Source organism: Myripristis murdjan, chromosome 5 (assembly GCF_902150065.1).
Source record: "Myripristis murdjan chromosome 5, fMyrMur1.1, whole genome shotgun sequence".
NCBI classification, from domain to species: domain Eukaryota; kingdom Metazoa; phylum Chordata; class Actinopteri; order Holocentriformes; family Holocentridae; genus Myripristis; species Myripristis murdjan.
The window spans coordinates 17058401-17337043 of record NC_043984.1 but is presented as its reverse complement, the minus strand read 5'-3'; the positions used below and the strand labels follow the sequence as shown (position 1 = coordinate 17337043).

The 278643-nt window shown below is 40.4% G+C and overlaps 19 protein-coding genes across 30 annotated transcripts; 7 read left to right on the top strand and 12 right to left on the bottom strand.

Moving 5' to 3' along the window:
- Nucleotides 1-43272: 43272 nt before the first annotated feature.
- LOC115358714 (sodium- and chloride-dependent GABA transporter 2-like) lies at nt 43273-69886 on the bottom strand. Of its 2 annotated transcripts, XM_030050698.1 has the most exons (15): nt 69665-69886; nt 69085-69272; nt 68097-68231; nt 62128-62268; nt 61454-61541; nt 59905-60037; nt 58585-58719; nt 58305-58408; nt 55818-55942; nt 53961-54073; nt 53727-53864; nt 53487-53589; nt 51834-51934; nt 45775-45945; nt 43273-44431 (listed from the first exon to the last, which is right to left on the bottom strand). In XM_030050698.1, exons 1-15 carry the CDS (start codon nt 69670-69672, stop codon nt 44282-44284), a joined length of 1833 nt encoding a protein of 610 aa, XP_029906558.1. In that variant the 5' UTR covers nt 69673-69886; the 3' UTR covers nt 43273-44281. The 2 variants fall into 2 exon arrangements, with proteins under 2 accessions (XP_029906558.1, XP_029906559.1); XM_030050699.1 differs by lacking the exon at nt 69665-69886 and having other exon boundaries at nt 68097-68166; nt 69085-69171.
- Nucleotides 69887-77361: 7475 nt separating this feature from the next.
- On the bottom strand, nt 77362-83767 carry frs3 (fibroblast growth factor receptor substrate 3). The gene is made up of 7 exons (XM_030050696.1): nt 83573-83767; nt 82201-82326; nt 81969-82057; nt 81588-81774; nt 81297-81458; nt 79127-79248; nt 77362-79020 (listed from the first exon to the last, which is right to left on the bottom strand). The coding sequence occupies exons 3-7, from the start codon at nt 82032-82034 to the stop codon at nt 77704-77706; spliced, it is 1854 nt and encodes a 617-aa protein (XP_029906556.1). The 5' UTR covers nt 82035-82057; nt 82201-82326; nt 83573-83767; the 3' UTR covers nt 77362-77703.
- A 3546-nt stretch (nt 83768-87313) lies between these two features.
- Nucleotides 87314-90744, top strand: tspo (translocator protein). Its single transcript, XM_030050768.1, has 4 exons — nt 87314-88155; nt 89166-89340; nt 89462-89600; nt 90321-90744. The coding sequence occupies exons 2-4, from the start codon at nt 89168-89170 to the stop codon at nt 90492-90494; spliced, it is 486 nt and encodes a 161-aa protein (XP_029906628.1). The 5' UTR covers nt 87314-88155; nt 89166-89167; the 3' UTR covers nt 90495-90744.
- Nucleotides 90745-91959: 1215 nt separating this feature from the next.
- On the bottom strand, nt 91960-94633 carry uqcc2 (ubiquinol-cytochrome c reductase complex assembly factor 2). Of its 2 annotated transcripts, none has more exons than XM_030050773.1 (4): nt 94404-94633; nt 93125-93199; nt 92311-92377; nt 91960-92139 (listed from the first exon to the last, which is right to left on the bottom strand). In XM_030050773.1, the coding sequence occupies exons 1-4, from the start codon at nt 94539-94541 to the stop codon at nt 92021-92023; spliced, it is 399 nt and encodes a 132-aa protein (XP_029906633.1). In that variant the 5' UTR covers nt 94542-94633; the 3' UTR covers nt 91960-92020. The 2 variants fall into 2 exon arrangements, with proteins under 2 accessions (XP_029906633.1, XP_029906632.1); XM_030050772.1 differs by lacking the exon at nt 94404-94633 and adding an exon at nt 93850-93975.
- A 2224-nt stretch (nt 94634-96857) lies between these two features.
- On the top strand, nt 96858-98074 carry c5h1orf74 (chromosome 5 C1orf74 homolog). The gene has a single exon (XM_030050748.1). It carries the CDS (start codon nt 97194-97196, stop codon nt 97983-97985), a length of 792 nt encoding a protein of 263 aa, XP_029906608.1. The 5' UTR covers nt 96858-97193; the 3' UTR covers nt 97986-98074.
- Nucleotide 98075: 1 nt separating this feature from the next.
- On the bottom strand, nt 98076-102041 carry sirt4 (sirtuin 4). Its single transcript, XM_030050739.1, has 4 exons — nt 101903-102041; nt 101067-101551; nt 100256-100550; nt 98076-100088 (listed from the first exon to the last, which is right to left on the bottom strand). Exons 2-4 carry the CDS (start codon nt 101549-101551, stop codon nt 99936-99938), a joined length of 933 nt encoding a protein of 310 aa, XP_029906599.1. The 5' UTR covers nt 101903-102041; the 3' UTR covers nt 98076-99935.
- A 1153-nt stretch (nt 102042-103194) lies between these two features.
- Nucleotides 103195-110491, bottom strand: sxph (saxiphilin). The gene is made up of 16 exons (XM_030050676.1): nt 110175-110491; nt 108322-108421; nt 108038-108214; nt 107258-107420; nt 107056-107120; nt 106683-106840; nt 106416-106602; nt 106127-106275; nt 105925-106015; nt 105760-105807; nt 105496-105678; nt 104523-104670; nt 104335-104417; nt 104052-104236; nt 103740-103926; nt 103195-103626 (listed from the first exon to the last, which is right to left on the bottom strand). Exons 1-16 carry the CDS (start codon nt 110352-110354, stop codon nt 103583-103585), a joined length of 2148 nt encoding a protein of 715 aa, XP_029906536.1. The 5' UTR covers nt 110355-110491; the 3' UTR covers nt 103195-103582.
- A 91-nt stretch (nt 110492-110582) lies between these two features.
- sfi1 (SFI1 centrin binding protein) lies at nt 110583-123258 on the bottom strand. 3 transcript variants are annotated; one of them, XM_030050656.1, is made up of 32 exons: nt 122444-123257; nt 122286-122357; nt 122018-122128; nt 121329-121423; nt 121101-121218; nt 120880-120982; nt 119839-119995; nt 119541-119702; nt 119358-119428; nt 119184-119276; nt 118984-119081; nt 118818-118884; nt 118356-118486; nt 118137-118218; nt 117864-118042; nt 117669-117744; nt 116462-116557; nt 116293-116369; nt 115991-116093; nt 115793-115889; nt 115159-115319; nt 114992-115066; nt 114696-114770; nt 114285-114461; nt 113835-114052; nt 113660-113743; nt 113299-113474; nt 113177-113265; nt 112986-113070; nt 112700-112859; nt 112408-112507; nt 110583-111661 (listed from the first exon to the last, which is right to left on the bottom strand). In XM_030050656.1, exons 1-32 carry the CDS (start codon nt 122593-122595, stop codon nt 111488-111490), a joined length of 3714 nt encoding a protein of 1237 aa, XP_029906516.1. In that variant the 5' UTR covers nt 122596-123257; the 3' UTR covers nt 110583-111487. The 3 variants fall into 3 exon arrangements, with proteins under 3 accessions (XP_029906516.1, XP_029906515.1, XP_029906517.1); XM_030050655.1 differs by having other exon boundaries at nt 113177-113474; nt 122444-123256; XM_030050657.1 differs by lacking the exon at nt 114992-115066 and having other exon boundaries at nt 113177-113474; nt 122444-123258.
- A 137-nt stretch (nt 123259-123395) lies between these two features.
- eif4enif1 (eukaryotic translation initiation factor 4E nuclear import factor 1) lies at nt 123396-137385 on the top strand. 4 transcript variants are annotated; one of them, XM_030050663.1, is made up of 19 exons: nt 123398-123725; nt 124465-124621; nt 124718-124791; nt 126695-126822; nt 127319-127593; nt 128106-128304; nt 128415-128578; nt 129351-129489; nt 130215-130391; nt 130736-131007; nt 131648-131722; nt 132029-132077; nt 133181-133269; nt 133593-133729; nt 134412-134487; nt 134685-134811; nt 134938-135270; nt 135400-135570; nt 136342-137385. In XM_030050663.1, the coding sequence occupies exons 2-19, from the start codon at nt 124523-124525 to the stop codon at nt 136527-136529; spliced, it is 2772 nt and encodes a 923-aa protein (XP_029906523.1). In that variant the 5' UTR covers nt 123398-123725; nt 124465-124522; the 3' UTR covers nt 136530-137385. The 4 variants fall into 4 exon arrangements, with proteins under 4 accessions (XP_029906524.1, XP_029906523.1, XP_029906522.1 ...); XM_030050662.1 differs by having other exon boundaries at nt 131885-132077; XM_030050664.1 differs by lacking the exon at nt 135400-135570 and having other exon boundaries at nt 123396-123725; nt 131885-132077.
- Nucleotides 137386-138342: 957 nt separating this feature from the next.
- On the top strand, nt 138343-161654 carry patz1 (POZ/BTB and AT hook containing zinc finger 1). Of its 2 annotated transcripts, XM_030050685.1 has the most exons (6): nt 138343-139711; nt 148447-148510; nt 148690-148861; nt 152720-152878; nt 156876-157088; nt 157539-161654. In XM_030050685.1, the coding sequence occupies exons 1-6, from the start codon at nt 138456-138458 to the stop codon at nt 158015-158017; spliced, it is 2343 nt and encodes a 780-aa protein (XP_029906545.1). In that variant the 5' UTR covers nt 138343-138455; the 3' UTR covers nt 158018-161654. The 2 variants fall into 2 exon arrangements, with proteins under 2 accessions (XP_029906545.1, XP_029906543.1); XM_030050683.1 differs by lacking the exons at nt 152720-152878; nt 156876-157088.
- A 197-nt stretch (nt 161655-161851) lies between these two features.
- Nucleotides 161852-171791, bottom strand: LOC115358722 (solute carrier family 2, facilitated glucose transporter member 11-like). Its single transcript, XM_030050712.1, has 11 exons — nt 171693-171791; nt 171041-171201; nt 170633-170757; nt 170272-170401; nt 169467-169615; nt 165568-165755; nt 165339-165449; nt 163869-163970; nt 163693-163768; nt 163455-163582; nt 161852-163354 (listed from the first exon to the last, which is right to left on the bottom strand). The coding sequence occupies exons 1-11, from the start codon at nt 171789-171791 to the stop codon at nt 163160-163162; spliced, it is 1464 nt and encodes a 487-aa protein (XP_029906572.1). The 3' UTR covers nt 161852-163159.
- Nucleotides 171792-179219: 7428 nt separating this feature from the next.
- slc2a11a (solute carrier family 2 member 11a) lies at nt 179220-187181 on the bottom strand. The gene is made up of 12 exons (XM_030051613.1): nt 187158-187181; nt 186354-186452; nt 185315-185475; nt 184734-184858; nt 184377-184506; nt 184103-184251; nt 183456-183643; nt 182555-182665; nt 182194-182295; nt 180162-180237; nt 179942-180069; nt 179220-179480 (listed from the first exon to the last, which is right to left on the bottom strand). The coding sequence occupies exons 1-12, from the start codon at nt 187179-187181 to the stop codon at nt 179262-179264; spliced, it is 1512 nt and encodes a 503-aa protein (XP_029907473.1). The 3' UTR covers nt 179220-179261.
- Nucleotides 187182-190756: 3575 nt separating this feature from the next.
- On the top strand, nt 190757-198265 carry tgfa (transforming growth factor, alpha). Of its 2 annotated transcripts, none has more exons than XM_030050797.1 (6): nt 190757-191132; nt 192088-192261; nt 193775-193889; nt 195333-195482; nt 195755-195861; nt 196445-198265. In XM_030050797.1, exons 1-6 carry the CDS (start codon nt 191090-191092, stop codon nt 196450-196452), a joined length of 597 nt encoding a protein of 198 aa, XP_029906657.1. In that variant the 5' UTR covers nt 190757-191089; the 3' UTR covers nt 196453-198265. The 2 variants fall into 2 exon arrangements, with proteins under 2 accessions (XP_029906657.1, XP_029906656.1); XM_030050796.1 differs by having other exon boundaries at nt 195755-195864; nt 196445-198264.
- Nucleotides 198266-201031: 2766 nt separating this feature from the next.
- On the bottom strand, nt 201032-205040 carry hdhd3 (haloacid dehalogenase-like hydrolase domain containing 3). Of its 2 annotated transcripts, XM_030051683.1 has the most exons (4): nt 204775-205040; nt 204152-204246; nt 203706-204040; nt 201032-203340 (listed from the first exon to the last, which is right to left on the bottom strand). In XM_030051683.1, exons 3-4 carry the CDS (start codon nt 204033-204035, stop codon nt 202945-202947), a joined length of 726 nt encoding a protein of 241 aa, XP_029907543.1. In that variant the 5' UTR covers nt 204036-204040; nt 204152-204246; nt 204775-205040; the 3' UTR covers nt 201032-202944. The 2 variants fall into 2 exon arrangements, with proteins under 2 accessions (XP_029907543.1, XP_029907542.1); XM_030051682.1 differs by lacking the exon at nt 204152-204246 and having other exon boundaries at nt 204775-205039.
- A 31-nt stretch (nt 205041-205071) lies between these two features.
- trub2 (TruB pseudouridine (psi) synthase family member 2) lies at nt 205072-210211 on the top strand. The gene is made up of 8 exons (XM_030051681.1): nt 205072-205416; nt 205565-205699; nt 208086-208160; nt 208280-208341; nt 208488-208569; nt 209002-209074; nt 209262-209398; nt 209493-210211. Exons 1-8 carry the CDS (start codon nt 205299-205301, stop codon nt 209816-209818), a joined length of 1008 nt encoding a protein of 335 aa, XP_029907541.1. The 5' UTR covers nt 205072-205298; the 3' UTR covers nt 209819-210211.
- A 771-nt stretch (nt 210212-210982) lies between these two features.
- rab44 (RAB44, member RAS oncogene family) lies at nt 210983-219436 on the bottom strand. Its single transcript, XM_030051680.1, has 10 exons — nt 218302-219436; nt 216368-217218; nt 214565-214659; nt 214364-214452; nt 214135-214266; nt 213969-214050; nt 213284-213398; nt 212552-212650; nt 212353-212429; nt 210983-212222 (listed from the first exon to the last, which is right to left on the bottom strand). The coding sequence occupies exons 1-10, from the start codon at nt 219356-219358 to the stop codon at nt 212135-212137; spliced, it is 2685 nt and encodes an 894-aa protein (XP_029907540.1). The 5' UTR covers nt 219359-219436; the 3' UTR covers nt 210983-212134.
- A 5945-nt stretch (nt 219437-225381) lies between these two features.
- srsf3a (serine and arginine rich splicing factor 3a) lies at nt 225382-234070 on the bottom strand. The gene is made up of 7 exons (XM_030051679.1): nt 233923-234070; nt 230971-231018; nt 229556-229766; nt 229333-229470; nt 226431-226469; nt 226249-226335; nt 225382-226109 (listed from the first exon to the last, which is right to left on the bottom strand). Exons 2-7 carry the CDS (start codon nt 230975-230977, stop codon nt 226082-226084), a joined length of 510 nt encoding a protein of 169 aa, XP_029907539.1. The 5' UTR covers nt 230978-231018; nt 233923-234070; the 3' UTR covers nt 225382-226081.
- Nucleotides 234071-244403: 10333 nt separating this feature from the next.
- On the top strand, nt 244404-257701 carry fkbp5 (FKBP prolyl isomerase 5). The gene is made up of 11 exons (XM_030050816.1): nt 244404-244661; nt 250088-250220; nt 250494-250638; nt 250844-250986; nt 251096-251210; nt 251347-251503; nt 252336-252426; nt 252666-252749; nt 252902-253087; nt 253574-253813; nt 255159-257701. Exons 2-11 carry the CDS (start codon nt 250116-250118, stop codon nt 255258-255260), a joined length of 1368 nt encoding a protein of 455 aa, XP_029906676.1. The 5' UTR covers nt 244404-244661; nt 250088-250115; the 3' UTR covers nt 255261-257701.
- An 813-nt stretch (nt 257702-258514) lies between these two features.
- Nucleotides 258515-277454, bottom strand: LOC115358797 (sodium- and chloride-dependent GABA transporter 2-like). 2 transcript variants are annotated; one of them, XM_030050815.1, is made up of 15 exons: nt 277285-277454; nt 269590-269780; nt 268957-269091; nt 267699-267839; nt 264836-264923; nt 264616-264748; nt 263750-263884; nt 262622-262725; nt 262009-262133; nt 261742-261854; nt 261289-261426; nt 261075-261177; nt 260841-260941; nt 260537-260707; nt 258515-260436 (listed from the first exon to the last, which is right to left on the bottom strand). In XM_030050815.1, exons 2-15 carry the CDS (start codon nt 269732-269734, stop codon nt 260278-260280), a joined length of 1791 nt encoding a protein of 596 aa, XP_029906675.1. In that variant the 5' UTR covers nt 269735-269780; nt 277285-277454; the 3' UTR covers nt 258515-260277. The 2 variants fall into 2 exon arrangements, 1 of the variants encoding a protein (XP_029906675.1); XR_003928207.1 differs by lacking the exon at nt 258515-260436 and having other exon boundaries at nt 260573-260707; nt 260841-260957.
- Between the last annotated feature and the right edge of the window lie 1189 nt (nt 277455-278643).

Sequence of the window (278643 nt, the reverse complement as noted above, 5' to 3'; positions counted from 1 at the left end):
TCTTTGAACTGCACTTACAGTGTTTAGCCAAACTATCTAAAAATGTTTATTGAATGTAGTTGTCCTCACGATGTTAATGTTATGACTTTTGACTACTGAGTGTATTTTCATTGTAATTTCTGTATAGCATAGTGTTTATTAACTAGCATGTGCATTTCTGGAAGAAAATGTGTGTGAGAGCTGCAGGCTGTTAGTTGCTGCTGCTCCAGTAACAATTTTTAAAACCTTTTAGTGCCACCCATGGGTGAAATTGTATGAAATGCTGCAGGCTTATTGAGCACCCTGATCTGTGCAATTTTGCTGAATTTTGTAACCACAATATGTTACATTTACACTGAAAAAACAAACTTTATGGTACTGTAAAATGTAATGAATTAGCTTTCATAATTTCTACATTGTAATATTAAGTTTCTAGGGAAACTAGAATTTCTCAAGTAAAACTGTAAACATGTACATATTTTATTCATGTAATAATAATAATAATAATAATAATATATTAATAAATAATAAAAATAAAATAATAAAAATAATAAATAATAATAAAATAATAAAAGACAACACAGTGTGGAATAAAATAGGAGCTAGTTAAAGACATAATGATGTATTACAGGTGTCATACAGGTCGTCATACAAGTGTATTACAGGTGTCATACAGGTGTATTACAGGTGCCATACAGGTGTATTACAGGTGACTTTATTTGTATAACACCTTTCATACAAGAATTGCTTTGAAATAAAACAAGATGCAAATAAAACAATAAAAGACAACACAGTGTGGGAATAAAATAGGAGCTAGTTAAAGGCTAGAGTGAAAAGGTGGGTCTTTAATCTTCTTTTAAAGATATCTAGTGAGCTGGCTTCCCTGATGTCTAAAGGTAGTGTGTTCCAAAGCTTAGGGGCGTAAGTAACGAAGGCGGCATCCCCGATTTTGTTTGGAACCAATAAGCCAGCAGCTGATGATCGCAGTGTTCTTTGGGGTGCATAGCCAATAAGGGAGTTGGCGATGTAGCTCGGTCCTAGCCCATGAAATGCTTTATATACAAGTAGGAGAACCTTAAAGTCAATTCTAAATGTTACAGGGAGCCATTGTAGGGCAGCTAAGACCGGACTAATATGCTCTCTCTTCCTGGTTTTGGTTAATAAGCGAGCCGCAGAGTTTTGGATGAGCTGAAGTCTGTCAGTGGTTTTCTTTGGGAGGCTGGTAAAAAGTATGTTACAGTAGTCAAGTCTACTAGAGATAAAAGCATGTATTAGTTTTTCAGCATCTTTTTGATTTATAAATTGTCGCACTTTAGCAATGTTTCTAAGGTGGAAGAATGATGTCTTCGTCACCTTATTAATGTGGGACTTGAAACTAAGATCTGGATCCAATACAATGCCAAGACTTGTAACCTCAGATTTAATCCTGGGAGCCAGTTTCCCCAAGTTAATGGACAGCATCTCTCTTTTTGTTTTGGGGCCAACTAACAGGATCTCTGTTTTGTCTTCATTTAGCTTTAAGGAGTTATCGCTCATCCATTTGTTCACTGACATGAGACAGGTAATGATGGAATTTATTGCTGTAACATCATTTGGTTCAGCAGAAATATAAAGTTGTGTATCATCTGCATAACTATGAAAACATACATTGTGCTCTCTGATGATGTCACCGAGCGGCAGCATGTATAGTGAGAAATTGAGAATAGTAATGGACCAAGGCAGCTCCCTTGTGGAACTCCACAGCAGTTGTCCTGTTCCCCAGACACATGATCTCCGAGTCTGACGTAAAACTTTCTCCCTTTGATGTAAGTTTTAAACCAGTGTAACACACAGTCAGAAAGACCAACCAGTTTATCAAGGCGATTGATTAAGATGTCATGGTCAATCGTATCAAATGCAGCGCTAAGGTCTAAGAGTATAAGAATTGAGACCTTATTTCCATCATAGTTCAGTCTGAGGTCACTGACGATTTTAGCAAGAGCCGTTTCAGTGCTATGATATTTTCTAAAGCCTGATTGAAATTCCTCCAGGATGTTATTTTCTTTAAGAAAGGCATTTATTTGGGCTGCAACTATTTTTTCAAGTATCTTACTAATGAATGGTACGTTTGATATTGGCCTATAGCTGCTTAGTGCATTACTATTTAGGTTGGGTTTCTTTAGTAAAGGTTTTACAACAGCCTTTTTGAACTCATCTGGGAAGATGCCAGTTTGAAGTGGCATGTTTATAATTGCCAGGACGTGACTTGATATACTGTTAACACCTATGCTGTAGGCACAGGGTCAACACATGAGGTAGTGGAGTTACATTCAGTGACAGTCTTACAAAGCTCAGATAATGTTATGCTGGTGAATTTCCCCATGGTTACATCATTTTTACAGAATTTTCTGAGATCACCTGCGTTTGCATTGGTGTCTGGATTAACATTAATAGTGTTTCTAATTGATGTTATTTTGTTATTGAAGAACAGCGGAAGTTCTTCACATCTAGATGTAGAGAACTGTGGTGAAGTCGGAGCAGTGTTGAGTAGCTGGTCAATAGTGGAGAACAATATTCTACAGTTTCCTGAATTCTCTGTGATGATCTTGGAAAAATAGTTTGTTCTTGCCAGACGTATTTCCTTGTTATAGGTGTTCATGGCGTCATATGTTACAGTGAACTGTGAGCCTGGTTTTCCTCCATTTTCTTTCAGCTGCCCAACATGTTCTCTTTGCTTTTTTAACACTGTTATTGCTTAACCATGGGGATATTCTGTCTGTAAACTTCTTTTTTACCTTTAGTGGTGCAACAGTATTTAAAGTAGCTGACAGGGTGTTATTAAATTGCTTGACCATTTCATTTAGAGTGCAGTCACCACGAGGGGCGGACTGGGACAAAAAATCGGCCCGGGCATTTTGGACCAGACCGGCCCACCACATTCGATAACCCACACCTTTTCGGTCTTTTTGCTCTCTTAAATGTATGAGGGACGAAAAATGACAAAACAATAAATAAATGAATAAATAAATAAATACGCATATAAATATATAAATGCATAAATAATTAAATTAATAAATATTTCTACATTTATTTATTTATTTCTGTTTTTATTCATGCATTTATTTATTTATTTGTGTATTTATACATTTATTTATTTTTACATTTATTTATTTCTTTCTTTCTACATTTATTTATTCATTTGTGTATTTATATATTTATTTTTACATTTATTTATTTATACTATTATTTATTTCTACATTTATTCATTTACCGTGTGTGTAGTTGGACTACTGGAAGTAGTCGGTGGGTGCATGATTTACCACATCATTCGCCAGTGACCTTAAATCACTGACGATGGCTCTCAAAACACTTTCCATTGCGTTTTACACAGTAGCTAGTAGGGCATTAATGTAAACATCGACCCGTCGAAAGTACAAGAAACACCCACACACCCACACACACCCCCCCACACACACGGTCGGCGCTCCACTACAGCCTCCTCACCCCCACCGGTCGCCCGGTCGGCGCTCCACTACAACCCCTCCCTCCCTCCGGTTGGAGCCCCGCTAGCCCCCCCAAAAATCTCCCGGTGTTGACGGGTCGACGTAACGTCGACGACGTGGAAAAGTCTGGCGTTGTTAATGCCCTAGTAGCTAGCTAGTCCACTGCTATCCACTGCTACTGCCAGTCCAGGCAGTAGCAGTGGATAGGATCACACCCACAAACCAATCGTGCTTAAGACTAATGTAAGAACCGCCCACCTTATTAACATACGACACAGAAATACAGAAATAAATAAATGTGGAAATGTAGAAATACAGAAATAAATGTAGGAATAAATAAATAAATGTAGAAATAAATAAATAAATGTAGAAATAAAAGAAAGAATAAATAAATGAATAAATGTAGAAATAAATAAAAGTATAAATAAATAAATGTAAAAATAAATATATAAATACACAAATGAATAAATAAATGTAGAAATAAATAAATAAATGTAAAAATAAATAAATAAATAAATGTAAAAATAAATAAATAAATAAATAAATAAATGTATAAATACACAAATAAATAAATAAATGCATGAATAAAAACAGAAATAAATAAATAAATAAATGTAGAAATATTTATATTTTAATTATTTATGCATTTATATATTTATATGCATATTTATTCATTTATTTATTGTTTTGTCATTTTTCATCCCTCATAGGGTGAGTGGCTTCAGTTGCATGTTGAGTGAGTGCAAAGCTGTCCAGTATGTTCATGACCTCAGTGGCATTGGAGTCATTCTTTTTGTTGATATGAATATTCAGGTCTCCATTCATTATTAACCTGTCGTATCTAGTGATGGCAAGTGAGACCAGCTCTGTAAACTCCTGTAGAGATGCCAGTTGCCAGTCCTTGGCGCTTATCCACGTTTTTGTTTGGGTAAGGCATTCCAAGGGCATGTCGTAGGTTGGCACCGAGCAATCTAGAGCCTGTGATGTTGGGATGAACTCTGTCTGGTTTGAAGCGTTGTGTACAGTTCCAGAAGATATTGAAATTGTCAATGAACTTTATCCCATGAGTGAGGCACTCCGTGGCCAGCCATGTATTCAGGGCTAGGAGTCTGCTAAATGATTTGATTCCTTTACCAAGAGTTGGAATTGGTCCAGAGATGTACACATGTTGACAGTCGCTCACTTTTCCAAGTAGCATTTCCTTGACATTTCCTTCTTAGAATGTCAAAGGACCCGTGTGGATAATGATGTTGATGTCAATAAATCAATAAATCTTCACATCAACAGTTTCAAGCCTGGAAACTGGTGTATCAGGTTCTTTTGCAACAGGTTTAAATCAGGACACACTGAGCTCTCGGCAGCCAAAACAGTGGTATAACCAATCTTAAACACGACACAATGAGTACGTTTACATGCACACCATATTCCAGTTCGGGTCAATATTCCGGCTAAGGTAACTGCGCCGCGGCAACTGGAATATTCCGTTTACATGTTACTTGGCATGCCCCCGTATTTCGGTGTATTCCACTCTCTTACGTGACACTCAGCCGCGGGGGGCAGCAGCACGCTTATAAGCGTCTGGTCTGCCGGAAAAATAGACGAAGAAGTCTTCTTTTTCTTCTGTCTTTCATTAGCTGAAGGCAGACCGCAGTCTCCTGGCTCTTGTTGCGGTTCGCCATGCCGGTAACCATAGCAACAAAGACGCCACAGAATTCCTTGCTAGTTGAGCATGCGCAGTCGTGACTGAATATTCCGGTTCGGGGTATTTTCTGACTAAAGGGGCTTTCACATAGCGGGCGCTCAGCGCCGACCTTGGCAGCGTAGCCATTCATTGTGTATGTGGTCGCTGGGCTGTCCAGCGGCAGCGCTCTGCTCTGCGCTGCGCCCTCCTCGGCGCAGAGCAGAGCGCCGCCGCTGGACAGCGCGGTACCGCGGGTCAGGGCGCTGCGCCCAAGTTGGAAAATTTCAACTTGGGCGCTGCGCCCTGTGACGTCACCTCGGCGCACCCAATAGGAGAGAATAGTGGAATCGTGGCTGTCTCTCTGCGTCCAGAGCTGTGGGACAAAAGACTGCAGGCATACCGTGATATTGTCAAAAAAAAAAAAAAAGCCTAGGCATGGAGAGAAATATCCCACAGTTTAGGAGTACCAGGTGTGTTTAAAAATTGTCAGTGATATGATGTTTTTCCTTTCCACAATAGCCGATTTTTTTTTCTTTTTTCTGCAATTAAACACCAATACTGTTGTAAACTGAAGTAAATTATTTTCTAAACGGACAGGAGGTGTATGTATTTAGAAATCTAGATGATTGACATCATGCGATATGCACTACTCTTGAAAAGACAATGCAGTATAGTCATATATTTATTATAAAATCCCATGTGAAGTCACACACACAACAGGTAACTGTTCTTGCTGCTGCTCGTCTCCTCCTCCACCTCGTCCTCCTCAGAAGAACTGCTGCCAGAGCTGATCTTTGACTTGGTGACAGGTACATGGTGTATCCGAAGCTGCTGTGCTGTCCGCCAGAAAAAAGTGTGCCGGAACGGAAAACTACTTCTCAGCGTCTGTATCGGTCGCATAGCAACCATCGCCAAATACGCGCACAACGCGCATGCGTGCGCCCTACTCAGCGCCGTACTCAGCGCCCACTCTGCGCCAGTCTGCGCGGCACCCAGCGCTGTACCCAGCGCTGCGCGCCGCCCAAACCGCGTCCTATGTGAAAGCCCCTTAAGGTGTTTACAAGCCCCAATATTCCGGTTGGAACAGGCATATGCCAGGGGTCTTATTCGGAATTCTCTCCAACCGGAATATGACCTTAATCGGGTTCGGTGCGTGTTTACATGACACGTGCGCAACCGGAATATTGCGAATATTCTGGTTAATACAGGAATAAGGTGTGCATGTAAATGTGCTCAATGACTTAGCTGATATGATCTGCTGAAAACGTGAGGTATGACCCAACGTGATGTTCTGAGATATTTTTTTTTCCACAATTCAGTTTCGTTTTTCCACCTAACATTAGGTTTGGGGCTGTTTCTTGCTCCAGTATTTGGGTAAGCTACTCTGTGGTCAGAGCTAAACATGCATCTCCTGTTCTTCCCAGCACCAGGCTTGGGGCTTTTTCTCTCTTTTTCATTGGGTTAGCATTAGCCTGAATGCTAGTGGTGTGATCCCTGGTTATAACAGAGTCAATATTAGCCAGGATATCATACCTGTTTTGCACAGAGAGTTCTTGTGGTGGGGTGAGCACTGGTGTCCTCTTACTTGTCCTTATATGTGATTTCTTGCCTTTGGCCTGGACAACATCAGACCAGGTCCTGGCAGGAGTAGATGCTTTCGGCCTAGCACCAGTATGATGCCAGTAAGAGGCATCGGCTATCCATGGGAGTGTATCAGCCAGGTCCGTGCCAGTACACTCTGCATCTAGTGTAATCCTTTTGTCCTTGTGAGGAAGAGTCTGTGCCTGTTTGTTAGCATTTGGTAACTCTGAGATTTTGTTTAGCACAGAGATGTTAGCTGCCACAGAGTCAATAAATTGCTCACCCTCACGTATCTGATACAGACTTTCGATGTTTCTTTCAAGCTGGATGATCCTTTGGGTCAGTCACTCACACTCCATACAGCTGGATGGTTTGGTTTGGTTAAGAGACATGGCTGTTTATGTAAAGTTTCCCCAAATGCCTGAACATGGAGATAAATGAGCTATTTTCACGGCTGAGTCCTGATCTGAGTCGCAGCTCCGCGGTCTTTACTGGTGGTTATCTCTCGCTAGTTAGCTTTGGGTGCTAACAGGCTTAATCTGCTAGTAAGCCACAGTCACAAAGCACTGAGGAGGATGTAAAAGCACTGTGTGAGGAGAATACATTTTATTACAGAGTTACTCATAGTATTCAATTGTTTAATCGTTAGTACATGTAAACCTGAAAATATTAGATAACTTTTAATCTGAAAGTATAGTGTACACCGAAAAAACAAACTTGTAAGACTTGCTTGATAAAATCCTCCTAACAGTTTGCACCAACACTTTCCAAGTGAATTTTACCACTGTAATATCAAGAATCAAGTAAAATGTACTCAACATTCAACTTAACATTTGTAAAGATATGAAGTAAATGTTGCTTTTCTGTTTGACATTTTCAGTTACTTAGTTTTATCAAATTTATTATTAAATTTAATATTACTCAACATAATTATGTAAATGTTGCCAATTTTCTCTTAGTAGCTGTTACCAAATAAATGTCAATTTCCCAATGCATTTAATATACTTTTATCACAGACCACACAACTATAATGCAGTACAATTCACAGTTTAGTTTCTTAACACTGAACAACAGTTTCAAGTCTGGAAACTGGTGTATCAGGTTCTTTTGCAACAGGTTTAAATCAGGACACACTGAGCTCTCAGCAGCCAAAACATATAACAGTGGTATAACCGGTCTTAAACACGACACGATGACTTAGCTGCTGAAAACGTTAGGCATGACCCAACGTGACATTCTGAGTTGTTTTTTTCCACAGTTCAGTTTCCTGTTAGACGACTGAAGAAACCAGAAAATATCCACATTTAACAAGATGGAATTTTTCCTTTCTTCAATCCAACCAATCATTAAAATAGGTGGTGATTAATTCAGTAATTTATTCATAAATGATTAAATGTTGCAGATTTGTCACTAGTTATTACTAGATTTTTGTCAAAATTACCAAAGGAAATTTACGGGATTATAGGCATTTACACCATTGATGAGCATTCTGCCTCGCTTGGTGCCAGACATTGGTTTCAGCGTTACTGAAACTTAAGGGAGCTGTATGGAAAACCACATTAATCCAAAACATAAAAAACATATCTACGTTTTATGAGGAAATTCCTTTTTTTTTGTTTTTTTTTTTCCAAATGTGTGTATATGTTCCCAGAGGTGTTTAGCACTTGTTGGCCCCTTTGCCTTCACTCTGTGGTCCAGCTCACCCCAAACCATCTGGATTGGGTTCAGGTCCGGTGACTGTGGAGGCCAAGTCATCTGCCGCAGCACTCCATCACTCTCCTTCTTGGTCAAATAGCCCTTACACAGCCTGGAGGTGTGTTTGGGGTCATTGTCCTGTTGAAAAATAAATGATCGTCCAACTAAATGCAAACCGGATGGCATGGCATGTCGCTGCAGGATGCTGTGGTAGCCATGCTGGTTCAGTGTGCCTTCAATTTTGAATAAATCCCCAACAGTGTCACCAGCAAAACACCCCACACCATCACACCTCCTCCTCCATGCTTCACAGTGGGAACCAGGCATGTGGAATCCATCCGTTCACCTTTTCTGCGTCTCACAAAGACACGACGGGTGGAACCAAAGATCTCAAATTTGGACTCATCAGACCAAAGCACAGATTTCCACTGGTCTAATGTCCATTCCTTGTGTTTCTTGGCCCAAACAAATCTCTTCTGCTTGTTGCCTCTCCTTAGCAGTGGTTTCCTAGCAGCTGTTTGACCATGAAGGCCTGATTCGCGCAGTCTCCTCTTAACAGCTGTTCGAGAGATGGGTCTGCTGCTAGAACTCTGTGTGGCATTTATCTGGTCTCTGATCTGAGCTGCTGTTAACTTGCGATTTCTGAGGCTGGTGACTCGGATGAACTTGTCATTATGAGGCTGCAGATAACAGCTTCGCATCTCATCTCAATGCTGCGGTTCTGTGAACAGATTAAAAAGTGTCAATGCTGAACTATGATTCATAAATGAACCACAAAACAGCACATGGTCAAGGAGAATACTCATGCAGGCTGACAGGGGCACACTGAACTGGAAAAAACAAAACCTCAAATCTGATTTGACCAAATTCTGAGTCTGGTACAGCTCCACTCACCTGACTTAGTTTGTCCAGAATGGCCTCAGCTCAGTCCCAGGACACCTTCCTTGGCTTTCATTGGGGCAACAGGTTTTGCTGTATAGTGGTCAAGCTTGTACATGAAGATCTTCTCCAGGGAAACTGTAGTTATTCTCATGAATTCCTCCTTGATCTGAAATGACACAAGATTCACAAGGACAACATCTGGGCTTAACAGAAAATAACTGAAGGTAAATCATGTCTAGGGAATTTTAAACCCTGTAGATGGTAGAAGTCATTTCTCTTGGAGAGAAGCGCGTTTTAAGTTTATGATCATGTGTTCAGTCAGGAACAGCTCCTTTAATAATGTATTATATGAGAACAGTACATTAGAAAACAAATTATTATCACTACCCAGTGGTACAGATTCACCTACCTCCTCCCACTTGTCTTTAAATTACGCAATGAAAAATAGCCAAAAACAACAGCAATATATCATGCATACACGGGTTTCTACTTACGTGAATGACACTAATGCTGTAGTGTGAAACCAGTCACTCCTCCTGCCAGACCCTCAGATTACACTCTATTGGCTCATCCTGCATCAAATCCTTGGCCTGACATGTGATACCACAACTCACTTAACATGTGTCTCTGTTAACAGAAACACATGGTTGAGGAAGACTTCTACCTTTTACCTAACAAATCACAGATGAACTTACACTTGTTTGAGTAAAAGGAATGACTTAGGCTACATGACAAGACTGGACTCAGGAGAGACTTTTCACTTGGTTAAATGATTTAAGGGGAATTATTGGCAAGTTGGAATAAAATGTTATGTGTATTATGTAGTACATATTTCTATAGAAGATATAGAAAAAACTTTCGCCACACAAAAATAGATGGCTGGACCGGTTTTTCATCGTCAGCAAACAGCAAGCCAGCATGTTTCAAATTCATTTTGGTGCACTTTAATATCTTAACTTACTTAACTTACCCACTAAATAAATAACATAATCATCACCAACAAACTTAGTTATGGCTGGGTTCAGTTTGCACTTTATTGTCACATTTCTTCTTTCGTGCAACAAATTCAAAGTAATGTACATATCTCCACCCCTAAAAAGCTGTAGACCGCTCTGCTGTTTTGCATGAACTCAAGCCAAAGTGAGAACTCAAGAACTTATGTACAGAGCCCGCGCATTGTGTTCTGCGTCCTGATTGGCTAAGGGACTGTAGGCCATTGTCAATCAATCTCCTCCGTGCCGTGTCTCCTGTACAGTACAGAATGTGTTCAGCTTGCCAAATTTACATAAATCTTTGATCGCTAGCAGTGTGACTCTGAAGTGAAAAGTGAGAAAATGTTAATGCCTGTCTGAGAAAAGTCTATAAAGTGTGTAGTGAGGGGTTTTACAGCCTTAAAACATCTATAATAATTTGTAAAAAATAAAGCTGACTACTTCGCGGATTTCGCCTATTGCGGGTTATTTTTTAGAACTCCCGCAATTAACAAGGGGCCACTGTACTGCGAGTAATACTGCAATTGTTTGATTTGTAACTGGAATGTGATTACTGAATTTAGGAACATATTGTGTATGAATGTAACCCAGTAACGCAGTGCTTTGTAACGTGTTACCCACAACACTGCATTTATTTGAGACGTTAGTATGTTAAGCCTTTCCACTTAGGGGGACGTTCCATAAAGCATTTTAAGTGTTGAGACTTCATCTTTCAAATATTCCAAGCTGTCACACAACATGGTGTGTGACAGCTTGGAGCTCTCACCCAACAAGTCTAAACAGTTAAAGAAGAAAATGCCATTCATTTTGGAGAGACAGCATTGTAATGCAGTGCCAAGAAAAACTCTGAGGTGAAAGTAAAGACAGACAGCCTCACAACGGCATCTGTGTGTTTGTCTCTGTGTGTATATACAATATCAGTGGTTCTCAACCCAGTCAAGGGCAACATATTGTCATAACACCTTAATGAAATCAGGTGTGTTAAGAGCAGCGTTTTGAGTGACACTGCTGCGACTGTAACTAAGAATAATCCTTAAAATATTTATCATTTATCATTTATGACATTCAACCAGAAAACCACAGGACAATGAAAAACACACACACACACACACACACACACACACACACACACACATACACAGATAGTTGGGCAACAGTGAGAAAGTTATAGAGTGATATTAGTTGAATGATCAGCTGTGAGGATAATTTGCATAATCTGCAAATGGAGATGTACAAAGAGTACTGGTCTAGGTTGGATTTCCAATGCATCTTGGAAGCCTGCAGCGAGTGTTGACGCTCCAGTTTTTATGTGATTAGACACAGCTGAATGGCTATCTGATTACCAAAGACACATTTTATGTGCTAAACAGAAACTTCATCTCATCTTTTCTTGGCACTGGCCCTTGGGGAATTCCTCTTGCTATTATAAGCATTTCAAGTGTCTGAAAAATGCAAATGGGCCTTTTGATGTCAAGTTAACCCCAATGCATGTCATCTTGTGTAACTCAGAGATGTCTGAGATTGGACACAGAGAAACTTTAAAAACAAAACTTGATGCCGGCCTAATTACAAATGCTGGCGTAACGAATCAGCAGGTATTCCTGATTACCCGTAAAAACACAGCACTTAGCTCACAACTCAATCAATCAATCAATCACACTGACCTAAAATCCAACCACCATTGGATGTGAGTTCATTGTAAACAGGTTACCTGACATTTCAGTTCCATACTCTGATTCTGCAACAGCCAAGGGTTATTACAAGTCACCTGCTAACTTGTGATCCGTGTAAGGCACGATGATACAGGCCATGCAGGCAATAGGGTGGCCAATACTAACCACAGTGTAGCTTTGACCTGTGTAATATGACAAACCAACAAATCACCAACTTTTCGATTTGACTCTGACTTGTTCATAGCATTGTTGACGTTTTGTTTTGGAAGGCTTAGAAATTGTTATGTCACTCCATGACTTACTGACTTTTTCACAAATAAGGTAGTGGAGCCTCCCAGTGGTGACTTAAAACATTTTTATGGACAGTTTCTGGCAAGCAGAGCCCTGGCTGTTTGTAGGTGTTGGTGGAATATTGGTATTGGCTCAGATTGGCCTTGTTGACTGCCATTGGCCAATTGGCCAGTAACGCAGTTACATTCATCTATGGCAATGGCCATTATTTATCTGTCCATTTTTGTCCAGGGCTCGAGAGTAATGGTGCAACATCAACGAAAAAAATTGTTTGGGATGGACAAACATTATCGATGGGATGCCTCCTGCACTAAAGATTTTAGTATGTTTCATGCCTGCACCACATAATGCGAAACAGTATGAAGAGAGAGAAAGCCCACATTTGGAGGAAGGCATAGTGGTGGAGGGCAGGTGTGATGAAAACACATGGATTTATTGATAAATCCATGTGTCACGAGACACATGAGCAGAAGCCTGCCCAAATCAAATTCCCTGATCCAATTGTTTGCAGAACAGCTAAATACATTCTACAGCAGGTTTGATAACTCACAACACGAGAAATGAGAATCCCAGCACCCTCAGCCCCCCACACACTCCAGTCACAATAGCAAAAAGTAAAGTGGTCCATATTCTGTCCCAAATAAACCCAAGGAAATCATCAGGCCCAGACAAGAAATGTGCCACTCAACTCGGGGATGTCATGACCTAGCTCTTTCAGCTGCTTTTGGACTCGGGTTTTGTTCCTCACATATGGAAAGAATCATACCATTACCTAAAATCACAAAGGCTATGGCTCCCAAGGATTATAGACCAGTGGCATTAACATCTGTTCTGTGCAAGTGCATGGAGCGAGTGATGTGCGACCCTCTGACCTCTGCAAATGCAGACAAACTGGACCCACTCCAGTTTGCGTATAAAGCAAAGCGAGGGGTGGAAGATGCCTGCTTGACACTTCTGGACACTGTTATCAAAAACACGGACCACTCTCACTCGTGTTCAAGGATTTTATTTGTGGATTTCTCCGCTGCGTTCAACACAGTCAACATAAACACCTTATTAAATGGCCTCACTGAACTACAAGTCAACCCGGTACTGGTTAAATAGATCAGAGACTTCTTACAGGACAGATCACAGCATGTAATGGTCAATGGCAAAAGATCCACCAGCATTGTTTTAAACACAGGGGTCCCACAAGGCTGTGTTTTATCTCCTATCTTATTCTCCATCTATACAAACAAAATAACCTGCAATATGGACAGTGTGACACTTCTCAAATATGTGGATGACATGGCCTAGGTGGCTCACCTGACAGACTCCAACAGCCTGGCAGCATATCGCCAGCAGGTGGACTCACTTGCCACTCTCACTGAGGAGAGCTCCCTACATCAAAACATCTCTAAGACCAAAGAGCTATGCTGCTGCAGGAGAACTACATCTGGTGATGCAGCTCACACACTACTGGACCAATTGGAGATCAAAGGGCAGGAGGTGGAGCAGGTGGAGGCCTTCAGGTACCTGGGCATTTAGGTGGACAGAACATTGTCCTTTTCTGTCCATGTCGGATGCACCTATAAAAAGGCACAACAACGTTTTCTGTTGAGAAAACTGAGGAGTTTTAATGTAAGCAAAAACATTTTAACAGTTGTCTACAAATCACTCATTGAGTCAGTTCTCACATACAACATTGCATCCTGGTACAGCTTCCTTTCTGTTAAAGACAAATTCAAGCTGGTACGTGTCATAAATCAAGCAACTAAAATAACAGGCACCACAAAGGCTTCACTTTCAGACCTCCACACTCAGACAGAAAGCCACCATCATTCATGATCCTTCTCATCTGCTCCATAATTCATTTCAACTCCTCCCTTCAGGCCGACGTTACAGGGTCCCACCAGCAAGGACAAACATGAAAAAAAAAATCATTTATTTCAACAGCTATCAACATCATTAACAAGATGCAGTGAATTTTTTTGTGTATTTATCTTGCAGTCTGTGTTTTATGTTCTGACTGTCTATGTTTTAACTGCGTTAGATTTTATTTCATGAGAGTCACATCAAAGACAAATTTCCATTGCTTTGCAATGGACAATAAAGGTTTTCTGATTCTGATTCTAAACCAGGATGGCAAGCTCAAGTGAAGTGGTGTGGCTGGCTGGTGTAGCTGTAGACCAGGGGTGTCAAACTCGTGCCATGGAGGGCCAAGAGGCTGCAGGTTTTCATTCCAACCAAAAACTCCACCAGGTGATTTCACTGATCACCCTACCTCCAAACAGAGAGGCGGGACTAATCAGTGAAATCACCTGGTGGAGTTGTTGGTTGGAATGAAAACCTGCAGCCTCTTGGCCCTCCATGGCACGAGTTTGACACCTGTGCTGTAGACTATGCAGCAGAGTGAACAGTTCAATGATCCAGCAGAGACCGGTGGCTGGTGCAGGGTTGAAGTAGAAGACTGGTGACTACATGATGACAGCAGGTGTGCTGATGAAGATGGCCGGGAGCTGTGCAGGAAGAGAGAGACAGGGGGTCTGTCTCAATTGAAGGGCTAGATGACTACTAGGTCGCAGCCTACAGTGCCCACGTAGGAGGCGTCCGATGTAGGTGCCGATATCAAGTATACCGGAACTAAAAGTTTAGTGAATTGGGACGGTGTAGCCTGCGGAGGATTCCTACGTCATTATTATCGAGGCTTCCCGAAGCGCATTCGAATGATGCAGCGTAAAATGTCGAAGTAGGTTTCGGAGGTGTGTCAGTGAACACCTGTGCATGAAACAAAACAATAAGCAGCTTCAACGCTCTCAAGATGGACAACATTGATTCTGTAGTTTTATGTATTTTATTTTATTTTGTCTTCGTGAAGATGCAGAAAATTAAGATAATTGTTACACCTCACCTCAATTGCAACAGACTATGCCAATTAAAGTAATTGTACACATGGCTACATTGTAACGTACCTGATGCGCTGATGGTTGCTATGGAAATATCATGCAAAATGCCTATCTAGCTTATCTAACTAAACTTGCATTTACAGGCGTTGTTCAGATACAGTTATCAGCTAAACCGAATCTATGGTGGTAATTATATGCATGAAAACGTCATGATATAAACATTAAGACGGTCTAAAACATGCTTAATAATTCCAGCAATGGTGGCTGATCCAGAAATTCAACTGGACCGAAATGTACCCTGGGAAGTAGGCTGTGATGTTGGCCGCGAAGCATCGTGGAGGTGTATCCTGCAAATTAGTCAAAAAATAGGCTGGATCTGTCGGCTGCATTTGCAGGACCCCGCGCGGTAAAACTGAATTGGGACAGCACTTGTCCGTAAGCAGCCTACAAATACGGCCTAGGTAGTGTACAGCCTTTGAATTGGGACAGAGCCACTGACACACACACACACAGACACACACACACACACACACACACACACAAGGAGACAGGGAGAAAACACATGGCCAGACAGGGATCATGACACAGAGTGGGATTCCTTTTTAGTCATCGTTGTCGTCGTAGCAGCAGCCATAGTAGTTGTAGTAGTAGTAAGCCTGTCATTTAGAAAATGACAAAGTGGATTGACTGCATATCTAAAGCAGCTACAACTGGTGTGTTCCTAAGCATAAGCATTCATAAGCAAAGCTAAATTATTTTTTCATGTGCACATGTAGTCTTGCCAAACTGTTTTTGGTGAGAAACTGGATTTAAATGGGCTAAATTCGTTTGAAAGAGAAATTTGTGAGAGTAGGTAGTTGTATTGCGGGCTAAAAAGGCTTTTGAAACTTTTCACCAGTGCAATCTTTGTCATGTGAAAGACGGTTATAGTACAGTTTTTCCATAAATTTGTATGATTAAATTTGTGCTCATTCAAAGGCTGTATAATGAAGAAAAAAAGTAGTTTTAGCTACCAGCCAAGTTATTATTTTAAAGATCAGTATCAGTTCATAACTTCATTATCACTGCATCTCTAGTTTTTAGTGAGTAGAGGTGTGAAACTCAATTGCTCATTGTGAAAATGGGGCAAGTGCCCTCCACATGAACTATGTTGTTACCGCAGACAGAAGTCAAATGAAATCATAATTTAAAAGCACACCTGTCAGATGACGCCTGGCTGACAGGTGTGCTTGAAGGCAAAAAAAGATAGGCCCAAACATATATATTTGAAAGAAAGTTCCTTATCACAAGAAAAAGAAACTAGAGAATATAGCTATGAGCAGCATATACCTAGCACAGTGTAATGAAAAAAAAAAAAAAAAAAAACGGTAGTGTTCGCTGAATGAACTGTAAGGCATTGTGGGTATTGCAGTACACTTGGTTTGTAAATTCTGTCATGAACATGGCACAGGGAAAGCAGAACTCAAATGCACAACAAAGACCAGTGAAATCCAAAAAGCAGGTTTATTACCAGGCAGAGGTTGGTACACAGGCAGGCAATCAAAAACCAGGCAGAGGTGTCAAAAAACGTGAGGCAAAGGTAAGGTCAGAAAACAGGCAAGGTTCATACACTCAGAGACTATGACTGTGAGTAAAACACTGGTACATGAGCTAAGAGCTACAACAAACTGGCGACGAGACAAGACACAAAGGGGGAATATAAGCAGGACTAATGGGGAGTGATTAGACACAGGTGCAGGAGACACAATCAGGGATTCACCCTGCGTTCCAATACTCATACTATCATACTATTTAGTAGGGAAAAAAAAGATTTAGTGTGTCCCAATACATAGTATGTCAGATGCAGTATGCCAAGAGTACCAGGATGTTCTACTATATCCGGTCAGATTTCGCAGTATGGATTTCAGCATGCTGCTCTGGCCATTCTGACCCACAATCCTTTGTGCAGCGGACGTTACGTCGCACTTACTGAGCTGAGTGTACAAGCCACGCCCACATGCGGACGACAACAAAACGCACATATCTCACAAAACTCGCTCAGTGACAGCAGAAGCGACAAGATCAGAAATATGACAAAGGACAGCGCAGTGTGAAACAGCACCGGCATTTTGACAACAACATTCAAATGTGGCGGTACGGACGGCGGCGGAAGTGAGCGAGAGGGCCGGACTTCAGGGATGATGTATGTAGTGTGTCCCAATAGTATGCATATGCATGCATATTTCATAATAAACTACATACTTTGTAAGGGCAGCTGCAGTACATACTAAAAGTAAAAAGTATAAGTATGCGATTTGGAACGCAGGGCAGGTGAACACAGACGAGGAGGGGGACGGGCAGACAGGAACCTGGAACAGAGGTGGGGTGAGTGATCACAAAATAAAACAGGAAGTACAAGACATGAAATGTGAGGGAGAAAATAAAATACTTAACAGACAGTGAAACATGATAAATTCATGCATGTGCAGGATCTTGGACGCTAGAGGTGTCCAAGATCCTGTTGTGAACCCTTACCCTAACCCAACCATGCCATGACATGGTTGATGGTTCCAGGAAGGAAATGCCCCCATCCATAGGGCATGAGGCTGCCCTAAATGGTTTGATAAGGATGAAAATTATACAAATCAAGATGCTATGCCTTTCAAAGTCCCCCAGTTGTAACCCTGTTAAATACCTAGAGGAGGTTTTGGAGCAATGTATTGGATAGCATTTTCCATTCATCCACCATGCACTTCATGCTCACCTTACTGACATTCACACCTCTTAATTTGTTATTATTTGCTGACGTTACATTTTTATGATATAATTTGTCAAATACATACATTTGTTATTCCTTTTAAAATAGTGTATCTCCCTTTTTGTCATGACTTTGTGAGCCAGGCTGAGACAATGAGGATGAAAATTGTATAAATCAAGATGCTATGGCCTTCACAGTCCCCCAATCTCAACCCTATTAAACACCTAGTGGAGATTTTGGAGCAATGTATTGGATGGCGCCATTCACCACCATCATCAAAACACCAAATCAGGGAATTTATTTTGGAAGAATGGTGCTCTATCCCCCCCAGGAGAGTCCAGAGACTTGGGCTACCTATGCTAAGGAGTACTGAAGCAGTTCTGGCAGCTCATGGTGGCCCAACACCATACAGAGATAATTAATGTTAGTTTTTCCTTCTCATATTTGCAGTGGATGGATATAATCACAACTGTTGATGAGAAGTCAAAGCATGAATAGGATGGTCATTTAAGGTTGATTCAGGATTATAACTTGGATATATTTGCAAATGTTTCTCCCGGGTGATGATCACTGTGAAGGAATTTTCCCTGTAGCTGTGGGTCACATTTAGGCCCCTTTGAGCTGCACTGATAAGAGGTACTGTCTTGATGCTACCAAGGCCATAAGTCTGGGGCATGCCAGACATAGGGAGACAAGGCCAGGCAGATTAACACCTTTAATAATTAGGTAAGGATATCTCCTTCAAATAAATAAGCATCCCAGTGAGCAACCCTCAGAACTAGTGTGGTACTACACAGTGTTTGCACTTGTAGCGTTCCTACTCTCTTCTCCTCAACTGAGCATCAGTAAACATCCTTTGCGTAAGACATGACAGTCTCCTGAGATCTCCTTCACTCTGAGAGTTGATCAGAACCTCACTCATTTTCCATCATAACTGGTGTCTTGAACAGGATCCCAAGAAAAACAACTACTATGTGATTGGTAGGTGCAAAAGTTCTTTATTTGTCATACCATGTCAGTGTTTGACAGGATTTAAAAGAAACTGTGCAGAATGATTCAGTGGGGGGAGCATCTGATGCTTGAAAAGAGTCAGCGTTCTGTATCTGGGGACGTCCTGGCTGAATTTTTTGGGAGCACTGCTTGGGAGAAACCTCTCAGTGGATGCACCATATTGAGTTATAACAGACTAGAAATGGAAAATCCAAATTGGGCTTAAAACAAAGGTGAAAAGAGACTGGTGTAACCCAGAGTGTTTAATTTTTCATATAGCTCAGTTACCAAAACAGGTTCCCAAAATTAATACATCTGCTCCTACTGATCAAACAATTAGTGAGTACATGGCAATGTTATTGGCTAACACACCTGCATGAATTGTTGGCAGGCAAAAGGGGTGGAATTTGGATTTCCCTTTTGCTCCCTCATGTTTGAATGGACAAAGACTGAATGGCCTTATGTAAACATGACTAAGATGGCTAATTACTGGATCTTTAATTATGCTGCCATGGACATGTTTTGTGTGCTGCCACAGTACAAACAGCTCCCATACTCATAGAGTGGACTGAGGACATGTACACGGCATTCAGGGATCTTAGTGCTGCTCTCATTTCAGCACCTGCTCTAGAGCTGCCAGATTACAACCAGCCAATTCAGCTGCATGTCCATGAGAGGGAGGGGGCTTGGTACAGGTATCCTGGTGCAGAAACATAATTTAAATACCTCTGGTATTCAACATATGACAGCTACATACCACTCTGGTTATTAGGCTGTCATTAGATTTCTCATCGGGCCTGAAAATTAAGACCCTACCCTAACCGGGCCCTACTAGGCCAGCCCGAGGCCCTGCCCTACCCTACTAATTAGCCAAACCCTAGGCCTGACAGCCCGATAAAACTAAATTGGTGGAGAAATTGGCCACTCTGTCACTGTCTGATTTATGACTCTGCCGAGTCTGCCAGCACAGCAGGATACTGCTGCAACTGTCTCTCACTTGTTCGCGCTGCGCTCATGCAGCTGCCTGTCTGTCACTGAAAGTTTAGCCTCCAAATCCAATCTAATCTCTCACTTTCTCCAGTCACATAAAAGTGAAACGCCATAATCAATAACACAACACATAATTATATTTTTTATATACTAGGCAAAAAAAGTTCTGCACCGCTTTTTCAGTCTTTAATTTCTCCCCTTTATTTATACCCAATAGTGTTGTATCTTATACCGTTGTAAAGCATGATTTGTCCTCTTTCCAATGAGATACAACTTGTAAGGATCCTGCATTTCTGGAATGAGTGACACTGGTAATTGTGTGGGAAGTGACCAATTTTTTTTTTGACAAAATCCCCTGCAATATTTTTTCAGTTGATCATTTCTCTCATTTAACAGTACCGATTGGTGTTGTCTTTTATGTGTTTTAGAAAGCCTGATTAGTCCCCTTTTCAATGAGAAATAAGTTGTAAGGATTGGATATCGATTGGTATGACCAACATGGCTAAACATGCCGCCCCCACTCTATTGTAAAGGGGACTGGCATTCCAACAGTGTAACTCACAAATCCAATTGGTCTGATCACAGGGGAGAAATGATCAACTGAAAACACATTGAATGGGACTAATCAGGCTTTCTAATGGTATAAAGCACAACACCAATCGGTATTGTTAAATGAGAGAAATCAACTGAAAAAATATTGCAGGGGATTTGTCCAAAAAAAAAAAACAAAAAAAAAAACTGGTTGCTTCCCACACAATTACCGGCGTCACTCATTCCAGAAATGCAGGATCCTTACAAGTTGTATCTCATTAGAAAGAGGACAAATCAGGCTTTACAACGGTATAAGATACAACACTATTGGGTGTAAATAAAGAGGAGAAATTATAGACTGAAAAAGCAGTGCAGAACTTTTTTTGCCTAGTTTATTAAAAAAAAAAAAAACTCCCCCCCCCCCCCCCAACAGAACCAGAACCCGAAGCCCTACCTACCCGACCAATTCACATACATTTTAGGCCCTACCCCACCCGAAAATGTCGGGTAGGGTTGGGTTTGGGCAGAATTTGAGAACTCTAGCTGTCATTCTCTCCAATCCCCATATTTCTTTGAAGTGCTCACCCTCTCTAAACCTGGCTACTCTAATTTCTTTGGCTAATGAAGATGGAAACCATGACTGCAATACAGTAATTTAGACATGCTGACATCAATTTCAAATTCTGACATGATTCTATACACTGATAGAAGGCCTAATGGGAAGCCAATTAAAAATCAGACTGCAATCAATGAACCGGTTGCCATTCTTCTCCCTTCACTGCTTGCAATTGTCAAATGTGCTGCTCGTACGAATGTTACTGATCCTGTTTCAAGAGGAAATACACTGGCTGACACTTGTCATGACCTGGGGCCTGTACCATAAAGCTGGATTAACATACCCGGGGTTTCTCTTAGTTATCTGGCTTCACTCAACAATCCGGTTTCCAGATTTTCGGTACCACGAAGCCGGTTATCAATCCGCTAATTGAACCCAGGCTTTTCCAATCTACCTGAGCCACATACTTTACGACGGAAGAGCAGACAATAATCCTTAATAAATACGAGGAATATAAATCCATCATCCAGGCAAAAAGCAACACAGTTGCAGCTGCCAAAAGCCACAAGGAATGCCAGCCTACTTCCCCACCATGACGGCACGAGTAGATCTGACTATAGTAACATTTGTGTGTTCCATAAATGTGTTTATGAAATTTGTCGTTAAGGCATATGATTTGTCAAAACTGAACAAAAATGAGAACCCAAACGCACGACTCAAGAGTTATTTAATAAGAAAAAGTAGCAACACAAAACTCAATACAAAGTAACAACTGAAATTCACTATAACAAAGTAGCAACCAAAATCACTCTTAACAAGGAATACAAACAAAGGCAGGACAAAGTATCAAAAGAACCAGAAAGCAAAACTATGACAAAACAAAGTAGCAACGAAACCTAAAACTTAACTATGGTGAGCAAAGTAACAAAGAAATACAGAACCTGACGTGACGAAAGAACATGGACATGACCAAACAGGACATAGCAGGACGAACTCGCACAGGACAAAGGGAAACATGGACTATATATACACACACAAGGTAATGGGGAACAGGTGGAAACAATCAGGGCGTGGCAGACAATCAGACTAGTGGGAAACACACAAGGGGAAGGGCAAGTGACCTGACACAAGAGGAGAGTGGGATTTCAAAATAAAACAGGAAGTCACAAGACAAGACATAAACAACACATAGGGCTCTAGTTTCCCGGCGCAGCGCAGGGTGGCGCAGTGAGGCGCACCCCGCGCAGAGCTAGTTTCGACCAGCGCAACGCGCAAGGCGAACGGTTTCCAAGTTTCGCAGACGGATCTGCGCCGAGATGGGAGTGGCGGCGCAGCAGGGGGAGGTGTCGACAGATTCAGCTTGGCGCAGTGACAGTTTCGTGCCAAAAGGCTTCGCCGAGGTGCGCCAAAAGCTCGCCTCCTGAAACCACGTCTACTTTCGGCGCAAGGCGCAGCGTGGCTGGCGCAGTGGAAGTTTGGCTGACAGGCGGGCAGTGCGCACACGTCACCACAACCTCACAGATTGTCAGGCACAGTAACAATGCAATAAATACCCACAGAAACCACTATTCAATGCTATAATCTCAGTCAGCACATAAACGTATCTCCATATCGACTGTGCCATCACAACTGATGTCAGATCAAAGGAGATTGGCACCGTTTGGCAGCGTAATGGAAACCCAACCTGATCACCTGTCAGTCAAACATTGTGTCCCATACAGTGATGTCTTTGTTCCAGTTATGGTGTCTGGCGCTGCCCCTGTTAACTACACAGTTTTTCTTCCATATATATTTAAATATTCCACTCTGGGTTTTCATTATCCGGTAATCACCGGACTATGACTGGTAAAAAAAAAAAAAGTCTGGTAATTTTTAAATGTCCGGTGAAAATATTCACAATTTTATTAAAACAGTCAATTTCCACGTAATTTTATTTATAATTAAAAAAAAAAAATAGACTGCGTGATTCCTGTCTCCGGTGTACCAGAGGGAGAGAGAGGGTTTTTTCTGCAGAACCGGATCAAAACAGCGTAGCAAAGTCGCCTGGGGGAGAACAAGGTCACAAGACTGATGCGCATTGCAAGTTGCGGAGAGACACTTGAGACTTTTGATTTTAATTCAGCTGCTGAATTAAGTTTTTATTGCATCTATTTGATTTCAAGTTGGCAGCACGCCGCGTTATTAAAATGATATGAGCCCGTTTTTTTTTTTTGTTTGCAAATTGTAGTTGCAATTGTATGCAACGTTCATGTTAAAAGAGCACAGGCTTGTGCAATATTTATTTATTTATTTTAGACGTTACGCACGTGAGTCAATTGACGGCACTAATTTAATTTGATACAGCCTGCTTTTCAATAAAAAAGATTACGCTATAAATTGACATGCCTTGATATCATTCTTATATAGCCTGCATATAATTTTAAGCTCAGTAAATTCACATAATATTTGACCGGAATTTCAAACATTTGTCCGGTAAATTGAAAACCTGCCGGTCACGTTGTCCGGTGCCAATTTTTTCTAACGGAAACCCTGATTTGCCCTGCGATAGACTGGCGACCTGTCCAGGGTGTTTCCTTGCCTTCGCCCTATGAGCGCTGGGATAGGCTCCAGCACCCCCCCGCGACCCTAGTGAGGATAAGCGGTTTAGAAGATGAATGAATGAATGAAACCCTGATTCCACACATATCGAAAATGTAAAATGCATCGGTTCCTTGCCAGACATTGGGCGTTTAGAACAGCGAATGTAAAAGCTTCCATGAACCGGATTTTGTTTTAATCTCTAGTGTGTTGTTGCATCAGTAAGTGATGGAGTCGAAAGTTGCAAAACAAACATGTAGGCTATTTATATGAATATGGCGAGGATTATCCTTTGAGGTAAAAACATTCATTAAAAATGGGGGCTTCACAGTAAAATTTATATTTGCTCGTAAAAATCAATAACTTTAACAGACGGTGACAGAGCTGGAAAAAAAGAGATGCGAGGCAGGAAGGTAATGGAAAGACAGGGGACTCAGGAATTTAAGGATAGATGCATGGATGGATGGATGGGTGGTTAGATGGATGGGTGGATAGATGGATGGCAGGTAGCTCCAGCAACATTGCAGCAGCCAAGACTGGCCTCATCACTGTTCAGAGTGTGTGATGCGGCTGCTCTCTTCGTCCATGTCAAATGTGTAGACTACCACTACGCCTTCGCGCAGCGCATTTTAAAGGCGAGGACAGGGGCTCATTTGATTGGTTTAAAGTGAATCGGCTGTGTCAAACCCACACCACGCCTTCTCTCCTCCCTTGCGCCGGTAGGAGGAACGGCGCAGTAGATGCGCCAAGGCGCACGGCGTGCCAAACTTGCAAAATCCACTTGGCCACACCCAGTTGGCGCAGCTGTGCTGCGCCCGCGCCTCACCAGGTCTGCGAAACTAGAGCCCACAATTTCAAAGACATGACACAAGAAGAAAACCTAACAAAAGAAAACATAATAATTTCTAGGACATGACAATTTTAGCCTTATTATTTCAGATGCAACCCCAGTGGAGCAAAAAGAACGTGGGAGCAAATGAAAATAAGTATAAAAACATACTTCAAAGTGGTCAATACACTTACTATATCTTATACATGTAGCATATGTATATGAACGTGTTGTAGCCTATATAGTCTCCAACATGTACAAGCCTTTACTTCTTCACACTGTCTCTGTTGTAGGATGATCACAATGGGACCACAATGGGGTGGGGTGGGGGTGGGGGTGGGGGTCTCCCACTCAGCCTTAAGGCCGGATTACACTCCTGCAGAGGAACTGGCCCTCTCTAACAAAGAGGGTCAACCCTTGCTGGAGGGTATGGGGGTGGGGTGACATCAGACCCCGGTCGAAATGGCAGCTCTCACAGCACCTCATTTGTTCAGGGTGTGTCTCGGTGAGTCAGTGTTAAAACATTGGGTTGTTTATAGAACACAGTTATCCAATATTTTTACTGTGGGAGTGCAACATGTATTTTCTCAACAGTTGATAGTGAGACTCTCACTCTCACACTGCTGCCCCCACCCACAAAAACACTGCCCCATACAGAGGTAATAGTGAAATCAACCTGTCATATACATTTATATATGTCATCTGTGGTTGCTGATCATAGATTTGAGGGGGGATTTGTACTCAGGTGGAAGCCATTCATGATGAGGAGACGCTGTCTGCAGGCTCAGAAAGACTGTTGCTGGTACACTGTAGTCCATAATTAACACTTATATGCCGTTTTCCCTGTTTTAACACAGATCCAGTGTGGACACTGATGTATCTTTTATTTCTCACTAATGGTGGTGGTCTTCACATGGGACTAATGGGTGTCTTCAAGTGCTTGCTATCTTAAAATGAATTAGCTGCTATCATGTTTATTTCACAGGAAGAGGGAAATCCTCCAGACCCCAAGCCTGTGGCCTCCACCTCCAGACAGTCCACCAGGAGACAATCACAAGATGTAATTAACTTTAATTTAATGAGGATAGTCACTGCGACATTGACATTATTTTAAAGCCATCCATGCAAAGGAGCAGGGAATGCTGCCATGGTTCACAAGTGGTGGTAACCTCTCCATGGTGGTGACCCTTTAAGTGCATTTAGTACTTTAGGTTGAAGTTTCTCTACATTACTACGCTTCATTAAATTGTTACGCCTTATTGCATTCCTATTATTTTGTTGGAGTCTCTAATGTGCCATATTGTGTTACTAAAATTCTGATTTATTTCCATGTTGAAGTTGAAGTTTTACTACTATATTAGCTACCTCTATGAGTTTATTGTTTTACTCTGTGTAACATGTTAATTCACTTTGTCTCCTTGGAGGACAGCTATGACAAATTATGGTAAGATGATAGTATTTTTCTTGTTATTAAAGTTTTAAGGTTTATATAATACACTCCCCTCCAAAAGTACTGGAACAGTGAGGCCAATTCCTTTATTTTTGCTATAAACTGAAAACATTTGGGTTTGACATCAAAAGATGAATATGAGACAAGAGATCAGTATTTCAGCTTTCATTTCCAGGTATTTATTGGCCGCACTGTTCCAACACTTTTGGAGGGAGTATATATATAATGTGGTAGGTAGGCTTTTGGGCCTGGTAAGGCCACTAGCTCAGCCCCTTTCATGGGGATCCTCCCTCTGTTTTTCCCTCACTTGCAGGCACACACCTGGGGACTGTTGTCTCATTAAGAGCTGGTATATAGGTAGCACTCAGGTTTTCACTCTTGATGTATTTGGTCCTGTGTGTGTGGCTAGGGAAGAGACTAGTCTTCCAGAACGTATGTTTTAAGCTGACTCTGTCTTCACCTTGTTGAATACTTTTAAAGACTTTTATTGACCATTTTGACCTCTTTACTACAGGCACTGTAAGCAACCTGTTGGCCAAGCCCAGTAGAGGCGGCATAATCTGTTTGAAAGGTATGATCAGTGGCTTGTTTTAATGTGTTGGATAACAAATGGCAACAGGTGATTGTTAACATTGTATACATTTCACATATATATATATATATTTAGGTAGCTGTTGTGTGCTGGAGCCCACCACAGGAAAGGCACTGGGAGTTGTAAATCTATAGAGGTAAAAGTGACTTTGTAGTTTATTCACTTTTACATGTGTATGTATATATTGGCTGTGATGTATAACAATGGTTTATCATACTGCAGTTGCCTTGAACATCCTGAGATTGCTTTGGTTGAGGTAGCAGTGACTGGAACCAGATCTGGGTTGCCAGATACTGCATTGTTTGAGGTAATCAATCTAAAACTCTCAGTTAATTAGTTAGTCTTGAACAGAGGTGGCAAAAGTACTGACATTCTGTACGTAGAAGTAAAGATACTTGTGTGAGAAAAGACTCTGGTAAAAGTAGAAGTACCAATTCAACTTCTTTACTCAAGTGAAAGTAAGAAAGTACAGGCTCTGAAATGTACTTAAATACAAAAGTAAAAAGTAAAAATGATTTTTTTTTTTTTTTTTTACCATTAATGATACATATACCTTTTTGATAACTTTTTGATGAAAAAAAAGTTCAGGGCACACAAAACAGGAACATTTCCTCTTTTATTAACAACCTGCAAAGTGCTGGTACAGAGAGAATGAAAATCACGCAACATTCTAGTTTTGCTGCAAGCCCAGTTTCACACAATAATCAAGACTGAACTGACCAGAGGTCTTGAATGAGTTCCTTGATAACAGCTTTGGTACTCTCAATACTTAATATACTTAACGTATATGACTTTTAACAGATTTTTTCTTGCTTCTCTGACTCTGTTTTGTTGTCGGCTAACGTTATCTTCCCTGGCAACTGTCTTCCTCCATGTCTCCAGATTTCTCTATATGGTTCTTTTCCTTAACTGCTCATGCCCCGCGCCCTCTCTCCCTTTCCCTCTCTGTGCAGGGTTTCCTCCAGGATTTTTTGAAACTGTGGGGGAGGGCTTCAGCATTAATGTTAATAATTTTTACCACGGATCTTTTGTAGCACAGAGGAGATATGCTGCTCAAACACTCAGTATGTAGTGTTGGTGTATGTTTATGAGTTGTAGAACATAATAAATTATCTTGAAGGAATAGATGTTGACTCCAATAATTTAAAAATATGTTAAATTATTATTTGTTTTAAAAATGTAAATTACTTATCAAACAGACCTAACAATTCAACTACCAATGAATGAGCAGTAGTATGCATGTGAATGAAAAATAAGCCGAAGTGATACCTCTTCTCTGAATAGACAAGCTAAGCCAGTGTGCTGCTGTTAGCCAGTGAAAATACAGCGGAGTGGCAACTCTTCACTTTGTTTCACAATCTACACTACTCACAAAAGGTTAGGGATATTCGGCTTTCGGGTGAAATTTCAGGACGAACCTAAAATGCATTATAACCTTTACAGGTGAACTTAATGTGACCTTCTGTAAACTTTTGAATGCACATGTCCAACTGTTCAGTGTTTCAGTACTTTTTGCACAAGTTGCTGTTCTCTAACAAGGAGTATAACGGCAAAATTCACATCAGGTGTTTGATGCTCCAGCTCATCGAGGTCGTATCATTAGGGAACGGCTGCTGGAGACTGGGGTACCTCAAATGGAGTGGCCTGCACTTTCTCCAGACCTGAATCCCATAGAAAACCTATGGGATCAGCTGAGTCGCCGTGTAGAGGCTCGGAGCTCTGTACCCCAGAACCTCAATGTCCTGAGGGCCGCCCTTCAAGAAGAGTGGGATGCCATGCCTCAGCAGACAATAAGTCGACTTGTGAACAGCATGAGACGTCATTGTCAAGCTGTAATTGATGCTCAAGGGCACATGACAAGTTATTGACACTGACATTTTTTGTTGTGGTATATCCACCACTGTTGGCTTTTGTTTCAAGAAATTGTTTGAGATGAGGAAATCACCAGTGTATGCTTCTACTTAAATGCCCTACTTTCATGATATATCACTGTAGCGTGAACATTTTACATTTTCCATAAATTTCACCCAAAAGCCAAATATCCCTAACTTTTTGTGAGTAGTGTATGTCAGTGCGCTGCTGTAGCCTGGAAAGTTTCTCTGCCTTTTGTTCTCGTACGGTGCCGGTGCAGGTGTTGTAATGTTTTTCTTGGTGGTAATGAGCCCGCCCGCCCCCACCAAAAAGAGAGAGAGGGAGAGAGAAGTAACGAGCCTGTTTTGACAATGTAAGGAGTAAAAAGTACAGATATTTGTGTTCAAATGTAGGGAGTAAAAGTAAAAAGTCGGCAGAAAATTAAATACTCAAGTAAAGTACAGATACCTGAAAAATCTACTTAACGTAGTATTTCTACTTCGTTACTTCCCACCTCTGATCTTGAATTACATGTACTAACTGGGTTTTCTAATCTGCTTTGTCATTTTAGGGGTTATAGCCACTGCTGTTTTGCCTGTATTCTACTACATTGCCATTTATGTTGTGTGTTTAAAGTTGTACTGGGCCCAGCTGGTATGGGGTTGGACATGACAAATGTTGATGCCAGCAGTTGCTAATGTTAATGTTTTTGTATTTTTTTCTATTGCGCGTGCAAATCTCAGTTCTTTACTCTGTTTTCCTTTTTTTATAGAGGTCCTGCCAGATGAGTAGGGTGGTGCACTGGAGGTGCCCCTCTCCCTTTCACTGCATGTGGTGTGCCGTGGCTACGTGTGGACTTGTAATCTTCACTATTGTGTGTTTTTGCTGTGTGTAAGTGATAGCACTTGTGTGTGTGTGTGTGTGTGTGTGTGTGTGTGGTGTGCGGGTCCCCCCTGGTAGCACTTAAGGGTGCACCCCCGCATCTCTGGCGCCCTCAGGGTTTGGAGGTGTTTTAATTGCATTAATTGTCTATCGTCTTTTTAGCGCCGGGCAAGTTGACATCAACATTTATCTTTTACAGCTTGTCTATATTTTGTGGTGATGAATAAACTGTCCAAGAAACCCATGTTTTTAACTAGTGTTTAATAAACCGTCCACCAGCCAAAATCCATGTCTCTGTTACTATCTGTGGGGAAACCCGTTAGTCTTTCTTGGGGGTTTAACCTCAGGTGGCGTGTCAACTAAACTAGCCTCATTATTGGGCCCCTCGGTTACAATAATAAATATTTTCAGTATTAGCATTTAACCATTTTTGTTTTTTAGTATTCACTCACACTATTAAATCAGTGTTTTATGTTAGTAAATTTCACTTGTAACCATTATTCTTGATGTATTGTGTGCTGCTTCTGTTGCTGTTTTGTAGGTAGTTTTGACCTCAGGGAGATTCTGTGCAGGAATTTTCTCTGTGGCTGTAGGTCACATTTAGGCCCTTTTGAGCTGCATTGATAAGATGTTTATTTTCTCCTTGCTACCAAGGCCAGAGGTCTGGGGCATGCCAGACAAGGCCAGGCAGATTGGTGCCTTTCATGAAGACAGAGCTGTCAACCTCTAACATACTTGGGTAAGATATCTGCTTCAGTAAGGAATGCTGGTGAGCAACCCTCAGAATTGGTGTGGAACTACTGTACGCAGCGTTCACACTTCACACACTCTCTGAGCATCAATAAACATCCATGCATAAGATGTGACAGTCTCTGGAGATCTCCTTCACTCTGAGAGCTAACCAGAACCTTGCTCGTTTTCCATCACAATCACTGCGTTGATTGGTCCTCAATGAATTTGCAAATGCCCATCCAGGATTATAATCACATTGTGGTCATGGATAGACTTGCCAATACTGATCTGGGATGTTCATCATCATCATCCTGGATACTGTTGCTGATATTTTACGTCTTTGTTGTCCCCATGAGGAAGTTTTCACTTTTGGATGACAAATAAAAACATAAATATGACGTGATCTGTAACTGGCAGTAACCATAGGCGGAAATCCCGGGGGGACAAGACCCCTCCACTCATAAAGTTGCCCGCCCCACCCCCTACCCCCCCAGAAAAACACTGTTAACACTAATAAATAATTTTGAATAATATAGTAATATTCAACTAAAGCACAATGCAAGCGGTGCTAATTATGAATGTAAAATAGTGTTAAAAATTTATGATCCCTCCCCCCCATGCCTCAAAGTGGTTTGGTCCACATCCTACTCCCTGCAGAGCAGCAGCTCTGTAACTTTCAGTCAGTCCGTCATCCTGAGAGGCAGCAGCCTGAGTCATTTATCACACCACTTGTTCACCAAGCACAAGGCTGTAATATGAAAAGTGATATATTTCCCCTGCTTGGTCCAAAACCTGCCTCTTTCAGCGAACTGTTTAAGCTAATAGCTAATGATTGTTTACAGGCTCTAGCGAGTGCATGACAGTGAGGGAGAGAGAGGACAGACCACAGGAGGAGCAAATACTGAGCTTTTAATTCTTTCAGTCTGTCAGGATATTAATGTCAGAAATACTTCATATTTTACTGATATTTTGAGTTTGTCTCTAGATATATATATATATATATATATATTTTTTTTTTTTTGCATTTTAAGTTGCATTATGGGACACTACAGCACAAACATATATTGTATGTCACTAATTGATGCCATATCTTGCTTTGTTTTTTGTTGACGCTACAATAAATATGTTTTTTGAAGAAAAGTTTGACGTAGTTGGATTATTCAAGGTATTTCCTCTAGTTTTAGAGCTTATTTTGAGTTTCTAGTGCTTGTAAAGCTACTTTGACAGACTGTAGTGTAAGTAGAACAGTGAGCCCCCCCTCCCCCACCCCTAATAATGAAATGGGATTTTCACCCCTGAGTAATACCAAAAAAACTTGACATGGGTCTTTAAAACTTTCGTATTCAAACACAAAATGAATGTGAAATTCATGTAAATATGATAAAGGGGGATCATTCAGACAACAAATTCTATGAGTTTTAAAGACAAAAAGAGGATATTAAATATTGCACAAGATGTGAACTTTAAAAAAAAAAAAAGTTGCAGAGCTATGAAGTAATAGAGGATCATGCAAGAATGCTGAACCAACACAACTGGCATCATCTACTCTAAATCCAGCAAAATCTTTCAGAACTGCATCTCTGTTGAGGGAAAAGAGTTGGGGAAAATTTTATTAATTTTAAATTTTATTAGTAAGTTACACTCATTGCATGCATTTTTTGCACAAAATATAAAAGTAAAGGATGCACAGTCTACATTTACAGAGCAAGCACAGTCCATTCTACTTGACTGTGTGCATAACAAAATGAAAAATTCATGAGAAGTGCAACAATTTTGTTATGTGTGTGTATATATATATATACACTATATTACCAAAAGTATTCGCTCACCTGCCTTTACTCATACTATGAACTGAAGTGCCATCCCATTCCTAACCCATAGAGTTCAATATGATGTCGGTCCACCTTTTGCAGCTATTACAGCTTCAACTCTTCTGGGAAGACTGTCCACAAGGTTGAGGAGAGTGTTTATAGGAATTTTTGACCATTCTTCCAAAAGCGCATTGGTGAGGTCACACACTGATGTTGGTCGAGAAGGCCTGGCTCTCAGTCTCCGCTCTAATTCATCCCAAAGGTGTTCTATCGGGTTCAGGTCAGGACTCTGTGCAGGCCAGTCAAGTTCATCCACACCAGACTCTGTCATCCATGTCTTTATGGACCTTGCTTTGTGCACTGGTGCACAGTCATGTTGGAAGAGGAAGGGGCCCGCTCCAAACTGTTCCCACAAGGTTGGGAGCATGGAATTGTCCAAAATGTTTTGGTATCCTGAAGCATTCAAAGTTCCTTTCACTGGAACTAAGGGGCCAAGCCCAGCTCCTGAAAAACAACCCCACACCATAATTCCTCCTCCACCAAATTTCACAGTCGGCACAATGCAGTCTGAAATGTACCGTTCTCCTGGCAACCTCCAAACCCAGACTCATCCATCAGATTGCCAGATGGAAAAGCGTGATTCATCACTCCAGAGAACGCGTCTCCACTGCTCTAGAGGCCAGTGGCGGCGTGCTTTACACCATTGCATCCGACGCTTTGCATTGCACTTGGTGATGCGTGGCTTGGCTGCAGCTGCTCGGCCATGGAAACCCATTCCATGAAGCTCTCTGCGTACTGTACTTGGGCTAATCTGAAGGTCACATGAAGTTTGTAGCTCTGTAGCAATTGACTGTGCAGAAAGTCGGCGACCTCTTTGCAGTATGCGCTTCAGCATCCGCTGACCCCTCTCCGTCACTTTACGTGGCCTACCACTTCGTGGCTGAGTTGCTGTTGTTCCAAACGCTTCCATTTTGTTATAATAGAGCTGACAGTTGACTGTGGAATATTTAGGAGCGAGGAAATTTCACGACTGGATTTGTTGCACAGGTGGCATCCTATGACAGTTCCACGCTGGAATTCACTGAGCTCCTGAGAGTGGCCCATTCTTTCACAAATGTCTTGTTTCACAGTCTGCATGCCTGAGTGCTTGATTTTATACACCTGTGGCCAGGCCAAGTGATTAGGACACCTGATTCTGATCATTTGAATGGGTGAGCGAAAACTTTTGGTAATATAGTGTATATATATGTATATATATATATATATATACATACACACACACACACACACACACACACGCACGCGCACACATATATATATATATATATATATATATATTGATGTGACTTACACTGCAAAATTTTCCACTGTGAATTCACAATAAATTACTGGATAAGTTTTGCATGACTTTCACGGTAAGGATTACAGCAATATACTGTGAAATGTACTCACAGCAATTTACTGTAATTTCACATCTGTGATATTACAATGCATTGTTGTAAAAGCACAACTGTGTACAGTAACTTCACAGCTTCAATGACAAAGCAATTACTGTGATATTACAGTACATTACTGGGGAATTACAACCTTTTGCTGTACATCATTACAACAAGGCCCTGTACTTTTACAATGTGTACTGTGAAAGTAATGCACAAGTTGACAGTAATTTACTGTGAATTTACTGTAATTAATTAATTTAATGTATACTGTGGAAATCATGCAAAAATTGGCCAGTAATTTACTGTGAAAGTAATGCAGATGAAGTTTCCATTTACTGTGAATTTACAATCATTGTACAATTAACACACCAACACACAACTCTGAGGTAAAGTCAATACCAGCTCAATGGCATATTTATTTACAAATAAAGGGTTATTCAACATAAATGCCAAGAAATTCAAGAATTCAAGAAATTCAACTTCCTAGTCCTAGTCAAACTTTTTAAAGCCATCTTACTGTGCAGAAACTGTGCAGAAACTTGCCATTCAACTACCCAGCTGTGTCACAATAGATACACACGGCGTAGTGTCATCAGCGCGTCATAGCTGGGGGGTGGAGTCACCTGGGTGGAAAACATTGGTTCGCTCTCATTGATTCCCATTCATTTAGCGCGATTTTTGAATCCTATTTTCTAGTAAAATAGAGATTTTCAAATGAATATCAATGGCTTACATTAACTCTTTGTTGCCAGTCGACAAAGAGCGCTACCTGTCAAAGCTGACAAAAATCGGAATCGATCGTTGTCCCTATATTCTTAAGGACTGGACAGATGATCCAACCCAATGGCCTCCGGTCACATGCGGAGATATTTACAGCTACCTGATTGAGTCGCCTGGTAAGAGACATTATTACATTTTCTACAGCTATGTTCAATTAAACTTACCTTAATATCAAACAGCAAGAGCCAGTAATGAATTAATCATGTTTATGGAGCTCATTTGAGTGAATTACAGGTAGGCTAGTTGTTTTGACACATGAGCTGACCAATACAGATGTTTGCTAATGACCACCTCTAGTCGTTTTTTTCTTCGTAAGACTCAGTGGCGGTTCTGCCTATGTTGCCGCCCTAGCCGAAATTACTGGCTTGCGCCCTTCCATGTTACTACTCCTACCGACCTGACTGGGTGGGCGCACTACCGGCTGGTGCTGCGGCACAATAACCTATCAATAATCAAGAGCATCAGTAACGTTCTATTCGTCACTCATACAGGTACAAGAAGCAAAATGCATTTTTGAAGTTTACAAACTTGACCGGTAAAAAAGTGGAGACCGCAGACCCAAACATGTGGTGTGGTCGGGTTCCACAGACGGCCAGATTTATCCTCACAGCGGATGGCTTGCAAACACTTTGTCCTTCTAATGGGCTCTGTTTTTATATTTGGCAAATGTATGAACTTTAATTCCGGATTTTTTGCGAAATTCGATGTGCAAAACGTAACACAGCAGCTCTTAACCATTGTCCGCTCGTTGTTTTCAGTGGTCGCTAAGGCTTTGTTTTCCACCCAGGCTAAAACCGGATGTGATGTTTGTGGGCGTTCCCGTCTAGCTCCGTGTGTATCTATAACAGTAAGAGGATGGGAATGAGGCCTACATGGCAAGGTAAGAGAGGAAGGGAGAGAGCGATGAAGGGATGTCGTGAAGGGCTCAGGCGCTCCTCTCAGTCTCAAACATTCTATAATCCACACGCAACAGCGTTGTACAAAAATCTTGTAGTGCAAAGTTGTCTTGAAAAAAAAGTACAAAAAGAACTACTCAAAACTGAGCCTGACAGCTGCTGCAGCAAAAAACAAACAAACAAACAAACAAAAAAAAAACTATGATGCCCACTCAAAGTCCATTAGTTTCCTCAAAAGGTGCTCATATGAGGGTTCATTGTTGTCCTTCCTGGTCTTTGGGCCTCTTTCAGGATTGATGCCCAAGAAGTACCTGTTAATAAGCAAAGATAGTTTCAGTTTTAAATAGACTTATGTATTGCAGGCAGCATTTATCAAGTTGAGTCATCATCCTTCATAATCTTATCATATGCACACTCAACAGTTCAGCAAAAACATAATGTAAGTAAGTAATAATAAGATCGGCTGTGGTAAATAGCAAACGCTAACGTTAGCTAGCTAGCGTTAGCTAGCCTATATCAGACCACACAGGCAAATGCTACAGCTAGCTAACGTTAGCTAGTTAGCTAATAGTGCTAATATCATTTAAAATACCATGGGTGTTCTGCAAACAGACGTTATGCATGCATCTCACCTTCTCCATTCAGCCCAGAAGAGAAGAGGGAAATGGCCTCTTCAGGTTAAGTGCTGAGTTTGGTTATGTCATGTGACTTACCAGAGAATATTTGAATACAAAATTTCACTGTAATAATACTGCTGAATGCTGTGAAATCCTTGCATTTTTTTTCTTACTGTGTTGCTGTGATATTACAGACCTTGTTGTGATATAACAGGGGTGTTTTGATTGCAGGATTTTACTGTGCTGTAAATCCAAGGATACTGTAGTTTTTATAGGTATTCATTGGGATATTACAGGGAAACTTAATTACAACAAGTTACTGTAAAATAATACTGTTAATTATTGTGAAATGCTGGTAATTTATTACAGTGTAGTAATCATAGTGACTTTTTTAAAAAAAAATTATAAAATTGTAAATATATATAAAAATGTATAATATTTATAAAGGCTGAGCAAACACCATCTACAGTGATGATGATAGAGGTGGGCAAAAATACACCAAAACATACTTTAAAACAAAATTTTAGTAACAAAATAAACAACAAAATAATGCGACCAAAAAACTTACCAAAATACAATACTGTATACTGAAAATACAATAAACACATGGGAGGAGTGAGTGGGGCAGCTTTCCATCATTGGTTTACACACCTTCACTGATTTTGTTCACTGTTTTTATTTATCATTATATTATTTATTATTTTTGCCCCACATCTGCTGCAGCCTGTGCATCTGACTTGTGCACTGCCACGCCACAAATGACACAATAACATCCATTATATCAGAAACAATATTGCTTGCACTGTAGCTATCAACGTGGTGTTTGATGATTTATCGTGGTTATTGTTTAACCGGTTTGGTGTGGTGAAGGTTTGGCCCTGCAGGCAAGGAAACTTTCCAATTGCCATTAAAACCTATTCACAAAAAAAAAACACAAAACAAAAAAAGGTGATTTGTTGTTGTTTTTTAACGACTGAAACTCTGATATTCTGATATTAATCTGATATTAAGCCTCTCTTTGAACTGGCTTAAAAATGTTAACATTTATTCACAGAAAAAAAACTTTATTTCAATTTCAGAATTAAGAAAACACTCATGTGGAAATTAAGTACAAAACCCTTTGATATATGGAGTTGACATTTTAGGCATACTAAACTCTTCTCTGTGTCTGTTCACTACAAACCCAGGCCCATCTGATGCACATAAAAGATAATGAACTCTGTGGGGATAAGGAAAGCGACATCAGGCCCTCATATATGCAGGCTCCAAATAATAGATTATGTAATGAAGTTCAGCTGATTGCTGAGTGTAGAATGAATGTCAACATCAGAATTGGGTGGGGAGTGTCTGGTGTGAATGTAGAGAAACCGATTATGTGAAATAAACACTTTCAACAGCTTAACTATAGTTAGGCCTCTTTCACAGAGTGCTTCTGCACAAAAGTGAACTCAGTGGGATACATGCAACACTAACACACACACACACACACACACACACACACACACACACACACACACACACACACACACACACACACACATTAAATCAGTGAGTCATCTGTGTACCAGTTTGCCTTCTTTTATATGTTGGGGCAGCAGTAAATCTCCAACAGGGGGCACATGCAGCAGCCATCTTGACCAGGACATGGACTTGGTTTGTTTGGATGCACATGTCAAATGAGTGACTGTGTTTGATAAGAGGTTCTCCCCCCAACAATCAGAAAGCACTTGAGTGATAATGGCTGATGTTGGCCCCCATCTTTATGGAGCCTTTCCCCTGTTTGTTTTCAGCAGCCAGTGAAAGCATTGCTCAATGGACTGGCAAACAGAAATATTGCTGGCTGATGGTGCTTTCAGGCCACCTCTGTGCATAATTAAACCCAGAAAAAGTCCTTTATTAAACCCAGAAGAGGGGGAATGGAGTCCAAGTTATGCAGAGTCTATGTGCAAGACATAAGGGTAATCTTCTGCTTCAGATTCTGTGATGGAGCACATGGTTGTCTCCTTGTCCTCTGAGAGGTTGTTGTCCACATCTTGGACACCAGGGATTATGTTCCCTGTTAGGCACAAGCTCCTCCACAGGGTCCACGTCCATCAGGAGGTGTGGAAGCCACGATGCTGATGTCAGGAACTGGAGCAGACTGAGATTTTGGGGCCTGAGGCAAACACAGTCATGGGGTCCTCCACATCTTTTGCTCTCCCCATCAGTCTTTATTTATCTAAAAAGACCTTCTCTTCAGCAGTCCTCACACAGTTGAGCGTTAAAGTACAGCAGTGATGTCCCGTATTCCAGTCTGATTGATCTGTCTGGTGAATTGTGACGATAAAGCTTAGCGAAGCTGAAAAATGTGAGTTTCTGCACCCGTGCTCAGCCATAGTGAGGTCCTGCTGCAAACAGGCTCCACTGTCAGGAAAACCTTCGCTGCCAGACCGTACTATTATGCCTCCCACCAGAGTGAAGCAAAGGAAGGGAAGAGTTCTCTCTCCAACTTTGTTTCCAGATACAAAAAAAAAAAAAAAAAAAGGGGGGGGGGGGGGGGGGGGGGGGGGGGGGGGGGGGGGGTTCCCCCTTGAAATTCTTATATTTCCCAAAATGTCCCCCTTAACTACAATATAATGGAGAGTGTGTTATGCGTCAGTCCATGCCCTGTTTCAACTGGTTGCTTTGTAAGTGTGGGTCAAAGAAGAAGTCACACTATCTGATTGTGGACCCAAATTTCTGACAAATTTCTGAAGTTTAACTCAGCCTGTCTTTGAATCGGTTGAAAAATGTTAACATTTATTCACAGAAAACTTTTTTCTGTCGATTTCTGAATTAAAAAAGGCAACACACCTGTGGAAATTAAGTACAAAACCCTTTGGTATATGGAGTTGACCTTTTAGGCATACTAAACTCTTCTTTGTGTCTGTTCACTACGAATCCAGGCCCATCTTATGCACATAATAGATAATGAACTCTGTGGGGATAAGGAAAGCGACATACTCAGGCCCCTGTATATGCAGGCTCCAAATAATGCTTTATGTAGTGAAGGTCAGTTGATTGCCAGATTATGTGCAATAAACACTTTCAACAGCTTAACTATAGTTAGGCCTCTTTCACAGAGTGCTTCAGTGGGATACATGCAACACTAACACACACACACACACACACACACACACACACACACACACACACACACACACACACACACACACATTAAATCAGTGAGTCATCTGTGTACCAGTTTGCCTTCTTTTATATGTTGGGGCAGCAGTAAATTTCCAACAGGGGACACATGCAGCAGCCATCTTGACCAGGACATGGACTTGGTTTGTTTGGATGCACATGTCAAATGAGTGACTGTGTTTGATAAGAGGTTCTCCCCCCAACAATCAGAAAGCACTTGAGTGATAATGGCCGATGTTGGCCCCCATCTTTATGGAGCCTTTCTCCTGTTTGTTTTCAGCAAAGCATTGCTCAATGGACTGGCAAACAGAAATATTGCTGGCTGATGGTGCTTTCAGGCCACCTCTGTGCATAATTAAACCCAGAAAAAGTCCTTTATTAAACCCAGAAAAGGAGGAATGGAGTCCAAGTTATGCATTGTCAAAGTCTATGAGCAAGACATAAGATGGAGCACATGGTTGTCTCCTTGTTGTCCACATCTGGGACACCAGGGATTATGTTCCTTGTTAGGCAAAGGCTCCTCCACAGGGCCCATGTCCATCAGGAGGTGTGGAAGCCTCGCACTATGCTTTTCTAGAAATCCTAGTGTATTGGTAAAATCATTTTTTATCATTCCTATAGGTTTTATATACTAGGTGATAATAGTAATCGTATTGCTTTTTTCCCCTAGCAGTAGCATCTACCAATGGTAGAGCACGTTTACAGAGTAGAGCAATTTTGCACACACTAAATCGGCATACAGAGAGTAAGATATACACTACAAATGTGGATTACTATTTGATCCTTAATACCATTTTTTTTATTATATTCACAAACCTTGGTGTCTATTTAAATGTAAAATGTCCACATCCACAGAGGCATAAAAAACTGTTTTTTCTGAAGGCGATTAGGGCTAAAACCGAAAGTGTGGAGGTGGCCAACAAGCTAAACAGGATACAGATGTGACAGAGTGGTAAGGGAGAAACCAATGGCGCTACACTTAGAATTGCACTCAAAGACTTCAGGGTTAAAATGCCAATATGCTGTTAGCAGCCTGGACATTCAAATTTGCACAAGTTCGTTTACCAACAGACACGTGATTCCAAAATGCAAAGTTTTATTTATTGATAAGTTAGTGCAAGAGCCTGGAAGATGCTTTAAAAAACTGCAAACTCAACCTGAATTGGTGCCCAGTGCCTTAACTCACAGCATGCAGGGAAGGGACCTCACCCAAGTGGCTGACTCCACCTGGCGGCACTCAGCAAAACCTATAAAAAGCACTAAACAATCACAAAAATACAAAAATATAAAAAGAAACAGCAGGTATACCAGTGGTTTACAGTCAGCAACACAGTATATAGTTAGGCCCACTTAGACAACCCTAATGGGGAGGCTACAATTTGTCAAAGACAAATACTACACAGAGTGTTGATAATTACTACCGGGAGGCAAAAACAGCAGCTGCAGGAACCTATTAACACACACATAATAGGTTATCCTACAGCACTACAATAAGTGAGTCAGTATTTACCTCAGGTGCTACAAAGCACCCTACTTACCAATTTGAGTCAGTAGGACTGACCCATTACCTCAGCTGAAGGGAATTCAGCCTACTTTCTGTACCCAACTAAAGTGCACAGCGGAGAGAAAGCTGCCTATAGAAAACACACATTAGTGCCATATCAGACAAACAAAACTCTGAAGCCAGACACCATAACCTACCTTGAACTGACAAACCACAGCAGTAAAGTTAACACAAGACAGATTAGGAACCAGTGAAGATCAAGTTCACCTGTAAAGTGATGAAGAAGTGGCACTCCAAAATAAAATAAAGACCAGGCTCAAGGTTCCATTCCAAAGATTGTAATGCTGAAGGGTTTCGGCTGGAACCTTCATCAGAGCATAATGAAGATTAGGAACCAGTGGTGCATGCTGGCTGCTAAACTAGCCCCTTTATATACACTGCAGTGAGCTGCAAATTGGGAAATTTGTCCGTGGGTGGAGCTGCTACCTCAGCACACCTAGAATAGAATAGATCTTTATTGTCATTGTCACAAGTACAACGAAATTTACCTACCTACCAATGTCGCATTCAGGGGCAGGTGAGGAGTGGGATTCCAGAAACCTATGAGTGCCATTTTCTCTGTCACACAGCATTTGTACTAAACTTGTGTAGTCTATCTACATATAATGATATCTTATTTACAGATGTGCTTATGGGTGTTTTCTAATTTCATGCAACAGGCCCGTGAATGTCATGTTACCAAGAGCAGAGCTGCAGTTAGCGATATCCGTGCAGTTGAGGCACTCCTCAGAGAAGCAAATGAAACAGCATGGCTGAGTTTTACCACAGTGTCAGTGTGAACGACAGGGCCAGTACACCCATAACAGACCATATTTTGTAGTTAGGTTATTCACTGTGTTTACCTGAAGATTTTCCTGGTGATATTCTCCCTACAACACCTGTGTGTCTGAGGCATGGTTGTGATCAATCAGACCCAATATCAGAGCAGGATGATTCTCCAGAGTCATCAGAGCTGCCAAATCTGTGTGATCTTTATGGTTCATCGGGGGCTAACCTCCCATTCACCCAGAGAGGTTGTGGATTGAACTGTTTCAAATGATGAGGATGGTGGGCTATGAATTACAGAGATATGACAAAGAACTGGAGAATGTATGAGTAAAAAAATGCTGAATTAAAGCAGTGTAACAAAGTCTTGTTAAACATATTCGTTGCACAAAATAAATCTGCTGCTTTGCATAGATGTAGTCAAGATGGTGACACTCAGAAATTAGAAAAAAACAAAAACAAAAAACATGGCACATCTGAATAAGGGTCAAGACATCAAAATCAGAAATCTTAATCTTCTTGTAAGAGTTGTGTCTGAGTTAAAACTGTGATTTTAACCCTTAGCGTTTTGCTTTACCCACCCTTTCAAATGTGGTGATCAGGGGCGCCGCCAGGGATTTTGGGCCCCATGAAAAGAAATCTTATTGGGCCCTTGTATAGCCGGCCAATAGGCAAACCTTTTTATTTCAGGCCTTTTGACGGCCCCCTCCCCCATTGTGGCCCTGGGTAATTAGTCCCGCTTTTCCCCCACTACCACTTTTGTACTAAATAGTAAACAATAAACACATTGTTTTAATCTTTAAAACACAGAAAAATACCAATCTATCTCTACTCCCCTTTCCAACAGTCACCGAAGGTCAAAGTTGCTCTCATTGAATATTGAATTACTTGGTTATGCCCATCAGAAACATTTAATGTTTCTGGCTGGGATGTTTAATCTGACAACCACAGGAGATCTCCTCCTAATACTTGTTCAAAACAATATTCAGCAGATGGAGGACAGTGGTTTTAACACCATCTGGGAACACCTTAGACAGTACACCATCTGGATGGTCTACAGCCACATTTGCAGAGGTAATCCCGGTTGCATCATGAAGGCTGGTAGGACGCAGAGATGCAGGAGGTGTCCAGACCATCAGAGAAGGAGGAGGCGGAGATGGTAGAGGTGACCAGGTCATTGGAGTTGGAGGAGGTGGAGATATTGGAGGTGTCCAATTGCAAGGCATGCACTATGGAAAACAATACCACTACTGACAAACATGTTTACCACACATACACGCATACATGTGTTGTAACCGTATAGGTTACAACACCATTTGTTATTTGCAGTCCGGGTGTCTGATGATTTTCAGCTGACAAAGGGAAGGAAGGAAGTCACTTTGCGCGCTAGATAATGCATCATCAAAAACAAGGCACTTTCTAATATTTTCATAAGAAGTGATGACTGTCTTCTTTGATTGCCTCATCAACATTGTTAAATACCCTTTGTAGAGATCTCCAATCGCACCACTGAATAAAAAGAAAGCACTGAATTGTGAAGAGTGAGAGGGTACGGATGTATTCTCCATTCTTCATGGCCTCTAGCCACAATCACATGTTCTCTATCCTCACATTTTCACATGCACAGAGAAAAAGAAATGCTCTGATGACCTGACAAAATGGTCCACTGCAATATGATATATTTCCAGACCTGTAGTGCTGATCCACATAAAGTGTCTCAGGAAAACCAGGCAGGTGAAGGTCTGAACAGACAACAGAACTAAACAGCTTCCAATCTTTAATAGACAAACAACCACTTCATGTTTTGTCATCTGCAAAACCCTTGCTTGCATGAGTTCCTACACCCAATGTAATTCTTCAGTCACGATATTTAACAGAGTAATCTGCTGGCTGCAATGACAGCTAGGAGTTTCCACTGCTTAGAAAAGGCTGAGTAGACAAATAATCTGTGTTTATATGTCAAACTCTCATAAGGAAAACATGCCCATCAGGAGCGTGCCTCCCGAGTGGAGGCCTGTATGACAGAAACCATGACAGCTGAAGACAAGCAGAACAAAAAGAACTAACATGGCAGTCAATTGCTGACAAAATGGGAATTCACAATCTACACAAGCTATTCAGCTTGTGTTCATGCCAACGTTTCTGTGGCATTACCTCGGCTTGTGATGACAGCATTGCTTTTGAGCCAACTTCTCCTCATAAAAATTCAGCTGTTGTGTAGCAAAGGCCAGTAAAGAAGGTTGGTCAAACCTGAGACACACTGATACCAGAACATCTCATTTATGTATCCAAACTTTTTCTGAGGGTAAAGAAAATTCCGTGTCTGGCCCAGTGTGAACAGTTTTTAGGGAAGAAAAAAAAACGTTGCAAATATTTCATACTTCTGTGCCATTTATTTGCATTGGATTAGGTGTAAATACACCTATAAGAAGACATAGATAACAATATAGGGAATAGATCCAGATGATAAGTGTATAGTTGGTCTGTTTTACTTCAAATACGTCTTGAACGTGTGGCTGCAGTAAACCAGTACAGCAGAAACCATATCAAACATAGGGTAAGAGTACATCAAATCACCAAAGAATAAAAAAAGATAACCGTTACTTGACAAAGGCACTCAGGGTCCAGCCATACAGTACTGTAAATACAACAGCTGCCACACCCTTTCAGGTGAACACTGGTAGCTATAAAATATGGCTATACATTCTCATATAAATGATTTGTAAGGTTTAAAAATATATATCTGTATCCATATATATGTGTCTATCTATATATCTGTGTTTATAGATAGATCTATAGATATAGATCTATCTACACAGATCTATATTTATAGATAGATAAATATAGATATTTATAGATAGATAGATAGTAAGATAGATAGATATAGAGAGACAGAGAGTTAAATATTATAGATTTCAGTACTGATGCTACATGTTTAATTATTCTAATTGGGGAAAATATAACTCCATTTTCATTTTTTCTTGTGCAGGAAAACCCTAAATATTTGTGATGAAGCAGAGACAGCTGAAGCTTAGCTCAAGCTTAGCTCTTCCTGAACCTCCACAGAGGGGGCATACTGAACCATCAAAATAATGCTTTAGCTTAATTATAGGTAGCCTTTTAAAATTCATTTGAACTGATAAAACTCTCCCCTCATTTTGGCCACTAAATGTAATTACCAAAGATTATTGGCCTACAGAAAAAGCATATTTTGCCAAGAATCATTGTGCCTACTCTGCTTGTAGGCATAATGCTAGCAGCCCAGTAAAGTAGTCTTGATTTTTATTGCTTATTATACTTTCTTAAAAATGCATACCTTACAAAACCTTGCTTGTGTTTGAAAAGGAAAACACCTCATTATAATTTTTTTTCACATGACAGCTTTCTCACACTTGCATCTCCATTTCGACTGCACCACTTCCCTTGTATTCATTGGTGGCTGGAATAAGGGTGCTGTCTGGGTTCAGAGGGCATCGCTCAGAGGTTTGCTTTGCACTGTGTGGCTTGATTTCTGGGTGGCACAGCTGTTTGAGGTTCTGTGGAAATAGGTTAGTGGCAATCAAATAAATATTTGTTTACAATAGCCAGTGGTAAATCTGCTCTTTGAGTAATTAAATTACATAGTTTCATAAGCAGAAAAGGATGACAGGTTGCCCTATATGATCAAACAATGCTCTGATGTTTGGAGTGCCTGGATTGCCCTGTGAAATACATAATTTCATAGCCGAACAGACAATCCAAAAAGTATAAACGTTTGTTAGAAATTAACATAGTAGTTTTTTAAGATTTTTTTTTTTTTTTTTTGCATTTCTGCTTAATTTAAAAGTGAGGGACAGGAAAGGCAGAGAGAGAGGGGATGACATGCAGCAAAGGGCTCGGTTTGGAATTGAACATAGAGCAGTGGGACTAAGGAAGTAACTTTGATATGTGATGAGCCACCTGGGCACCCCTAGCAACAGCTGAGCAAATATGGAGGTGTATTGGAAACTGCTATCTATAGTGAATTCAAAACTAACTTTATTTCTACATATGTAAATGTAAATTAAATTCCAAATTTTTCAAAGTCCAAACTTCATCTAGGCATTGCTGATAAAAAAAGTACTCGACCTGTTGGTCGACACAAAACAACAAATGTAATAATTGTGTCAGGAATTCAATACATGTATCGTAGATCATGCATTGTAGCGCAGTTCTTGCAAGAGCTCTTTGAATCCAGCCCAAGTGGGGCAATCATTGTCCAACACTGGTTGACAATCATTCAGTGCAACTTTACAAAGAAAACAACAGCACGGTTCTGAAAGTAATGGAAAGGTGCTGCAAGAAAACTATTTGTCATTGACACAAGAAACAACAGATTAACCTATTATGTGTTGCATGCTCTTGTAACGGTGTGGCCAGGTCTCCCTCAAAAAGGAGAACTTAACTCAAGGGACATATTGGTTAAATAAAAGTAAAATAGATAAATAAATAAACTTTTTCTGTAGTTACCTATCTGTAGTAGTTTTGGGGGAATGTTATATGTCAATGTCATATGATTACGACATTTAAATATCGTTCATTATCGGGATTTTCCTCAGCCTGTGTGTCCAGGTGTAAGTTGAGGGTTAAAGGACAGAGGACGTTGTGTTGCTGTAAAGCCCCTTGAGGTAAATTTGTAATTTGTGACATTGGGCTACACAAATAAAATTGATTTGACTTAAGATTAGAAAAACAAGATTAAAAGAGCTAGTACACACACACACACACACACACACACACACACACACACACACACCCACACCCACACGTGTGTGGGTGTGGGTGTAAATCAGTCTTCATCACTGAGCATTAATTATAGAATTATTAACAACCCTCCTGAAAAAGTATTTTCTTCACATACCTGCCATACTGTTCCTTTCATCTGACAAATCTTGAAGATGACCCACAGGGGTACCAGGAGAACACAGAAGAGCCCGAGGCACCATCCCAAAACGTAAGCCCAGTTTGGGTAGACATAGGTTTTGTTGAACTTGAGAGGCTTGTATCTCACAATTGAGAAGATGAAAGTCCCCTGCAGGAGCAAAAGAAAAAAATTCAGGTTAACTGAAATCTGCTTCTTCATCTCTGTGCCTCCTCCTGTTGACAGACTACCGCTTGACAAATCTATGCAGGGTTATTGTACATTTCCAAACTTGTTGTAACACACCTTCTTTTAGCGCAAAACTTGAGTGTGTGTGCTGGGTGCAGTTTACTGACATTTCAGAACATGATTGAGTATCAAGGTTCACATTTTTCAGTTACTGCTCACTGCCTTTTGGCGCCATCACTATCCAAAGACCCCTAAGGAAGATTTAACAGGACATTTGTTGAGGAGCAAAAATTGGCTAACAAAAACACACTTTAGGCCATGCCTTAATATAACTCTAAATTAAATCTTTAATGTTTACTGTCAAGCAAAAAAACAACAACAAAAAACTGAAGGATAATATTTTTTTATTTTATTTTAATTATTCTGACAAGTATGCCCCCAAGATGCACTGACACTGAAAACTGAAATGAAATTTTTGTGATTAAAATTAATATATCTGAAACAGAGCTTAGCAAGACCATTCAAACAGTTGCTACAAGGCAAACAACTCATGCAAATGGTTTTCCAATAAAACTTGACAACACCCTCTGATGATGATGTCAGTCACACTTTCAGGACTCATAAAACTACCAAAACACTGCCACTATTGCTGCACAAGTTAAACTGTTCACCAAGGAGTGATGTGGCATATCTGTTTACAATTTTGACGATGTAACCATACTGATGTGATGGATAACGACAAGGGCAAATGTGTGTGTTTTTAATGCCTTTTTAACTTTTATTTTATTTTATTTTATTTTTCTACATGCCAAATGTGTATACCAGTTATATTATATTTTTTATAAGGGTCAGTTTGTAGCCTGGTGATTTTTGATTGCTCAGTGGACATCACCAAATTTTGATTTTGATTTTGGATGGTGTTGTGGATGATGTGTAAACATACCAGTGATTACAGAACACACTGTTGAGGTCCAGTCTTTTTCTCTCAAGACATGGAGGCAGAGGATCCAGAGCTAATCCGGATCCTCTAATCCAGCTAATCCAGTGGCTTTTAGAACTGATTGTAAAACCCTTTTGCTTGTATACAAACCTCTTAATGGCCTTGGCCTTGTCTATTTCAGTGACTGTCTTGTTCTGTATGCCCCTCAGGTCTACCAGTGGTGGTTTATTGGCTGTAAATTGCCAGTGTTAAAAGACAGGTGAAGCTGCCTTTTTTTCAAATGTTGTAGCAGTATTTTGGAATTCATTACTGAACAATATTAGAGAGGCAAATTCAATCAATTCTTTTAAATGCCACCCTGAAACCTTTCTTTTAAACTTAGCTTTTAAATGATTTAATCTGTCTTGTCACTCTCGCTTATTATCTCTCTCTCTATTATCTTTCTCTCTCTTTTTTTTTTTTAACATGGCACTGTCTGTCAGGGCTTTGTGTCTGTGTTTTATTTTAAGCTTGTAGGATTCAAGGATTCAAGGATTCAAGGAACTTTATTGTCATACCAGCTCACATTTACATGTTAGTGGTACGAAATGAGCACTCAGGTCCCGGTATAAGCCTAAATAAATAAATAAAGCAAGGTAAAAAAGAAGTGTAAATATAAAATATAAGATATATAAGTATAAACAGTATATGTAAATATAAGCAATATGTGTGAGAATAAACAGTATGTATAACTATAAACAGTATATATAAATAAATATTTATAAGTATAAACAGTATATGTAAATATAAACAATATGTGTGTACTGTCCTGAATTCCCTGTGTTGGTGTGGGTTTCCTCCGGGAGCTCCACTTTCTTCCCACAGCCCGAACACATGCGAGTCAGGTGAACTGGAGGTACTAAATTGTGCCTAGGTGTGAATGTGCCTGTCTGTGTGACTGCCCTGAGATGTACCGGCGACCTGTCCAGGGTGCTTTCCTGACCAATGAACACTGGGACAGACTCCAGAACCCCGCGACCCTAATTAGGATAAGCGGCTTGTAAAATGAATGAATGACTGAATAACATGCAGCCTGCCACACAAAGGAAAAGCAACGGGTCCTGCAGCTTTTCTGCCCACGCTGACATTGCACTTCATGCTTGCAAAACAAGAAAGTCAGTACTTTTCAAAGTAAGGTGACTGCTAAACAATATAAGATAAATTGCTTCATCACCTGTAGTTCCACTAATGTGGTCCACCATGTGCATGTGGTCCTCAGTAGGTTCAGTAACCACCAACTCAGAGCACACATAACCGAACACAGACTCTGTGGACAGCCTCAAGAACTTACTTACACTGCAGCTCAACTTACCTTTTGTGGCACTGATAAGATTACTGCCTCTAGAAGGTATACTAATCTTGAGAGATTATTTCTTCAACAAGAGGCCAAATGGCTAATCTGTTGAAAACTGAACAACCCCTTGGAATCAGCAAAAACCTTAATTTCTCATGTTTTCCACTTAATGGAGCTATTCAGAGTCCCTGTATGTTTTTGTGATAATCTCCATGAGCTCATTTATTACATCTTTGTGGCCATTCCTGTAGTTCAGTTATTACTGTATACATTTTGGGTTGCCTCTGAATTTTCCCGCATAATTATCAGAACCAGCTGGCTGATTGACTGACTGACTGTGCCGTTGTCATGAAAAAACACTGGTATGATCAATGGAAAGAATGTTAAAAACAACACATAAACAGCTGAAAATACCACTAGGGCATAGTGATGGCGTAATAACTACAAATTTGCCAGTAGCAGGGCACATGTTCATTTTGCTGACATGTGATGGTGAAGGAGGCAAAGAACCGCAGGATCACAGTTTCAGAGCTGCACAGTTTTGTGGTGTCTTGGAATTACCAAATCCAAAAATCAACTCTTCAGATGCCACCCCTGTGTCCACACGCACTTCTGAAGGCTTGAACAAAAGAAGCATTCACTGAAAGCAGCCCATAAGCTGAAAAGCTTGAACTTTGCCAGGCATCATGGCAACTACAGTTTTAATTGTACCATGGTGGAGGCAGGAGCACAGGGACACACAAGATTCAGATTGGTTTTGTGTACTTTAGTGATGCATCATGGAGAGCAGTACCGCAGGCAGGAGCAGTGTCCCAAATCATACTCATTCTAACTCATTCTGAGTTTTTAGTATGTAGTGTGTTCACGCTGTAGATGTATGAAAACTGTAGACTTGGGAAAGGGAGGAGCTATACTAAGGAGGCTGCAGCAAAAAGAGAAGTTCCTGAAAATCACTAATAAGCCAAAATATCTGCTGAGATGCAAGTTTTGTTTTTTTGTTTTTTTGTTTTTCTTGTATTTGTGTGCTAGTGGTCATGTGACACCACAGTCAGCTGATGTGTTACATCATGTCCAGTTAGTAAGAACAGTATGTTCCTATCATACTAACTGCCAAAACAGTATACAAGGGAAATGAGTGTGCTGTTTGGTATGTAGTGTGCTTTTGGGACAGGGCTAGGCTCTCATATGTATGTTTCTTTCTAAAAGTCTGTTGAAAGTTTCAGCTTTGTATCACTGGTTTACTTAAACAACAGTCATTGTTCTGCCTAGACATGACAGACTGTTCTTAGATAGCCAAAATGAAAACGGCCCAAGAGACACAACTGCCCCCCATCTCACGTGTCAATGTCTGCTTCACAAGGTTTACTCAAATTCAGGGCACTGGCATTGTTTAAGTTACTTTCTGCATTGTAAATTAGTAATTCAGTTTCTACACTTGAATGCTATTGAAAAGCTGTGGTCTGAATTAAGTATGAAGCATGAAAGTAAAGACATCAAGGATCTTGACATTTTTTTCGAGTGTTCTCCAACTTTGTTAGACATTACAGGATTATACTCAAGGCTTTTATCCTTTCCCAAGGGGGCTTTGCCAAACAACAGTGGCAAGGTGCCTCTAATTTTAAATACTATATTTTGAAGGAAAAATAAGTGTACATCTCAATAAAACTGTCCTCTTCTAGAGAAAGTATCATGAGTTGCTGAAAGGTGATCATCATTGATTTTAATCATCATTTGATCAATAAGGGAGTGCTGTCGTTAGGTAGCCTTCAGGATAGGATAGGTAAGGTTGAAAGCATTTCACTAACTGCAGGCTTTTGTTCTTCATCTCAGCTGTGTGTATTGCAGGAAGCTGTCTAGAAATAGTTTCTGGTAATACTTGCAGCTAAGGCATTTCCCACGTGCCACCTTTCATCGTTTTATCTTTAGCAAGACATCTCAATAAATAGCTCCAGTGGTTCTTGTGGTTATTTCTCTTCAAACAAAAAATTAGTAAAAAATAGAAACACAAAGACATTCATATTGATGTGTGTTGAAACTACTGTAGCGGGGTGCCACCATGGTCCAAAAATATTGTGAAACTGCCCTCAAGGGTGGCCCTACAGAAAATGTTATGAAGTGCCCTTTAGGAAGGTACCCATACAGTGAAGAAAACATGATGACTGTCTAAATAGAAAAATATGATGAAGTGCTGTCGAAGGTGCCCCTACATGCACTAAAACATGATGAAGTGCTCTAATGGTAGCCCTTTGAGTGGAAAAACACGATGTAGGGCCCTACAGGCTCCTGCACATAAGTGAAAATGAGACAAAAAAAATCTCTAGGTGCTCCTACTTGTGAGAAAATGTGCTCTTTCAGGTGCCCCCCCCCCCTTCTTTCCCCCTTTCAATATACCCTTTTAATAAGTTTGCTTCAAGCACTTTCTGTCAGAGATTTTGTCATGAAAAAAGTTAACGTTAGAGTCGGGTTTAGAGTTGGGATTTGCCTCAATTGCTTTCTGTCAGAAAGCAGTTGAGGCAAATGTGCTTGAAAAACAGCTTTCGGGGGCGCCCTGCTGGCTTGCCGTGTAGAGTGCACACTACATGGTGCCGGGGCTGGGCTGTGGCGGTCTGGGTTTGAGTTCGGCTCGGGCCCATAGTTGCATGTGGCCCCCTCTCTTCCCTGTCTTTCCTGTTTCTCTGCACCGTGCCTGTCTTGTGAAGCGACAACGCCCCAAAAATAATCTTCAGAAAAAGTTTTATCGTGCCAACATGCACTCCATCAGTACTCACAAGTTTTCCCAGCTCCAGCCTCTTTAGGATTTGATGTCACTGTGTTTTGTACAGACTAAGCTGTAACGTTGGCATCGCACTAGAGTGTAGATGGTTGTCATGCCCTCCGCTTTAACCCAGCATGAGCTTCTCTCTCTCTCTGTGTCTGTGTGTTTGTGTGCTTGATTACAGGAGTGGGATCAGGTGTGCAGGTGTCAGGTGCCGAGGTGTTAATCATCTCAACCAACTCTGCGACATGCACCAGGCCTCAACTCCACCCCGCTGCCAGATTGTAGACTCAGTTAACCTTTCAGTCTAGGTCAGGGGTGTCAAACTGGTGCCATGGAGGGCCGAGAGGCTACAGGTTTTCATTCCAACCAAAAACTCCACCAGGTGATTTCACTGATTGGTTCCTCCTCTCTGCTTGAAGGTGAGGTAATCAGTGACATCACCTGGTTTGACACCAGTTCACCAGTTTGACACCCCTGGACTAGGTCTATCCTTTCTGATTCTCCTGCTGATCCTGATTCTGTGACTCCTGCCTCCATCTCCTTCGTGCCCGACCTGCAACCTGCACTCAAACCCTGAAACTCTGGCCTCGCTCTGCCTGCCCTGCTCGCCCCCTCCTGCCTTACTCTGCAATCCTCTGGCTCACAGCTCACCCCTGCAAAACACATTCATTAAGTATTCATTAAGTATTGTTACAATAAATTTATTTTATTTCACCAGTGAAATACCTGAACCACCACCGATGACTCTTGCTGATAAGATATGTGGTTTATTGTGTGCTTGTTGTTTATAACAACCTGTGTGTTTACTGTTTTGAAGAATGAAAGAAATTCTGACTTACCAGACAAACAACAGGTGTCACATAAAGCCAGCAAATCTTCATTCCTGGTCGTGGGCGATAACCTATCATATCTTCAATATTATCATAGAGACGATCTGCACCTGTGAAGAAAAATGGATTGTATCCATCATGCTTTCAGTCAAAAGCTTTATTTCTTAAATAATCTTTACAGTCACAACACAGTAATGCTTTTGAATCTACAATTTTGTAGTTAAAAATGTGTCCAAAATGTACATTTCTGTGCGCCTTGTGCACCTGCAGAGGCACGAGCACAATTTACTTTTGCTACATCTACAGGTGCACAAATGAGAGCTTGCAGAACTTCCACTCGTCAGTAGAAACTGCAGTTGCGACGCATATTGGCATATTCAAGCAGGTATGGTTACATGGGTGTGTGCACTATAGTAACTACAGAAACTGTTGCAAAAATATGAGCATACAGGTTTCTTAACTTTGGGTTTCATGGAATAGGATTTGTGCATCTGCCATGAAGAATTTGGGAAGGTTACACTGTTGTGTTGCTGTTTGTGGGAGACAAAAAATTCTACAAGTTTGCAATTTTGCAAGTTTGCAGGCAGAAGGGGAGAGAGCCAGCCCTGCTGCTTTGCGGGAGAGAAAAATGCTGTAAATATGTCAAAGGCTGATATAATCTTTCAAAATGGAGAGGTTCAAATATTATAGTTAATTAAATAACCTGATGCTTCAGGATCATTTTGTGTCGCTGGAACATACAGCTGCTCAAGGCGCTCTCCTCCCTGCTCTGTGTGTCCCCCGCTCAGCTGCACTACTTCCTCATCCCCCCTCTGTTCTCCAGTCACCACCTGCCATCTGCTGCCACCAGTACACCTGCTACACCCACCCACATACCCTTTCACCGCTCATTAGCCAATCACTTGTTAGCCCGCCAATTCTGCTGCTCACCTGTTGCTTGTCAACTTGTTAGACTATCCAGTATTTATACCAGCCGGTTTGCCTATGTTATTTCCCGGATCATTATTTGAGCCGGTGTATGTATCACGCCTGTGTGTTTTTCTGCCTGCCTCGTTTTGACTTGTGCTTTTTTGGGGGCTCTGTTTTTCCGCCTAATGTTTCTGTGCCTCTGCCTGGTTGGACTGATAACTGGCATTGGCACATCGCCTATTTAAGGCGATGTGCCAACAATCTGCATCCGATTTTTCTTCAGCACCTGAAGGTGCTGACGGCTCAGTCTGAGGCTCCACAAACAAAACACTATCCAACAGACACCCTGCAATACATCAATGATAGGACTCTTCCAGTGAGATACTGCTGGCGTCAGTCATTTGTTTCGCTTGTCCAAGCTCCAATTGCAATGCAATAATAATGAAGCAGAGGCATTGGCCCAGCAATCAGTTGGGTCATCACTTGAACAATATGAGTTTGTAATGTATACTTTGACCATGTTATCTTGTTTTTAGGGTTAGGGTTTAGGATACTGTCAAGTGAAGTTGCCATCTGAACAGCATGTGGAAATAACAAACAGGGATTATCCTTTAAATGTCTTCCTCAGTTATCTTATGTACCACTGTACAAAAACTGGAGAGTGAAGTCATACTTTACTGATGCAATGTGCATAAAAATATTTGTCTGAAGTTTGCCATTTTTGATTGATGCTAGATAACCATAATAACTCACCATATATCCAACCGATTGCTATCGACTGACACACTGAAAGGAGAAGAAGATTGTTGCCACTACAAACATAATGGTCAAAAAGTTGAAGAAAATACAAGCCCCCCTGCACAAAGAGAAAGGGATAATAGATACAGTGAATTTCAGCAATGTTTTTGGACATTAAATAGGTTAACTTTGAATAATTTTGCACATGTAACCAAAGCATGAATAGTAGTGCAAGGAACAAATAAAAGCTTTTACCTCTGTGACAAGGAGGAGGCCGAGAAAGAAGCAAACAGAACAGAGACAAAGTAGCAGTAATTCTCGACGGTAACCTCTTCGAAAAACAGTCGGGAACATGTCTGTCACGGAAGTCATCAGGCACTCCAGACTGACAAACTGTTGGGGACACAGGCCAATGAGCAACACAAGACTCAACCTCTCGATTTCATTTGAGGATTGGCAGTGGCTTAATGCAAAGCGTTGTGACCTCACCTGTGTATCAGCACCCAGCAAGATGACCATGATGAAGAAGCATATGGCCCATAGTTGAGGTAAAGGCATCATAGCTACTGCCCGGGGATAGGCAATAAATGCCAAGCCTGGTCCTGTAATTAGGTCCACATTAAGTAATTTAAAGTCATTTCCCACCCAGAGGACATCCATAAAACATCCATTTGTAAGAATACAAATTAGATTACGATAAATAAATAAATAACTTTTATAAAGGAAATGGGTACAATTTCTGCAAAAATGTAATAGAAAATACACTGTGTGGCCATTTTATTCCAGATTGTACCAGGTAGGGTTTGCCTGTTGCCTTCAGAAAAACCTGATTTCTTTGAAGCATCCAAATCTCTGTGAAGCCTGCCCTCTAACAACTTATCCTATCTGCGAGTGTGGCAAGCAAGCATCAACGAAAGAAAAAACGACTGCTCCCATTACAATCAATGAGGTTGTCTAGACAGGACTTGAATTGCGAGAACGTCAAAACGCTATGTCTTTTCCCAAAGTGTTACTGGATGCCCGATGTCTATTTTTGACGTGTCACACTGCCTGTATCGTTACGACTCAGATAAATCAAATCCATGGTTTGTTTATCTCATGACTTGATACATGGAGGTGGCAGTGTGGACAGCATCAGCTATCACGATCTGCTGTCTGGACGCGTGAATGCAGTCAAGCGTCCAGACAAAGTCCAAGACAAGGTGTGCCTGTACTTTGTGCTTGTACTTTTCAACGTTAGAGGTCACAGACTTTCGGGTTTAGGGTTTAGTTACTTTTTGAAGGGATATGAGCCCCAGGCAAAAAAAATCTAGATTTCATTGTCAGCTGGTGGTTGAAATTTTTACCTGCCTGCAGTTATGCATTTGTGAATTTCCAACAGCGCTACATAACTGCTGGGTGTGGTCTGAAATGTTACAGAGCCATAGCGTTTAAAAACATAGAGTGAGCACTGCACTCCCATTGTATACAGCAAATTTAAGCATGAGCAAATTCAGAAAACTATGGGGCTGTTGTTTGTTTGTTTGTTTGTTTTTTACCCAGAAGACAACACTGCTTCTTCTTCATAATAAATGATTAACTCACTGAACTTGAACATGTCTGACACTCAGTGGCAGAAATAAAGATTATTAATAACGATAACAAAAAAAAAAAATCTGGAGCCTTTAGGTGGCAGAATACACAAAGGTGCAGTCTATTGCTGCCACAGGATCTGCAGAGGAAGAACATTTAACCCAAATGACAGCATGTGGGAATCAAATTTTGGGAAATTTTGTCAGTGTACACTTTTTTATTCTATGAACAGAGCACAGTTATGACAGAAATGCAGCAGAGGTTAAGCTTTTCCATCCATAGAGTTCAGTGAAATGATGCTTTTTTGCCATAAAAGATTTAGGATTTATCTTTCCTTATCTGTTATTTACAGCTGACGTAAGTGAAACCATGGCATCTGGCATGGTCTGTAGCCCATTTATTTCGACATTTGACAAGTTGTACTTTCTGAGTTGCCCCTCTGCAAAGCACTGAGCTGTGTTTGTTCTTGTGGCATGCCTGTTAGGTGACGTCACCTCATAAAAAGACATAGTAACCATCCGTCCTGCAGCTGACTGGAGGGTTTTTGATTAGCACACTGTTCTCTGTAAACTGTAAACACTGTAGTGCATGAAAATCCCAAGAGTCGAATAATAGCTGTACCTCTTATTCCTGTCTGTGTGCTTTATACTTATGCTTTATTTACACATGACTCACTGTCTGGAGGAGCAAGCTGTTTGTGGAAACAGAGAAGTGTACATAATAAAGTGGTCACTGACTGTATATATATCATACATGGTATAGTGGTGTTCTTACCAGAGGCAGCCACCTCAGATATTGGTAGTCCTTGTTCATAGGACATAAAGCCCAGAACAGAAAAGATTGCAAACCCAGCCACAAAGCTGGACCCGCCATTCACCAAACAAAGAACAAAGGTGTCCCTGCAAAAAAGATATTTACATATTATTTTACTCTGCCTGAAACCTTGGGGAACTAATTTAACTATTGAAATGAGAAGAACTAACTTAGGGCATGGAAAAAAACAATGGAAAATTGTGGTCAACAACAAAATGCCTAAGGAACAAAAACACTGTGCCATAAACTTTGTTTTTTGTAACAGTAAAGGCCAGTTAAGGACATTGTAACACTATGACGTACTTCAAACCAGTTGTGGGTGAATAACCATGCATACAAATAACAATATTTACATGTGAAACTTGAGACATCACCATAACCAGTAGGCAATTTGTTATTTTTTAACATTGGGGAGCAATGTGAGCAACCTCCTGCTCCCATGTACACCAGCTGACACACACACACACACACACACACACACACACACACACACACACACACACACACACACACACACACACACACACACACACACGTGTGCCTCCCAAAGGACACTGGGGAGAAGGGCTTCCTTGTGCCTTTTTCCCCCAGAGGGTAACCTGTTTTTTGCCCCTTGAACTGATTTGTAGGGGCATTTACTGAACTTGGAAATAATTATTACATTATAAAGTAAAGTAAACACTCAATTTGTGGCAGTTTTTTTTTTTTGGACAAATAACAAGTAAGAATGAAAAGAAAAGTTTACTTTAGTTTAGTTTCATGGGCATTCAAGTACACTTTTGCTCCAGGGTTTGTAAATTTCTGGCCATGCTGCTGCCGCAGTTTCTCTTGCTCCCTGTCTGCTGTTCCTCTATATGTGATAGAGAATAAGAGAGACTTTGGGATTATCATATAGGCCTAGCCTAATCCCATTATCTGCTCCACTCCCAGGTTACACCAAACATCTACAGTAAAAACTAAATCTGTCTACAAACAGCAATGTGTCTCTATGATCCTCTTGCTCTTTTGCGACTACATGTTACTTGTCACTTTAATCATGAAGGTGACACTACTCTATAGAGAATGTAGTCTACAGTATAGTATAGAAGTATATATAGTATATGGTTTACAGAATATTATAGATCGAAGACAAAATGGACAGAAGGGCAGGGCTGAGAGACGGCTGCCAGATTGAAAGGGGGTTGCATTTTAGTCATTTTGTTAACAAGAAGCGTGGCATCTCCTCTCATTCCCCTTCGAATTGCCTACTGATCATAACAACATCAATATCAACATATTTCTCTGAAATTGCTGAATGACACATTCAACAATGTTAATTGTTAAAGAAATTCCAAACTGCTAATAATTAGAGATAATAAGGCCATGTATATATGCATGCATGCATGAATGAATGAATGATACATTGGGCTCTATTTTCGCAGACCGGGTGAGGCGAGGTCGCAGCGTAGCTGCGCTTCGCCAACTGGGTGTGGCCAAGTGGATTTTGCAATTTTGGCACGCTGTGTGCCGTGGCACAAGTACTCCGCTGTTCCTCCTACCAGCGCAAGGGAGGAGAGAAGGCGTGGAGTGGGTTTGACACAGCTGATTCACTTCAAACCAATCAAATGAGCCCCTGTCGTCGCCTTTAAAATGTGCTGCGCGAAGGCGTAATGAACGTTTACACAATTGACATGGAGGTCTACTGCCGCAGGCGGAGCGGAGTTGGCGTAGTGGAAGTTTGGCTGATCGGTGCGCACACGTCACCAAAACCTCACAGGCAGGTTTCCGGAATGACAGGCACATTAACAAGGCAATAAATACCCGCAAAACCACTATTCAATGCTACGATCACAATCAGCACATAAATTTATCTCCATATCAACTGTCCCATCACAACTGATGTCAGATCAAAGGAGATTGGCACCGTTTGTGCTGACTGTGAGGTTTTGGTGACGTGTGCACACAGCCCGCCGGTCAGCCAAACTTCCACTACGCCGGCTGCGCTCTGCCTTGCGCTGAAAGTAGACCTGGTTTCAGGTGGCGAGCTTTGGGCGCACCTCGGCAAAGCCTTTTGGCACAAAAATGTCACTGCGCCAAGCTGAATCTGTCAACACCTCCCCCTGCTGCGTCGCCACTCCCATCTCAATGCATCTCAGTCTGCCAAAATACCAAACTGTGCGCCCCTCGGGTTGCGCTGGTCCAAAATAGCTCTGCGTGGGGTTCGCCTCACTGCGCCACCCTGCGATGCGCCGGGAAAATAGAGCCCAGAGAGGGAGGGGGAAGTGGGCATATGTGTCAGACAGAAATGACTCAAGTCATGAGGATGTGTGACTAAGAAAATTAGAGAAAAGCAAACCCACAAGTGGCTCGCCCTAATTCAGAAAGCCAAAATCTCAGGGAATTGTTGTTTATGTTTACAAGAGAAGAGAATGTAAACTGAATAAAGACAACAGATAACAGAATACTTACTTATAGCAATCATTGTTATACTGATTGTAGCTGCCCAGAGCAGTCAAACTCCCCTGACAAATCCCGAAAGAGAAAAGTACTTGTGCTCCTGCATCCATCCATACCTATAAGTGGATGCAAAAACAGTGTTTGTAAATGTTCCCCACTTAAAAGAGTGGAGTGCAAAGGTGGAATTTGTCCCATTGGGATGGGGATACTGAGCCTCCAGTAGGAGATTAGTGAGGTGGCAGATTTTCTTTGTATTTATGCTGAATATTTGACTTAGTGCTTCATTACTTACTTGAGGGTCGACCAACCTTGTCGGGTCAGGATAAAGGTAGAAAGTTAAGCCATCCATAGCTCCTGGTAATGTCAGTCCACGGGCCAAAAGGACCACCAACATAACATAGGGAAAGGTGGCTGTAAAGTAAACTACCTGTATCAAGAGGAAAAGATGAGTCAACTTTAAGCTATGTTTTCAGTTGCTGTCAGTGCTGTGGTTGTTATGAAAAATTACTTCTTGGAACTTGATCATATCAGGAAAATCTCATCTAAAATCTACTCTACGTGCCAGCTAGATTGCAAAACATGGCCAAGCATTGAAAAACTAAACACTTTTCTTTGTTTGCCTGAAACCTTAGGGAACTAATTTAACTCTGAAATGAGAGGAACTAACGTAGAGCCTGGTAAAAAACAATGGAGCGGCCAGATGGCCTTGGTGTCTTTTGTCACTCCATACACCATCATACACCAGTAGTTCTTATCAGTCTCTTTCATGTGACAATAAGAAAATATTTCAATGCCCCTTTGATGCCTCTGATGATCAGTATTAAAGATTTCATTACTTATGTATACAGATGTATGAATTTTGAGTTATTCATTTTGAGTTACCGTGTATGTAAGGGATAATCCACAACGGGGTGTGTGTTAAAAGGTTTTAATGCACTCCCATCAGGTGGTTCTTCATCTGTACACTTTTAATTACTGTATTAATATTTTTCCAGTAATTATCAGTATTTTTAAAATGAGGCACAGTGTGACAGGCTTATTGCTGATGTAGGATAACATAGTTAGCTTAAGGGGTGGCCAGACAGCAATATACCTGGGCTCATTATCTATTGCAACAGATATTTGCGTGTACTCCAGCCCAAAAAAATCTCGGTCCTCTTCATTGTTCTTTAACCTATAATCCTGATAGAGAACGGACGAACACTGGCGCAGTCCGTTTTTCACAGATATAAAATCTCTGTCTGCTCACCCACTCATGCTTAAATTTAAGTTTATTGCAGTGGTTACACAAGTTGGTTCAAAACTTTATAGCCAGCGAATCATTGTAGAGCAGTAATTAAACTTGACTACACAAGCATTGCATAGTTTCAACGCACACCCACCAGCCAATCAGACTACAGTAAAAGGATATGCTGTTTAAACAGAGCTCTTGCTGTTGAAATAAGCCACTATTGCCCCACAGCTACCAATCTGTCCAATCTAGATATTGAACTAGTGAATGCAGTCCAAAAATCACACACACACACACACACACACACACACACACACACACACACACACACACACACACACACAAATATAATGCTATCTTCTCCTAAAATGAATGTTCTACCTTTCCAGTCGATCTTACTCCCTTCCAGACACAGAAGTAGCACAGTATCCAAGCCAGTAAGAGACATAAGGCCAGCTCCCACCGGAGGCTGCCAATTTCCTCAATTCCTTTAGATATACCCAGCACTCGTCTCCTGCAAAGGGACACATATTATGCCAAAACACTAGAACAGCAAAACAATTTCGAGGCACAAAATCATTGGGAACTTTGTTAAAACCTGCATTGGTAATAACAAAAGATTAACAACAGTGAAACTGGGCTGAGTTAGACATGAAACTTGACCTTCTTAGTTATGAATCCAGTGCACTTGAAGATAATCTGTCCTCAGGATAATGGTAAAACCTACAAAGGCTAAACATGTTGTTCCATATGAATGCAGTCCATATTTATTTTGGAGAGCTGCATATATTGATGAAAAAATAGTTATGGGCCATACTGGGACTGGCATTCAATTCTGAGGCAGACTGCTCCACCACAACAGACACTCCAGCCACCACATTTCCAGTAATGTTCATTAATATGCTCTCCAAATAAAACGGTTGCTGAAATCAGCTGTTGAAAAGAGTTCAGTGCTTTATGCTCCATGTGTCATATCTCAGAAATAGAAAATCCAAACTTTCCCTGCCATATGTGTTTGCTTGTGTTTGTATTTTGACATTGTTTTGTCCTAAGATGGTGATTATAGTATTCCCAGCAGCACTTGAAAGTAGTAAACTAGCTCAGATGTTAGTACAGCTGACCCTTAGTTCTACTGCTGCCAAATAAATGGACCATTTTTGTGACATTTGGCTGTATCTTTTTTCAAATATTTTACTTTACTACAATACGATAAGCTTTTACTTTTACTTACTTTTTAAGTTCTTTTATCGTTTAGTTTTTCAGTCCCATGTTTGCCTATGTTGGGCTGCTGCTTTTCCATTTTCATTTGTAAAATAGCCTCAGTCCATAACCGTCAACTCAACATGATAGGCAGCACGCATTTAAGCACAACTGGAAGGTAGCCAAACCTTTTTATTTAATCTTTTATATCAGTGTTGCTGGGCTCACTGTTGGCACACAGGTAAACTCGCCCACTGGGAAAACTCCACCCTACTTCAGATAACCAGTCGAGTGACAGCTCAACGGTATAAATAACAGTATAAATAACAATATGTCACTGTAAGAATGACATACAGTGTCGGTCCTTGTAATTATCAAAAACAAACCCCACATCAATACAAATGAAAATGGTGCCATGCATTCGTTTTTTTTTTTCTTTTTTTTTTTTTTTTTTGGTTTGTTTGTTTTTTTTTACACACAGCAGTTATATTGTAGCTCTGCATGCTGATGACCGAGGGGTCATAACATGGAAGACTCTGAAATAGTAAAACAATTTGTGGACATCATTCTCTGTTGTAATCACTTTAAATGTTTTATAGGTATGATAATGTTACATGTTAGTGAGGGATATACAATGGCTCTTTTGTTTTGGCTTGTGTAGGTGTGAACTCTCTGGTGACTTACTCAGTTATGTTAAGTTATGTATAAGAGGAGAGGAGATTGAACTTACTCCCAGAACTCTGTTGCTGGTGATGTTGCATTTAGAGTTGCTGTCCAATTGGATGACATATTCCTTTTATCAAATTCCACACATGACTCTAAGAGAAAACACAGGTAAAGGGTTATGTCAATAATTTAAAAACATTGCATGTCATGGTCTGCCTTTTCAGGGAGGGACATAATTCTTTTATATTCACAGTCGTAGATTTGATATAGTATTTTGACAACATCTAAGATTTTTCAGACCGTATAACAATGTTCCCAAAATTTGTCCACTCCATCTGCAGTTTTAATTTGCAACAGTGAAAGCAAATAAGGCTATTAAGGATGGGGTTTGCCCACAGTGAACACAGAGTTGAACACAGAAACCACAGCTAACTGACAAAACAAACAGTTTCAGTTTTGGAGATCTTGCTGCAGGACGCCCCTGCGGCGGTTTCAGTCATGTTCAGCTGTGTTTCCTCTGTGCTCCACAGGTCTTTTATGAAAAGATAACAGGCAGAACATGGGGGGGAAAACTCTGCTTGGAAAGATTTCCTGGAATTTCTGAGTGAGTTCTAGTGACACCGGAGTGATCCTGTCCAGTCCAAGTTCAACTGATAAAAACACGAGCAATAATGAAATAATAAAGTAATGAAAACAGATTTTTATGACACATGCTTGCATCCATGACTTCATGCCCACCTGTGTTCCAGGTATTCCTGCAGCTGGCCCATGGGACCTCAGCACTGAAGGAGGAGAACAGGTAGAAGAAGGCCCATGCCTGGATAACAATGTATGACACTGCCGCATACGCAATCACCACCTGGGTGGCATAACCAATCCCTGCAGAGACAGACATGGTGTGGTCAAGATAGTGTGGTCAATGTGTTGACAAAGATTGGAAAAATTACACTTTGGGGCTGAGTCCTGGGATGAATGTTAGTGGTCCAGCTGGTGTGTTTACATGTGTGTAAAGCATGCCACCATTTGAACTGATATTTTATTCTTCTTCTTTCATCCTTGATACGAACCACAGAGTCTGTAAGTCAGAGATGTTGGAGCCATGCTTGTGACCATTAATTTGAGACATACTCTAAAGCCTGAGACCACCGAGCATATACCTCATTTTTGGAAATCTGAGTTTCAAATACTTTTTACCTTGGCTGTGACACTGACTGTAATTATCCCCTATGATGAAAGTCTGGACTGGCCATCTATATCATGGATCCCACTGAGCACATTTTCATGAAACTTCAGGGAGACATGTGTGTTATTGTTCTGTTCCAGTGTTTTCAAGTGTGAGAATGTGAGTAACTGTGTTAGGGCAGGAAATTGGATAACACGTTAACTTGTGCCTCCTTACGCTGATTACTTAAAAGCCTTGTACACAAGTAATCAGGTTTTCCCCCACAGTCTGGTGTTCTCTTGACTGTTCCTGCTGCCGACAGCGGTGCTGCAGTTGACTCGCAGCCGGACTGCACCCGTCAGCTGACTTCTTGTAGGGATTCCCCCTACAAAGGTGGCGGATGTGTTTTTAGTTTCCTCATATTTTCATCTGACATGATGTTGACATATTGTTTTAAGCATTCTTTAATGAATGTATCAGGGTCAGTACTCTGTGCTGCAAAATGTGTATTTATTGTGTTTATCATGTCAGGTTCCTTATCTGCTCTCTTTTCCTGCACATGCACACACAGAAAAAAACTGTTCAGAGATCCGAGTAAGGGTATATATGGCGCAATAATCGGGTTCCTTCAGGAGAAATCTAGGTGCCGTAACTTGATTTATCTTAATCCCTTAAACCGATTATGGAAACGAGCTTTCTCCTTTACATGGCATTTGTGAAATCAGATAACTGCTTGTGATTGGCAAATAACTCAATTATTAAAGTGCATGTAAAGGCAGTGAATGATTGACCTAAGGGAGGCACCACAATGTTTGTTCATTATCATGAATAACAGGGGTGAGCACCATTTAAAGATGCTGTCCTAGCCCTCTCCGATGGTCAAGTGTCCCATGTGTAATCAGAAGCTACGTGTCATTAGTTGGTTCATTTCCCCTTGTTAACCCCTCAGCCCATGGTAATACGTAACAGCAGACGACACGTGGAGGTTACTTGGAGATCAGAGGAGAAATGTGCAGGAGAAGAAGGGGGGTTTAAATGAACACACTTGTACGCAGTCAGTGACGTGTTGTTGCTTTTTACTAGTACAAACACTTGCTGACTCAAAGAAGTAATGCTCTCTACAGATGACTGTGATACGTCACAGTCGTCACATACTGCATTTGTCAGTTTGGCCTGCACTGATTCTTGCATTTGAAAATTTCATTTTCTGATTGTTAGGTTTTCAATAATAACAACAAGAACAACAAGAACAACAACAATAATAATAATAATGATGTGAGATATAGAACAATAAGTAACGTGACAGATAAGTTGCATTTCATTTAGACTCATATTATTTCCCATCCCGTAAAAGTGCATCAGGAAATAATGGATATAAGCAATGTATTGTGTTTAATATTCACCTCTTGAGTAACCATGGTTGCTGAGTTGCACCCTCAGCCCTTTGGGGCTCGATCTCACCAGGTTCTCATCAGTTTTCAAGAGGAAGTTGGCAAGGCCGGGTTAAACCACGTATGATATTCAGCTTTCTCTCTGCCCCAACAAGTCCATAGGCCAAAGAGCCAAAAACAATTTCACCACTCAAGGTGGCAAAACTTGTTCATACTTTTAGAGTCATGTCTGTAGATGATATTTTGGCACAATAAGCATTCCTGAGTTGCAGCTTTGTTGCAGCTCATGATGAGCTGCAAGTCAACCATGCATTTCTTACTGTAAATCTTGTTTGTTGGTGACTGGACTAGACTGGTTAGACCAACCAGTCTTGTCCAGTGAACAGCATGATCTGATAAAACCACCTGGATAAAGGGTGAAATGTGTTCTAAGACAAATAATTAAGTCCAGTTGATCTGATTCAATTTCCTTGAGAAATCATACAACAGTCTTAGGTGCTAATTTTGGCTCTTTTTTTTTTTTTAAAGTACATATCTTAACAACACATACAGTGTTAGAATACATATGGAAATTTCCAGGAACACTACATAGTAAATAGATATGTTTTTTGAAAATACCGACAGATTAAAGGACACAGCACAGGGACAATGAACCGGATCGCCATCTGGCCGTAAACCATCAGACCAGCATGTCCTCCGACCTGAACCACCACAGGTTGTTTGTTCCAACAAGAGCGTTTCCTTGATTAGTGGTGCATACCAGGGCTCCCATTTTGCATTTCAACCTGTTCACACACTCACATGCCACACCTTGTATTTCTCACACAGAGAAATTACCAGGATAACGCCCACCAAGTTTTTAATTTATTTTTTGTAACAGTGGAACAGGTAGAGGAATCAAGTGAGTTCCTGGTAGAGTTCAGAAGGCCTTGCCACACACCAGCTAATCAAATAAAAAGAATATTCCAACGATACATTGATTCACACACTCGCTGAAGTAGCTACAGAAGACGTCAATTGACACATTGATGCAGACGCCCCCCCAAAAATACTTGATTAAAGGTAAGAAAAGGCTATTGTTAAAGCTGGAAAAGTTGGAAAGGTTTGCTGTAATGGTTAAGGTTAGGAAAAGGTCACGGTTAAGATTATGAAATGTTAGCTAACATTCGCTAACATTAGAGGCTGAGAGCTTAGTAACCAAGCCCAACCCAAACCCGACAGGTATTCTTGACTTTGTGTCCCTACCCAACCCGAGATTTTAATTCTCCTCAAGGTTATATTTACCGCCTGAAATAGCCCACATGTTGCCTTCAGTCACATAAACTCCAGCACTGTACAGGAAGTTGCTCAGAACAGGCAGTCCATCATTTTTTACTAAAATAAATTATTTTCAAAATATTTGTCAGAAACTGGCCCAACTCATCGGGTCCCTAATGGGCTTGGGTCAGGTATCCACACTCTACACTCAACCTAATGTTTGCTAGCCAAAAGCAAACACTGTGTTAGTATGGATCTGAACTAGGGTTTGCTTAGTGAAAGTCTTTAACTTTAAAACGTTAACTGTAGATCGTAATAAGCTGCTGTACTTAAGCCCTACGGCGTCTTTTTTTTTTTTTTTTTTTTTAGTGGAGGACCATATGTGAAAGTTTGCACACCCAGGCTGAGGACAAGGCTCTCCTTAGGAGCCTGCCATCTCCATCCATCACCTGACCCCAGAGGATCTACCCTGCTGGTCTTCTGTATTTACCTAGCACACCCTGTGGAAGTGGCCGGCAGGTAACACAAAAGCCTTCCTGAAGCTCTTCGAGGGGTCAGCAGCGGGGCTGGCGCCAGAGCGAGTGCAGCAGGGGGCTGATGCAGAGTTATAATAAACAAACCATAATGACACACAGACCATCATCAAAGCTCTTTGACTACTACATGCAGAGAAACAATGTTACCACTGGAGTATTATGTGAGTGACATCTCTCTCTCTCTCTCTCTCTCTCTCTCCCTCTTTCTCACAGTACATGTCCATGTCCTCTCTTGTGTTACATGTCCTAAAGTCACACTCACCGCTCTGATGGACACAAATAAAATGTATGTAAAATATGGGTTGAAAATTTACTAAGCTGTAGACCAGCTGTATAAATTCCTGAAAGGATGACTCAGGCTGTTTGTTTGGCAGTGTTTTTGTTTAGACTCATTTCCCAGTTTTGTTTTTTTTTCTTGCATTTTTTCAATAATATTGTGGCAATTTCATGTATGTATTTTCTTGTATCTTTTTTTTTGTTTGTTTGTTTTTTTAAATTTTGGGTGGATTTTGTGGATTTTGTATGATAATTTCCTTGAGAAGTTTCTTTTAAATCTATAATGTATTTGGAAGAAATCAAGTGAATTTTCAAAAATAAGTTGGGCATTCCTTGTGCGAAATTGTTGGAGGGAAACACTGTCAATCCCCACTCAATCAGCTGCCTTCAGGGTGGACTCACCTTTATCTAGCAGATTTTCCCTACCAGGAGCTACTAAACAGGCCAGCCTCAGCCAGGCCAAGAGACTGTCGCTGTCCAGAGCCCTTGTGGTGTTTGAACCAAGGGGCCTGAGTGACACATTTCCAGGAACTGGTCAAAGTGTGTAAGGAGGAGTGAAGACTGCAAGCATTCAGGGTTAGTCACCACACATAGGAAGGAGACAGTTAAATTTCCTTTGGAATTCATTCCTTTTATGAGGTGCAAAGTATTTAAAATGTTTTTTGCCCAACTAACACAGCAACACATTTTATGAAGAACAGTGCTGCGGAACTAAACGTCCTGAAGGTTGATTTAGCTGCGTCTCATAACACAGAACTGGCTGAGGGAACTCTCTCAAGCTCTGGCATTGCTTTAGTTACACAAAACAACCTCCTGTTTGTATCTGGTCAACTGGATTTAGTTGATTAACCAGACTAACAACATTTTCTTGAGATGCCTATGACCTTGATGAATGAGAAGATGCACAGACAACCTCCCGTTTGACCAGGACCAAAGCTGCCCGTCTGATCAAGCTGTCTAGAGAAATAGCTCTCCAGAATGATATTGGTCTCACCCAGATCTGAGATACAGCAAGCCAGCTGGACAGGCCTGGCTTCACTCAAGCAGAACAAAGACTTCCATCACATCAGCATGTGAGATGGAAATTAACCAAATATCAAATTAACAGAGAAGACAATATTAATTTATGACAACTGCTGAAATAACAGTACCATTCTTTGTATTGAGCAAACCAAAAGTGAAAAGCTGCTCATTGTGGGAAGACACTCCTCCTGTTTTCGCAACTGCTTTTGCAACTTTTGGTTTCCTCCTTTCAACCCCTACCCCCACCCCACCCCCGAGACCTTGTGCTGGTACTTATTAATTAAACCAGTCTTCAGTGTAGCCAGTTTGTGTCGGATAATTCTGGTAATATGTATAAAACCTTGATCATTTAATCAAAGACCTGCAGCAGCACATTAATTCTGTTGTCAGTGTAATTTGTAATTTGTAATTTGGAGGAAAGAACTGTCATCTTAATAGTCGGGTTAATAATTTTATGCAGGTAACGGCAAATGCATTTACTGTGCAGCTGAAAGAGAATGTTCCGGTAAAAGTTTTATGTTTTTGTTCCAAGGTAATCTGAAATAATAAGTTTTCTCTGACTTTTAGTTATTGTTAATGCATGTGATGTACACTTAATAAGAACTGTGTGTATTTGTGCATTTATTCGTTCATTTGTTTATAAGTTTATGTGGTTAGTTATCTGGATAAATAATTAATTTGTTCATTTATGTATAATGGTTTTCAAGGCATATCACTTAGTGGCATTACAGTGAGGAGTCCCACGAGGATGCTACATGGCTTAATATTCATACTGGCTGAGTGGATAAAGCACTGCACACTGTGATAATATGATAACACCGTTTGCACTTCTATTAAAACACACTGTTAGGATTTATGGTTAAGGGCCCTATCTGTAAGCATGACAGCAAGCCATCGCTATATCTCATAGTCAGCCAGTCTACTGCCCCACCTGTTTCAGTGGTTCAGATGTCACAAATAAGCACAAGAGGAAATAGTTTCACATATTAAAGCAAACTACATCTAGGTAACTAGGTATCCAGTCACTAAGCAGTTTCACACAGTTTTTCTTAAGACACTGACCTTCAAAGAGGGGGCAGAAGTGTCTCCAGCAGGTGATACAGCCTTGAGACGTGTACTGCCCCATGGCAGTCTCCAAGAGGAACATTGGAATTCCACAAGAGAGCAGAAACAGGACATATGGAACCAAAAATGCACCTGTGAATAACATCCCTTTAGGTTTCAAACATAAAAACAGTTTTTTTTCAAAGCTTTGTCAGTTGAGGATGATCCCATCACGATGAAAATATTCTGATCATATTAAAATAAATGTCCTGCAAGTCTTGTCAGCGCCAGGGAAACAAGAATCTTCTAATTTAATATAACCACTGACTGTAGTGGTTATATTAAATTAGTGACTGTATATTAGTCACTGGCTGATTAAAGCATATTTTCACACATTTCTGTGGTGCACCTGCACAGTGCTTTAAGCTAAAATATTATCTAAATCAAAATGTTTTATGTTCATCTGTCATCTTTTTGAGAGAGATGCCAAATTCAAGTGCAGCAATCTGCACACTGTCAAATGTAATTTATGGAGAATCATAGTGGCAAGAACAAAATATAACTACAAGATTAATGTGCACATTTAGAAGTCTTTCCTGACTGTAATTTATTGGCATATCGACTGTTTGTATGAGTCCTACAACGACAGATCTTAATTTAATTTGGGCTCAAGTTGGAGACGTCATTATCTTAATAATAATAATAAATTTCATATCTTTTAATTGCACGGTGACTTAGGGATCACAAATGCAGCTTAAATTCCAATACAGTAGAGTTTACAACATTTTAAGCTTTTAAGTTAATGATTAGTAAAAATGGCAACAAAAAAAAAAAAAGAAAAAAAAAAGAGAAACTTCCTTATCATTTGAAAATGTATCTTTCAAAGTTAATTTTTCACATTTGTTGACATTATTAGGCGGGGTAGCAGCAGTTCCTTGACCTTGGAGTGAGAAACAAATGCAAAAGATCAAGTATCATTCCTCTGGTCTGTAGGAGTATTGCTTACCTCCTCCATTTTTGTAACACAGATATGGGAACCTCCAGAGATTTCCTAGTCCAACCAAGGTTCCTGCCACAGCGAGCAGGAACTCCAGCTTGCTTGCCCACTGGCCACGGTCCAACAGCAGCTGCCCCTTCTTCACCAGACTGTTGTCTTGGCTAGGTGATTCATGGCTGTTTCCTTTTGAGAATTCCCTTGTCATTTTCAAGGGAAAAACGAAGGAAAAAAGGAAGAAAAAAATGAGCACACCAATCACTAGATAAAATACAAATAAAATGATAAATAAAAACTGACCTGAAGTTTTTAACTAAAAAAAAAAGACCCCCTCTACTCCTGGATATGTTCAGAGACACAACTAAAACTGCTCAGCTGACCATTATTTGGCAGTTATGGTAAGCTTTGTTTACTTATTGTTAAGCATAAACATGCAGGATTATCAGAAAAGGAAAGTTTTTTTTTTTTGTTTTTGTTTTTTTTTGCCAGCAGCTGGTTATCAGAAACTGTAGATTTCCTTGTTTAAAGTATTAGACTAAAGGCAGTGCATTTGGCAAAGCTGCCCAAAATAAATGCACAGAAAAGAACTTACCCTTCCATCACAAAGCCCCCTCCCCCAATAGTTGTTTACAGCAACAACTGATCAGTATTCTTCTCAGCCAGGGTGCACCACACAATCTTCACACAGGCAAGATGTCATGAGCAGAGCCAGTGTAAGTAACAGAAAGTAGTTTTGTGTTGCTCCTTTGTAGCCTGATTATTTCTTGCCTGAGTGTGCTGTATTTCCATTCAGACTCCGTTGGCTTGTGACAAAGGCTCCAGGCTCACTTCCTGTATTTTTCCACTGAGACATGAGTAGCTTGGGTCATTGAGATTGGCTCAGTTGCTAACAACTAAACCAAATCAGCTGAGCCGTCTCTGCGATGGCAATGCTTGTAATTAGGTTGCAGTTATTTGGTAATTGGGAATTTTAAGCTGTTATCAATCATGAAGTGGTCATAATAGTGATCTCTGCCTGCACATAGTGGTCTGGCCTGAATAAGTGATACTATTCATGGCTTCTAATATGAATCAACAGTTTAGTTCTACAAATGAATGAGTCTTTGTTAAGGAAAAAACGGCACACAAGACTACTGAGTCATCTATTCCTATCTTATCTGCAGAAAAACTTGGCATTAGGTTTAGCAGCTTTGTCACAGTGAAGTGTCACAGTGTAGTGTTTGTGGTGAAAACTCCTTGGAAACTGGAAATTTCAGATGATCATATTTCAGAAGGAACATTTAGTGCCAGGACAGAAATTCAATGCTCAAACACATTCTTTAGCATAAGTTTCGTGACGTAAGGCATTGTCCAGTAGCTTGTGTTCTGTTACAACTAAATGAATTATTGAGTGGAAGTTTAAAAAAGATCCCCGGAACTAACATGACTGACGCCAAATAGAAAAGAAACAATAAAAGCTCTGCTTTATTTGTGAGGCTCCTCTTTTGATACAATAATCCAGTAACCATAAAACAAGACAGACATACTAACACAAGACAAGACAACTATGTAAGGCATATATTTACAGTTTGCTGGAAAATTTCTATATCTAACAAGGACCATGCTCTCTGTACATCAAATCATTAGAACTGTTTACACACAGGCAGACACCAAGTGCATGCTCAAAAGAAGTAAATATTCACCTGCAAAAGCAATTCTCAAATGAATCACATGATTTAATATTGGGTTTAAGCAAAAATGGAAAACTTGATGTCCACTTGGAAAGTAATTTATCCTTGGCAGTTTGTTCAGCCACAGACAGTTGTACAATATTTTCAACCAAAGCCAAAGGCAGGCAGTTCAGGATATTTACTCAACAGCTGAAGTTTACTACCTTTGGGTGATGACCCATCCTTTGCACAACAGTGCTTGTCTCAGGTGCTGTTAAGAGCAGCAGTCCACATACAGATCAAAGTATTTTACTGCACACCAAAACTCGACAGACCTGTTTCATTTTCCCTCTGTCTTCACTGTTTCTATAGGGTTAGGGTTAGGGTTAGGGTTAGGGTTAGGGTAAAAACACGAACTGGAGCAATCAATGCATTTCGCCCCCAGAACTGTCCGACTGACTGGTTTGAGCATCAACAGCTAAGAGTTTGGGTGTTCACACAGGCTGTGTTGACCTGACTCATTTATCTCTCACTCGCTTTCTCTTTTCTTTTCTTTTTTTTTTCTTAAAAAAAGGTGTCCTTAGAATTGGTATTGTTCTGAATCTTGAACAGCCTATGTTAATCTATTTTATAAAAATATTGTAGAAATACCTTAAAAATATCTTGTAAATGCTGTAATGTTAAAAAGTTTACACATTATGAACTTAGGAGGCATATGACCCCTGTCAACACTGCCTAAACTTTAAACTCCTGCAACCTACCGACTAGTAATGAGAAAACCTGATTAATCCTGGAGGCAAAATACTTGTCCACTCTAGCATATTTACGGGTGATTTAAAGAGACATTTAAGATGGGAGTGTAATGCCACACATCTGAAGCCTTTCAGTGTGCAGTGAATTACTTTCACAGTTGGAATTTACTGTTGAAATTACATTTAGTCATCTGTTTTGGACAAACCCAGTCTTAATGTTCAATGAAATTCATGGTTAAAAAAAAAAAAAAAATCACCAAATGTCTTGCTGACTTTCTGTTTGGGGTCTGAGAGGGATGGAGAGGAGTGCAGAGAACTCAAAAGTAATCTTCACTGTGGAAACCATCTCTGATGGAAATGTCCTGTGTGTTTTCTCTCTACAATCTAACAGATGAAGCAAATTAGCTTTTTATATTCACCTCTGACGGCAGCATAAGACCCGCACCGCATATATGGGCTATGGATGGACATACAAATAGATACAAACAACAAATATTTGAAGAATTTTTCAAATTTGCAACTGAGACATAGTTTCTAGAAGTTTTCCTCTTTCGGTAAAACATTTAGTATAATAATCCTTCAGCTATACATTCATATCACAATCAACACCAGGAGTCGAGTCAGTGCAGTCTCCCTTGATGATTTAGAGCACCTGGAGTTCCTGGTAGCTCCTGGAGTGTGTCACGCTCAAGGATATTTGGCACTCTTTCATTTTAATGTATAGTATGTCATAGTCACAAACCCAGGCCAATGTAGCCTGAGTGTAAATTAACATATACCTGTCACACACAAATATTACTGCTTGAACAACACCCTCTGGTGGTTATACACGTTCATAGAAGAAAAAAAAATCCACTGGGAAAAAAATGAATAAATAAAAGAAATGTGACATTTTCAACAAATTCAAATATTTTCAATCTTTTGACAAACATGTATCTTGTAGCATGAGCAGGGGGGACATCAGGTCTTACAGTGTGAAACTCTGCCTATGTTGTATTGCAGCTGATGTGCAGTGATGGTGAGATTAAGCACTGATGATGAGGAGGATGATGATGAGGTCTAGCTCTATGGTGCAGACCATGTCATATATAAATACAGCCTTATTGATGAATATGGTAAAAATTAATGGATATGTTAATAGTGACCTGGACCTTTTTTTTCAATGTACACCAGGCATTGACTTCTATACCTGGAACATCTTTAAAGTGGAAATGTACTCACAAAATAAAAATAAAAATAAAAAACAGAAATACTCAGATTTTTTTTTCTATATTCATAACACTGTGCGAGGAAACAGCAGCTGCTGAGAATAAGGATACTTGAGTGTGCCACTGCCATGACGAAGAGTTTGTAGTCCTAATTTCATAATTAACTTTATAAGAAACTGCTCATGATTCAGTATTTATAAACTTTTTGGTCACATGTAATTGTGGGTATTTCAATGCATTTCTAAAATTACTGAGTTAATTATTTAGATTTTGCTTGGTCTACTTACTGACATCTAGTGATACTCACAAGTAACTAATTACGTTTTTTTTTTTTTTTTTTTTTAATTCAGTTTAGTTGTGTAAAACAACCACTTTCCCTCAAGCCCATTTTAATTTCTTTGTCAACTGTGATTTTTTTTTGTTGAGCCGCCCTCATAAACAGCAGTGAAAATCGTTCTCCAGCTTAATTATGAAAGGCACAGTGCATAAATTCTCTAAATGGGCTTCAGGTTATGCTTTCATGTCGGCACAGTGGATACAGAGCAAGCTGTTTTGTTAGACACTCCATTTATTAAACTCAGTTTGGGGAACATTATGACAGGAATGTCTTAAAAGTTACCGGCATAATGGTTCATGGCTGCGGGCAGCGCTCAGCTAGAACACTGATTTTCACACCTGTCTTGGATTCTTAACACGTGTTAAATAGCAAGTTGGGACTCGTATAACTTTAATTTGAACATAGATGCACTTCACGTGTGTGGTTATTCCTGATAGGCACTTAAGCATATCTACTCATTTTGTGGGGTGGGAAGTGGTGAGGTTACTAATAAAAACATAAACCCAACTTAATCATGGACTGTGGAAAAATATATATATGTATATGTAAAAAACAAAAACAAAAACAAAACAAAAAAAAGAACGACAAAAACATAAAACCCCCTGTCAAAATATTCAGAGAAATTAGTTTATCCACTTGCAGATTCTTGTATGAAATGGTTTGAAAAGTTTAATGGAGCAAATAAAAGTAATTTCGATATTGGCAATGGTCACGTATGGCACTGATAAGGTGTGTTTAAGCATACACAGTGTCTGACAATCGAGAAAATAGGAAAACATTTTCTACTTTCATAGCTTAAATCGTATTATGAAGTTTGAAACGTAAACATAGTACCTGAAATAATAAGACAATGCTGATTCACAGAAGAACAGGCGATTAAATACATTAAGCCCAGAGCTCAGTATAGACTACTATTCAAATTTCACACTTCACACATTGGCCTGAAACGTAATTTAGGTCAACGAAACAATATTCACACATTATTGCAAAATGTAAACACCCTTGCAACGCATCATGACAACATGTGTGCAAATACAGTCAAATATGTCTGGATGAAGAGAGCGAGCGAGAACTGTCGGCCTTTTTGTTGTACATTTTTTCACTTTTAGTTTCACATCAATGGATGACTATCAAGCAAAAATGCAAATTATCAACTTCTGATGATGGGTTGTTTAAGGCTTTTGTGTTGTGATCTCATTAGGAACAACTCAGATTGTTGGCAGTAAGTCCTCCCAATTTCACATCAGTGCTGAAACTGAGTAAAATTTAATTTTAAAATTAGTACTTTGTCACATGACTGGTTCAGTTTCACCTCATGCGGTAAGACTTTATAATAACCATCATTAATAAATGGCAAATTGACAGTAAATTAAATGTTTAATTATTATGCAGTAGACTATTTAGTCCCAGTTTCTTGGTGTACACATTGTATCATTTTACACATGATATTAAGTATTTATAAATGATTACCTAACGATTTGTAAACCTTTAAGAAATCATTTGTTTAACATCTTCAAACATTACATGGCTGGATGGCTCAGACATTTTATAACACTTTGTTAATGGGTAATAAACCATCTATAAACATTATTTTGACGATTATTATAAAGTTGCAACTGATGATTATAATAATTAGTAAATGAATGTAGCTGCAAACAGCAATTCTGAGGTCCGGGCCATTTGAAATCGAAAGTTGCAACAGCTTAATTAAAAATATTCAACTTCATAAAGGCCATCCAAATAATGTTTTTAGATGGTTTCCAAACCAATTATTACACATTAACAAAGTGTTATGAAATATCCAGTCCATCTGTATATGTAATGTTTGTAGAAGTTTTACAAACAGTTTCTTAAAAGGTTCACAAATCATTTTGTATTCATTAACAAATACATAATATAGTATTTAAAATATTACAATATGTGCAATAACAAACTGTTAAGTAGTTTACCATGTAATGATGGTTATTATAAGTTACACCACGTCCTTGATATCTAAATGCTAGAGGCTGAGCATAAAACTTCAACTTTGGCAACAGATATCAAGAGCCTGGTGGGTCACAAACTTGAAGATGCTGCATGCGACAAATTTGTAGAAATGACCAATTTTGCTTGACGTTTCAGCTCCTGCAGTCACTCCGTCTTAGTACTTTTACTCATTTGACGGTTAGACCACATGATTTTATGGTTTTGTCACAGAGGCCAAAACAACAAGAACAAAACATGACTAGAAGTTGAGAATTTGTACTTGTGTCTTATATCCATCTTTTTTAATGGCCTAATAGGAAAGAAAGATAAACTTCAACTAAATGCCACTGTACACACACACTGTTGATGGCCGATAACGTGTAAATCTAGAAGACCTAGTCTACCTCCATCAGCCGAGATGTTTCGCTTGTCAGACCGCTCAACGTGAGGATTACGGCATCGGTGGGTCTGTGCTTCAGTTTTCTTCCCTAGCAGTTTGTAATGACAGCATGAAATATCAGCTGCGCACAAGAGAGTGAAATGTTATTGTTATTTCTACGGTTTCGAGATACGATTCTCAGAAGAAAACAACAAAGCTAGTTCTATCAGCAAACAATATAGCAAAAGGTCTGACATGGCATAGGTTCAAACACATAATTTTTTTTTTTTTTAAACTTTGATGAGTAGCTTACATTGGCTACTGTTAATATGTACATGTAGCAGCACAGAACAACTGTAGCTGTGATTATCAGACTACAAAATTACTTTCCTATATCTCTCTCTCCGAAATGGCTGTCGATGCAGATGAGGTGGAATGTGTCTTTTTATTTCTACGTATCCTGGTACAGATGGATTCAGGAGTTTGTTACAGTATGTACCCTGACCTTCAGCCTCCTCCGTGTTATCACATTAAGGCTCTCTGCCCTATGGTTTTCTACAGATCCTAATGGCACATTTGATTTTATTTATCATACAGTTAGCAATTAAGTTTTGGCACTTAAAATGTAAATACAGTCTTTCTTTTGAAACATAATTAAGCACAGTTATTAACAGTAATACACCAGTATCCAGTGATAATTTGAGGTGAAACTTTGGTCTCCATATTACCAACTGGATTACAAAAAGCTGGTCATCACATTTCAAAACAAAATCATCACATTTCAAATGAATCAAAATAAATGCATGAATAAATATATAATGAAATAAATAAATAAATAAATATATAAATAAAAAGATCGATAAATAGCCTCACAAAATCTTCACCGCATGACTCTGCAACATACTCGATGTATTAGCCTTTAAATAGACCTTTGTCACCTGATAATTGAAAAATTATAGAATCAGCACATTTTATGTGAGGTTATAGCTTAATGCCACTATTTGAGGTTATCAATGTCTGCATCAAAACATTTAAATAAATCCTATCTACAATGCTGACTTAAGAATGTCCATGAAATATTTGGCCCCATACTTCTGGCAGAACTACCTATTCGAACCTGTGGCTCCGGTGGAGTGGGAGTTGCAAGAAAGAGCATCTCAGCGGCCAGTGGTAAAAAGTGCAATGTGACAATAGTCATAGATCTGTGATTAGTAAACCATATGGACCTCCTACAAGTCTGGACTGATATGTAGAAGGTGTGATCAAAGATGATATGCTACTTTTTCATTTGTTGCATGTGGATAGAAGGGAGCAGAAGCTCATTAATCCATGTGTGCTACTATTGGCATCTTTCTTTTGCGCCTACGCTAAACCAATTTCCAACTTGTGGAGAACGTCACCTGGTGAGAATGCAAGAGACTGCATTAATTTAATTCCTAGTATTTCTGTCGTGGTCTGCGCTTAAAACTTGGATTGGACTAAGCTATTCCTAAATTATGGTACAACGTACAATTCCATAGGATTGTGTGCAAAACGCTGTGTCGGCATATAGTAATAAATAATGGTCTGTCTCTTCTACCAGCCACACTAGTAGAATTAGGTGCTTGTAATGAGGTATGAATATTGGCCAGTATCTTAGAAGAACCATTAACCCTTTGTTTTTCTGACAACTGCTTTCTAATGAGAAAAAGTCACAATATTGACTTGTGGAATTAAGAGTAGTGGTAATTAAGACAAAAACCATACGGGTGTAGCCAATGTTACCAACTGACGAGGGTAAGTAAATGATTGGAATAACAGTATTTGTGAATGAAAATGGATTGGGGAATTAAAACCCGCTGACAAAAGCATGGCGATGACTGCTTCCACTGAAAACAGGGATCTCTGCTCTAAGTCACAGCTAAGCTTGAAGATCAAATTTCATATATGTATATATATATATATATATATATATATATATATATATATATATGCAAATATCTATATATATAGGGTTCAACCTTAAATCCAGCAAACAGTAGTCGAAGTTCCCACTGCAGATTTCTCAAGAGAGCTTCACACCACATCTAATAAATAACAGAATAAAATGACAATTTCTCCTAACTCTTTAAGAGATTCCTCATTTCCTTTTATATGCACAGATAGGTTTCAATAAGTTTCTAATTAGGTACCTGTACTGTATTAGTCAGCCCGACAGTCAAATGAATGGATGACAGTGAAGGGTCCAGTGTGCTAAGATGAGGATAAGCCTGTCTAAACAAGCTCTTCGTCCTCACTTGTATCCCTCCATTTACCTCCTTATTTGCTGTCTTCGTCATTCCTCTTCACCTAAACACCTTTTTTACAGAGGCAGGTCTGTGCTGTTGTGGCGAGTCTTTCGGGAAGTCCCATCATCCCTGGGCAGAGCTTTCTGCAGGTTGGACATGGCAGCTGTCTTCTTTAGGTCAATGACGGCGTAGAATTCACTACGCCGGGGTGCCTGTTGGCCACATTTTTGGGGTGGTAGGCGCTGGTGCTGTGGCTGGGTCTGGGCACCCCCACTGCTGAGGGCTTGGCAGGGAGGCTCTCCCTCTAAGTCCACCTGGATGTAATTCAGCTGCCGCGATGGAGGCATATGGCCGTGCTCGCAGCCTCCGACCCCCGCCCCTGATCGTCTGCGGAAATCAAAGCTAAATATTCGCCCCCCTCTGTCGGACTGACACGGCTGGGGATGCGGGGGGCAGGCGTGTCGGAGCCGGAGTGGCTGGACCTGCTCTGTGTTGACGTAGTTCTGCAGGGCATCTCTGTGGATACCCCGGCCTTCCTGATGGTAACCGTTGGGTGTCCCAGGACCTTCCGAGAACTCGTACTCGTCAAAGTCTTCCTCTTCTTCCTCGTACTCCTCTTCATCCTGGTCATCGTCTTCATCCTCCTGCTCTTCTTCCCGCTGCAGAGCGCTGTACTCCCACACCGGAGGCAGAGAGGGCAGGTTCTCATAGTTAAGCAGAGCTGTCCGACGGTGACCTCCACCCATACCTCGCTCACAAGGGTAGCCCTGCGGGGGCAGAGAAGACGGACCATGAGAGTGTGAATGGAGGAGGGAGTGGGAGTGACTGTCCCCAGTGCTGCTGCTGCTGCTCGAACCCACAGACTGGGATATGCTGCTTGGACTCAGCCTCTGCTTTCGGCCACTCCTCAGGCCGTTGATGTTCTCATAAGTGAGCTGGCTACTCTGGCAACCCTCCTGGTGCTCATGGCCTGGATGCCGGTGCATGAGATGATGGAAATGGTGATAAGAGTGAGAGTTGCACATGTGCATAGAGGGCTCGTCTCCTTCCGTCTCCGAGCCTGTTGCACCCTCTACAGGCTGAAGGTTGAGAGGATTGTGCCCAAGTCTCTCCCTTTCTCTCTCCCGCTCCAGTAGATGGCGTTGCGCCGGAGTGGGGCCCAACATGAATTTAACCTCCTGCGAGGACGGCTGTAGGAACACCTGAGGATCCTTATGGTCCTCCATGGGACAGCAGCGCAAGTTGGACTGCGCATTTCCTTGGCTCCCAACAGGCATGGCTCCCCGTGCTGTTTCAGGAAAAGAGCTGGGCCGCACCTCAGGTAGGGAGTGCACACAGTGACGCATGGAGAGATCCCCCTCCATACTAACAGTATTTACATAGGTGTGGGCCTGTTATGAAAAAAAAAAAGGCAGATCAAAGTGTAAAACTGATCACTATAACAATAAGCGGAATATGGCTCAGATGGAGAGATGGGAGCTCATGTGTCTTCCTTACCTGGTCTTCCAAGCCCATGAGGCTGTGGCCATGATCATCAGCAAGAGAGGGTTGGGAGGAATCACCTCTGATTGGATAACCAGGATATCCATTTGGAAAACCCTGAACAGGGAATGCTGGAGCTGTAAGGACATGTGTGTTGCGATATAGAGACACAAAAAAAGAAACAGTTATTTATCAGCGGGGTTAAGGATTTGTTATGTGAGTGAGCGCAGATTCAGCTGCCTTAGTGAGGCTGATTATTATGTTTTATAAACAGTATACATCAGTCCCTCAGTGATCTCACTTTTTTTTTATTTTTAAGATTATTTGAGGGGCATTTTTGCTTTAATTAGAGAAACAAAGGGGACGACCTGCAGGAAAGGGACCGGGCCAGATTCAAACTTGGGCCGCTGCAACAAGAACTAATGGCACGTCCTACGCGCTCTACCGGTTGAGCCACTAGGGCAGCCCCATCAGTGACCTTGTATGGAGAAAATACAGTTTTTCCATACCCTCTATGGTTGAACAATATGGTAAAATAAATCATATTGCAATCAATATTGCAGCTCCAGTAATTTGGATATTGAACTCGGCCATATTGCGATTTTGATAATATTTCAATGAATTGTGCAGCACTAATACCTAATTATTTCTATGTCGAGCCGCAGGGTGCTGGAGCCTATCCCAGCTTTCAGTGGGCGGGAAGCAGGGAAACACCCTCAACAAGTCGCCAGTTCATCACTTGGCTAACACACAGACAAACACACCCACACACACATTTTAATCTATGGGCAAATTCAAACTTTGGACCTTCTTGCTGGGAGGCGACAGCACAAACTACTGTGCCACTGAGCCACTCAACACAGTAATTGTGAGTCACAATTTGACTATTTTATCATTCACATCCCAAAGTGTCAACACGCAATAGAAAACAGTACCAGCACAGTTTACGTGTTGTCTTACTTTACTGAAAATACTTGATGATAACAATGACCAAGGCTGCAGGCAAGCTAACAAAATCCACTCATATTTTGATGTTGCTTCATTTGGGCTGAACTGCCACATCAGCAGAAATCAGCATTTCATTTCAAAACATTTTATACGACCTCGACATCTTCCCCTCTTTGTTAGGATCTCTCAAAGGAAATCGTCGAACTGCGGTGGTGATCATGAGCGATTTTTGTTCCCAAAACAGGCACAAACGTCAGTTATCAATTTATGCTCTGTCTTCTGTGTTCTGTTACTATTAACGATGGTACAGTAACTATGACAACGACGAGCAGGCCGATGTGAGCGGGGCTTACCTGGAGCTACGCCTCTGCCACGCCGGCTCTCCTAACAAAGAGGGATCTCAGCAACAGTGACTAAATGACTACTTGATTTGTGAAGTGAACCTTCTGTAGCACCGTATTATCTTTGCCTGCAAAGTATAGTGAGTTTTTGCGCCTTACGATGATTGATGAGTTTATGCCCCGCAGTCTTACATTGAGCTGTAGTTGTGGAACTCGTGCTGTGCCTCTAGCATGGCACATTGGATGGATGAAGGCAAAAACGTGACCTCCATTGCTCAACATCACCTGTGACTTGAATAACGCACATGCCTGGCCTGCTCCATAAACTTAGAATGGGTCAAATGCAGGGAATGAATTTCCCTACAGGGTTTAATAAAGGGTAACTTAACTTAAAGGGAATAGACTTGAAAAACCCCTACACATATCACTCAAGTAAGAAAAGCTTCCCTACAACTTTATAAACATGGTAACCGTCTTATTTGCTAGATTTACAATTTACACTGACAGAGTTAATTTGCATAAACAGATATTTCTTATTGTGTTCATCTCTAGAAACCATGTTCTTACATTATCAATCAATATAAATTTTAACTGTCAATGACAAAAATGTGCGGGTGTAAAAAGGCGGTCTTGCTCCCGTAGAATAAAAAGTGCTGGGAAAAGAGCCCTGTTTGCTCTGTGGACAAAATGTCTGTCTGTGTCTGCAGGCTGATGTGTCGGGACTCTGCTCTGCCTGAAGTTTGGAAACCTGTGTATTTCTGACTAAACGCAAACTTGGTTTAGAATTAGCTTTCATACAAAATTTGATGCCAACATATTGCGGCGTGCAAGCTCTACATTGTAATTACTACCACATGTACAGCTGATGTGTGTGTTTGTGTGTTTCAGTGACTCACTGTTGGGAGTCTGCGGTGTGCGAGGCATGTCCATCTCTGGTGTGTGACCGCTGCGAGTCATCATCATCGACTCTTCTACAACATTGATGCTGTTACACTGCATCAGCTCCTGGAGCAGATTGAAGATCTCCTCCGCCCGCGAACATTTGAAGGCGAAGATTCCTGGCCAAAACAGAAAATTAACAACATGGGTGGCTTAAAATGAGGTAGCCACTGAAGAGTGACAAGACAAAAAATCATTTTCAACAAGTACGGCACCGGTGTAATAACACATGTGAACTGCTTACTTACCCTGCCCGGTCTGACAGCGGCGACCACTCTCAAAAGAAAAAAGGTTGGAGTCGTAGCCGTAGCGACGTAGGCAGAGATACGGCCACCGGATGGCATCCCTCTTGCGTGTGTGAAGGATGAGCTCCGTCTGTGTGAGCTCCATGGTCCCAGAACCCAACTCGTTGCCCTCATCATCCACATTGGTGACCTAGCAAAAAGCAGGAAACATAAATGTAACCTAAATCAAACTGCAGAGGATGGAGCAGCAATATAAACCTTTGGGACACACTGTAAAAGACAATGTATTACAACATAATAACTTATGGAATCAAAACAGGTGGTGTTGTAACTAATGCTCAGTTTACTAAATAAATAAACAGACAAATTACTTTTGGAATTAACCTTAAATTTGGTGAGATGGTTGTCTCGAATGGGGTCTCTGTACAGACAACTCCAACAGCTCCCCATAGCTTCAGCAGGCCAGCTGAAACCTGTCAGGGATCAAGCAAAAATCATCAACCATGATTCTTAACATGAGGAGCTTCACACTGAATCCAACACAGGAACACACACACACACACACACACACACACACACACACACACACACACATACACACAAACTGTGTTCTTACTCAGTCCAGGCCATCAGTGTCAGGGGATTCACGTCTCAATCCCAGGATCCTATACTGGGCGTCATGGTAACAAGCTGGCCGGCTGGATGGACTGACATCTTCAACATCAGCGTGACTTTCTCCCTCCTGAAACATTGAGGGCCATTCAAATTCACACACAGAGCAGCGCTATGGTGCTGTTATCACATAAACTCCATCTCTGCAGCCTAAGTACGGATCAAACATTGATCTTTTCCTTTCAGCCAGGAATAAAGGAGGACTTTGTAGGAGTTCAAAGCTGGCTCCTTACTCTATTTTCAATCATATTTCAAAATAACAATAATAAAAAGCTTTAAATGAACTACAGGTGGATTTCAAAAGCCTTAAAAACGAACCTGTGTGTTATAACTCACGGTCCTTAAAGCATAACCTCTACAGAAACAACCCTCTCATTTTTAAACGGCCCTTTATTCACCATTTAAGCATCCCTGTGCTTGATCTAATCCCTATTCACTATTATAGAACATCCCATACATGCAAAGCCAAGCAAAACCACATGTCCCTATAGGAATTTTGTAGGAAACCTATAGTCATACCATGGATACAAATAAACACCCTAAAATACAAGGGGGTCACTATAAGGTGGAGTTAGCACACAGTTCAGCTCCATATAGGAAATATTTTAAGGTGTGGAGTCAAAAACAGACGATTAGGTTAAGCAGACAGCAAGGTCTGCCACATAGAAATGGGCAAAACAGGCAACAATCATCCCTGGTTTCTGCTGCTCACATCTGGAATGATGTTCTTCATGTCATTTCTGTTAGATTGCGCCTGTTTGCTGTTACACGGGCTACACAAACATTTTTTTAGAGCAACAACGCCGCAATGTGTGTTGTCTAACCTGGGCCTATAGATCTGACTTGAGATGCCAGGCTGGAGTCAAACCAGTGAGAGCTACCTTGAATCACATCGAGCAGGCTAAAAAAGGGGGGCTAGGCTACATTACACTACACAGTCATGCACTTGTTATACATCACGCACCGATGGCCGTGTGTGTGCTTTTCGCCATCGGTGTTGGTTAATAACCTAAAAATCACAGCCCCATTTTTTTCCTTTTCTTTTCTTTTTTTTGCTCAATTAGCCAAGCCGACGCAGAAATCCAGAGGAAGCCGACAGCCGCTTTATTTGCTCAATCAATTTCCAGCGCGCACACTTTATCACAGCGATGCTACAATGAAGCCCGAGCGCTTGACACCGAAACGCACATAAACACAAATCAGTGCCCAATTTTTTCCCCCTTGTCTTCCCTCATTGCTTTTGGAGGATACAATAGCGTGAAGGCATAGCCAGTTAACGGGTAACTGGAGAACGACAGCGATGATTTGCTACTCACATGTTTGGCACGGATTGTTATTAGCCCTACTGCGAAATAAGCATTGGGACTGCAAATAATGATCGGCGGCGGCTGCTGCTGCTGATAGTGGCATATGGCACTCGCACGGGAGAGACGCGGATCAAAAGATGCAGGGGAGAGCAATGAAAATGTTGTTATTTTTTCCTCCTATTACGCCCCCCTACTGCAGCACGGGCCTCTGTGTGACATTTCCCAAGCAGCGGGGTGAGAGTTCACAGTCAGACAACGAGGCTTTTTTTTGGAGCGACAAGAAGGTATGAAACGTTGGAGGACTCAGAGAGGCAAGGTGTGACCGACGATGCGGAGGAGGAGCCAAAATCCCCAACATGGCCAAATAAAAAGACATGGGAATTCAAACACACTCTCTTTCCCAGGTTTTACTTTTTCTTTTTTGTACCATACAAATTAGGCTACTCCATAAAGAAATTTATGGTGTATCTAATAAAGAGTATACGAGATTGTGTTCGTAACCTTATTGTTGTGTGTATTTGTTTATATCTTTTATTTTAACATCATTGCAGGCCTATTGATTTATAGTTAGTGTGTGCTAATCATTTACCTTTTATGACACTGAGCCAACTTATTATAGCAGTATGACATTCCTATTATGTGCTGTTAGATTTAGACAACTCCTTCAATTTATTACTGTGGTTCTTATGGGCTTGGTGCGGTGAGGAAGTGTGAATATTACAGCACACCTCTCATTTGGATGTGTTGACTTAGTGCACAGGAGCTGATGTGAAAGTTTTGTGGGCCTGCCAGTGTGGTTAGTCAAATTCCCACAAAGTGTGTTCATGTAATGGGTGTGAGAGGCTTGTGAGCTTGATTGGGGTTGGAAGGACTAAATCACCCCAACTATCACCTCAACTAGATGTGCAAAAAGGAAAAGGTGAGGTAGGATGTCCTGAATTAGCTGAGGGAAGTGAGACAACAGTGAAGCTGAGCAGCAGCTGGGTGCCCTAGGTGCTGCATGATTGTGGAAACATCCACCAGCAGCTGCAGCAGGGAGTGTGTGCACAGGGTTTACTTGAGGCGGTTTCAGAGGCAACTGAGAAAAGTAGTGACTTTGTTACAATTGGCCTTATAGTTCGATTGTCTCTTGCATTATCCAATGTATTACATAGTTCAGGACAACTTGAACCGCTAAGCAGAGGACAGATAAAGCAGGAGCCAGATGTACTTCCTCTATCTTGTTAGTTAGGTCTGCTGCATTAGATACACGCCCAGTCAACATTCACACACTAGCATCACACATTCTAGAAACAAGGCATGGGCAATGGTTGGCCTGTCCATGTCCAGGTAACTGGCCAATTATTCTCGGTTGTGTCTAAAAGTCCAACCTATGTACGGGGCAGGCCCAGCCCAAGAACATAAATGTGTATCATTTCCTGATATCGGGGCTCATTCTGACTGAGATCCTGCGGGAGCTCTGTCACACTGAGACCAGCGCAGCGGTGCTTTATATGTGACCATAATAAATATTGCATCAGAAAATTGAAGACTGACTCTGGTCTGTTCCTGGGCTTTCAACAAAAGAATTGGGAGCTAACAAATTCGACTAGTTAAAATAACAAATAATATGGACGAAATGTGTCCTTTTTTCATTTTGTTTGTGTGTTTTCTTTGCTAATCTATTGAATCACTACATGCCATTCAGCATTAATTGCGGCTGCAGACAGCCATATAGGGACAATTAAGGTGTCTTGCGGTTCTTTTTTTAAGCTGGGCATTTACAAGTGTTTGAGCAGGAAGAAAATATTATTTTAATTTTGTTAATGGGGAGCGCCAGATAATTGGATAATTGGCAGCTGCAGGTCTGACTTTCGTTCTGGGAAAAATAAAACGATGAATCTCTGCGTCTGATAAAGTAGGCTAATCAAGGCAAGCAGCTCCTGATTGACTGAGGTTCCTTTATATTTCCACAAGGTGGTGCTGTTTCGCACAAAAACGGCGAGAGGTTCCCAGGCATATTGATAGTTGACATAAAATGACACTCTAAAACAGGGGCGGGCAACCATGTGCCATGGAGAACCGAGAGGCTGCAGGTTTTCTTTCCAACCAAAAACCCCACCAGCTGATTTCACTGATTAGTCCCTGCTCTCTGCTTGAAGGTGGGGGTGATCAGTGAAATCACCTGGTGGAGTTTTTGGTTGGAAAGAAAACCTGCAGCCTCTCGGCTCTCTATGGTACATGGTTGCCCACCCCTGCTCTAAAAGATATTTAAATATAAATTATTATTATTATTATTATTATTATTATTATTATTATTATTGTAGTCTTATGTTCTTAATCTGAGTTGTTTTCCCCTTGCCAAATGTTTAATTCAAAACTGATATTTTGGCCCCTTTATGCCAGATGTGTTGAAACTGACACTGTAGGTCCAGCTTTGTTTACGTATGCTGAGCTCGTTTACCCTTTTGAGATTGTTGGCAATTGTTGTTGAATATTTTGTCTTTGATACTGACTGTGATGGTTAAACGGTGTAGTGTAGAGTGCAGTATACTCTGTGGTGGCCAATCCCCCATTTAATAAGATGTTAAGATCTTTTTCTAGGCAAACCTATCTGAGGAGATTTGATGTTGTTGTTGTTATTGTCAGATATGACTTGTCACACAGTTACACAACTGTACACTAGGTGATGTGATACCCATGGAGAGAGAAACCTTTGATATCTCAACATGCTCTCATTGTGCTAACTTCAAAGTAGTAAGATAGCAGCGAAATTGTAATGTGGGCCATTTTTCTAGTGACCCCTGGAATTCTTTGTATGACCCTTGGGGGTCCCCGGACCTCACTTTGAGATGAGACTTAAAACTCAAATCTGATTATTGTCCAATATTACACCAGATACTGTATTATTTTTATTCACATTTCCTACACTGGAACTAGGGCATCTGGGGAGCCTAGAGGGATTCCTGCCCATAACTGCACAACTTGATTTAAGATGAAATAATCCCAAGTGAATTAGCATGTTAAATCACAAAGGTTTAAGAATAGGAAGACACCAATCAAAGAGAGGGAGCACACAAATACCAATAAACTCTTGGTGATGATGACAAATTGGGATTACATGACAGTCACCACAGGGGATCTTAAAGTTGGGCCAGGCAGGAATTCGAGTTAAACCAACATTTGCAGATTAGACCAGGCAAGGTGGCAACCTCAAACACAATTTTCCAAACATGCCAAAGGAAACAACAGGCTCTGTGCAGTCACAAAACGTTTCCACTGGTTGATATTTATTTATTTACTCCACAAGAAGGCTATCTGGAGAGACAGTTTTTATGCATTCCAGTATTTTGTTTGATGCTCAGTGCAAAAAGCTTGACTGGTTATTTAGAAACGTAAAGACAGCAATACTTCCACCTCCATAGCCTAATGAAAAGGCCCTTTATTGTTTTTAGTGATTTCTATTGCTTGATTGCATGCAGGGTGCTACATACCGGGGTTTCCCACTTTTTAATGTAGCTAATTATCTTTATTGTACATCTCTTCTTCTTTTATAGGCTAGAAGTTTGTAAAGTATAAAAATGAATTTATATGACTTCAGGAATCAGTGTGGCCAGTTTCCACGGTCCCTACCTGATTTAATGATTTTAACTCGACTGTATATTTTAGCGTGTCTACAGCTCGATCCATGAACAACCACCAGGTGTGTCAGTGAACCACGCAAGCACAACGTGGGGTTTTACTTCCGCCTTCGTCTAGACGTACAGATGCTTGTCACAAATCAGACTAATCGATTATTCGGTCCAGAAAGCATATCCAGGGCGTTACTTTTTTCCCGAGCGAGAGGCGAGATAGCGAGAGCTATTTACTCAATCGGCGTAGTGTCTTAGGTCTTAATTGGCAACTGATAGACATAAACATCTTTGATATTGACATAAACGCTCATCTTTTGCGCATGCGTGGTGTAGTACGACAGTATCTCACTCCAGTAGCGCTCATTTACGTCTCGTCTGGCATCAGTCGGGTGCTGTACGCAGTGGCTGACTGTCCTTCTTGCTAGCCGCTTGTTAGTAGGCTGCTCAACACTGGTCTTGCTCATTGCAAACCTCAAACCACAAACTGGGAAAGGGAGTTAATCATCTTGACTTTTGCGTCTTCGTTTTTCGCCTTGCGCCGCCTCCCGTGTTGTGCAAACCGAGGAACACAAAACCCTCCGCTGCTCAAGGCGTCTTCACCGTGCGGAGATCATGAATGACTGTTAGCCTTGGGGACGCAGCCAATAAGATCATTATAGTAGTTTCAATAGATGAATAAAGATTGTTGTAGCTTGTTGTCCTTGACTCGGGCCCGGGCTGGTGACCAATCAGAGCCGCACACGCTGGAAGGTGGCGCTCTCCCGGCTTGTTTTGCGCCCATCGCGGTTGCACCCCAGGGAGTGTCCGTGAAACGCTCAGCTGCTCACATTGATAAGGAAACTCGGCCCATTCAAAGAGTCAAAAGTCACATTATTACACCATGTTTGTCGTTTTCGCTTTAGCCGTCCTGTAGCCTGACTTGTATTGTAAAGAGCGCCAGACAGTTTCCTGCTGTGCGTGCCTGCGGACAACTAGAGGGTAAGATGTCACAACTTTGACACTAACCTGCCACTGACTGTGTATAACTTTGCACTGCAGTGTTTACATAATAATTGATGACTATAGAAACGTCTTCACGCACAAAACGAGTGATGATCACCTTTTATCACTAATTGCCCCTCTTTGTTATGTAGGGCAACAGAGCACGTAACTAAGATGACTGCGAGTTAACTTCAGTGACACCAGCAATAGTGTGATAGGTCTTATGTGTTTCTATATCAACATCTGAAAGATTAAAATATAAGCCAGGTTTTCTGTCTTGAGATTTTTACTTCACACCGCAGCACCGTTTTAATGCTGTACATTTAAGCTGGTTTATGAGGACAAAATGAAATATCATGATGCCTTTAACTGAATACCTCCATATTGATACAGTGATGATGTTATAGTGCTGACTGTTTGTGCTTGCAAGACGTATTACACACAGGAGATTTTTTGATATAAGTCATTGGTAATGTGCATATGATGACCAAGCCAGGAGAGACAAATAACAGCACTGTGTAATGCAGCCTTTGAAACCAGGAAAAGGCAACACGTATGCCATATCATATCCAAAATCCCAGAGGATATGAATAGATAGATAGATAAATAGTTAGATGTACTTTTTTGATCCCAAATTGGGAAATTCTTGTGTTACAGCAGCAGGTTGTCCAAACGTTACACAAGAAACAATAGCAGGGTGCACCAAATATACCTCTTAACACAAGGATAAATATATATCTTTGTAAAAATTAAACAAAATATCTAGTTGTATGTCACATATCAATTTAATATTAATGCATCACCCAGCCCTACCGTACATCCCATTATATCTGGATACATAACAGGTCTTAGACAAACTTGTGGTGGTTTCCCACAACATTTCTGAGTTCCAGAGTCAACCTGTTCCTTTTTGGGTCCCAGCTGTTGCAGATAGTTGACTACCTGCTGTAGAAGGTGAACATTACAACTATGAAGTGTCCTGTGCTCATGTGACTTTTTCTCTCAAGACATGTGGATGCCCATGATTGGCCTGACTGCCCTGCCACACCTTGGAGGGCTCTATGGCGGCTACATCACACGCAAAGAAGTGAAGACCTGGTACCCGACCCTTCAGAAACCATCGTGGCGCCCGCCAAATGCAGCTTTCCCTGTTGTGTGGACTTGTCTGTATACGGGCATGGGGTGAGTATTTTACATATTACATAGTATATTACACCTGTAGTTATCTGTCTCATTCACTAATGCCTTGTTTAGAGCCATCAGTTCAACACTCGTAATCCATATTCTGTATTTAAATTGGCAGCTATGGTTCCTACCTGGTGTGGAAGGAGCTTGGAGGCTTCACTGAAGATGCACTGGTGCCCATGGGACTTTATGGGCTGCAGCTCGCACTAAACTGGGCCTGGACCCCCATCTTCTTTGGTGCACACAAGCTGAAATGGGTGAGTTTAAACCTATTGGGTCTAACTGGGAGAACAGCAGGGCAGTATGTGCACTATGGAAACAAACAAAAAAAAAAAAACCTTAAAAGAGTTAGTTTTTACGTGACAGTATACCACACTCCTTAAGAAATTCTTAATTTCAAGATCAAACCCTCTAAATTTTAATTGAAGTGACTTGAGCCTATCCCAGAGCGCTGGGATGGACTCCAGCATCCTGCGACCCTAATTAGGATAAGTGGCTTGGAAAATGAATGAATGATGAACAAATGACTTTACAAAATCAAGTGGTATTTTATGGGTATCTCTGACTGTGTTGTAATCAAGGGGCAATCAAGGCTTGCTTTCTCTCTCAATATAGTGCCAGAGGTATGGTATTTAAAAATACCTTATTGGGTACTGAAAAATATGCTTTTCCATTTAAAGGTGTAATATCAGGATTTTGTGTTTTCAGTGAGTTACAGGGATGAATTGTTAATAAGGAGAGTTTAATGACTCTTGATTTACTGTTTCAGGAATTAATAGACCCATTATTAAAATTACATAAATCATTTTCTGCTGCATTTTATACTTGTCTCGTAGGATTTTTTTTTTTTGTCTAATTAATAATATTGTGAGGTCTTAAAATGAAGGGATCGTGTTTCCTAGTGCTAAAGGATGTAGTCCAGTGAAGTGTGTCAGCATCCAGTGAAGTTGTTTATTTTGTTTGTCTGTCTGATTTAGGCTCTCATTGAGATTGTGATGCTCACTGGAACTGTTGGAGCGACCATGCTCTCCTGGTATCCCATCAGCCGCACCGCCACCCTGCTGCTGGCACCCTACCTGTCATGGCTGTGCCTCGCCACCTCCCTCAACTACTGCATATGGAGAGACAACCCCGAGAAGAAAGAGGAATAGGAGGCAGCTGTGTGGTTTGAATGAGCACAACTTAAATTTGGGAAAAGAAAATAGGCGGGATCACATCGTAATAACAACTTGATTCAGATGTCTCTTCGCCTGACTCAAACAAATCTGATTGTTACAAGGTTAAAAATCATATGCTGTCAGTTTAAATCCAGTCAGTGGATACAATTTGTAATTTAAGTTTTGCTTAAAGAAAAGGGAATATTTGAAAACACTATCAAACATTAAAATGTGTGATGTGAACAAATATGTATCAACTACTTTTCATATTTAACCAACTCACTTAACTGATTATACATGTGCACTTATTTGTTGAGGTTTTCTTTTTTATGATGAATGCCTTATTTGCGCATTTATGATGAAGAATGTCTCATGTGAAGCAGTGGAGTGAACTTTGTTGTCAACAAAGAGCAATCTGTCTTGGGCACCGTGCCATGGACAGTTACTGTCATATGGTGCTAAACTGGTGGAGTGAAGACTCATGATACAACTACAGTGGTGTCTGAAAGCTTGCGAACCCTTTGAATTTTCTATATATATATGCATAAATATGACACAAAACTCGCAATCAGGTGAAAAATTTCTCTTTCACCTCTTTCAGGATTGCATGTTGTGCTCTTGGTATGATCTTTGCAGGATGCCCACTCCTAGGGAGAGTAGCATCAGTCCTGAAATTTCCCTCTTTTGTAGACAGTTTGTCTTATTGTGGTCTTCGGAAGGGCTTTTGTGCTTCTCTGTAATGCTTCCTCTAAGGTCCTGTGGGAGGTTTTGTGTTCAAGGAATGGTGTAAACCAACAAAACTGTCTTGAGAAGAACCAACTTGGTCAGTAACCAGACTTTGATGCCAGCGGGACACACACCTCTACAACTCACACCTTCAATCTCATCACCTTAACCAAGGCAGCTGACTCCATTAGCCTTTGGAGAATTCATTAGTACAGAGGTTCGCATATTTTTGCTTCACACAAATATTTAAGTTTGGGTCATTTTCCTCAATAAATAAATGAATAAGTGAAATGTTTTGTGTGATTTGTTTAATTCGGTTCTGTTTATCTAATTTTAGGTCTCGTGTGAAAATTTGATCATGTTTTAGGTCATACTTATGCAGCTGATGTAAGGATGGCTGATGCTAGAGATCAGCAGCAATATTTGAGTATTTGGGGGAAAAAATCAAAGATTGAGGAGCAAAAAGATGGTCTAATTTGCGCAGCACATTCTTCATTAAGAACAACAGACATTAACTGTGCTATACTCTCATATAGTAAGAAACAATTACAATACTTTGCTATCTTACAAAATATAGAAAGATTAAGTCTGTTAAAAGCTTCTTTAAACATTTCTCTTCACTGAATTATTTTTCACCCTGCCCTTTGCTTTTCTTTTTTTTTTTTCACTTCCAAAAACCTACCTACTGCATCATCTCTGTCTGCAGAGTCAAAATGGTCCAGAAATGAGCAGATACCAATAATAATCTTTATTTTTACATAGACATAACACAAGAACAGAAAAAAATGAACATGCTATTTTTCAGGAGTTTTCTCTGGAGCTTCATCTGGAGATTTGGAGGAGAATCGCTCCATTAAAGTCTTCCACAAGCCCTTTTTTGCCTCATCCATTTGCTGCATCTGCTGCATGCTCCCTGTACAATCCGAAAAAAAAAAAAAAAAGAAAATTAGTTTTTCCTTGGTCTCTTCATTGCCATATTGGCAGTAGCAGTCTAGTGGTTTGTAAAACTGTCACAAATGTGCATCATGCTCTCAGTACTACACATGATACCAGTTGCTAAAATGTGAAATTTTATGATCTATACCTGACAAAAGCAATCTGCACTCTTCCACTGTGACTCCAGTGAAGCTTGTGTCTCTCACACGGGGGAACTGTGGCCAAATACAAAATGAAACAAACAGGGACTGCATTAGACACTAATTCATTTCTCTTCCCAAAGACCAAAGAAACACCAAAGCACATATTAAAATAAGAAAATGACCTACATACATGTACTTCTTACTATATCTTACTATATGATAAACACATCACATGATTGATAGAAAATACTCCTTTTCTGTATATGAAAAAAAAAAAAAAAAAAATGCAATCAGACTGTGCTTGTGATCATGAGGCAGCTGCCAGAATCCAAAACTGATCTAGAAAAGACAGTGAGTTTTCACACTGCAATTACAAGGCTGTGGATAAGACATTTCTTCAAAATAATCAATTCCATAAAAGGTGCTCACAAAAAAAGTGCAAATCAAAAAATGTTGACAAAAAAACAGAATGAATCGAGTTGAATCGAAATTTCAGTTGAATTGAAATCATTAGTGTTTTGTCACTGCAAAATGCACCGTTTCCTTATCAGAGATTTTTTTTTATTGGTGTTTTGCGGTAAAGCTCTAAATGGGAGTGTGTTGTTCATGGAGGAATTACTCATTTTTTCTGCTATATTTAATAGAACAAGACAAAAAATAATGACTTCCCTCTGTCACTGATTACTTCAAACAATATGATTCCTATGTACTGCATACCCGGGCTCAAAAAGGGTCATAAGTCCATGAAAAATATCACTAAACTTTCACTATGATGCTGCTAAATGCACCAGCATGACATACGTGACTACATGTACTTACTCGTTCTCTGTACACGTTGCCGTTGATGCGGGCCAAGCTCTCATACATCTGGTCGCACTTCTCTGGATCTGAGATCTGACAGGAAAAAAAGGTTGTGATTGGAAGGTAAAATGTAGCGACAAGGACAAATCCTAAATGTAACACCACAATCTTTCTTTGAGAGCGGAGTAAGCTTGGAATATTTTGGCAAAACCATGCAGCTTCGACAGTATTTTCAAATTCTTGTATCCAACCCAGGTCTGGTGCTTTTGGGTGGTGACATCACCTGCCATCATAAACCAGGCACCGTACTTTTCACCTTCAGAGATGTGGGTCCCAAAATGGGCCAGGGGGAAAAACAACAACGTAGCTTACCTACACTGCCCATATGGTTTGTAAGACTGCAACAAACAGTCTCAGCTGACTAACCCTCTCCAGAGCCAGAAAATAAAAGTAGTCTACTTGTACTATCACAGGGTAAGAAGCCTGGAACTGCTGCTTTACTTGGACGTGACACTAAATCTGGCAGGCATTTCCTAGATGCAGCAGGATGCATGGAAGAGAACATCATGAGAAACTCTACGATTAGTTTAATACATCTGAGTATAAAGCAGATCCAGTTTAAACAAACAAACAAACAAACAAACTGGGCTCACTGAAAACACAAGAGCCTCAGCTTTCCAGTCAATCCCAATTTATGCAACTCCAAGACTGAAATACCCCATTTTGGAATAACAGATCTGTACCGCATGCAAAAACCTGCATGGTTTATGGCCCAATCTGCATGGGATCAGCATAAGGCGGGCATGTCTGCAGAGTGGGAACCTGTGGGTGCCCAATGCATCCATTTTCATTCAGATATCTGGAGGTCAGAGGTCAAGGGACCCTTTAGGAAATGTCCATGTAGCCTGACTTTGGAGCAATATTTAGACCGCTTGCCAACAATATCTTTACTTTAAATCGAATTAAAAAAATGGTATGAAAAAGACTCGCGATACTTCAGTGAATCAATTTTCCCCAGCTCTAATCACTATGCCCTGGGATTCAAGCTTTGGGATCAACTTGTCCGCTGATTATGGTTTTCCTCCCACGGCTGAATGACCTGTAGTTGTGTAAATAAGGTCTGTACTGACATTAACACTTAGATTATGGTTAGGTGGATATGATCAGCCCTGGCAAGGTCGATGCGTTGTTAGCATTATCTCCGGGTGTCCTGCCTTATCCCATTAGCTGGTAACCTATGTTATGTAGCAGGGCTGGGGGCAGAGCTGTGTCGCAGGCGGCGCACGGGCCACAGTACCTGCGTGTTTTCCCCCTCACGGAACGTAGCCGCCACCCTCTGCCGCAGAAACGTGCCCAAGTCCCGGCCTTTCTTGTACTCATCCCGGGGCCACTCCTCACACAGTTTCAAGAAGCGACGATACCTGGTGGCCGACATGATCGGGGGCTGTGAGGTAATCGCCTTCAACCTGACCGATTTTGAGCTTTGCCGCACGCCGTACTTGTGCCGCACGTAAAGTCTCCCCCCTACTTGCTTTCCTGTTGTGCTCCGTTCCGCTCGTCGCACCGACAGTCCCCACGTTTCGACAGCAAGATGAGTGGAGCAGCGGCTAAAAAAGCTTCCTCTGGACCGTCCGGGGTGGTGGAGTGGATCAGCTCTGCGTGTCGATTCGCGACGGACAGAAACGATTTTAGAAGGTAGTTGGGTTAATTTGGATCAATAAATAATTTAACAGGTTTGCGAGTCGTCTGAATGGCCGCGCAGGCTGCTAGCTAGCTGGCTAACCCTAACCTAGCAAGATTTGCCCTTGCTCCGCCGAGCCCCAGCCGACCTGCTTGAACCCATAACAGTATAACAAAATACAAGCGACTCGGCACGCAAAATAACTAACATCAACTTCTTCTACAGGAATCTTCTGGTGAACTTGGGCTTATTCGCAGCTGGTGTCTGGGTGGCGAGGAATCTCTCTGACTTTGATCTGATGTCTCCTCAACCCATTGCGTGAAACTATGGACGAGCGACACCACTGCACGAGGATGCTGAGGTAGATCATCTTCTCATTATTGTCTTCATCCACGGGGAAGCTCTATAGTTACGTTTACACCTGTGTTACCCTGCGGGACACAGATCCCGTCCAGGTACTCTTGTTTTTTTACTGGCAAGCAGCGGTGTTGGTGATGGGCAGACGGATGATGAAGTAAAGTAAAGGAAAAACCAACATTAAGTGTCTCTATAAGGTTCTGGGCCGCCACGAGCCACCAGGACAGCCTCTGTGTGCCTTGGCATAGATTGTCCAAGTCTGTGGAGTCTACTGGAGGGATGTAACAGCATATTTCTAGAAGATATTCCCTCATTTGATGTCACATCCCATAGGTGTTCATTTATTCTAAAGGTGCCCCCTCGTGCCCTGTGGATGGGGACACTGTCCTCCTGGAAGAGACCACTCCCATCAGGATAGAAATGTTTCGTCACAGGATAAAGATGATCACTCAGAGTACATTTGCTCTGATTTGCAGTCAGCCATCTCTCTAAGGGGACAAGTGGAGCCAAATCATGCCAGGAAAATAATAACTTTAATTATATAGCACCTTTCCAAACCCAGGTTACAAGGTGCTTTCCAATAAAAAGAAATTACAAATAAATACACGTAAAACAATGATAGAGTAAGCTACTAAAAGATCCCATACAACAATAAAACAATACAAATACATAAAACAATGATAAAACAAGCTATGAAAAGATCCCATAAACAATAAAAACATACAAGTTACATTAAAAACCACTGGTTAGTAAAAGGCCATGCGATGAAAGTGAGTCTTAAGAAGAGATTTAAAAGAAGAAACTGAGCTGGCCTGCCTGAGATCTCCCGGCAGGGAGTTCCACAGCTTAGGGGCCCGGACGGCAAAGGCTCGGTCCCCTTTAGTGATGAGCTGGGCCCTCGGAACGGCAAGAAGGGCCCTGCTGGAAGATCTCAGGCAGCGATCAGGCTCATATGGAATTAGCAGTTCACTAATATAGGCAGGAGCCTGAGCGTTCAAGGCTTTAAAAACAAGCAGTAAAATCTTAAAATCAATTCTAAAACTCACAGGCAACCAGTGGAGGGCAGCTAGGACTGGTGTAATGTGGTCGGTTTTCCTGGTGTGAGTTAAAAGCCTGGCAGCAGCATTCTGAATCAGTTGCAGTCTTCGGATGTTTCGCTTACTTATACCAGAATAAAGTGCATTGCAATAGTCAAGTCTGGAGGTGATGAATGCAAAATGATAGCGACAGCATAACAGAGCCAGCAGACCCCCTGTAGAGGTCCAGCATTCAGACCTGTAGTGTTCAGCGTGTTGGGGTACACCACACATTCAGTAGCGCCCCCCAGCTTTGTAATGAGGGCTTTATGCACTGCAGTCCTGCTATAACATCCCACTCTATGTGCAGTATCTTTTGGAAGAATGGTGCTCCACAGACTTGGAGAGTCTATGCCAAGGCACACCGAAGCTGCTCTGCTGATTCGTGGTGGCCTATCACCTTACTGAGACACTTCATGTTGTTTTTTTCCTTCAAGCAGTCATCTGTCTGTACATTGTCAGCTGGTGCCACAGATGCAGCTTGTCAGTGTTATTGGACAAAACGATGTCCATTAACTATCAAAGAATACTCCTGTAGTGCTTCACTGGTGGACACACAGATTGAGAAACATGCATATTCTTAATATTGTTAGTGTGCCTGGATTGACTTGGTCTCATTTTTTTTTCTTGTAGGGGTTTTGGACCAAAATTGAAGAAAAAAGGGACATGATGAATACTCACACTAATGGCCTGAAAACCTTTTATTATTAGACGAATTCAAGATTGTAATTTGAATTGGCTCTGCCTCCCCTGTATTTCTGTACTACTTCTCAGATGTCCCTGTCTGTTACGACTGTCTCCGACTTGATACTAAAGTATTAAAGATTTTAGACTCTGTAGTTACGCTTTCTAATCAACTGGAAAAATAATCATTGGAGATTTTTTTTCCATCAAACATTGTCAAGTTCTTTTTATCAGTGTTTGTTTAGGCATATTTCTCAAGTGAAGTTTGGGCCACGTGATCTGTGTGGCCATGTCCACTCAAAAGCTGTTTGTTGCCGCCGCTCGCAAATGTTTGTCTGTTGGAAGGAAGTACCTTTCCATCCCCCTGAGCCTGGACGTGGCTGTCCAGGTCTTGGCTGTTGACTTGGGCTTGAAACCGGCTCTGCTGTACGATATAAACAGCAGCAGTGCAGAGCAAGTGCAGCAGTATCTGATCACACTGCAGTCTGCCCAACTCGTGTCCCGATCTCTTGTCACACTGGTAGTAAGTGGTAACATTTTTATTGTTAATCTAGCAATGGTAAAGGCAAATTTAGAACAGCTGCTTGACAGGAGCAGTGTGGCTGTGATTGATGTTTGCCACTCACTGGAAAAGCCAAGCATCACTGACGCACTGAGTGGAGATTTAAAAAGCATGACACAGGATTTACTGGCCATTTTAAGTGGGTTTGCACAACTGTCCGAGGTAGAGAAACCTCTTTATATTGGAGAGCAATCCGAGAAGTGGAACTTGTGCACCCTCTTTGGCATTTTATTGGGTTACCCGGTCACCTACTGGTTTGATCAGAACAAGAGCTTTGAAAACTGCCTGGCGATGACACCGCTAACAGTGACTACGGCTTCAGTGACGTGGCAGGCGGGCTCTGAGGGCCACAGATGCTGCCTGTACTCCTTCAGTGTCCCGGCTGCTCTGCATGAAGCGACTCAGTCCGCCCTGGAAGAGTGGACCGTTAGTCTTCAAGAGAGATTTCAGCAGCAAACGGTGTTAAAGGATCTCAGTGTCTGCAAATCTGTAGTCACACTGCCCTCAGTCTGTCTATGATGCTGGCAGATGTTTGTCTTTGAAATGAGCGACATTTTGTCAAAATGTGGGTTCAATGTATCACTCCATTAAACTCTCACAAAAACAAAGTTGTTGAAATTTGTTTATTCAGAAACTACAGTATTCAAATCTGTCATGGTTAACAGAGGTTTGCTGTGAGCACAGGCACAAAACAGGCCAAGTCAAGTGTTGTTCCAACCTACATGATATGGTAGAAACAGTGATGAACTCGATCCCTCAGCCGAATGCCAACAGATAACACGCTAGGCCAACTAGTAGCTATCTTAAAAATGATGAGATGTTTCCATATTTATGAGTTTGCTTGGAACAATGTAACAGGGAAACAACCAATCCCAGTCCTTTCAGCTTGTAGAGTGGTAACTGCAACAGAAAATCATCATTTATGTGGCAGCTCTCCCCAGAAACAATTGATGCACTTTTATTAATCAGTAAAAGTAGAGGGATTTGTAGAAATGGCAAATCAAGTAAAGGAATTCTACATGACACCACAGATACTAAAATGAAAATTTCTTAGCTGGATCCCCTCGGGTCATAGATTTGATTTAACGGAAAACAACTGCTTTCAAAATTAGAATACAGTCTGAATAAATAAACGATAAATCATTAAAAGTGCAAACACCAAACAATCAATTAGGCTGATTATTTCATGAACATAAAACTATTGTTTCATTTGAAGTACCCATTTTGTCTGAGGTAGACTGAGTTGTTTTGATTAACAGTATGCAGACCAAAGGTTCATGATAAAAGTGGTTGTGTATAAACGTGTGTACATGCATATGTATCTGTATGTAAGCAGACAAGGGTAGACATACTTCAGAGGTGTATCATGGGCCAATTTTAGGAGAAAAAAAGCAATAATGGGTGAAAATTGCCATTGTCATTCTGCATTATGTAAGTTTTTTGCAAATTTGAAATTCCTTTAAAATGTTGGAAAGATTCTTTGACTTACAATTTACTGCTGTTGCAAAATTGTAAATAAATAATGAAGAGATTCAGGTTTAAAGTGATTTAAACAAACTAAATCAGCATCTCATGTAAAGTACAGTCATCATCATACAGAGGGAGAGCTGGGTAAGTGAAGCAAGCCAACTAAAGTTATGGTAACTTGTAAAGCTTATGAAAATGAAAAGTCAGCACCATTAACTATGTTAGTGTTAGAAATAAATACCTATCAATCTCACCATCCATCTTAACCTTTACTCCATGAATTATTACAATAAATGAACCATGCAGGAAATTCGGAGCTCACAACTTCTGCAATCCTCCAGAGACCAGATTTTGTATCAACTCTTTGAATCTGAATTATTTCCAAATCAGGTTGTTATTTTTTCTAAAATTACTACCATCCTTTTTCAGTCATGTTATGCAGTGTTTTGGGCTTGAAAATGAACTTCTACTGACATGGATTACCGTCTGACAACTACAATTCTACAATTAAGTGTCTTCAAGGGGAATAAAGCACGAAAAAAATATTTTGGGGATGCCCTGCTCTTGAAATGTGTGATTTTATGTAATCACCTCCTAGTTTTCTGGCTACAAAGTTTAAAAGGCAATCGCCGAGCGATTTTAGATCTCAAACACATTGAGACATGGTCAGGTGAGAAGTGAGCAGAGCTACTGGTAACTGTTCAGGAGTCATTCCATGAATGTAGACATGCCTGTTTTCACATCAAAAGAAACAAGTGTGTCTTTTTCAAGAGAGAAAAAAGGGAACTCCATGTGGACTCTGGTGCACATAAACAGTGAAGACCAGGTCCCTATAGGCTTAACCCCCAGTGCTGCTCCTTCAGGTTACACAGCAAAACACTGAAGGACTGACAGTCATCCTGAGGTTGATGATACTGTTACCAGGTCCAATCTGAGGTAGTTTTGGTGGCCTGTTGATCAAGTGAACTGCTGCAGATATCAAACGTCCAAACTCCATGACGGTCAGAGAGGCTGAATCACCGATAGCGTTTGCCCACATCGGGCACTCACTTTCAGCTCTGCGAGGTGGTCTGCCCTCGTGGGCCCAATGTTCAAGATGGCAATTGGGATTTTCCTATCACTTGCTGCCAGTAAGAACCTGTATCCTGAATATACCTTGGGAAAGATAGAGGATATGATGAGTTTCATGTTAAATTAAATTAATCCAAGGTATAGCCCAAGTTCAAACCAATTAATCACATTTGTCACAAACTACTGTGATATTGAGAGGTGATTCCAGGCGTTATTTTCTTCCACATTTGTTACATCTTCTTAAAACCTACCTGCAATGAGGATCCAGTGACGAGCACCGCGTCTGACTCTGCCAGTCTGTCATGCACAAACTGCACCACCGGTTTGCTCACAGTATCTCCAAAAAATGTAACTTCAGGCTTCAGTATCCCCCCACAGTTACTACAGGAGGGAACTCTGAAATGGAGGACCTGCTCTTCCTCAAGGAAGACGTCACCGTCAGGGGCCACGGCACCTGCCTGAGCTTCCCAGTCGGGGTTCAGTGCCACAAATCTCCTCTGCAGCTCCTCCCTTGGCGAGATGGCATCACAGCCGAGACATTTCACCCTGCAAACACGCAAATAAACATCAACAACTTGTCTTCAAGCAATTTCCAGCCACCACTTCAGATTCTTGTAGTTCATTACAGTGTAGTTACTGTGACGAAATAACTTAACTTAATGACAAGACTGACTTTATTATTCTGCTCTGTCATATCTAGGCAGTAACTACAATCAAGACAATCTACATTCAAGAGGTCAGTTATGTTATTTTTGTTTGGACTGAATTGACTTAAATTCACTTTATTTATAGTCTCATGACTTGACGGCTACAAAATTAGCTCTCATTTCTTTCCAGTTGAACACAGACTAGACTTCCTTAAGGAATGAAAAATACAAATCGCAAATGTAGGAGATGCATGAACACCCGCTGCCACTTGTTACGAGAGCAGTGCCTCCATACGTTGTTCTTTAACTGTTCATCAACACATTTTCAGAACCAGCCTGAATCAAAGAAACACGCCAATCTGAGAGTCACAGATCAACAGTCCTGCTGAATGTGTGACAGACCGTGTTTCCTCACCTGTGTGCACAGCCATGGAGTTCAGTCAGCTTTTTTTGCCCCGCCTTTGAATGAAGTGCATCCACATTCTGAGTGACCAGCCAGTGCACCTTGCCCCTCTCCTCCCACTGCTGCAGGGCCATGTGTGCCGAGTTTGGCTCATGGGAGGAGAACTGTGGCCACCCCACAAAGTTCCTGGCCCAGTAGCGCTGACGAGCTCTGGCACTGCGGATGAATTCTGCATGCTGCATGGGGCGTCTGTCAGTGCGGGCATACAGTCCAACGCCCTCTGAGCGGTAGTCAGGGATGCCTGACTCTGTGGACAGACCCGCACCACTGATGACAAAGAGCCGCCTGGCACGGGCCACAAAGCCTCGCAGCCGCTCCAGGGACTGGGCGTCGATGCTGCTGCTGGCGGGGACAAAGTTCAACATACCTGCAGGGACTGAGGATGCCCTGCTCCCAGGTGCTGGGCTCAGTGTGAGGGGCCTCCATGGCAGCCGCATCTACAGCACAACACACACAGGGAAGCTGTCACTTTTAACCACACATTTCTTTACACAACTATTCCATGTCTCCCTGCTGAGGGGGTGAAAACACGGATACTGCCAATGTCTAAGTGAATATTGGCAATGTAAAGTTGAGGACACCTAACATATTACAAACACAGACAAACACGACCTTTATGTTTGACGTGGTAATGAAAGTTAAAGTTAAACAAGCTTGGAAAATGTGAAGTCAGTGATGTTACACACAAACAACTCATTACAGTGAAATTACACAACAAAACAGCCACCTAGCTTGCTAACGTTACACTTACAGACTACAGCAATGTGTTACTTAGCTAGTTAACATACCTTATTGTGAATTAAAGCCGTGTCAACTTCACAGCAGCAGCCAAGCGCCCGTGAGTCGCAGTATGAGCGGCTGCACAGGCGGGTTGTACAACATCACAGCCCAGCGAGGCGGCGACAACACCGCTGAAGGACTGCCCAGGTGACACCGACCACCGGAAATGCCCGGGTTTTATGTAACACCAGACCAGCTGCTCTTCCGTCTGGGATTTGTAGTCCAAAATCCTGTCTGTGATTTCTGCTAGTTCTGACGAGATGAAAGGTTTAGTGTTTATTTATTTATTCATTCACAAATGTTGCGCAGATCTTGATCTTGGTTATTTGTCCATCTCACATCAACAGATGTTACATTATAATCTGCTCTGGGATTATTTGTAAATGAATATAACTGAAGAAATAATTCTAATTTGGATTATGTAAATACCGGTAACCTAATAATTAATGATGTATTTAAGATATGCGTTTACATAATTATGGCAATAAAGAAATTATGGTAATATAATTCATAATGATGGAAGGTACAGTTTTAAGTATTTGGACAGTGACACAATAGTCATAGTTTTGCCCTTGCACACCACCACAGTGGATTTGAAATGGAGTAATCAAGACGTAACTGAAGTGCAGACTTTCAGCTGTAATTTAAGGGGTTGAACAAAAATATCACACTAATTGTTTAGGAATTACAGCCAGGTTTATACATTGCCACCCCCTAACTGTACAGGTTACAGTAATTTTGGATCTTTATGTATGCTTTATTACCATAGACTGTATGTATAGAGTCTAGAGTGTGGTTATAACCAATGTACAAATGATGAATAACAGTTACGATTACTTTAAATATATTTAGTATCCATATCTACAGTCTGTCACATGGTTCCCAGTTTGCTCCTTGTTTTTAGACACACACACACAGTCGTGTTTCCATCACTTCAGAGGACATTACATTGACTTACATTCATTTCCTGGAGATTTATCCTAACCTTAACCCTAACCACTACCTGCCTAACCCTAACCCTAACCCTAACCTTAACCTAACCCTAAAGTTATCTTACGTCCCCACAATGTGACTGTGTAAACAGATTTATGTCCCCACAACATTAGCAATACCTAGTACACACATACACACATACACACACACACACACACACACACACACACACACACACACACACACACACACACACACACACACACACATATAGATAGATAGACAGAGAGATGTAGATATAACCAGTGCAAGAATTCGAAAGTTTAGGAAAGGGATAGATACCAAATAGTTTATTCATCCATTACAGTAACAGCTGACACATTCAAAGACACTGGGTGTCATTTCAGGATTTGTGTATGTAATCAGTAACATTACTTTCCCCTTTTGTTGAAGCAATTTCAGTGGGATTCTGGTTTAAGAACTGAAACGAATGCCAAAGCAAATGACGTGTGTTTGAAAGACAAGTAGCCACTGGAGTTTTCAGCTTCCAAAGTCCTGTTGTGAATAAGCTGTCAGGCTGCAGATTTCTGACCGAGATGTGAACAAGATGCTGCTCTTCAGGAATTGCTTGCAGTAGTCAAGTTGAGAGTAAAAAACAATGTGTGGATGAAAGTTTCAGCCACCACATAGGGCAGGAAAATTCATATTTTAGTATATATTGCTAGTATACATGTTGGTTTGCTTCTTTCTGTCCACTAGAATATGCTGCACACATCTTGATTGCAAAACTCCAAGATATCTGTCAAAGGAAAATTGATGTACAATAATTTAGCATCAAGCAAGTGGCATTTTCTACAGTGTAAAAAGTAAAATTCAGTTACAAATGTCAAAGGCATAACAATGAAGTCCTACCAGATTGTGTGCAGTTGAAGACAGTCTCTGCATGTCTGTAAAACTCCTCCCCCAGGATAGTGCGGTAGTCCATGTGGCTGGTGCGCACGAGACACTGTGTTCCATCTCTGAACAGCAGATCACTCTCTCCATACTGACTGGACTGAAAGAGCTTGAACTCTGATTCTGGGTTGGCTACCAAAGTTTCCTTTGTAGTCAAAAGGAAGGGGAAAAATACTAATTTCAGTGCTGAGACAATGAAATCATTGCGAGATCAATCTAATCTTATTTATGAAAAATGAAAAAAAAAAAAAATGTTATAAGTCATCTGACCTGTGACTTCATGAGGAAGTCATACACCCGGGCTGTGAGCACGGGCCGGGTCATGACGATGTTGGGTGGGATGACGCCCAGATTACAGTTCTCCCACTCTGACAGTGGAGCACGGCGACCGTCGCCACACAGCAACTCAAAGTCTGAGGAGGTCCAACCCTCTGCCCAACCTGTGGAGTTCAAACCTGGAACACAACATGACACAGGAAGAGTGGTGGGCACTGAGCCACAAAGGAATGAAGAGATATAAAAGCAATCGTGTGTGCAAATGTGGAAAACTTACTGAGAATGTTGGCCTCTACATTGTGGTGCTCCAGGAAGGCCACATCTCCGTAGCTTTTGCCACTGGCGTCTCCGACCAGACACCTAAGAATCATATCAGTAGGGAAAAGGATTATATGTTCCACAGTGGCAGTCTTTCACCTGAACACAAACAGAACAGAAAACATTCAGGCAAGTCACTGTACACACCTTAAAGCCCCCATGTTGCCATAGTAGCGCTCGTTGTGATTATCAGCGCAGCGTTTGGTGGCAGCCTCCCCAGTGCCTCCCATACACACTTTACAGAGATTCCCCTGGGAGCCGGGAAGACAGCCCTTCCAGAATACACTGGTGTAGACTGAGAGATCACAAAGTGCAACAACAGACTTACAGTGAGTGCAACAGCGGAATAAGTAAAAGTGACCAGCAACCAGCAGATGGGGCCAGAGCACACAGACAACAGATATAACATTAATATTTATCAGCAAAAGAAATGTGGTAATCTTGAATAAATTAAACTTATCACAAGAAATTTGCATTTGAACACGCAACAAACTTGTAAATATGAGTGATAAACTTGGGCAAGTTATAAGATACCCGAATTTGTGAGCTGTGACGTATTATCTCAAGACATGGACACCTTGAAAACAATGTCAGTGGTTAATAATATCAATAAAACGTTCCTTTTTTGATTGTAATGGGTGTAAATCATTATAACAGTAACCAGTCTTATCAGTAAGCACCGGTGATCGAAATCATTTCCTGTTAGCGTTCATTCTTTACATTGTTTGGTTATACATTGTTTTCATCTTTCAGTGGACAATGTCACTGAGCCAACATCTTGACATACCAGCAAACCTATGATTGTCACCAAAACACAATTTTTTTTCAACTTTATGAGCTGAAGAGGACCACCCAAAAGCAGCATACATCTTTGGTTCATCTGGTAAATTGGCAGAAACAAGTCATTCCAGATGACTGGCACAATCTATCCACGTCTGTGATTAACCTGCTGCACACGTAAGACTCGTTGTGATTATTGGAGATATTCATATGTGACTGCTTCGGGAAAAAATTTGAAAATGATTTCAGTCATGAGGTACACCAGAGAGAGGGTTCAAACTCTTCATACACCGCTATAAAATCAACATATTCCTGTGAGTCCTCCACATTGTAACAGTACCTTGGTTTGGATCACAGGGGGCGCTGCTGTTATGCTCCAGGCTCAGACTGTGCCTGTAGGGCAGCAGCCAGCCTGCGGGGCTGTACATGCGGCCGTGGCAGGAGCGACGGCCGCCAAGGTTCCCGATGAAGATGTTTCTGCTGGAGCGCTTCACTACCGCCACACCCACCACTGAGGGCAACTCTGAGGAGAGAGCTTCACATCAGCCACCGACATTACTGAAAGTTATTCCTTTAGACGTTGACTTTTTTCTGTTCAACTCACCATCGGTCTCGAGATGGGTTGCTCCTTCGGCAGGTGCACATTGTTTTCCTGAGAGAGTCCAAGAAAACAGTGCAAAGAAAAGCTCAAGAATCGCTGTTTTATTATTAATGATCACCACCAAGCATTAGCACTATTAGTAGAAACAGAATTTGAACACAGTCTCACCATAATATTCTGTCACTACTGGGACAAGACCACATTTCCCTGCGATGAATGAATGGGTAGCATCCAACGAGACAGCATCCACCTCATCTCTCTGTGATAAATTGTGAGTTGTGCAGTATCACCGATGATGATGCTGGTTTTTGCAGCTTATAAAGTAGTTCTCAACTGAAAAAGTTTATTACCTGTTATTTGTACTTCTTACCTTAATCTTCTCCACACAGTCACTCATTGAGCTTGCTCTTACACACACCAGTGGGTCTGACTTAATACTGAGGGCCCATTGTTCACATTTCTTCTGTTCTGCATTGCTAATACAGCACCAACGCACAACACTGTCCTCCAACGAGCTGCCTACACACACACACACACACACACACACACAGACCAGACACACACAAGTTCTGTTAGGTCATACAAGCCTGTAAAATGTAAACCACCATGTAAAAAAATAACAGCCGTATTCACAGCCACACACAAACAGGGGTAAGCACCTTCGTGTCCAAGACCTTTGAGGAGTGCCACATAATCCAGGCCCAGCGCCTGACTGACATCCTTGTCGTCCAGCAGAATAGCCAGTTTTTCTGTTGCGTCTTTGAAGAGTAGGTCATTTTCCCCATAAGAGGACGAGTTAAAGAGTTGGAAGCGCTGCCTCTCTCTCCCTCGTTGGCCAAACAACATCTAATATAAAGAAGAGACAATCTTGTGCAGGACCAAACAATCATATAAAACGTTCAGACAACGATTAAAAAAATGAGTACCTGGATAGTCATCAGAAATTTGCGAGCAATCTTGCGATAGTTGAGTCTGGTGACCATGCCTCCTCCTGGGCCACGTCCCAGATTACAGTTTCTGTACTGGCTGAGGTTAGCATGTGTGCCATCTGTGCACAATAATCTGAAATTGTCCCTCTCACTCTCTGGGACAATAAATAAGAGAGGATCATAAGAGGGTGGAGAAAATGCTAAAAGCCTAATATAGTTTGAACTGTTTCAAAAATAGTGGTCATCAGAATTCTTTAGAGTCAGCAGAAAGTTGTATAGTAGACTGACTAAATTTTTTACTTGAATAAAATACTTGTTTAAAAGGATACAATGTAACTACATCTATTAGGCCTAAAAATATTGTGTTTACCATCAATACTTTCAAGGGCTAAGTGGTCCACAAAGGCAACATCCCCTGCCCCGGTACTCAGACATCTATTGCAGAGGAAAAGTGGTAATTGTAGAGAGTCACTGCTGCTCTGACTGTTTTTTACATGTTGAAAACATACCACACATTCACCCTGAGTCAAAAGTATTTTCATCCTTTGGTGACTCTCTGTAGTAAACCTGACCTGAGTGCCCCTTGGCTGTTGTAAAATGGCTCGCTATGGGACGTTTCACAGTGGAAGTTTCGTTGGCGAATGTAGGACCTCTGGCCTCGGCACAAGGCGCACAGAGGTGGTGCCATGGCAGCAGCCCCAGGAACACAGCTGGCACTGAAAAAGGTACTGACGTCTGTCCGAGAGAAGAAAAACAAGTGAAATCACAAAGAACAGAACCAGGACAACTGACATATTTTCATGGGTTTAGCTCAGCAAAAAAAGGATTGATACATTTACTTATATAAATGCAATTATATTACTACTAGTCTGCACAGTAAAAATCAAGGCATTCTGATAAAGGTTTAATGAAGTATCCACCATTTTAAGAGTGATAACTTCCACATCAAACTCTTTTCATTGAGTGCTGCTGATTTTGTCTCCCTGTAGGTTTTTCTTCCTCTTGCTCATGCCAAACTCATTCATGCTAAGAGGAAACAGGAGACAGACAAAATGCCAACCTCATACAGACTCCACCTATTATGTTTAGGCCAGAGTTTCATATACTGTGATTGGACTACACATTGTGGGTGAAGTCTATATAAGGTTGGCACTATTTTAACCCGATGAAGGTCGAAGGACCAAAATGTCATTTTCTAATAACAATTTCTTACAAGTAAGACAACAATATGTAGGAGTTGTCTATTTCCTTTGATACTGAACTATTTCTCCAATGCACCTGTGCCTTTGTAGGTGTGCATAAGCTTTTTTTTCATTAGTAAATCTCATTGATGCTAAAAACAGTCTCATTACCCTGGCTGAGTGGCTGCTCCTTTGTCCAGGTCAGGTAGTTGCGGGACAGCAGGAAGCCCAGTGGGAGACTCCAGCCAGCCGTCCATCGCACCCCGCTGTGACAGCTCCTCAGGCCCCGCAGAGATCGTATGTCCAAGCTGCTATTCCTCACCACAGCGACAGACAGAACACAGCCTCCTGGGGTACGCAGTTTAGACAAAGATGGACATACACACACAATTATCCTGTCACAGACACAGTAACACTAAAGGAAAAGATGAAGTTTCTCAAGAACCCTACCATACCATCACTGTAGATCTCCTTGGCGACTGTGAAGAGACCGAACTGCTTCACAGCAGAGTAAACTTCACCTGCGTCTAATGTCATTACATCAGCACGGTTCCCCTGAAAACAAAGGAGCAGCAGTGTGAGTAAGAATTTTACCATTAACTCAAAGCATGACTTGCTGCGGTGGTTTTCAGACTGATGCTGATGTTCAAATGGTATACATTTCAGCACGGTATATCAAAGCTGTACACAGGTTTCCAGCCGCATGCAAGCCTTACATTACTAACCACAATGTGGTTGTGGCCAGGGCTCGGCCTCGGCCCCTTAGTTCCAGTGAAGGGAACTCTTAATGCTTCAGCTTACCAAGACATTTTGGACAATTCTCTGCCTTCAACTTTGTGGGAACAGTTTGGGGAAGGTCCTTTTCTGTCCCAGCATGACTGTGCCCCAGTGCACCAAGCAAGATCCATAGAGGCATGGTTTGGCGAGTTTGGTGTGGAAGAACTTGACTGGCCAGCAAAGAGACCTGACCTCAACCCCATCCAACACCTTTGGGATGAACTAGAACGGAGACTGTGAGCCAGACCTCACAAATGCTCTTCTGCATGAATGGGCAAAAATTCCCACAGAAACACTCCAAAATCTTGTAGAAAGCCTTTCCAGAAGAGTGGAAGCTGTTCTAGCCGCAAAGAGGGAACCAACTCCATATTAATGCTTATGGATTTAGAATGGGATGTCATAAAAGCTCCTGTAGGTGTAATGTGTAGGTGGCCCAATACTTTTGTCCATAAAGTGTATCATAACCAAGATTTATGATGTGCTGCACTGACTGTTGTCATTCCAGCACTCTACTGTCCCAGGCAAGGGACTCTGTTCTTCTGTCCGGTTGCTAAGACCAGTCAGCTCTGAGAGGAGTCTGGATAGTTGCATATTTTTTTTTTTTCCATTTTGTAATGACAGAGCCTGCTGAGTTCCTGGGAACTCCTTGGGAACACTAGAAATGGTTTTGTACTCTTCCCCAGATTTGTATCTCAACTCAACTCAACTCAGCTTCATTTATATAGCACTTTAAAACAATCACAGCTGAAACAAAGTGCTATACACAAATGATAATAAAACAAGACAGTAAGAACAATGAAAAGAATTAAAAAAAATCAAACAAATTAAAACAGAGCAACGTCTGATGCTGGAATTTAAAATCAATGTGCATAAATGATCATAAAGCAACAAAACAGTAAAAGCAATAAAACAGTAAAAAGGATATAAACAAATAGAACAGAGCGACATCTCATGCTGGGTTAAAAGCCAATGAGTAAAAATGGGTTTTAAGACTGGTTTTAAAAAGGGACAGTGAATCTCCTCACAATACTGTCTAGGTAATTCAACAGCAAGTTTCTTGGAAACAGCTTCTACTCTGACATGACCGTCATCTGTGAGACTTTACGTAGATGTGTTTTGTTTCAAATCATGTCCACAGGCGGACATCAATCAACTAGAGACACCTTAAGGACATTCAAAGGCATTTGGATCATCCAGGTTGACTCGTTTTGGGATGTCACATCAAAAGGACTGAAAAAGGATTTAAGTGAAAAACTTTTAGCTTTTAATTTATTAATTTGTAGTAATCTGTAAATACAACAAAATCCACTTTGACATTGTGGATCCTGAAATTACTCTGTAATACAACAAAGTGCACAAAAGTCAAGTTAATTTCTATATAGTAGAAACAATCATAACAAACAATTTTTGCTGCAGTGACTTGATGGCAATTTGTTTTCCTTGCTTTGCCCCCCATGCAGATCCCTTTTGTTTGAAATGAATTTAGCCTAAAACTGTGATGATTTAGTGTTTCAGGTGAAAGGTGGCTCACCCTGATCTTATCGATGCAATCGGTGGTGCTGTAGCCGCGTACACACGACAGTCTGGCAAAAGCTGCCACAGCAGCTGGAGGCAGCACAGCCACCAGAGCTTTGGCTAGCTCTGCACACTTCCTCTGCTCAGGATCTGACACTGTACACCACCGCATCTTCTTAGCTGTCATGCAGAGCATTTTCACACTCAGTCAATAATGATCTATTGCTATGAACATTGGTAAAACATTCAAATCAGTCAGAAGATGCATATGCACGTATTTTGGTAAGTACGTTATCCTAATGCCATCATTGTGCACACATATTTTGTTACAAAACTGTAGGCTTTCAAGTAATTTTTAAGGAATTCATTATTTGACAAGTCTAGCAAATTTCACTGAGAAATAAGAAGTAATTGACAACTTTTATAACATTTAAACCAGCTTTTAATCAGTCAACAAAAACACTGACAAGAAATCAAAACTCCATAAGGAGTCAGCACATCCTGAGCCTCATGTTCAATAACACACTAAGATTGAACAAATATAAATACATCAGGTTAACAATAAAACTCACCCCTGATGCAGCAGAGAAAAATGAAAGAAAGTAAAACGGCATGAAGCGGTCGCATTATGCTCGGCTGCTCACTAAACACAAATGTTTCCAAATTTGTCCTGCGCAGTTTGTAGAGCACAGCAGACAGCTGTGCTTTTTGCTTGGTTGAAGTCCTTGATACTCCTGCACCGATTTTCAAAAGGATTAGAGACAAGCGAGGCGGTTGTGCGAACGGGAAATAAAAAGTATTGTGCAAGAGCAGCTCTTCTGAAAATAGTAAAGTGACTTTTTGCACACATATGGAAAATATTTAACACCATCTGTCACATGGACTACCCGAATCCAAACACTTTTTGTAGGTTTACAGTGAAGATGTGAGGGTTGTTTTTTTTGGAAGTGGACTTAAATATTTTTGCATATGTCAAGAGTTGATTGTAAGATCAACTGCATGAAGAAGGAAAACATGACAGCTAGTAACCACCTGCATGTTACAATATGTATGCTCTCACAATATGACTATGGAATTGAGGAAAAATAAATATTCAAAAGTATTTCTTACACTTAAATATATTACAAGGTGTAAAAGATGTCAATCACTTAATGTTAGACATATAATCTATGAGCAATGAGAAGCATACTGTAAAATATCCAGCAGCTGGTGAATCATTTTCCCCACACAGGTCTTGAGCTTTGCTGTCATTTTACCAAAAATGATGTAGAGAGATGAATAACCATCCAAAAATAAATAAGCAGGTGTAACCACTCTGAAAAGTTCCTGTCATGTTGTGAGCACAGAAAGATTAGTTTCTCTCTCCTCTGGTGGTCTGGGGAGAAAATCAGCTCCTGAGGTGCGGAGGAGAGTCTGTAAATGTCGGACCCTGGCTGCATGAAGAAGCATTTTTGGCCTCTGTTTCTCCAGCTCGGTGGACAGTCTGTTGATGTCCTCCTCCAACTGTCAACATCGAAAACATCAACAAATGTGACATCTAATGTGATATCTAAATATAATGTTAAGAGGCCCTCTTAAATAACCTCTGATTGCTAAAATTTTCACAACCAAGATTTATGGTTCAAATGAGACTTCAGAGGAATGCATGGACAATTTAAGCCATCAGTAACAAATTAACCCCTGTATGTCCAGGATTCAAGTAACAGCAGCAGCCAGGTTTACTCATGCCACCATATCACTTGTTCTTACTATACCATTAAAATCCAATATTAAAAGAAAATGATCTATGTGTATACTTTTGTTGAGCTAAGCACATCCTTTTCCCCTAATGTGCTCAAGGTTTCTGTCAATGCTTCCATATCTGATATTTTCAATTATTAGTTACTGGTGGTCATGTATTTTGAAGATGATGATGGGAATGGGAATGGGAATGATGGGAATTGTCAGGCAACAGGTGGGGCTGTTAGCTTAAGAGACTGTTTTGGTCAAATTGCAGCAAACTGTACATCAGGGTTAATTTTAAAATCGATGCTGGGAACAATGTTCCATATCTTAAAAATGTAAACCTGCTAACATATATCTTGTGTCTTGTTTTGAAAATGACTACATAAATCAAGGTATTATTATTATTATCATTATCATAAATATTATTATACACATGCAAGTGATAACCAACTGTGCCCTAGGGAATAAAATATTACCTTTTATGTTACCTGCTTAACATAAAACCAATAACAAACTTATCTTACCTCCATCAACTCTTGACTAACAGTGCTTTTTTCCATTTGCTCTTCCTTTCCACTGGTATGCAGCCAAGTTTTCAATACCTCTTTCAGCCTTTGCCATGCCCTTAAGGGACACACACACACACACACACACACACACACACACACACACACACACACACACACACACACACACACACACACACACACACACACACACAATCATTCACAATATTCAGTGTATCAGTGCCAAAAAGGAACATGAAAAAAATTACATGAATGAAGAAAGTGGTCATTCAGGCTAGGTAATCCCTACCGGAGCTGCTTCCTGTCCTGCTGGAAGCCCTTCATGTCCAGTTGAATTCTGAGCAGCTCTCTGGTCAGGGTTGATGTTGGGTCATCAGTCTCTACCCCAGCAAACGGCTCCTCTGCACCCTGAACCTCAGCTCCTTCACTGGCTGCTCGCAGACAAACCCCTTGAGGAAACATCACAATATTTGGCTTGACTGTGGTCCTGTGGTACTTTTTAGATAAACCAGGCTTGACACGGACATGCTATTTTTTAATACTTGTCCTGAGATAGAAAAGAATAGATACCATACCTGAATTACTTGATGAGTAGGAGACAAAATGATGCGGCGGCACAAGTGAGGCATCTCCAGGACTTGAGTTGCTGGTCTTTCCCGGCTTGGAAATAACAAAAAAGAAAATTCAGACAACAACTCATGGTGGTACAGTCCAAGTCAAGTGACATAATTTAGCACTGCATACCCAGTATCCCAGAGGTCATTACCTTAAGTTGAGAATTGGTGGTAATGAAAGCTGATGGAGGTAAAAGGACATCCTGGTTTTGCCGTCCCTGGGTAGAGGGCATGTGAGGCTCTGAGTGTGCCGCAGCAGAAATGAGGGTGCTCTGGGTCACAGCTGGAGGCTTGGGGTTCATGGGGACTGTAGGAGGCTGGAGGCAGAGTCTCACAGCAGGGAGGCCTGTGTGTAAAGAAGAACCTGGCTCCAAGGGAGGTGGGATTGTATGTTGGTGGCCTCCGATATGGTTCTTAGTATTAGTGCTGGTGACTGCCTGCCCTTGGATACTGGCACAAGAAGAAAAAGCCATTACCAGTGCCTCCTGTTTTGTGCAATAGTATGCTGTAATTCACTTGGTTTCTATGTAATATTCAAAGAATATGTGGTGCATGTTGATTATCTAAGATCTGGCATATGCAACACTGATTACATTTAAAAAGTGTGGTAAATAAATATTGAGAAGTGCAAATACCCATTATGGTGAAACATTTTGACAGGAGACTCAAGCAGTTCTTTGCAGCGACGCGGCTGACATCTAGCAGCGCGGGTTTGAGCCCTGCACAAGATCACAATCTCTGTTAATTCTGAGCACATGTTCAGCACAGATTTACAACCTGTCAGAGGCTCAGACTGCAGCCCACACTCACAGCTCCCTGAGGACCCCATCTTCAGATCTGCGTGCTACCGAGTCGGAGCAAGAGAGCCCATGCAATGTGCTCGGTGAGCCAGGTGCAGGCAGACAGAAGGTCACGCTCTTTTTAGGAGGTAACTCTCCGACCCCTTGCGTCCTGCCCGCTTTGCATAGCGTCCGCTGCTTCCATCGCATGGCGCATCGCCGAACCACTCTCTGGATGTGCTGTGAGCTCTGCGGGGCATAGTCAGAGAAGACAAAATGACACTGAAATGACGAGAGAAAAAAAAGGAAAAACTGAAAAACAGCCCCAGAAGAAAGATGACACCTTTGTTTCCTCATAAAGCTGTTTTTTTTAAGTGTACTATATATTTCATATTCTGTTGTTATTTTGTCAATAACAACACTTCACTAATCAGTGTGCATGCTTTCAAAGGAAACTGAGTACACACACACACAAACCCACTTGCTCTTGGCTGCGTTCTGCAAGGCTAGAGGTGAAGCTTTTCATGTGAGAGACATATGTCAGGACGTGCGCCACTCCCTCCCTCAGCAGCTGATCTCTGTAGAACTGAGCAGCTCCAGCCAGACGCTCGTTCTTCTTGTGCCGCTCTGTGACCCACAGCCTCCACGCCAACACCACCTACAGCAGATTCACCGAGCCGCATCAAGCTGTGTTAAGCCTCGTGAGCACCTACTCTGCAGCTTTTCTGTTTTTTGACGGTGGAACAATGATGTCATTTAGGAAAAGTATCCACGCAGTTAGCCAGGATGTAATGCGCTAAAGTGACAGCTGGTAGTTTGTAAACATCCCTGCTTTTTGTCTGTTAAATTTTCTACCAAGGCTTTCAGGAAAATATGTGCACCCAGGTGTTACCTTGGCCTGGAGAGTGAGGGACCAGTGCCAAAGGGCCAGCTCCGTCTGCTGAGCCTCTTTCCTTCTGTGCTGCAGCTGTTAGAATGAAGTTCAACACTGAATCACTGCCAAGAGTTATACCTCACCAAAGCAAAACACATATATTTGACTGTTTGATATGGATGCTAATTTTCTATATGCAAAGCTGAACAAGCTGATCAGTTGTTAGAAGATGGCTCATTCTCTCATTTTGCTTCATATGCTGCCTGCCAACAACAATTTTTAGTGTTGAAATGTGAAAAGGAACATTAGCCAACCTCTGTTTTCCACTGCTCAAAGTATCTCTGGCAAGTCTTTAGTCTCAGCAACAAGAGTCCTTGTCGTTTCATTACCTATGAAAAAAAAATCTTGTCAAAAAAGGGATTTTATGACGCCAACAAGCGGTATGGATTTTATAACTGTTATGGCATAAGGGAGCATTAACCTGATGTTTATGATACTGGTGGTGATGCTTTTTCCATGCTTTCAGTGCGTGAGAAAGAAGTCTGGAATAATGGTGCTGTCTGGCTTTTTCTGAATCCATCCTCTCGGTCCGAGCTTTTCTTGTTTGCTTCCTCCATTGGTTGAAGATCCCTCGTAATGACACTAATCACAAAGAGCATCAATAATTAGAAACAGTACAGTGAGACACACTAAATCTTCTAGAGAGAGCAAATGCGGGATTTTTGCATTATATGGCTGTTAAATCAATACTGAGAACAAGCAAGCTACAATGGATGTTTACTAAACCCAAAATTTCAAATTTAAATTGCCAATGAGATTATTATAATTAATAACCTGTGGGGAGATCAACAGCGACATGAATATGAGAACCAATTAAACGACATGTTTCAAGTAATTTCTCCCTATCAAACTGCAGAGCTGTGAGTAAAGGACATCAATTAACAATAGAAGTTACAGTCAAAATACTAAAACACTAACAATGCATTTATTGGAGTGAAAAGTGACACTATCATTTGAATGAATTATGTACATATAAAGTGGCTAAAATGGACTGAAGACTACATATAAGCAGTCATTATAACATTCTCATATGGCAGCATGTCAGCCTTGGTTACCTTGATTTATGTGGTTTTGAGCCCTGGTCAGTATCTCCCCCTGCTGGTGGAGTTTTGACACAGCACAAGTCGCAGCTACTCTCCAAGCAAGAAGCACCTTGGAAAATTTAAACCAAAGTGAGCAAAGCAGATAAACTGTGGCAAAGCAGGAGCCATGGTATTGCAGATGAAAGCATGATGAGCAGCCAGCTCTATCACCTTAAGTTGAAGGTGATGCTGGAAGTGATTCTGGGCTTTTTGCTCCATGATTCTGGTCTCTGCCAGAAGCGAAGCGTTCTCCCTCCACGTGGCGAGAATCCTCCTGCAGACAGACAACAGAAATGAGGGAATGAGGCTTGGAAATATAATCCAATTGGAGAGAAAAGGAGTGATGGACACAGCAGTGTATTAATCCTTTGATTAATCCTCGTCACACAGCACATTAAAACTCTTCCTCTCTAGAAACATTCAAACTGTGACTCCAGGCTTTGGAGGAGAATATCAGTGATGGTGTTTCCTACCTGAGAAAGCAATGTGTTTTCAGTGCGTTCATCTTCTCCGCATGACTGTAAATCTGGGCCATCTGCAGCTGGTGTTTCTAAGGGTACAAGAAGGTGCAGTGTTTTAGCTTTCAACCAAAATTTATTGCTTCAAAAACTTCGAAAACGTGACTAGAACATGCCAATGTACCTTCCAGGCCTCCAGGGCATGTCTGAGAAGTTTAGTCTCGTGGTAGTGCTTCATCTGCTCCAGCCTGCTGTGCTTCACCCGCTTGCCCTGAACAAACTGATCAGCAACACTGAAGTCATTAACAGAAACTTGAGGCAATATTGTTTCATTATATGTACATCTTGTTTCCCAATTTTTTAAAAAAATCAAGTAGAATGACATAATTTATGAGGTCATTACCAATGCCTGTGATGTCTTTATATATGAGATATACACCTGTCATGGTCTGGCCATATTGGAGAAATCAACAAAAGCCAGTAGCAGTGTTTATAGGCAAATACGAGCTAAATGCTGATACCTCAAGGCTCTGGTGCCTTTTGAGGCAGAGGTCAGGCAACCAATGATGCTTCACACATCTAAATGAATTTCATGATCTAAATATGTCTCACATGAAGCAGTTTCAATTTCATATTCAGTCACAAGGTGAAAGAATTGAACTCCATCAGTCAACGGGGCCGCAACTCACCAGTATTTTCATTGTAGATTAAACTGTCAATACATTTTTGGACATATCAATTGATCAGTCCATAAAGTGTCAAAAAACAATGACAAATGCTCATGGAAAGTGGCATCCCCAGATTGCTTCCTGAATCTGACACGCACCTCTCTAATAATAATGAATTTTATAATGATATGAATGGAAAAAAGTAATCAAATCTTAACATCTTAGTGGCCTTTTGGTGAAGCTGCAATCAGCAAATGTCACTTGATAAATGACTAATAAAAGGTTACACTCCCGCACACCATCTGCACTACAACATTTTATTTATGCAACAGTTGGTCAATGCGCCAAAGCACTGCATAAATAAAATGCTGTAGTGCAGATGGTGCGCAGGAGTGTAACCTTTATTTGCAAATTTCTGCCAGCATCCGTCATTCAGGTGTGCATAAGAACCATTTGATTTATTGGTTTGATAAATGACTGAAATGATGTTAAGATAATTGAGATTAAAACTGTCTGCCAACTGACTAACTGATTAATCGACTATTTGTTTCAGTACAGTCACAGAGCACCTGCAGACACCTCTGAAACAACACTTTTATTTCTGTTTTTTTTTTTTTTTTTTTGAGCACAGAATTGTTTTATTTGCCAGGGTGCAAATATTTCCAGATGACACTGCGAAACACTGGTCTGCCAACCACACAGGACTAAGAACAGAACAGAAACCTCTTTCCAGCGATCCACAGCCCATCTCATGCGCCGCAGGTCACCCTGATGACAAGCCTGCTCCTCTCGGTTTCTCCTGGTGTACAAATAAACAAATACAAATAAACAAATGTGTCACCAAAAGGCTCGCCAGCTGGCCGTTCTAGTAGTCTTGTACTGATACCAATCATTTCACTAGCATTCAGTTTTGTTCACCTGTCCCGTATCTCAGTGCTGTTATCCTTCCACTGTTTCACTGTCTTCTGCAGAAGCCTGTGCATGTACAGACTGTCTGAAGCCCTCTGTTTCTCCCTCTCATCGATTTGCTGCTGCGTTCGCTGCCTCCAGTGAGCCCAGGCTCTGTGCGCATGGCACCTCTCCTCGTGAAGAATTGCCTAGGAGCAGCAAAACCAGGTCATTTCTTTGCATCTACTCCACACCACAGCCATGTGACTTGAAATCGACAACACGGAGTTTGTGCACCCATACCATCCGCACAGAGAGCATCTCCTCCTTCCGCTTTTCTGACTGTTCCCACCAGGTGTAGAAGACCCAAGTGTACTGACGCTGGCTGTACAACAGTGAAACAAATCAGGCAGGCAGACCAGACAGATAAAGCATCTCTCCTTGGTTTGCGAATATAACAAAGTATGAGTACAACACACATGTTGCCGCAGGGCAACATGTGAGAAAATGATAATAACTCACCGATTATAGACTTCAGCCTTCTCTCTTCTCTTCTTATGCAGTCTTCTCTGAAGGGTAAATTCAACCCAGGAAGTGAAACACTGCGGTAACATGCGTTGAGCGAACCAGGCCTCTGCACGATGCTCCAATCCCTACAAAACAAAGCATAATCCCTATGAATAAGCTGTCTATATACAGGAATTAAAACCAAATAGACAGATATTATGAATCAATGTTTGCCTAAACTTTCACATCAGCCATGGAAAAATTATAATAAACCCATGAAAGTCATATTATGTTGGAAATGCACAGAGAAAGTAATCAATTGTTCAAAAGTAAAGAAATACATCAACAGCCAAATGTAAGTAAGTGAATGACACACTGTTGAAAAGTGTATTCAGTTGATAAATCTGTAATTATGTTTTATACACAGTAATGCTGCATTGGATCCAAAAACTCTTTGTTCGTCAGAAGTATAAATACCTGCATGTATCTGCGTTCAGCAAGCTTTTCTGTCCAGTGGCGAAAACAGCTGCTCAACAGTGAAGTGCTGAGGTGAAAAATAAATAAATAAATAAAATTCTGATCATCTGAGACACTGTATATGCCAGAAACTGAGAATAAACAAACAAAAGAAACAAACAAACACCTGTAGTGTGTCAGTGCCATTTGTACTTGTGGATGAAAAGCCTTGTCTTCGGCCTCCTCTAGGCGGTCCTGCCATAATCTCCAATATTTGCTAGTTATCTATGAAACCCCAACAAAAACAAAATGCACAGACCTTTAGTGGAACCTTCAAGTATTTTCCTGGCACTGCAATCTCAAGATAATCGAATGATCAACAATTACAGTTTGACAACAATGCTGCACGGCCATGTTCTTGTTCAATCGATGCACTTTGCTCCAGCTGACGTTAAGGGACAGCCCCTGCAACCCAGCACGCTGTAACGAAAACACACTGGAGTAAATACATGAAATAATAACACTCTGCAATCTCATATTAGCTTATTTTTCCCTTCTTACCAGCAGCTGAAGCTGGTGGTGTTGAGTCGCGATGTGGTTTCTTTCAGCTTCCTCTCTGCACAGATTCACATCTACCGCGGGGGTTAAAGAATTAAACAATGCAGGGATTTCATGTCCTGCAGTTCATGATGCAGTATGATGCTGTTTTTCGGCGTGAGAAGGGAAGCTTGTGTTTTAGGATACAAGTTCTCCAGCGCTCCAGGGCCCAGCGCTGGATGCTCTGCTTTGACAAATGTCCTGCAGCCTGCTGGCGGTCCTCCTCGCTCCATTTGCGATACAATCCATTGCGCCATTTACTCCAACACCCCCTGACCAGTCTGAGATGCTGGGCACGCACAGCCACAGCTATATCACAGAGTCAGAGATGCAATAATAATGGAGAGCTGTCAGCGATAAAGCTTCAACAAGCACACAACCACTTACATAAGAGCTCATGTTAACATTTAAATGAAGCCAGGAAGGGAATGACAGTAATAATGACCTTGTGGCTGTTTCTTTGCTTGTCGGTACGATACATAACGAATCCATTGAGTTAATGCTTTTCTCCTCAGACCAAGGATGAAGTGGAGTGAAGCCTTGGATTCCTTCTCTCTCTGAGAGCAGGCAGCCGTGTGCAATTCTTTCCACTTAAGCCATGCCTGAGACAAAGAAAACCACCACACACATTACCACACAAAGAAGGAAATGCCAGGAATGCCATCTATTAGGGATGGGAATTGGCAGCAACCCTGTGATAGGATCCAATTCACGATACTTGGGTGCAATATGTACAGTAATTATTTAACACACTGGAATATGGAAAACAGCTGAATCCTACCTACAAAGACATTATAAGCACTTCAGTCAAATTTACTTTGAGCTTTTAACATTTTCTGCAGGCCTAACGATAGAAACTGACCAGCAAAATGAAAAAAGTGTGTTTTTTCCTGAGTAGTCTTACCCTAATGTGGGCAATACGGGCTTGTGAGTTGTCACACCATCTGTTGCAGTCTATGCAGCAATGTTTTTTTTAACATCATGATTAAAAGACAAAATATGTCCAAAATAAAGTCACAGTCACATCCATTCAGTCATCTTGGTGATATAAAAAAGATCAATTAAATAAATAAATAAATATTAAAAAATCATGATTTATAACTGAATAGATGTTTTTTTTTTTTTTTTTTTTTTTTTTACCTATACCTGTATATAGTCAAAACATGGCTATAATATAAAAATTTCTTTATGTGCTGGTCATACTTTTTGAGTTTTTAATTATTTGTTTGTTTATTTTCTCATTTTTCATACCTTACTTGTATTGTTAATATTTTTATTTTGCTATTTTGAGTTTTATCTATTTCTTATTGGCCTTACTCCTGGTTTTCCTCATTCTAAACTGATGAGATTTATGGTAGTTCCTGTTTTTATTGGGTGTTTTCTATTTATTTATTGGGGCTATTGTTCTGTTGTGTGAAGCACATGTGTTTGCATGAAAAATTCCATCTAAATAAATTCAAATTGACTGATTGATTGATATGTTTACCATTCTCTGTAACGTCAGTGCCCGCTGCTGCAGGGCCTGCTCCTCCAACGCGTGCAGGTCATGACGCTGCTGCAGCTTCATCTGCCACGCGCTCCACGCTGAACTGCACACACAACAAAAACAACAAGGTCAAGTAAACTCTCAGTTGTCTTTAGTGTAGGTCTTGTTTGTAAAAAAAAAAAAAAAAAAGAAAAGAAAATAGTAATCCGGCAAAGTGTTACCGAAGAACTGCAAGTTTTTTCTTTTGCAAAGCAGATTCATTCATCCTGCGCTTCATTCGTCTCATCTCCAGGAAAATCTCCCACCTGTCCCACACCAGGTGCATCCGTCGGTCCTCAGCTAGTGAGGGGGACACATTGATACAAGTGATATCAAACAAGACGTAAGGTGCGAAGATTAGAGTAGGAGGCTCATTTTATAATGAGTTAAATTAGTCAAAATCCCCTTACCAAAGGACTGGGCATTTTGGACTTTCTTCTTCTTTTCTCTCTGCACAGACACAAAGCCTCTCCAGCTGTGGAAAATCCAGTTATAGAGGTAATACCTAAAACATAGAGGACAGGGTTAGCTACAGCCATTTCTAACCAGCCTGCAGAGATACAAGGATAGTACCAGTGAAGCTCCAGGCAAAGTTATTGTAGTTAACTAAAACTAGGTGTGGAAAAAAACAAAAACAAAAACAAAAAACATTTTAGTTAAATGAAATAAAAATAAAAACTAGACTTAAGAAAAAAAAATTAAACTAACTGAAACAATATTGTGTACTTATAAGACTAACTAAAATAAGGTAAAAATATACAGTCTTTAGTTTTAGTCTTTGTCAATTTGGTCAAATTTGTCAACACAACCAGCATGAGGAGACGTCGGTGCTGGTAATTATTTAGACTGGGACGTCAACATGACTGAGTCAGCTATAATAAAATAACTAAAACTAATACTGAAACTAAAAGAAACGCCTAAAAGTAAACATTTGCAACACTATAAACTAAACTGGAACAAGCAAACCTACTCTGGAAACTACCGGACACCCAACTGAATTGAAAACAAAAAATAAAAATGAAACAGAAACAGAAATAAAAATAACTAATGAAAAATAATAATTAAAAAAAAAAAATGGTTTCAGGGGCCACACAGTCACCTGTAATGACACTGTGCCCGCACGGTGAGACTCCACTCCCTCCTACAGCTCCACCACTCATCCCTCCAGGCTCCAAAGGCTCGGAGCAGGACCACCCTGGCATGGTGGCACCTGTGTGGCAAACACAACATCCTCCCGTGTTAGACACCTGTGCACCTGCTTGGACATTACAAATCACCAAATATGTTGTCTTGTTGAACTTAAACATCCTGATTCCTGAAAACAAACAATCCTAAGTCACTCTCCCTAAAGCAAAATGAGTTGTTACCTGGCTTTCTGAGGATGGACTCGACCAAAAGTGTTGTAAATCCATTTATTCAGGAACTTCCTTGCCAGGTGCCTGTGTTATAGGTTGGTAAATTCAGACAGTGATGATCTTGGTAGCTTAAGTATAATGCAGTGTAGTAGAATTGGGTTTGTTTGCACCTTATTCTCAGCTCCTTGAGTCTCCCACCTCTGTTCCAGGTGTATCCAACTCTATAGGGGACCTTTCGGCTGTGCACCTTGGTTTCACCGCCGGATCTGACAGTACTCACCCGGGATTTCAGTGGTTGCGGCTTTCTCGTGTTAGTTTGCATTGTATTAATAAATAAATCACGGTGTGACTTCACTTTGTATAGAGCCAGTTAGGGCTCAGCTGAAACTCAACCGAATAACACAATCAATCTTGGGATAAAATAAACGAATAGAGAGAAGTGACGCACATTCCCGTCCGCTGCATGACAAAATTATTGTTATTGTTTGGGTATCCAAGCCTCCGCGCGTTTGTTTTTCGCATCAAGCGCACACGGGAAGTGACGCTGGGAGCCGTTCCAGGTGACATGTTTTCATGGTTTAAACACAGCGGCACAAACACATCCAACCCCAGCTGAGCCTGTGGATGCTGGAGACACCTCTCTGTCGTCTTGCTGGTGTTTGACTGGTCGTGCCACAAAGCTAAAACAAAGGTTAAGCCTGCACATATTGTATTTTACACTCTGTAAGGCTGTTTACACTCACGCGCAGTGCCTGTCAAATCAACGCGGAACGCGCCCACGGTCCTTCTAGAATGACGGCTGTTTGTTATGTAGTGTCTGGAGCGCCCGCCGGGACGGAGCAGCGCGTTTAGACTGGGAAGCGGCTACTCAGAAGAGCCAGTGATATAAATCGAGCACATCCAAAGACAAAGAATAGTTGCCTCATGATAATGCCTGCTGAGTGCGTCCAACTTAAATATAAAATATGTCGATACACGCCAGCGTAGATATATCCAATAGTCAATACAGTTGAAAGTAGCTACGTTTGAGCTCACCTTTACTCCCGAAGTAATCTCACTGTCACATGGCTCATACGTGCAGGGCTAGTGTCAATTCTACAAAGGCGCCCTGGGCACCAAGTAATCCTTCCTAGGACCTTCTTAAAGCGGTGATCAGAGGAAAATCGCTGCTACGACTTAGAAAACAGAGAAAGAGCTGACATTTATTTGAGATTACACAGTCTTGGCACGAATTATTTTGCTATTTACATCTGAGCTATTGCGCTTAGTTACCTCGGCACAGCATTCATTTGCTGAAACTACTCCAGCAACCCAACCGGCTTTGAATTTCGCACTTGTTGGCTGGGCATTATTCCATTTCCCACAGTTAGCTAGCTAGCTAAAGGGAGCTAGACTAGCTAGCTAGCTAACTAACGTTCACTGCTACTTGACGGCCGGCAGCGTTTAAACTAAGTAAGTTGTCCATTTGTTGATTTTTAAGCTACACAAGCCAGTCAGGTGTACAGCAATTGTGGATACTAACGATACGACTTGTTTTTAATCGCAAACCGTGGCTTTTCACTGATGTTTTGGCTAACATTTAACGTCAACGTTACGCTTATGTTTTGTTGAAGCTTAATTAAGTGCGGATAGCATAGGTGGCCTTCATCTGATGGGGAAAACGTCAACAGTCTGTAATTTAGGTATTTAAATTACTGATAAATACGACAGAATTTCCGCGGAGTCTTCCCAAAATCCGCTCATTTCCAAGTGAGACGCTACGGGCAGTTCGCTAATGAGGCAATTTAGCACAATTGACATGTCACTTCTCTCCGGCCGGTATCAATTAACCAGCTAATTAGTTAGCATTGTTTGCTGAAAATGCCTCCATCGATATCGACGGCCCAGCCAGGTTACGCTTGTCGTTGCTTTTTGTTTGAATTTCCTTTGTGTACTCAGTTTGTACTTACATTATCGGCATTTTGCTTTGCCAAGCCGTGGGAGAATGTATTAATGCTCCTTTATCTAATCAATATCTGAGAATAATGGTTACACCACCACAGGCGGTCTAGGACTAAAGTGATGAGTATCAATGATGGCAATCAAGTATTACTTAAGACTAACCACATGGAAACATCAGTGAACGCTTGTATTCATCACTAATGGTCATTATTTTGAAAATTGTACCAACTAATGAATGCATTTTCGACAGGCCTACTGTTATTGTTGGGATAGAAACTGTGAAATTTGCCTGGTGTCCTGAGTCAGTCATGGAGAACGATGCCGGTGCTGAACTGAAGAATGGTGAGGCTGCTGTGAGCCAAGTGAAGGAGCCGTCAACAGCCACAACTCCTTACAGATACACCAAGGTGATGTGAGGCACTAATGGCAGGACAACACCAAGGCTAGTTTGTTTCACAGAGATTAACTGAGCATGAGAAATAATTTGATAAATTGTTTTGCAGGAGGAGCTTCTGGAAATAAAAGAATTGCCGTGCTCCAATGAACGGCCAGAATGTCTCTCAGAAAAATATGACAGGTAAGAGTTGATTTTGTTGAATGTGGAAACACCATTCAACAATAGAGTGAAATGTGCATTTGTTCTTATTGCCAAGAATGTCCTAAAAGTAGAAACAAGGGAACAAAGGTTAATCTTGTCAAATGAGACAGCCTGGATGTACGCCATCAAGAAGATATGAGAGACCAACTTGGTGGCTGCTGTTGACAGTAATCATTTTGACTTTCTATAGGTTAGTTAAATTACAGTTTGAGTGATACCCCAAACCCAAATACAGTGTCTTATTTATTGGCAACTCAAGAGTGTGCAAGAACACCGAACTTGCAGGAGGTTAAATAATTGTAACTAAAATGTAGACACTGGGAAAGTGTTCTAAATTTGGTGTTTTAAAAATGTTCATTATCATGAGGATTATGCTTCGGTGGCAAAAAGACTTGATCAGACACTGTTGTTGAGTTATTATATGGTGTTAACTGGAACAAGTGCCCCGTAAGAAGCAAAAATAAAGATGCACCATCTCCTACAGATTGCCAAAAGGACTCATTAAAATAGATCTATAAAAGTGTGTATCAAATGTTTATTTTTGTGTCAAGAGAGTCTATATTGTCATTAGTTGGCCAAAATATTTTATACATTGTAAAGGGCATGCACTGCCGTGGAGTTATGTAAACAGAGCCTGAAGAGCTTGCTGACATTCATTTGCATTTGCTTGCACGTTGAGCCCAAATGCAGTCCATTCAGAAGCTTGAATGAAATCTTGACAAAAGTGCAGCTGTAAGTGGATTGGTCAAGCACTGCTTCTAATGTTATGGCTTCCCCTATATTAAACTGATGGGATTTGTTAAATTTACGTCTGTTATGCAACATCATAATTAGATTGATATGTTGAACAAAAACAGCTTTGTTTGGTAAAGCCTTGTGACATTGTATATTAGAATTTGCATGTTTGGGCTGCATGTTGCCACATCCATGTAGCAGTGTTGACGTGCTTGAGTCGACATTGGTTGAGTTTGAATGTCTGAAATGTAAAACTCCATGTCAAAGTGGATTGTAACACCATTTTAAGAGTATTCTCCTTTTTTAAAATTATTTCTTTTGCTTTGTGTTTACTCAAGGAAGCCATTGTTTTTAAATGCAGTTTCTGATCAGGCACTTCTTGCCACACTGTGGTCAACATTTCCCCTAAGGGTTTGCATGGATTGCATTCAGAGATGCAAGTGAATGCAAATGAATCATAGCAGATGTTGACATCATTCAGCTTGCTGATAAACATTTTGATAAATCTGTATTGCAACCTTTCAAGGCCACTTATTTGGAAATACTAGGCTGTCTTGTTTATGTGGGAGGTTTTTTTTTTTTTTGCCTCGCTTGGCAACTGTTTGTCATCACTACTTGAGACAACTTTCACAACCACATTCAATTACTTCTATTTCACGAATGTCAATTGAGTTGCTCTCTGAAATTATTTTAACTCGGTCTGCTTTTTCTGCGGGTGCCAATTAATTTCAGTTTGAAGTTTTTAGGTTTTACTGAAAGATCCCTTCCCTCTTTCTCCTGTTTGAATCAGTTCTCTGGGCTGGCATGAATACGTATCAACCTTTTATATCAGTGCTGAACTGTGTTTGTGTGTATTGTAGTTTGATTGCTAGCAAACTAATACTGATAGTATCACTAGCAGGTGGCACCCAAGATTCATCTCAAGTCTCAGAAGATCAGTGTGTAGGTTTTTTTTTTTTTTTTTTTTTTTTTTTTTTTTTTTTGTAAAATTGGCTTACTCAGTCTCTGGTGTTGATCTCCTCAGTTTGATCCATGGTGACTTACTCAGAACATGTTAAGTGTAGAATCCTATTTTTCTTTTGGATTTTCTTTGTGAATGCGTTGGATATTTCTCCTAATTGTGGGTATAAATGATATTTTGGTTCAGTGATGGTGTCTGGGACCCTGAGAAGTGGCATGCCTCACTGTATCCGACCTCAGAACGAAGTTCTCCAGTGGAAGGTTTTAAAAAGGACTATGTGGATGACAGAGGTCCTTTGAAACGTAGAATTCAAGGTAAATGGCTATTTTAAGAGGCCTAACCCAGAAATGTATAACTCTTGCCCCACTAATGTTTTTATTTAGGTTGAAACCAAAACATTTCAAGTTGATGTTGTGGTATGCAGAAGGATATTTGTGCTAGAGGAGAGCTAATGACAAATCTTGAAGAAGTGAAAATACAATCCAGCAACAAGTTTCTGTAATTATAATAACTCAAGCAGTCACTGAAAAGGAGCAGTTATGCATTATGCCTAAACATATGATTATATTTACACTTCACAATATTGCCTTTGTGATACATATCATAACTGTCTACATTTTAAGTGTACATGAAATAGAAGTTATTGTTAGAAAATTATAGTATCATCATATCAGTCTTTTGGACGTTTGCATGAAGGTTAGACTTGAGTATTGCTTGGTACAGTGTTGTTTTTTTTTTTTTTTAAAGGTGTAACTTGTGATTGGTAAAATATGTGAAACACAGCCTTTCCTTATGTTACATTGCTCTCAGATCCTCGTGAGCGACTAAAGGAGGATGATCTGGATGTCATACTCAGCCCGCAGCGGCGCAGCTTCGGAGGTGGATGTCAGGGCAACGCTGCACCTGCATCCCACGCCCGTCGCCCTATTAGTCCCTTGGAGAATAAAGAGAACGAGAGTCTTCGTCTGGGAGGGACACGCAGAATTGGCAGTGGTCGCATTATTGCTGCCAGAGCCTTTGAGAGAGAAGCCCGTGTGGAGAAAGAGAGGGAGCGTGAGAGAGATTTCAAGGATAAAAGATTCAGGGTTGGTATATGTTGCTTCATTTCCTTGAGTCCATCAAGGAAGCGCTTCTCTCTGTTAAGATGGTGTGGTTGGCATCTGTTTAAAATATTGAAGCAAATTAAAAGTAAATCAGCAAAATCACATAGTCTTTCTTTATAGAAGCAAAGTCTTTACCGGATAAGACTTGAAGGAGAAAATGTGCAGATGAGATGAAACACTTAAATATATACAAATTTTTGTTTTTCACTCAAATTTAACTTATTTTGTAAGTGATTCTAGTTAGATGAATGCTTCGATCCAACTTTGCATTCAGTATCACAGAAACTAAAACACTAATGCAAGTGTTTTTTGGGTTCACTGAGAGGAGCAGAATTTCATGATTGATCAGACAAACTTCTTGCACACCTGAAATAAGTGACTAGTCTGCGTCAGGTGTGTTCCTGCTTTAATATATTCAGCAGTGTTTGAAGATATTTCCCATGCATTCTGCAGATGCACTGACTTGCACTCTGTCTTCTCTCTGTCCCATGCAGAGAGACTTTGGTGACAAACGTGTTTTTAGTGAAAGGAGAAGGAATGACTCGTATGCAGAGGAGGAACCAGAGTGGTTCTCTGGAGGTCCCACAAGCCAGTCTGAGACAATTGAGCTCATTGGATTTGATGACAAGATCCTTGAAGATGATAAGCGCAAGTCGAGGCGGTCAAGGAAGCGGACAGAATCTCTGAAAGAAGGCATGTCATAGCAGTCTGTTAACATTAGTTGTCAGAACTTAAGCCATGTAGATCTATTAAATAGTTGTGTTGCAACAGTTTGGTTTTGAGTAATTTGTTTGTGTTTGCAGTAGTGGAATGTAATGGTGGTCAGGCCGGGGAAGGTGATGTGGTCAGAGACTCCACAGCTGATCAGGAGGTTCCACACGCTGAGATTCTGCCGGAGCAGCCAGCTGGAGACTTTGACTTCAACGAGTTCTTCAATCTGGAGAAGACCATGCCGGGACTGGCCTCTGTAAGTCCTGGGGTGCACTGTGAGGTTTTTGGGGGCTGAAGGTGTGCACATCAGGGATGGTGTCTTCAGTTACACGTACAATCATATCTTGGTGATTTTACTGCAGTAAAAGCTGAACAGTAGAGGTCTTCAACTATTTATCCACGTCTCAAAACCAGAGTTTGTGTCACAGACGATTTTATATATACTGTGCTAAGATTTTCTCAAGATGTTGCTGTCATTTTGAAATACATGCCAAGACCTTTGTCTGAGGTTTGTACGACTGTCCGAGATCCAGAGACCTTGTTGATCTTGGAAATGTTTTAATAGCTACACCTTGTGTAGGTCGAAGAATTTGAAAATGAATACCTCTACTGCACAGGCTTGAGCTGAATGAACTTGATCTAAGGTGGTGGCCTTGTCACTGGATGGTGCATGTTGTAAATATATTGCCAGTGGACTATTGCATGGGGGCAAAGAAGGGTATAAACGGTATTGGGTTTCAGAATGTGATGCAGCAAACCAAATTTATGCCCATCATTACTGCAATATTAGGCCAGTTACTTGTTTGAAAATTAAGTGAAAGACGTACAGGCTGGTTTTTGGCATTAAGTCAACACAAGGCCAACCAGCAATGCATCCAGTGAAACAGCCATCAGTCTTCTAGCACATTTTGTGCTTAACAGAAGGAAAGCGCTCTGAAAGTAAGTTCCACATTCGTTTTCACAACCTTCTCTGTCCTGTTTTGGGGGTTACCCGCTCTGTCTCAAAAGCACCTGTTTGTGTCTTGCAGATGATAGAGGATGTTTTGGGGGAGGGCCCTGTATCGGCTAGCCGCTTCAGTCAGTGGTTCTCCAGCAACCTGAGCCCTTCAGGCAGCCACTCCAGCAGCCTGAGGTCCACTCCCCATGAGGAGCTGGAAAGACTAGCAGGTAATGAGTGTCATGAATATGTTCAGCTGGTCCAGACAGTTTTGGCCATACAGGGCTGATGTTCATCATGCAACAGTATTAGTCAACATTCCCCAGATGACATGTTGCACACTGTTTCCTGATTTTCTGTGGAAGCCCCATTTGTGAGTATATGTGTGTTTCAAGACAGTTCAGAACTATTCATGTCCCATCAGGTGCATGTCAAAGTAGTCCCTCACACTTGGGTAAAGGTTACATAAAATCTGCCTCTTTTTTTTTTTTTATTCAAATGAGAAATATATTCAAAGATGACATAGGCCAAGTTAACAGGCTGTTCAACTGTGAGCAAAGAATCCCTAATGTCCCTGTATTCTCCTGACATAAGATAACTAAGGTAGCTTATCAACTAGAGAGAGCTGAGATCACATTCAGATAAACTGCTAATTAGCCAAGGTCTGAATGTTACTGCCTCTCTTGTGCAGTGGCACTTTAAAGGAGGTGTGCTTGTTATACCTTGGAAGGCTAAAATAACTGAAGACTTTCTCTTTTAAATCACAAATGTTATATATCAGACTGTGCCATAGCTTGTGGTCTCAACAGACGGTCTTACTGAATTGCAGTATTGATAGTGTACTGATGTATTGATGGCTGAAAAAAGCTAGGCATGGTTACAGATTACACCTGTAATCTCCCAGGTTAATGTCATTTAATATCTTAACACTTGAGGCCGTTTTTCCCCTCTGTAGGGCTTGAACCACGCTGCACCTCCCCTAGCCAGGGCCCTGCCCCATACTTCACACCTATTCAATCATCTGACCGCAAGGAGAAGGTGGACATCCTGGAGTTGCTGCACAAGGCCAAAATAGACTTGAAGCCCCTTCTGTCCAGCCTGTCAGTCAACAAAGCACGGCTACGTGAGAGCAGTGAGTGTGAGCTGACTAAACGCTTTCACAGTCTATTTCCACAAGCCACAAAGCCCTGTAAAAATCTGAAAAGCAAGATCAACAACTGAATTGGTTATGCTATCGTCAAAAATTTATAATAGTAGTTATTAATCAGATTCAGTGCCCTTGATAACATGGCTGCTATAGGGAGCTTAGTGGCATGTAATTAATAGAGTAAATACAAAAACGTATCAAAAGCCACATACTCAAAGCACAGATTTACTATTTTCAGCGAAACTGAAACCTTTCATGATATTGATGGTATTAAGTTTTTATTCTGTTGATTCTGTGCACTTAACTCTGTATCCACACTTTATTCTCAGCTAATTCGGGGGTAGTGCTGTCCTTGGAGGAAGTGGAGGGAGGAATGAAGGGGATGAAGCTGGGGTCAGAATCACAGGTGCGAAAGGTACCTCCTCCACAGAGAGGAAATGGCAGACCCTTCATGGCTGAGCACTTGGAGGAAGCTTTAACTGGTGGCTCCAGTGCCCGGCCTCGCTCACGTGATGCTGACATGTCAGCCTTTAATAAACTGGTCAGCACCATGAAGGCAAGTGGAACTTTGCCAACTCACCCCAAAGCCAACACAAACAATGTAAGTGTCTCTGTCTTGAAAATAAGTGTTTAAAGCTGTGCATGTGTCCTTGGAGGTCTTTGAACACACATGCTGCATACAGTCTATTTTAATCCAACTAAAGAAAGTGTTGTCAAGACAAGCGATGGGCATAAATTTGTCTCTTGAGGTTGTGTCCAATGGTTTGAATTTCAAAGGATGTGTGAAAGCTATAAATGTCCTTTTTATGCAAGTCAGTTTCTGGAGAATTATTTTTTGAAACATTATACGATCAGACTGGAACCACATTAAACCTGTCATGTTAAGTACATGCTTATTTGAGAAAAACAGCAGTTGTATTGATCCATAATCATGACTGACATGCACAAGGGACACTTAGTTATCTCGGGGAATAGTTCTACAACCCCCAGTCTCAATGGGCAAGCAGTGTTATAAATGGGAGGATTTGTTAGTCACCTAATTTATATACTTGTGATTTTCATGGCAGTTGTTGCGATTTCAAAACCAATTTGATTGTCAGTCACTATCTTATGCACTTCAAAGTTGTCATCCCACACATACTGCTGCATGCCCAGTGGGATTGTTTTTGAATGAAAATGGTTGCTTGTCAATTCCATTACATTACACCTGCCCTTGTTGCTTCCTCCCTGTGCCGCTGCAGCAGCCTTCAGACCCTGCTCTGGTGACACTGCCTGAAGGTCAGGTGCCTACTCAGCAGCAGAAAAACATATTCCAGGTGTGTATTTTGTATACTGCCCAGTCTGGCTAATGCGTCTTTCAGTGCAGTGTATTTTGATTAGGCTGGTAATTGTTACATGGAGCTCCCATGGAGAATATGTACTCAGTCATGCTAGCACTGTAGCTTGTTTGCTAAGGTACACATGTGTGTGAGTTGTAGGAGCTCCTGGGAGGCCAAGGTCCTCCTCGAAGCGGATCCCCTACACTACTTGGCAGTTTGTTGGCCAGCTCTGAAGGCCCCACAGCTCCTGCGCCTTTACATGGCCTGCTACAAAAAAACCCCTCACCTCCTCTCTTTCCACAGAGGGCACCTTCACCGGACTACTTCCACAGTCGATTGCAACCTTCAGCAGGTAAATTCATTTCAAAGGTGATGAATAATCACTTTGGAGTAGGACTGAACGGTCATGTTTGACAGATACTGTGATATGATTCACAATTTTAGTGTGTGATCATTTTTGCATTTTCATTGCATAAAATGAGATTTTTATAATTCATTTAGGTCTGAAACATGTTTTCTTACCTCTGAAAATGATCTGGTAAAGACATGTCTTTAGCAATAATGCTTCCTTTGAGGTGGTATTGTCACCCATTTTACCTTTGTTTAAAAACTCACTAAAACTGCAATTTTAATATTTTAATATTGCAAAATATTTTGGATTAACTGTACTTTTGAGTTCAGTTTAGAGTATGAGCCCTGCAACACACAGAAAATGCAATGTAATGAAACAGAAAAATTGTCAGCAAGCACATCAGCTAGTGACACATGTAAACCAGCTCATACCAGTCAGGAGCTATTAAGTTTTCCCATACCAAATATGAGGTGGATGTAAAAGCTGCTTTGTAGCAGTTGAAATGTTTTGAACATTAAATGAGGAATCAATATCAACTTAAACTGTGAGCCTATTCTTTTAAAGCTGGGAAGGGGTGCTGTAACAGTTAAATTGAGTTAAAATAGGTTAACTGGGTTAAATCAAATCAATTTGAATATCTTGATACAGAGCTTATTCATCAGTTGAATCCCTGAATTGATCTTGGTTTTCTGAGTATGTAGAGTTGGACTATATTGTGTTGATTGGTGTAGTGTGTTGGTCATGTTAAGTAAGTACATTAATGTAACTGCTTTGGGGTTAGGTTTTTAATGTGAAGAATATTTTAATGTACCAGGTGGGAGAGTTCCCTGTACAGCATTAGTGCTCTAAGAATCTTTCATATCAAAGTAAAATTGTTACTGTAACTGAAATATCCCTAATCAAATGCATATTGAATTGGAAATCAAATCATTTTGGGCCTTGTCTGTAATGCCCATCACCTTGTGAATTGATTCAATTGTGCCACTGATTCAATTCAGTGGTACAACCTCCCACATTAGTTCAGCATACTGTGTTTTTGGTTGGATGGATATTTATGGAATATGCTGTTTTGTCTAAAAGTATTTATCCTGTGCCTCCTACAGGGTTTCCTGTGGCTTCGCAGCCCATGCTGCCAGAACAGTTTGCTGACATGCACAGGTCTATCAGCCCTGGACCCACTGCACAACAGCAGGTAACATGGTGTTTGGACAAAACTCAGGTGTACACTTGAGTCATTGGCTAGATTTTCTGATCATTGTGAAGGGGTATTCCACAACAGTATTTATCCCTGTTTTCGGTGCTCTTTCTGTAAGCTAAATTGCTGAATTAAAAAAACTGTTAAAGGTGACCAAAAAAATCTACTGTAGTTTCAGTAGAAAAATAAATCAGAACTCAACAAAAATGTATCCACACTTTGACAAAATAATGGTTTGGGTTTTTTTTTTTTGTTTAAATTGTTGGATAAGTTTCAACTGTTTATCATTTGCACTGTTGCATTTTTGCTTGTTTATCCAGATGAGGGCGCTCTCTATGGCTGTGAATCAGGCAGACTTGGAAGCCCTGGCCTACCAGCAGGATCTGGCTCTACAAGGCCACCACCTATTCCAGTCTAACTATAATAAGCAGCCACAGGAAAAGACCTATCGAAATAGGTTGGTTTTGAAAACAACCAAAGAAATTCTGTACACTCTGACAGCTCAGTTATAGTGCTGTTGTGCGCACATCTTGTTTGAATGAGATCTCACATCCCTGGCTCCTTAGTTGACCGGCTGTTTATCTCTTAGGGAGAATTGCTATGTTTAGGCTAGCTAGTTAATGGTAGTAACTGAAGTGTTGGCAAATACAAGTCTTACTTACTCACTTACATCCACAGCGAACATACATAGATATGCCATTTAATAATAAATGGAATGATTGTATAAATACAATGTAATTCATTATTAAATGCCATTCAATTATTTTGCTACTTATTTCCATACATTCCTGCAAACCAACAGATGAACCCAGAAGTATGTGCTCCTCTTCACTGCACACAAAGACAGGGTTATGGAAGCTGTGTGAAAGGAATGTGATCATTTATACTTGAATGTGAAATTCACATTCAAGTATAAACTAACTTATCAGATAGTGCTCCAAAATAGATGATTTTCAAAGTGTCTGACCCTGACTGCCTGAGCTGAATTTATTTGTTTATGGTAAAAATGGTAAACTTCTGCTCCTGCAGAAAAACATACCGTAGCTTTTATTTTACTGACAGTTATGTATTACTTTGCCGTTTGAGACAGATAATCCTGACTGGATAAGCTAAATGTCTGATGTGCTTGTGATTCACAGACAGCCACGTATAAATCGCTCCCCTGGTCCTCAGCCTGCTGGAAGAAACTCTCCAGGCAACGCAGTCACCAGTATGGTGAGCAGAATTTTTTTTTTTTTCTTCAGATAAAGGTATCGCTCTGAGCTGTCCAGTTATGACAAACTAAGTTTCTGCACTCTAAAAAATATTTTGTGGATATGTATTAACTTTACGACAAAATGCAATGGCTTTATAACTAAAAAGCACCTGAGTATAAAATCCTGTATAACAGTTGTGTAATACTTGTATTTCAGTTGTCACCATCATTTACGCCCACATCTGTGATCCGAAAAATGTACGAAACAAAAGAGAAAACTAGAGATGAACCAGGTAGTCATCCAGAGGGCAAGGAGGAGGCAGCAGCAGCACACTCCCAAGATGGTACGCAGCTTTTGTGCCCACCACGATGCTATTGTTGTTGTTATTATTATTATTATTATTATTATTATATCACTTAAAATACTAGAACTTGGGTTAAACAATTGGATCTGTGTTGTGTGATTACAGATAGCAGCTCTCCAAACTCATATTTGGAAAGCATGGATGGGAGTGCCTCCCAGTCTGGTGGGGTGAAGGCCTGCTCTACTCCTTTGTCCTCACAGATGTTGCCTGGTAAGGACCACGAGCGCCTCAGGCCAGGCACTGCTGGACATCATACTTCCACCATGGTATCTTCAGGGCCAGCCTCAGCCTTCCCTCGTCCCATCTACCCAGTACCGCTGCTATCCCATGTACCCATGGTGCGCCCTCCCCCACCCCAGCTTCACCCCAATGTGGTGCAACGAATGCTAGCACAGGGTATCCAACCCCAGCAGCTTGGACCTGCTCTGTTACAAGCGGGTTAGTGTTTTTTAAACAGCCATATTGCTTTCAATACAATTAATGTACTTTGAATGTTGCTGGTTATTGACTTGATGTTACATCTTCGACCTACAAAGGTAATGCAATTGTTTTACTGCTCCACACCAGGCATATTTCCACCACATGTTGACCTTGCACAACTTCAAGGCTTGCCCCCTGCCCTGCTAGGACAGCCATTATACCCTCTAGGTGCAACAGGGCATCCTCTTCTACCTCCCAGAGCCAACACGCAGATGCAGCTAGCAGTAATGCAGCAGCAGCTTCAGCAACAGAGACCAAGTGAGTGGAAGCAGTGTGAGATTTGGGTATCATTAAGTTTGAACACATTGTAGCAGCAGCATTGCTTCCCCTCTTAGACTTTATCTGAAGCCTCATCAATTTAGCTGGCAAATGAGTCCCTTTTTTATGTGTAGGCTGTTCTAAAAAAAAAAATAATTGTGCTATCAGAGTGTAATTTTTGTGATAGCACAGGGACTCTAAACAGGACTGCCAGGTCTGGAAATATAGAAAAAATTGGTAATGTCAGTTTGGTAATTTATTAAGATTAGACCATCATGTGATGTCATTCTTGGGTTAGGAGAAAGATGACCAAAATCTTTTAGAGAAAAGAGACATGACCCACAAGAAACATGTAATTTGGAAACTGTAAGAACCTGTTAGAACCCTCACAGTAGATATTGGTGACCATTTGAATCATTGTTTTGTTTTGTTTTTTTTCCCCATCCTAGCCAGTTGTAAAATGTGGCTGTAGAATAACCTGGTCACTCTAATGGCATGATCACTTGTTTCTTTTAATGGTTTGGAAATAATAAATCTTGGTGATATCCACATGATGGCAATGCTTCAGCTCCATATACTGCAAAGCAAAAAGTAGCAGTAGAAGATCTAAGTGTGTCATCAAGCATTGTAAGAGACATCTTAACTCAGTTCTGCTTTCTGTTAATCCTTTCATCTTGTGCCGACAGTATTTTTCAAACATTTTATCTAAAAGTTGATATTGGACAATTCCTTGACTGTTTGGTGAAACTGTTTATCTTGAATCTCTTGCAGTACATCCAAGTGTCCCAGGCCCTCAGTCGCAGAGCCAGGGCCCTCACCGGACAAACAGCTCCCAGCGACACGGGGGCAGTCCCCCTCTAGGCCTCGCCAAGTGGTTTGGATCAGACGTGCTCGAGCAGCCACTCCCCTCCATGCCTGCTAAAGTCATAAGTGTAGATGAACTGGAGTTCCGGCCGTGAGAATTTGAAACACTATGCTGGATAGCAAGATTTTTTTTTCCTTCCATCTCCACCTCCCCATTACTGGAAAAAATGTGAACTTTAATTTGAAAGATGGTGCAAAGACCCAAACAGTCTGACCATGCTTTGTCTTCAACCTTGAAGTCAATGCTTGTGATGAGGAGTATCCTGTCCTTTAGAAAAGGGAAGATGAGGGATGGAGATTTGTTTCTGCAGCTTTTTTTTTTTTTATAACTTGTTTTCTTGCAGTAAAGAATAAGTAAATAATGTATAGTCCCAAATTGTACAGACCATGAGAAATAATCTTATTTTCCCTGTACATAGCTATGGTTTCTTTTTCATGGTATGGGGAAGGTCAAAAACTATCCTGCAGTTCAACTCAAACTGCCAGGGACTGCCAGAGACTAAGTAGAATCACCAAGAGATGGTAGCATTCCTTTGTCTGGTCTTCCTAGTGTTATCCCCCCCACCCCCCACCCCGTACCCCCTGAACTGCACTGAGAAAGGGCTACTGCAAGTCAAAGGTGTTTGATTGTGGAGCAACCCTGAGTGTGTACCCTGCATCATGTGGCATGGTTTGTGGCCCCACTCTGTAGATATGACTGGCTGGAGCATTTCAGGAAGTCGACTGGGGAAGCAGCAAGTGCTGGTTGTGCCTTTCTTTCTGTGTAACCTTTTTTTCTTTTTTTTTTCTCTTTTTTTAAACTGTATCCCCTCACACCTGTCACTGGGGGAGGCTGCACTGCTCACTGTATTGTCAGTTTTTGAGGGTGGTTGGGAATCAGTTTCTGCTTATGTGCTGTTAAGTTATAAAAGCACAAATAGAATTAATAAATAAAATCTTCAGTAAAACTCACAAATTGCTGCCCTGAATGATTATCTGAATTCATTTATCTCAATGGAAGAAACATGTTTGAATATATAAATCTGTATGACAACAGACAACTTTAATTATGAGGCAAAAAATACATGACATTTTGGATTTGTAGCCTAATCAATGTTTGCTGCAATTTATAGGACAATATTTCGAGAATGCGTCGCAGTTTAGCTTTGTAACTTCATCCAAAACATTAGAGGCAAATAACCAACTAGTCATTGTACATGTGAGCGCTTGGAAAAATGAAAACTACCACTCGCAGGTTAAGTTTGACATAATGATGACATCACATGCAATGCAATGCCAGCCACTGATGACCCACCGCTCACAGTTGAAACTACTCTTTGTCATTCCCATAATCTCCAAACCCTGTTTTAATAATTTCCACAGATCATCCGAAAACTGGTCATCCACTTACACCTGAATATATAAACATATATAGAGTATGTGTGTGTGTGTAAGAGCACCTCAGTATCTTCGTGGTCTTTATTTACTTTAAGTTTTCCGCGCAACTATTGTCACGACAGCTTGAATACTGTTTACCTTCAGTAAAATTAATTTACAAGGGAAGAAATTGCCAGCCTGTCAATGGAAAGAGCTTAGGTTAGTGCGCTCGCCTGACGTTTTTTTTCGGGTTATGAATGGGGGAGGGGGTAACAAACAGCCCAGGCAGGAAGAGGGCTAGGGCAACTACATTTTGGCATGTAGACAAAAGACCCCTGCGGTGCTGAGCGCTGCTCTTGAGGAACAACTGCTGATAAATAAGGGACTCAAAAGAAAATTGTCGCGTTCACTGTAACGTAATAGAGAAACCAGAGAAAAATAAAAACGACCCCCACCCCTGAAGAAACACAGGTCAAAGTTCACAGGAAGCTGGGGGGCTGCCATTTTTTCCCTGCTGCTGCTGCTAGCGTTTAGATGCTAAAACGACGGGGAGGGGCGCTTGGTTTTTTGTAGCTAGCTAATTTCAACCGAACAAAAATCGTGTACGCAGCCCTCATTTTCTCCGACTATCGCTGTAAATACAATTTTTATTGGATGAATTCGGCATGGAGAAAGTAGTGGAGCCGTCTTGGACTTCTTCCTACACCTACCAGGTGAGCAAGCACAGTGCGGAGATGCTACAAAACCTCAACATTCAGAGGAAAGATGGAGGCAGGTTTTGCGATGTGATCTTACGCGTCGGTGAGGAGAGCTTCCCTGCCCACAAAGCTGTGCTGGCGGCGTGCAGTGAGTATTTTGAGTCGGTCTTCAGCTGTCAGTCGGAGGGCGACGGGGATGCGAAGGAACTAGAAATGCATACCATCAGCCCTAAAGTTTTTAAAGACATTTTGGACTTCGCCTACACCTCCAGGATTGTGGTACGTCTGGAGTGCTTTCCGGAGTTGATGACAGCTGCCAAGTTTCTGCTAATGCGCTCGGTTATTGAGATATGTCAGGAGGTAATTAAACAATCTAACGTGCAAATCCTCGTCCCGACCTCACGGGGAGGAGATGCCAGTCTTTTCCAGGCCACAGGGGCTGCAGAGTTGGGTTTCCCCGTGGCCCAGCAGGATATGGTAAACGGGACGGGCATGTTGGTGAATGGTCAGACATTTGCTAACAACGGACAAACGCATGTGGACGGGAATCAACCCAGCGATGCTGTGTTACTGGACGACGGCAGCGACTCGTCAATGCCAATACTGCAGCCTGTCGAGGGACTAGCCGTATCTCCGTCCGCGGAAATAACGGGGAGCGCTTTCCACTCCGACACTGGCTCTCCGGGGTCGAAGAGAAACAGGGGAAGACCAAAGAAACCCACAGTCAGTGTAGTGGAGGCTGTTCATTTCAATCATAGCACCCCTAAAGACAATGGTTTGTTTCCTTGCGGGACGTGCGGCAAGGCTTTCACGGAGGCTTCTCGCTTGAAAAACCACGAAGCGCAGCACGGAGCGTCCACGGGTGGTGTAAACATGGTCGGTGACAGGCTGTCCACAGAGGGCGGCATTACATTGTTGTCGCACCCTCAGTCGGGTCTGGTGGAAAACGGCATGCAGCTGCACGGGGGGGTGACGATAGACAGCGGACGCAAACGGGAGAGGACCAGGCGGCACGTTGGTTGTGACATTTGTGGGAAAGTTTTCCGTGACGTTTATCACCTGAACAGACACAAGCTCTCCCATTCCGGGGAAAAACCGTACGCCTGCCATGTGTGCGGGCTGCGGTTCAAACGCAAGGACAGGATGTCATACCATGTGCGGTCACACGACGGGTCAGTCGGCAAACCTTACGTGTGCCAAAGCTGTGGTAAAGGTTTTTCCAGGTGAGTTGCTGGACCATCTCATCATATTTTCTTTCAGCTCCCACAGACAGGCCTAGGAGGACACCAACAAAGATTGCAGTGTAATGTGATAGGTGTTCCTTACATAGACCTTTTTCTCAGAAGCCACTTTGACATGAATGACAAGGTAAACACAGTTGTCATTAATCACATTAATGAAGATTCAATTATATATATATATAGATATAGATATAGATATAGATATATGTCTTATAGAGCCAGGGCCCTGAAAAGGCTCTGGTACCCCTAAATGGAGCAGAACATTAATTAATGTCATTGATAACATCTGTGTTTACTCTGCTATGTCATGTCAAAATGCTGTGAAAAGGGTCTGTTGTGATCACAGATACAACTGTGATACATCTACACATGAAATACATATGGTTAGAGATGCAAGCGTCAATAAATACTCATAATTCATAATTCACCTTTCAGTATCCCACCAACAAGTGAGACCACACTTGCTGCAACAAAAAGTGATGGAAGTAGTTTGTTTGCCTCTAAGTTGCTGTGCTGACTCAGAAATAAAGAAATGTGGTTTTGAGGTGTTGGAACACCTCGGCATCCAGATTATGGCTTTAGTGGAAGGTCTAGGGCTGATGTGGGCCAATTGGTGAAATAAGTAAAAATTTAGCAAGAAAAGAAGACAGGTGCATGACATGCCTTGTGACAAGACATCATGCTGCCTTACGTAGAAATAAAGTGGAGTCAGGAGGTTGGACAGGGGAAGAGGTTGATGTTCAGATTTCCAGTTTCTCCCTTCAACTCAGTCTGTCAACTCTTCTTTAGATTTTTTTTCGTGAGACACAATTGACAGGTGTTGTAATTGATAAAGTATCTTTTATGCGTTTGTTGTTCCACACCTGCACAACTAGAAAAGTGATCTGACATCATTATCATTTAGCTGTGGTCATGCAGACCACACTCTCAGGTACCAGCCCTCTTCGGACCTGCTCTTTCAGGGTCCCGTTGGTCGCTCACTATCACCATCTACTGCTTTGGAGGTTAAACACAGTACAAATCATATTTGACAGTAGTAAACAGTTTGAACAGCCTGCTGATATTACCAAATAGTTTTGATCCTTCTTTACTTTTGGAATTTTCGAACTAGTTGGTAGCCTATGGGCTGCATGCTTCAATATTACATAATTTTGTTAAATTTGCAACCAAATCTACCAAACCAAATGTCTGAATATAAAATATATCTTAGACTTAGACTTAGACTTAGACTTCTTTTATTGTCATTGCACAAAAAAAAAAACACAGCAGTGAGATTTTGGCAACGAAATGTCGTTGCTTGGCTTCCGGATTACAGCAGAGATGGAATTGTGGGACCGTTTAGGTATATATAAATATAAATATTATACATAAATATAGTCTATATAACTGGTATGATATGGTCTATATAACTAGTGCTAAAAAACAGGAGCTAAATAGTAATGAGTGCAATTTAGAATAGCTAGATAAAACAGAATGTACAACAACAGACTAAACAGTGTAAAACAACTGAATAACCAGTATAAATAATAATGAGTGCAATTGAGAATAACTAGATAAAAACAGAATGTAAACAACGGACTGAGCAGCGTAAACAACTGAATAACCAGTGTAAATAATAACGAGTGCAATAAGAACAGAATGTAAACAACAGAAAAAGAAAACAACTGACTAAACAGTGTTAACAGTGGAAGATTGCACAGAAATGTATTGTCCATACGTAGCTGCTGGGCGGGCGGGGGGGGGGGGGGGGGGGGGGTTATTGCACAATAGGAGGTAATTAATTCTCCTCATCCCAGGGGTGTTTCCCGGACTGGGCTACACACCCTGGGCCTGAAGAAACCATACCTCCATAAAGGGATATTGCACAGAAATGTATTGTCCATACGTAGCTGCTGGGCGGCGCGGGCGGCGGAGGGGGGGTGGGGGTGGGGGGGGTTATTGCACAAATAGGAGGTAATTAATTCTCCTCATCCCAGGGGTGTTTCCCGGACTGGGCTACACACCCTGGGCCTGAAGAAACCATACCTCCGTAAAGATATATTGCACAGAAATGTATTGTCCATATGACAAGTTATTTGGCATTGAGCAGTCTGATGGCCAGGGGGAAGTAACTGTTTCTGAGTCTGGCTGTCTGCAGCGGATGCTGCGGAACCTTCTGCCAGACGCCAGTCGGGAGAACAGTCCATGCTGGGGGTGGGTGGGGTCAGAAATGATCCGGTGGGCTCTGGATAGGCAGCGGCTGTCTGCTACATCCTGGATGGGGGGGAGCGAGGTCCCGATGATCTTCTCCGCCGTCCTCACCACTCTCTGCAGAGACTTCCAGTCTGAGGCCCTACAGCTCCCAGACCAGACGGAGATGCAGCTGGTCAGCAAGCTCTCGATGGTCCCTCTGTAGAAGGTGGTTAGGATGGGAGGGGGGAGGGAGGCTCTTCTCATCCGCCGTAGGAAGTGCAGGCGCTGCTGTGCCTTCTTCGCCAGGGAGGAGGTGTGGAGTGACCAGCCGAGGTTGTCGGTGATGTGCACCCCCAGGTACTTGGTAGTGCTCACGACTTCCACGGCTGTGTCGTTGATGAGGAGGGGTGTGTGGCTGGGTCTGGATCTCCTGAAGTCCACGATAATCTCCTTAGTTTTATCGACATTCAGGACCAGGTTGTTCACCTTACACCAGTCCACAAGGTGTTGCACTTCCTCCCTGTAAGCCAGTTCGTTGTCGTCCTGAATGAGGCCCACAACTGTTGTGTCGTCCGCGTACTTCAGGATGTGGTTGCTGCTGTACCTGGGGCGACAGTCGTGGGTCATCAGGGTGAACAACAGGGGGCTCAGAACACATCCCTGGGGGGAGCCGGTGTTCAGGGAGATGACACTGGAGGTGTTGTTCCCCACACGGACAGACTGGGTTCTGTCGGTGAGGAAGTCCAGCAGCCAGTTACACAGGGAGGTTTTGAGGCCCAGGGGCTCCAGTTTGCATATCAGGTCCTGGGGGATGATCGTATTGAATGCTGAGCTGAAGTCCAGGAACAGCATCCGTACGTGGGTGTTCTTTCCTTCCAGGTGCTCCAGGCTCAGGTGGAGAGCAGTGGAGATGGCATCCTCCGTGGAGCGGTTTGGCTGATATGCAAACTGGAACGGGTCGAATGATGGGGGGAGTATGGAGATGATGTTGTCCTTAACCACCCTCTCGAAGCACTTCATGATGGTGGATGTAAGTGCAACGGGGCGAAAGTCGTTAAGGCATGTGATGGCTGGTTTCTTGGGCACTGGAATTATTGTGGCTGACTTGAAACACGGGGGGACAACAGCCTGGTTCAGTGACATGTTGAAAATGTCTGTGAGCACATGGGCCAGCTGGTCTGCACATTCCTTGATCAGCCGTCCTGGAATGTTGTCAGGGCCTGCAGCTTTCCGTGCATTGACCTTCCTCAGGGCTCTCCGCACTGCAGTGATTTCAAGCCTGAGTGGCTGTTCATCGGGGTGGGGGGTAGCTTTCCTCGCAGGATTTTTATTTAGAGCTTCAAACCTTCCGAAGAAGTTATTGAGCTCATTGAGGAAGCTGATGTCATCCTGGCAGGGTGTGGGTGTGGCTTTGTAGTCGGTGACAGTCTGGATGCCCTGCCACAGTTGTCTGGTGTTGTTGGGGTCCTGGAAGAAGCCCTGGATCTTCTGACTGTGGGCGCGCTTTGCTACTCTGATGGCACGGTTCAGATTTGCCCTCGCTGATTTGAGTGCCGTCGCATCACCAGATTTGAATGCAGCATTGCGCTCCCTCAGTCTTTCGCGCACCTCCTTAGTCATCCAAGGTTTCTGGTTGGCCCGTGTGATGATAGTCTTGGTGACTGTAACCTCCTCCATGCACCACTGTATGTAGCCTGACACAGATGCAGCATACTCCCCCACATTGGTGTGTTGATTGTCTGTTGCAGCCTCTCTGAACATGCTCCATTCGGTGCATTCAAAACAGTCCTGCAGTGCAGACATGGCTCCCTCAGGCCACACTCTCACCTTCTTCACAGCCGGCTTTTCCCTGGTGAGCAAAGGCTGGTATGCAGGAATTAGCATAACAGAGAGGTGGTCTGAGGAGCCCAGGTGGGGGCGGGGGGCTGCTCTGAATGCCTTCTTGATGTTTGTGTAAACCAAGTCCAGTGTATTCTCCCCTCTAGTAGCAAAATCCACATGCTGGTAAAAATTCGGAAGCACAGTCTTCATGTTGGCCTGGTTAAAGTCCCCAGCAACAATAAAAACGCCCTCCGGGTGTGTGGATTGCATGTCGCTGATGGCACGGTAAAGAACACTCAGGGCTTGTTTACAGTTAGCGCTGGGCGGAATGTAAACAGCAACAATGGTGACGCTGGTGAATTCCCGGGGCAGGTAGAAGGGTCTGCATCTCACAATCGTAAACTCTATGTCCACACAGCAATGACTGGAGACCAGAGAAGCGTTGTTACACCAGCTGTTGTTAGTGTAAATGCAAACACCACCTCCCCGTGTTTTACCTGTGAGAGCATGGCTCCTGTCGGACCTGAATGTTGTTAGCCCGTCCAGGCTGATGGCGGTGTCCGGGACAGAAGAGTTGAGCCACGTCTCGGTGAGAATGATAATGCAGCAGTTTCTTGTCTCCCGTTTCGTGATTAAGTCCAGCTTCAGGTAGTCCAGTTTGTTTTCCAGGGAGCGTACGTTGGCGAGCAGGACTGATGGAAGCGGCGGTCGGAACGGGTTAGCTTTTAGCTTAGCTGTAAGTCCACCGCGACAACCGCGCTTCTGCTTCCTCTCGCACCGCCTCCGATGTCTCCGCGGGTGGCCTGCGCTGGGGGGAGACTCCGCTGTTCTGTGATCCGCTGGATCTGACCGGCGTAGCAGACCGAGGTTGTGTAGAACGGTCCGCGTCTCTGGGCTTACAGGGTTTACGGGGTCTACGTTGCTAAATTTTCTAATACTAATGATAAACTGCCGGCCATATACTATTCTAGCACTGTTTCGCTGAATTTGTGATGCTAAAAACACTGAACTAGATGGCGAAATTACCGATAAAGTGGCTATGTTACCGGGAGCCGAAGCAGCCGCAGCCGGACAGGGCGCCGCCATCTTGGAATAAAAAGATATTTAAGAGATATTTAAGTGTAACAGTGGTGGTCCATAGGCCCAACTCTTGAAATTCACATAGTTAATTATGTGGATTTGCATCTGCAAGATTAAGTTAAATTTTGTGTCAGTCACTTGATTTGGAGTAAAATGTTATCTTTCAGATTTTTAAATTAGATGCTCAAACAAAAAGAACAAGGTCTGTTCTAGCTAAAAAAAAACAGACAGACAAAAAAAACAGCACATAACGATTAAACTGAAAAATGGATGCAAGATTTTGTTGTTTTCTGAAACAACAAACAACATTCATTTGTCCCCCTCATTTTCATTTTAACGTAACTTTTCTGTCATTCTTTCATCTTTTACAATATCTTCAGCAGTGTCTACAGTCTAATTTTGGGGGCTAAGAGTGCAAATGTTGAGACGGTTGGGGCCTGGGAATGCGGTCTGCAGCCATACCGCAATATTTCTTGAGTTAGTTGTGAAATCAGAAAGACAAAATGATTACAACATGTGCATTAAGAGCCATACCTTAAGTTCTGTCTCCTTCATGCAGCCATTTTTTTTTTTGCCATAAGGTTACTCTGCATCCCTCTGCACCTAAAAATACACAGGTTCCTGCAGAACCAGTCTGGGGAAAATATGTGCTTATATTACAACATGCAGTTAGCCATGCACAAGCCATAATTTGCCATTTAGCATTTTAGTGGACACGTGTATTTCAGTGGTTAGGGTCCACATTTGTTTGTCTAGGATAACAGTAAAATGTTTAACAGCACAAAACAAAGATGTATCTGTATCAGAACATAAAGAGAGACAGAAACTATCAAATGCTGATATAGGCATGGACGGTGAGTCAGTATATATGGCATGTGTCTTCCTCATAATTTCTGAACATTTCATCTCACAGCATCTATCCAACTTGGCTCACAGAGAGGTTGACTCCACTTGACAGCGTTAGCGACTGATGCCCTGACCTGACAACTTGTGTTTCAGCTTCTGCTCAGACATGCATATTTAAATTGTAGTGGAAAATGTGTGTTTGCTAGCCATTCTGGCAAAGAAGTGCATACAGCTGATCACCAGAAAGAGAGGAAATGAAAGCAAACTCATAACTAGTGTTGCTGTGGCAAACTGTAAAACATTTGTAGCTGCATTGCTCTAAATTTTAAAGTTACTAAATATTGCTATAGATTGTGAACCTGTCTTCATTACCAGATTGCTCTCTGCAGGATCTGAAGGTTCAACAGTTCGACTTGCAATGTAATCATAATGAGACTTTCACAAATCTGCAGCTCTAGTGTGGAAGGGAAAAATCAGATCTAATTTTTTCCTGAAATAAATTCAGGTGAATGAAAGAATATCTAGTTTGAGCATGAAATTCTGAAATGCGGTTGCTGTGGCCTAGGGCACTGTCTCTGTCGAGCAAATGTTGTATAGGGCACTGTAGTTGGAAGCCAGGGAAACCTCATCTACAGTACTTGTGGGTTGTTGTGAGAGGAGATGGGGAAGGTCAGACTACTGAGAGTTGAAGGCAAAGGGGTTTAATACAACCAGTCCAAAACCAGCATGTCACACAAGCCATAACGAAAGTTATTTTATGTTAATTCACTTTGTCTAGCCTCCATCTCAAATCAACTGTCCTGCCTGCCCCAGTTCTGTGCGCCTCCTAACCCCCTCCCACTGAAAAGTTCAGTGAGGAGCCCCTGTAATCACAATGACAGTTTCCAAACAAAACACTTCATATTGTTTAAACTGTTTAAACAGTTTACAATAACTATATTAATTCATCAGATATGCTGACCAACAGTAATTTTTCTTTCCCCAAAGTAAGATTTGGTATTCAGTGTATGTTTCCCTTCTTGTTTTCTTTTTGTGCCAGGTGTGGCTGCTGCGCTGCTCCATTCAGCACTGACATTCAGATTGTCAGTGTATTGACCATGATTATTTGCAGTGATTATTGGTGCCCAAAAAGCCCTACTGTGTCTTTAGCACTCTCCGTGCAGAGCAGCCTGTAAACCAGATGACAAGTCTGGCACATTGCTCTTGATAAGGGAAGTAGTTTTTAGTGGAATTAAACATTTTCATTTATTAAGACATGGCAACGCTTTTGCCACCAGTGCTGTGGAAAAACAAAAGTATTGGCATGTTGTCTTTTAACTGACAACCTCTTGATTAGTAAGTCGATCACAATAGCACTACACCACCACACCAGTTTCCTGCTTCCATACTTGAATGTTGGCTGGCTTTACCTAACTACACTCTTGTGTGTACAACCTAACCAAAACATGGGAACGAAATTTACCTTATGTGCATGAATTAATAAATCATGACCTTGACATACTTTCTAGACGTACTTTTGACATACTTTTGTAGAGCCAAGCACAAGTTCGTTTACACAGTAAGAGATACACATCCCTGCTGATAAGAAAGGTCATTCAACTTCGGTAGTGTAGAAATGTATTGGCTATTTAAACAGGAAAGGATTTAATTTATTTGATTTTGGGTGTTTGTCGTCATCAGGATGGTAAAATATGTCAGTGGGGGAGTAACCTCATCCACATTTCCTCTCTTATTCCTAATTGGCCCCAAATTGTGCTCAAATGCTCTGTCTTTCATTTATTGCTTGGTTTATCTTCTTTTTGTGTTCTTATATTTTTCTTCTTCCCCACTGAACCCTTTTATTTTGCTGCTGCAAGGACAGTTTACCCAGGAGGTGATTAATCATTTCATCTAAAGATTAAAGATTGGTCATGTGTATCTAATATGCCATATATATCTTACAATTCAAATTCTGAGTGTGGAAATCAGTAATTGTACAAAACCCTAGATGTGACAGGATTGCAGTTTCTCCAGGATGCCAGAGGTAGCTCAAAATGTAATAGGTAATTCCAGCAGAAGTTTTTTACTGCGGAATCCAGAGAAAATCACTGACATTTTCCTTCTGGATAAGACAAAATCCCTGTAGTGTTGAGGTAATAATTGCCAATCACCCAGCCTCCCTGGTAATACTAATATATAGTGGAGAGGGCTTAACATTACTTCTCAGCAGTAAACTGTAGATTCAGCCTTTTCCAGCACCGTGCCCTACGTCCCAAAACACACCACCGGATTGTAAATATATACTGCCAGTTGACACAGCCAGCAGTGAAGCGTTTTGTCATGTTTTGTCAGTGAAGAATACAATAACGTCAGCATTAACAGGCAAAAAATAGAGTGGAAATAATGATTCGATATACAGTGTGATCATGGTTGTCACTGAGTAGTGTGACAAGTTTTATTGTGGTAACATTTTTGGCCATACTTCCTACTGCTGTATGCACTAATATAATTTTAGAACTTATAGATTTAATGAGAAACTGGCACTGTGCCTACTTTTTGGTTACAAACAAGTAGCTAGATTGATTAACTTGTATAAAAGCTTCACACAATTACAGTTTGACTTCTTTGCTCTTTTCGGTCAATTATTACAGCAGCTTGCAATGTAAAGTGTCATCTTGCAGTGATGCTTTTACCTTGCTAATAAGAACATTGGGGTATTGCTTGAGTCACGTGGTTTGGTTACAGGGCCACAGGATAAGAGGAGCAGGACACATGGTTTTGCCATAGAGAACAGTGTTTTTTTTCCCCTTTCTTTTCAGGCCAGACCATCTGAACGGACATATCAAACAAGTTCACACAACGGAGAGACCCCACAAGTGCCAGGTGAATATTTCAGATCCAATTTCAAGAACAGATATGTTACAAAAATCATTTGGGTTTTTGATTGTGCAAAACTTGTCGCCCAAGTTTTATCACAGGTAGCAGTGAATCAAGACAGCTAATGGTGGGTTTATATCAAAGTATGTGGTGAGGGTTTTCAGATGTTAATTTCTGTCTTTCAGATTTGTAATGCCTCTTTTGCTACAAGAGATCGCCTCCGATCACACCTTGCTTGTCATGAGGACAAAATCCCCTGCAAAGTATGTGGCAAGTTCCTGCGGGCTGCATACATGACAGACCACCTCAAGAAACACAGTGAAGGAACTCATAACTACTGTGGCATTTGCAACAAAGGTAATTCATTTCATAGCTTGTGTAATGCATGTTACACAGGCTATATTATAGTCTGTGCATGATATAGATGTCTACAAGCTCATTTGAAACCGCTGCATCCCACATGCTAAAAAAAAGACACCGTGGGTTCAGAGATACTGTGAGTATAAAATGAAAACAAGAAGCCATACACTGTTTGGCTGTGTGGCAGGCTCATATGAACCCAGTGAGGCCTTGGAGCTACACCAAGGTTTGTCATCCCCCGCAGACACATTGCCTATGAACACTCCAGAGGTCACAATATTTTTTCTTGGTGTAATGTCCCGCTTCTCACCTTTTGGCAAGAGGTAATTTTGCAAAAAGGTGTTAAAATTTTTGACAAAAAAATGCTGTGGTAAAAACTATTTTGGAGAAAGCTCCTAAACTTGTCCGGGTGATACACCCACACCTAACATTCTTTATTCATTTTGGCTAGTCAGCCGCTGTTCCCTTGAGTAATATTTTCTTACATGAAAAGCCAACACCAAAACGGGAAGGCATTATTGAGTTTGAATTAGTATGTGTTAAGAGCCAGCACACGAGGTAGCACAAGTACTGCAATCTTCTGCAAAATAGTTCACACACCTTCGTGTATTTCAGCTCCTCAGAGTGTAGCTGCATGCATCAAAACTGACCTGATGACACTGGTGTTTGTGTTATTTAACCTTAGATGGAAGTAATAACTATAATGTTTTGGTGAAAAGACCTTCATTCCTAACATTTTGACAGAGCCGTTCTCATTGGTTTCAGATTTTTTTCCCTATGTGAGTGTTTTATGCTACTGCTTCATGCTGGGAATGCACTTTGACATGGCAGCTCTTCTTGCTCAGCAGTTTTGTTGTGATTTTTTGTTGACTGTGCAGACTTCTACCAGAATTTAAAATGCGCAAATGCCCTTTTGGTCTTGTGCATTTAAAAGCTGCATTTCAATTTACCACCCCTACACAACATACACTGTATATCTGTCCAGCTGTCTGGGTGGTCAGAGTAGTTTTTCAAAGAACATTTATTACTCCTGTGGTTTTGTGGGGTCTGTAAGCAGGATGAAGTGCACAAAATCTAAAGTGAATAGGTGTGTACGTGTATGATATGTCTGAGGAGTGGTTGGGGCCTTGCCCAACATGCACTATATGGACAGATGTATTGGCCCACCTACACATTACACGTTCTAAATCCATAGACATTAATATGGAGTTGGTCCCCCCTTTGCAGCTGTAACAGCTTTCCAGAAGCTATTCTTCTGGAAAGGCTTTCTACATGATTTTGGAGTGTGGCTGTGGGAATTTTTGCCCATTCAACCAGAAGAGCATTTGTGAGGTCAGATGCTGATGATGAACCAGATGGTCTGGCTCACAGTCTCTGTTCTAGTTCATCCCAAAGGTGCTGGATGGGGTTGCAGTTGAGGCTCTATGCGGGCTCGTCAAGTCCACTTTGCAATAATACCACTTACAGTTGATTGTGGAATATCTATGAGTGAAGAAATGTCAAAAACTGACTTGTTGCCACAGTGGCATTCTGTTGCATTACTATTACAGTACCACGCTGGAATTCAGTGAGCTCTTTTAGAATGAGCCATTCTTTCACAAATGTTTGTAAAGGCAGACTGCATGGCTGGGTGCTTGATTTTTTTCCACCTGTGGCAGTGAGACTGAATGAAACACCTGAATTCAGTGATTAAGAGGTATGTCTTAATACTTTTGTCCATATAGTGTATAAAGCGATTTAATGGTTCTGCAGGTGTGATTGTGCAGATTTGACACTGGCTCTGGAAAGGTTTCTTGTGATGTGTTGTGTTGTCTCATAATAACTCAAATGTACCTTTTATTTGCAAATTGCTGTTGTACCTAGTATCTTTTGTACCTGCTACCTTGAGGAAAAAACTTCAATTTTTTATATTTTCCACTGACACTAGGAGATTTAGAGGGACAAGGTTCTGAGCACATGGTGTGAAGTGTGTGAATCAGTCACCTTTTCTGGTTAGTAACTCACTTTGGTGAATGTGGTTACTCTATGTACTTGAAACACATTTACTAATTTACATTGTTTGTTTAATGGTCTCTAAGGCCGTGATGGACCATTACTTTTCATGGAGACTTCTTATGTTGGACTTTCCCTACCATTCCACCACTAACAACCTGATTATTATTTTCCGTTTCATGTCAGGGAAATGATAGTTGTTGTTCCTTGCTTATCACAGCACAGCTGGTTTGGTATGTCGAATGTCCATTCTAAATACCATTAACTAATTATTTTAGTTGTTTATTTTGTGATTTGTAGGTATACAGATCTTTGAAAAGATAGTTTTATGTTGAAGTAAATATACCTATACAAGTAGTTATGTCTCTCATAACAGTTTGTCGTCCTGTGGACATGATGCACAAAAATAAATATTCAAATAGTGAGACCTGTTGTTATGTAGAAAGAATGTCTGAATGTCATTTTTGGCCAATCAAGCACATGCTCACCCGAGTCACTCCAAATGCTCCATTAAATGGCCAAAGCCATATTTTCCGCCATTAAGAGGGCCAAATTATCCAGTGCAGTGCATCCAATACTAATACCTTTTTTGTTTTTCAACCTTTTTCTGTTGTAATGGTGTAATTAATTTGTTTTAATATTTCTTTTTGTATTTCTTCCAATGCTTTTCCTCAAGTGCCCAAATACATTAGCAGATTGACTTGCAGGAGATTAACTAAGCATGGTTTGTAAATGCATTGAATGTTGATTGAACAAGCAATGCTGATACCTCACTTATATGTCACTTGATTCACCTAGGCTGGCTCCAGTATTGATACTGGTCATCAGATTGGTGTATCCCTGTCATTAGCACGTTGCAATTTTTATTTCCTTGAAGATGTTATTTTTGGCAAAGTCACATCCATCATGTTTCATTAGTGGCCACATACAGAATGATCACATGGTCAGCAGAGGACAGAGAAACCATTAAGTCTATATCTAACAGCTTATGCTGTGTGATTTATAATTGATTTAGGACATGAATTACCAAAGAAATGAAAATTGCAAATGTGATCCATTTAAATGTGAACTAGCTGTTTATTGTATCTGATAAAGTATAGTTTAAGTCTGAGGCATTAATTTTGTTATTGTCTACAGAAATAGGCTAATAAGTGAAGTCGGAGATGCCGCTGATCTTAATTTGCACATTTGGCTTTGCAAGTTTCCATGTTAGTAAACAGGATTACATAGCTAATAGTTAATAGCAGTATGCCTTTATGTAATTACAAAAGTAGGCTTTTTACCTACAACCGTTAGATCCAGCTTTTGGCAATCAGAAGTTTACATTAAATAAAAATAATTTATTTCTCAAGAAAAACAACCTCATGGGATTTTTGTTTTTAAAATTCTGTCTTCTGTAGCTACAAGGTGCAAAGCTGGGTGAAATTGGACATTGGAATTGGAAAGAGTTTTAATCGCTTGTTTTGTTTTTTGTTTGTTTTGTTTTGTTTCCCTGGGACCTGGCACACCAGTAGGAACCAGCTGGTGGACCAAGCCAGATCTCACCCACGTCTTATCTAAAGCTAAATACAGTGGAGGTGTATTGATTTTGCCTTTTGCCTGAAAGATGTTCGTGTGCTCTTCATTGGTTAGAGTCAAACTTAAGAGAGATGGATTTCATGAACTGCTCATGGATTAACTATCGATATTTCACTTTTACACTGGTCCTAATCACTGTTGCTCACGTTTCCAAACCAGTCAGGGTTGACACTGGATAGATGTTGTTCCTTCTGACTGTCTTTGTTTACAGGACGCCCCTCTCAAAGCCAAGGCCTTGAGTGTGTGCAACAATTGCCTTGTTCTTTGTTCTTCTCCTGGTCCCAGGTTTCTCCACTGCATCCTACCTTAAGGTGCATATAAAGACACACCATGGCTCTCCAGTGCCCCCCCCAGCCACAGTGCACACCTTCCCTGAGCCAAGGGGGGAACTGCAGATGCACAACGGCACCCCTTACCTCACGGGACGCCAGTGCTCAGTGGAAGGCAAGCAGCCGCCCGCCCCACCCCAGACTTTCATGTTTCTGGCTTTCATTTGCTCTGCTGCTTTTTTTGGGGAAACGTGCTGCTGCATCTTTGTCTGTGTTTAAAACATAAGCATACATCAGCCTGTGCTGCCAAGCTTTTTTGCTCATACATCTCCCATTGTTCTACCTTTAGATTCCATCTGCTGGTTGTTTTTGCTGTTAGCATAAAACAGGGAACATCTTTTCAAAGTGTTGGTTGATATGAGGAGGAAAGTAGCATGACGTTTTGCGCAGTGTTATGGAAGAGTGAGATTTTCTTCAACGATTTATATTTTATAACTGCTAGACCCTTTTTATCATGTAAAGCATGATTGTCAGTATAGTACAATTTGGTGAATGACAACATGTCTTGTCAGTATAGTACAATTCATCAAGAAATCAATAGGAGGACCATAAGTTCAATTGTATGACGTCCCAAATTACCAAAACTTCAGGGGTATTAACTGTATTATATAAATCATGATTAATTACGTCTTCATCTAGTTTGATGATTTAAATCATTGGCATCCTTTACTAAGATGTGGGCCTAGCTCTTTTTTTGAATGATGAAAATAGGGAATATAATAGGTTGAGATATTTTGTTCAATTTTACAGACAGTAACAAAAGGAGTTGAAGTGGGCTGTTAGTATTTCCTTCCGTCTCGAATTGAAAATGCTTGACTCAGGCGTCATGCAAGACCTAGCAGTGCTAAGTCGGTGCTTTGTTGTATTTATTTTTGTCTGTGTGTTTAGCATGGCCATGGCAGTATATAGTTAACAGTGTCTGTTTCTGCTTGGCTGGTCCATCACCCAGTGGTCAAAAATGCACTGATGCATGATTGTCCTGATGTGTGCACCATTTGCCTTGGATTCATCGGAGCTTTTTTCTTTTTTAGATGTGTCATGTTCTGGGGGGTAAAGGGGTGGGAACCAGTAGCATAGAGACAGTGCACAGTGACTCATGAACTACAAGCCACACCTATTACATGAAAACAAAACTTAAAGGGAGAAAATCTTTGTCTCTGTGAAATTTACTTGAATAATCTTTGACATCATTGACTTAATAACAATGATTCAAATGAGCCTAGACCTTTTGAAAACTATGCTGTTGGGCTAGCTGCCAAACCAAGTTTGGCCTTGTAAATCATTGAATTTATTGAGAGCTCCATCATAGAGTTGGTTAACAAAAATTGTTCCCTGAATTTGGCTTTAGTTGAAACAGCCAGACATCTAGTAAATCATTTAAACTGGTGATTTTGTGTCATTTTATGTGTCACATCCTAAAATTATTTAATAATTTATTCATCAGTTTATACAAGAGCGGCTGCAGGTATAATTAACTAATCGAATCCTTAGGCATTCTGTATTTATAGTTATACTTTTTTGGAGCTAGAGTATTTTGAAAAATTTCATGGGCTTAAATCGTTTCTGGTGATGCGCTTAACATCAGACATTAACTTTTACACAGCACTATACAGGCTTTGTAGTTGTTGGCCATGTTTATGTACACACTGCAGGTTATGTAGCTTATAAAAATGAGTGGAAATAGTAGGGTACCTCTGGCAGAATGGTTACCATGGCAGCATTTTGGCATTCTGCGATGTTCCAGGCTCATGTCAGCAATTACAGTTTATTTTTTTCTATCTGTCGTGCTGCTCAAATTAAGACTAGGGGATACCTAAGAAAATACAGTGATAATAGCATCCAGGATGTGAACAATTTTGAACAGAGGATGAGCAAAAACATCAGTCAGCCGAGCTGGCTGACCCCAGTGTTGACCCACAAAAATGATACAAATGTGAAACCAATCAGTGAACACCCACATCATTAAGCCATCCCACCAGAACAGATCTGTTGCACTTGGCACGGTCCATGCCAAATTGTGGCCTGGTGGAAATACCATTGGGATGGTTACTCACCATACCACTAATCGTTCAGCCCAACTGTGGAAGTGAGGCTTTCGGCATCTAGCTTCATCACTGTATTTATTCCTGCCAAGGTACGCTGGAGACATGAAGCGAGGCAAACTGAGTATAACTGTAATATGATATGTATGCATGTTTACTGGTTCAGCTGTAAGCCCTTTGTACATATATAAATTGACATCCACAACAGTTGTCACATTTTCTTTGAACCTGAGGAACAGCCCTTGGGTTACCATCGGTTTTGTGCAAGCGCTCCTTGTGTAGACAATCTAACGGCCCGTAGAATGAGGCTATTTCATTGAAGCAAATGGGTTTTAAAATGTAAATGTTGCCGTGCATGGTAAGCTGCTCAAAATAAAACTGGTCTGTGATCTTTTGGAAAGACCTACTCACCAGTGGAGACTTGATTTTTGATTAAATGAATGACAAGCTAGTCAGTATAAGGTAGAATATTGAACCTGAGTGCAACAATATCTTCATGGTTAAATTGAGTTTGTCACCATAAAAGTATAGACAGTGTTAGGGTAAGATAAGCCCGGTCTCACCCAAGTAGCTACTGAAATGCTCTTGAGCAAGGCACTGAGCTCTTATAGTGGAGTGGCTTTACTGCTTTAGTTCAGGAAACTTAACATTTATCCCAAATGATGCAGCTCTCAGTTGGTTACAATGATTTATTTCATAGCAGCATTTCATCATAACATTTTGAACACAAATTTTTACTCCTACAAATAATCGTCACTAGTAATGTGTATTGTCACTATATTTACTGCAGTTTTGACCATAGTCATTTAGTTTCATGTCATTTGCAAGAGGAAATAGACCAATGCTATGTGTGGCACTATGTTAAAACTTCTCGTAAAAAGTACACTTAATCTATTCTTAATTCTATTCTTGACTTGGATGTAACAACATATTGTTTCCTGAAATGGCCTTATAGTTGTGATGCTACACTGAGATAGTGTACAATTTATGTTATTTTAGAGGACTTTAGAGGACAAGTTTGCAATTTTGGAACCTTAACCCTATTTACAAATTGTCTGGTATCATTCTTAGATATAGAGACCATCTTTTCACCAGCTGCTTCATTACTGAACCTGATACTCATGTGCTGCAGGCCCCTGCTCGGCTACAAACAGTGGTCAATGAGACGAATCGTAAAGGGATTTAAAAAAAAAAAAAAAAACGTAGCTAATGTTGCTTTTCCTAAAGGGGAAGCTTGGTATAAACTCTCAGAATGTTCTCCTGAAAAAGGGTTTGCAAAACGATCATTAAATCATCATAACCGTTGGGAACAGAACTACTTTATTTCACAAACCAAACACTATCTTTCAAGTTGTAACCTTCCTTGCTGTAGCTAGACTCTGGAGTCCTGTGTGTAAGCAGCCAAAACAGGTCTCAAAAGAATATTACTGACTCAGCCCCTAGCTATAGACAAAATGCCTGGTTTGTAATACATTTTTCAGGAAAATATTATAAGATGATAAGCGCATACACCTATCTTCCTATTTTGTAAAAGCAATGGATCATCTCAGTTTTTCAAACCCATTTACAATTGACCCATTGACCACTATTGTAGCCGAGCAGGAGTCTGCAGCACATTGATATCAGGTTCAAGACTGAAGTGACTGGTGAAACGATGGTCTACGTCTGAGGATGATGACTGTAAATCGGGCCTCGGTTCCAAAATAGCAAACTTGTCCTGTAAGTGTGTAAATGTGGCTTGTTAGAGAAATGAGTTACTGTGTAGTTTTCACCATTATCATACCATCATTACATTACCTTCTTAATAATCAGTTGAGTTGGAAAGTGTTGGGGAATGAAATTAAACGACAAGTCAGTTAGTCCAGGAAGCAGCAGTTTGCCTGAAGGGCAAGTGGTAGAGGAAAAAGATTTTAAGTCATTGGCAGAACTTTTAGTCATATCTAGTCATGCATCTTTACAGACAGCATTGCAATGATAGTGATGAAATGAAGGTAATTCTGTCTGTGGTTTCCGCTGGCCTGTTATGTCTGTCCCTCCCCCTTCCTTTCTCTCTGGCCGGGCGTTGTGTAGACCTGTGCGCCAGTCGCCAGCAGCTTGTCACCTCGCCTGAGGCAGAGGGTCGCTTTCATGGGCTCTCTGGACACCCCGTTCTTCCCCAGCCTGGCCCTCCAACCTTGGGCCTGCAGCCTGAGCTGCTCTTGGGGAAGTCAGGTGGGGCTCCATATTTCTGGGAGTATCGCTCTGGCGGGGTGCCTGGCTTTCCCTTCCATGGGCCTCTTGCAGGTCAGTACAGTCCAGCAGGAGGGTGGGTGGGGGCATGGTACTAGCACAACCCACTGATTGGATGAGCACAGCAGATTTCTCAGTGGACACTGGGCAAATGGTTTGGACTAGTACAGTTTTTGGGGAGCTGAGAATTTGACTTCTACAACCAGCTACCTGTAATCACATATGTCTTGCCAGATTTTTTTTTTTTTTAACCTGTAAAATCAAATCAATTGTCACAATTTCCCACACTTGTATTTGATGTCGGCACATGAATATTTTGCCTACTTAACCTCCTAAGTTTAAATTTGAAGTTGTTGCAGGTGGCAGCCCACTACTGGATGGAGGCTGTGTAGCTGGAGGACTTTGTTCTATATTGCATTTGTCCTAATTCGTGTCTCTCTTTCCTCCCTTTTCCCTTTTCTCTCTTGTTCCCCATCCCTCTCACCCACTTTGTGTTCACCTCAGACGGGCAGGAAAATGCTGGGAAATGTCCTCATCTGGAATCTGAAGAGTCAGACCCCTCGTTTGGTGAATTGTCCAATGGTGACGAGCTCAAGTCTCCACGCAAGCCTGACGGGGAGGAGCTCGAGATGCCCTCTTTAGCCTGTAACGGAGCCTCTGCAGGGGCCTTGGGCTCTCCAGAGGGAGCCAAAGCCAAGACGGACCCTGAGAAGAAGTTTACTTGTGGCACCTGTGGTCAGGCCTTCCGTACCAAGTCCTACCTCAACAAGCACCAGCACAGAGTACACAAAGCCCAGAAGAGCCAGGGGGTGACGGGGTCCGGCCTGAGCGAGCTGGCCCCCTCCCTGACCTCCCCCTTCTCCCCTCAACAGAACATGTCTCTGCTCGAGTCCTTCGGCTTTCAGATAGTCCAGTCTGCTTTTGCCTCTTCACTTGTGGACACAGAGGCAGGTCAGAGCGGCATCGACTTCGGGGGGAAGTGACCTGTCCACTGGAGATTTTGTTCTAGTGAAGCCTCTCATTCTTAAGACACAGCTGGGTTGCTCACCTGGGACGCTCTGTATTTGGTAATAACTTTGCCTCAAGACTACTTTGCTGTTCTTTGCGTCGCTCACTGTGCATCTGGTTTCTGTTTGTTTGTTTTTTCTTTGCTGGCTTTGCCATGTGATTTCTGCTATTTCAGAGTAGGAAAAATGTATGTACAGTGTTTTCAGTTTTCTGCATAAAGAAATGTCAGGTTTTTTTTTTCCCTTAATATGATCTTTTGACATTCATTTTTCATTGTTTTTCCATTTGTTTCTGGTGTATGTGTAATCAAACTTTCGTAGCTACATGTATGTTAATTGACTTTAGATGAATTATTTAAGGAGTCCTTAGAACGAATCATTGTCTGTTTGCCCGTTATTATTTAAATGCAGCAATGTGCTTGGGAAACCTACCATTGGCCATTACCTTTTTAAATGTAATGGTTCGTATTCTTTGTTGCTCCGTAGGTTGTCAACACACGTGTCTGCACCTCAGAGCAACAAGAGGGCTGAATCAATATTTGAAGTTTGTTGTCTCTGCTGCTTTCTAGAAAAAAATCCATTTATTTTTTTAAGGGCAGGGAAAGTCGGCCTCAAATAATTTGGTAATATTTTTGTTCAGTTGTGTGGAATTTTGATAGCAGACTTTTGCTAAGAATTTATTTGTGAGCAACGTAACCACATTCATAACAGGCTCACGGCATATTTAATGACTGATTTATGAATGAGCACTTCATTTTTGTAACAGCCACAACACACATGGCCTCGGTTGTCATGGACCTTGATGAGAGACGATTTAAGGTTTAAGTCACACTTTTTTTTTCATAAAAGATTAAGAGAAATAACTTCACAAACAACGAAATTCACAAAGGCATCCACACAGTGCCAGTCTGACACCTTTACATGCCAGGAAGGATACGACTTCTGCTCCAACAGTGAAGAATTCAGCTACCTCATAGAAGTAAAAAAAACACCACAGTGCTTTGTTTATCATAGCCTAGCCAAGATTAAATCACATTAATTTTAAATATTCATGACAAGTCCCCAGCAAAATGCACTGATAAACACAAATAATTCACCAGTAAATCCCATATACTCTTCTGCACTTATCTTCAGTTTCAGAAAATAAATTTGCTTACAAACATCAATGGAAAATCTGTTGCTCTAAATTGCGTTTGAGATCCACATTTATCGCTCATTGTAAATCGCTGTTCAAAGAGGCCGGTCGCTCAAATTGAAAGCTGCCTGGAGTCCCAGTGGTAGGAGAACCGTTAATGTTCACCACGCCGGCCTCCTGCAATATTCATGTTTCATAAAGTAGAATTATTGTGATTGTTGAGCAGAGACGGTGATGGACTGGCTGATGGACGTAAATCTGCTGGTGACACATTGGGCTGTGAAGAGCCCTCCACCACCTGTTTTGTAGGGGAGGATTTGTTAAAATGTGGAGTATTTATATTAATTAGAAAAAGTGGAGAAGAGAGGATGGGTCTGCCACTCTTCAAGTGTTACCTATACAGTGTACAGGTGTATTTTTTTTCCAGGAGAGACTTTTTTTTTAATTAGGTGGCGTTAATATGAAATGAAGATATTTGTCATGAAACATGCCTTGAGCTTGTTAGGAATGGGCTCTTTGTATACCCCTTACAGTGAAAGTGTTAGTAAGTCTTTTTTTTTTTTTTAATCACTTGTGTGTTGAATCAATTCTGTATATTGAACAGGGACCAAGTTCAGGTGTGACAATTATGATTTCTGAGAAATGTAGATTATATTTTATTAACTTATTCATGCCCTCTTAGTTTTGTGTACAATTTTTTTTTTATTGTCAAACAAAAATCTTGTGGTTTGCTAATTTTGATAATTTTACACTCTAAATTATGTTAAATAGAGGAGACGTGTGTGTTTGTTGGTGTGTTGTGTGTTGCAAGCAGGACTCAGACCCCGTGTCGACTGCAGAGGTTCACGAGGGGAAGTGGCAGAGGAGTTCTTCTCAGACTGAAACACCAGCCTCTCAACTGACCAAACCCAATGCAGCCCCTACAGATTCCACTTTGCTTTGACTAAACTGTGTTTTTTTTTTTTTTCTTCCTCCTTTTGCGTTCAGCTTCATCTCCATCAGTCACACTCCTGTCGCTCCCCTCCTGTCAGATCTGCTTTTGCTTCGTGTAGCTTTCACCAGTGGACCAGTAATGTAAAATTGAGCTAAATCGCTATTTGTTTGTACATCGACTCCTATCACATCACACACATCAGTTGAATGATATCCAATATTCCCTTTCATGTGTCAGTGTTTTTCCTCTGTGCGTTTTACATGTATGATGATGCAAATCAAGTCGGTCTAACAGGGAAAGGGCGTGTGTGTGTGTGTGTGTGTGTGTGTGTGTGTGTGTGTGTGTGTGTGTGTGTGTGTGTGTGGTGATGGGTATGGAACAGAAGTGTGTATACGTGTGCTGAGTAGGCTGTCTGTGTTTGTCTCTGTGCTTGATCAATGTTTTTTTTTTTCTGGTTTGTATACTTTTGTTCGATTATTTGACTAATTTAGTCTGTTAAATTCAGTACATTCCTATATTATTTATGGTTATATTGTGATTGTAACAAGTGTATATACCATTCTTATACACATGCTATAAATATAAATATATATAAATATATATATATATGATCCAACCAATATATGATCAATGTTTGTCAGTGGTGGTCCTGTACATGTATATAATTTTTTCTTGTCCGTTCTGTAGAGGGATATTAAGTTATGGCCATTTGATTGAAAGTGTCTTCACTGCATGCACAGAGTAAACGTCGGGTGCTCTGTCTTGGTTTGCGCGTCGAGCTGGGGACTGAATGTCGATCACTGGTTGGTGGCAGTGTTCTCACTGTTCACTGCACTGTCACTCTGCTCTGGTAGCCCTCACACTGCCGGACGCACGACTCATGTCTTTGACCAATTTGTTCCCTTTTTTGATCCAGTCTGCGGTCATGCACTAGTATTTACTCTTCAAAAGTAATAAAGGGTGTATTTGTGTGTTTTTTTTTTGTTTTTTTTTTAATTTTGTTATGTTTTGTTTTTTTAACAAATGGACAATGCCGGGAGGAAAAAAATATCTTTGTTACGATGTCTTGGCTGACAACTTGCTTTTAAACTCCTCTCGGTGTTAATTATTTCTCACTCATGTCGGTTCTCAAACACAAAAGGTTGGTTTGATTATTTAGGCCCAGATTCCAGTTTTGCTTTCTGCTTTTGGTCTGTTGCAAAGTGCCTTCCAAATACTGATTGTGCACAGCAGTGGATTAAAAAAGGTCCTCTTTTTTTAGAAAGGGTGGGTAAAATTGTACAGAGTGACTTGCATTGACACTTTTGTATAAAACAAACAAAACAAACAAAAAAAAGACATGCACACAGAAGATGTACAATATGTTAACTTGGTATTTTATCATCGTACTCAACAAGATTGTTCTTAAAACATGTGAGTTACATGTTTTGTTATAAAGTCTTTGGACATATTTCAATATAAGCATACTTTTCTATAGATATTTGTTTTTGTACTCTGTTACTGAGTCTCATCTCTCTTGTTGGTACAGAGGTGAGTATCAAATAAATTGCATTTGAAAAAGCTGATGTCCTCGTTTTCTTATTTTCAGTTGTTCAGTTCAGTTTTCTTGGTTTCAGTGGTTTTAATCAATATATTTATTGAATTTTCAGTTCCATACCTGTGATGATACAAACATACACAAGCCCATGTTCATTAAACCTCAAGTAAATAAAGGGGGGGAAAAGAGTTGGCAGGGGTTGTAAGGCACCATTTATTTATCAAATAAAAATACAGCCTCCAGTACAATACAATACAAATAAAGACTTATTATTATAATAGATAAAAAGCACATTCATCCTGTAACAAGTCATTCATGTCATGCTAGAAGAGAGAGAACAAAATTTTGTTTGCTTGTCCTTTACATGTATTTTTTTCCCATTGAAAAGCAAGCAAACATCTTGATTTCAGACATATTGTTGGAGTATCACAGAGCCAAACTGAGTGACCTTCCAGAACTATAACTTCTGGACTATAACCAGAAGCCCTTTAACTTTCATAATCAATACTGTTATTAAAATGGATCTTGAACTCTAATTGATCTTGTGAGGTTTGGTTAAAAAAAACAAACAAACAAAAAAAAAAAGAAGAAAATAGCATGAGGACCTCAAACGACCTCTCCTCTGACCCTGCAGGGCTGCAGACTCTTTGTTTCAATGTACAGGGTGTTTTGTTTTCTCCCCAAATCTGATTACTACCAGCAGATACAAAGGGCTCTGTAACTCAGCTACATGTTTGGCCCGTTTTCACAGAGTGATTTAAACAGGCAGTCAACCTGTGACAGTGCAGATATTACTACTTTGCATTGTGTTATTAAAAACAAAGCAGACAGTGCAAGTTTTCTCTCTTATTCAGGCAGTTGCTTGAGAAGGAGGCCATTTGTGATGCTCAAAAAGCAGCTGATCAGTTGGCAATCAAGAATCAGTTACTAAATCTATAAAGAAACAGCAATCCGATTATGAACTGATAAATAAGAGTTATATAACTACTGGAATATTAATTGATTATAGAGCGTCACAAAGGGCCACCCTGCATAGATAGCTACTGGTTTTCTACTTCATAACCACTGAGAACCTTATTGTGTCTTTCACTTCAATAAACACTTTTCTTATAAATCACTACTTGAAATAATGCTAACAGTAATTAAAAAGAAAGGCTCAACAGAATACAGACAACACAAAACAGCTTTCAGATTGTCAGCATCTTCATAATTTCATACAATCAGGTAATCTGTTTACATCTTATTACCCTGAGCTGAGAAGCCTATGCCAAGCGTAATGTTTCGATAAATAAATAAATTTTTGAGAAGAAAGGTAGACATCTTATCAAATGCCAATGACAATGTACAAGTAGTTCGCTAAAAACAGTTTCAGGTTGGTTATTTTTTATCAATACCCAACATTTAATAGCACTGACAAAATCAGACTGGAAACCAGATTTGTGGAAAAAAAATGTAATGAAAAATATAAAAACAAAGCAAAACAAACAAACAAATAAAAAAACAAAAAACTCCTTAGAGTTTAGTACAAAGGGCCAAGTCTGCCTTTGTGGTCTCGTTGGCCTTGTTCTTAAAATTCAGTTTGTTGAACTCTTCCGTAATCTCTACCATCGTCTTTCCTTTGGTCTCTGGGATGAAATACAGCAAGAACGCTGCACTGAAAATGCAGTAAGCCACAAAAATAAGGAAGCAGAACTGCCCGAGTCCGTTCTGTGTGGTTGAATGAAGAAAAGAAAAAATACAACATGTTAAAACACACAGTGCTTTAAAACAAAACATTTTTTTTTTGTTGTTGTTTTAAATATCTCACCACTATATAGCCGAAGGACATCCCCACAACAAACATGCCTAGCCAGTTGACAGTCCCACTGATCACGTACGCAGAGGGACGCCAGGCCTGCAGAAAAAGGTCAGCAGGGAGGGCCATCGACACTCCAGCTGAAAGCAGGTAAAATATGTAATGTGAGTAAGTGACAAAATTTCAGCCACCGCTGTGGCTTTGTATATGTGTGTGTGGGTGTGTGTGTGACGGTCATCTGAAAACTCACACGGTCCAAGTCCATATATACAGATGACAATAAAGATCAGGCTGATGTTTATATATGGGATCCATGAATTCAAGTTCTGGAAGAAAAGGAAAGAAGTTTATATCTTAAACAACATATAATCATGTAAAGAAAGTGCATCTGAATACCAAAAAAAAAAGGGGCTGGAGTGTAGTTACCTTGATGGACAGCATGACAGTGAGTACAATCATGGTGATGCCCATTGACAGATAACCATATCCCATCAGCTTCTTCCTCCCGGCTCGATCTATCAACAGAGACTGAGACAAAACTGTGCTGTTTAGTTTAAGAATTTTTAAGGGTTAAAAACGAACAGATATTAACACTACGCATAACAAATCAATTAGTGGGGAGTAAGTTGACTATAAAACCCTGCAGTAGTGAGTCTACATGGACGCCTGAAACACCTGAAACGTCCCGCTACACATCATCACAAAACTCTGACCACAGAGGACTTGATTAACTTTTCAGCGGCCATGGCACATCACAAAAAGTAACACAACAGGAAAGGGTGACTTATTCAAAAAAGATTTTGCGGTCAACCGAAGCACATGAGGAAACAAAGACTGCATCTCAATTCATTCATTGTCATCTTATCAGACGGCAGAGACAATGTTGAGACTGTGTAGGGAAGACGGTCCTGGACTTATGCACACACACACACAAGGACACACATACACGCATCCCTTGAAATTCAACGCCTCGTTGGCCCCCCACCCCCCTCTCCCTCCCGTTACAGTGCAGTTTGTGGGTGCGGAGCGCCGTAGTGGCTGCATACGCCTCTCGTCTGTGCTGTGACTCCTCCCCCTTCCCCTAATCCCTTCCTCCTTCCACATGTGCAATGTCTCGAGTCATGTTGTAATGTTTAATATGTGCTTATTGTGCGGGGTGTTTTTTTTTTCCCAATGCCATGTTGTGTTCCCCTAGGAGCCCAGTTTGACATTTGACCTTTTTTGCCCCCCTTTCCCTATTGTCCTCCTTTCTCATCTAATGTAAGGGGCGCTGCGCACGCTGGCTGACCCAAAGTTCTCCTGATCCTGTAACCCTGTATTTGTCATGTCTTTTTGTGTTTCTTGGACGGGATGTAACTTAAACCAAATTTCCCCCTGGGGACAAATAAAGTATGATTGATTGATTGACTGATTGATTGATTCAGGAGCTGCTTCCTTCACAGGTCAAACGTCGACAGTGGTGGCAAATATTAAAAGGATAAAAGTGAAGTGGATGTTGTTTATGCCCATTATAACTTAGACTTAAATCTAAATTTGAAGGTGAAATTGTAACCTCAATCTCATATATTTGTTGAACGTTTCACCTTCTAAGCAGAGGCAGAGGCAGAGGATGCACACCTTCAAAAAAATAGTCCCTGTCCCTGAGGGGATCGCATGGAGCCCTTAGAGCCAGCGGTGCACTAACACGTAATTTCAGAGTTACCCCACCAGGATTTGTGATGTAATTTTGATGTTGCACTTGAAACCTAGATATCAGAGTCATTATTTCTAACCAGAAGTGCCGACTCTCCAGTGCTATCCTATGGACTTTCTACATTCTGTGTTGTTTGTATTTTTGCATTTCCTTTATTTCAAGACTCATGAGACAAATTCACATGACAGTCCAGTGATACTTACACATAATGTTACAGTGATGACCTCCGTTGCTCCAAGACCAATGGAGAGGTAATGAATCTGGTCTTTTGCAACTCCTGATTCACGGAAGATGTCAAAGGCATAGAAGTACAGCTGCAGGATGGGATGGGAAATGAAGGGACGTTAAGTTGGAGGAGAAGTGGACCAAATTGCCAAGAGTTTTTGGCTGACATTTGCAGTATTATCAACAAGAGAGCCAAAATGCACACACAGCATTGATGCCGCAGAATTGGACACCCGAGCAGGGGATCAACATCGCTGCCATCTGCCATCTCACACAGCGTGAGCGGAGAACATCCATGATTGTCTTTGCCTTCTCGCCCTGTGAGTTCTCTCTGTCTTTATGCATGTCGTCAAGCTCAAGCTTCAAGTCGTCGTCCTGCCACAGCCACTGCAACACTGTCACACATACATTCATAAGTTATTCAAAGAAACACGGTACATCTGTGACACACTGTAAAAAAGACAAAAAACATCTGCAATTCTGTCATTATGTGAGTGATACAGTAGGTTTTAAAAATGTTTAGGGGTTTAAAAGCCTAAATGTGATAATCCCTCTGACTTTAAATATGACACTGAGATCAGGACCACTCTCAAGAACTTGAAGGATCAAACATGCTTTAATATACATTAATGCATGTGTCTGAAGAGAGACAACCAAGATGGCCTGGACATTTTACAGAGCTGGAAGTGAGTAGGGTTTGTCCACAACAAGTCTAGGGAAGCTAGGGAAGTTATTAACATTTAGTTTAAGAAAAGGATAGTTTTTTTGTATCAATTCTTATGAATATGGCATTTTAATACAACAAAAAATGTCTCATTGTAGCCTTAAGGGGCGCTCACACTGAAAGCGACAAAATCGCCTGTGGTCGCTCGATTCGCTTCCTTCGCGTCGCCTGCAGTTTTCTGCAGGCGCGATGGAAGCGATAGAAGCGACGGAGGGGGCGGGGCAGGTGTGTCAGCGGGAGTATAGACTATATGTAGGTGCTGTATACATGACTTTTTCCTTTTAACTAAAAGACGTTTTTGTAGGCTACCTTGTAATCTATGGGGTGCCGAATGTAAAAATTCGGTCACCATTTTATAGACAACATATTTCCAACATTTAGCTCATTTTTCTTTCATTTGAGACAAAAATTCATGTAAAACAGCATGTTCTATAATTGTTAAAAAAAAATGTGTACATGTGAAAAATAAATATAAATCTAAATGTTAAATGTAAATGTAAATGTTAAATGTAAATCTAAATGTTAAATCTAAATGTAAATGTTAAATGTAAATCTAAATGTTAAATGTAAATGTTAAATGTTAAATGTTAAATGTTAAATGTTAAATGTAAATGTTAAATGTTAAATGTAAATGTTAAATGTAAATCTAAATGTTAAATGTAAATGTAAATGTTAAATCAGTCGCCAAGTGTAAAGCTAAATATTTAGAAATTATGCAAATTGGGCAGGTCAGCGCCTGTCGTCCACGCCCCTGGCAGTAGCCTCAGATCATGTGGCCCCGCCCACACCACCGACTGCGGCTCAGTGGGTGAGGCGAGGTGAAGAGGCAGAGACATGGCCGGTTCACTCCCGACAGAGGAGCTCGAGAGGGCCGCTGTGCGGGCTGCACTTCAGGGGATAATTCCACGGGTGCACTCCACACCACAAACGGTAAGTGAAGCAGTTGAATTTTAACTTATTAACTAATTCTGGATTGAGTTCCTGTTAACTTAGTTAGCCGGCCGACAAGCTAACGTCACCGTTTGTCAGTGTGACTTGGATGCTAGCAAAGATTATGTGATCCACAGCGCACCTGTCATATCCGGCAGACCTGACCGGGTGGGCACGGTGCCGACCGAGGCACCGGCCGGCATCAGGTGGGCTGGCCGGTGTGCGCCACCCCGTTGAATGTAGCGGCCAGCTGACATGCCGCTCCAGCTGGAGGGTTAGGAGGGTGTGCGATTTTGTGAATGAGAAACGTTACGAGGGCTGTGATGCAGCAAAAGCGCTTAAAGTTGCCACAGAGCTATACCCCGCACTGAGTTTAAAGCTAGCATGGGCTGATGTTGCAGAGTGTCCATATAAAAAGTATTTTTCCAAAAAAGGGTCTTGAAAAAGAGAGACATGAAACATGGTCACTGTTGCTACTGGTAACCACTAAGTTGTAGTTAACTGGGGTTACGTTTTTCAAACATAGCTATAGCTAATCTTTACTGTGGATCACATAATCTTTGCTAGCATCCAAGTCACACTGACAAACGGTGACGTTAGCTTGTCGGCCGGCTAACTAAGTTAACAGGAACTCCGTCCAGAATTAGTTAATAAGTTAAAATTCAACTGCTTCACTTACCGTTTGTGGTGTGGAGTGCACCCGTGGAATTATCCCCTGAAGTGCAGCCCGCACAGCGGCCCTCTCGAGCTCCTCTGTCGGGAGTGAACCGGCCATGTCTCTGCCTCTTCACCTCGCCTCACCCACTGAGCCGCAGTCGGTGGTGTGGGCGGGGCCACATGATCTGAGGCTACTGCCAGGGGCGTGGACGACAGGCGCTGACCTGCCCAATTTGCATAATTTCTAAATATTTAGCTTTACACTTGGCGACTGATTTAACATTTACATTTACATTTAACATTTACATTTACATTTAACATTTACATTTACATTTACATTTAACATTTACATTTAGATTTAACATTTAGATTTACATTTAACATTTACATTTACATTTAACATTTACATTTAGATTTAACATTTACATTTACATTTAACATTTAACATTTACATTTAACATTTAGATTTACATTTAACATTTACATTTAACATTTAGATTTACATTTAACATTTACATTTAACATTTAGATTTATATTTAGCATTTAGATTTATATTTATTTTTCACATGTACACATTTTTTTTAACAATTATAGAACATGCTGTTTTACATGAATTTTTGTCTCAAATGAAAGAAAAATGAAAGAAAAATGAGCTAAATGTGAGGAAAGTGAGCTAAATGTTGGAAATATGTTGTCTATAAAATGGTGACCGAATTTTTACATTCGGCACCCCATAGTAATCAGACATAGGGAAGTTTATTTACCTTAAGTTTGGGAGGTAACTTCCTCCTTCAGAAAGGTCCAGCTGACAGCCGGAGTGGCACCTGTCAGATCCGGAAGACCTGACCTGACCGTGTGGCCGCGCACGGTGCGGTGCCGGCGCGGTGCCGGTCGGCACCAGGTCTGCCGGATCTGACAGGTGCGCCATGCATTATAAACCGACTTTTGTTTATATGCGGTTGCAGCAGCACAGCTGACAACACAGACAACATGGTTCATTATTGATTGCGCAACGCGGTCATTCGCTGGTAATCGCACTGCGCGCATTAAACGATTTTGCGGAGGCAGGGGGAAAGTTGCATGATACACCGTATCCACGTTCGCGCTGCGTGCGTGACCGTGCATGTGCTCGTGCATGAACGCTTGGGCGCGGTACAAACTTTGTAATGTGAGTAGCCTCTAACTCATTCATTTCATTGGATAATATGCCGGTGGTATGAGTGGAAGTCCCTGATTTATCGAAAAGATTCTTCTGATTGGCTGGGCCTCTTGTAATAGTGGCCCAGCCGATAGATCACAGATAAACAGAACCGTTTTTAGTCAAGAAAAAAAGGCTCTTAATGAGCACTTCAGCGTGAGAAATCGGAGGTGTGGAGGTTTTTTTGTTTTTGTCCCTGTATATTTGTTTTTGTCCCTGTATATAAGCAAGCTTGAATCATAGAGCTCTGGAAAACCTGAGACCACAGTTATCAGTTTCTCCTCCATCATCCGTCCTCCTCCTCTCTCATACTCCGGTCAACTTTTGCCGCTGTGGGAGTCCAGATCGGCTCGCTATTGGCCGTCGCCTCGGTCGCGTCGCTCCTCATTTGCATAAAGCTGAGATTTTCTCAACTTTTTTCGCTCGCATCGCGTCGCCCAATTCGCTCGTCGCCCGTCGCTCGTCGCCGCTGTCGCCCGAATCGCCCCTCGTCGCCAGCGTACATTGAAAATGAATGGCAGCTCGTCGCTCAAGTCGCCTCTGTCGCTTTCAGTGTGAGCGCCCCTTTACATGCACAGACTGCTGTTTCCACTGACCTTTTTTGCTGCCCTCAGTATCACCTTTGTCAATGTAAAGGTATCGAGGCGTCTCAGGGAAGTAGAGCAGTGTCACAAACTGCAGTATGGCGGGAATGCCACTAACAGCTAAGAGATACGGCCACATGTCTTCTGTGCCCATCATTTCCCTAAACAGAGTGTAAAATAAAGTCAGTTTAGAAGAATATACACATCAGCATTACAGTGGTAATGAAAAGGGAGACAGATTTAATTGTTGGTACTGAAAGTCTTTAAGTGGCAAAATACATCTCCTAGTGTTAGAGTATTCATCTATTCTGTAATGTTTGCCCTTGACTAATTAGTAAGACAAGGTCCTCAGAGTCTTGCACTTCAGTCTTGGACAAGAGAGAACCTGTTTGATCTGGAGGAATTATGGACAGAGGATTGTTTTGGCCAAAGAAATGCTTTCTTGGCATTTTAATAAGTGAGAGAGTAAACTTTTGTTTTATATTTTATGTATATATCTATATCTATATCTATATCTATCTATATAAAGCTGTTACTGTTCAATAACTAGGTCCGTTTTTGTAAGTTTTTATTGCCTTATTACCTAATTGACTATGTAAGGAATGCAAAGTATATGTAAAATCTAAGGACCTTAAAAGCTGCCAGTCACCTCTGTAATACTGAGAAACTACTTCCAAGCTTCGGTGTGTGTGATTCTGCTGCTGTCACAGCATTAAAGGCCTGATGACAATCTGACTTGACTTTTTTGAAGAATTCCACGACAGTGTGTCTATAGACACTGGTGACTGAGTTTATGCTTTAAGGGGTCTGTTCTTACTTGATGCCAACTATTTGGCCTGCAATTTTCCCCACGCCGCAGAAGATAGAGCTGGTAAGAGTCAGGAAACCCCTCAGTTTCTTTGGAGAGCATTCCCCCAGGTACATCAAATGTACACTCAGTCCAAGGCCTTTGGAGACAGAAAGAGCGTTTAATAAATAGAAAAGTTAAAAGAAAAACAGGCAAGCACATTGCAAAGAAGGAAAGGAACGGAAAGGAAAGGAAAGGAAAAGAAACTGAAAAAACTGTTTTACAAATCCAACAAATGGGCACAAGCACACGTGCAAGTCTGCATGCACTCACTCACTCACTCATGCACACACACACACACACACACACACACACACACGCACAGACATACCCATATTATATCCATAGAGCAATCTGCCCAGCAGGATCATCTCAAAGGACTTGGCCATACGACTGAAGAGCATGAGCAAGGCCGCAACAACTGCCACAACATTGTTGATCAGCAGAGCCTTTTTCCTGCAAAATCAAAAGAAATATCCACGTCTTAAATGTCATTATATCTTTTACAGACTTAATCTACTCTTAAAAATGGTGTTACAAACAATCATGTTGTAGATATTGAGGAGTCAATGTGTGTCAACGCTATAAGTGTGCACAAAAAAACTAGCGCAGCATATGCTACATTACTACTGTTCTAACCAGGGTCATTTTGTGTATTAGGGCAGAAAAAAAATCTTGTTTCCCCTTTGTGTGTGCATGAGTGAGTGTGAGTGTATGTGTATATATGTGTGTGTCTCACCGGCCATAAGTGACAGGAAGTGTACCAGCATGAATAGCCCCAGCCCAGGCTCCCAGGCTTAAGACTGCCACAATGAAGGACCAGATGAGCTGGATGTTGGAGTCTGATGCTGGAACACCGTATCTCTCCATCCATGTCTGGTTCACAAATTTCTGAACATGCTGTGCTCACAAAGGTCATGGGAAATGTTAGTGGTGCACTGGCACAGTCAGTGGCAGGTCAGCTTGCATGGCATGCAATTGCAGTTCTGTGAATCAGATTTTATGAATCTTATGATGTGACTTGACATGCCTTCTCATCTCCACTGCCTCCCTTTGTCTTTCCCCTCTTATCACTATCTGATGACTGATTAAATGAATATAAACTTAAAAGGAGAATACTGATGTCATTCAAAGAGTTTTTGTTGATTGCTATGACACACCTGATGAAATAGATCTCTTGATCAAGTGATTAACAGATCATCATCAGCTACTCAGCACAGCAGAAGTCTTCTCTTGCATGCATCTCATGTGTCAACACTTTTTATTGGTTTCACACATTTTTCACACCCTTTTTCAAAACAGTTAACACAGACCTCAAACTATGACATGCCAGTCAGTTACACTGCACATTTCACATTTTTCCCTCTTACATATAGTGTGATAAATCTTACCTCTGCTGGCGATGCAATGATGGACACTTGGATACCATATTGAAATGATCCCCCAATGCCCAGGACCAGTGTCAAAAGGTAAAGCCTCCAGTACTGCATCTAAAAGTGGAATCAATAAATAATAATAAACTTTATTTATATTGCACTTTTCAGAACAACAGTTACAAAGTGTTTTACAATAAATAAAGAAACCTTAAAACAGCTCCTTAGTCTTTTTACAAGTTAGCAGCTACATATGATGTCTGTTTGATTTGGCTTTAAGCGTGCTATATTCAGTAGTTATTATGTTCCTTTTTCATTTGGGCAATTATTTAACTGTTTTTGTACCAGGAAGGTCCCATTTAGATTAAGGGAGACATGACCAAGATAGGCTGTTGCAAAACATAGCTACATATATAAAACACACACACACACACACACACACACACACACACACACACACACACACACACACACACACACACACACACACACACACACACAGCCTGCAGTAGATTGACACACTCAAAAACACATAGTAGCATCCTTAAGCCATTGTCTCAAATACTTTCTTTTTTTAAATTTAAAAACATTCAGTCAAATCAATTCACCAAGTCTTCAATCAGTCCATAAGCTGCTTTCCAAGCAGAGAGTGGACAGTACATGAACCTTTTTCCAAAGTCTGTCCAAACATTCGGGACAGAGAGCAAAAACACACCTTGAGAAGGGAGCAGGAGTAGTGTCTATTGCTTTTCTGTCAGATGGTTTTTACAGGCACAGGTAGGAGGCAGGACTGGAGCATGAGAGATTTGTCTCATAAATAAAGGTGTATCAGTATAGAAGCCTGCAGCACAGTGAGAGCAGGCCAGCTTACTGCAGTTTCTAACTCACAGCAGTGAGTGTGGGCTCTATGGCTGGAAAGGGACCTCAAGGCTATACATTATGAATTATAACTTATACAAACAGTTGTGCTTGTATCATGTTGAATCATTTTTAGCATGAAAAGAAAAAAAAAATCCTTTTTCTTCTAAAATAAAACTCAATGTAAGCCTTAGCTTTTTGACCAGATTCTGTACACAGGGATTAAACCTTTGAGAGTCATCAATTAACATACCCTGGTGGGGGCACATGAGATGGATGTGTTTATAATTATAGTTACCTGTCCCTCTAAAGTAATCACCGAAAGAATGTTGGCCTGTTACTAGGTTTTGTAAACAACATGAGTTTGGCCTCATCTGCATTAAGAACAAGTTCCAGGTGAAGTAAGATGTTTTGAACAATATTTAAGTCTCTCTGTAAATTTTTGATGGCCTGGAGAAGTGTTGAGGCACAGCAAAATATGACAGTGTCATCCGCATAAAAGAGGAAATTGCTGTCAGATAGGTTCTGGTATAGATTGTTTATATAAATGGTAAAGAAAAGCAGGCTTTACACAGCATTTTGTGGTATGCTTCACAAAGAGGTAAGAAACACAAACAAATTACATCATACTTACCCCACTCAAACTTACCAGTGAAGGAATTTACCATAAAAGTCATGTATTGCGTTAGCCTTTGTCTGACCTAAGAGTTAAGCTGGTGGTATTTGCGATGGATCAGACCTTCTACCTGCTTATCTCATTTAGAAGTGGTAATTTACTTGTTCAATTCATGGCTAGACCTGTTCATTAACTAGGTCTGTTTTTGTAAGTTTTCATTGCTTTATTACCTGATTGACTATGTAAGACATGCAAAGTATATGTAAAATCTAAGGACCTTAAAAAGCTGCCAGTCACCTCTGTCATACTGACAATCTACCTCCAAGCTTTGGTGTGTGATTCTCCTGCTGTCACAGCATTAAAAGCCTGAAGACAATCTGACTGTTCGCTTTTGTGAAGAATTCCATGACAAGTATCAGCGATAGCTAGGAAACCAAGCCGCTGCTTTTTCTGATAGGCCTATGTTAGGAAGCCTTAGCTTTACAATGTCATGGTCAACTGTGTCAAAAGCCTCAGACAAACTGATAAACAGTGAAGCACAATGTTGCTGCTTGACAAGTGCCACATGAAGGTCGTTTATTGCAGCATTAATGTTGCTGTGCTGAATCATTAAACCAGACTGCCATAGATAAAATATTATTTTTATAAAAAAATGCCTTGAGCTGATCACTAACAAGACCTTCAAGAAATTGGCAAGCACAGGGAAATTGGAAATAAGCCAGTAATTATTTGAAATAGTTGGGCTTCCACCCTTTAACACAGGAGAACAAAAGCAGATTTCCAAATCTTTGAAAATAGTGGCCAACATGTCCGGACTTGGGGGTTTTCAAGGATATAAAGTTTTTAGGGCTCAACAAACTTCTTGCACACAAAAAGGAAGTATTGTCTTTATAACATCAAAGGATTTTACTGCTGTAAAGAGGCAAAAATTAATTATGATTTGTGTAAAATCATCATTTAAAAAAAAAGTTCAGGCTGTATCTACACCAGGGATCAGCTTTGTTCTACCCCAGTTAAAATTAAACACTTAATGATAAAACCCCTGCTCATTAAAATGTTTAAGATTCCACTTACAAATGCAGTGTGGTTTTACTTTAGAGACCCTGGCATCTCTGATGGCATTGATAAGAGAGTGGTCACTATCAGCTGAAAATTTATGTGGCACATTTCTAAAAAGTAAGTTGATTGCAGTTAATTTATAAGGAGATTGAAGCTGGATAATTTTAATAATAATCACAAAAATATTTGGTCATCAGAGGCTGATTTGAGCCCAGTGGCGGTTCTGCCCATGTTGCCGCCCTGGGCGAAATTACTGCCTTGCGCCCTACCGTTCTAGCCCGGCACGCGCGCGCGCGCGCGCGCACGCGCAAACTTCCAAGCGATAACGGCCGCTATCGATGCCCCTCTGGCGGCTAGACGCGCCCCTCCCAGAGCAGGGGCGCCAACACCTGCACAAATACCTTTTTTGGAAAAATACTTTTTATATGGACAAAATCTTGTTTGCATAAAAAAAAAGCCACCGGTCAGCATCAGGCGGGCCGGCCGCGGCACCGGCTTGATGCTTACAGGTGCCGCGCCCACCCGGTCAGGTCTGCCGGATCTGACAGGTGAGCAGCGCACACATACTGCCATCCTCTCATTATAAATCAACTTTTGTTCATACGCGGCTGCAGCAGCACAACGGACAGTGACACAGACAACATGGTTGATTATTGACTGCGCAATGCGGCCATTCGCCGGTAATCGCGGCATCAGGCGAGCCTACCTACTGGTTTATATGCAAGCACAATACATGTGTATTTGCTTAGACTCCAATATTAGACGAGGGCGTTTTTTCAGGGCATTTTCAATGGAAAAAATATTGTCTTATATTCAGATGAATACGGTAATAGAAAACTGCTTTGCAGCGAGGATGATTTTTTTTTTTTTTTTTTTTTTTTTTTGCTCTCATGCCGCCCCCCACGTGACATGAATATATGCCGCCCCGGGCGGCTGCCCGCTTCGCCCGTGCCTAAAACCGCTACTGTTTGAGCCAATCCCAATTAAAATCATCAGCTAAAATGATCTCATTGTAGTTTAGTTTAGATAAGAGCTGTGTGAGTGACTGCAACCACATTGATAGAAAAGTCCTCTGTAATTTCCCATTCAATGCAAGAAGTTCCATTTGTTTTGGAATAGATTCAGAAATATCAATCTTAGTTTGAATATATATATATTTTTATATTAAAAGCATAACATCAAAGATCTGACTTGACAAATGCCAGCATAATTAGGCTTCTACAAAGGCTGAACATATTCTTCACAAGTCAGGGAACTAGGGCATTGAAACTGTGTTGTTCCTTGCTTTTGTTCCATCTACCAGCCAAATCTCAGTATTCACAAAAGATTCTTTTTAAGGTCTTGCATTCTCTGGATGAGAAATGTGTAACAAAGTGCTCACCACTGTAGGCTGAACAGATAAAAAAGAACCAAAAAAAAAAAAAAAAAAAAAAACCCCACAATGCTGGTGTAGCTACTTTTACATTTGAGAATGATATATTAATTTGACAGTCACACTAGAGAGAGAAAGGAAAGGCAGGGGGAGAGAGGGGTGACATGCAGCAAATGGCCTGAGGTTGGATCTGAACCCAAAATGCTGTGATCAGGACTCAGTCTTAACATGTGGTGCAGACTGTTATCCAGTGATCTGCTGGGGCGCCTGATATTGATAATAAAACTGGGCTCTCAGGTGCTGCAGTTTCCACAAACAAGAGAGCTGTACGCATCAAAGAGCAGTAATCTAATCCCCTGAAAACAGCCAGTGAAACAACAGGCTTCACAAAGCTGAAGAGCGATGTGACTCTGACTCTGCTGACCCAGGAGGAGCCGCTCCATCCCAACAGCCATGAATGATTTGATTTTAAACCAAAAAAATTATCTGCACAGTCTATAAGCCAGGCACAACTAAACAGACTGATTGCCAGGTATGTTGTTGAAGACATGCACCCTGTGTCAACACTGTACCACAGCAACAATAAAACAATAAAGCTGCATGTGCATTAATAAGAGAATTGAAGCTGGCATTTAAAAGTGCACAAAAGCCACTTTCCCTATTAACTAATTATTTTTATATGGAATAATTTGTAAACTAATTCAATTACTTTTGAGTGAAGCAACTAGTAATTAGTAATTAGCAGTAATTTTCAGTCACTTGAACAACACTGGTTGTAATTGACAAAAGATGTTTTGTACATCAGACACAGATTTGATTTTACCCTCATTTACTCTGCCAGATGGATACTACTTAATATGTCAAGGTCTCATTCCACAGTTGGCAATACTTTTTAAATATACTTTGAAAGTGTAAATACATTATTGGTTGCAGAAGCAGAAAGTTACTAGCAGGCTGAATCATGAATGGATATATGTATTTAAGAAAAATACTAAAAAAAATAAAAAAAATAAAAAATAAAAAAAATGCATTAAAAGTAAAGCATTTCAAGAATGCAAAATTAAGTCTAGAGCAATGTTCACCTACCGGCTTTTTTGGTGGCTCTTCCATTTTTGCACAGGCTCCTTGGATGCTGGCTTTAACAGGTGCACAGGTGAGCTGTGTGAGCACCTTTATCTGTGGAGGATGAGGGAGTTCACATGGAGCACCCTCATATATCCCCGATGCCACCTGAAGTTACACATCAATAGACTATTCATTCTGTTACCCAGACAACCTTGGCTTGACTGCGTGACTGCGTAGGGCTGGCCCAGAACTGTGTCTTTATTCCTGGACTAAACTGGATCTAATCTGGTTGATTCCTGTAGCAGTTAAAAGTGTAATATGTTCTGCCAATGTTTCCTCTCTGCTGGTTAGGGATTATTTCTCTATTTTGGAGAGAGGTGTCTTAGAAAAAACAAGAAGAGCTTGTGAATTACAAAAATCATTATTAATGTGAAGGGAAGAGAGAGAAAATAGTCAAACTGTGGTTATCAGTGCTTGTCAGCCACTACATATGAAATGTCTGAGGTTCAGTCTTTTACACTGGTAACTGCTATGTAAATATGTCCACTCGAGCTAAATAAACATTATATAAGCCTCTACACTGTAGCGTAGTGACCTGGCCATATCTGACTCACACACACAGACACCTCTCCTCCCCTGACGTCTGTCTCAGTAAATAAAGACGACACACTCCTGTGATGAATGACTGAAGTGAAGATTACATATTCACAACCTCAGCAGTGGGACTGCCATAGTACATGCACCCTGCTAATGAGTGACATTTCAACAGCTTTCTCTTATGTAACACAAAACAATCAGTTGCAGTAACGTTTTGTCTTTTCTCTCTGTGTTTCTGAACACATGCAGTAACCTCGCACATGCTCTCTCCGATTTTGTCTTTTAATTTACAGACCTGTATCACTGAACCAAACTAAACCCCTTGGGGAGTGCTCTCGGTAGCATGACAGGATTTCACCGAGGCTGTGTGAGAAAAGGCAAAAACCGACTCAGAAGATTAATTATAGATTATTTAATTATTTAAAACAGTTGGTTCTCTACCCTTGAACACGTATAGTGCCTTGAGCTGCTCACTAATGAGACCTTTAACCTCAGCAAGCACAGATAAATTTGCAACTAGGCCAATAATTATTAAAAATAGTTGGTTTCCTCACCCTTTAACACAGGGGAACAAAAACAGATTTCCAAATCTTTGTAAATAGGGTCTAATCTGATCAGCTAATGACAGTTTTCGAGGATCTAAAGCTTTTAGGTCTGAACAATCGTCTTGCACACAGAAAGGTAATAATTAAAAAGACTGGTCATTATTTGTCTTTGTAGCATCACAGGATTTCACTGAGTCATAATATATAAAATGTTCATTAAAACAATTCTGTATAGCCTTTCTCTCATAATAAATATCATATTCCATCATAATATATGTAGGTAAAGCTCCTGAGTAACTCACAGCCAGGGATACCATTAATAACAAATAAAATTCTGATTTGGCCCTCTTGATAAAAGAGTAAAATTTATTTCTTAATTGTCTTATTTTATGCGTGTGTGGATGGATTTTCATCCATCTTGCTGTTATTGATAACATGTTACTAGTATCACTACTAATAAATGTCATCATTGTCCCATTAACAAATATTCTAACATCAAATCATGAAAGGCACTGGGACTCTTTATATCAGCTTTGTATTAATCTTTTTAAATTCTTTACCTAAAAACACTACTACCAGCTACCCTTCACCAGTAAATTCAGCCCCTTAATGCTAATGTGACAGTTTGGTTAACCATGATACATATTTTTGTTGATATATTTGATAAGTGCTCATTGCAGTACTTCAAACTGTCATCATTACTGTGATATGGATGATGAAATCTGAGCTTCATTTCATTTCATTTTTATTATACAGGAAATATTAAAAGCAACATTACAGATGTTACAATCAACTGGCCGGACTCAGTTAAAAACTGCTTTGCAGCGGGTTCCTGTTCTGCAGCACATAACAAAGTCATATCACAATACAAAATAAAACAAAAACAAGAAAACACACAGAAACACTACAGGGGAGAGTATGGACTGAATAACATAGTTACATATACATACACACTGATAGTTAGATGATTGAAGTGAACTGGTTATGCTGCTGCCACTGGTAAGGTAAAATGTACCACTTCCTGTATCCCAGAGGATTTTTTTTCTTGGAAGACCTACCCAGCATGAGTGTTTACAACATCCATCCATCCATCCATCCATCCATCCATCCATTTTCTAGTTTCCTATCCAGAACAGGGTTTCAGTGGCAACAGAGTGAGCAGAACAGCTCACATGTTTTTCAGCGTGGTGTGTTTACAACAGCAAAGTAATAGTCTTTAGTAACCGGGTACAGGCTGGATTACTTTTGAGTCATTTGACACAAACAAAGATATGGATTATTACTTTATATTGCCATCTTTTTCCAAAGAAAACAAACTCCAGATAAAGGAGTTAACACCAGAATACTTTCAGTGATATGAAAGTGAACAAACATTCCTTCATTTCTGTTATACTGTGCATGACTGGTTCAAGTGACAGAACAAGGCGTACAGCGGCCCCTGCATGTTACTGTACTTCATGAAAAAACCTGTCTCTCTACAAGGCTGTGGAATGACACACTTCACCCAGTTGATACTGGGCCTGGGTTGCTGATGAACACTGTTTCTCCTGGGCCTTGAAGTTGAGCTTGTGGAATTCGCTGGTAATGACTGATAGTGTCTTTCCTTTGGTCTCAGGCAGAAACAAACCAACATACAGGGCAGCTAACAGGCAGACTGCACCAAAAGGCACGAAGCAGAATTGACTCAGCTCGCTCTGCAAGAGAAAGGTCAAGTAAAGCTCTCAGACCAATGAGAAACATAATGAAAAGTAAATGATATCTAATTGTGTGTCTCTGTCTACATCACACCTTCTTGTGTGGTGCTTATGCTGCACATGCATTCATATTTGAGTTCATATTTAAAGGCTATAATAAAAAGGCTTTATACCTTTGTCATTAAACCATAACCTCAACTTTGCCTGTCAAGATTTTAGAAATATATAACATATTTAGAAATATCCTTTTGGTAAATGTGATGTCATTTTGTACATGTGTTAAGATACATTAAAATGTATCATATTTCATTTTACTTTTGTAGTATTTGTAGTCACTACAGCTGAGTTTAAGTGTTACTTGTATCAAAAGGTGGGTATCTTTCAGTGATGAAACAAAAGACCTCACATATATATTTGTATGTATGATGAAAGTAAGTGGATGGATAGATTGTCAGACTGACCACCAGGAATGGGAAGATCATTCCAGTGATGAAGAGGTTGAGCCACATCATGGAGCCAGCTATCATGTAAGCTGCCGGCCGAGCTGCCTGATTGAAAATTTCTGTGGGCAGAATTCCAGTCACTCCAGCTGAGAGAAATGCAAAACATATTGATCAATATCAATTTCAACATCCTACCCTTGGAAATTTGTTTTATTACTACTTTAAGTTTTTAACTGACCAGGTCCCATGCCAAAGCTAAGGATGTAGGTGAAGATGCATGTCATGCTCAGGTAGGGCATCCATGATATTTTGTGCTGTTTGCATGTGGGCAGGGAAGAAAAATATGCACAATTAGCACTTTATAAGCCAAAACAGAAGAAACAATGCAAACTTGACTCTTTGACACTGCAGAGCTTGCATGATAAATGCATTTGTTGGTTATAGGACTACTCAGTTATCAGCTGACTTAATAGAAAATACTCATTATAACATCATATTGTATGTCTTACTGTATAGGAGGGTTAATGTGGCAAACAGCTGGCCTGTGGCAATGAACCCAAACTGTGAAATCACTTAGCGAGCGCCATCCGTCCCTTTCACCAAGACAATTCATGACGTTCCCTCCAGTAAAGCACCCTCTAGTGGATCGGCTAATGTACTGAGATGTTTTAAGTTGAAAGGGAATTTCACTCAACTTCTGCATTCTCACATTCTCCCTTTTCCCTTGTATAATTGATACAAATAGTCACTGCTGTCCCCTGATACAGAGGAACAGCAGGGACTAGGATTTAATACTAATTTATAGTGACAATATTCATGATGATTTTTTGTGAACAGGAGTTGAAATTTGCAGGAAAAACACAGAAATCCAGTGACAATAATACTGTAGGTGCAGGACTAAAGCAGTAATACAAAACCATGAGAAAAAGAAAAGATGATTATGATGATGATTATGATGAAGGACTTGCTCAATGCATCACATTTTGGGGGAAATCCACTTTGGCAACAGACATGGTCTGTGGACTTTTCTTTCTCTCAAAAGTAAGAAGTTGCTCATTTATTATTGTAACTAAACTAGTTGATATTTTTTGTTTACATATATTATATTTATACTTTATTTTCATGAATATTGATTTGTTTTGCATCAACAGTATGCAGGAACACAGTTAGTTGCCGCATAGGAACTGCGTTTTCATTCTGTGTTGTTTGTATTCTGCTTTAAAACTTTCAGGATTTCCCTCATGGTTTTGTGCAGCCAGATGGTAAGTTTATTTACATGTTTGTTATGTATATGTATAGTTGGGTTTCAGTTTGTGTGGGATACGAATGTATGCTCATCATGCACAATGTCATGTTTGAACAGTTCGACAGTGGATTTGATGACGGTGATATTGACTCAAGTCCAACTAAGATGAATACATCAATCAGCAACAGAAGAACCATGGTGTGTAATACCTGAAGGGAGTGATAATATGTACTCAGAGTAAAAGTTGCCTGGTTACTTTTCAGAAAAAAAGATCATTGTTAAAGGTATTTTCCATGCAGTTCAAAGAGGTTGCCAGTACAGACTTAAACTAAATTCTTTTAACTGGAAAATCTAGAAATTACAAAATAAAGTGCCTAAACCAAGTAAAACTAGGTTATTCTAATCTTCTTTGTTGGCTGACTGTCCACCGCAATGGGCTCCGCAGAGTTTCTGTAACTTAAGGACAGCGGGCTAATTTGGATACTGAATGTTTGGATGTTATTCAAAATGGAGTGAAGTACAATACTTCAGTAAGTAAAAGTCCAATTACTGATAAATACACCAAAAGTAGAAGTACACAAAATTGTTGCTCCATTACAATAACATAGGTGAGTATAATTAGTCAGCTCAACCCTTTCTTTGAGATGTATGTCAACCATCCGCCTGCTGGATACAACTGTAGGCCACTTTAACCTTAATTGAAATAATCCAAATAACCACTCCCACAACAGCACCACTTCTATGCTGTCCAAATTTAGGGGATTTGTTGCAGTTACCCAGATCTGTGATACAGGACTGAGATAAATGAGGTAGTGCTATAATAACCACAAATGATCACATAGACGAAACAGTTAATTTTCACAGAAAGTATGCATAAGTATTCATTATTTAGCTCACAAAATACCACTGACACAAACTGAGTAGAGTTCCCCTCAACAAAATTCCACAACACTTTATTAACAATATGTAACCTTGAAATGCATTTGCCACTGGTAAAGGAAAGAGGAGGATGTGAGATAAATACCTCAAATGACAGAGCTATTGTGAAGACAACTGCCCAGCAAGTCATGAGAACATAGCCTCCCATCAACAGAAACTTCCGGCCTTTTTGCTCTATCAGCAGATTCTGAAAATATGAAAATGGTATATTTATTTACATCAGACTCTTCTTATGGTGAATTGCATTATCATTATAAGTCAGAATGTGCTCAAAAGTGCTTTTAATGGCCCATGGAATGTGCATCACATGTAAGTGGAACTATTCTCACAGTGAAACTTTGCCAATAGTCTGGATTAAGGATTTAACAAGGGTGGGAACAGCAACCTCTCTTTCTTTCAAAGGCACATTACATAACAAATCATGTGCTTTGCTGAAGAGTACTTACACACATTATACAGGCGGTGAATTCACATGTACCCGTGCCAATCGTGACATATTGTATCGCCTCATCAGATATCCCAGCCTCTTTAAACACATAAGATGCATAGAAGTAGATCTGTAAGAAACAGAGCGCAGGTTAATGCGGGAGTACGGCAGGGCATCCTTAACTGTTTTTCAAGTTGATAAATTGTTGATAAGCTGATTTAGCCAAGCATTTTCTACATAACTGCATAATACCTAGTTCCCTTCCTAAAGCCGCCAACCCTGTGGTTCAAATCCTCACAACACAGAACTATTTAATCAGCATTCTCTAAGAAAGCAATATAACAGACTGGCAAAAATGTTTCTTAATTGATGATGCCTTGTTTTTCTCATCTCTAAAGAGCAAAAATGTAAAAACGCAATGTCAGTAAACGAGGGCACCCTTTAGTCCAATGCAGCAATTTGTTGCAAACTAAAACCCTTGAAATTCTATTTACATGTCATTCACTCAGCTGTACAGTGAGGGGTTATGTTTCATCACTAGCATACATTTTTAATATGATCTGTGGGAACGTAAAACGCACTATCCAAACTACTGATGGATCATCTCAGATTTCTAATTAAGCTTGTTGAGAAGTGACCGGGGGAACCTGTGGCCAGAGGCACATCTGATCTGGTTGCAGCTGCGCTCTGCACTAGTGTGCTCGTATCATGTGTCAGTAACACTGATCCTCTGGGATAATCTGACAAAAACCCCTATTGAAACATCTATTTAAACCTTCGATACAAAGACAGTACCTACAGTAAAAATCACACTGATTACATTAAGTTGCAAACAAACTGCTGCTCAGAGACCTGCACTGCAAAAAAAAAAAAAGAAATGTTATTTTCAGTAAGTAGGCCTATGTGATGCCTCTTCTCACCGAGTCATTACCACAAAGCTGCATGGCACTGCTGATGATCATGACAGAGAGGAGCTGCCAGCGCACACTGCGATCAGTGAAAAGCTCCCACGGCCGGCTGGCTCTCATGCCTTTAGTTTCGGCTTGCTCCTGCAGGATCTCATCCAGCTCACTGCTCTGGACCTCACAGCCACGCAGCTGCCTCAGAGCTGACAAAGATCATCACCAAAAGTTAAGACCAGCTTTGTGGTGAACGGATTATTCTCCTTTTCCAGGTTTAGATTGTAGAAATGTGTATATACTGTATTTGAAAGGTGTATTACCACAAGTTTTAAAAACATCCCTGAAACATTCTGTTACTGGCTGGCTGCAACTTGACTTATTTTATTTACTGTATAGTTTATATATTGTCGCTATCAAGTGAAAACCATGTATCTCCAATTTTGGTGATTTTCATGTTTGTACTTTCTCCTTTATGACTTCAGAAACTTCTACAACCCTCAGGTTTATTAAAGTTTTTCAAGACTAATAGTCATCCAGGTTAAAAATTATTTTTCTTAGTGTCTGAGATGTTGACATTTTGGAGAAACGTGGTTTTCACTGGACAACAGCGATATATTATAATTTCATGTTCCACTAGGGCTAGATTTGCCCATTCCAGGACTCACCTTTCACACAAGCCTCCTTGTCACCCCTGTCAATCAGTAAATATCTGGGGCTTTCTGGGAACCAAGGCAGGGTAAGAAGTTGAATGAGTCCAGGAATGGCATTACTGGCAAGAAGGTACTGCCAGCATGGCTCACTGCCCAAAATCTCTCTGCAAATAAATCAACCATAGCAAACAATATATTCTGAGTCAATCATTATTAAAAGATTAGACTAAAGTGAGACATAAATACAATATGCTCTAACTGGCATAGGATGCCTGTTTCCTGTCCATACCTGAGTCCAATCACCTGTCCCAGCACCACTCCAAATGCTGTGAAAACAGCTGATGACAAAGATACAGCACCTCTTAAGTGCTTTGGTGCACTTTCACCAAAATACATGGGTTGCACATTCATGCTGATTCCTGAAAATTAAACGCAGGTTTTCTGTGATGTCATTGAAGTTTCTGTGAAACTGTGTTTCCCCACATATTTGACTTTTTTTTTTTTATCCACAGCTGTATGATAATTTAAACTGATGTTTCAGATCTCATTTCAGTTTGCCACATTTATGAAAGCTATATAATATTCAAGGAAGATCTGAAAGCATAACAAGTGGTAAAACATTTCTTAGAGCTGGCATGGGACATACCAGCATTTATTCCAACCAGGACACGTGAGATGATGATCATCTCAAAGGACTTGGCAGCTCGACTTGACAGAGCCAAGACAGCACCAGCCATTAGAAAAATATTATTCAACAGTAGGCATTTCTTCCTTGGGAAGAGAAAAAAAGAACAAAATGTTGTTTGTTAACAACTTGGATGGTTAATGGGAATTATAATCTGAAAGACACTGGCCCATGAACCTTATTAAGGGTCATACTGGTGCTATGAAAGACTGGAATTCTGTATCTGACTATCTTTAATCACTATTTGAAGTCCTTGAAGGAAAAGCTCAACCAAATAGCCCCTTTTTCCACTTAATCTTTATCAGCTTACTGAGACCTCTTGGTGTGTGTGTGTGTGTGTGTGTGTGTGTATCTGTGTGTGTATGTACATTCAAGTGAGAGAGGAGATAAATGGAGTAAATGATCAATCTTTTCATTCATTCATTCATGCATTCAATGGGTTGACCATTGCCACTGTGCGTGAACCTCTCAATCCATAATCTTCTGAAACAATAAATACATATGTTTACATTTGCATGGCATTATACAGCACCTGGTATTACCTCCCAAAGCGTATGGTCATGGGTCCGGCGATAAGAGACCCTGATAATCCTCCTAATGAGAAGATGGAGACAATAACTGTCCAGACCAGAGTCACCTGGTAGTCCTGCAGCTGGATGTCCCAGCGCTCCCGAAACGTCTCATTTACAAAGTTTTGAATGAACTGCAAGTATAGACAGAACAGGATGGTCAACCATTCCAACACATGCCTCGCTGAATTAAACACACACACACATACACACACACACACACACACACACACTTACACACACATACACATACACACAGAAACACAATACAATCTAGCATTACAATATCTATGTCCTTTGAATTAAATGCTAAACAAAGACACAGGTTTACCTTCACCAAGGAAATTAACCTTGCCTCTGTTAAGATGGTTTATGTCAGCAGGATATCTCAAAAACTTCTGAACAGATTTCTAGGAAATCTTGTGGATACACAGACCTTGAATAAAGTGACTGCTGATTTTAATTTTGTGGTGATCTGAATCTGGGGTTTAGCTGATCACTGTTTTGAAACTAAGGAATAAAAAGACTGAACTTAAAACTCTTACATAGTATTTTTTGCAGCACCAAGAAACTGATTTAATATTTAAATGATGAGAATGGTGCCTTTGGGTTTAAAAGCCAGTTGTAGAATTGGGGGAATGATGGTGGAGGTTTGCTTTCTCTGACAGCCTTCTTGTTATAAGAACAACTGCTGTAATCAATGAAGAAATGCTGAAAAAAAGGACAAGAGAGGGGAAAGAGCATGCAGCTGCTCATAATTGATACACCACAACAAAACTGGATGTGGTGTAATGAGCTTGTGTTCGCAGTAATCACTCACACAATTAGCCTACCCTAGTTCTTGCATGTGCCAATCAACACTGTGACCCAAATGCAAAGTAAGAGTGACTACAAATACTTTTCATAGCCAACACACACACACACACACACACACACACACTGATAGTTTGCAGTGGACCAACAGCCTAAAAAAACAAAACAAAACAAAACCAAACAAAAAACAACAACTTACAATTGTCGGTGCATTCATTATGGCAAGGTTATAGCCATACTGAAGAGTGCCTCCAATGGCTGCAGAGGTAACCATTAATGCCAATGTCCGAGAACTGCCCTGTTAGATTAGATAGATAAATAGATAGATAGGTACATACATACATACATACATGCATGCATAGAATATACAGTACAATCACACATTATTTTTCATTAAAATATAAGATGAGACATTATCTCCTTAAAAATTTGTTAATTCGCCCAAACAAAACACACGTATCAGGGTGAAAATAAAATAAATAAATAAAAATAAAAATAAAATTAATTAATTTAAAAAAGCTTTTGAAAGGAACAATAAAATGAAAATGTAAAAATTTGGTTTATCTAAACTGCTATTCCATGGTATTATATCGTAGGATACTGTAGTCTCTTTGAATTCGTGCTGTTTACTAAGCATCTAGCCTATAGCCTGCATGTCCTAAAGAAATCTATGTTTGAGCTTTGATCGATAAATGTGTTATTTATTTAATAAATACGGTCTAGGTAAAGCAGATGTAGGGGTCAGCTTCAGGACGTGAGGCTTAAGCTGCTTGAGTTTAATCAAAATATTTGTCTGCAGATTCCACTGTGGATATTCTGTTGTTGGAAATATATTTGCATCTCATTTGGTCACTTTGAGAAACAGTCGTATACAAAGGTCCTCAGTGGCAGGACACTTACTGTAAGACTTACTGTAAGAACACTACCAAACAGATGCCTGTTTACTTTAACGGAATACCAACTTCTTCCCATGATTAATCAGAAGCATAATGTGGAAATATACCTTCTCAGCAGCAGCGTTTGGCATGATGAATCCAAGATGATGGTCACTTAATAACGTAATGAAAGACTTGAAGAGGTTGGTCCGTGTCCGATGCGAGAGGAATCTGAGGTGAAACCCGCAATGGTCAGGCCGTCAGGATATGAAAGCCGATATGAAAACAATCCTCCACACCGCAGGGCCATACATGCGTCCTGCGTGCGCGCGTCTGCCTATGTGCGTGTGCACGTGTGTGTGTGTGTGTGTGTGTGTGTGTGTGTGTGTGTGTGTGACCAGGGAACGGCGGGCTGGGCGACAGGCTGACTGTTGACGCACAAGTGGATAAATGATGAACCACGAAATGCCTCACCAGTGAAAACTGAAGTCAAATGTTCATCAAATGTTCATCAGTTTCTGTGTTTAGACGGGAGTCCCCACGTGCAGATTTCCATGTCACTGTTTTGTTGAAACGCACGCAGAGAGGTTAGTGAGGTTACCCTACAACCAGGAGACCCGTGTTCAGCCTGCCCATCCAGCCCCAGTAGCTCTGCAGCAAGAAGCTCTGAGGTTAACCATAAGGGGGCATGCAGAGAGACAGTTTCTCTGTCTGTGAAGATGAATAAATAATCTGCTGTGATTTACTGCTTTTATAGAGCACTTTTGAAGATAGACTTTGCTATTAAAGTGTGACAGAGCCGAGAAAAATGAAACTGACCAAATAACAAACAATAAAAAAGTAGTTTGGACAAAGAAGCAAAACAGAAATAAAGACAAATAACATCATAACAATGATTATAATAACAGGTATGAATACAGGATAAAAGCCAGTGAATGAAGAAAAGTGCACTGGGAGTTACTTTTGGTTTTGGATTGTTTTGGTGCCAGTTCTGATTCTAGTGCAGGTTGGGTTGTGCATTACAATTAAAAAAAAAAAAAAAAGGGTAAATACTGTAACTACACTGCATATTCTCCACATCCATCAGCACACTAGCTGTTCTTGTCCAGTAGATGGTGCTGTGTTGAAATGAGACGTGGTGCCATCCTACCCAGGCTGTTTATGGATTGAGCTCCAAAACCTCAGCCCGCTAATCTAAACAAACAATAAAATTGCAAAGATTTTGTGCATGAATGAGGTTAATATGAGGTAGTTTGGTGGCAAAGGTTACATAAAATAATGTACACTTAAATAATACATCAGTTTAACCACTCAGTTACTATGAAGTCAAGTGAAGCCATATTCCCCTCCCTCAACCACTTGTTCTTCCAGTCCACAGAGAAAAGTAGTTCATGGTGATGGAAAGGAGCAGGGATATTTAGGATCTGATCCTGTTGCAGAAAACTGGTTGCTGTAACAGTGAAGTTACTGAGCCAAAAGCTTTTCAATGTTGCTCCTTTCTTCCCCTGGAAAGGTGATTGGTTTCCCAGGTTTCCAGCCCTTACCTTGACATGTTAAAAGTCAGCAAACCTCTAAACTCATTAACAGGTAGGCCTACATTTATCACATAGCCAACTCACATGTACTTAGTAAGTGTGGGAACTTGTGTTTGATGGAAATGTCAGGACAAATGGGTGGCAATTACACTTTAGTAGTTTAACAATAAAACTATTAACCACTAAACTACTAAGTGTATTTGCCACCTATTTGGTGACAAATACACTTAGTTAGTGGTTAAACAAACTGAGTGTAGCCCATGGTTAAACTTTTACCGTTTTCTCAGGTGAATCCACCTTGATCATTTCTTGGGGCCCACAACTCACAGAGTTTTCCCAAAATTTCCCCAAATTTACCACATGGTCATAACTTGATTGAAAACCTGACTGCGAGGTGTTTTTAATGGGACTACCAGTTTATAAGGACCATTGGATCCAAAGTCAGCATGCTGGCTGCCAGGTGTACATTATTGACACTAACTCACAAATGGAAAAAAAGTTTTTCATGTGAGTCACACATTACTTCTCATGTGTTAAGGGAATTTAAGGGAAAAATGTAATATGTTGTACAGTATAATTAGTTCTTGGTAACACTGACTCATATGTTTAAAAGCCAGATAACAGCCACACCCCTGCTGATGTGTCTATTATCATTGAGCTCAATGAGTTGCGTGATTACTGCAAAAGTATGACAAAGACTTTCCTTCTGCTCATGGGCATCATCTATGTAGTGACTTTACTACCCACAGAAACTGAGGTACAGTGTTTCAAAAGGCTCTTTCTTGAGCTTGATGCCCTGAAGATGTCTCCAAATGTCCAGTCTTTGCACAACAGTCTCCTTGCATGAGCTAAAGTGTGACTTACCTATTCATGGATGTGTTTAGTGTAAGAGGAAGGATTGTGTTCTCAGGTAAAGCTGAAGTCTACTGAAAGAAGCATTGTTTATTGTGCCTTAAATTAAATATAACTGTGTTGCCCTGTCAAGAGTTTTAAAACTCATTTGGCAATTTCATTGTCAGTATTTTTTTTATACTTGTTAGTGTATGATCCTGTGAGAGAAAGAATTACCTCAGCTTGGTAAAGCTAATTCACAAAATAGAATCCAAGACAACAGATCACTCAGTGAATGCTTCAGCAACATGACAGTCAGGATGTCAGGATGGGTTACGTGCATAAACCAAATTATTTCAAAGAACAGTAAACCTCAGCATACAAACAAGTGCTAAAATAAAGCACACATTTACCTCCACACATTAGCTCCCTGTATTTAATTTGCCATGAGTTTGAGAACCTGAAAGTTGGAGCCTGTAGGACTATATTGTGTGAATGTGTGTATGTTGTGTGTGTGTTTTTGTGTGTGTGAGTGTTTATGCCTGCTGTTGTTTTGGCTAATTAACTCCGGCTCACTGAACAATATTTTTCCAGTTGGTGCACATTTACTTGATAATGTTATGTAAGTTTTGCCTATATAACAAAATAAAAAGTGTGTTGTCTTCATTTCATGTGTTTTAAGAAACCTGCAGTGAATTGTCACCCCATGTTAATGCACAACTGGATACCAGCACCAATAATGTAAACTAAACTTGACATACCATATAAATATTACACAAATATTGCACAAATGAGAAGAATTGTACAGTGGAAAGAGACGTATAATGACAATTCACACTGAAGGTGGTCATTTTATTTGGATAAAAAAAAGAAAAGGAAAAAGGCACACAATATTGCTTAACATAACTTAAAGAATTTTATTTAGAACAGACTTTACTTGAAAATATGCACAGATCAATTTACCTGAATTTCTGTGTGGAACTGGTTATGCAATTTTTTAAAGTAAATATCGCTCCATTTTTTTCTGTGTTGGGGTGGGGGTAAATGGGATATTGATAAAGCTCATAAGAAAGGTTTAAAAAATCATAGTCATACTCCTTTAATATTCCTATTGTGAATTACAGTGTGTGGTACTCAATAGTGGGTTAGTAGTGACTTTACACTTTGCCTGGTTATGGTGTGCTTCACTATTACATTCCAATTTTTTTTTCTTCATTCAAACCCTATCAGGAGACTACAACCCTATCTGCAGACACCACGGAGTAGTGGTCTCTCTCTCTCTCTCTCTCTCTCTCTCTCTCTCTCTCTCTCTCTCTCTCTCTCTCTCTCTCTCTCTCTCTAATTGCCCTGCCTCAGTGCTGCTGTGAACGGCTGAGAGGATTACATGTGTTTTCCAACTGATGCGGAGCAAAGTTAAAACACGCGTGAGATATCTCCTGCAGAATATCGCCTTTTCTCCTTTTTTTCTTGTTCTCTGAGAAAACTTCTACATTTGATTGACTGGGACTGCAGGCGCCACATGCCTGTGGCTCCATCGCTCGACAAGTTCCTATCGTGATCAGATTAAATGTTTCCTTCCCTGGCCGGTGCTCCCTATTTTGCAACCCACATGAGTAATGTTTGTAGTTTCCTAACACACGGTTCAATTTCGAAGAATTCCCAGTCAAGTTTCTAGTTTCAGCGTGCAGTTCGTCATGATGAGTCGGATTTTCTGGGATACAATATTTCTGATAAGTGGTGAGTAACTTGGAAAATCAATATTTGCCTGCATGTCCTTCAAGTTTATTTCAAATTCTAATTGTACCAAGTTAGACGAAGAAACGGAGAAAATGCGCTCCTTAGGTGACTTTCTTTTTTCTTTTTTCTTTTTTTTTTTTTTTTTTGTTCAGGTCTAGCAGTTTACCATTAACTGAATTCTCACGTATTATTTGTCATTTGAAAATACTCAGTTAATATTACTGACGGCTGTGTGCCAGTAGGCGACTCACTCAACAGTGAGTTTATTTGGCCCTTAATGTGGCCTATAGTGTGTTTACTGTTTCACTTGAGGGTTTTTTTTAAAGGTGTCTTTGTTAACGGTACATTTTCTTCTGCTTCTTCTTTAAGGGAAGAAACTGTCCTCACCTTTCCGTGCTTGTGGGCTATAGGCCAGAGTGTACTGTTGTGTTTACGTGTCTGCTTTATTTATAGTGCTCTTTATCTTGACCATGTTACGTTTGTTGGGAACACCTCATTCAATTAAGATCCCTTAATTCCCAATTAAGCACCAACATCACAATCAGGACCAGGCTGCAAGGTTTAAAGTAGCAGATGGGCACATTGCTGCTCGGGGTTGTACCCTGAAGCGTTCATCGTAAGACCCCTGGTCTTCTCTAAACATACATATAACATTCCAATGAGTCTGTAGCACTCAGTGGGGAATTATTGTAATTTGTAATTGGTGGCCTGTTGAATGGTACTTTTCTTTATTATTCTTATCTTGTGCTCCCATGGTGTTTCTGCAGAATGTGTGCCTTTTAAGTTTATAGTGACACTGATGTCTCTCAAGGCATTTCTGTCTGTTTTTAATACTCCTAGATGGGTTTGTGGTTATCAGTTAAATTTGTTTTATATTTGTACAGGATTTCCAAAGTTCATTAGCAGCGATTATATCACTGTGTTTGTAACAGCCATGTATTTTTCTGTCCAACAGGGTCCCTCTTCACATTTGGAGCAGGGCAGGGAAATTCAATTATTGATACCAGCACTCCCATCGATACAAACTCCACCAGCGCTCCCAATGCCACCACAGCCACCTCTGCTGCAACCACCAGCACCAGCAGCACTGCAACCACAACAACCTCTACTAACATCCCTCCAGTTAAGAGTAAGCCTCCGTGTTGGTGTGCAGCAACCTGAATGGGAGCTGTAAACCGTCTCCAGAGAATGTATAGCATTTATTGACATGAAAAGTGCTAGAGGTTTTTATTTGCCGTGGTGATCCTCTCTCAGTGCAGCTTTGCCTCCACACAGCAGCAATTCTCAAGAATTAAAAGCTTCTCTTGTGAAATGTGACTCATCCATTGAGCTGCGCTCCATAAACACATGCCGCCAGCATGGTGCTCACTGATAATTGATCCTCTTAACATGAGGAGCGAGGGAAGCAACTGAAGATAATGAGCGGTATATTCAGCGACCCGCAAGCTGCACCTACAATATTGAATCATTATCTGAAAGGCAGCATACATGCCCTAATGGCTGATTTCTGTCTGAATGTCATCCTCGTCTGACTGCCAAAATCACATGGAAAGAGAGAGGGGTTGGTAGGCAGATGCCTCAGGCACAACAGAGGGCTTTTACAGAGTCTGAAAGAAGGAGACAATACATGTAGGCTGGAATCCAAAAGCCCATTTACCATTGGAATGGAGTGTGTGACAAAGTCTGTAATGCAGATATCTGTCTGGCTGTTCATCCTCCTTCCCACCCTGAATGCAACATTGTGACATCTGTTTCTGCTGCTTGAGGAAGCAAACACCGACTTTTGTTTGGGTCAGCAATGTAGGAATTTGTCTGACTGTACAGCTTATGTGCAAGAAATTTGCTGTGCCGTCTGGGAGTCGATTTAATCACATACTCTTGTCCCAGTCATTTTGTAGTCATGCTGTTTGAGAGAATGAGAAGTGAGATGCAATCTGTAGGAGAAAAAGTCAGTCTCCAGAAGGCGTTTCGTTTCTGCCAAAGAACTATGATTCCTCCAGGGCTGCGCTCTCTCCTGCGTTGTAATGGGCTTGATGGGCAGATGTGTTTTGTTTGCCATGTCTCACCAGGGCTTTCTTTTCATTTGATCCCTTGGATACAACACTTTCTAATGCATGATTGTCCCTCCCAGGGACAACAGTAGATATAAGCCACCACATATTTACACACAAGTGGCAACAAAAGGCCTCAGTCCTCTGCTGTTGGTGACGTCGGTTAGCTTTGGGATTTAGTACATGTTATTTCAGGTCTCCGCAGGCTTAGGATATTTTTAGTCTTGGTGATATATTCACCTGTGTAATGTATGGTATGGCTACTAAATGCACTTTGATTACATTCTGTATGTTTATTATGGTTAGATGTTGGTGCACTGGATATCATCTTATTTAGACTATATCTAATATTTTTCCTAAGAATTCTGATCTTATGTTGATTCTCTGCATAATTAACAATTACACTGTCATTTCATGAATGGATAAATATTCACTGCAGCCATAGATTTCCCGACCCCAGCTCAAATAATTTAATTTATCATGGTTTCAGTGGAGGATGTCAGTCACCCATGGTACAAGAAAAAGCACAAATACTGTCCTGCTCCTGAGATTCTGGAAATATCAATAATATCTCTGTCATCACCTCCGCAGAGTTTGTGGCAGCAGCTGTGCGATCTCATTTTGACGATTGTCCAGACTCCCACAGTCATTTTTGCTTCCATGGCACCTGTCGCTTCCTGATATTGGAGGAGACGCCTGCATGTGTGTAAGTAGATCCCGTCTTAAATATACAGTGCAGAAAGGAGTGCATAATCTTTGTCTGAAAAGCTCCCTGTCACTCATCACAAAGAGAGGACGGTGTTGTTTCAAATGATCATCCACTGTAACTTAAAACATTCAAAATTAAAGCTGACAGTCTGCACTTAAAGCAAAGTAATCAAATCATTTGACATCTAAACCAGAGCATGTCCCACTCCCATCTTTGGGTGTTGTGTTTGAGTTTTACAGCCTTTAGTTGACATTTTAGACTCTGGAGCAGATAGAGGGGCTCTGGGTCAGCATGCCGTCTGGCTTGTAGGGAGGTAAAAAGTTGATAAATAGAAGCATAACAATGCCGCCCATGGCAAATTCCTGAAGTCACACCTTAAACTAACAGATATCCAGTGAAAAACTGGGGTTTTAAGGCTAAAATTGTGTTGATATGGTTTATATTTTAAGGTTAGCGACGGCAGTGAGCAAAAAAGCAGCATTCTGGGTGAACTGTAGGTGAGACTTTTAAGTGATGAAGGGGTAAAGGGAATTACTGAAGTGTAAGTGAGAGGAAATTACTGCTAATCAACTGAGGAGAACAGTGGTTTATCTCTAAAACCATTCTCAGAGGCAGAAAACACGAATAACAAGCTATTCCTAACAGGATTATGCATGGAGCCCTAACCTGTCCTCTCAACACATAATTGGATAATTTGTCAAGTTGAGTTTCAGGGGAAAAATGTATTTTCCGCTTTGAAAATAACAATATTTACACAATACAAATCAATTCAAGGAGGTTTTCAGATTGCTGCTCCTTCCATTATGTTCTCTATTATACATTTTTTCTGTTTCTTCTTGACTACATCATCAGATGAGTTTCAGAGTTCCTGCTGCAGGTACAAGGCTGAAGACCACCACAGGTTCATTATTTTATTGGAATGGGCAATATATCCGTGGATTTTTCAATTTTTGCATTGGACCAATGTTATTATTGCTCAAATCAATTAATTCAACATGGTTAAACTAAAAATTAAGAATATTGAGAATTACTGAAGCACTTGCAGTTTTACCTGCTAGTCAGCAATGCCAAGCAAGGCCAGAATGAACATTTTTCTTCATCACTTTTCTTTACACTGCAAAATGGAAAATCACCATCTTAATATGTTATTCAGTTTCATATTCAGTTTTTAAATCTTATCTGTCCACAGTGGGGAAAAAAATCTGCCAGTGGGATGACATAATCCTGTTTATTTCCAAATTGTTTTCCAGATTTTTCTTCTTCTTGAATCAAATTGTTCCCGGAAAAAATTCCCCAAAAGTGAAACTGCATTAGAACCAAGCAGGATTATTTCATTCCCACTGGCAAATTTGTTTAAAGAAAAGTTTTTTTTTTTTTTTTTTTGCAGTATAATACTATGCACATCCTAAACTGATGTTGTGTTCTCCCTACATGTGACAGGTGCCATCCAGGCTTTGTTGGGATGAGGTGTGAGCATGCAGACCTGCTCGCAGTCGTAGCCACTAATCACAGACAGCAGACCGTCGCTACGATGCTGGTGCTCTGTGTGATTGGCTGCGTTCTGATCATGCTGTTCTGCACACTTTTGCAGTAAGTAACATGTGTGGTAATCTGTAATCTGGGGTGGATTATTTTTTCAAGGACATAAAATCACATATCCATTTATGAATTACAGAATCTCCATCCAGCGTATCACGATGCAGGTTCATTGAGCTCCCAGCTGATTATATAGTGTTGAGGAACTCTGAATGCACAGCATGTTAAAACCAATATACTGTCAGATTTCAAGAAAAAACATTTTTAAAAACTCGGCCTGATACTCACTCATCTTCCATCCATCTTTTTTTTTTTTTTTCTCCCAGTTGCTGGTGGAGGCGGGACTGCCACAGACGGAGCAACGTGCTTCACTATGCCTCAGAGAAGTCTGGCAGCGTGCTGACGCGGGGAGCGTCCTGCTGTGACTTTGAAAGTGGTACTTTCTTAATGTTTCAAATACATCTCTGTGCTCATGCTTGTATGAAATTGTCAGCTCTAGGGAATGTAATCAGCCTCATCAGCCGGTAATAATGAGCTTGAGAGCCTGCAGAAAACTGATGTATGGATTTCACCTTCCATATATCACGTGCTCTAAGACGGACATGTTTAAAGGAACAGTCCGTCCTTTTTTCCGGCTTACCCAGACTGAGACAAGATGTTCAATATCATTTTCACCTCTGTACACCCAGTGGTTTGGTTCCTATGGATAGCATCTTGTGTTAGCATAGCATAAAAATGGAAAAAGGGTAAGTCGGAAAAAGGATATTTTACCCTTTATACTAATTTATTTTTAGGTCCACTTTCATTCACAATACATTGGCAGCTGCAGGGCAAAGTGTGTGCAGTACTTAAATTCCAAACTAAGCATCCAACACTGCTAGCCCTCCTTATTGATTATATTATCAAAATACTTTAATTCCAGTTGCTGACATTGTAAACAGGGTTTATTATAGACAATGATGGTCTCATTATACTATTAAAAATGTGCTAAAACACTTTTTAATTTCCCCTTTCAGTGGTTTGAGAGGAGATCTGACTGGAACATGAGTCATGTTTGCATCACAAGCTGCTCGTATTCCTCGTCTGTCCAGCCCTCCTCAAGCCCTTCAGGATTTCACTCAAAACGGTTTTCGGATATCTGGACAAAGTCGACCTGGCCAAAGGCAAAGCAGCATTGTCACCCTTGGCCTTCTTGATACAGGAATTTAAATGTCCCACAACATTTTTTTTCCTCTGCCTGGGATTTGGAGCTACAGAAACTCGGGAGCACTGTTTTCTTCGCTGTTCAGTTCAGTGAAAATATACGCAGAATGGCTGTCAATGCAAACTGTTTGGAGCTCTGAGGATGAAGGCAAACTGCTGCCAACTCCTGTACACACAGGGCTCAGTGTGTCGTGTTTATGACCGGCTCAGAGGACACCAGAGATGAAGATCTACAAGGACAGTAAACATCCTGAGCAGATGTTGAATAGGAAAGAGCTGTAACTTATTTTGGGTTTGCGGGACAATCATGTTTCATCTACTCAAGTCAGAGGATCCCAATTCCTATTTTTGTCTTTTAAATGTCTTGCACAGAACTGTACAAGCACTGAAGAGCTTTTAAACAAGTTATGGTGGGGGAAAACCGATACTGGAAAAGGAGTTTTAGTGTCTGTTTTTAAGCGAGGAACTCACTTCACCTGACAAAATGGGGAATTGTTAATGGAACTGACTTCTAATGGATTACGAACCATTGATACGCTTGAACTTTAACATTAATATTTATGATGACGATGATGATGACTCCAGTATTGCTACTGAAGCTAATATACTGGTCAGTTTTGTTATTTTTGATTCCTGAACTGTACTTGAACATATTCTGCATCAGAGGTTTGCGGTTTGCAATCGATAGACATCTTGGCTGACAAGAGAACAACAACAATCCATCTATTTTTATGACCAGTTTTTGTAATACTGCACTTTTCCTGCAGGACAACATAGTCAGCTGTTTAACCTTCACTTGAAAAGCGTCCACATATGAGCGATGCCAAATACACTGAATTATAACAGAACCTGAATGAACACTGAGGGGAAGACACAGGGTTTTTATCACAAGTAGCACACATCCACCTTTGCATGCATCTACTTAAATCACGGTGTATTTTTAACACGGTATTTGAATTTTTACACCAAAACATTTGGCACAAAAACAGCTTTTATGTAAAGAGTTAAAGCATTGCCTCTGACTTTTTTTTTTTTTTAATTTAACACTTTTTAAGACTGAAAAGCCTCTGAATGACAGTTTAAAGCAAAGTCTTAAAGTTTTTAGATTATATTTGAGAAAAAACAGTGAAGGAATACGAAAAAATAATTACAAACTGACTTAGACAGAGAATGTGTATGTGTGTGTATGTGTATGTGTGTGCTTTAACAATATACGAGTGTGGAAGAAATGTAATGAAATTACGCAAACAATGTTCAGGATCTGGTAACCTCTACTATGTGATGAATGTGATGTTATTTACATGCCAAAAGACGGGATCCTAAGGGGATGTTACACTTAAAGAATCGTTTTGTTTACAGTATCTGAAGATATTGGCACGGCAGATCATGCTGTAATGTGTTTGATAATCCAGTATCATTGTGTAAATATCAGAAACACACTGAAACATTCTGTATATACAGTGTAATCTGGAAAAGGATGCGAGTAGCAGTGAGTTTGTGTCTCTGATCTCACTGTGGCGCTTCTCATGGATTAACCCTTTAGTTTGCCACATTCATGTGTCAGATTTGACTGAAAGGCCTCTAATCTTTGTATTTGTTTGCTTTTTTTTTTTTTTTGCTTTTCACAGAAGAATTAAATATGCAAGTGGCAGTCTTGATTTCTTTTCTTTTTTTTATTGCTTACAATGTTTTTATCCGCTGATCTACCCCTCCCTTGAGTCCCTAAGAGATGCTAAACCTGCCCTTATTCAATCCATTGCGTGACCTTCTTTTCACTTTTGAAGCTCTTTCCTCTTCAAATACCCCGATTCTCAGACTCTGTCCATCTATTTTTCTCTTCCACTGAATATTTCAAGACACGGCAATGCAAACATAAAACCCTGAACCCCAGGCACAATTGAACAAAGAGCCTACCTCTTGAGTGCTTTTATAGCTGAGGGAACGCTGTGGTTTCAGCCATCTTCTGCATGGCTGTTTATGGATTTATTTATTTATTTATTTGGCTTGCTCGTCTGGTGCACTTTTGAGGCCTGTGTGTAAATTGTTGTTTATGCATTTACTTATTTATTTTTGTCCAAGTGCAGTTGACAGAAACGATAACCTGTTCATGTGAAAACATTAGTTCTCCATGTTAACACTGAGCCACATTCACTCTTTTTTTTTCCACCCCTTTGCATGTCATTGGCTTGACATCTCCTCTCATGTACTGTATCTCTTCCGCTCTTCCCTTTCGCTCCCTCCATGAGGAGCTTCATTTTGTTTCCCAATCCCATTATGTTTGCAATTGGATTTGTGTGGAGCTCTTTAGAGCCGTCTGGCTGAGCTACTAAAGCCAGCTTTGAATTAAGCATCTCTAGTGCATGCTTGCCTAAAGATACACAATATCCTTTATCATGTGAAGGAGAGCAAAGGGAATAAATGAACTGTAAACAAGGTAAAGACGGAGAGAAATTGAGACTTAGTACTAGCTGGGCATAATTCACATTTTATGCAACACAATGGAAGGCTGTTCTGCGAGACTCAGGAGGTTCTCTTGCTCCTCTTTAAATCTGATTTGGACAAGTGTCAATCCCCATTCCCCATAAGAGGCTGGAGCTCCGCTTTGAATTGCAATGCTGTGTACCATTCTATTCTTTCCCCTTTGCTTCCTCTCTTTGCCCTTTTGATCCGCAGCCCAACATTCCCAGTATCTGTCTTAGACCAGATGGTTTGAAATAAGAGTATTTGGGTATTAGGGTTAAGCAATCCTGCCGACTCCCCTGCTGTGTTGTTCTCACCCGCTAATATCAGCACTGAAGCAGATCATTAGGAACGATGAAAGCTCAATAGCTGCAATTACTTCTTCATCTCTGGAAAGATATTGCACAGTCCAAGACCAGCTCCCATCGCCTCTCTAATACGCCTGAGAGCAGCTCCACAGTGTGAGTTCCTCTCAGTAAACAAGAAACCTAAAAAGAGCTTCTCCCTGCTTTTTGATATCATAAAAAATCTTTTCTCCTAGCACACCACTTTATTTTGAATCATGGAATACTCCTGTTTATTCAGTACATGTTTTAATAACATAAATAATTATTAAGCAGTGCTATGGGCTATGGGCCGGTGGGACTATGTTATGGCTCTCACATTGACATTCTGTCAATTGTGGCCTAAATAGAGGCTCCTCTGGAAACAAGGAAAACAAGATGGACTTCATTGAAAGTGAATAGAAGCACTCTACCCATCCAGGAAACTCAGACTGGTTACTGCCCTTAGGGTTGGCTCACACTGGAGTGCTTCAGTCTGGCTCCAGTTGTGCAGCCCCCCCCACCCCCCACCCCCTCTACCTTGTGTGAGAAAATAACCACGATTCTGATTGGCTCCTGCTGCCTGGCATATTTAAGCATGACTGGATCAAAATGAATTGCTGAGTTTCTCTCAAAAAATAAATATTGGCATGTGCACAAAGGACATGCATTTCTGTCTGCATATATATTAATATGCCACAAACTACTCTCATTGTTGGTCATTTTAATCATCATATCTGCATTTTATAATTTTTCACCTCCTATACCAAACATAATCAGTCATTCCTTTGAATTTTTGCCTGGATATGTATTAACATTGCACAAAAACTTTTTTTTTTTTTTTTTTTTTGGCTCCAGTGCCAATAATAATTATTGATGTCATCCAGTTGAAATACATAATTTGATGGAAGTCTTAACAGTCCTCACTTGAACTGACCCTCAGCAATTGCATAGTGCACCTTTAATCCATGTCATGTCATGTAAAAAGTTTAACCCTGTCCCTCAAGGGCCAATTTGAGGCAAGCACATTTGCAAACAACTACACATTTACAATTCTTTAAGGATTTTAGCTTTACAGATCTTCAGAGCTGGAATAATGTAAGAGCTTGCAGTGGATGCCCAGGTGAGTGTCTCTGATGATTCTTAAATTGGGCACTAAAATCCTGAGTGTCAAAATGGGAGAACAACTCATACATCATAATCTGTGATCCCTTTAAAGCAGCCATCACTATTACGTGTGTGACCCTGACCCTTGGAGTCATATTTGCTTTTAATTTTAATTATCAGCCAGGGCTGTTGATACACAAAAAGTTTCAGCCCTGGCTGACAATAAAGTATGATCAATCAGTCAAGATTCTCTACCAGGCGTCAATTTCAGTCGCTTGTGTCTCATTACTGTTTAATGGGATTTCAGTTAAATCTGCAGTACAGTGGTACAGTACATGGCTAAGATCCTGAATGACCAGATGTGTTGAGGTCAGGCGAGTGCCACAATGCTGAGCCCTTTAATCACGACTGATTGGGTGGTGAGAGTAATACTAACAATCACATGGTCTATGGTTCATAAAGAATACACAGGAAAACCTGCATAGAAAAATTCCATACTATAGTAATCTTATTTTGCAGATGGTGGGGTGTTTGTATATTTTAAACAAAAGTAGAATAGCTCACACTATTTCAATTCCATCATTTAGAGAGTCATTAGATTAATAAAATTATGGAACTGAAATAGTATGTGGCTATTCTACTCTTTTTTTTTGTTTGTTTGTTTGTCACTGTCATAGCCAGCATCTTACATGTTGGTGTGTGTTTATTCATGACATTGTGTTGGATATTTTGTCAGAGTCACCAGGGTCGTAACCAGTCAATGAAATGCAAGAAGTTGCATTTTGGTCTTAGCAGAGTGTTAGAGAGATTTGAAAACTCTGACTTATTGATGGTGATGGACAATATAACTAGAGTTCAAGGGATTGTTAAAAAAACTGAATTTAATGACCAATAACCGATGGCTTGATACCATAATCCAACCATAAAAATCTATACATTTGCCTCATATACTGTACATTGTAATATCACATGATGTGAACTGTGTACAACATAAGAACACAAAAGTCCCAAAATGAGTTGACAAAAGTCATAGAACAAGAGTCCTAGAATAACACTGAAGTGAAGTGGCCTCTTTTAGGTGCTGGCAAAATACAAGTAACAGATAAAATTTGCTGTACTCGAAAAACTCCAGATAGATTTGTCAGCTTGTTTATTATCAAGTCATTTCAGCAGGTCCCTCACCTTCTCTGAAAATGGCCAATTTTGCTCGGTATAATATACTTTTCACCTTTAATCCTGCAGCCTGACACACATTTGTTACTTTGGACAATAAAACTGTTCTGTAGTGAACATGCTGTGGTTCAGCAGATCCTCAGATCTAGCCTCGTTGTGTTGAGTAACCATGGGATGATTCTACTTTTTCTCTTAAGAATTTCTCAAAATTTCCACTTGGATGATCTCCAAGAGGAAGGATGGTGATTGTGAGCAGGAAGAACAGTAATGTAACTGAAATACAGCAGTCTGTGCTGCTTAATTAGCCAATAACCTTTCCATTTAAGATGGTGAATAATCAATCTGAATCCTTTTCAGCCAAACTGTGGCATCTGAAAGAGCTGGCAGAAACCATTTTAATGGGCAGAAGTCACAGACTCAGCTGATGTAGTCTGCACAAGTTAGTCACTACAAAGCTGATTTAGGACAACGCTGATGATCTGCCTACTACCATCAAGGCCACTGCTAGGAATCAGGCTCTCATTTTTGATTCAGATCTTTTAATGAGGTTCAGCAGGTTCAAGAAATGAGAAATGCTTCTTATATAACTTAACAAATATCTCCAGCTTAAAATTAATACTGTACTTTTGCTATTAGGGAAAACAAACAAAAAAATGCATCCCCCCCTCACAGTTGGCCTTTAGGCCCGTGCCAGCAAGGGCAAGAACTGCCATCTCTTATAACTTTACACTGACAGACATAACAAAACAATATAACCACCGCAAAATAATTAAGTCCCTTTTGGTTTTGTCAGAACCGCTTTCATGGGGCCAGTCAGCAACAGCGAATAAAAACATACAGCTCTGAGGTCTCACAGGCCTGCATCTACCTTTTTATATTTGTGAAAGTCCACAAAATAGAGTTTAAATAAAGTGTAAAGAACTAATGTAAGTTTATACACACACACACACACACCAAACAAGTTTTATATTTTTCCTAATATATTGCTTCTTGTAGCTTTTTATTTCATTCAAGTTCATCATTAACTGCACTGTAAAGTTGGTATACTGTGGTAGCAGTATACCAACTTTTGCTCCCTGGCCCAAAACATTTGTTAATGTCAGATGAAAAAAAGTGAAAAATGTGGCAGTTTCCTAAAGTTAACCCCCCCCAAAAAAGGAGAACGTGGAATCAGCCACATCCTAAAGCTAACATGTTTCCTAACTTAGCCGCAGTTTGTCAGAGTGACTGGAGCCTCTGATGCCCTGACATCAGTCCATGTGCTGCTGAAACAGTGATGGCAGCTCCTCCAGAGAGCTGAGCTGGTGCTCTCGAGGAACGTCACTTTGGTGATGCTTGTTGTCTCTGTCTAACAGGTAGCCATGGATGCCCACTGACCGTGAGGTGAGGTAATCCTTCACATAGTGGTCTCCAATATGAGCTACATTAGTTGCTGGCACACCACATTTCTGTAGGGCCTGTTCAAAGATGGCTGGATTGGGCTTGGCTACACCTGCTCCTTCTGATGTTACCACAAAGCTGAAGTGAGACAGCAGGCCACAGGCACGTAAAATCCCTTCTAGGCGACTATCAAAATTGGACACCACACCCAACTTCAGTCCAAGAGACGAGCAACTCTCAAGGGCTTTCTCTGAGTCTGGAAATACCTGAAAAGAAAGGACATTATACATTTTGGATGCCCAGTTTCACAGTTTCTTGTGTGCACTATTGTAAACTTGGACAGAAAGAACAAACTTGTCGTCCATGAACATATTAATCATGGTGCTATGTGCAACATGAAAACATGCCACGGGTGACAGCAGGTCCGCAGCACCGCTAACATTGAAGGTTGAATGCACTTGATATGATCCGATTTGGAAATGTTCATGTGGTAAGTTGTTTGTTGACAGATTTAGAATGAATTGGAACATGTCTATTAAAATAAACACATTTTAGAACATATCTGGGACAAATGGAGGCACAACTTCAATCTCTCCACATGAATACCACATCAGAATAATTTGCCATTTACCTCCCAGTTCTCTGCTTTGCAGAAATTGTGATAAAGGTTGAGAGCCATTGTGTTGAGCAGGGCTGGCTCCTGCACCCCGCACCGGGAGAAAGTGTCCTGTACGACCCCCTTCCACCAGGCCTGTCCGTCCAGGCCCTGACTGATGCCATAATTTGGGTACCGGCTGGAGAAGTGTCGATAGGCTTGGTGGAAGGCAGTGTTGACCTCCGCAGGACTGAGGCTCAAGCCCATTCGCTCTGCTTCCTTACAATACTGCTCTCCCACAGAGGCACGCACCTTCAAGAGGGTGTCTTTCACATCCCATAGCACCCACCGCAAAGGACCACGCATGACACCTGCACAAATAAAACAAACACAGGCAGTAGTCTGAGTCTGAGAAAAAAAAATCTGCTCAGACTTCTCTGTTTAACTTGTAACAACAGGGAGTAACAAACTACATAACTTACAGATTTTAGGACTCTCCTCCAGTTGTAATTTTCATTAATCAAATACTTAAAAGGTCTTCAGATTTAAGGTTCAGTAATGAAACAGCAGTTCTTCCCTGTGCAAGACCACAAAGTATAACTACCATTCATTATCACAAAGATGCTTAATAAAAAAAACAAAAAACAAAACAAAACATGAAACATATATAACCTGTATCCTGATGAACTACAGTAAGAACAAACAAACAAACATCAACAAAAAACGTCTTACACGTTCATTCATTCTTGGACTTGAGTACCGCCCCCTACTGGTCGCTCCAAGTAACTTACATATGACCTACAGATAACTTGGTTTGAATATAACTCTGACTGTTACGCTATTTGCCACTGTGAGCCACACACTACTTAGCTACAGTTTATCGAGGAGGGCTTCTCGTCATGGTAGCAACTTTTTAAACATTATCTTAGGACGACAATGTAGCAATTTCTATGTAACATTTGTAACAGTTTGTGTCGTGTCTGTCGCGTTGCTATTAACAACTGTAGTCCAAACGGTCGCCGACTCTCGCGAGGGTTTGTTTTTTCTGTATACAATACAATCTGTGGAATATCCATCGCCTTCAAAGCTTTATGCATTAGGTTACCTGTTAGTTTCTTGCACATGACAGTTAACTGAGCGGGTCAGCAAGCAGGCTGTAACCTCCAGCAGTGAGGAATATAGCGAGGCTGTCAGTAACTCGGGTCCCTCTCTCTGGCGTGACGTCTTCTGTCTGTTAGTCCAAATTAAAGCCAGAGTCGTTTTTGTACAGTAAACTTAGAAAAGACGACAAAAGTGACACATCGCTCCGCATTAGCCTTATCTTCGACAGCGCTGTCGTTGAACGAGCAGCTCCAGTACAGCAGGTGGCGCTGTTCAAGATCCAAGTGTCATGTCCACGCATGCGCGGAGCTCTCACATGGCAACAAAGTCAGATGGCGAGACAGTTAGCCTAAACGTCACTCTGTTTTCACCTTATTTTGTAGGGTGTGTGCAGTGTTTATGTTCTGTACTCGTGTATTGCTGTCATGTTTACAGTACAGGCGTTGCTTATCTTGAACTGTTTATGTCTTGAGGGATGAAGTCTAGAGAGATTTAGCCTGGAAACTGTGCTGACCTAACTGCAGTACAATGACAACTCCGTGTATCCGGATGTTTCGTCGGTTGGAGGGTCTGTTTTGTGTGTATAAACCACCAGGTGTTCACTGGAAACACGTCCGAGACAGGATAGAGACAAGTCTTCTCACAGGTGAGCCATTCTTAAATTCTGTAAATGTGTTTGCAGTAATGTTGAGGCTAACTTCAGTGAAGTCGTGCAGACTTACACAAATGGTGCAGCTTGGGCGCCATATGATAATCCGTGGCAGCCCTAAGAATGACTGTTTTCTTGGTTCCAGGTGTAAATGGCACCCCGCAGCGGCCCCTTCCCCAGGTGGTCAAGTTCTTGGCACAACCAGGAGCTGGAAATGACGGATCCAGTGAGCTCACCCTCTCTGCAGCCTCTGTCCCTGTGCTGGCCAGCCACCCTCTGGGTATGTGACGCTGACTGCAAAATAATCTATCACCTATTTTACTGTTATCCTTCATCAGCATAAATCTAATTCACTGATCTGAGTGCCTTGCTGACCACAAGAGAAGATTCACTTCAGATGGCACCAGCGATCTGTAATAAACTCTGTTACAGATCAGTCTGGCTGTATTATTATGCACAGAGGATTTTGTCCATAACACAAGTCACTAGGGCTCAGCTAATATGGGTTTATTAATTCTGATCTTTGATATACTGTACTGAAGCTCCTAGTGGCTCACATTTTGTGGTGTTAAATGTCTTTAAATAATTATAATGCAGAAAGGAAACTATTACTAGAGCAAACCTCTTGTTTGAGTAAGCCAAACGAACAAAGAGAATATTGCAAATGCAAAGTAACATGAGACTATTAATGATTGCATTAAAAATCTACAAGACAAAGCAAAACATGACAATATCCAATACCCCCAAAAAGCCAGATATCAGCTAGATATATTAATAAACCAAAGAACTGGTCTCACCATATATATATATATATATATATATATATATATACCTTATTCCCTTTGTATTATACAATATCTATTATAACAATATCTTTTATTGTTTGTTTTCTGTGTCTACAACAACTATTGCACATCTGTCCGTCCTCTGTTGCTCCCCTGAGGTTTCTTCCTATTTTTCTTCCTGTTAAAGGGGTTTTTTAGGGAGCTGTTCCTCATCCGATGTGAGGGTCTAAGGACAGAGGATGTTGTATTTCCTGTAAAGCCCTTTGAGACAAATTTGTAATTTGTGATTCTGGGCTATATAAATAAATAAAATTGAGAATTGAATTGAGAATATTCAAGTAACCTGATTTTGGGTTGATGTATGTAAATATCGTATCCTGGTCATCTGGTTCTCTGAATGTGAGAAACCCAATAAGAAGCCTGGCCTTCTCCTGTACCAAAAGGTCGACTTTGGTTTGTTTTTTTTTGGACATCTGCACAAACTCATACTCACACAGCATTATCGGTGCACCAGAAAAACACAAAGTGTGGTTATACCCTTATTTTGTTAATCACATAACTGCTGTAATTTAGTAACCCCATTACTAAACTGCATGGAAACTACTGGGATCATTATGTCTTTAGAGTTTGTAAAAAGTTGCCATGCACATCCCCTTTGATGGCTGGTGCCGGACCAAAAAACAGTCAGTAGAAAAATCCTTGCCTTGCAAAAGGTTAAGGAAAGTCCGCACACAGCTTATACTCCATATAATTTATTTCTCCATATAATATTAATTTTGCTAAAGTGCAAAACACAACGTTTCAACCCAAAATGGGTCTTCGTCTGTGTGTATCACCATCACCTGACAAACACCCGTTTTGGGTTGAAACGTTGTGTTTTGCACTTTAGCAAAATAAATTATATGGAGTATAAGCTGTGTGCGGACTTTCCTTAACCATTTGCGAGGCAAGGATCTTTCTACTAATCATTATGTCTTTACTCATATTAAAAGTGTTACCTGCTGTTGCTCAGTCAAAGAGGGAAAAGGGCTGTTGGTGGCTGCACCTGTTTTATTGTTTTTCTGGTGGGCCTCTCAAGCGTGATGGGAAGGAGTATTTTGTCACTTGGTTTATTCATAGCAACTGGGATGCCCAGTTGCAGGCTGTCAAAGATCTATCAACATAAAACAGCTCAAGGTACATAAAAGTTAAACCTGAAATTAACCTCAACCTCACATGTGGCAGCTTTCGCATCTTTAATAGCCAGACATCCCATCCTGCTGCCCTGGAAATCTGTCAGGAGCACCTCTATTTCTGAACAGCTTAAGGAAACCATGTTTTTTATAAAACTGTAGAAAAGCAAATACACATTGAGAGGATCAACTGCAAAGTTTTTTTGTTCATATATGGCAACGTTTTATTTCTTATTTTACAGAACTACAGATGTTGCCCAATTGAACACACATCTGCCATTATTCACCACATTTTTTATATATAATAATTTGGGTGCATGTTGGTCAGATTGAGCCAGGGTGGGGTGTGTGTGTGTGTGTGTGTGTGTGTGTGTGTATATCTAGTTATGTTTATTATTCTGTAACTTGCTGTTGTTGAATCTGTACTTGCCTCGATTGTGTTCCTCCACAGTACTGTACTTGTTTGCTCTGTTATTTTTTTTCCTTCTTCTTTCTTTTGCATAAATTTAAAATGAGAATTGTATTTCAGATATGTCATCACTTTTTGTCCAATTATTCTTTTCTCAATTAAAGAAAAGTTAAGTGCCTGCTGAGTTTGGTATCATGTTGGAGGACTAAATGCTCCCAAACTGAGCTGCTGGTATTAGTGCGCACTTTGCAAACTGCATTTGATAGAGTAAAGTTATCACACTGTTTGTTTTTGTTTCAGTGAGCGGACCTGAATTCCAGCGTATTCCGGTTGCAGTAGGACATCGTCTCGATGCGTTTTCTTCCGGTGTTCTTGGTAAGGTTTTCCTGCACACCGTGTGGAAGAAACATTCATAACATTTGTTCTACATAGAGTTTGCACTGTCTTATGAGGTCTGTCTGCATCATCAAATCATGTGTATCTTTTTTCTGAAGTTCTCGGAGTTGGGAATGGAAACAAGGCTCTGAGTGATTTCTACAAAACACCAGCCACAAGGGTAAATTTTAATTTCCCGTGTTGACATCAGCAGGAAACCACTGCTCTGAAACTCAACATGCAAAAAAAAAAAAAAAAAAAAAAAAAAAAAAAAAGAGGCTGAGTGCTTAATTTTGTGTTGATGGATTTTTGTTTGATGTGTTGCAGGACTACACATTGGAGGGTGAATTTGGGACGGCAACAGATGATTTCTCTCACACAGGCCGGGTTGTTGAAAGATCCACATATGGTACGCTAGCTCAATTTTTTGTCTGCAGCTTATGAAGATTATATTTAGAAATCACATTATAAAAAATTAGTTGGCAAATTCAATCTGATTTGAAAGGAATCATAACAATAGCAGCTTGTTTAACTGTAATATTATAACTCAAATTAGCAGCAATGTGTCACTGGGATAATATTCACTAATAAGCGTTTGCCACCTGACATTTTCCCATTTTACAGCATCTTTAGTTCATTTTATCCAGGGCACTATTTTTACTTGTGCAATGCCTTGTTTTTCCACCTTTTTAAGTGGAGAAAAATGTACATATTCATCAACAGCCAAATATAAATAAAATAAAACAAAGGACAGACACCTTCTGTTAAACTAACGTCAACTCTCTGTCCCAAAGCGTGTGCCTTTGACTAAACTGACCTTGAAATATTTTGTGTTTGACAGGTCACATCACCCAGGACAAGCTGGAGAGAGTCCTGGCCATGTTGCAGGGAGCCAATCAAAAGGCCTTGTTAATGTATGTTTATTAAACTTATAATTATATCGATAACATTTTCATCAACAGCAACCCTCTTACTGTTCCTCTTTACTAGACTGTTGTCCTGCTGTGATGTTAAACCACATACACCCATTGTTCTCTACATACCGATAGTGTTAAATCATGAATTCTAGATGCAGGTGGATGACTCTGCTATTCATTACAGGTATTCCAACATAGACATGCGCTCCCAGGAGGCCTATGAAATGGCTGTGCAAGGCTTACTGGGCCCAGAGGGGAAATCCGCCCCTATTTTGAAAGGCTTGCGTTGTGTTCGCTTCGAGCCTCCGCACTTCACCCTGGGTAAATATCAGAGGAGATTCACTCTGTAAACATAGCACACATTTACAGTTGACTTATTGGCCTTGTCTGACCTTCTGTTCTCATGTTTTTACAGAGGTGCAGTGCCTGAATGAAAGTCAGAAATATTTGCGCAAAGTTGTACATGAAATAGGACTGGAGCTGCGGAGCACAGCGGTGTGTAAGGTGGTGCGGCGCACCCGAGACGGTGTCTTCACCCTGCAGGACGCCCTGACCCATCACCACTGGACTGCTTCTGATGTCATGGGTGCCATTCAACAATACCACTCCTCTAAAAAACTGAGAAAAAGCCCTCACACACAGACCAAAGACCCAACGATACAATCAAGAGGGGAGGATAAAAAAACAGAGAGCCAGCAAAGTGAAATCAGTGAGGAGACAGCCGTCAGCACAGTGCTCTAATGTTGCCGTTGATTCTCCATCTTAATCATGCCGCTACTGCTTATGAGTGGTTTCCTGTAATTGAATTTCTCATGATGAATACTAAATTATTTTCCAAAAGCGTAATATGAAAGCAATATTTGCCTAATGATCTCAAACATTATTTTGTTCTGGCAATTTAAATAACATTGTGTGAGCTGCATTTCAGTTTCTATTGACAGGAAGTGGAACAACACGCCTGTACAAAGTGGTTAGCATAATGAATATAACCCAGTGTTATCAAAATGTTAAGCTGCTGATGTTACTCATTTTCACCATTGTTTTCAACATCCTAGACCTGATTATCTGATTGCTGTGGTAATTAAAAAAAAAAAAAAAAAAAAAAAAAAAAAAATCAAAACTTGATACACCAACTAGCATTCTCACAATTAGGCTTCACACTCTCCCAGTTCACTAGATGAGATGATGCACTCTGCCCCGTCAGGGTGTATAAAACTTGACAGAAAGTTGCTTTTAGCTCCAAGCTGAACGTGCTAAACTTTGTTTCGATGCAGCCGTCGACAAGACAGTTGTCATGTTCAGGCTACATACATTTGAGTTCCTCCTGTTGAGCTCTACTGTGAACCTTTTGTTACAGGAATAAACTTCTTAACAAAATATCCCTGCATCCTGCAATGCCACTTCTGTATTTCTAACATGTATAAACTGTAAATTGACCATGAAAATATTTTTTCTTTTACTGTGTTCCGTGCCGTAACTTGTAAGGCAAGTAATTTGCTTGCCTGTTTGTAACAAGCGAGAATGATTATGTTATATCCACTAATTTCTTTGGGTGTTATTGTATTTTCTTCTACTGCTCTGATTATTTTTCTATCATACCTCATTTTGTCTTCTTCTGTTCAGCACTTATAAACTATTTTTGATAAGTGCCTTATGAATAAAGCTTTTTTTTTTTTTAATTTAAAAATGAAAAAAAACTTACCACAGGTTTGCTATTCACTATTTAAATGTAGAAGATTCAGTCTCTGTTGTTTCCTCAACCAAGGAACATGAAAAATATTGTTCTATTAATACAATTACATGTTCATTTTCAAATAAGAATACTTTGGGAACAAAACACTTCAAATAGTGCTTTAATGTAATCATTTGAAATAACACTGAGTAAGTCTGTACTGTCCCAGCATGTCATTTCAGCAGAGGACAAAATATATGGTATGATTATATTTAGCAAAATTAAAACGAAGCAAGAATGATAATTCATATAAAAACTCAGTTTCTCTGCTAACACGAAGCTGTATTGACTTAGAAAGAATGCTAGACATATACACTAGTATATAAATACATGTCAAAACACTGTTAACCACATAAACCTTCTCAGTTGCTATTTTTGCTGCAGGCAAAGCACATTGCACATGGTTATATGAGGTGGAGTACGTCCTACAGATAAGGCACAGCAGTCACTGTGGCTGGCAGCAGACTAAAATTATTCTAAAATGATCCAGATTCACTTTGAATAGTTGCTTCAAGGCTTCCTCACTGGGTTTGTCAAATTAGTAAAAAAGAATTACATATAAATGGTAGCTTATTTTCTTTGATGAGTGACAATGACTAACTCAAGACATCCCAAACAGTTCAGTGCGCTGCTCATTGCTACTTTGCTTGTTACTAGAATCCCTTTCACAGGTTTCATTCTGTATGAAGGCCATCAAAACTGCCAGAGTTGGGATTGTTATTCTGACATTAATGAAAAGTTGTTGATTTTGGTAAACATATACGAAATATTACCTATTGGAATGTGCTGCCCTTTGCATTTTTTTTTTTTTTAATTCAAATATTGCTCCTTTTGTGGCTTCCTCTTTCCATTTAAACTCATGAGCTTATCTGAAAAGGCTCAGTTTTAAAATTGATATACATATTCTGTATGACTGCCTTTAGCAGTCACACTCACAATCATAGTCAGCCCGATTTTTTCAAGTCTGGCTGTGTCAAGTGACAGGAAACTGCAGTCACTAATGTTGCCCTCGAAATCAATTGTTGACTTGTGAGGCTTTGTTGGGAAAATAAACAAGTGTTGGTGAAGTGACTGGAAAAGTGGCTTTCATTTTTCTACTTTCCCCATGTGTTTGGAGGCAGTGTTTAATTTTGCGCATAATTTTTATGTAATGAAAAATTTATAAATTTACAGCACAAAGGGTGCTTGGAGGGTGAACCCACGGTGTACCCACAAACAAAAATGGATCAAACCACCATGTCCACTGTGTGTGGACACCACTTAACATAACATACACCAAACATAAAAAAAAAAAAAAAAAAAAAAAAAAAAACATATACAGCTGATCAGCAACAGCCTGATGATTTCTTCTGCTGAGGCTCTTTGTGTAACACCAAGCCTTCCTCTTTTGTGTCAGCTTTTTCACACAGCATCCTGGCAGCAAAACACCGCAACAGCTGAGTTAGTTAAATCAGTTGGGCAACTATAGATAATATGTGGCGTCACAGGACACCTCACCTAAGACATGTTTGAAAAAAGTTGAATTGGATTTGAATTTGATCACCTGGCCACAGTTTCCAAAGAGCGAGTCACATTTTCACCTGTGGCAGCGCTGCATTCCATGAATTCAAAGCTGTAATCCTGTGAAAGGATAATTATTACCATCAGTGGGTGTGTGTGACAATCATGACACCATTTATTTATTTATTTATTTTTTTCTGTGAAAGGTAGTAATCACTTAATCAAATGGTAGTAACCCATACCTTAGCAAGGACCTCGCTATCATAGGAATCAACCTGCCGTTTTGTACAATCGCTCTTATTCCCAAGAAGTAAAATGATCACGTTTTCTGCAGCACCTTCCTACAAAATATGAATGATCAGTATTATTGTTTGGATAAATTGTCATTCACATATCTTTACACAGACCGATATCAGTGTTTCTGACATGTAGGTCCTGTCCTATGGCATTTAATAGTGCAACCTTTATTTTGTTCACACTCAGCTATCAGAAATAAATACAATTATGCTGAAAAAAACTGTCCCCACAACAAATATTGATATTGGTATTTTACAGCACTGTTGATACACATCCTATTTTTGCAGCAGTGGAGAAAACCTCTCAAACAAGCAGTGTGTCTTTGAAAGTTGGCTTTGATTCTATGCAGAATAGGATGGGTGACAGTTCACATTAATATAGGGGCATACAGCAGTTACTTAATGTACTAACTGTAAATATGTGCTACTTTAAACATGCAATCCAGACTTCATCTGACAGTCTGAGATTTTGCTGTATTTATTTGCCTTGAAGAGTATGACTTTTAGATGGTCAACAGACTTTTTTTGGGAGGGAAAAAAAAGTTTATCAATTTTAACAGATTTTGTATAACCTGAAAATATGTATAAAACCCAAGTTTAGCCTCCACATACTGACAGCATTGACCAAAATCCTCTAAAAACAGGCCTGCAAATCACTGGGCAAACAAAGCACTGTACCTGAATACAGCTGATCCAGTAGCGGACATCAGAGAAGCTCTGGAAGGAGGTGATATCATACATCAGGAGAAACGCCTGGGCTTTGTGGAAAATCTGTCTTGTAATGCTGTGAAACCTTTGGGGGATAGCAGAGGATGTAATGACTGACAAGGTGAACGGAGATGCCGGCTTTCCTTTTCAGGAGGCCATTAGTCTTCACACAGTTGCTCCATTTTCCAACACTTTGATCACATTCAGTCAGAAGCGCACATCAAAGATTTGTGTTGCATGATGGAAAATAATAGAGTCAGACACGCTACGCCATGGCTGAATTGTGTTTTGTGTTAATGATCTTGGACATTTCAGTCAAAATGTATCTGTTACTAAGCCAGAGACAACAGAAGAGACTCCTTTGAGGTTATTTCCAAGAAACAAATCAACAGTGAATAAGAAACTAACACTGTAAACATAATGAAAGCAGCTGGGTTGATGCGTGGTTACAGTTTCTCAATTTTAAAAAAAATGTTAACACAAGAGTGAAAGCAAGCCTATTTAATTTTAAAACTCAATGCAAACACTCTGCTGCGCCCACATCATCAGCCTCCATCTCATCTGTGGAGCAAATGCAACTTTCATAGCTCATTTTCATAAATGTTGACTGAGCTTGGTAGGTTCAAGGGAATGACACAAATTTTGTTTTACTTACCTTTCCTGACCTGCTGTATCCCAAAGCTGTAGCATCACTTTTTTCCCATCTATCATCACAGGCTGCCTGCATGTATCAATACCTACAAAGTATTGTTATTCAGCATGTTTCCGTTGATTTATATATACTTCCGAGAGCAGTATAATACAAACAAGATGAAACTTACCAACAGATGCGTAGAAATCTGAACAAAACTTCCCACTTTGAACCCGTTTCATGAAGGAGGTCTTGCCCACATTGCTGTTTCCAACCAGCACCACATTATAATGTGGTGTGAGGCCAGATTCTTTGGAAACAACTGAAGAAAGGGAAATAAATTCTTGTTCATGCAAATCTTTAAAAAATATCCATCTCTAAGCATCTCTCATATCACCAAATATTTAAGTTGTGTTTACCCAAAGAATGTTTCCTTTCTGTTTTTTGACCCAAGTGGTCTTGAGGGCCTGGGTGTTGAATTGGAGTCACTCTTTCAGATACTTTCCGACTGTCAAAGAGATAATCGGCAAAATTTCGCTTAATTTATATGAATAGTATGCACTATAATACAAAGTGTTATAAATACCTATAAATACTCATAGTCTATGAGTGGCACTTACCTCAGACTGTTAACAGGCTTAGAGGGATCTCCAGTGTCAAAGATTCTGTCACTGGATGATGGTGTCTTGTCACTTCTACCAAATGTACTGACAACCTACAAATCCAAAAAAGGTCTTAAAGAACTCCATACTGACATTTTCCTTAAAGCTATAACTCCTTCATACACATACAAATAAATGTCTGTTTACCCACTTTCCACTGCTGAAACACATAAGACAATGTTGGGACATCCTGTGTCGAACTAATGTACTAAATGTATACTGATACACAATACAACAACCACTAGAAATATGCCATTAGAAATAGTGTTTTTATATGAAAATACAAGAGAAAAATGTTACATGTTTGGCATATGTTGGCATAGGTAGGGCAGATGTTACAACATCAAAAATTGGCTAACAAGGTCTCACACAGTCTGTCTTTAAGGTTCACACTATATGAGGCAATTGTTTTTTCTGTAGATGCTCTCAGATAATAGTTATTGCTGGACATAAGATTCTTGATTGTGTCATTTGAGCCTACTTACCCATATAAACATATACATTTAAAAGCCCTGATATCAAAGCAAACTGAAACATCATCCTTAAGCTCAAGAGGCCTGAAACACTTTAAAGTTCTTCTTCCCACCACACAAAACTTGCTGGGACCACAAGTTCCCCATTGCATAAGTCCCTGTTCCGCATTTTGACATTTTGTTTTCTTCACAACAAATAGTTGACAGATCAGTGGTCAAGAGGTTTTATGGCAGAGAGAAGTATACACTACTCACAAAAAGTTAGGGATATTCGGCTTTCGGGTGAAATTTCTGGATGAACCTAAAATGCATTATAACCTTTACAGGTGAATTTAATGTGACCTTCTGTAAACTTTTGAATGCACATGTCCAACTGTTCAGTGTTTCATTACTTTTTGCACAAGTTGCTGTTCTCTAACAAGGAGTTTAACGGCAAAATTCACGTCAGGTGTTTGATGCTCCAGCTCATCGAGGTCGTATCATTAGGGAATGGCTGCTGGAGACTGGGGTACCTCAAATGGAGTGGCCTGCACTTTCTCAGACCTGAATCCCATAGAAAACCTATGGTATCAGCTGAGTCGCCGTATAGAGGCTCGGAGCTCTGTACCCCAGAACCTCAATGTCCTGAGGGCCGCCCTTCAAGAAGAGTGGGATGCCATGCCTCAGCAGACAATAAGTCGACTTGTGAACAGCATGAGACGTCGTTGTCAAGCTGTAATTGATGCTCAAGGGCACATGACAAGTTATTGACACTGACATTTTTTGATGTGGTATATCCACCACTGTTGTTGGCTTTTGTTTCAAGAAATTGTTTGAGATGAAAAATCACCAGTGCACGCTTCTACTTAAATGCCCTACTTTCATGATATAATATCACTGTAGCGTGAACATTTCACATTTTCCATACATTTCACCCAAAAGCCAAATATCCCTAACTTTTTGTGAGTAGTGTATGTATGAATTCTGTTTTTCCAATTAGGCATTGAAACTGAAAAAATGTCTGAACCCTAAATACTATTTAATGCAATGTTTCGACCACAATCAGGGTCTTTGTCAGGCAGCGAAGGCCTTACACATCCCCAACATTAACTCCTTTCATTTTGGTGTATTTGCTGTTTCATTAATTGTACCTGTTACCATGTCAGCGGTTATAACGTTTAATTTTAATAATTAGAACATGTGATTTTCAAATATTCTTTCAAAAGAAAAACATGATTTAAAAAAATCAACATACTTTTGCTTTCCAGTGTCTAGTATATCCATAGTGTGCCTTTTCATTGTGTCTTACCTCTGATTCTGCTCTGTGGTCTTCAGAGGTCCTGACGGCTCTTTCCTCTGTGTCACTTTGGTGATTTCTTCCATGCTCTTCATCTGTTGTCTTATCCTCGCTCTCTGCTGGGTCTTTATTGTGTTGGTGTCCTTTTGACTTGCGGTTAGACCCCATTTTTCTTCTCCTTCCTTCAGTTTTTGATTCTGATAGTCTTTGTTCAGGAAATGTTGCTGATGTTGAATGGAGATGCTCTGTTTCTATTAGAGGCCTATCTTCAATTCCCAAAAGTGACTGGGGGGTTAGGAGTTGAAGATTAGACTCATCATCTTTGTCTTCCATTTGAAGTTTTAGTTCTTTTGTCTGAATGCTCATTACACTTTCAACTGTGGTGGCATCCTCTAGATTCTCTGGCGCCTCATTTTCCACCTCCGCGTTCCTTTGTAATTTGTCTTCTTTAGGACTTGTTCTGAGATTCCTACGAGTGGAGCCCATCTTTCTTCTCCTGCTTGGCGACCTGGATTCTTGACTTGACTTGTTGAGCTCAATTTTTATAACTTGCACTCCTTCACTCATGTTGTTTGGTGCTTGTACAGCAGTCAGTGCATTCTCATCGTCATCCTTTGCTCCACCACTATTCTCAGACTTCACTATTTCAACATGTGCCCCATTCACACTGGATGTCTCCTCTGATTTCAAAACCTTATCTTTCTCAATATCTTTGTCCTGTATTACTTGCACCTCCTCCGATCTGACATTGGGATCACTGTCTCTGCAGTCTTCAATATTCGGAGGCATCTGTAATAACAACTGATTAAGTGAGCAGCTGCTGGTTTCAGAAACTACAGTGGTTGTGTCAATCTTGTAGGCACCTATGTTACAATTTTGCCCGTGTCCTTGACCAGTGGTTTCTTGGGTGTCCTTATGTTTTTCTTCTTTTTTGATCCCACCATTAGGTTTATACATAGTAATCATTGATGCTTTTACTTTTTCAGTTTGCAATATCTCTGCAGGTGCCTCTGCTGATAACTCCTTCATAATATCCATGCCAATAATGTTTTCTTCCTGATTAAGTGATTGAGTTGAAATACAATATGTATGGGTCATGTCTGTTTCAGCAGTATTACTTTCCCTCTCAGCTTCAAAAGTCACCTGACTTCTCATGTCAGCATCTGTGTTCAATTTACCTTCCATTGTTTCATCATCTTTTTGCTCAATGCTTGTTATACTTTCAGCTGTGATGGCATCTCCTACATTCTCTGCAGTCCCTGGCACATCACTGTCCACCTCCTGCTTCCTTTCTAATCCTTCCTCTTTAGGTCTTGTTCTGAGATTCCTGCGAGTGGAGCCCATCTTTCTTCTCCTGTTTGGTGACCTGGATCCTTGACTTGACTTGTTGATCTCAATTTGTATAACTTGAGCTCCTTCACTCATGTTGTTTGGTGCTTGTGTAGTAGTCAGTGCATTCTCTTCCTCATCCTCTGCTCCACAACTGTTCTCAGACTTTTCTATGCCAACAGGTACCTCTTTCACACTGGATGTTTCCTCTGAAGTCAAAACCTCATCTTCATTAATATCTTTGTCCTGTATTGCCTGAACTTCCTCTGGCCTGACACTGGAAACACTGTTTTTGCTGTCCTCAGTACTTGAAGGCATCTGTAATAACAACTGATTAAGTGAGCAGATGCTGGTTTCAGAAACTACAGATGTATGAATCTCAGTATTCATAACATCGTCTTGTTGGGATTTCTCCACAGAATCATCTATGAGATCCTCAACATTTCCATCACTATCCCTTGCATCAGAGTCCTGAACAGATATGACAGGGTTGCCAACATCCACACTTTGGGAGGTAGCACCTAGGGAGTCCAATTCCTCAGTAAGAGGAGCCTTTGAAACATCCATATTTGATGTTCTATTGTTTTCCATGTCTGCACTGTCCAGGTCAGAGGCACCTATGCTTAAGACTTGCTCGTGGGCTTGACCAGTGGTTTCTGGGGTGTCCTGGTGTTCTTTTTCCTCTTTGACTTCATTATTGGGTTCATACATAGTAATCAGTGATGTTTGTACTTTTTCAGCTTGCAATAACTCTGCAGGTGCCTCTACTGATAACTCCTTCATAATATCCATATTGCCAGTATTGTTTTTTTTCTGATTAAGTGATTGGGTTGAAATACAATATGTATGGGTCATGTCTGTTTCAGCAGTATTACTTTCCTTCTCAGCTTCAAATGTCACCTGACTTCTCTTGTCAGCATCTGTGTCCAATTTACCTTCCATTGTTTCATCATCTTTGTGCTCAATGCTTGTTATACTTTCGGCTGTGATGGCATCTCCTACATTCTCTGCAGTCCCTGGCACGTCACTGTCTACATCCTGCTTTCTTTCTAATCCTTCCTCTTTAGGTCTTGTTCTGAGATTCCTGCGAGTGGAGCCCATCTTTCTTCTCCTGTTTGGTGACCTGGATCCTTGACTTGACTTGTTGATCTCAATTTGTATAACTTGAGCTCCTTCACTCATGTTGTTTGGTGCTTGTGTAGTAGTCAGTGCATTCTCATCCTCATCCTCTGCTCCACCACTGTTCTCAGACTTTTCTATGCCAACAGGTCCCTCTTTCACACTGGATGTTTCCTCTGAAGTCAAAACCTCATCTTCATTAATATCTTTGTCCTGTATTGCTTGAACTTCCTCTAGCCTGACACTGGAAACACTGTTTCTGCTGTCCTCAGTACTTGAAGGCATCTGTAATAACAACTGATTAAGTGAGCAGATGCTGGTTTCAGAAACTACAGATGTATGCATCTCAGTATTCATAACATCGTCTTGTTGAGATTTCCCCACAGAATCATCTACGAGACTGTTGTTTCCATCACCATCCCTTGCATCAGAGTCCTGAACAGATACGACAGGGTTGCCAACATCCTCACTTTGGGAGGTAGCACCTAGGGAGTCCAATTCGTCAGTAAGAGGAGCCTTTGAAATATCCATATTTGATGTGTCATTGTTCTCCATATCTGTACTGTCCAGGTCAGAGGCACCTATGCTTAAGACTTGCTCGTGAGCTTGACCAGTGGTTTCTGGGGTGTCCTGGTGTTCATTTTCCTCTTTGACTTCATTATTGGGTTCATACATAGCAATCAGTGACGTTTGTACTTTTTCAGCTTGCAATAACTCTGCAGGTGCCTCTACTGATAACTCCTTCATAATATCCATATTGCCAATATTGCTTTCATTCTGATTAAGTGACTTGGTTGAAATAAAGTATGTATCGGTCATGTCTGTTTCAACATCATTACTTTCCCTCTCAGCTTCAAAAGTCACCTGACTTCTCATGTCAACTTCTGTATCCAATTTACCTTCCATTGTTTCATCATGTTTGTGCTCAATGCTTGTTATACTTTCAGCTGTGATGGCATCTCCTACATTCTCTGTAGTTTCTGGCACCTCACTGTCCACCTCCTGCTTCCTTTCTAATCCTTCCCCTTTGGGTGTTGTTCTGAGACTCCTGCGAGTGGAGCCCATCTTTCTTCTCCTGTTTGCTGACCTGGATTCTTCACTTGACTTGTTGATCTCACTTTTTGTATCTTGAGCTCCTTCACTGATATACTTTGGTGCTTCTGTAGTAGTCAGTTCATTGTCATTGTCATCCTCATCCTCTGCTCCACCACTGTTCTCAGACTTTTCTGTTCCAACAGGTACCTCATTTGTACTGGATGTTTCCTCTGATTTCAAAACCTCATCTTCATTAATGTCTGTGTCCGGTATTGCTTGAACTTCCTCTGGCCTGGCACAGGGGTCACTGTTTCTGCAGTCCTCAGTACTTGTAGGCATTTGTAATAACAACTGATTAAGTGAGCAGATGCTGGTTTCAGAAACTACAGATGTACGCATCTCAGTATTCATAACATCATCTTGTTGAAATTTCTCCACAAAATCCATGAGATCATCAACATTTCCATCACTATCCCTTGCATCAGAGTCCTGAACAGATATGACAGGGTTGCCAACATCCTCACTTTGGGAGGTAGCACCTGGGTAGTCCAATTCCTCAGTAAGAGGAGCCTTTGAAATATCCATATTTGATGTGTCACTGTTCTCCATATCTGTACTGTCCAGGTCAGAGGCACCTATGATTAAGACTTGCTCGTGGGCTTGACCGGTGGTTTCTGGGGTGTCCTGGTGTTCGTGTGCCTCTTCGACGTCATTACTGGGTTCATACATAGTAATCAGTGATATTTTTACTTTTTCAGTTTGCAATATCTCTGCAGGTGCCTCTACTGATAACTCTTTCATTACTTCCTTCATTTCCTCAGGTGCCTCCTCTGTCACTTCATTTTGTTTTCCATCATGGACACTTCTTGAAGTAGAGTCTGCTGCTGTTCTTTCAGTAATATTAGGCTCATTAAATCCACCAACATCCTCATTAGCTGGATTCTCGAATGGGTCCATATGTGGCTGCATGTCACCCTCCATCTGAATAATATCCATATTGCAAATATTATTTTCTTCATGATTAAGTGATTGGGTTGAAATACAATATGTATGGGCCATGTCTGTTTCAACATTACTACTTTCCCTCACAGTCTCAAATGTCACCTGATTTCTCATGTCAACTTCTGTGTTCAGTTTACCTTTGACTATTTCATCATCTTTATGCTCAATGCTTGTTATACTTTCAGCTGTGATGGCATCTCCTACATTCTCTGCAGTCTCCAGCACCTCACTGTCCACTTCCAGCTTCCTTTCTAATCCTTCCCCTTTGGGTGTTGTTCTGAGATGCCTGCGAGTGGAGCCCATCTTTCTTCTCCTGTTTGGTGACCTGGAATCTTGACCTGAATTGATGATCTCAATTTCTATATCTTGAGCTCCTTCACTCATATACTTTGGTGCTTGTGTAGTTGTCAGTTCATTGTCATCCTCATCCTCTGCTCCACCACTGTTTTCAGACTTTTGTATTCCAACAGGTACCTCGTTCACACTGGATGTTTCCTCTGAAGTCAAAACCTCATCTTCATTAATATCTTTGTCCTGTATTGCTTGAACTTCCTCTGGCCTGACACTGGAAACACTGGTTCTGCTGTCCTCACAAACTACAGATGTACACATCTCAGTATTCATAACATCATCTAGTTGAGATTTCTCCACAGAATCATCCACGAGATCATCATTTCCATCACTATCCCTTGCATCAGAGTCCTGAACAGATATGACAGGGTTGCCAACATCCACACTTTGGGAGGTAGCACCTGGGGAGTCCAATTCCCCAGTAAGAGGAGCCTTTGAAATATCCATATTTGATGTTCTATCGCTCTCCATATCTGTACTGTCTAGGTCAGAGAAACCTATGCTTAAGACTTGCTCGTGGCCTTCACTAGTGGTTTCTGGGGTGTCCTCGTGTTCTTGTTCCTCTTTGATGTCATTATTGGATTCATACATAGCAAACAGTGATGTTTTTTCTTTTTCAGTTTGCAATATCTCTTCAGGTGCCTCTACTGGTAACTCTTTCATTACTTCCTTCTTTTCCTCGAGTGCCTCCTCTGTCACTTCATTTTGTTTTCCAACAAAGAGACTAATTGAAGTAGAGTCTGCTGCTCTTCTTTCAGTAATATGAGGCTCATCATAGCCACCAACATCCTCATTAGTTGGACTCTCAAATGGATCCATATGTGGTTGTCTGTCACCCCCCATCTGACTAATATCCAGATTACCAATAATATTTTCTTTTTGATTAAGTGATTGGGTTGAAATACAATATGCATGGGTCATGTCTGTTTCAACATTATTACTTTCCCTCTCAGCCTCAAATGTCACCTGATTTCTCATGTCAGCGTCTGTGTTCAATTTACCTTCCATTGTTTCATCTTTGTGCTCAATGCTTGTTATACTTTCGGCTGTGATGGCATCTCCTACATTCTCTGCAGTCCCTGGCACCTCACTGTCCACCTCCTGCTTCCTTTCTAATCCTTCCCCTTTGGGTGTTGTTCTGAGATGCCTGTGAGTGGAGCCCATCTTTCTTCTCCTGTTTGCTGACCTGGATTCTTCACTTGACTTGTTGATCTCAATTTCTATATCTTGAGCTCCTTCACTCATATACTTTGGTGCTTGTGTAATAGTCAGTTCATTGTCATCCTCATCCTCTGCTCCACCACTGTTCTCAGACCTTTCTATTCCAACAGGTACCTCATTCACACTCAATGTTTCCTCTGATTTCAAGACCTCATCTTCATTAATATCTTTTTCCTGTATTGCTTGAACTTCCTCTGGCCTGACAGTGTTAATAACATCATTTTGTTGAGATTTCTCCACAGAGTCATCTATGAGATCATCAACATTTCCATCACTGTCCCTTGCATCAGAGTCCTGAAGAGATATGACAGGGTTGCCAACATCCACACTTTGGGAGGTAGCACCTGGGGAGTCCAATTCCTCAGTAAGAGGAGCCTTTGAAACATCCATATTTGATGTTCTATCGCTCTCCATATCTGTACTGTCCAGGTCAGAGAAACCTATGCTTAAGACTTGCTCGTGGCCTTCACTGGTGGTTTTCCCACTTTGCTCAGAAATAGGCACAGCCAGCAGTTGAGATTCAGTTTTGAGATCTTCCTTATGACAGATATCAGACATCATAGCCCTAATTTTGCCTTCATTGTCATACACCTGATCTGGTGCAGTGTCTATTCCTTCAATTTTGTTGAGAAATGGTTCGCAGGAGGCATCTACATTTCTCTGGTTTAAAACCTTCAGATTATTTTCTTTTGTGGGATGTTCATCCTGTTTCTTGTCAGAATTTGAAACTTCTTGGTTGTTTACAGAATCATCAGCTGTCACAGTTAACTCAGACTGGTATGCATCTCCAATTTCAACATCAGCATCCACCAAATTTACAAAAGGGATATCAACATTTTCTATGGCATTATAAGTGGCACATGTAGAGGAGCTTGGACTCAACTCTTTCATTTGTGTTGGCATAACATCTTGTTCATACACTTTATTTACAGCATCTTCTGATTGGTGTACTTCGGAAAATGGATCACTCTCCATGACTTGGGATAATATGAAATCCTCAGTTAGCTTCTCATCTGTAGGAAACCTCTCTGTGGGTAATGTGAACCTTTCTTGCTCTTCAACACATTCAGGTACAGTAGGTTCTTCTGATGTGCTTTTTCCTGTGATTATCACTGGTTTGATAGATGTTACTTCTTTTTTCATGGGTAACTCACTTTCCAAATAATAGGCCTGTAAATTTTCACATTGCTGCAACAATTCCATTGCTTCATCTCTTTCCTTGTTTTCTGAATCTGTCGTAGAATGAACACTTGTACACTCACTTGGCATCTCCCTGGAAATTGACTCATCAATCAACTGTTGATCTGTTGGAAGAACTGAATCTAAAGTGAAATGAGTTACCTCAGCAATGTCAACAAGAGATGTATTACTTTCAGCATTATCTTCACTCTGAAAAGTGTGTAATTTTTCTATTCCTTTGAGCTTCACGTTGTCTGATCTGCAAAAATCAGTCAGCTCCAATTTACTGTCACTCTCTCTTTCATGACTATCCACTTCTACATTTTTACTTTGAGAAATCAAACTTTCAAGGAAAGCCTCCGGGCTATGTGTTGTTGGACTCTGAAGCTCAAAAGAATCATCAGAAATTGGTGAATGCATGCCGGTATCATGTTTAACAGGCATGATACTGACATGCTCTCCTCGAGTCAGCTCTTCCTGTGTCATATCCTCTGGTAGCAGTGTTGACATTTTTGTTGTTGGCACATCCTGGACAATTTCTTCATCAAACATTACCACACTTTGTTCTGCAATCATATTTTCATTGATCTCTCTGCTTCCCTCTTTTGAACAGGTGTGCTCTGTCAATTTCTTAATTTCTGAGGTCCTGTGTTCATTATCTGTATTTTCTCCTTTATTTTCAGAGTTGATGAACTCTGGCTCCACGAAGTCCTGTGATTGGGAGGCTGACTCCATTACAGTTGTGTCAGAAGGAGACTTCCTGCTTTCGCTGAGCAGAAAATCATTATTTGTGGTATTTTCTACAACTTCCTGATTGGTTTCATGTTGTGACTCAGCTATGGGGACCCTGACATCTCGTCTTCCTTTAATTCTTCGACTAGACCCAAGTTTTCTTCTATTCCCTGTGCCTTCTGATGGAGCCTCATTTTGGCCTCCAGATTCAATATTTTCTTCTGTCTTATGATCTTGTGTTACAGTGGAACTATCAGTCTTAAGAAATCCATCATTAGCCTCAGGATTTTTATTTTGGTTTGATACCCGGTGGCGTGATGAACCAATCCTCGTCTTTCTTGCTTTCTGGCCTGACATGGCTCATATTCTTCTATCCTGAAGCATGATATATTGAATGAAACGTGTTATGATGCATATATCAAGTTGCAGTGTACCCTATACACTGATCACATCAGATGAGTATAATGCAAGACTCAACCTGGAAACATTTTTTAACACTTCAATCTGTAAACCTACTCACAAAATTGTTTTCTTTCCCAAGACTTATTCCTTGCAAACAATAGGTCTGGTCAAAAATATTGGACTGTTTGTCATCATCCTTTTCAAATGTTATACTGACCAGATTAACATCAAAAGGAAGTAAAATGGGTACGTAGCTCCAATAAGTTTGCTAAATGTTGCTTATTTTGAACACTGCTTTTCCTTCAGCATTAAAGTTACTTACCCCAAATATCTGGCTCTGCGTCTGTAGACACTATGATCAGCGTTTGGTCGTGTAATGTTCTCTACTCAAAAGCGTTATGGTATTTCAGCGGTGACATTTTGCACATGGGGAAGCATGTTACCCCAACCAGGACTGACGGTTTCCTTTGTCACTTACAGTTGCAGCTCACGGCATTAACATACTTCCTGCATTGAGTCATGCTTCATTTTCAGCACATATTTTACAAAATTACTTCACTCTTTAGTCTTATTACTTGGCTAGTTTGGAACATTATTAACATCTTTGGCCACATATGACAATAAATACATTAAGTATTAAAGACAAAAAGGAGATGTTACCTTCAAAACTTTATTGAACAAGCTTTTTAATAACTGCTGCAACACAAATTTTAGGTGGATCAAGCTAAGTTGAGCAGTAAAAACCATCTTTTGCAAAAGAGATGGATGTTAAGTCCACAATGACCGATGATTACTGAAAAGAGACAGGGTTTCAAGGTCAACCTGCCACAAGGACACCAGTACCAACTTGCAACATTAGATGGTGTCATTGTAAGTTGAATGTTGGCAAAAAGTAGGCCTTTTCACTTCTGATGCCATCTGGCTTTTAACACCTCAGCAGAATTCAAGAGACAACAGAGTCCAACCCACCCCCAAAAATAAACAACTTAAAAACATCATATGAAATTTGCACAGTTACAAAAACAGGACTTTCATGGAAAGTTAAACCCCAGTATTCCATTTCAAAACATGCAAGGCAAGACGGCATTCCTTTCTTATGAACAGCAAACTCAAACACAAAACATGTTCTCAATAATGGGGAAAAACTTCAAAATCAACTCTTATTACAAGACCTGTTATAAGAGAAAATTAGACTCCAGTCCTTAGTTAATTCAACAGATTTCTATTACATAGTATCAAAGGTGGACAGAGTGAGGTTCTCTCAAGCTGGTGGGAACAAAAACAATTAAAAAGAAAAGCAAGACTATAAAAGTTTTCACAACCATTAAAGGGCCCAATCACCATCCTTTGACATCTTCATTTCCTCTCATTGGACCGTGAGCGACTGTAAAATAAATGAATAAATGTCAGTCTCAGAGTTAAAAGAAATGGCATAGGCCAGTACGCCCATAGCCCTATGCCAATCTACATTAAAACACAAGAAGTTTCTCAGGACACTGATGTGTACACTCAAACTCACTCACCTCCTTGACCGTGAGAAGGATCTTGAGGGCTTATGGTTCCTGTCTCTGGAGAGAGACCTATCTCTGCGTCTGTCTCTTGAAAGAGACCTGGTGAACAAACCACAAGTACACTCAGACGTTACCATGTACCAGTCATTCAACTTTGATGGTTAGTAGGGAAAAGCAGCTGTTTATAGGCCTACCTGCTGTGACTGCGGCTGAAACTCCTCCTCCTCGGTGATCTAAGGTGCAGGTGAAGTTAAAAAAAAAAAAAATCATGATTTAAGGAATTTTATGTCACCCTTTTGAAACCTCTGGTATTCTTCAACCTTAAGGAAATATAATTGCATTTGGAAACGTGCTTACACGTAGTTCCTTGACTGATAACAGGAATAACCTGCATCCATGAATTGAATCAAGACATAGGCCTAGACCCAATTCAACTCACTGTTAAATAGTATTTTTTTCAATAAGCACCAATCATGGAACCAGATTATTAAATGATAAAAAACATCAAGGCTCGACATTAAGGCTTGCCTGGATCATATATGGCACATCAACAAGATGTGCCATATATGACAAACAAAAATCTATATTAGCTTATAACACTTCAGGTGAAATACATTTTGCTCAATAATTCAGGTAGCTGTAAATGTCTATTAAGAGACTGCCACAAAGATTATGTCAAACGTAAAATGCTTCAAACAGTGGACCTAATCAGAAAGCACAGACTGTGGTCATTTTCACTTTGACAAAATACTGGATGGTAACCTATAAACTGCATGTGCTGTGCTGCTGCAAGCACTGTCACAAGGGCAGAACAGAAATCACTTGCAAGTTTTGTCTATAAATCTTAACAATCGTTCAAGAGTAGGACCTGCAAAACAACCCTGACAGCTTTTAAAAATGTTACACTGCAATTTTTAAGATAATACAAATATTACACAGGATGTGATAGAACTTCTCCATTACTACTACATTGTATCTACAATTCAACAGTACTTTTGCTGGGCAATTGGGCATAAAAACAAACAAATAAAGATCATTTCAATAAACAATTACTCAAAATGGCTTAATGTCGAGCCATGACAATGCACTATGCACAACTACATAGTGCACACCTGATAAATTCTCTTTGATTTTTTCCAAGTGCTATTAAAAACTTACAGCAAACAGTTCCGTGAATACAACATTTGAGCTCAAGGTTGTATGTTTTTAAGGTCTGTACTATGGGAAGGACTTCTACAATTCTGTTATGTTCTTAATTAAATAATTGCTGAGGGAAAACTTTCAAGCATCTTTGAAAGCTATATTAAGCATAAAAAGAGCAGGATAAAAGCAACTTACTATTTTGGGGGATTTGGACAAGATAGAAATGACGCAAGGAAGCCAGACTGATGGTGAGGGAGGTCGAATTGCAGAGAGGATTTGCCACATGATGCAAATGTTGGAGATATGAAGTTGCTTGGTTGGCTGGTTGGAGGGGGTAGTTGTAGATTTTCCCTTACTTTTGGGGGGAAAAGGTGGGGGGTAAGGTGTATGCCAAGGGCTGTTCCCGAAGGTAGTTGGTTGAGAATAGAAAAAGTAAAGAGGCTGATTGGTCGATTATGCGAAGTGAGCCGCTGCCGATTGGCTTTAGGTTGGAGGAAGAAGAGGAGGATGCTGGGAACTGCATGCTCAGGAACCAAAAGGTTGGTGGAACCTGATGACTGGTGGTGCGCCTGGGTCATGTGACAACACCAACCAAGCTGACTGGGGCACGCTGGACAGCAGTCACATGATGCTGAAAGAGGACTAGTTGACTGACTCAGATGGTGAGAAGCGTGGTGGTGACTCTGCAACGGGGTTCAGTTTATTAATATAGATGGCAACTGAACTGAGAAATGAAACAAAATTTACATCTGTAGAAAATAAATCATCGAAAGGTATAAACCTAAACCTATGAAAAGTTTTGATGGATGATGAAGTCCTGACTTTTTGTCACTTAAGATGTTCTTCTTAATGCAATTTCACTCTGGTGGAACATTACCATTTTTTAACCCCCACCCCCCCACCCCCCCAACACATACTTCGATAGGAGTTCATGAGAGTCAACCTATGACAAAAGTTTTCATAAATCCCTGGTTCTTAACAATTATATATGCACAAACATACTTTGCAAAAGTACAAAGCAAGGGAAAAAATGGGAACATCACATGTGAGGAGAATCCTTTTAAGACTATGTTTTCACATGAGAGCATGACAGTGACATTACCTTGAATGCCAGAGCTAGCCAAATCTGTAGGATGACTACTGATGAAGTCATATCTGGGTGTGCACAGAGCTGGGCGATAAAGCTACATGACAGCCATTGCATTGTCCTCTCTTTACCCAGAAATGTGATTACAAACAGCCAATTATGCATCAAAAACAGGCTCGGGGCACAGACAAACCAAGCATCAACAGCTAATGAGATGAAAAACAAAACAAAACAAAACAAAAACAAAAACAACAACAACAAAAAAAATACGCCACCGAAGATACCACTACCTCTTGTTTTGCTGCTACACACACACACACACGTCCCAATGTGCAGTTTATGTATAGATTATTATCTCAAGCGTGCATCACATTGTGGTCTGTCAGAGACTTAGTTTGCTCTCAGTAATAAAAACAAAAGTCAAACATAAAATAATATAATTTGGAGTTATACTGTGGCATTAATTTGAAAAATTATATTGTGATAATAATTTGGCCATATCACCCAGCCATAAACATGCCAAAAATGAAAATGTTCCACATAAGTGAGCTATTAGCAGCAAGAATAGCCAAAATTCAGTTTCGGCCATTTAGAAATGTTACTTCCTATTTTACTCTCTGAGGCTTTAAAAAGCCTGAACAGATCGGACTTCTAAACACACAAAGATATAGGACCCGTAGGGCCAATTTAGGAGGTTGACATATTTAAACAGCTTTGCCTAACTAATATTTGGGAGGAGCAAAACAGCTGATGATTAAAGTGTGTGGGGAATGTGATATCTGCTTTGTTATTTGCACTTTACAAATACATTACAATATCAAGCAGTGGTAAAATAGCAGCATGGTTTTTACGTAGGAAAGCTGTACCTGCGTCTGACTGGAGGACTACGGCGCCGGTAGTCATCCCGTGGGCGTCTACTACTCCAGGACGGAGGAGGTCCACGGCTCCTTGAGCGCTTTTGCCCATTGGATAACTCAACCCGAACTCTACAGCCACACATTGTCCTATGCAGAAGTCATCAAATGATTAGCAATGTGCAATAATTAGTGCAACCTAAGGATCAATTAAAAAATGTGTTCAAAACTTTACCTTCCATCCAGTTCTCTCACAGCATCAGTTGCATCTCTGGGATCCTCAAACTCTACAAAAGCAAAACCTGGGGGATTCCTGGCAACCCACACACTTCGTAGAGGACCGTAGTACCCAAACGCCCTTTCTAACTCTGTTTTATTCCCATTATTTCCTAAATTCCCAACGTAAACTTTGCAGTCAAGGGGGCAGTCTCTATGAAAAGCAGGATCTGAGATGGAGAGAGACAGACAGAAGATATGATGTAGGTACCGTAAGTATGATGATTAGTTACTCTGAATCATTCATGAAAAACTGCTGGCATCACATTAAAAGGGGTGGCATGGGTGCCTCTACATTTTGGCTGATGAAATTCCATGACAGTCCATGACCAATACCTGCTGAAACTTAAATTTTACCTTTGTGGACCCTGTCTAGAGCATCTTCCATAATTATTTCAAGCTTATATATCTTCAAAGCAGCTATTTATGACCATAATCCACTTTAACTCTCCTTCCAGATGTTCAGGTGTTTGGGGAGGCAATTCAACATTTTTCCAGTATCGAATCCAGTTCGGGCCTCAGTTATGATTCAAGTTGAGATTCTAGTGCTAAAATGTTTTTAATCATGATAGAAGTGCTACTTTTAAGACACTTTTTACTTTTAGGTAGTGAGATGCAATTACAATGTTTATTTTGATTTCAGATGTCTCTTGCAGTGGTTACCTTGCTTCCTGTGGTGGCACACCACTGGTAAAATGAATACAAAAGAAACACTGCTCACTTTATTCCACACAGCCTGCCGACTCCAACTCTATAACTAATAGATCCAGCTCAACTAATAATCATCAATTTTAATGAAGCCAACATAAACTCTATGTATCATAAGAAATGCGTGTCAAAGAACAACTTGAAACCACAAACAGATATGACAATGATAAGTTTAACCAAATAATGTGTAAATGCACAGGAACCATTTACTTGTGAACAAGTGCACCTACATTACCAAACAGAGCAGAATAGGGATTGGTTCTTTTCACAGGAAAATTCACATCTTACTACACTGGTTGTGTTTTTTTTTTTTTTCTTTTAAACACACAAAATGGCCTACCGCTGAATTTCATGAGTAATACTACCCGTTTGGCAAAGTGTACTCTTGTGACATTAATCAAAGTCAAAATTATCTGCTAGCCTTTCAGTGTCCTCTTATTAAAGCAGTTTAATTTTGCTAAATGGATTCTGTCACTAGTGTTTCTAAATGTTTTCATTTGAACAACTTTTAAATACCTCAAACAAATGACCTTACCCTTTATAACTGAAGAGAACTGAAGAGTACTGAAGAGTATTGTTATTGAAGTAATAACAGCAAGCACTATATACAAAAACATTACATTAAATATAGTCTAGGGCAGAACACTGAGAGTAGTGTGATCATACCTCCCATTTCAAATGGTCCGGATTCTTCTTGGAGCTGAACTGATTTACCTACAAAGAAAAGGAGAAGAAAAACTACAAGATAAGGACAGGAACCTCAGGTGGGTGAGAACAGTTTTTCCAAGGGTGTATTCCAAGACTGTTCCTTATGCCAAGTTTGCACTACATGACTGTCAAAGTTGTCAGATCGTTGGACTGTTCACAGTACGCAACTTTCTGTCTTGTAACCAGGAACCTTCAAGTTGTGGTTTGCACACTACAGTACATGGCTGAGTGGTGGCAGATCACACATTACAATATCCTTCACCAGGAGGAATCCCTGATGAGCCAGTCTGTTTTTGGGCCATGTCCTGACGCCTGCAGACTGTGACATTTCAGAAATCTTATGAACTTATTGCAAGCGACATTTTACAACACGAATAAACTTGGGTACAGCATAAAATTTGATGCATGTAGACTGTACGATGATAATGCCTACTGAATTTTACAGGCTACAACACGAGTCAGTATACTAAAAAACATCACTGGCTTGCATCATCCATTTGCTCCATCCACTGTAGCTGTAAACAATGAAGCTTAGCAAGAATTGAGCCCTTGCAATAGTGGTAGTGATGTGTTTGGACTTTCTTCCTTGTTAGAGTCCCAGGCATTTTGTTTTGTTCCTCTTATCACCATCATTGGGTTTATCACCAGTGTCGTGTTGATCAGTGCATCAAATTATGCTGCATTCCTACTGGTTGGTTAGTAGGTCGTAGAAGCAGTGAGATGATTATCCTAAATTTCTGATATTGGCAGAATTTGGTTCCAGGCTATCTTTGGTTGCAAGACCGTGTCAATGGCAATCTTTGAACCTCTCTCATGGTGAGACGTTTTAGAGCTACAACCGAATATGTTGTTACGTTTCTTTCACACTGGTCATCTTTCTTCTGGAAAAGCCCAAAATTGCACAGTGTATACTGAGCTTAAGACTCTGCTCCTCTGGTGACACTACAGGTCCTCTCTGATTAATGTGATGATAAAGTGAGGGCTAATTGCATATCTTTAAACTAGCCCCAGCAACCCTCAAGACACCTGTATGGCTACATCTGGAATGTCAAAACAAACCTGAGAAATTAATTTGATAACTGCCACGTCTTTGTCAAATTTGTCAGTCGGTTTTATAAAGAATTCAAGTAAAATGACAAATAGAACATGCTCACTTGACTAGGTGCCAATTAGATGTAAATATCACAACTACCTCACGTTTTTGTTATCCTGACTGCAAATTACCCCCCTCTCTTGTGAGAATGAAGATCTGATTGGTTAATTAATTTGTTTATACAAAAGGAAATGATGTAGTTGGTGGGACTGTTAATCTGTAAGAATGGGTACTTACAAATGTTTTATTTCTGAAAAAATAAAAACAGTTAAAAGTTCACTATGCAAGGCTGTTCAGAGCTGATTTAACTGAAGACCGCTCAGACTTGTTATACGTGCTTGATCTTGAGTCTGCTCAAGCCCCGTTTTTACCCTTATTCTGAAAACAATATACCTACTAAGCTGTTTATAAGGTTGGTGAAAAGAAATATTCCACTAATATTCCCGTTTAAATGCTGCCATGCATACTCCAACTGGTTAGACAGTGCACACAGCCTCCCCTTTTCATTCATTCAACAATCTCACAGAAAAGGTCCAGGTAGCAACGTTTACACGTAACCAAAACCTGTCTGTCATAATGTTTAAAGGTAGGTGTGGTTCCCCTTTCGACCAGAAATGCAAGTTTTTCTTTTGTGGGTGCATCTCGACCCCAGCCCTGCAAACTGTTGGCTGTCTGGTTTGTTTACAGCGCACAGAGCTGATGGTAAACAGGCAGCCATGTGTTGCAAACTGTGGTAAAAACAAACATGACCACAGAATGCTCCTAAAACCTGGATAACATCGGCACCGCCCACGTCTTAACCAGAAAACCCTACATTTGAAAAAAGTCCTTATTAGGATTATGCAAACTTAACATGCTGTTTATATGACCTGTTTCTAATTGTAAATTTTGTCATATTTTGAATAATGGTGGAGGGCTTGTGTGCATGTAGGCCTAAACATAATCAAACATAAATTAGGTTACTGCTTATTCAACATTTTTCCTCACCTCAGTCTAAGCTGCTCTGACTTAAAATCAACTTGTGATGATTTCGCAGAGAACACTTAATCTTATGATTGATTTTTGACTTGGTAAGTAATACGTTTTAGCGTGGAATGCATTCAACTATCGACAGCAATCACGTGGTAAAATAATTGAAACTGGCAATCTAAAACGTATGCCTTGAATCCTGTTATTTCAGATCATCGCGGTAAAACGAAGACAACTTCTTAAATCACACGATGGCCACACAGTCGTGTTGAGATTTCTGAAGACATCGACTTTTTTTCCAACCAAGGCAGCGAGAACAGACACATCACAGTAGTAAATCGCATTCATTTAGCATTTTTAGCTCCAGAGCAGTGAGCTTTGGGGCAAACGTGTTAAACAAGAGCGTCAACAACGTGACTGCTCTCAGAAAGCGGCGTTATCTGAGCATTTTTTGTCTATCTCCACAGCAATGTGCTAATGCTAGCTAGCCGACGGCAGACAATCAGCAGCGCTGTAACGCTGCTCTTTTTCTTTGTTAACTTTGGCTCAGTAATGTGGCAAAATATTCTTCATTTAACACTACAACGTTGCTTCACTCGGTTGGCGACAACACAGCACACATATTTAACAACCCGACTCGATTAACCTGTCCCAAACATTTAAACATTTATGCTTCACTAGCTAACGTCGGCAGGGTAAACTGTGGAGGAGCTAGTGTTAGCCACGTTAGCATCAGCCATGACGGCGTTGAACTAACGTTTACGCAATTTGCTAGAGGACATGATTTTAGCAAAGCAAACCTGTTTGTTAGAAAAGGCACATAAATATTACTCAACAGAAAACATTACCGGTAAACAACACACCGCCCGTCCTGTGCTTTCGCTAAATTTCAGATGTTGTTAGCAGACCGGAAGACAGGAAGCACTCCTTCTTCTTCGTTTTCTTTGTCTTCTTCACGAAAGCAAAATTTGCATACCGCCATCCACTGAATGAGCCTGCCAAGTCCTGGCTTTATATCAGCCAGCAGGTCAAAACTTGGTTTCAGACATACGACCTATATTTTCCCCTGCAGTCACAGTAATATATTGCATCAGGCCATAATCTGATAAAATAGCAGCATATAAATAAAGAGACCACAGTTATATTAAAGCAATCCATTATGTAGGCCTCTACAATGCTCAAGTTCATGTGATCCTGTATGAGCATAAATAAACTTTCAACCCACTTCTGTCTTTTCAAACATCAAGATGGTCACAGTCAGAATCCTTCACATCCATGGGAGAGGAATTTACCCCGTCTCATCTTTAGCACACTAAAGTCCCAGACACTTATTCCAGTGTCTGTCACCATGTCCACAATTGCACAATTTACAACCACAGGAATCAGGGCGAGACATGATGTTCTTATTACTATTATTACTGGGCAAATACAACAGCCCCCTCTGCCCTTTGATTGTTTCCTCTGTCCTCTCAAGGTACACATGAAGAGACACTCCCAGACTCTTTACATGTTTATTGTCCTTTCACTCTTCCTCAAACCATTTTTGCTGCTTCAGGGGTGGATTTTTTTCTGTGTGTATTTGTCTTTTTGTAGATGCTTGCTAGAAACAATATTGTGGTTTCCTACACAGTGTGAGGACCCCTTGTCTGCTCTTAATCACTTAAGCAGATGAAACCATGCCAAAGTGTTTTTAAACACACTGGCAATATGCACTTATGTAAAACATCTATATTATTTTATTAATGTTAATCATGTTTAGTTGTATTTCACACTGTATCGCAATATTTTATTTTGTCATGATATATGCCTATGCACCATTTAAAACTTGTTTTTGTTGTTGAGGAGTGTTAGCATAATAAAACAAAGGAGGCAAAGACTTAAAATTAATATTATTTTAATAATCAGAATAATTAGAAGAACATTTCACACACCTAGACAGGTGAGTAGGAGAGGGATGAGTGGATCAAAAGTTGCAAACAGATTCCTGCACACTGTCTAACTTGTATGATGGTCTAGCATGACACATCGCAAATAAGTCTGTTTGCAATAATCAGATTGAAGCACATTAAATTTACCTGCATCTTATCCTCAGTGTACACATGTGCATATCTATCTATAGACATATCTATAGCTAGACAGATTTGTACAAACAGCAAAAAGGCCAAACTGAAAAAAGCAAAAATGCAGGAAATGACTTCCATTCATAAGAGGTTGAACTTAGTGAAATCTGATTGCGTAAATGTCCAATAAATTATAATTTATAAGTACAGCAATGTGGTGAAATGAGCTCAACAAGAGAAAATGGGCTACCAAGAAAACAACGTGTAGGAGGAGGACAGATATATCTGGGCCACGTACAGTTTGGCCACCCAGCCGTGTGTCTACCCTGTGAGCACGCAGCTCACAGCCACATACAAACACAACCTCCGGTGAGAGCTGCTGCTGGTGTGCAGCAGAGGGAGAGGCGTGAATGACACATGCAGGCAATCTTTCCACCTCTCTGACCCCTAACAACACTCCCACACACACAATGTAAAACCAAATTATTGTTTTTCATCTGTGCAGTCGCCCTTGTTACATGCCTGGGGTGAAAGTATAAAACCTGTTTTAGCTTCTGGTGAATTGTGCGAAATTACTGTTTCATGTAAAACACAGGTTTTTCTCTTAGGTTTCCACACTAAATAGACCTGTTAATCAAACACATTGGGGAGCTTCTTCAAAGTTAATAACTTGCCAGTTATTGGCACCTTCTGGTGATGCGCCTGCTTTGTTAAATCGAGCCGTCACATGTCTTGTTTGTGAGAGTTGCTCCACTGTGTCTCTCACTATGAGTGGGCTAGGCTCTATCACTGCAGGCATTCAAATTATTTGCAAACCAATTTGTCTCACAGCTCAGGCTCTGACATAATGGTTCAAAGTAGCTGCTAATTGCTAGATTTCACTGTAAGTGACTCTGTATAATTTGATAAAGAATAGAAGTCCACATTACCGTTATAGAGGAGACAGAACTTGTGAGAGGCACCAAACTTACCATCACACTCATTGTTTATCATAAGATCCTCATAGGAGTAGCTGATGCTATAGCATTCAGCTGGTCTTCCTGGGGTCCAAAGTTTTATTTAAAACTGTGAAGCCCTTTACCGATACATTAAATATCAGATACAATTGTTATATTTACATTACAATATATTATTAAAAAAACAAACAAAAAAAAAACAAATTAAAAACAAAAACACCAGTACGTATCACACCTGTTATTACCATTATTTACTGTGCTGAAGCTCCACGGCAGGAGCCTGATGCCTTATGGGAGAACTTGTGCTCTTTATCCAGCCATGTGGGCTATTCCAGTCCCACATGAGAGTAATTTAGTGCAGATGCAGCTCCACAGCAGAATTCCCACAATGGTTTGCTCAGAAAGATTGCATCCCTTGTGCAGCACCTAAGAATGAGATCCCCAGGGTTAGGCTGTATTTATACATTATCTGTTATTTGTTATTTATATACAAACAGACAAACAAACAAACAAATGAGCAAATGACTAGGGGAAAAACAATACAATTCTACATAGTGAGTAGAATGTCTTGCTAATCCTTTATCTGACATTAACTAAATTACTACCAAATTAATATATAATGACCACTAATGTATAATTGAAGGAGCTGAGTTCTAAAAATGTGCCACTGATCTAATGATTACCTGCCAGTTTTAAAAACTTCACGTTTGGGTCCTAGTGTGTCTCTATTCATCGGCTGTAGCATGACATGGTTTATTTGGGATCTTTGCCATGAACAACAGTTAAGAACCCTTACTTCAGGGGTCAAAAGTTCAGGGATAAAAGGGATCAAGCAGGAGATTACTCTGATGTACGTAACACAGATGCCTTGAACACAAACAAAGAGCATTATGTTGCTCAGCTTTATTTTAGTCGCAGCGAGCATGTTTGTGTGAGAGCAGGAGCTTCTCCCCCATATCCACAGCACCTGTCTTTCATATCACTAAACAAAAGCATGTTTTTCTGGTTCACTTCGATTTGTTTTCTTTTTATACCCCACTGTCATAGGATTCCCCTTTTTTTGCCATTTGAATGAAAGATCTTTTTTTCATGCATCAATTCAGGGCAGTGTGTTTTTCAATCAGATTAGTACAGCACATTCTGTTCTGTTTCACTTCCTGATGACTGCGCAGGCTGTAACCCTGAATGAACTCTCCCTCGTGCTTTTGGTTACACTAAGACAGTCATTCAGACAGGCACAGGCTTTCAAACCCTACCCGTTACTGCCTCGCAGAATTTGGTAGGTCACACAGTATTTAGTAAACATGTTAGCTAGTTCTCAAGGAAAAATTTTATATTCAACATAAGACAGAATATAACACAGGATTAAGAAAAAAAGAAAGAAATAAGAACTTTCACCCCAACTACTGTACAACTATGCTGCATTGTCTTGAGTCAAGTGTTATTTTGGGTACTTCCTCACCACATCTATTTTCTCTCTTCTATTCTGAAAATCATAATCACTAAGATACCACGTATAAGAGAACAGAAAGTATTCTAACATGCGTATTTGTTTTGTTTCTGTTTTTTGGTTATATATTTTCAGCAGGCTCACTGCTCAAGTAAATAGTTGAACCCTTTAATTTACCTGCTTCTGTATACCCTGTAACTAGGATGGTAATTTCACCATAAGAGAAGTAAGGCAACATGGTGTTCCAGGAAAGATAACATAACACCTCAAGGCATGTGTCAATAGTGTAGAAATCTATTTATGGCAGGCATTTGATGACATTGAACATATGGAAGACATACCATTCCTGATTTAAAATGCAATTTTAATGGCTGCTGACTCCACCTTAAAGGGAAAAAAAAAAACTACCCTGATATAGAACTTGCATTATTTGCATATTCCTGAACAGTTGAAGATTTCTTTAAAAATGTTTTTTGCCTTTGATTGACACAAGAGAGAGACGGAGAAGACTGGCAGAGAGAGAGAGAGAGAGAGAGGGCCATGACAAATGAGAAAGGTCCAACCGGGACATTGCGGTTATATGATCATGCCTCTTGGCCAAGTAAGCCACCAGTACTCCCTGGTTCAACTAGGGATGAACACAAATAAATCTCTGCCAAAGCTACCACGAAGGGAGCCAAGACTGTCATGATGACTTTTTTTTTTTTTTTTTTTTTTTACAGCACTGCTTTTCTGTTTTCTAGTTTTCGGTGGGTGGAGGGGGTTGTGTGTGTCCACAAATGGTGATTGTGCTCTTAAATCATTATGTGTCCCATTTTTTGAAGTTTTGCTTGCAATACAAATTAAAATGGCTGAGTATGCTATCTATCTTCTATCTATACTGATGCCTTGGAAGATTACCAGCTGCTGCTGATGACATCCCCGTGGGTTTGCAGAATCAGGTGCTATGTCACTTTTATAATTAACAAGAACATCATGTTCCATCCCATAAGCGCTGGCTCTCTGCCAGCAATTTGGTGCAACAGCGTCCTCACCACCCCTGAGTGTGGAACTGATGAGACACCTGTAAAACTGAAAGTTACTAATGTCACACATCTAAATGTAAGCAACTTCTGTATAAGTCTGAACAGTGTGGGGCAGACAAGACTGATGGGTAAATGATCTTTCACTTGAATTGAATTTCTTGATTAAGTTAGTATGCAAGACCACTTCTGGCCTGTTTTTACATGAACTTCCTGACCACTAGCATGTATTAATACTCCGAGCTTCTGTCATATTTTTTAAAGTTAGCTTTTAATTTTAAAAGATGAACTTAAAACAATAACCATAAAATACACTGTTGTCGCATACTGGATTTGTACTATGATGTATTGTACTTTAATTAATATTCCTGTATCTCCAGTCTGCAGAGACAAAGTCATGAAAACATGGTGGAGGAATTTCTTCTTCTCTCACACATCCCTGATGTACACTCTGGTCTGACTATGTGTCAGCTTGTGTTAATCATTTATAGAGATTCAGAACATGTATTTTTATCTTTATGCATTGTCAGTTTCCCAATTTCTCTCTATGCCTGCATTTAGGAGTGTGCATCCTATTTACTGACAAAACTCTCATTACTTAAACATGATGCATCTTATATTAACAGCTTAAGTTCACATTTGTTAATTATGTATAATAAAAATACATCATAATCATACATATAAGACATGCACTGAATAAAATCAATCAAAACATCTTTTCCATTTTCAATAAGCATATGTTCCTTTTTGAAGTTGCAGGAAAGCTGGAGCCTATCCCAGTATGCATTGGGCAAAAGGTGGGGCAACATCCTGGACAGATCACCAGTTCATTACAGCACTAACACACAGATGGACAAACCCATTAACACCAGTGGGCAAATCAAAGTGTTCATTTCACCTGACCTGCATGTCTTTGGAGTGTGGTAGGAAACCCAAGCCAGCACAGATACAACAAGAAAATTCCACACTGAAATAACAAGGCCCAAGGTTGATTTTTGAACACACAACCTCCTCTCAGTGATGCAACGACGCTAAGTGCTGAGCCACCACACGCTCCGCAAACAAAACAGATTGCGCCAATATCTAACTGGAAACTGCATGTTTTGAGTCCAAAAGGGAAAGTTAAAGACCCCGCCGTCTGTCTTATGCCAGGAACTGGATTCAAACATTCAAGAGAAGTTTTAAAAAAACAGAGGGATTTTATTAAACCCATGGACAGAGTACAGCACTGTTACAGCTGAATCTGTATGCTCTTTTGTCTCACTGTTGTGTTACTAAGCCACATAAGATGCTTCCATTTGGATTTCAGTGAAGCTTGAAAAGAGTTTAGCAATAATTAAAGAAATCAAGAGGATTTGTTTGTAAGTTACAAAGTGATGGGGTTTTAATTTCAACCAAAAACCACATCAGGTAACTTCCCTGATTAGCACACCTTCAGCCAGAAAGAAGGAACTAATCATCTGCTGTAGTCTTTTTGGTTTTAAAACCCTGCATACACTCAGCCCTCCATGGTACAGAGATAAATAGCCTTGATATAAATCAGCTTTGCATTTTTATGAAAAATGTGATCAGCTCTGCCCACATGCACAAACCTACTATTGCACTTGGTTCATTTGCAAGTGCACCAATTTTCATGACATTTGGTCACCGCATTGATAAAAATCAAACTTTGTCACTTGACATCCTCTGTTGCAGGGATGTGCCCTAGAGGGCCAAGAGTCTGCAGGTTTTCATTCCAACCAAAACTAACAGCAGATAATTTCGCTGGGTCCTGGTGTGCCATTTATTATGTAGTGGTGAGGGCAGAGAAAACCACTCAGATGGAGTGTAGGGGACATCTATTCCACGTGTATCCCAATCAGGTGTGCAAACACTGGAAGAGGCTGTGTAACAGTCTAGTGTTCATGAATCTACGCCTACGCTTATGCAGCCATTATATATGCCATCAAATTCATTTTACAAGCACTGATGAGGGTGATAGGCCTTCATTAAGTTTTACAGTAGTATTCACCGTGTGATAGACATTAAATATTTTTTTCTTCCAATCATTGCTTGCCATGCTGCAGTACATGTGGTATTTTACTCTTTTGCCATTGCATCAAGTTGACACAACATGTCAGCTTGGAGTTGAAATAATGCTCATGTGCCACAAACCAGCACTGTGCCAGTCCTGTTTGGAGCGCACCTACTGATTATCTCACATTCAAGTACTGATCAGTGAAATCACCTGTAGTAGTTTTTGGTTGGAATGAGAACCTGCAGACTCTTGGCCCTCCATAGCACATCGTTCCCCATCCCTGCTTCAGTGCATTGGTGTCCAATCTTGTGCCATGGAGAGCCGAGAGTCTGCATGATTTTCCTTAAATGCAGCAAGAGATTTTACTTTTAAGTTGAAGTAACACATGAGAAAATAACTGCATAAGGCAAATTTGTTTGTGTGCTGAATGTTGGAGGTCCAGAAATCCGTCTGCTGGATTGTAGTCAGCTTCAGTCATTATTGGTTTTGCAGTGTGCAAACGTTCAGTTTTCATCTACATGATTTTGCAAGTCAAAGATCATCGAACTTGCATGCCAGGATGAAAATGTGAAAAAAGTAAAAGAGCAGAATGTATTTGCCTATACCACATGCAGAATGTAAGTGTATTACGGATGAATGTGCATTTTGCTCAAGTGCGACCTTTAGTTGCTCCCTCTCTGCTTGCAGGTGTACTAACCACTGAAACCACCAGTTTAGCTGAAAAAAAAGTGCACACTTTGCTCTTAATAGTATGTGACCGAACACCAGCGCTTGATTAGGTAAAGTGAAAATGGCTGTTTCAAACAAGGTTACTTATCCCGTACTATGCATTTGTACTACTTATGATGAAAGGACAAACTATGATGGAGTTATAGTCAATTTCCTAACTGAGGGTGAATATTTATTGGTTCATAGGTTAGTATCATGCTGCAGTGGTTCTTCGATCCTGGTCTTCAGGAGCCAGAGCCATGCTAGTTTTCTTTATAACCTTCTAATCACATACTATGAACATACTCCTGGGGTGCCAGGTGGATGCCATTAACCCCCTAGTGGGATAGAAAGCCAGCAATACTCTGGGTCCTGACAACCAAGATTGAAGACCAGTGTCTGAGGGTGCAGTCACACATGAGTGAAATGTGCATTCACCTCACTTCGATCCCATGTGGACAAGGAGCAAACTGTGGTTGAGGAGAGGGAGAGGGGTTAAGACATTTGCTTCTATTGGCAAAGACATTTTCATCCTCTTTTTGGCAAAGAGCTCAAGATAGGGCTAGGCAATATATCAACATTATATTGATATCATGATACGAGACAAAATATCATCTGGGATTTTGAATATTGTAATTTTGTGATATGGCAAAGTTATCTTTCCCTTCCTGATTTTAAAGGCTACATTACACTAAAAGCGTGCAAGTTTCCGTTATTAGACTGCTCTGGCTGTTCTATTATTTTCCATCTACCTACTTGGTCATCATATCCACATTACTGATGATTGGTCATTGTGTGTAAGCATCTGAGGAATACAATATCGGATGTCAGAGAGATAAAGATAATATATTTTGTCCATACTGCTCCGCTCTAGTTCAACTCTGGTAAACGTTGATAAAAGGAATCATAGTGTCAGCCTATGGCAAAGTACAGCATGTGGAGGAGTAAACAATGGCCTCCTGCTATAACCTTTCTGCCTGTCTGCCTCACCAACAAATATCCCAAAGTCTATCTCTGATCTTTACACACCATTTTCACCTGGCAAAACCACCAACAACAACTTGAGTGAACTACAAACCAGCAGACTGTGGTTCCCACAGCCAGTGTACATACAATGAACATTTACCAAAATTTGTATGTGGGTGTGCTGAATGCTGGAGGCCTGGGATGAGGCACACATGGAAATCAGCCTGCTGGGTTGTAGTCTGCTTGAATGGTTGTTGGTTTTGCTCTGTAAAAGTGTTTTCTAAAGATCAGAGAAGGATTTGGGCATTTTTGTGGTTGAGGAGAGGGAGAGGGGTTATAGTGGTCTGCAGGAGGATGTTGGGTTATGTAAGAGAGGCTGGGCAGACACGGCTAAAACTTTCCTCCAGAAACGTTAAGCCCTGGAAAACGAAGTGGGGTCAGCCTCAGCAACTTGTTTGACACTGGTCAATTCACAGGTCAAAATTCATCAAACTTGAACTATGCCAAGAGGAATATGCGAAATCACCTCGCTATTGGTGGACATAGATTTATTCGTCCTTCGCCTGTGAAGAATGGAAGTGACCTGGAAACTACTGTACATTTTACTGTACTCGTGTGGCCGCACCTTTATCCGTTTTGGATAGCCTGTTGGCCTTGGTAGGATATATTAATAGCCTAAAAATAAGATGGAATAATAAAGCAGTAGGAAACTATGCGTCTGAGTTTTTTTTCTGCCCTGTACTTCAACCTCAGTCCAAGTCCGGCTTTGCCTTACTGTTAGTCATTAAGAGCCTGCATGCTATTAAAAAAAAAAAATCCTATACAGTCCTATACAACACTGACTCAGTTTCTATCAGTGGCAGATTTCACGCTTTATTGACTCTTCACTGAAAACGTAACACCCCAACGCATTTCAAAAGTAATGTTATTACTCCCTAACCCTGAGAGCAGTAATTTCGTACACTGCCTTGGCTTACTCCTCCATCCTACTGCATAATCCTCAAATTGGTGTTTGCACCCTTCTCTTACCTTAGCTCCTCGGAGTCACTGGGTGTTGATGTCCACTGCTCTCGCCGTCCTTTTGCTTGTTAGGATCAGAGTAGATGGCCACTTGAAATGTTTCACCTCGCATAAGAGAGAGCGTCGATGTACTGTTGCCAGCTCCTTAGTGCATGAATGTGATGCAATTTTTCTTTTTAAAATAACCACATACAAATCTAACAGCCATCCACACTAGGTAAATAGAACAATAAAGGTATATTTCTCGTAAGATAACTAATGAAAGGCAATGCCTGAAATGTTATAGAAAGTAGTAATGGTACGTAAGTATAATAGTATGTAATAATAATAAGTGGTTGCACTACTCATTATTAACAGGGAAACTAATCAGATTATTGTAACGCGTTACCATCAGCCACCGCAGTATTGTAGAAGTTCATATGGTGTGTAGACTAAAAACAATGATTTTCAGTCAGGCTTCAAAACATGGCCAAGTATGAAGCATGTAAACGAAAATGGTCTTTTTTAAAAAAAATAAATAAATACATAAAATAAAAGCCTCTGCCTTAACTGTGTAATCTTACTTTCTTAATTCCCATTGGTGAATGTCGTGAATTCAGATTACAAGGAGTCAGATTTAAAGTCTATTCTTTGAAATGTTAAAAAAAAGGGTGGGGACGCCGATAGAGAAACTAGTCGTTAGAGCGCTCTGTACCGGGGAGAGTAGCTGTGCCTGGCGGCCAGTAACGTGTTAAAGCCCCGCAGACAGCGTGCGTCGGTGCTTGTGCAGCCTCCTGTAACAACACAGCAATGTTGATGAAGGGTTGTCAGCTGAGTGGAGGACAGCCTGCTGCGGTACAGGCTGTTCCCGGTGCAAAGCTGAGTGCGCGGCTCCGCCCGCCCGGCTCGGCACGGAACGGGTTACAGGTCAGGGTGTCTATTGGAACACAGTGTTCTCATCAGTAGCGGCAGCAGTACAGCTACAGTACAGCCGGAACATTGTGTTACTTTGTGGCTTCTTTCCAAGACCTGCCCTTAATTTTACCCTAAACGCCCTCCCACAATTCCTCTCTCTCTCTCTCTCTCTCTCTCTCTCTCTCTCTCTCTCTCTCTCTCTCTCTCTCTCTCCCCCCTCCTTCTCCCCCCTCCACTGTATGTCATTTCAATTCTTCACTCCATATGGCTAGTACTCCAGCATGTTGATCGTCACCAGAGTCGGCTGTATAGGAATAACAAAAAACACGCACAACATCTATGGATAGAACATTTAGTACCCTGTGTGTAAGAGGGGCGGACTTGAATTAAAGAGGAATAGAGGGGGCTACAACGCAAAACCCATACGATACCGACTGAAATTTCACCAGAGCACAGGAGCCGGGGAAGAATTAAAGGAGGGAACACAAGGAATTGTAAGTTCATTTTTTTCTCTCTTTTTTACTCTCTATTTAATTAGGAGTTTAAGGTTACCGGGTTCTCGTGTTTTATGCTCAACAGACCTTACACACTGACTGAATTAAAAGGCTCAGTGCAGAGGGATAGGATGGGTACTGTGCTGAATTTCCCACACATTGGGGCATATGGTATATTGGGGCAGATTATAAATAGGTGTAACCCACTGTTTTATTTCAATAAAAGGTTGGTCAGACTCCCAGTGTGTGTGTGTATGTGTTTCTGTGTGTGTTTGTATGTATGTGTGTGTTTCTGTGTGTGTGAGTGTGTGTGTGGTGTACTGATTCCCACTGAGGAGTGATTTCCTAGAACATCACTTCATCATTATGACACCCAGAACACCTGAAAGCATAGGTGTAGCATCAGAAGTTAGTTGAACAGTTTCTCATGTCCTGATACAAGATTGTGGTTGGACATTTCCTGTGGCTACATCCCATAATGGTAGGTTACAGTCTAGACCCTAAAACTATATGGGCTTTTTTTTTTTTTTTTTTTTTTTTTTTTTTGCACATGTATTTAGATTGGCATGAGAGAGTGGGAGACTCAACGCTGTCACTGAAATGGGTTGAAGCAAAGTCTTGGAGATGAATCAGAGAGCCTGAGGGGGGTATTTGTTAATATTTATATGTCTATATACTTTTGGCATGATAAAATGGAAAGACAGCTCAGAGAGGGGTCGTTGGCCACCATTGATTTGCTATATCTCTGAAAATACATTCAAACGCAAGCAAACTGTACTTTACCCTCATTGTCAATACATGATTTTTCATGTCAATTTCACATTCAGATTAATTCTAATAAAATATTTAAAGGAGCTATCTTTGTTAGTGTATCACATAAGTTTTTTTAAAGGCTGTCTATGAATGCAAATCAGATCAGTTATAAGCTCGTGTGGCATCATTGTTAAAGCCATGCTGAAGTCTGTCTGCCAGTTTCTTTTTCCAGGTTACTGGGTCTTTGTCCAGAGCAGACCCAGTCAGGTTAACCACATAAAAGCCTTTGTATTTCAGACAGTGCTTCACTGTCCACAACACTGTGCCAGCTTATCAGTCTGTGTCTTAGACCATGTGCCCCCGTGCTCACATGTGGATCAGCAGTGAAGCAAGAGTACAGGCACAGTCTGCATCTGTGGATGTGATCTTTGCTTCTTTGTGTTCTGTTCCCGCACTCCTCCGCAGGGGCTCCGAGTTAGCTGTTCCACCTTGTCTGCACTGATGCCATTGTGGATTGCAGTATTTCATCACAATGCTATTCCATTTACATCACACACACATGTGATTTATTTGTAAGGCAAATTTGAGGGTTTATTTGAATGGTGATAAATTGTGGGGTTATTACCATCCAAAAGTGATGCTGTGTTGTAACTGAGGGGGCACCAGATTGGTAAACACCATCAGACTTGGCCAGCAGGGAACTCTGAATAGAAGGAACATGGTGTTCACAAACACACACACACCATCTCACTCTGTCTTACATACATATGCACACAAGCACACACACACACACACACACACACACACACACACAAGATACATTTGATAAAGAGTTAGTTCTTAAATGAAATCCATGTAATATAAAAGACACAATTAAAGGTGCGGCTAAAAGGTGAAGACAGACGTTTTGAGCTGGACTTAAAGCTGAATACGTACGCAAGTGAAAGATAAAAACAGAATAAAGTGAGTAAATATTAGTAAGACAAGCTTTGATAGGTCTTACATGCGCAGTGAGGCACACATTTGGTGGTATTTTCCCAACATATTGCACATGCTCAGAAAATGAACACCAGTAAACCTGTTACTTTAATTATACTGAATACCATGAGCTTATTGCAAAACATTTTAGCGTACGTGCAGTTGCTCACTGTTATGTCTCCAGGCCCTTCTGATGCTCATACGCAGGGTGTATTTAGTCTGGAGGAATATCAGAATATTAATTCATGATCATCAGCAACAGTGAAGGATATCAGAAGCCTGAGAAGTGAACTGACTGAAAATCTTGAAAATCTATGTGTGGAATGTAAACTACTATTCCTCTTTCCTCCCTCAGTAACTACTGCCCTTGAGCACAGCTTAAAGTCTCCAGCCGTTACTGTGAAAATGTTGATCAGCAAGACTGTCGACTGGGCAGCACACAAGTGAAAGTGTGTGTTTGTGTGTGTGTAACCTCTCCCTTTCTTGACAGTACTCCTCAAGCTCATGGCCATACTCACTATGACAGATTAAATAAGCTGTTTTATCACATGCTTCAATAGATTAGAAAAACTGTCTGTCTGTCTGTCTGGCTGTATATCCATTTTAACATTGTTACAGTATGACTCTATGTTACATAATATTCACCTAGGGTGTGATAATATTCACGAGGCAGATTTTAACCTGTGACATCACATATAAAGCCTGAGGTCATTTCACAAAGTATTTCTGCTCACCCACGTTTTACACACACATACAAAACAGCCTTTGCCTCACCCTTCTCAGTGTATACTGTGCAGATTAAAAAAAAGAGAAAGAAAAAACACATTTAGAATCGGAAAAAAACCCAAAGTATTGCAAAATTAAAACCTATTGGTTGTAATATATACTTTTTAATTACAGTATCTCTGTTTCCCTAATAACATTTGTTATGATGGTCAAATACTCATAATTGGCTTGAGACTTTTATGCTATGGAAACATTACTTTACAACACTAGCCAATAGCATTTATCATAGCATCAACCAAGCAATTTATCTCCTTAACAGATGTGTGCTAGTGCCATTCTAGCAAGTGTTACTGCATTACTTTTGGATAGCAGTCAATAAATATGCCCTGACAGCACATTAACATAGCTAACTAGCTTTTTATTGTCTCCAGAATAATGCCAATAATATTCTCCCAGGCAAATTGTGAGTGTCTGCAGTCACTGTATTGACATGACAGACAAGATCCATCCATGTTGGGCAAAGCAGAGCGGGTGCATTAACTGTCACATGATGACGAAAATAACATTAAACTACTCTAGCACCAAATCTGACACCATCATCAAAACTTGAATTGCTAGTTCACAGCATTTTGCCATATATGGAATTTTGAGAAAGAGGCCGGAAAAAGCCATTTTTAATTAACAGCAACGCTCACACACGGATATTGATTTTTTTTAGATTGATTTAGAGCAGTTATTATTCAGCTATCACTGCTTTGAAGTCAGGAGTTTCGGATGGATATTTGATGAAACAAATGTAACCTTCCAAGCCAATCAAAATTTAGTGTCCAAGCCTGCCATTGCATGAATGCAAATTTCTCTCCCTTGGGGTGGTGGATAAAAGAGAATATTGGTTCAGTAGAGTATTGAATAATGTATTAAATTACCCTTTAAAGTCTGATAACTTTGTTTTAGTCCATGCGGAATTTTGTTTTGACTTGCTATAATTTATCACTCCAATAGCACAGTCAGCTTTTACCAAAATTTAATTACAATTCATGGGATATTATTACACCTTTACATTGTGACAGTGTTTTCTGCTGTGATGCTTTATATGTATGTATGTCTGTCTGCCTGTCTGTCTGTCTGTTTGTTTAAACAAGTGTTTACTTTTTCATGCCATATGTTATGACTCTGATACAGAAAACATATCTGTGGTTCACATTTGACACCCTTTTCATGCTGTTTGTGTCTTATTTGATAATATTTTGTCAGAAAGACAGAGAGTGAAGGATGGGGGGGGGTTGTGGTATGGTATGATAAAATTCAAGAGCCAGATCCTAACTGTGTAGTTATCCCACAGCATCTTTTTGTCCAGCAACACAGTGCATATGTAAGTACAGTCACGCCCACTGCTGACTGTATATCTGGACATGCACACTGATGCTTTAATTAGTGGTGCAACTACATCAACCATGTGATATATAGCTATACATACATGATATGTAAAACAAATAGAGTGCTGGAAGGATGTTATTTCACCATGTTAAAATAATGTTTAACACACTGATTACATTACAGAATAAAAGCTTAGGACGGCCCTGAGGCTGAGATGCCTAAATGAAGTCAGTGTCTGTAAAATATCTGGATAATATCTGATACTGTTGCAGTCCTTGTTGTCAAAGAGCATAAAGGTCCATCCATATTGCAGCTGTCTTACATGTGCCATTTTGAGTGCAGCAATGAATGAAGCAAGCGATGTGGCGCTTTCTCTGCCAATAATTTGGAATTACACAATTGGTTTGTCGGTTGTGGATGCAAAATGGAGTGGAACAGTTTCATGATATTGAGTTGACATTGCAAAGAAAAGTAATCTCCCCCATAGAACTGGGCTTGCTGCTCAACTGGCTTTTGCAACAGTGTGAGTCCATCTCTAACATTGTGTACTAATGGGCAGAGAAAGTCACATGTGCTGACAGGATTTATAGAAATCACTGGTACAATGATTCTGGTCTGATATTGCTAGGAGAGACTGTGATTTTACTTCATGCTCCATAATCTATCAAGAGCGTTTTTCAGAGCTACACAACTGTTGTCAGCCCTCACAGCAAACTATGACTTTGACAGGCACTTATTGTGTGTGATGTGTGTTGTCTTATTGTCTGATGCATTTGTACTGCACTTAGTGACTGCACTGGAATGCAGTGACCACTAACACTGGACAATAAACTACAATAATCACTAACACAGGGTAATTTAATTTCATTAACCACTTTACAGGACACTGTCATGACATTCTTACTGAAACATGCAACTGTTTTACTACCGCCAGGATGATTATTTCTGATTTGCGTGTCTGTTGATGTGTGACTTGGTTTGATTTATTACCCTTACTCTATAGTGTGTTGCTATTTCTCTCTTTCTCTCTCTTTCTCAGTTTTTTTCCCCTTTCCTTTCCGGTGTGCTCCCCTCTCTGCTTTTGTTCGATTCACTGCCCGTTCTTAATGGTAACACTGTTTGTTGTTTGTCTTGTCTGTCTCTTACATCCCGTAATTCTGAAAGTTTTTATTTTATCCCCTTTGGTTCCCCCCAAGAGGCTGATCTCGTGCCAGGCTAGTAAATAAGAATTTGCTCATAGGTGGCCTGGTAAAATAAAAGTAAATAAATTACCACCCCCACCCCCTTAGACATTCCAAGCAATGAGTACAGCTCCACAGCTCGGTTTTGCATCTGCTTGTCGCCAGTTTCTATCAGGCCTGTGAGTTTTGTGTGTGTGTGTGTGTAAACCTCCATAAAACCACTATCTATCCATCCATTTTCAAGTTCTGCAAAAATGTTGAGACAAAGCCAACATGTTTAGGGAAATCTTACTAAAGCAGTGCAAGGAAACCAGAGTATGTTGCAAAGTGAAAAGCAGACCTACATCTCTACATTTTGGGTGAGATATGAAGATAAGTAACATGCTGATCTGTGTTTCCATTTGTTTCTAGTCATAGTGTGTGATGCCCAGACGCAGAAATGACCACCGATAAGGACCTGTCCATGGATGGCCAGTCGGCTATGGCCATGTTTGCTGCCAAGGGCATAGACGTGACGCCCAACAAAGACCAAGGAGTTGTCAAGGTATTTGCTGTCGTAGCTTCTAAATTTCAATATTCTACACTGTAATGTGGGTGTTTTCATGCACATGCAGGACTCATACTCCTACTGCACTTTTCTTTTGTCTTGCATTAAGATTAAATACGCTTGCATACACATTTCTCCTGTTTTGTCTGTTCTGCCTGCATCTTCCCATTCCCGTTTACTCTGTCAGATAAGGGAGGGTTATCAGTTGAACTGGTAGATCATCTCTCTCTCTCTCTCTCTCTCTCTCTCTCTCTCTGTCTCTCTCTGCAGGTTGTGAAGCGGCAGGGGGTTGATGGAGAGCGCCCTATGATGGGGGACAGAGTGACTGTCCACTACACTGGAAAACTGTTGAACGGGAAGAAGTTTGACTCCAGTCTTGATCGCAAGGAGCCTTTTTCCTTTAATCTGGGCAAGGGTAGGTGTCTGACTTTTTGTACAGTACATCACGTGCTGCTGTCACTCAGCAATGCCTTTATTACACCTGGTTCATACAGTTGTCACATTCTTATCTTTCATTATATTACATAATCTCTGAACTAGTCTTTTATGACCCAACAACCTGTGATCTTCCCGGTTGTTTTTTTTTTTTTTTTTTTAAATTGATATTCTCCCATTCACAGGACAAGTCATCAAGGCCTGGGACATCAGCGTGTTGTCTATGCAGAAGGGAGAGGTGTGCACGCTACTATGTAAGCCAGAATATGCGTATGGATCTGCTGGGAACCCTGGCAAAATTCCTCCTAACTCATCGCTACTGTTTGAGGTGGGTTTGTCATGACACTGCTGCTATTTGTTTATTAATGCATGATTATTACATGCATGATCTGCCGTGGTTCTGCATCACAAACAGCTGCATGTGCCTATCTCTTTAGATGGAGCTGCTCAGCTTTGAAGGAGAGGTGCTTACAGATGATGGTGGCATCATAAGAAGAATCAAAGTCAAAGGGGATGGTTACACTAATCCTAATGATGGCGCAACTGTTGATGGTAAAGGCCTTTTTGAATATTATTTATATTGCACAAAAAAGCTCTGTAGAATCAGTTTGTTATTATATCAGTGATTTGCATTAGCAATTAGTATAACACAGCTACACTTCCCCAAATGTGAATGTTTCACTCACAGTCCACCTGGAGGGAAGCTGTGGGGGGCGGCTGTTTGACTCGAGGGATGTCCGCTTTACTGTCGGTGAGGCAGAGGACAAAGGAGTTCCTCTTGGAGTTGACCGAGCCATGGAAAAGATGCAGAAAGGAGAGTGCTGTATACTTCACTTAAAACCCAAGTAAGTTACCCACATATTTAAAATTTGATTCCTGTGTAATCCAACCAAAGTGTCATACAAAACAACAAAACACAATTAATAATACTTAGGCTTGTAGCTGGGGCTTAACTAATACAAAACTTTAGAATTGTGCTCTCTGCATTTGTATGAGGAAATGTAATGTAAGAGGAAATAAATGCATGAATGACCCCCTGTAAGTCAGCTGAGGATAGCTGTGACTTAGTTTTATAAATAGTTTTCAGCTGCAGAAAGCCTGATTGCCCTTCTACCTTCCTGTGTCAAAAGTTAATGAGGAGAGCAAACAAAGAGCTCTCCAAGGTTCTTAACTCTGCGTTTGACGTTGCGGTGGATTATATCTACTTATCTATCTACTTATCTATCTATCTATCTATCTATCTATCTATCTATCTATCTATCTATCTATCTATCTATCTGTCTATAATTTCCCCTCAATGTGCAATGACTGTTTCCACCTGTTTTTTCTTATTATTTCTTATTTTTCTTCAGCAAAAGAGTGTAGTGCAATAATGCCATAATTTGATTAGGTAAACTTTAAACTATGGAAATCATGACTTTTATGGGCTATTTGTCATGAGCTGTGCAGCCTGTGTTTTTGAAAACTCTGGGCTGTTTTGGTTGCCCTTACTGTGGAATAAAAGGTGTGCACGTAAAGTCACAGTTGGTGTGCACCTCGGTTTCTTAATTTGTATAAATGGATTGCACAGAGATAAAAATCTTTAATTTGCTGCTTGTTTTTTCTTTGTGATATCTCTGCAAAAATTAATTGAAAAATGAATTTCAGCAGGCTCATGCTCACACTTCATTTTTGCAGGTATGGCTTTGGAAGAGAGGGTAAACCAGAGTACAAGGTTGGACCAAACAAAGACCTTGTATATGAAGTTACCCTTAAAGACTTTCAGAGGGTGAGCTCTACTCTTAACATGGCTAAAAAAAACAAACAACAAGCAATCAGTAGGTTTACTCCCAAAATTAGAAGGGTCATGTGGCTCCTATATTGAACTCATTTTCCATGTAAGATAATAAAATTTAAGCACAGAACACACTTGGCTTTTAAATAACTTTGAGGTCAGTTTAAGCTGAATAAAAAAAAAATCACATTGTACTGATATCTTTGCGACACTGACTGATATGTTTCCTCAAGGCCAAAGAATCCTGGGAAATGGACTTGAATGAGAAGCTGGAGTTGGCATCTGGAGTTAAGCATAAAGGGAATCAATACTTCAAGGTACATTTGGCATGCTGGTCTTTGAGCTTAACAATAAAATGATAAAAAAAGAAAGAAAAATAAACTGAATTTATCACTGACATGTTAGTGACATGCAGTGTCCTGAGGTTTTTTTTTTTTTTTTTTAAAGCGCTATTGTTTTCCTTTATCAGGCAGGGAGGTTCCACCAGGCAATCATCCAGTACCAGCGCATCGTTTCCTGGCTAGAAATGGAGTGTGGTGTTGGGATGGAGCAGCAGAAGAGGATACAGGATTTTCTTTTGATATCCCAGCTCAATCTGGCGTTGTGTTTCCTGCGACTGAAGGAGTTTTCTCACGTAGTAGAGAACTGCAACAAAGTAAGCTGCTCAGATCTGCTACTTGTGATGACATTTTCCATTTATTTAAAAATACTCAAATTGGAAATCCCTACATGTTACCACATCCTTACATGTTACCTCATGTAGGGATTTCCAATTTGATAGGTTTGTGTTTTGAAAAACATCGTTTGTACTCTGATACGTGACTGAGACCTTTAACTCTCATGCCAAATAATATACTGAGATAAATAATATAACAAATAATACAACTATAAATAATTTAATAATATAATAATGGAAATAATATAAATAACACTATTGATATAACAATCTATATTTCTAATAATATAACAAATAATATAAATCTCATGCCAAATAATAAATAATGTTCAGGATCATCTGGTTGAGCGGATTACTCTGATAACTGTACTGATACTGGGATTACTCTAATTACCAATTACTCTGTGTGTGTGTGTGTGTGTGTGTGTGTGTGTGTGTGTGTGTGTGTGTGTGTGTGTGTATTAGGTGATTGAGCTAGATGGGAAGAATGAGAAGGCTTTGTATCGTCGTGGGGAAGCCCGTCTCCTTCGTAATGAGTTCAGCCTGGCCATGGCAGACTTTCAGCAAGTTCTGCAAGTCAACTCCTCAAACCGAGCCGCTCGTGCTCAGATCTCCATCTGCCAGCGCAAAATCAGGGAACACCATGAACAAGACAAGAAGATCTATGCCAACATGTTCCAGAAGTTTGCAGAATACGATGCCAAGGTCTGTAGAGTGTTTGGACACCCTACTGCACGTGGATGCTCTGTGAACAGGACGTAGTTAATTATTTGTAATTGGTGTGCTAATGATCAAGCCCTTTTCTGGATCACTGTGGAAATTGTTGAACTAAGGCAGAGCCATCTCACCATTAGCTCCACACAGTCTTACATATTTTTTTTATATTCATGACAGAGCCTCCTTATTCAAATTAATAATTGTAGGGTTGATTTATTTTTCTTAATACGTTGCAAACATGTCTCCATTTTCATAGGAATTAGTCGTGTTATGGAAGTTAATGCATTTTCTATGGTAGCATAGTGACATCTAGTGTCCATTTATCTCCTCCTGCATTTTCTCTCCTACTGGTGGTCAGTTTACCTGCTGGTGTGTTACTCTGGCCAAATAGAAGAAAACATGACAAGAGCACATCAATTACAATGTACAATGTAAATAATTTAATTTGTTAATATAAATGACACAGAATCACATTTTTAAAGAATTTTCAAATGATCTAAAGGGACAAATTCTCATGAAAAGCATATTTTCATTGGATGTGTAGACCATAGTTTTCATCGTGTAATATACACATATATTTTTTTTTTCAGTTAGCCTTTATTTTACCAGGTTAGTGTCTTGAGATTGAGATTTCCTTTTCGAGATAGTACTGGACAGGAATTGCAATACATGTAGTAATCAAAAAGTAAAAATCAGAGAAATATGGCAGTAATTAAAAACAAAACAAAACAAAAAAATGAATAAAATAACAACAGCGCAATTTTACTATGCAAATGACACTAACTATTACATAAATCAAGACGCTCTTATTACTTGAAAGTTAATCTTGAGGTCATTTACATGTGAAGCGCAGATTAGACACGTGCAGTAAGAGTGTAAACTGTATTTTGGGGTTTAATCAAAAAAGATGAAAGATAGTTCAAAAGCTGCTAAAGAATACCCTTGTAAATAAAGGATGGCCAGCACACTTTTTCATAAAGGAGACCATGATGTGGGTAAGTAGGACATAATAAACCTCAAGGCTGCATGATGAGCAGAGTCCAGCATGTGGAGGGAGGTGGCAGGTGTATTCATGTACTGTGCGTCTTGTAGTCTAAAACCAGTGGAAAGGTGGCCGCTACTAACCTTTTACTGGTTTCAAATGAAAAGCAAGATCTGTTTCTAAAATAACTGTAATAAACTGTATTCTTACTGTCTTAGTGAGATTTTCCATGTGACTATCAACAAATAGGAAGCCAAAGCACTTTAGTTTTACTGGAGCTGTGGTTATTAATGAAAGGCGATGATGGCGTCATCTCTGCTGCACCTCAAACTCTTCATCTCTGCTGCACAGGTTGGGAAGATGAAGAGGAGGCGGGATGAGAGCGTGAAGAGCGATGAGAACAGTGGAGTGGGCATTAAACGACGACGGAGGAGTCAGGACTGTGCTTCGTAACAATGGCCTCTGACAAGGAGAAAGGAAGGCAGGCCTCCCTTTGCTTCCAGTATCGAGTCCAGGGGCAGAGGCAGGAACAGAGTCGGACAAAACCCTCTAATCCAAACCTCATCATCCCAAAACCCCATGTCACCATTCCTGCATTTGAAGTGGAGTGTGAGTAGGGACGTTTGCAAGCCAAACAGCACTTGTCCTGTCACATCGACTGCGCAACTGCCAAGATGTACCTCCAAATGGGGTCAGTACCGCACAGTCACTGATAGGATAAGCTGTGATAGATTGGTGGCCACCTTTTTGATTGCTGAGTTTCGCTTTGCATTGACTTCAAAATTATAGAGGAACTCAATTGCCGTTGTCATTAGGCCATTGTTTAGAGTTGAGACTTGTCCACACAGTGTATATTTGATTCCAAAACTGCACATGTTGGTATTCATACCTCTGACTTTATTTGGTATTAAGCCTTATTTGGCAGCTGCATGCATGGATCACAAGCTGTTTGGGATTCAGACTTGAAACTTTTTTGATGTGCAATATGTGCTCTGGATAAAAGGTGGAATAAGTCAAGAGAACCTAGTAGTGTTTTGAAAAAAATAAAAAAAATAAATAAAATAAATAAAACAAACAAACAAACTAACTAACAAACAAACAAACAAACAAAAAACAAAACAAAACAAACAAACAAACAAACAAAAAAACAATCAGCACAGCTTTTCTGTGCTGACATCAGAAAAAAGAAAGTTGCCCATAATCTGTATGGATTAAAAACAGGCCATGGTTCCTGAAAATCAGAATTAAGTTTATTACAAAATCTTTATGAATCACTGATACAAAACCTAGATTGTCCATCAGCAGGAGAGATAGTAGAATCAGAAAAAAGCACAAACTAGAGGTACTATGATATACCAAAAAGCATATAAATGTTATCCTGGCTGCTATTACCCTTTTAACAAAACTATAAGAAAATGTTGTACTTGATTACCCAAATGACCTAATCAAAATGACACAATGAAAATGTCAGCTTTTATTTTACTAGTATGTTGTAGTTTAGTTTATTAGAATCCCCATTAGTGACTACCTATTATCTACTCTAACCAGTACTTTTTTTAAACTCTGTAACCTAACAATAGAGGATAAATTGTCATGGAGTGTAGTTAGTAGTAGTAATTTCAGAAACACATTTATCTTTTCTTTTTTTTTTTTTTTTAAGGGTGAGCTGTCTCTTAAGACAAATTAGACCGGCGGCCATACATTAAAATGATTTATCCATGAACACATGCATGATGGTTCAACCTATTCTCCAGATGCAGTTAAGTCAGTACCTTTCTTATATATTGTATCCATAAAACAGATCAGGCAATACAAATCCTCTCCTCTATGAGAAGCCAGTCTGCTATCATTAGCTTGGCAACTGCAAATAAGATCTCTCTGCTCCTGACTTATGGTTGATTTTGGTGATTTAGGAAATGAGGCTTATTTTTCTGTTGCACTCAAACAATGTTGCTCCGCATTTGCTACATGCATAAAATCCAATGTAAATATCATTACAGACATCTTAGTTCTTGAAACTAAAATCAGAAAATGTATAGTCTCGGTGCCACCTAAGTAGACCATTTGACCATCACCCTGATTCCACCTTTGTATACGAGGGGGCAGATGTTGTAGTGCAGACTCCCAGTTGGAGAGGGCAGCCAACCAGTAGAAACTACAACAAAGCTTTAAGTATGAATTGCTAAAAACAACAACAACAACAAAAAAAAACACAGTTCTCTCTGAATCGATCCCAAATCTTTGTACTTTCCTCTACATTTTTTGAAAATTCTGGTAATGTGATCAACTAGACCATTTTACAGTTGTGTAGTTCTGTTTGCACTGGTCCAGCAAAAGGTGTCTCTGTAGTCCACTGCTTTTATTTTCTTATGTATGAGTGTTAGATTGTGGACAATAATGCACTTTGGCTAAGATTGTATAACCACCACTGTTGTCTTTTCCTGAAAAGCCTGGATCAAATCTTGGCTATAAATTGTAAATGTTTGTTAAACATTGGCTGGTTCAGAATGAAAAACTTTAGCTGTCTCAAATATTTGATGTAAAAGGCATGTGCATCCAAGAAGAAACATCAACAATGTGCATATGTGTGTGTGTTTGTGTGCTAACATTTTTGTCAAGGAATATGCAGTGCTCTTTGTTAGTAAGATTTTTGAATGGATTATTGGTAAATGTTTTCAATTAAGTGCTGCTGGTTATAAACATTGAACCATTTTGTATAGTATGAAGTACTCTTTTCTAGTTATTATGAGGGTAAATTGTGGTGAAAAAAGAAGGAAAAAAGGCACATTTGACTTGCTGGCTGCAATTAATTTACATATGTAAATGTGGGAAGAATCCACCCTTTACGACCCACATTACCAACATCTTTGTAAAAAAAAAAAAAAAAAAAAAAATTGTGAAAGCTTTAGTTATTTATTTATTTATCTATTTTTATTATTGGTGCATTTCAGCTCATTTTATTGTTCTGATGAACCTGCTGACACCACAGACTGACTGACAGTTAGCCATTGTTTTTTCTTCAACTTAATCTTACACCAGTGCTAGGATATTTAACCACCTCACATACCTGCACTAAACCTAAAATTGGTTTTGCAACAGTCTGTTGCATGTATGAATGAAAGCTGTGTGTTCTTGCTATTTAATGCATGAAAAAAGAGCTGACAAGTCAATGGGATGCACTTTTCTAACAGCAAAACAGCTCATTCAGTGGTTTAAATGAATACTTCACCCAAAACATATATATTTTGTTGTCTTGAATGTTCGATGAAAAAAAATATTTGATTGTTGACACTTCATTTAGCTGGCACTTCTGTTAGAAAAGAGTTGATTGGTGACTTCAGGAACAAGAAGCAAGAAGGATATGAAAACATTGGGTTCAATGTTTTAAACCCTTTGTACAGTGTGATTCCAGTCTTGACTCCCTATATGTATGTTTAGGCATTCCAGAAAATGCTTCACACGTAAATTCTCATGCATGACAGACAGCACAGTTCCAAAATTCAGCTTCTTACTGGCCAGGAGTCCGACTCACTCATTGGCTTTGCTTCATGCCACCTATCATCATGAACATTTTGAATAATCACAGAAATGCCCTTTGAGATGGTTTATACATTTCATATGATGCATTGGAATGCATAGGAAATAACACTGTTGACACCAGTATAGTAGTGTCTGTTAAAAATGCCAATGCTTCAGCATCAGTCGTATTCAGTTAACCTTTTTTTATTTCAAAATCACACATAAAACACCGATATAAATCACAGCTGGCAATTCTATCTAGGACCTGATAAATGAGTAAGATAGAATGCTAATTCTGTATCAAAACTATAATCATTAAATATATTAAGTTGCCACTTTTAGCCAGGTTTACCGTAAAAAATGGAGTTTCCATGATCATTGCTGATAGAACCAACAGGTATACCACCCTTTGCATCTTATGTTTCCATAATCAAAACTTCACTTCACATTAATGTTGATTTCTGAATCTTACGCGTAACACAAACTTCAGAGTCTGTGTCTGCAAGGTGCCCAGCTTCCAAACTCTGTGTGGGCAATGGCAAGTACACAATTTTACTGTGTCATTCAACAGAGGTCAAAAACACTTTGTTGGTGCTTGGAGGCACAGGCGGCTAAGGTGCATTGGCTCTGCATCTACAATGTGCTACGCTTGAGTCTGACCTGGGACCTTTACTGCATGTCACCCTCCCATCTTTCCTCTCTCTGATTCTGATTTTCAACTCAGTTATGATTCCAAAAGCAATTATACCATCACTCACTTTGATTGACTCATTTAGCAGTGCAATAAGTGCTGAATCAGACTTCTTCATATGGTTTCACGAGTGTTTGGCCTATTAATTCATGTCACTTTACTCCCAACAATTATGTCCTGGCGGGAAAAAAAGTGAAAACAAAACATGAAGGATTTGTCAGACTATAACTGTAAAAACTGTCAGCACTTACACAATTGAGTATATGACTTTTTTAAAATTTACACAGCAGCAGGCAGGTTTCTGAAAAAATGTGTGTGTGTGTGTGTGTGTGTGTGTGTGTGTGTGTGTGTGTCTAACCGCTATTCATCAGCAACCAGGGACAGACCAGTAATTATCAATTAGCTACGGATAATGGAAAAATGCAAGAGAAAAAATAATGTTTTTGTAGCAGGCACATAATGGACATACAGGGCATAATTTAACAGAACCTATCATCTGTTATAACATTCAACATGTACAGTTCTGTAACCTCCATACAAACGACAGGAAGCATATCATTTTAAAAAATAACTGTCTTTTGTTTAGAATGACTAAACGATTAATTAATCCCCAAAAATTACAATACCACCAACATGTTGATGCATATGCACAAAACATACCATTACACAAAACACCCATCAATATGACAACTGCACATAAATAAATGCAATCTGTTTCTATAAAAAAACAAGATAATATCAATTCTTTATTCAAGTGCTTGGGATACTCATTTTATAAGTGAGGCTTCTCTCTGGAGAAGTTTCTTCTTCATGGCTCGTCTACAGTTCCCTAACGGCCTCAGTTCCTATAAATCCATGAAGGTCCATCATCTTTTTTACCTAACGGTATTCTTATGAAATGGTTGTGTTTCTCTGAAATGCTGAGGAAGGTTGAAAAACACATATATTTTGTCTGCTGTTGTGAAAAAAAAATGCATGCTGGATTGTGTGAGTGCTGACTGTTTTTTTTTTTTTTTAAGTTTTATGGCTTGGCACCTGTGTGAAGTTGAGCAAGCTAATTCTCCTGTTTGCCAAAGTTTTCTGAGGACACTCTCAATTCTTCAGTGCTCCTTTGTAAGTCTGGCAACAGTTTCCTGATGTTTATTACTCATAATGTAGTGAAATGATGATGATGAATCCATACTTGAAGCCTTTGACAGAAATATGGGTGTGTCTTGAGTTAAGTCCTTCCTTATGCATCACATGTAGATAGGAAATTGATTAAACTGGGACAGCTTCTATGGGGCTTTTCCAGGCTGTCATTTCTTGCTGGTACATCATACTGTTGTAGGGTCTGGTCATATCAAGCTGCTCAAGAGCGTTCTTTTGTGCTTTGGTCAAAGGAAGATCATCTGCTGGAGTGCACAGGATGGAGATCCTCTGAGAAGAGAAAAGTAAATATTTTAATGCAAAAACACCAATTCCTTATTGGAGACATAATTTGCTGACCCCTTTTAAAAAAGATACACAAACTGCATACCTGTCTCAGTGTACCGGGAGTGATGCTCAAATTGTACAACATCCAGAGAGGAACCATGAGTGTGGAAGACAGAGTGAACCACCAGCCAAGGGCATAGCCCCACCATGGATATGCAATGGTATTGTTGAACTTAAGAGGACTGTATTTGATCAAGGAGAAAATAAAAGTTCCCTGAAAACAATTATGGATAAAGCAGTTTAGTTTTGGAGACAAAAACACAAAAATTCAAAATGTAACTTCTCACAGTAAAAAATTTAAATTGCTTAAACCATTATTAGTGCGGAAACTTTTCAACATGACTCACCAGGCAGATTACTGGAGTGACAAATTTCAGACAATATTTAATCAGGGGCAAAGGTTGATACCCAATCATGTCTTCTATGTTGTCATAAAATCGGTCGGCGCCTGCGGGAGAGAGAAACTTTGAGGGGAGGAAATTCAAAATCATTGTTGTAATTCGCATCGTTATCAAGATGAATGTGCATTTAACTCAACTACTAAGAAGCCTGCGGACGCTCATTTTATTTGCTTAACTCACCATAAACCCATCCAATAGCCACAGACTGCAGTATGGCAAAGAGGAGAAGAGTCATTCCACTGCAGGCATAGTAATCAAACAACTGGAAAATGTACAATCCACCCTGCATTTGAGACAGGAATTGAGTTAGCTGGTATATTATGCAGTGAATTTTTTGATGTAAGGAAAAACTGATGAGAAATAATGATTACAGGAGAGTTTAATCTGATCTTACTTCTGTAACCATCACAAGGCCAATGAAGAAACTGCACACACTAATGGCGAGCAGAAGAAGCTTACGTCGGTGGCCATAGTGAAAGAATGAAGGATTCATGTCTGATATTGCTGTCACAAGTGCCTCCAGACCTACAAACTGAAAAGAGTCCTCTCAGTTGTGTGCTTTGCAGATTTTATGCATAATGAATAAATTATTGCATCTTTAACTGTGAGATACCCATGGGGCCCATGACACAATAACCAACAATGCTGCGATTTTACAGACATGTATGAAAAAGATCCACAAGAGAATATTATCCAACACAAGAGGTGATCATTTCATCCATTCAGGACCATACCATACTTAGCTGTACTCAAGATTGTACTAAATTAATATCTTCATCTTGGAAATTTACTTGAAAGAGAAAAGGCTGCTCTTGTTTCACTCAGTTTTGAGGAGGAGTTGACCTACCTCACTGTCCAGGCCAAGTAAGATGATCATAATGAAGAAGAATACAGCCCATAGCTGTGGAAACGGCATCATGGCCACCGCACGAGGGTAAGCAATGAACGCCAAGCCAGGACCTGCAGTGATAATCAGTTAATAATATTTACAGGACGTCCCATCAGGGCTAGGTCAGACTATTTATCTTTTGTGCATTGCACATTTTGAAAAAAATCATAAATATCAGTTCATTCATTCATTTTTTCATTCATGTAGCTCTTTTCCGTGTCCCACCTGACTCGGCCACTTTTGATATGTCTGTGTTCTGCTCATACGCCATGAAACCAAGTGCAGAGAAGATGGCAAAGCCTGCTACGAAACTGGTCCCGCTATTCAGAAGGCATAAGTACACACAATCCCTAAAAAGAAGAATTAATTTTGGTTATATTATGTAACATTATATATGGTGCACATCAACATTTTAGGATTGTTTCTTTCCCCTAAAGGTGGTTCAAAACCCTAAACTGGGGGTTGCACATACCAGCACAATCAAAAATCAAAACAAAGACAAAATGTTGGACCTGCTATCAAAAACATGGGAGTGTCCTGGGATGTTGTTGATGTTGTTGCAATTAATGCTTACTAAAGCAATGATGTACAATATAGCCTAAACTTCTCTTAATCTCCAATAATCTCCATCAAATAACACAACTGCATATAAATTTAGTAGTTTGAATGGATAACATGGGAGCCACAAGCCATCCCAGGCTGGATTAAACCACAGTGTCTTGATGATGCATTGTTAATGTTGAAGAATGCCATGGGGCTCAACACTCTGACTTCTTTGAGATTCAAAACATGCCATATGGAGTGAAAAACATGAGATATGATGATATATCAGACGTACTTGTAACAGTTATTGTTGTACTTGTTGTAACTGCCAAGTGCAGTTAGACACCCGATACAAATGGCATAGGAATAGAAAATTTGTGTCCCGGCATCCATCCACACCTGCAAGACAGATACAAGACATTTGTCCAGCCATGACAAAATATAAGTAATCTTGATTTCAACAAAACAAAAAGTTAAGGTGATAATGTGTTTTGGCAATGGAAATTAGGAATACATCTCACTCTCACAAGGCTCTTGTTGGAATACTTAGATCATTTTGTCTCTGATCTCCAATTTGAAAATGTGGTGAAGCTTTTGGCAACAAAGGAAAAAATAGCTTTGAATGAACTTTTTCAGATCAGTCACTCATGTAATTGATTGAATTTGGTTATGTTTATCAGCAGAGCATGTGGTTTAAAAGAAGTTTTGAATTAAACTGATGTGGCAAGGGGGTGAAGTGAAAGAGCTTATTCAGGCCGATACAATAAATTTAGAAATCTCAAACCAGGAAATAAAAACAGGCTGGCTGTGAACTGAATTGTAGAAAGAAGAAACACAGTGATGACTCTCTGTGTGCTTCTGTGAAACCAGCAGCGCTGAATCATTTGCATACGAGAACCACTAAGATTCCTGTGAGCAAATGATTGATTCCCTTGTAAAGTCAGGCATGCATGAACCACCCCTTTCATGATTAATTCCACATTAAAGATGTAATTCCACATTTATGTGTTAAACAGTATTTAGGCCATGTAGTTATGAGATACAACACTGTTTGTTTTGTTTGGAGTACTAAATGTGGCTCAGTCCATTTTCACTGGTCAAATGAGCAGCAGTTGAAGTCGTGTTCAAGGGCATTTCTCCTAAGATGCATCTTTTCTTATTTAAAAAAAAAAAAATAAGTGTGATATGTAGTGTCGAGGATATTGCTGCTTGAAGCTCAGGGACTTGCTGGTCTGCTGGTGGCCCTGTGGTGGACCAGTCACTTTCATTTTGCCCAACCCCAAACCCAGTTCCATGCCCTCACACCCAGTGCCCTGTCCTGCCCCTCATCAGCAGGCAGTGAAAAGTTCAGTGCACAATTACTCTGTGCTAGACTCACAACTATGCGTCATCAAAGTGGAAAACTGGTGAATCATTTTCCTACCTGGGGATCAGCGAGGCGGGAAGGGTCAGGGTAAAGGTAAAACTTGATTCCCTCTATGGCCCCGGGCAACGTGAGACCACGTATAAGCAACACCAACAGCATCACATATGGAAACGTGGCGGTGAAGTAAACCACCTGTGTGAGAGACAGACATACAGCAGGTCAGTATATAGTGAAACATGAACAGCTATATGGTGTTTATCTCTAGTAAAGAGACAAATACTCCTCACGTGTACCTTCCTGTGGACACTGAAGAGAACTCTGAGCTCTAGTAGACAGCACTGGACAAATGTTAAGAAACATTACACCTAAGCATTAGGGGCCATCCACAGTGAACCGGTAGAAAATGGAAAGTATTTCTGACAGATTTCTGTCTGCTGGGTTGTTTTGGATGACAATCAATACATGCAATAATAATGATTACTTGTATGATACTACTTGTAAAACAGTGAGGGCACAACAGGCAGTAGTTGTGAGAAATTATGTTAAAGGTATTGCCTCTGTGATGTTACGAAGCAGAAGTTTCCTGCAGACATGCTGGATCTACTTTCCCATACAAATAGGAAAATGACAAGAAAAGAACTGTTTAATTTCCAAAAAAAAGAAAAAGGTACCGGGACCTGTTATTTTTTTTATATAGGCATAGTCAGCTTTTTTAGTGTTTGTTTAGGTGCTAAAAGTGTTATTTTGGATACTGTTTCTCCACATTGTGGAAGTAAATGGAATGACAGAGTTACGGTACAAAGCAGCTAATGAGGCTATTTCACCGCCATGTGGACTCATATCATATCCAGGAAACTATACGACCCTAAACCTCTGCCAAAGTTCAGTTTTGCTTTAATACATGTTAATAAATTCTGTCTCACCTTTCCTGTGGACTTTACTCCTTTCCAGACGCAGAAGTAGCATATGACCCAAGACAGCAGGAGACAGAGAGCCAGTTCCCATCGTATGTTGCCCAACTCATGGACACTTCCTGTTACATTCAAAACTCGTCTCCTGCAAAACACATTTTCAGTTATAATTCACATATCCAAGTTACCTTCACAGCCTAGTATCATGTTTGGCTTTCATTTGTCTACTCACTCCCAGAACTCCCTCACTGGTGATGTCGCATTCTCTGCTACGGTCCAGTTCATGTTGTCAGGCGTGTGATCAAACTCCACACAGGTCTCTATTGGAGAGAAATATGAACAGTCAGCTGGCAGAGAAATATGCACACTATTGCTGTCCAGTGAAAGCCTTATGTTTCCAAAATGCTTGTTTTTCAGGAATTGAGAAAAACTTTTGTATGTATTTGTGTATTTATCCAATGAATTTCAAAAGGGTTTCATAAGACCAGGCGTGATAAAATTTGAGACCACAGAAGTCTGTATTCATCTGGATTCATAGGGGAATATGCAATCTTTAATGGTTTTTGCAAGATACCAGTAATATGTTATCAATTGTTACAGTCTGTGCCATTTATCCTAATGTATTAATCACTACAGTAATTCGATTACAACCCGACTGTATAGCAATTTTATTAAAAGCTATTTATTCCCAAAAGGATATTTTTTCAGGACTGTAGAAGCCATAAATGTAAAGCACCAAGTGCTTGGTGCTGGACATTACGTATGCTGTGTGGTGCTTGTTTTGCACTGGGCCAGACAAGAACTTGGCACAAAGTCACTGGAAACCTATTCCCGCATTTGGACCTCACCCTTCACATTCAAATCAAGCTCCTAAAACGTTATTATGTAATGCGTGCACACTGGGTCACGTGTAAATGAACAAAGTGAACACCATCATCATTCCGTCCCTACAACACTCTGCTTGAAACTTCAGAATGACCAGGGATAGACCAAATGTCTAATTAAGTCCTGATGCACTGCCTATACACAACTTAAACAGACCAAAATAAAATGAAATTGAAAGTGTAGTGATCAGCCAGTTTTGTTATTATTAACCAAAATCATAACAGCCTTTTTGCCAAAAATGTAATGAGCACTTATGACTACACAAATTAAATTACTAATTACATTCCATGTCAGCAGAGACGTATTGTATTTGATGTGTATTTCAGTATGTTTCTGTGCGCCTGTGTCAGTAACAGTGTCTATCACCACCCAATGTGTCGACCTTATCAGGTCCACCTGTACAGTCTAATGTGGTTCAGTGCAACAGCTCTGCAATAAATTCTACCTTTTAAGGAAGTTTGTAATGTTCAGTTTTTGTTGACATTGTGGAGAATGTGTCAATTTAATTATATCTTTATTACTGAGGTTGTAGTTTGCAGAGGTCTTGCACTGGACTACATTATAATTAGAGGTGTTTCCAATTCTTTGTCCTCCTTGTTTATATACATGAGGGGGACAGAATAGTGGAAACACATGTCAATAAAATGCAGTCCAGTACAACAGCAGCACTAACTATGAGCTCAATGTCAAACATAGAAGTGAATGAACACCTCTATTACTGTGACAAAAAGAAAACCTGAGCATTATAGGCATCATAAAAGTAAAACTTTATGGCAGAGCAGTTGTATTGGATTATACATTACATTGTACATGTGTATCTAGCTTTAATTAGTTTGTACAATTGTTAGGAAAATGTATGCTAGGGATGCAAGATATTGGATATTTTGCAGATATCTGATATGGCGATATTTTCCAATTGTTTCGGCTGATTACCAATGCTGATACTGATATATGCACCTACTCGCAGAGAATATCAAGTCTCTCCTGTAGTGGAATCAACATATAATTATACCTTCTATTATCATGATGGCCCACTGGCAGATGCAGACATAAAATATTTAAATTTAGTAACTTTTCTCCCCTTTTCCCTCCTAATCAGTATATCTAGTTAAGGATGTTTATGTGACTTGATGGAGAAGAATATGGCAACAACTTTCCCAAGGTACGTTTATATCATGCAAGACTTACAGTCTTACAGTGTCTGCTTCTGCCACATGGACTGTTGTGTCTTCTAATTGTTTTGTTATATTTGGATTGTTTGGCATGCATTTCTTTTTATGACACCTGTGTCCCTAAATGCATACAATTACTTAAAACTGTATGCTTAAACCTCAGCATGCGCACCAGACAGAACCATTTACCGGAGGTGAATTTGGTGCCAATCCTCTTGCCACATTTTTAGTAAGATGACCAAGGGGCCAAACTCCCAAAAAGCTGGTGCTGTCCATTAAAGTTAAAAAAGAAAAAAGACAAGGAAAAACGAGAGCGAGAGAGAGAGTCAGAATGACAGACTCATTCACTGAATTCTGGACATTTTTTTTTTTAACAATTTATCAAAGATTAATGGCATTAATAACTGTATTCCTATGACAACACTGGAAGTGCACATAGCAGGAACAGTGAGCAGTTTATTATTTCTAATTTACTGAAGTTGTAGAGCAAACATGAACCAGAGAATCAGAGGATTGCAACATCCCTGACGTCTGCCACTCCCTTAAATCCCTCATGGTCGTTCATAGCAGACTGACAGGAAAACACACACAGCCAAGCACAACGTACAGTATGATGGCATGTAAACCCCTCTCCTGAGAAACTGAGCTGCTGCAATAAAAGACTTTTTTTTTGGTAAAACATTACTGTCAGAAAACTTCTGCAATGTGTCAAGAAATTAAAGCTTTGAAGCAATTTCTTTACATTTTGAGAATTTATTACATGATAGAAAGGTATTATGCTGTTGGTTGGTTCAGCTCCACTAAGCAAAAAATGAGGATAAGGAGTATATTCATGTATCTTATTTTATCAGAGATGAGCATTTGTATTTTTTTGACTGACTTTCTGTGTCTGAATTGAGGCTGAGAGAACCATATATGAAGCAAGAATTAAGAAATCACAGCTAATTTCAGGAAGCCAATTCAAATCTTTCTTTCTTTCTTTTTTATTTTTTTTTATTTTTTTTTTTTTACCAAATCGCATAAATTGTTTAGACCTACCTGTGTTCCAACTGTTTCCACAGCTTGCCCAGGGAAGCTCGGAGTTAAATGAAGAGAAGAGGTAGAAGAATGCCCAGGCCAAAATGATGATGTAATAGATACTAGAGTATAAAACAACCACCTGACTGCCATAACCCATCCCTGGAAGAAGAAAAATAAATAACTTCAGAGTAAGAAAGATCTAATTAATATTCCCAAAGAGCTTTGGATTATATCTACAGCCTTCAAGCCTCCCCGGCAATTTACTAAAGTCTCCACAGACAATTCTAAGCACTACTAAAATCTATGTGAGAATATTGTCCGGATGTCTTTCAAATGATTTCTATTAAATAACATATTACCTTGAATACCTTGAGTTTCAGAGAAAAAAGTATCAAAATTGCAGACTCAAGTACTTTTTCCTCATCAGAATTTCACTTAAGTTGATGTGAAATTACTACACAAATCACTGTGAAAAAAAAAAAAAAGGCTCACTTAACAGGTACCCAAGGTAAAAGTTACTTCGAAAAGATACTTTCAGCAAAAGGAATATTGTTAGGTTTGATATTTTCTGTGCAATTCTAAAAGGCCAAGACAGAGTTCAAACTAGATTCTTGTAACTGGGAAAAAAGTGAAGAAACATTATGCTCATCTTCTTGTCTGGTTGACAGTTTACTTGTCAGATTGTAACTGACATCTTTCTAAATCAGTGCTTTGGACTGTAATGGATGTGACTTAAAATGTAGCCAAACACAACATGTCATTCAAACACATATTTAGGTAAAAGTATGATTATTGATTGAGAAAATTGCTCAAAAGTACAATTACACAAAATATTATTCAATTGCAAAAATGAATAATTGTAAAGATTTATTTCTTCCCTTATCTTTTGTAATTTATAGCTTATTATTACTTAAGGTTCGGTCTATAGCTGAAGAGTGAGTAAATTGTGGTACAAACTGTTGCTACTGTTGTCACGTTGAAATCTATCAAAACTGAGTTTGCTAGACTGCATGTGTGTAAGACAGAGACAAACATTACTTATTATAAATCATGCAATCACATACAGTAGCACAAAGGAGGCAATTTTTAACTGTAGCTGTGCGAACACCATATATCCATTAACTGGAATCAAACAATGTCAATCACAAAAGCAATCTTTAACCAATGTAAGTTTCACATAAGCCTCATGATGTCAGGCCATCTTTGAAACTTAAAGCTTTAAGGTTTTTGTATTTCATTTCACATGCATACTTTAATTGCAACACCAGATGTTTACCTTCAAACAGGGGGCAAATTTTCTTCCAGCAGGTAATACTTCCCTGTGTAGTGTACTGGCCCAGAGACGTCTCCAAGAGAAACAGGGGGATTCCACAGGTAAAAAGGAACAGTACGTAGGGGATGAAGAACACCCCTTGTGAAGAAAAATAAAACAGAAAATACTGTGTGCAGTTCATATGGATCAAATTGAATTTCTGAATTTTGATTATTAGAAACCTGGGTTGTATAAAGCTGCACTAGGCTACTTAGGATTTAACAGCCCTAAATGTCAGCGTGAGATTATGTAACGTGGCACCAGTTCACTGCTCTTACTCTGGAACTAAATTTCCTCTGCTTAGTGGATAGTAGGAGTGGAGATAGTGAGAACAATCCTTTGGCAGCAGGTTTAGCCTCTGCTGGCGGGTCCAGTTTACTCTGGATGGAGTGACTGATTGTTACCATTTGGTATTTAACTGCTAAATTAACTCAAGACCTAGACTGGTGGCCTAAATTTGAGGGAATGGATTCAACTTCTGTGTTGAAGCCACAATTTTCTTGGCACAGCCATGCTGTCAACATCCCAGTTGCTCTATACATTCTGCAAAAGTACAACAAAATAATGAAGCTTGTTTCTCCAATGTCTGAAACTCACCCCCTCCATTTTTGTAGCACAAGTATGGAAATCTCCACACATTCCCCAGGCCTATGATCTGCCCTGCCACAGCCAAGAGAAACTCCACCTTGGTAGACCACTGGCCTCTGCTCAGGGTGGTGGGTGCAGGATAGGCTACGTTCATATCTGTTATGAACTTGGCCACTGGATCATACTGCTTATCCTTTGTACTGTAAGAAGAGAAGGATTAAAAGAAAATTTTAGAAAGGTGTACCTCTGGGATGGGACATTCATTAGAATCAACGAATCAGAGCAGATTCTCACAGTCCAGCATTAACATACAGACAATACAGACAGTAACTTATTCTGAGAATTACATAGGCCTTCCTCCCACAGCTCACTACTACTCTCCAATCATTCCCACACACCACAGTGTGCAAAGCATCAAGTGTTGACTTAGCATCTAATCTATCAAGCTCAGACGATGAAGGTCATTGTTGTGACTAAAAAGGCATGTGCTAGAGAGAATCCTAATATGACGAATGTTTGCTTCTCAAAATAAGTGTTTAGTCTAGGCATTAAACATCCTTGGACACAAGTACACACACCCACGCATGCACACACAATGAAAACATATTGTCCTCTCTCACTTTCTCGTCCAACATCTCCAAATTTATGAGTAGATTTCAAAAGTTTAGGAGTTCTGTTGCTTTTTTGATGAATATCACCAAGCAGCATTAAAGATTATGGTTAATGAATGTATTACTTTGACAGTAAACTAACAATACTTGATAATGTTACAATACTATCAATATTAGTTGACAATATCATCTGAATCTCAATATAACAATGTTTAACTGAAAGAATTATGATTTCTATGGCTCAGTGAAAAGTGCCTTACTTCATCATAGGAAGAATTACCAGTATGAAATGGGCTGATAGATGACTGACAGACAGGTAAACAGTTTAATTTCTCCAACCACAACTGGAATACTGACATGCATGGTAATGTAATCACAGTTCATTAGTGTTCAAATTCCACTCTGTGCCAGCAGACTTGCTGCATGAGGGTGAGAAGGGGTACTGGGCACAAGAGTAATTCTCTCATCAATGTTGCTTTTGTGTTGCTGCCTGGTATTTTGTTGTGGGAGGGAAGTACATAGAATGGAAAATATGTGTGCCACCATTTTGTCTGAAGACCAATTTGGGCTACTTTTAAAAACAACAACCCACCAGTCTGTGGTCTTGTTCGTGTTTCAAGATCGCTCTTGGGACATTTATGTCCCTGGAGTATATGTGACTTCACATCAGTAACATTGATAATACCTATTGGGTTTATGAATGGTTATTTTCCTTTTTTTCATGTGACATACTCTGTAATTCCATAAACCAAACCTATTCAAAACCTTAATCCTGACCTTGTACAAGGTTCACTGTATTTATAAGCATCACTATTAATGATCAATTCATCTTCACAACATACTGAAACAAGTTTGTGCTTGAGGCAAGATTTGTCATAGCTGGCCTTCACATTTTTAGGTTCACAGGTCCAGTGTTATCTGTGCTCATTTGCATAGAGACAAATTGTGCCTGCAGTTGTGTTGTACCCGTTTTATTTGACATATACAAAAGAAAAAGATAATGGAGTTTATTTTCTCTCTCCTCCTGTTCCCCCTTTCCTCCTGGACTCCCTTCACCAGTGATTCAAGAAAAAAAATTAGACCCACGATATTTTATAAAATCTAACAGTTAGCTTTATTTATTTATTTCTACACATAATCTCTTTTTAATACATACTTTTTACACAAATTGTGCTCCAAAACTTTGATTTAGAATACCGTATGTTTGCATCAAGCAAAATCTACCAAAAATTGTTTAAATTATGAACTGCTTCTACACTAATGCAGAAAAATTCTGCATTATTGCATTAGTGCATTAGGCTGGTACCCTTAAACAATGGGGCCAGAGGAGTACTTTATTATTTGATCTAATTGTATTTGATTCCTATTCTTTTTCGTGGTTTTAGTTTACATGTTCTTTCTTTACTAGTTGGTTGCTGGTCTTAATTATTTTATGTCACTTGTATTTGTTTTATTTATGTTTTTACTTATGTCTAAAGTTTTATTTTGTCTGCTATCCACATGGTTTTTGTGGCTGCAACTTTTGTGGTAGCCCATGTTCTACCTGAAATGAAATGTGGTATATAAAAAAAAAAAAAAGTTTTGCTTGCTTTCTTGCTAGAACTGTTGCCCAGGCAAGGCACGCATACACAAACATCTGTGCAAGCTTTGCTTACAAAGTACACACATGCAGATCAGCTTCCATAGGCCCAGTCTGAATTGGTACATAGGTTTTACACATGGGGGTTGGCAAGGGGTACTGGCAAGGGGTATTTAAAAATGGCTACTACAGAAGAGGCTTTTCTTTAGATTTTCCTCAAAATGTGTGTGGTAAGTATGGAGGCCTGCAGATCTCAAACCCTCTTCTCTCACCTATCTCCACCAACCTCCCACCTGATAAGATCACTCAGAACCCCCATCCTGCTTCCCTAAAAGCATTCCTTGGGATCATAAAAGCACACCATCAGCAGACTCTCCATTCAACTACTGTACAAAGAACTCATTGGAAAATGAATCATAATATGTGTTTCAATCAATTCCACATTTTCAGTTCACTCAGAGTTGTGTTTGAATGAAGTTTGCACCTTGTATTATGAGTATTACAGAGATTATTAACTCTGAGAGCATAAATCAACACTGTTAAAAAACACATTCAACCATGTACTGTATCTGTTCTGGTTATTGCAGTTATAAACAAACCTGATCATTAGATCCTTCAGTAAAACAAGTGGTTTCACAACTTGGAGCCTTTTTGAAAAGACTAGCCTGTTGGAAATGCCCCTTTCCAAGAGAATCAATCTAGTCTGGACTCTTAGTCCAAGGAGTTGCATGTGCTGAGCAGGGAAAGAGCAAAGGAAAAGAGCCATCTCACACCTTGATCCTACTATCAGAAACTGCGCAAAGGTGTGCCCGGTGGCAAGTGAACAGATTCAGTGATATTCACCAAGTTTGACAGATTCAATTCAGTGAGAATCGCCTTCTGCAGAGATCCTGATAGAGAGAGACAAGCAGACCTTTTTTCTCTTTCCCCTGACAACTCTTTCCCCTCATCCCGGTGAAGTATACATCCCATTGCTTGGCAACCAGATAAGTGAAAAACAAGAGTCAAGTTTCCATCAACCTGTATGGTGTGGATTTGTCCAAGACTGCCTTCCACATCCTTGCCACTTGCATCCCACACCAACAGAGTATCGGGAACTGAACCGAGCTGGCCAAGTCAGCTCCGCAACGCTGAATCCACCAACCTGCTCTCAGCCTGCAGAGCCAAGCCATCAGCCAGCGCATCTGCTAACCTCCATGTCAGAGGTATTATCTGTGCAGTACTGCAGAGTGGGGCATTCTCCAACAACCTAACTGTTCATCTGTGGGTCTGAGTGAACATAATTGAAGTCAGTTTTTCTAACTTTGTTGGCTTAGTCATTGATCACATACCTTGCTTTCTCACCTGTTTCTACAGTCAGCCTATACTGGATTTCCACCAACAGGATGTGTGTGCTATCTCCAAACCAGTCCACTATTACCCAGTGTTTATGTATTCTAATGTACAATCCTCTTTACACAAGAGAAGTTGTTCTGTCTTTTGTGTGTAGTTCCTTCAGTTTGAAGGTCACTAAAGGTCTAAAGAATCATGCCTGATGTCAAAACTGAATTGTCACCTTGTTATGTTTCCACTTCAGTTTAACATTGCCTCCACTCTAACTGATTTCTCAGGATGAGGGGATACAGTTTTCCCTAAACAGTTACTAGAGACCAATAGATCCACCTGGATCTAACATCATTTAAGTCGACACTGTTGTGTAGCCATGCCAACATATTGTCTTATTGGGGTTTTAATAGTGAAGTGGAGCAAAGTAAACACTATGATGTTGGGCAATACTGAGAAGACATGCTGTCTATGTAAAATAAATATGTTATCAAGAGGGTGTTTCATTATCTATTCTTCTTGTGTCAACCAGTGTTAGCTAATATGCTGTCTGGCTCTCGGTATATGACACAGGTTTCCGATTACCTCAACAACGTTGCAGGTGCAGATCGGCTTTCAACCAAGAAATCGCAGCTCTATTGAACAACACCAGACCTTCAGAATCATGAGGAACTTTTTAAGGTGAACATGTGATTCATGGGTCTGGAACTAGGCTTCCAAAAAAAAAAAAAAAAAAAAGGCTTCCAAGATTCAGAAGGTCAGGTCAGTTTTATTTATGTATGTGATGACCCCGTCTCCTTTGGCTATTGGGCTGGCTGCTTGTGTTTGTCTCTGTTTTGTGTTGCAGATGCCCAGTAGGTGTGGTTGGGTCCCAGGCCCTGGGCCCAGTGTTTCCAGTGTTGCATAAGAGCGTGACCCATTTGGTTCCATGTGGGAGAGAGTGAAGAGAACCTCTGCTCCCCCGCTCCACACACCCATGTTTGATTTTTGCTTTCTTTCATCATACAATACACTGACAATGTTCTCGTCCATGAACACATGCTAACACTACTGATTTACTGACTGACAGACCACATAGCCTTTTTGTTAGTTTCAGTTGTTTGTGTTAATTTAAAATAAATGGAATCTTCTTTGCTTTAACAGGAACTGGGGGGATGTATTTTCACCTGTGGTGACTGAGAAAGTCCTGTTTCCAAGGTACAATTTAAACCATCTGAGGGTAGTTCCTTTAATGTCAACCCAGTGTTTGAGCCTGTTGAGGAGGGTCATGTGATCAACAGTTTGAATGCTGTACTGAGAAATAAAATGAGGATTGCACTGTTTCACTTAATCAACCATTTAGGAGGAGGTTGTTCAGTACTTCTAAGAGAGCTGATTTGGTGGTGTGGAGAACTTTAAAGCCTGATTGTGTAACCTTAGAAATGTTGTTTTGGACCAGGAGGAACTGCAGCTGGTGGAAACAAACCTTTTCCAGGACCTTAGCCAAAAACAGAAGGTTAGAGGGTCTAAAATTAGCCAAGATCTCTTGATCTAAGTTGGGCTTTTTCTAAATAGCACAAACCATGTCCTATTTAAAATGAGATGATACACAGCCTCTTTACAGGCTATTATTAATAACAGCTAAGATGCTAAAATGGGCAACAGTATCTGTATCAGTATCAACAGTATCATCTTTATTGATCAGAGAGGAGAAATAGTTAGTCCTTAAAGGCCAGTGTATCACAGCACAGAGCAGTGGTGGTCCAAGATTAATTTTAAGAAGCTGATGGTCAAAACTGGAGAATAGTTGGCATTTAAAAGTTTCTGACAAAAGTCTTATTTGTTAATTGTTCAGTGAAATAGAAATAACTTAGTCGAGGAATGGGGTAGGATGTTCCAAACAGAGATGCAAACTTCAGTGCATGTCTCCTCAGAATGGGAAAATCCTAAGGGCTTGTGTAGTTTATCGAAATGGAACAGATGGAGGTTGTTGGACCTAGCTTTCAGCTCATTGTTGCCCTGCAGCTCAATGATTTTGTGCAAATTAAACTGAAAAGCAATCAGCATATTCAGATGTCATAGCAGGCTTTTGTCATGAGGCTGTTCCTAAATGGGAAAATGCAAAGCATTACCCCTTTCCAGTTACACTTCCCACAGCTTTAATTTTCCTTCAAATGAGTTCACATTTGAAAGCACAGAGGTGGTAAACTGGTCGGGACCTTGGAGTTTTGACATGAGAAGTATTTGATATAATACAGTTGCAAGGGAGGGAGGACTTGCTGCCTAGAGCATTTTTGAGTTGCTTTTTATATTTACTTTGTAGGCTTTATTTTAATATTGCATTATATTGTATGAATTGCCTCTTGGGCCTGATCAAACAGTCTTGAGGGCTGCATGTAGGCCAGAGGCCAGAGGTTCTCCACCTCTGATTTACAGCATTAGTTCTCTGAGAATCTTTGTCATATCCACACAAAATTGTTATTGTAATCAAATTGGAAGTTGGAAATTGAGTGGCATTGGGACCACGTGAGTCAGGATCGAATCGATTCGGGAAATCAGTGGTGGAACCCAGTCCTAATAATGCAACGATGAAAACACTCAAACATTCCCTGAGAGCTCAGAGTGCAGTCTCAAATTCACAAATTCACATTCTACACTCCTGGCAGACACTTTCCGTTGCAGTGACTAGAGCCAAGCTCATCCCAGTTAACCTCAAGCCCACCATGCTACCCAAATATTTTTTTTTACCAACCTGCCAGAGGAGAAACAGTGCCCGGAGAATACAGTGCAAGTAGTTTTTCCCAGTTTAAAATAAGTGGACAGTCGAAAAATACTTGAAAAATGCCATGTGAAAATGCCACTTTGGTGTTCCATCCACAATACAATACATTAGCATTTTCACGTTCTGTAAAAGTTTGCAACTATCTGCACTGGAATCAGCTGAAATACCTCAAAATGCTTACAGTCCTAGTCCAGCCCTATTGAGCAAGCATAGTATACGCACATGGTCTGGTTATGGTTGGTATGGCTGTCTAGATCATGTGACAAAACTATGTCATCATTTCTAAAAACTTCCATTTTCTGTCCACACTACAAAGACAGGCTTGTGTTTTCAAATTTGCATACTCTGGAGTGTCTGCAAAAAGCTCCTTTTTCACAGCTGGAAAATGCCAGCTTGGTTTGGATGGAAGGCCAAAACCGAGAAAACAAATAAATTTATCCGGCTCAGTGTGGAAATGACTCAGGCAGCATATAACTTATTTCAGCCGGGTGATGCCAGTCTGAGGTTGATGATGCCTTTCATCTTGACTTCTGACTCTCCTTGTTCTAATGATTTAGTTACTTCATTTGAGCCCAGTGAATTGTTGCAGTCTATCCTTCAACCACTGGTGGCACTAGCAGTGTGGCGGCAGAGCATATTGCTTGGAAGAACTAGAAGAGAAATACTTTACTTTATTCTTCCTGATTGTTTAAGGCAGAACCACCAGAGGCAGCAGAAGAGAAACATTCAGGTTTCAGTCGTAGGCCAGAGTACTTGGACCTCTATTTACAAAAATAAAGAATGTACTGTGTGCATCAAAGGAGGGTTGCTGCAGAGGTGACCTCTAGCCACCCATGCTAGTTTGCTTGAACATTTAAAATACTCAAAATGTCTTAAATCTAAAATAAAATTTAAAAAATGTAAAAGAAAATACTGCACAATTAACTTATGTAAGTACTATGGCGTAAAAGCATTAAAAATAAGCCCACTGATGAAAATAACAGCCATAAGAGATTTCCTATTCCTTATTATTATGCTTTTATTCAGTCAAATTCTTGACCCAGAATGGCTCAGATTACTGTAAAAAGGTTTGGTGTTTATTTTTATATTTTGTAATGAGAGCACATCGTAATTTGTTTGCACAAGGGAAATATATTTAATGTGAGCTATATACAGGCATGCTCAGAGCTGCCTGAGGTGTGACACTAAACAAGGGGAAATAGCTGCTCTCACTGCAACGTTGAGCCCTCAGCCGGTAACCTTTGGCCTACATTCTAGAGCTGCAAGTGCTAAACACCAATACAAACAGAGAAGCTATGCCTTCTTGCTGTAAGGGATACCCTTTTAACTATGAAAAGCCTTTGTAGTCTACACCTACAGCCAGCAAAAATAAAAATGCTCAAAGAAAGCTTTGCCTGCCATGTAAAGGTAAAAGGATAGATAAAGAGTACCTCAGGAAGATAGCAGCACTTCACCAGTCTGTGGTAGTGTTTTATGCCTCCATTAAGCCTATAGATGGAAGACTCCAGCTGGTCACTTTAGGTGGAAAAACAAGTTTAGACCCCCAGGTCTCTCCAAGACAAATGTCCTCCCCAGCTCTAACCATGAACGAGCCCATGTGGAGTTTGAAAGTGCTTTGAATGCATGAAAGAGAAAGGGAGAGAGAGAGGGGTAGAGAGGGAGAGGGGGGCGGAGGGAGCTGGCATGTAGCCAGTAAATGAGTGGCTTAAGGCGGAGCTTATTCAACAAGACAGCGAGGGCAAGAGGAGGGGCTTTGTTCAGTGAAAACACCACAGAAAGGCGCTCTTACAACCATGAAGGACAAGACAGTGGAATTTAAGTCCACAGAGATCACTAGAATTTATATGAACTTAGAAAAGACTGAAACTGAACAGTCAGTTTTCAACAACATGAACACATGAACACTGGAGGGAAATAAATTTGTGCATCTATCTATCTCTCTATCTATCTATCTAGCTCACATTAAACACATAGATAGATAAATCTATCTATGTAGATAGATAGATAGATAGAGAGATAGATAGAGCTAGATAGAGATATATATTCATTTTTACATATGTGTGTGTGTACTCACTACTTCTACAACCACTATATTAATAGAAAGAAACTGCCATTAAACTGTTTTCCAACAGCTCTTAATGAGAAAACAGAGTAGCAGCAAAGCTAGTATGGCATGTGCAAGCCAAACAATTTTGTTTGCAGTTTAAAATGTGTTACTGCAGTGAAATGAGAGAGCATCATAAATACAAGGTGAGCAAAATTATGTATATACTCTCACCATTCGCTTTCTTGCGTAGCTGAGTGAAATCCTTGGACATGTCCTGTTGACTGTCTTGTAGGTTTCTTCATCTTTAAATGCTTCCCTCCTGAAGCAGTGCAGGCGACTATGTGCCTGTCCCTGACAGAGGAGTGGCTGTTGGGGATATACAAGTTTTCACAGACAAATCATTACACTGCATGTTAATGAATCATCTTGGTATTTCATGAAAGGAGATTTGTTTTCTTTATTATACAATCAAACAGAACAGGCTTGCAATCAACAAATAGATTTAAGAACAAACCTATAAAAACATGTGTTTCAAAATCCAAAGAAATTTTTGCCAATGCAAATGTTTTGCTTTCTGTTGAGCTGAGTCTCATGGACAGGATGTACACTGAAAAACTGGCCAGTCTCGGAGGGACAACTTGGCAGCATCTACATTTATAGTTTAATGGTATAGTAGCCCTTGTGATCCATAGTCTTAACCAGAAAATGGCATTAATACTATTTCATTATAACTGTGGATGTT

What these genes read in the sequence shown, in the direction of transcription:
- c5h1orf74 (XM_030050748.1), top strand. Translation starts at nt 97,194, where the DNA reads ATGTCCACTCAAAAGCTGTTTGTTGCCGCCGCTCGCAAATGTTTGTCT.
- frs3 (XM_030050696.1), bottom strand. Translation starts at nt 82,034, where the DNA reads ATGGGGAGCTGTTGGAGTTGTCTGTACAGAGACCCCATTCGAGACAAC. An exon ending in CCGCTGTCAGACCGGGCAGG is followed by an intron (nt 81,459 to 81,587) that starts GTAAGTAAGCAG and finishes TGTTTTGGCCAG; the next exon opens with GAATCTTCGCCTTCAAATGT. An exon ending in CACACCGCAGACTCCCAACA is followed by an intron (nt 79,249 to 81,296) that starts GTGAGTCACTGA and finishes ATGTCCTTACAG; the next exon opens with CTCCAGCATTCCCTGTTCAG.
- fkbp5 (XM_030050816.1), top strand. Translation starts at nt 250,116, where the DNA reads ATGACCACCGATAAGGACCTGTCCATGGATGGCCAGTCGGCTATGGCC. An exon ending in AAGACCAAGGAGTTGTCAAG is followed by an intron (nt 250,221 to 250,493) that starts GTATTTGCTGTC and finishes CTCTCTCTGCAG; the next exon opens with GTTGTGAAGCGGCAGGGGGT. An exon ending in TAGTAGAGAACTGCAACAAA is followed by an intron (nt 253,088 to 253,573) that starts GTAAGCTGCTCA and finishes TGTGTGTATTAG; the next exon opens with GTGATTGAGCTAGATGGGAA.
- LOC115358722 (XM_030050712.1), bottom strand. Translation starts at nt 171,791, where the DNA reads ATGCAGTACTGGAGGCTTTACCTTTTGACACTGGTCCTGGGCATTGGG. An exon ending in TACTGAGGGCAGCAAAAAAG is followed by an intron (nt 165,756 to 169,466) that starts GTCAGTGGAAAC and finishes TATGTGTGACAG; the next exon opens with TGTTGCAGTGGCTGTGGCAG. An exon ending in TCATCACTGTAACATTATGT is followed by an intron (nt 163,971 to 165,338) that starts GTAAGTATCACT and finishes GTTTTGTCTCAG; the next exon opens with TCTCTGTTGATAGATCGAGC.
- sirt4 (XM_030050739.1), bottom strand. Translation starts at nt 101,551, where the DNA reads ATGCGGCTGCCATGGAGGCCCCTCACACTGAGCCCAGCACCTGGGAGC. An exon ending in CTCCATGGCTGTGCACACAG is followed by an intron (nt 100,551 to 101,066) that starts GTGAGGAAACAC and finishes GCGTGTTTGCAG; the next exon opens with GGTGAAATGTCTCGGCTGTG. An exon ending in TCACTGGATCCTCATTGCAG is followed by an intron (nt 100,089 to 100,255) that starts GTAGGTTTTAAG and finishes ATCTTTCCCAAG; the next exon opens with GTATATTCAGGATACAGGTT.
- sxph (XM_030050676.1), bottom strand. Translation starts at nt 110,354, where the DNA reads ATGCTCTGCATGACAGCTAAGAAGATGCGGTGGTGTACAGTGTCAGAT. An exon ending in CCCCTGTGATCCAAACCAAG is followed by an intron (nt 104,671 to 105,495) that starts GTACTGTTACAA and finishes GTGATCTCTCAG; the next exon opens with TCTACACCAGTGTATTCTGG. An exon ending in GGCAACATGGGGGCTTTAAG is followed by an intron (nt 104,418 to 104,522) that starts GTGTGTACAGTG and finishes TATGATTCTTAG; the next exon opens with GTGTCTGGTCGGAGACGCCA.
- tspo (XM_030050768.1), top strand. Translation starts at nt 89,168, where the DNA reads ATGTGGATGCCCATGATTGGCCTGACTGCCCTGCCACACCTTGGAGGG. An exon ending in TGTCTGTATACGGGCATGGG is followed by an intron (nt 89,341 to 89,461) that starts GTGAGTATTTTA and finishes TTAAATTGGCAG; the next exon opens with CTATGGTTCCTACCTGGTGT. An exon ending in GTGCACACAAGCTGAAATGG is followed by an intron (nt 89,601 to 90,320) that starts GTGAGTTTAAAC and finishes TGTCTGATTTAG; the next exon opens with GCTCTCATTGAGATTGTGAT.
- hdhd3 (XM_030051682.1), bottom strand. An exon ending in GCAAAGCAGAGAACTGGGAG is followed by an intron (nt 203,341 to 203,705) that starts GTAAATGGCAAA and finishes CTTTCTTTTCAG; the next exon opens with GTATTTCCAGACTCAGAGAA.
- patz1 (XM_030050685.1), top strand. Translation starts at nt 138,456, where the DNA reads ATGGAGAAAGTAGTGGAGCCGTCTTGGACTTCTTCCTACACCTACCAG. An exon ending in CTGTGGCATTTGCAACAAAG is followed by an intron (nt 148,862 to 152,719) that starts GTAATTCATTTC and finishes TCCTGGTCCCAG; the next exon opens with GTTTCTCCACTGCATCCTAC. An exon ending in CTTCCATGGGCCTCTTGCAG is followed by an intron (nt 157,089 to 157,538) that starts GTCAGTACAGTC and finishes TGTTCACCTCAG; the next exon opens with ACGGGCAGGAAAATGCTGGG.
- eif4enif1 (XM_030050662.1), top strand. Translation starts at nt 124,523, where the DNA reads ATGGAGAACGATGCCGGTGCTGAACTGAAGAATGGTGAGGCTGCTGTG. An exon ending in GAAAAGACCTATCGAAATAG is followed by an intron (nt 133,730 to 134,411) that starts GTTGGTTTTGAA and finishes TGTGATTCACAG; the next exon opens with ACAGCCACGTATAAATCGCT. An exon ending in GCAACGCAGTCACCAGTATG is followed by an intron (nt 134,488 to 134,684) that starts GTGAGCAGAATT and finishes CTTGTATTTCAG; the next exon opens with TTGTCACCATCATTTACGCC.
- LOC115358797 (XM_030050815.1), bottom strand. Translation starts at nt 269,734, where the DNA reads ATGAACGTAGCCTATCCTGCACCCACCACCCTGAGCAGAGGCCAGTGG. An exon ending in AATTTGCCCCCTGTTTGAAG is followed by an intron (nt 267,840 to 268,956) that starts GTAAACATCTGG and finishes TTCTTCTTCCAG; the next exon opens with GGATGGGTTATGGCAGTCAG. An exon ending in TACTTGGCCTGGACAGTGAG is followed by an intron (nt 261,427 to 261,741) that starts GTAGGTCAACTC and finishes GACTCTTTTCAG; the next exon opens with TTTGTAGGTCTGGAGGCACT.
- LOC115358714 (XM_030050698.1), bottom strand. An exon ending in TGCTGGGTGCTGATACACAG is followed by an intron (nt 53,865 to 53,960) that starts GTGAGGTCACAA and finishes TGTCCCCAACAG; the next exon opens with TTTGTCAGTCTGGAGTGCCT. An exon ending in TGACACCTGTTGTTTGTCTG is followed by an intron (nt 45,946 to 51,833) that starts GTAAGTCAGAAT and finishes TTGCTCCTGCAG; the next exon opens with GGGACTTTCATCTTCTCAAT.
- uqcc2 (XM_030050773.1), bottom strand. Translation starts at nt 94,541, where the DNA reads ATGTCGGCCACCAGGTATCGTCGCTTCTTGAAACTGTGTGAGGAGTGG. An exon ending in GTGAGGGGGAAAACACGCAG is followed by an intron (nt 93,200 to 94,403) that starts GTACTGTGGCCC and finishes TTTTCCTGTCAG; the next exon opens with ATCTCAGATCCAGAGAAGTG. An exon ending in GCAACGTGTACAGAGAACGA is followed by an intron (nt 92,378 to 93,124) that starts GTAAGTACATGT and finishes ATTTGGCCACAG; the next exon opens with TTCCCCCGTGTGAGAGACAC.
- trub2 (XM_030051681.1), top strand. Translation starts at nt 205,299, where the DNA reads ATGACAACTCCGTGTATCCGGATGTTTCGTCGGTTGGAGGGTCTGTTT. An exon ending in GTTTTCTTCCGGTGTTCTTG is followed by an intron (nt 208,161 to 208,279) that starts GTAAGGTTTTCC and finishes TTTTTTCTGAAG; the next exon opens with TTCTCGGAGTTGGGAATGGA. An exon ending in AATCAAAAGGCCTTGTTAAT is followed by an intron (nt 209,075 to 209,261) that starts GTATGTTTATTA and finishes TATTCATTACAG; the next exon opens with GTATTCCAACATAGACATGC.
- tgfa (XM_030050796.1), top strand. Translation starts at nt 191,090, where the DNA reads ATGATGAGTCGGATTTTCTGGGATACAATATTTCTGATAAGTG. An exon ending in GAGGAGACGCCTGCATGTGT is followed by an intron (nt 193,890 to 195,332) that starts GTAAGTAGATCC and finishes TACATGTGACAG; the next exon opens with GTGCCATCCAGGCTTTGTTG. An exon ending in CTGTTCTGCACACTTTTGCA is followed by an intron (nt 195,483 to 195,754) that starts GTAAGTAACATG and finishes TTTTTCTCCCAG; the next exon opens with TTGCTGGTGGAGGCGGGACT.
- slc2a11a (XM_030051613.1), bottom strand. Translation starts at nt 187,181, where the DNA reads ATGCCAAACGCTGCTGCTGAGAAG. An exon ending in TAATGAATGCACCGACAATT is followed by an intron (nt 185,476 to 186,353) that starts GTAAGTTGTTGT and finishes CTATACTTGCAG; the next exon opens with TTCATTCAAAACTTTGTAAA. An exon ending in CCTGGTTGGAATAAATGCTG is followed by an intron (nt 184,507 to 184,733) that starts GTATGTCCCATG and finishes TTTAATTTTCAG; the next exon opens with GAATCAGCATGAATGTGCAA.
- rab44 (XM_030051680.1), bottom strand. Translation starts at nt 219,358, where the DNA reads ATGGAGAACAATGACACATCAAATATGGATATTTCAAAGGCTCCTCTT. An exon ending in CGAGCAAGTCTTAAGCATAG is followed by an intron (nt 217,219 to 218,301) that starts GTGCCTCTGACC and finishes ATTGTAACATAG; the next exon opens with GTGCCTACAAGATTGACACA. An exon ending in ATAGCGAGGTCCTTGCTAAG is followed by an intron (nt 212,430 to 212,551) that starts GTATGGGTTACT and finishes ATCCTTTCACAG; the next exon opens with GATTACAGCTTTGAATTCAT.
- sfi1 (XM_030050655.1), bottom strand. Translation starts at nt 122,595, where the DNA reads ATGCAAACTAACACGAGAAAGCCGCAACCACTGAAATCCCGGGTGAGT. An exon ending in CCTGGAGCGCTGGAGAACTT is followed by an intron (nt 119,429 to 119,540) that starts GTATCCTAAAAC and finishes CCCCCGCGGTAG; the next exon opens with ATGTGAATCTGTGCAGAGAG. An exon ending in TTGAGCAGTGGAAAACAGAG is followed by an intron (nt 114,771 to 114,991) that starts GTTGGCTAATGT and finishes TCATTCTAACAG; the next exon opens with CTGCAGCACAGAAGGAAAGA.
- srsf3a (XM_030051679.1), bottom strand. An exon ending in AGTCCTCCAGTCAGACGCAG is followed by an intron (nt 226,470 to 229,332) that starts GTACAGCTTTCC and finishes CCTGCACCTTAG; the next exon opens with ATCACCGAGGAGGAGGAGTT. An exon ending in TTCAGCCGCAGTCACAGCAG is followed by an intron (nt 226,336 to 226,430) that starts GTAGGCCTATAA and finishes TTTGTTCACCAG; the next exon opens with GTCTCTTTCAAGAGACAGAC.